We start from the raw sequence: 261,939 nt of genomic DNA, 5'->3' as shown, positions 1-261,939 counted from the left end.
TCCACATTAGTCACATAATGTATTTACACCCGAATCATTTTATATCACTATCTGATTTTCTTAAGGGGGTTTTAGTACATTCTTTCTTTATGCATCAAAACCTAACAAGCTGAAAGCTCACTGTGCTGTAATCCTTCACCACTTTGCGGCTTCAACTTTCGCAGCTTCAGTACATCGCAGGATTTATGTTAAGGATAAAAAAGTTAATAAAAATGTCAAAATTCATGCTGAAATCGCAACCGAAAAATAGGAGACAAAAATGATAGAAGTCAGACCTCTGCCTTTTCTTTGCTGCTGAAATGGATGGCAATCAGCACCAAAGAAGAAGAATTTCACTGCAGAAGAAGACTTTCACCGCAGAAGAAGAATTTCACCGGAGAAGAACAATGACGCAACATACATGAGGCTGAGGAGTACAAAATCTTGCCTTCTCCTGTTTTGTTGCAAGTGAATTTCCCATCGCGCACATTACTACTTGGATAAAGTCAATGCCGAGCCTTTTCCAGCTTTGTTTGGATTTTGAATCATCGTTTAAAATCCCTCCTAAGCGTCCTGTGAAAGAATTATTACCGGAACCACCGCTGCCTTCTCGTTACGGAGCGGGGACTAAAAAGCGGAGCCACAGTGAGTCGAGGCCAGCACAGGCGCACCGCCTCGAGTGCCCGTTGGCCGGTAATCTGCCGGCATTTGCCACCATGACCATGCTGCGGACTGGCTTCATGGTAAAGCCAGCCTTACTCTACAAATTCGACCATCCTCATGCCTTAAAAAACAAGAACAAAGCCTAGCTGCTTGTCTACTGGATGAGCAACCGGAAAGCCTGGATCACGAAAGGTTTCACTAACTGTTTTATCCCAAACGCAAAGCTGTACTTCGCTGAAAGCGGGCTCCCCTACAAGGAATTGGACTCAAACTCCCATTAACCTGTTTTTGGGGATTTATATCAAGCGGAGAGGAACTATTTTCACTGAGTACTCGTATTTAATGTATTTACATTCTGTTTTATTTAGAAAGTATTATATCAGCCCTTTCTCATGATTATAACTGTAATATTTATTAATTACACTTCTTGATAATTGTACTTGTCTATTTGTATTTTTGTATAGTGCGAAAACATGTAATATGGTAGTTATACCATATTTACTCGCATATAAGCCACATTTGTCGTACAAGAAATGATGACTGAATCGAGGGTAGGGCTTATATGCACATGAAAAGACGACATGCACGAAACTGCAAGGTGACAACGCAATTACACCATAACGTCATGATGCAAGACAATGCGACTGATGCGGTCATTTAATTCAAAATAGAGAAGACACACAGATAATATGCTAAACAAAATACATTTTGACGTCTATGAATGAAAGTAAAGAAAAAAAACTGAAAAAACTCACTCAGGGCATTACCATCTTTCCTAGGGCGCAACCGTCTTACCTAGTTAAACGTGCTCTGACTGGCCAGAGGCAAGTAGCCTTGATTGTGAAATAAAACAAAATTCCACTTTGATTTTTTTCATTTTATTTCTTGTTCAAAAGTATTGCAGTAGTAATATGAACCATCAAAAGAATTGAGATATTTTGGATTGGATTGGATTGGATAACTTTATTCATCCGTATTTGGGAAATTTCGGGAAAAGGTGAGGATGCAGAAATAGGAAGGGCATTTTAGACATAAATAGATAGGTAATAAGTAAGTTAATAAATGACTACATGAATATAAATAAATAAGCGTGTTGCTGAAATATATATATATATATATATATATATATATATATATATATATATATATATATATATATATATATATATACAGACGCTCCCCTACTTACGAACATTCAACTTACGAACAACGGTACATACGAACATGTCTGCAAATTGCGTTTAAGTCCAAAAATGTTCGCATGTCCAATTTTGTATTTGGCGCCTTTTTCGGAGTAGTACTTCTTTCCGCCGCTAATACCGACGCCTGGCGCTGTGAGAGCTCAGCTCACCCAGCATCTACCTTCTTCTTCGTTGCAATGCGGAAGTGCGTGAATGTATCTCCAGTGTGCAAAGAACCTTTATCATTTGTATCATTAAATATCTCATGCATCCAATATTGAATATGGTTGGTAAAAAGCTAAAGGCTTCTATTGAGGGAGTTGCAAGGAAGAGGCAAGCCATTTCATTTGAAACGAGTGGCAATAATAACGAAGCTTGATGCGCGTGAGAGTGGTGAGCGTTGCACATTCAACACCATTTATGAACAGAAAGATCGAGCAGCAGGACCCAAATATTGAACGTTGCACAAAGTTTGAAAATCAATTGAATGATGCCATACAGTGCTACCGCATCATTTATGATGAAAAAAAGAACAAAACTGTGCAATCGTCATTAGGTCGCTTCTTTTGGCCAGTTTCTAATACATAAATCTCTCTCTCTACAGTACTGTACATATTCTCTCCATTTTATTAAATGTTTTTTTTTCAGTACAAACCAATGCGTGTTACTTATACAAGCCTTAAACATACAAATGCACTTATATAAACCTTCAATATACTTATATCGGCCTTAAACATAAATTATAATACAAAATATAGCACTGAATCAACTTACAAACAAATTCAACTTATGAACAATCGCTCGGAACCAATTGCGTTCGTAAGTAGGGGAGCGTCTGTATATGGTAGGTGTTAACACTCAACCATTTGTTTTGTTAAAGAGCCTGACAGCTGATGGGAGGAAGGATCTGCTGAAGGGCTCTTTCCTGCAATGAGGGTGCAGCAGTCTATTGCTGAAAGAGCTTCGGAGGGACTCCACAGACTCATGCAGGGGGTGGGAGGTGCTGTCCATGATGGACATCATCCTGGTTAGGATCCTCCGCTCTCCCACTTCCTCCACAGAGTCCAAAGGACAGCCCAGAACAGAGCTGGCCCTCCTGACCATCTTATTCAGCCTGTTCCTGTCCCTCAGCGTGCTCCCTCATCCCCAACAGTAATACCTCGATTATCGTGGTTAATGGGGGGTCGGACCCCGCCGCAAAAAGTAGGTCACCCTTATTTTAAAAAAAAATCTTCAGTGCTGAGTCCTAAAAGCAGATGCTTCTGATTCCGAGTTTCAGCGTGGATTTTTACATTTTTAGGAAAAAAAATCTTCAGTGCTGAGTCCTAGTAGCAAGCGGAAGACAGGGGAGTTTTTATGAACTTAAAAAAAATGAAAAAATAAAAAATGAAAAATTACAAAAATAAGCCGCCTCGTGGTGTAGAGGTTCACTAGCCTGACTTCGTTGCGGGCAGAAGTGGGCTCGATGCCTGCAGGCGTTTTGGATGGTGAGGGGAAGTACCCGGAGAAATCCCATGCAGGTCCAGGGCAAACATGCAATCCCCACACAGGTGGGCCGACCTGGATTTGAAACCAGGACCCCAGAACTGTGAGGTCAACGCGCTAACCACTCATCCGCAGGTCCGCTGAATTAGATTTCCCCTGTAAACTGCTTCTTTACTTGGCAAAAATCCAATTTACAAAAGGACTTCTGGAACCTATTAATTTTGTAAATTGAGTTACCACATTACTTAGAAACACTAGTAAGTAAAATATTGTCACCATAATGACGAGACATGAGGCAGACAACTGGATTTCAAAGCTAAGAATGGAGGGATTACTTTAACAAAAATTCAAATTACAATTGAATTACATCAACATTAGAAGACAGTTGCAGATAGTTTCAAATTGCTTTTAAGTAAATGTTTTGCCCTTCAAAGTCACGGATGGTTTAGTGGTTCATTTGCTTTAGCTGTTCCGACTAGTCAATGTTTCCAACGTTGTTGGTGACGTAAATGTGTCGGCGAGCAAAACCTACTGTTGAGGATTAATGATGTAAATACATTTCACCAACGAATCAGTTGAAAATTCCTTTGCACAGCTAAAATTGCAAGGTTCAGGATACCAGCGTTTTGGGCGATTAATGGAATTGGATTGGATTGGATAACTTTATTCATCCCGTATTCGGGAAATTTCGTTGTCACAGCATTTTAGACATAAATAGATAGGTAATAAGTAAGTTAATAAATAAATACATGAATAAATATATAAATAAATAAGCGTGTTGCTTAGCACATACATACATACATACACATAAATGTACATGCATGCATACGGTAGGTCTTAACACAGCCATTTTTTGGTTAAAGAGCCTGACAGCTGATGGGAGGAAGGATCTGCGGAAGCGCTCCTTCCAGCAATGAGGGTGCCGCAGTCTATTGCTAAAGGAGCTTCGGAGGGACTCCACAGACTCATGCAGGGGGTGGGAGGTGCTGTCCATGATGGACATCATCCTGGTCAGGATCCTCCGCTCTCCCACTTCCTCCACAGAGTCCAAAGGACAGCCCAGAACAGAGCTGGCCCTCCTGACCATCTTATTCAGCCTGTTCCTGTCCCTCTGCATGCTCCCTCATCCCCAACAGAGCACTGCTTAAAACACTGTAGATGCCACCACAGTGTCGTAAAAAGTCCTCAGCAGCAATGTTCCCTCTAAGCTGCGCGCGTGCGCAATTGCGCACCACTCTAGTCTTCTCTGCGCAGCAGCAATCATATGGCGCGCAGTAAATAAAATCCCCTTTTTTTACCCCTTTCCCCATAATGGCGCCGTTTAAGCGGCAGCCAGTGGCAGTAGCGCTGTCCACTCTTATGTTTTTCGTGTTTTACAGCATGTTTTACATGGAAAATTAGAGGGAACATTGACATGCACCTGCTTGTGGCAGGTGTGATACTGGTGTGTCCATAGCTAGCAATGATGATGTCGTGACCGGATGATTCGCCTAAAGACGTTTTGCCGACGGACGTTTGACAGACGGACAGGTCGCCGAATGAACGTTCATTCAAACAGCGTTTAATGATTAAATACAAATACTAGTATTTGTTAGTTTAATGATTAAATAAAAATACTAGTATTTGTATTTAATCATTAAACGCTGTTTTCAGCTGGATTTGACCGAATTTGAGAGCATTTTGAGCCGTTTGGCGAATGGACGTTTTTTTGCCTCCATCGCGACATCATCGCGACATTTTACCGAGGAATTCACTTCCCTGGGCTCGGTTCTAATGTCCAAAGAGCTCCAGTATTTGTATTTAATCATTAAACGCTGTTTTCGGCTGGATTTGACCGAATTTGAGAGCATTTTGAGCCGTTTGGCGAATGGACGTATATAGACGTTATTTTGCCTCCATCGCGACATTTTACCAAGGAATTCACTTCCCTGGGCTCGGTTCTAATGTCCAAAGAGCTCTAGTATTTGTATTTAATCATTAAATGCTGTTTTAGGATGGATTTGACCCAATTGCTGTCATTTTACGGCTCGGTTCTGCCACATCTGCCCGCCCAAGAGTGCTTATTCCCGGACTGCCATGCCCGCCCAAGAGTGCTTATTCCCGGGCTGCCATTGATGGTAGACTAAAATTGATTTTTACTATAATTTGGACAACACCGGTGGCGGGCCGGGTTAAAAATGCTAACGGGCCGTATATGGCCCGCGGGCCGAGGTTGAAAAACTTGTACAAACACGATCCGGGGGCGGGGCGAGCGCGCGAATCCCGTTTCGGCGAAACCTCTGTTCGGCCGAATGAACGTTCGGCGGAACGTCCATTCGGCGACCTGCCCGTCTGTCAAACGTACGTCGGCGAAACGTCTTTAGGCGAATCATCCGAGTACCGATGATGTCGCTCACACTGGTACTCAGTGCGCTCAGGGAGGTTGTCTTTCTGCTCAGACCAATGAAAAATTAGAGGGAACATTGCTCAGCAATGTCCTGCACACTCCAAAGGACCGTAGACTCCTCAGTAGGTAGAGGCAGCTCTGGCCCCTTTTATACAGGGCATCTATGTTTGTGGACCAGTCTAGTTTGTTGTTGAGGTGAACACCCAGGTACTTAAAATTCTCCACGAATTCAATGTCTGTACCCTGGATGTTTACCTGAGTGATCTGTTGAGGATTCCTCCGAAAATCGCTGACCATTTCCTTTGTCTTACTGGTGTTGATATAGAGGTGGTTTTGCCTAAACCAGTCAACAAAGGCTATGATGACTCCCCTGTACTCCAATCGTTCCCGTCCATCTCTCGTCCAACAATAGCGGTGTCGTCAGAGAACTTCTGGAGGTGGCAGGTGTCTGTATTATGTTTGAAGTCTGATGTGTAGAGGGAGAAGAGGAGTGGGGAGAGCACTGTGCCTTGTGGGGCCCCCGTGCTGCAAGCTACCACAGCAGACGTACAGTCCTGTAGTCTCACATATGGTGGTTCCTTACTCCAGCCTCTTCCAGTTTCCCTCTCAGTAAGACCGGCTGAATGGTGTTAAAAACACTGAAGAGGTCAAAAAACATCATTCTCACCGTGCTTCCCATGTTCTCCAGGTGTGAAAGAGACCTGTGCATCAGGTAGGTGGTAGCATCTTCAACACCATTGCCTGGACGGTAGGCCAACTGCAGAGGGTCCAGTTCTGCATTCATCAGGGGGCTGAGGTGATTGAGGATAATTCTCTCCAATGTCTTGATCAGGTGAGAGGTTAATGCTACCGGCCTGAAGTGGTTTGGCTCCCTGGGCTTCGCAGTCTTTGGATTTGGGACCACACAGGAAGTTTTCCACAAGGTGGGGACCTTCTGCAGAGTGAGGCTGAGGTTGAAAATATGCAGAATCACTTTGCCAAGCTGATCCACACACTCTCTCAGTAGTCTGGAGCCGAGGCCGTCTGGACCGATAGCCTTCCTTGCCTCGATCTTTAGCTGTTTTATCACCTGATCGACAGTAATGCAGAGACCAATGGAAGAGGGAGAGGGAGAGGAGGAGGAGAAAGACCGGGGAGAGTTGCTTCTGGTCTGGGGGGTCAGGGGAGTGGGGGCAGGACTGAATCTGTTAAAGAACTGATTCAGTTCATTGGACCACTTCCTGTTAGGAAGCATCAGGTTCCCATCAAGATAGACATTTCTTTTTTTCAAATTGAATAATTTGATAATTTGCATTTACAAAGACAGGGATTTTAACTTCCTTATGATATTGACCCTAATAATGTGCTTTTGATTCATACAGTATTTCAGAAATACCACGCAAGATTTTTCTTAAGATTTTCCCTTCAAAGTAACACATTTGTACTTCCAAATAAAAACATGAATATGGAGGTGATAATTGTGAATCAGGGGTCGGTTTATACGCGAGGAATTGTAAAATTCAACAATTTTAAATCAATTTTAAGGGTATGGCTTATACGCGTGGGCGGCTTATAAGCAAGTAAATACAGTAATACTACTTCGCGATTATCGCGTCCATGTCTGGTTACATGATCCGCGATATTCAAGGTATAACCTTACTATTTTGGCTTCAAATCGCCTTAGGTAAGATAAACTGGTAGGACATTTTGGTAGAAAACCAGTCCTCAAGTGCTGCTGTAGGTCCTTATTTTTGCTTCAACCGTTTAACCAATGAGGTTTCTGATAAAACAAGCAGCACCTTACTGTAATCAACTGATTACACTTGACAACACAAGATTGGTGAAAAGGTGTCCTCTTGTTTAATTGGAGTGAAATCCTGCACCCCCTTTGGCCCTTTGTGAAATAAGAGACCCCTTATTTAGGGTCTATAATTACCTACCATGCTTGTATTCAACCAAGAGATGGGAAAATGTGAACTCTACATAAAATCATCATTAACTAACCTTTTTCCTGTGAGGTGGAAATACGAGAAATTGCAAATTGAAATGTTTTCCTTTAACAGGAGCTTCTGAATAACAGCACTACACAAAATTCACATTTACCACGCAGAGATCCCGTTTTTTGTGTTCATCAGAATGTTTCTTATTTACTGTTGTGTCACCTGTTTATCTCAATTATCCGTGACGCTATCACGGCTTAAGTGATTCGGCTTGTGAAGTCGGCCATTACTATTTCAGGGATAATGTGAAGAGTGAACTAATCCACTGGCCACTCTGGCCACTCAATACTAACAGTGCATGATATCCTTCTTGTTAGTAAATCCAGTTCACTGGGCTTTATCTGAAATGAAACAGTGTTCCATTTACCTTCCTCGTGTCATATGGCTGTCATGGGGAGGATATCGACAGAAATATAACTGGAAGTATAATAGGAGATGAGTTGATGGAAGCGGTGAGAAGAATTGTGTACACTGTGTACAGTATACACACTTGTTGGAGTCAGTTTCATTAATGAAACATTTAATGTATCCTATGTCATGTTTTAATGTTGAATTACATCTTGCTCAGCAATGAGCAGCCGTTTTGTCTGACCAAAATCCGATACTTAAGGCAGCCTTTGGCTCATTGTATATGATTTGATTCTTGTCTGCAAATGTTCCTGCTTTATCATGTGACCTATCTTCTGCCTCGTTTTTAATAGTTGGATTAGACATCAATTTATGTTTAACCCCAACGACACTCCATTACAAAAGTATTTTGTATGTATATTTTTTCTGAGAAAAACAGAAAATAATTTCAAAGGACTATGGCATGTAAAAATTGGTATAATATTTGTATACATTCCAATCATTAGGGCTTGTAAGTTTTGCCCATTTTTAAAAACCCCAGGCGTCCAGTGTATATCATACTTTGTATAGGAAAATTGCCTGAATCTATCATCTGTATATTTTTCAGACACTAGAAAGCTTATTTAATGCTAAAGAAAGAACATTAGCACTGATGTCAATTTACCTATATGATTTCATAACGTGACAGAAATACTAATGCATTCCTTCTTTTGCCTGTGCAACATTGTTTCACTGACCACTCTACAAATTTCAAAGATTACTATTTTTCTCAGCCTGTAAATCACACATTTCCCTCGTTTGGCTGGTCCTGCAAATTACATGAATCAAAATATGTAATTTCACAAGTTGTTTAATGTAATTTCAAACAGACCGACATGATCAAGGAGTATAAATATTACATACAATAATGTATTGCAAAGTGCTGTTAAGGAGAGAGCTTTATAGTATTGCTAGATGAATGTGTTGTTTGTATTGTTAGTCATTTTGAGAAAAGTCAAAAAGTGAAAGCATTCGATAGGAGGAAAACACTACCACTATGTTACGTCCACGGGAAACGTAATCGGCGAGGTAGAAAGGATTAGGACCCAGTCGCGGGGAAGCAGGTGAAGACGAGGCAATTTGTGCTCAAAACAAAAACTTTAATAACTAAGAAGGGACCTTACAAAACAACGAGGACTTGTGAAACGGAAATGAAACCAAACCGGAAGCTGGAGAACAAGTGGTATCGAGGAGAAGGGTAGCGTGGCTGCATGGCAATGGAATCTACAGAGGAATATACGCAGACGATCCGACAGTGATACTAAACTCATTGGTGTTTAAATACACAACTCAGAGACTGATTACGAATCACGCGCAGCTGCGCGAACACAACGGCAGGTCAGGAGGAACAAACGAGAGTGGGAAAAGGAGCAGCAGGCTGCTCCTGACACACTACTTGGTTCTGCGTATTGAAACAGTTGTATTGATCTCATCTCATGTCATTTTCTGAACCACTTCCTCCTCACTAGGGTCGCGGGGGGTGCTGGAGCCTATACCAGCTGACTTCGGGCCAGAGGCAAGGGACACCCTGAATTGGTGGCCAGCCAATCGCAGGGCACAAGGAGACAATTAACCATTCACACTCACACTCATTCCTAGGAGCAATTTCGAGTGTCCAATCAGCCTACAATGCATGACTTTGGAATGTGGGAGGAAACCGGAGTACCCGGAGAAAACCCACGCACGCAAACATGCAAACCCCACACAGAAAAGTCCGAACCTGGATTTGAACCCAGGTCCTCCACTGTGGACTAAATGAATTTGAATACCAACTCAACAATTAACGAAAAGAAATGAACTTTAGCTGACGTGTTTCATCTTCCTGTTCCAGGTGTTTTTTTCTTGGGAGGATCCTTGCAAGGTTTTGAGTGGCAGTTGACAACTTGACATCAAAACCTCACTTGACGGTGAGCAGCAAATCTCCATGTATGTTTCCTCTCTCTTTTGCAATCAGACACATTTCTGATGAGGATCAAACGTCTTCAGCTCTTCCCTACCTGCCCCACAATCCCTAAATCACTCCTACGCTCCCCTCCATCCATCTAGTGATCTAACTGCAGCTGCCTCTAACCTAAACACGGGGCGAGCGGCTGCGTGGCTCAGTGACACATGACAAGTTCTTCAAGCTCTGATCCGTATTCTGTAAAGAATCGTCATTAGTGGGAAAAAGCATAGCTGTGTCGCTTGGGTTCACATCGCTTCATCGTCTCTTTGCCAGCTTCTTTTGAGGAGAGGGAGGCAAGGCTGGAGAGAGGCGCCTTTCCTCCAATTACTTTCTCGCTCATGCTTTCCATTAACATTTTTTTTATTTCATTCTTTAATGAGTTGACCTTAACGAGCAGTGACAACATGTCTGGTGTCTGGGCCTTCCTGTCACTGTCACCAGTGTGACCTCCTTCCATGTGACAAGCCAGTGTCTAAATGAGGATGTGAGAGGCGTGAGCTATGTTTAACTAGCGGATCACCTACGATGACAGCTCAGCTTTGCTTTTATTTCATCATGATAGTCGATTGCGAAAAGATTTGGGGTATGAGATTAAAAAAAGCTGTGTTGACAAGCTGTCGGTGTGTCTGCTTGCAAGTTGAATAGGCACTATCAAGAGGAAGTGGGGTGGGTAGTGAGGTTTAGTGTTGCTTTGTGATGTTGCACAATTCTACTTTTTTGTGTCATTTATCATCCTGTTTGTAAAGACCGTTTGACTCATTTTTAGCACTCAGAGAAAAGAACGAGCTATCTCAACACACAAATGTATTTCATTCAAATGCTTAACTGAAATACATTGCACCTGACCTTTAAAAAGCACAAGGTCAGAAAGTATGTTTTTGTTCTTTTCCATTCACATTTCTAATTTTCTGTTTGCATGGTACCGTTTGCTGGCCCATGACATGTACACCAATCTATTGGTAAGGGCTGCTTGTTGTTGTTATTTTCCAGACAATATGCAAAAATTCCTAAATTTTTACAAAATTTTGATGCGCCAAATGTATGAATATCTTGATTTCAAACCTATGAATTTATAACTGTATTTTACGGCTCCACTTAAGTGTTCAAGAGACACATTAATCATTCAGGTGAGGGACCAGGCAAAGAATGACTCCGAAGACCTCTTATGATGAATAACCCTCTTGACCAGCATTTTCCCTTGCCCCCACGTGGAACGCTGGGGCTCCACTCTGGAGCCAGGCCTGGAGAAAGGGCACGATGGCGAGGACCCGGTAGCCCGGCCTGCATCTTTGGGGCCCGGCTGGGCACAGCCCAAAAATGCTAAGTGGCTTCCCATTGCCTTTTGCCCACCACCTGTGGGAGGGGCCAAAGAGGTCCGGTGCGATGACAGTCAGGCGGGAGCCAAAGTAGGGATCCCTGGCAGTTTGATCCCTTGCTGCAGAAACTGGTTCTTGGGGCGTGGAATGTCACTTCCCCAGTTGGAAAAGAGCCTGAGCTAGTGTGTGAGATTGATGATTTTGGGCTCGGTGTAATCAGGCTCACATCTATGCACAGCTGGGGTTCTGGTACCAGTCCTCTCGAGGGGGGTTGGACACTCTTCCAATCTGGAGTCGCTCATGTTGAGAGGCGCCGAGCAGGTGTAGGCACACACATTTGCTTGATGCCTGTACATTGGGGTTCACCCTGGTAGACGAGAGGGTATCATCCCTCCGCCTTCAGGAGGGGGGCGGGATCTTACCGCGCGTATGCATCAGATGGCAACTCAGAGCACCCACTCTTTTTGGACTCATTGGAAGGTGTGCCACAGGTACACAACGTAGGGCCGATGGGTGATTCCGGCGGAAATTCCAAATGAGGGACTGGCAGAGGATCTGGCGGGCCGGGACCCAGCTGCGCTCCTCGGGACCGTACCCCTCCCAGTCGACTAGGTACTGCAGGCCGGGGCCTCGGCAGCAAACGTCCAGAAGCCGCTCCACCTTAAATGCTGGGCCCCCATCGATCATCAGCAGATGGGCTACAGGTTTTTAATTGGGGAAGATATCAATTTGGCCCGCTAGACTCAAAAGTTTTCTGAGGGTCTGCTGGGAATGGGGAGCTGTGAGGGTACTCGGATGATTCGCCTAAAGACGTTTCGCCGACGGACGTTTGACAGACGGACAGGTCGCCGAATGGACGTTCCACCGAACGGTCATTCGGCCGAACGGAGGTTTCGCCGAAACGGTATTCGCGCGCTCGCCCCGCCCCCGGATCATGTGTGTACAAGTTTTTCAACCTCGGCCCGCGGGCCATATACGGCCCGTTAGGATTTTTAATCTGGCCCGCCGCCGGCATTGTCCAAATTATAGTAAAAATCAATGATTCATTTCCCTTTGCCGCTCATCACTCTCAATTTATTAGTCTACCGTCAATGGCAGCCCGGGAATAAGCACTCTTGGGCGGGCAGATGTAGCAGAACTGAGCCGTGAAATTACAGCAATTGGGTCAAATTCATCCTAAAACAGCATTTAATGATCAAATACAAATACTGGAGCTCTTTGGACATTAGAACAGAGCCCAGGAAAGTGAATTCATCGGTAAAATGTCGCGATGATGTCGCGATGGAGGCAAAAAAACGTCTATATACGTCCATTCGCCAAACGGCTCAAAATGCTCTCAAATTCGGTCAAATCCAGGCGAAAACAGCGTTTAATGATTAAATACAAAACTGGAGCTCTTTGGACATTAGATATACGTCCATTCGCCAAACGGCTCAAAATGCGTTTAATGATTACTAGTATTGTATACACAAATACTAGTATTTGTATTTAATCAATAAACGCTGTTTTCGGCTGGATTTGACCGAATTTGAGAGCATTTTGAGCCGTTTGGCGAATGGCCCTGTTCTTAAAATGGCCGACAAGCGACGACGTCTAGCTCCGTTGCCTCACAACGTGCATCGGACATCTAGTCTGTATACACGATACCTATGGGAATACCAAGCAAAAAAAAGAAGGAAGACGATAAAGAATATGTGAATTTCCTTTGTCTTCTTTTAAATAAAATACTAGTATAAAATACAATACTAGTATTGTATATACAAATACTAGTACGTATTTGTATTTAATCATTAAACGCTGTTTTCGGCTGGATTTGACCGAATTTGAGAGCATTTGACCCGTTTGGCAAATGGACGTATACAGACGGGGTTTTTTTGCCTTATCGCGACATCATCGCGACATTTTACCGAAGAATTCACTTCCCTGGGCTCGGTTCTAATGTCCAAAGAGCTCCAGTATTTGTATTTAATCATTAAATGCTGTTTTAGGATGAATTTGACCTGATTGCTGTCATTTCACGGCTCGGTTCTGCTACATCTGCCCGCCCAAGAGTGCTTATTCCCGGGCTGCCATTGACGGTAGACTAATAAATTGAGAGTGATGAGCGGCAAAGGGAAATGAATCATTGATTTTTACTATAATTTGGACAACGACGGCAGCGGGCCGGATTAAAAATCCTAACGGGCCGTTTATGGCCCGCGGGCCGAGGTTGAAAAACTTTTACACACACGATCTGGGGGCAGGGCAAGCAATCTCAAAACACGCTGGTGGACACCGGCAGTATGCCATGCCATTAGGCTGGCCCGTGGGAACCCAGAGGCATCTGATGATTACCGACTGGCCAAGCGACATGCGGTTCTGATGGACAACAGATGAGTACGTTGTGGCAATGGAGAACGACTTCTGGACAGTTTCTGGAAAATTTAGGTCTAACATCCAACGTCTCAGGAGGGGAAAGCCAGAAAACTTTGAAGACTTCCTCAACTCAACTGACACTCCTTCTCATTAGGAAGTAGAGCCTAGAGACAGTGAGACGGATTCTTCTATCAGGGGGTCTGTTTCGATTATGGGTGACTCAAACTCCTCCCCCTCTCCAGGAAAGTCTATTTGGTGATACTGGAAAAGAGGGTCTGCAGGAAGGTCGAATCTCGGATTCAGGAGGAGCAGTGTGGTTTTCGTCCTGGCCGTGGAACAGTGGACCAGCTCTACTCTCAGCAGGGTTCTTGGGGAACATGGGAGTTCAAACAACAAGTCTACATTTGCTTTTGGGGTTTCTCCACCCATGCCCTAGCTCACATGTGTCAAACCGATTCCGCCGAGGGCCGCAGTGGGTCCTGGTCTTTATTCCAACCGATCCAGTACCAACATTTTAACCAATCAGGTGTCTTCTAAAATAAGTAGCACCTGACTTTAATTAACTGATTACACTTGCAAAAGGTATACTCTTGTTGAGTTGGAATGAAAATCTGCACCCACTGTGGCCCTTTGAGGACCGGTTTGACACCCCTGCCCTAGCTGGTCTGGGCAATCCGACCGTCACCCTCACTTGGGGTCAAGAAAAGTTTTATAATACCACCCCAGTTAAGAAAAACACCCGGGCCATATTCTGCAGTCACAGATACCTGTGACGAGCTATGCAAACCGAACAAGAATAGAAGCAAACACTTTGATCAGCGTGGCAGGATGGCAAAAATATACATTTTGAGTACGTGAGAGTACCGACATTTCAGCAATACACAGCACAGATTAAGATTACTAACTACAAAATTAAATTTTTAATTTGAACCACCAAAGAATAAAAATCATCTTCGAAATACTAATAATAATCTGCTATTGGTTAACAGAGCGCGGCCCATTGGCACGAGTGGTTAGCGCGTCGGCCTCACAGCTCTAGGCTCCTGGGTGCAACTCCAGGTCACGTCCACCTGTGTGGAGTTTGCATGTTCTCCCTGGGCCTGCGTGGGTTTCTTCCAGGTACTCCGGTCCCTCCCACATTCCAAAAACATGCTTAGTAGTGATTGGACACTCTAAATATCCCCTAGGTATGGGTACCCGGACATTTCGTCGACGGACAGTTCATCGCCGGACACTTCGTCGCCGGACACTTCGTCGCCAGACAGTTCGTCGACCGGACAGTTCGTCGACAGGACATTTCATCGACGGACATTTCATCGACGGACATTTCATCGACGGACATTTCATCGACGGACATTTCATCGACGGACATTTCATCGACGGACATCTCGTCGACTGACAATTTTCGTTTTATTTATTGCCTTTTATTTTAATGTCAAAGTTCCATTAAAAAATCTGAAGAAAAACTCTCTCTCTCATGATTATAATTTTGAGAAAGAGAGAGATTACCTGGTTGATAATAATTATTTATGCGACAAAACAATCGTTCACGAGGTTGAGGTTAGGTTAACCCTACCCCTAACCTTAACCACTATCCCCTAACCCTAATCCTAACCACTAACCTTAACCACTATCCCCTAACCCTAATTCTTACCACTAACCTTACGAATTATCCGTCGACGAAATGTCCGGTCGACGAAGTCTCCGGCGAAGGAAGTGTCCGGCGACAAATTGTCCGTCGACGAAACGTCCGGTCACGGGGTGACTCTACAAGCACCTATTAAGAAGCATGCTGTATGCTGTGTTCCTGTTCAGCAGAATATCCTATTTGTCCTTTCTGCAAGCAAAACCATGGCAGCTGCGGTTTTCAGCCAAAAAGAGAGAACTGGTCACAGTGTTGTCTCAGGTTTTAATTTGGCTTGTGTTGTGCCGTAAAGATCTTGAGTATAATCATTTCATCGCCTTCTGTTTTAGTAGTGTTCTAATAAAGTATTTCTTTTTTGCCATCTTTAATTTAAGAAAACGAAGATTGCTGATGTTCATTGCGTATTCTGTGTTCTTGTATTCATGACTTCAAAGTTAACTGGATTCAACCATTTACAGTGAGTGTCACAAAAAGTGTCACATTCCAACTGACATGTCCTTAAAGTCTAATATCACGCAGTTCATTAAAAAAAGATTTAATTAAACCATCAATGCAGCCCGGCGGCTTGAGTGGTTAGCGTGTCGGGCTCACAGCTCTGGGGTCCTGGGTTCAAATCAAGGTCAGTCCACCTGTGTGGTGTTTGCATGTTCTCCCTGGGCCTTCAAGGGTTTTCTCTGGGTACTCCAGTTTCCTCCCACATTCTAAAGACATGCATCGTAGGCTGATTGGAGACTCTAAATAAATAAGTATGGGTGTGAGTGTGAATGGTTGTCCATCTGCTTGTACCCTCCAATTGGCTGGCCACCGATACAGGGTGTACCCCACCTTTGGCCCGAAGTCAGATGGGATACGCTCCACCATCAATCCCACCCCCACAACCCTAGCAAGGATAAAGTGGTTCAGGAAATGAATGATTGAAGGAATAAACCATCAATTAGACTTGCCATATTAATGACAAATCATGTTTTGTATTTGTCATTCCTCTTCCAAGGGATGACATTTACTACAACGGTCTCCCTTGGCTGTAAGAGAAAATATGATTTGGCATAACATTCTATTTCTGGAAATACATGTTTGGCCTTGGGTCAATGTGAGAGCCCTGATAGTAAAAACACTTTTCCCAATATCATGCACCAAAATCCCACATGGTACTGCTTTGACAGCTTCAATCTAAATCTTGAAAAAATGTAGCACCCAGCAGCTTAAAAGCAAAAGAGGCACAGTTGTGACACGTGTTTCTTCCCTGATAAAAACCGGCACTCGGACGTTTCGTCCCCGGACGTTCGGTAGAACGGACAGGGCGTCGACCGGACGTTTGGTAGAACAGACTCTCTCTCTCTCTCTCTCTCTCTCTCTCTCTCTCTCTCTCTCTCTCTCTCTCTCTCTCGCGCGCTCTCTCTCTCTCTCTCTCTCTCTCTCTCTCTCTCTCTCTCTCATGATTATAATTTTGAGAGCGATAGATTACCTGGTTGCTCGCTTTCAACAGTGAACTCTCTCTCTCTCTCATGATTATAATTTTGAGAGCGATAGATTACCTGGTTGCTCGCTTTCAACAGTAAACTCTCTCTCTCTCTCTCATAATTTGACAGCGAGCGAACCCGGCGACCAAACGTCTAGTCGACGGCCCGTCCGTTCTACCAAACGTCCGGTCGACCAAACGTCCGGTCGACCAAACGTCCGGGGACCAAACGTCCGGGGACCAAACGTCCGGGGACCAAACGTCCGGGGACCTAACGTCTTTCGAGGAAACTTCCAGTCACGGAGAAACCTGTGCCGTTAGTTCCTCTATTGTTTGTTGCTTTGTTTTTCCATTAACTTAAGCAGATGGTTATTTGAGGAATATGACCAGGTCTGCATTGTTTGGTATAGTGCCACTAATCTTCCTTTTCACAACAGACCTTAGATTTTCTGGATATAATTTCATGGGGTTCCTGGCCACTCAAGCACGCCAACACAAAAAAAACAGTACAAACAGTAATTCCTCGTTTTACGTGGATAATGTGTGTCAGGAGCAGCCTGTTTGTCCCTCCTGACATGCCGTCAGAGAGAGCAGCTGCGGTCAATCTGCTGATTGCTTCCTGTTTAGGTATTTAAAGATCAATGAGTTCTAGTACCATTGTCGGATCGTTACTTCTGTTCCTGCATGCGCCCAGCAAGCTGCCGTTTTGGTTCCAAGCCATTGTTGATTTGTAGATCCCAGTTGATTTATTAAAAGATGTTGTTTGAAGCTAACTGGCTCGATTCCCCTCCTGCTTCCCGCGCCTGGGTCCTAATCCATTCCCGATCGTGCCACAACGACACGGCGCGATCGTAACAGAACGATCCGACCATAATGGACCCAGCGGGAGGCCACTCACGCTCGCGCCGACGCTCTCGTCGACGCCAGCCACCCTTCTCGAAGCCCTGCGACCACATGGATTCAGCTAGAAGCTCCACAAAGCCTTTTGGGGAGTTTATAATGGACATGCCGTGGTGTGGGCACCTCAGAGACGTTCTGGCAGTGGAGGAATCCCGACTAGGAGGTAATTCTGAGCCTCCATCACCTTTAAACCCACCCTCCGCTCAACGCGTCGCACTGGGCTGCCAGCACAGCTAAGTCATAATAGCCAAGTTCCGACACCCCCAGTTCATCGCTCAAGTTATTTAAATTCAAACTCCAGCGAGTTTTTTCCTCAATGGAGGGAGAATCCCCAGCCTCCATCGGCTCCGTTGGAACGCCAAATCTTTGTCGGTTGGGACTCTGACTTTTCTGAAGGTGAGGACGACCAGGAGCTAATTGATTTGTATGCTGGAGATTCGGACTTGGACAGTGATTTTCTTAGCCGATTCGGACTCCAATAAGCTCCACCGGAGGACGTTGACCAATACTCCTCCGATTACTCCGACCTGGATTACCCCGACCAGCATTTGCCAAGTCGGCTGCCCATCTACAGGGGACCACCGCGTGGCGGCTGTCGGGGAGGCTCAGGTAGGAGTTTCGAACACCGCCCGTCTTGTTTTCTTGGGGAGGCACAGCAGCGAGGTCTTTCACCTTGTCGGCTGGCCATCTACAATGGGCCACCACGTGGCGGCCGGTGTGCTGTGCCGTCCTCCCAGAGGAGGCGGCAAGCGCCGCACCGCAGGGAGAAGCGGAAGGAGGGCCTGGTTGCTCGAGCCCCTAACCAAGCTCCTCGCCCGACCACGCCCGTCCAGACGCCTCACCCGACCACGCCCGCCCAGACACCTCGCCCGACCACGCCCATCCAAGCGCCTCGCCCGACCACGCCCGTCCAAGCGCCTCGCCCGACCACGCCCGTCGAAGCGCCTCGCCCGACCACGCCGGTCCAAGTGCCTCGCCCGACCACGCCCGTCCAAGCGCCTCGTCTGACCACGCCGGTCCAAGTGCCTCGCCCGACCACGCCCGTCCAAGCGCCTCGCCCGACCACGCCGGTCCAAGTGCCTCGCCCGACCACGCCGGTCCAAGTGCCTCGCCCGACCACGCCGGTCCAAGCTCGTCGCCTGACCACGCCGTTCCAATCTTTCCAAATTCCCGTGCCTAAGCCACGCAAAATATTCCCTTTGCCACCTGGGCCGCCAGTCGCACCCGTGCCGAAGCCACGAACCAGGCTTCCGGTGCCGGCTGGCCCGCCAAGTTCCAGTCTGCCCAGTTCCAGTCTGCCCAGTTCCAGCCTGCCCAGTCCCACCCTGTCAAGTTTCGGCTTGCCCAGTTCCTGGGTGTACAGTCCCTGCCTGCCTAATTTCACCCTGTCCGGTTTCTCCCTGGCCGGTTTCGGCCAGCCCGGTTTCAGCCTGCCCAGTTCCTGGGTGCCTGGTTCCCGCCTGCTGGAGCTCTTGCCCGCCCAGCTCTTGCCCGCCCAGCTCTTGCCCGCCCAGCTCTTGCCCGCCCAGCTCTTGCCCGCCCAGCCCTGGCCCGCCCAGCTCTGGCCCGCCCAGCTCTGGCCCGCCCAGCTCTGGCCCGCCCAGCTCTGGCCCGCCCAGCTCTTGCCCGCCCAGCTCTTGCCCTCCCAGCTCTTGCCCGGCCAGCTCTTGCCCGCCCGTAAGCGGTGGCGACGCGCCAGGGCCCCTGGACGAGGGGGCCGGCGACGGCGAGAGCGACTCTCTGGCGCCCCTGGACCGGCTACTCCCACTCCTCTCCAAATGCCGACGTGGACACCCGCCGGATAGTCCTCTCCTACGCCTCGTCTCAGGCCGGTGCGGACTCCCGCCTGACCGCCCACCTCGACACCTCATCACCGGCCGGCGTGGACACCCGCCGGACCGGCCATGCCCCCGCCTCGTCATCGGCCGGCGCGGACGCCTGCCGGACCGACCACTTCCTCGCCTCGTCTCTGGCCAGCGCGGACGCCCGCCGGACCGGCCACTCCCACGCCTCGTCACCGGCCGGCGTGGACGCCCGCCGGACCGGCCAACCCCACGCCTTGTCACCGGCCGGTGTGGACGCCCGCCGGACCGGCCCCTCCCTCGTCTCTTCACGGGCTGGCGGGGACGCCCCCACGGATGATGAGAACGGTTTACACCAGCCCTCCCTGCCTGCTTTTCGCTTCATGGACATTCGGTATTAGGACGTCTAGAATCCGTCCGTTAGAGGGGAGGTACTGTCAGGAGCGGCCTGTTTGTCCCTCCTGACGTGCCGTCAGAGAAGGCCGCTGCGGTCAATCTGCTGATTGCTTCCTGTTTAGGTATTTAAAGATCAATGAGTCCTAGTACCATTGTTGGATCGTTACTTCTGTCCCTGCATGCGCCCAGCATGCTGCCGTTTTGGTTCCAAGCCATTGTTGATTTGTAGATCCCAGTTGATTTATTAAAAGATGTTGTTTGAAGCTAACTGCCTCGATTCCCCTCCTGCTTCTCGCGCCTGGGTCCTATTCCATTCCCGATCGTGCCACGACGACGCGGCGCGATCGTAACAATGTGAATCAGAAAACTTACATAGTCTTCCTTTAAGATACATTCTAAAATAATCTTTAAATATTCAATAACTGCAAGGAAAAAATCCTGTTAATTTGGTGTCATTCCCAATATGAGTAACTAAATGCAAATAATATTCAATTTGACTTGGAAATTGTTTACAAAGTTACTGACAAACCGCTATCTGAAAATGTGAATAAGCAGTGCAGTTGCTTCAGTCAATACGTTAGCTCAATGAAATAAATGTAGGCATATCACTCGTTGAGTTCTGATTCTTCTCCAATTCGCGGCTTCAACTTTTGCGACTTCACATAATTGCGAATATTTTTCAGTAATGTTTTGACAGCTGCATGAAAAGGCAGGTAACATTTTAATTTTGTGATGAAAAATAAATGAGGAAAATCATAATCGCTTTGTCTGTTTTGTTTCCTGCCATGAGTGCGGCCATTTGTCACACATTTTTGTCTTCTGAGGAGATGGCTGCGCATGTGCGCTCTTTCTGCTGCTCGTGTGAAATATTTGTGGACATTCTCTTAAAGGCGCCGCCATTTTGCAACAAATTGTGACACATTTTTGTCTTCTGCGCAGATGGCTGCTCATGTCAACTCTTTCTGCTGCTAGTGTGAAATATTTGTCTACATTTTCTTAAAGTTGGCGCTTTTTTTAAGCAGCCCAGTGTTTATCAATCATGTTCCGTTTGGGATTTTGTCTGTTCATCGTCTTTGTACCGGTACTCATAATATATTTTTAAAAAGTCAATGTTGAACCCTGTCAAGAAGGAAAAAGCACCAAAGGACGCCGTGTTGCCCTTTCCTCTTTCGCATCACACACGCAAAGATTACGCCAAGGCTATTCCAGCATTTTTAATCGGTATTGAAAATGCGTCTCAGGCATCCTGCATCATCTAAGGCATCCTAAATGAATCTACCATGCGTTACATCAAGAAGAAGCATTCTGTAATCACTAGGAATAAAATTAAGTCATCGTTAAGATGGCGACGGTGATAGTCTGTATCTCGCACGGTCAGGAGAAGATACCTCTGGATACCAACATTCGAAGCAAAGCCAAGACCTTTTTACGGACGGTAGCTTAGCTCCTGAAGAAGACACTGAAGATGAACCTAAGGCTTATTCCGGTGCCTCAAGTGAGCCTCTTGGTGTTATTGCAAGCAAGTGCTGGTTTGAAAAGTTTAAGGAGAGGTCTGGACTGTGCAGGAGGACTTGAATTGAATTGAATGCCTTTATCGTCTTTATACAAGTGTGATGGACTTGGACTAAAACTCCTATTAACCTGTTTTTTGGATGTATATCAAGAGGAGAGTAACTATTTTTGCTGTGAGTACAGTATTTAAAGTAGTTATACTACAGTTTTTTGTATAGAGATTATATTTAGATATTAATACATTACAGTGTTTTCATGTGCTTATAACTGTAGTATTTTATAAATACACTTCATAATAATTGTGCTTGTGTACTTGTATTTTGTATAGGCGCAAAAACATGTAGTAATAATAGAGGTGATTCTACTTCGCGGTTTTTCGATTACAGCGGCCATGTCTGGTCTATAAATTATCTGCGAAAAACGAGGGATTAGTGTCTTTAAACATCATCCATTTTTATTCATAACAAACCTTTGGAGGGAGATGCCCCTACACCGACACATATGCCGCAGTTCTATTTCAAGAGCACGTGTAAAAAAACGAATGATTTAGAAATCCATTACATGACATTATGAGACAAGAGATGAATCCTTTGCACTTTTTTACAGTCAATTAATCTGTGATTGGTCCAAAATACTCTAAAAGTCTAGTTCATTTACTGACAACGAAGTTGGTGAGTAGTGTCTCCCAAAATGTCTGACCATTTTTTTCCACTAGTAAGTTCAACATTTGCATCTTTTTCTTCAGATCATCCCCATGCCTCCTTCCCTTATTTTGGAATGGCACCAAGGACAGTCTTTCTTGGCACAAGGTGACCTTGCATGATCATTTTAGGAATTTGAAGGAGATTTAGGCTCAGCAGTTCACTGCCTGGTGAGTTATGGTCAGATGAATAGATGATAGAGCTGCATGGTCACATCTTAATTGGCTGTAATGGCAGGTAGTGCCCCTCTGTTACTGAGACCGGGTCAGTCCTGTTGTGTCTTGATTTCAAAGTGTGGCATGAAGTTTGATGTCTCTCACCTTCCAGGTTTCTTCTGGAGTCATAAGTGTAATACAATTAGACAAGAATGCTGGAGTTTTAATAATTAAAATATGAGGCAAAAAGAGTAAGCTTTCAGCTGCATAGCGTACAAGGACTATGTTGAGAGACGCACTTTAAGATATATCTCAACCCTTTTATTGGGAAAAAGAGGCCTTTCCAAAAAAGAAAATCTTTCCAAATAAAATTACACATCTTAACAAGTTAAAAATATTTGCAATTTTCTTTAAGATATTTTGTCTCTGAGGCAGAACTGAGCCAGCTGTTTCTTGGAACAGACAAAGATGGGCTAAAGAGCTGGAGGCATGTTAGTGAATAAGATTTCATTTAGTTGGGCGAAGAGCTTTTCAAGTTGTGTTAATTAAAATGTGATAACACACCCTGACTTTTCTATTATCTTTAACAGAAACCGGTTTGGACGCAAGGCCCAATGATGCTCTAGCATTTCTCAGCAGTATCCTGAGCTCCCTTGAATATGTAAACCATATTTTCACAACTATGTGGCGCATCGCATTTAAAGGCGCAGTGTCAGTAACGAGTGCTATTTCTGTATTTGACACACACACAGGACACATCGCTTTTAAAGGTGCACCGCTCCGCATTACCACTAGATGGTGCTGCGCTAAAGGGAATATCAACAAAACAGTCAGATAGGTCAGCCAAACTTTATTGATAGATTACAAATCAGATTTCTGACAACTCCATTCACTCCCAACATGAATAAACAACAGGTTTTTTATTTTCTCTGAGGTTAAAGTATTAGTATTTTCGTGACACAGCAATAGCCTAATAACTCATGTTGAACAGGTGGGCATCTCACCAAAGTCGTCATTAATCGAGTCAGTAATTTCTGCCTTCCTGAAAGCTCAGACCACAGTTAAAACTTCCACTGGGAATGACGACAAACATAGAATTAATGTGCTACATCGAGCTGAACCAAAATGCAACACAGTTTTATATATCTCAACATTCACCGCGCACCGGAAATAGAGTCTGGGGATGCTTGCTGTAGTTGCCAGAGCTGTTGCGGCTCAATATTTATCCATATATATATATATATATATATATATATATATATATATATATATATATATATATATATATATATATATATATATATATATATATATATATATATATATATATATATATATGTAGTTCGCAGTCTAGCTTTAAATGCTCTGTTGACGCCAACATCTAGCGGCAGGAGTTCTTTTGTAAATCCAGCCGGAATGACGGCGAGCACCAAATTAGTGTGCTCGCCATCATACTGGGTGTATTGACAAAAGAACTATATATCCCAGATATATCCCAGCAGTCACTGCGCAGTACTTTTTCTACGGAGAAAATAGTAGAGTCGGGGGCTGCTTGCCGTAGTAGTGAGAGCTGTTGCGGCTCAATATTGATCCATATATATATATATATATATATATATATATATATATGGATCAATATTTATATAATAATCGGACATAGGCCCCTGTTGTCGTTATCACAACACAAAAAGCCTACTTGTCATCACACGCAGAAACTGCGTGTGACGAAATTGATGTTTTAAACCCGTATTCGTTTATCTATAGTGACGTTGTCAATGCAGTTTTTTATGTAAGAGAGTACAGAGTCCGTGTAGTCCTGGAGGTTGTCGTGTACAAAAAGTTCCCAGTTGGTGCGGGAAAAACAGTCCTGCAGCTGAGAGAGTGCGTCGTCGGGCCAAGTTTTTATTATCTTTATTTGTGGCGTTGTTTGCCTACGGAGTGGAGTGTAAGCTGGGGTGAGAGATAGGCAGAGGTGATCTGATCCAGCTAGGTGAGGGAGGGAAGTGGCTTTATAAGCATGTTTGATGTTAGAATAGACATGGTTAAGAGTTTTGTCTCCTCTAGTATTACAATTTACGTATTGAATAAACTTAGGTAAAACAGTCTTTAAACACGCCTTGTTGAAATCACCAGCGACAATAAAAACTCCATCGGGGTGGTCAAGCTGTTGTTTGTTTACAGCAGGAGGTTAAGTGCCGTGTTAACGTTAGCATTCGGAGGTATATAGATAGCCGTTACTATGACGACATTTAGCTCTCTTGGTAGATAATAGGGCCTACACCGTATTGCCAATAACTCTAAATCCGGGGAACAGTGAGTGTCAATAATCTTACTGTCACAACACCATTCATTATGTATATACATGCACAGTCCTCCTCCCTTGCTTTGCCTGTTAATACTTTTGAACGGTCGTTCCGAACAAGCATTCGGCTAGCTAGCGATACCGCAGCGTCGTGGATATGCGGGTGTAGCCACGTTTCTGTAATGATAATAATATTACAGTTTCTAACAAAGCTGTTGGTAGCAATACGAAGTTCCAACTCATCCATTTTGTGGGTGATGGATCGGGCGTTGGTCAAAAGGATACTAGGAAGCGGTGCTCGGTGTGGTTGTTGTTTCAGCTTAGCAGCAAGGCCCGCCCGGCATCCACGCTTCTGTTTTCTATCCCTTCGCCGCCTTCGACGTGCTTTTGGTGGGCTATCTAGCCACGGAGATCCCGGAGAGTTTGTTGAGAAATCGGATGTATCGCATATCCTTCGGATAGTGAGTAAATCCTGGCGACTGTAAGATAACGAACGACACCGAACTGGAGAGCATAAAGCCGCAGCGTCAGTGCGCGCCGCCATCTTGCATCATATATATGTATATATATATATATATATATATATATATATATATATATATATATATATATATATATATACACATATATATGATGCAAGATGGCGGCGCGCACTATATATATATATATATATATATATATATATATATATATATATATATATATATATATATATATATATATATCATCAATCATCAGAACCGGGCCCGGAGTATCATTTCCCCCGTAAAAAGACAGCGATGAACGTCGATACGTCCATACGTCCATACGTGAAATGACAAAAAATGCACTAAAATTAGGTAAAATCCACTTCCTAGCATCATTTATTGATTAAATACAAATACTGGAGCTTTTGAGACATTACAACCAGGCCAGGGGGGTGATTTTTCCCGGGAAAAGACAGCGATGGACGTTAATGCTGAAACGCCAAAAATTAAACTGGGGTAAAATCCACTTCCTAGCAGCATTTTGTGATTAAATACAAACACTGGAGCTTAAATACAAACACTGGAGCTTTTCAGATATCAGAACTTGGCCCACAATTGAAATATTATTTAGGAATATAGCCATATTTTACTCACCAAAAATCCTTTTTAACTGTACACAATCTCCATCCTCCTTTCTTTCTTCCTTCTTTCCTATCGCCATCGAAGCTAATGATGAAAGTCGAGCCTGTCCTGTCATATTTCCGGCATAGTCCGTTTTGAAAATAACATTAAATCAACACAACAATATACTATTTGCTTGTGGAGCTAAGTTAGCGCCCTGAAAGTGCCCCACACACCATTTTCCCGGCTGTAACAGGAGTTGACCGTCCTTTCTTAATGATGTCCATTTTTTTCTGGAAAAGTCCGTCCGGAAAATAGCTTTGTGAGCAAACAGAATGCATTTGTTTTTTCTTCTGTCCGCCATAGTGGGTGGAGTTTGCGATCTCGGCTGCCTCGGGTACTGCTTTGGCCCGCCTACTAGCCAATCATAGTTTGTGAAAGCAATGACATGTCCAAGCCAGCAAAATGCTAACGCCTATGAAAAATCATTGTGGGGTTGCCAACTCGAAATCTGATTGGTTAAAAGCAACAGTCTAGTTTAATGCAGCAGAGCCCGCAAGAACTGATTGTGAAGGCTTTGAGGCAGATCTGATCTGGCAACAAATAATGGCTGAAATGTGATTGGTTAAATGCTTCAATATGAAAACACACATCTGGAAGCAGTGCAACCAGGGGGAAAAGCAATGAAAGGAAGCTAACAGACCATTTGGAATAATAAGTATTGATGGACAAAATATAATATGATTCAGATATTTCTTAGGCCAGCAGAGAAGGCCTTGAAGGCCCTGACGGCCCGCCACTGAGATATATATATATATATATATATATATATATATATATATATATATATATATATATATATATAAATATATATACAGACGCTCCCCTACTTACGAACGAGTTAGGTTCCGAGTGATTGTTCATAAGTTGAATTTGTTTAAAAGTTGCTCAGTGCTATATTTTGTATTATAATTTATGTTTAAGGCCTATATAAGTATATTGAAGCCTATATAAGTATATTGAAGGTTTATATAAGTGCATTTGTATGTTTAAAGCTTGTATAAGTAACACGCATTGGTTTGTACTGGAAAAACATTTAATAACATGGAGAGAACACATACAGTACTGTATATATACATTAGAGAGAGAGAGAGATTTACTAGAAACTGGCCGAAAGAAGCTATCTAATGATGATTGCAGTTTTCTTTTTTTCATCATAAATGATGCGGTAGCACTGTATGGCATCATTCAATTGATATGCAAACTTTGTGCAACGTTCAATATTTGGGTCCTGCTGCTCGATCTTTATGTTTATAAATGGTACTGACGGTCGAACGATTCAAGTTGTATTCCCATGCAACGCTCACCACTTTCATCAAGCTTCGTTATTATTGCCATTTTCGTTTCAAATGAAATGGCTTGCCTCTTCCTTGCACCTCCCTCAATAGAAGGATTTCACTTTTCACCAACCATATTGAATAATGGATGCACGAGATATTTAATGATAAGAATGAAAAAGGTTCTTTGCGCACTGGAGATACGTTCACGCACTTCCGCATTGCAACGAACTGGGCAGAAGAATGTGGATGCTGGGTGAGCTGAGCTGTCACAGCGCCAGGCGTCGGTATTAGCGGCGGAAAGAAGCACTACGCGGAAAAAGGTGCGCAATACAAAATCGAACTTACGAACATTTTTCGACATAAACGCAATTTGCAGACATGTTCGTATGTACCGTTGTTCGTAACTCGAATGTTCGTAAGTAGGGGAGCGTCTGTACATATATATATATATATATATATATACATATATATATATATATATATATATATATATATATATATATATATATATATATATATATGGATGGATGGATGGATGGATGGATGGATGGATGGATGGATGGATGGATGGATGGATGGATGGATGGATGGACGGACGGATGGATAGATAGTTCGCAGTCTAGCTTTGAATGCTGTTTACGCCAATCTAGCGGCTGGAGTTCTTTTGTCAATCCAGCCGGAATGACGGCGACCACCAAATTAGTGTGCTCGCCGTCATACTGGGTGTATTGACAAAAGAACTACATATCCCAGCATGAATCGCGCACGGGGGGAAATGAAGTCGCAGGCTGCTTACCGTAGTTGTGAGACCTGTAGAGGATGGTGTACCCTATCGACTGATTTATTTTATTTTATCGTGATACTTAGTACTTAGGTACTTAGGAAGAACAACTTGGGCACTAAGCTTCTGATAACCTTCTATAGAACCACTGTAGAGAGCATCCTGGCGTACTGCATCACAGTGTGGTACGCTGGAAGCACGGCGGCTGACAAAAAGGCCATGCAGAAAGTGATTAACACTGCCCAGAGGATTGTCGGCTGCTCTCTGCCCTCACTGGAAGACATTGCCAGCCCTCGTTACCTCAGCAGAGCCAGGAACATCATAGGGGACCCTTACCACCCTGGTCACAATCTGTTCCAGCTGCTGCCCTCTGGCAGACGCTATAGGTCCCACAAAGCACGGACAAATAGGCTTAAGGACAGTTTTTTCCCCACATCCATCAGAACTCTAAATTTGCGGTAACATAACACACATTCCCTTTTGCGGTAATATGAAAAGATGTTTGGGTGGTGATCTGCCTCCTACTAGCTGACTGAAGGTAAGTGAAAGACCGTGAGAGGTAAACGACCTGTATCCATAACAGCAGAATGCCAAATTACAAGATTCCGTAACTCACTTATTCAGGTCTTTTGCCGAGTAAACGCAGCTTATGGAGAAGCACCACCAATTTCGTCACACGCAGTTTGTGGGTGTGATGACAAGTAGGCTTTTTTTGTTGTTGATAATGACGACAGGGCCTATGTCCGATTATTATTATTATAACAATTTTAGTATTGGTACATATATAAAGCGCACTGGATTATCAGGCACCCTGTCTATTTTGGAGAAAATTTAAAAATTTTAACTGCGCCTTATAGTCTTGAAAATACGGTATATATGATGTGTTGTAAGGTGTACAAATGCTTCCAATACTTGAATAGATGATAACTGATGATCATGTCCTCGGGCATGTTTCCAGAATGAGATCCAGCCCCCTCCATTTTCTTTTTGGCACGAAACGTTTCACCAGCAAGAGCTTGTGCTAAGCGCAGGGGCATTTTAGAGCTTACTTTGGTAATTTTACGGACAGGCATGACAAAAATCTTTGGAAAAGGGGCGGGATGCAATACTTATAGATATGAAAAACAGTGACTCTTTCAAAACCAGTTAGCAGGCTTATTTGCATTAATTTTGTCTCTTTTAAAGTCTTGTTGTTGTTGTTGTTTTTGGATGGCTGGTAAAATCTGGGAACACAATTTCAGAACATCTATAATGACAAAGCTTTTTAGTGCATTTTTACTGCCGTTTTAGGCTGTCGGCTCTTCTCCCTGTGTCATTTTTTAAGGTAACCGGGCGCTGACATGATCTCACTGAAGGCAGCACTGTGGAGAAGGCCAGCTTCAATGATGTGGCGTTATCATAGGATTAAGGAACTACAAAAAAAGACCTGGGTGGGATTATTTTATTATAATTACAGAATACACTTAAGGTTGCAAGACATTCATGAGTTATTGTGTCAACAAGTCAAAAAATGACAGCATATAAATTTAATAAGAGGTGAATGAAAGGATATGTTAATGATGTACCAAATGCCCTTAATTCGTGTTTCATTTCTTCGTCACCCCTGATGAGTCATCACTTTATCGTGGTGGTGGGGTTTGTGTGTCCCAATGATCCTAGGAGCTATCTTGTCTGGGGCTTTGTGCCCCTGGTAGGGTCACCCATGGCAAACTGGTCTGATGTGTGGGACCAGACAATGAATTGTTGAAAAGTTGATGATGACGACAGGGCCTATGTCCGATTATTATTATTATTATTATTAGAATGACTCAGATGACCTCTTATTACAAATAAGACTTTTGAACAGCATTTTCCCTTACCCGGACGCGAGTCACCGGGGCCCCACTCCGCAAAAGGGGCAAGCACCTGGTGGCCAGGCCTGCACCCATGGAGCCCGGCACAGCCCGAAGAGGCTAAGTAAGTTCCCATTCCCATAGGCTCACCACCTGTTGGAGGTACCCAAGACATCAGCTGTGAAGATGCAGACAATGGATGGATCATTGATAGTCTGAATGTCACCTGTCTGATTGGGAATAGGCCTGAGAGTGTGTGAGGTTGAGAAGTTCTGGCTCGAGGAAGGTCGGACACTCTGGCACTCTGGAATCGCTCATGGTGAGAGGCGCCAAGAAGTTGTGGGCATACTTATTGCCCCCCGGCTCGGTTCCTGTACATTGGGGTTCACTCCGGTAGACAAGAAGGTAGCATCCCTCTTCCCACGTATTTGGATGGGGGAGGAGACCTGACTGTTGTTTGTGCATATGCACCAAATGGCAGCTCAGAGTACCCACCCTTTTTAGGGTCCTTGGAAGAGGTGCTGGAGAGTGCTCCTTTTGGCGAATCCCTCATTCTGCTGGGAGACTTCAATGCTTACATGGGCAATGACAGTGAAACCTGAAGGGGCATTATTGGGAAAAACAATTGAAACCTGAGCGTGGTTCTATTGTTGCACTTCTGTGCTCACCTTGGATTGAGAATAATGAACTCCGTGTTCAAGCATAAGGGTACCCATATGTGCACTTGGCACCAGGACACCCCAGGCGGCAGTTCGATTAATGACTTTGTCATTAGCAAGTCGGATCCATTTCCATTGGGGTTTGGACTCCACTAAGGCCGCCCCATGCCACTGATTATTTTTATACATTTGATTTATAGAATATCTAGATAGAATCGTGGCGTTCAGTTGGATGGCCTCAGTATTGTATCCCTGGTTTTTGCAGATGATGTGGTTCTGTTGGCTTAATCAGGCCATGATCTCCAACTCTCACTGGAATGATTCCCAACCAAGTGTTATGCGGTCATAATGAGAATCAGCACCTCCAATTGTGAGAACATCGATCCCATTCGGAAAAAGGGGGCATGGCCTCTGGGGTCAGGGGTGGAGTTGTTCACGAGTGAGGGAAGAATGGAGCAGGAGATTGACAGGTGGATCAGTACAGCGTCTGTAGCGTCTATTTACTGGTCAATCTACCCCAGGGGTGGGCAAACTATTCCACAAAGGGCCGCAGTGGGTGCGGGTTTTCATTCCAATCCATTGAGGGGACACCTTTTCACCAATCTGGTGTCCTACAAGTGCAATCAGTGGATTGCAGTCAGGTGCTTCTTGTTTTCTGCAGAAATCTCATTGGTTAAACTGTCTGTGCTGGATCGGTTGGAATAAAAACCTGCACCCACAGCGGCCCTCGAGGACCGGTTTGCCCATTCCTTATCTACCCTCATCTATGGTCTTGAGCTGTGGCTCATGCCCCAAAGAACAAGATCCTGGATAAAAGCACCTGAAATTAGTTTATTCTGCAGGGTGTCCAGACTCTCCCTTAGAGATAAGGTGAGAAGCTCGGTCATCCGGGAGGGACCCGGAGTAGAGCCGCTGCTCCTCTGGACCGAGAGGAACCAGATGAGTTGGCTCAGGCATCTGTTTAAGATGCCCCCTGTTTGCCACCCATAACACCCCCAACTAGCACTGGATGAAATAACATTTCCTTGGATTGGCCAATTTTTAAAATCTTATATGGTTTGAACTCCCTAGTTTCAATATGTGAAATTGGTGAAATAATTTAACTGAACATGTCTAAACTGCGGCCCGGCAGCTGAGTGATTAGCGCGTCGGCCTCACAGTGCTGGGGTCCTGGATTCAAATCCAGGTCAGTCCACCTGTGTGGAGTTTACATGTGTGGGTTTTCACTGGGTACTCCGGTTTCTTCCCACAGTTCAAAAACATGCACGGTAGGCTGATTGGTCGTCCGTCTCCTTGTGCCCTGCGATCGGCTGGCCACCGATTCAGGGTGTGCCCCGCCTCTGGCCCGAAGTCAGTTGGGATAGGCTCCAGCACCCTTCACCCTAATGAGGACACAGTGGTTCAGAAAATCAATCAATGAATGAATGATCAAGACAATGTGGGATGGAATCATTCACTGTCTTTACTCTATTTGCAGTTAAAAAAGCACATGCACTTCTAAAAAAAAAACAATCTGGTTCTGCCTTGGCCCGAGATGAAAATTAATCCTTCATCAATTGTTTCTGGAATTTAAACACGGACTTTATACCGTTAACAAATGCACAAACAAATTCCATTGTTTCCCGGTGATGTGATTGTGAGCGTTGTGTTAAGGGATGGGGATTGGCAGCATCTCAAAATGGCTCTGAGGCTTCGCTCACTGCCATGCTTTATAGTTAAGTAGCCAACAAATTGGAAAAGTGGCTTTATCTAATTAGAAAATACATTCCTTTAGTAGGCAGTCCCCCTGGGCAGACTCATGATTATTTAAGCTGGCTGGCCTTGAGAGAAGCAGCAAGCGGCGTTCAGATTTGTATCTAGTGTTCACCACGGTACAACGATATGCAGCAGATATGCTTAGGCTGTAATGATTGGGTTGTTTTTTTCTCTTTACGGTCTTTTCTATTCAGAAATAATGCTCTCTTTCTGCCCAGTCTCCCCAGGCTCCCAAATCCCATTGTGTATTAAAAAGCTAAGTAACATGTATCACGCTGCCTTTTTATTAGACAATTTCAATACAGTGCTGAAAATGCTCTCGCACATTGTCTCAGGATATTGCTGCTGCAGAATAAGGCATTGCTGCAGTAGATGCAATCACAATTTTCTTAGAAAATTGGTCTAAAGCTCTTTAGGTTGAGCAGTTATCGAACATGTACAATAGGTGTGATGCATTTTTTTAATCAAATCTACAGTACGTTCATAACATTGACATTAATAGTGTGTTAATGATAGACAAGGCCAAATTAGCATCCTGACGAAAAAAATAGCCATAAGTTTGGATCTAAGTCGTGACCTATATTTCATATCGTGCGTGTGTTTTCCTCTGCATCTACCATACGCATCTGCATTGCTCAACTTTGTGCATGACAGCTTTGAGGCTTTTGTTTGTACACTGAACAGTCTCTTGCTGTCTCAGGCTACAGTGAGCTCTTGTCTCGCAAAGCACTGTTAATGAGGCCCCTGGGGATGGACCTGGAGGTGTGTGTCCACTCATACGTACTCTAAAGTTTACAAATCGAGGTTTGTGGGTGGGTGTGTGCGTGCACTCATGCTTGCATGTGATTCGGGATCTGTTTTCATTTACAGAAGTATAGGTGTTTTTAAATAATAATAATAATAATAATGATGATAATCGGACATAGGCCCTGTCGTCATTATCAACAACAAAAAAGCCTACTTGTCATCACACCCAGAAACTGCGTATGACGAAATTGGTGGTGCTTCTCCATAAGCTACGTTTACTCGGCAAAAGACCTAAATAAGTGATAGTTACGGACTTGTAATTGGCATTCTGCTGTTATGGATACAGGTCACTTACCTCTCAATGTCTTTCACTTACCTTCAGTCAGCTAGTAGGAGGCAGATCACCACCCAAACATCTTTTCATATTACCTCAGAAGGGAATGTGTGTTGTGTTACCGCAAATTTAGAGTTCTGTTGGATGTGGGGAATAAACTGTCCTTATATATATAGCTTCTGTATTTCGCCATAGTTGCCATTATCTGAGGAAACAGCTCTGAATACTAAAGAAAAACCTTAAGAACTACAGTTAAATTCGACCTTTTCTCTACTGTTCCTTTTTTTAATCTCTGCAAAGTCAGTGGTTGTTCATGTTTTTGCTCTAACATAAATGTCAAGGTTGCTTCAAAAATATTTCGCAAAACTTTTTTTAGGGGATTGGGTGGGTGGTTAAGGGTTTACTCTTCACTTTCCCACATTTATGGACAGAACAACCAAATAAATGAGTCCCTTATCTATATAGAGGAATTTTCCATAATGTTCTATATAGTATTTGTCTGTCTGTAACTGCAGGTTTAGAAATAGGCATGATGATGATATCAGTTTCGTACAGTATGAAAACCTTGAACAAATATATAGTGGTTTAAAAATTACAGTCGTAACTCTACATACGAAATTAATTGGTTCCAGAACTTTTTTCATGAGTTGAAAATTTCGTAAGTACAGCAGTACTTTATATGTAAATTCTCTAATTCGTTCCACGGTCCTCACACAACTACCAACTAAACCGTTTGAAATTGGTCAAAGTGTCTCGATTTTAAATGAAAGATGTGAGAAACACAAATATGATCGAAAATTATAAGAAAATAATTTATTAATGTCTTAAAATGAATAACAAGCATACAGAATTTATCCGTGTTGAAACGCTGGGGAACAAGAGGAAGCTAATGGTGGGCAACAGAGAGACAACACACAAACACACGAGCAGATGAACACACATCTCATAAACTCAACATCAAGTATTTAAACAGCAACATTAACAACATTAATCAACAACAAACATTAATGTTTGGTGATTTCTTTGGAATTTAATTTTTCATCCATTTTATTCGTCGCTACTGGTTCTTATCTGTTTGAATTTAAGTTGCCCTTCTGCAGTGCTGGTTGACGGACACTTTGACAAAAAAAACTATCCAAAGACGATTCCCTTTGACGACTTTTAATAATGTTTCTATAATGCAACAAACAAACATCGTCAAACTGGGCAATCGCACGACTCGTGTACACTTTTTCTGGATTTGTTTTTCTACAAAGACAGAAAGTTCATGAAATTTCTTCAGAATTTCTTTTGATTTTTGCACTTGGAATGCTCATTATATTGCTCTTGTATTGCCAAGTGTTCCATTAACTCTAGAGAGTTCGCTTTTATGCCCCTCGACCAACTCGCCAATGTCCTCCTCGCTGACCACTTCTTTTCATTCGCACCGATAATTTTCTTGACAGGCAAGATGATAAAAACAGAACAAGCTGCTTTATTCAAACTTGGAAAAACACAACAAAAAAACATTGTCAGAACTCTGTGACAATGAACGGCGGTCAAAAGTACAGAAGATAATCTTCAAACATGGATAGTGGTTGCTGTGAAGCACCCAGTGATGGTCCAGTAGAGTGTTGCGAGGTTCTAAAGCAGGGGTTTCAAATATACGGCCCGTGGGACGGAAACAGACCTCAAGGAGGTTCGATCAGGCCCAGAGGACAATTTGAAAGTGAAAAGATGCATAAAAGACACTTTTTTAAATTAAATGCCTTTCAAGAATGATCCGCTAGGGGCTCACTGTTTTGCGCCATCTGATGCTTTCTATGATATTGTTTCTACCCTGTTCTCTACCTGCCTGCTACACCCTCATTAACAAAAATGGTGTGATAAAAAAAGACAAAAGTACATAGATAAAGAGTGGAGAATTTTCCAAGAAAAATGGACCACGTCCTATTTATTTACAGCAATGCACGGTAAACCTCTGTGCTTGGCGTGTTTGCAACAAGTTTAATATTTGGCGTCACTGTGAGGCTCACTATGGTGCAAAATATGACATTTACAAGGACAACTGAGAACAGAGAAGGTCAACGAACGCTGGCAGGTCTGAGGAAACAGCAGTCAACTTTCACCCAGAGCCAAGAAGTCAGCAAAGCTACGGTGAAAGCTAGCTACCCAATTGCTAGTGAAATAGCATTAGCATCAGAGCCGTATTCCTACGGTGACTGTTAAAAAAATGCATGATTAAGGCGCCCTGAACTCGTAGAAGCGCCCGAGAAGCGACAAGCTTTTGCAATACAGTTGTACCTCTACTTACGAAATTAATTGCTTACATAACTTTTTTTGCAACTTAAAACATTCGTAAGTAGAGGTGTACTTTATATGTAAATCCTCTAATTCGTTCCACGGTCCTCACACAACTACCAACTACACCCTTTAAAATTAGTCAAAGCGTCCCGATTTTGTATGAAAGATGTGAGGAAACACAAAAATGAGAGAAAATTATAAGGAAAGGATGTATTAATGTCTTAAAATAATTAAAGCATCTGAAAATGTTCCCTGCACTGCTGAAATAGTTACCTCCGCGTTATTATGGGAGACGTAATACCAGTTTTTGTTCGCCAGATGGCGGGTAGAGCCCGTTCTACCAGGGGCTGGAAGCCATCGACTTTGTACTACATTTGAGACTTGTGCCCTATATGTGTGTGTGTGTGTGTGTGTGTGTGTGTGTGTGTGTGTGTGCGTGTGTGTGTGTGTGTGTGTGTGTGTGTGTGTGTGTGTGTGCTTGCGCGCGCGCGCACGCGCGTGCGTGCGCGCGTGCGCGCGTGCGTGCGTGCGCGCGTGCGTGCGTGCGTGCGTGCGTGTGTGTGTGTGTGTGTGTGTGTGTGTGAGTGAAAATATGTGCTGCATTGCATTTGTACGGTTTTTAATTGCTTAATAAGGGGAATTGCAATCCTTAATAAGGGGAGCACTTAGTCAAGGTGGACAGGTATGTAAGAGAGAATCTTGAAACATGGATAGTGGTTGTTGTGAGACAGCCAATTGAATTGAAATGAATGCTTTTATTGTCATTATATGAGATAGAATGAGAAGGATGAAATGAGAGCCCAGTAGAGGGTAGCGATGTTCTAAAGTGAGATTCAATGCATCCCCGACAATATTTTCAAAATAAAATAACGGATAAGGAAATGCATTCATTTTTGGGGCGATTTCATAACTCATTTGCATATGAAAAATTTCGTAACCTGAAAATTTCATATCCAGAGAAGTAGAGATATGACTGTTTTAGCCAGATTTAGACAGCCATTTTAAAAAGAGAGGCATGTAATTTATTGTATTTTCCGTTGCAATTGATGAGAGCACTGACATCATGGACGTGGCTCAACTGGCCATATTTATTCGTGGAATTGATGAGACATTGACTGTTACTGAAGAGTTTGTTGAGTTGGTGCCGAGTCGGGACTTGACACCTGATGTCGATGCACTTGTACAGGCCAAAAGATGCCAAGTTTCAGGAACAAAAACAAGTCCAGACTAGAATAACGTTTTTGAAATGCTGCCTTGTATTTTATTTTTGCAGATACTATTTGCATTAAAAGAATACAGCACTGTGAAAAGTAATGCTTACTGTGGTGAACTTATTTATTTCACCAATTCCGTTATACGCAGCTGTGTATGATGACAATAAAGGCTTTTGATTTGATTTTAAAAATGTGCAATGTAATGTTAGTCCTTCTTTTTAACTCTCATTTAATCGTAAAGTCTATTATTATAATTTTCAACACCACTAACTTGTTGAAGTTTGTGCAATTTTGTGAAATCTTTTGCAAAAGTGTTGTTAAATAAATTTTAAGTTAAATTTCAAATTTCACAATGTTGTTGTGCTTCCTTACACCAAAACAAAGGAAAGACGTGATATTTTGGTTATTTATAGCTAAGTAAGCTATGATTTGAATGGTCCGGCCCACCACGTCTACCTAGGTATTGTTTGTAGCCCACGATTTGAAATGAGTTTGACACCCCTGTTCTAAAGTGAGAATCAATGCATCCGCGACAATTTCAAAATAAACTAAAGGATAAGGATATGCATTTACTTTTTGGAGTATTTCGTAACATGGATCTTGTTTCGTATCTCGAGGAACTCATTTGCATATAAAAGCTTTTGTAACCTGAAAATTGTAATAAGTACTCCCTGGTGTCAGCCCCTCTTGGAATATCTCCCCACAGAGCCTTCCCGGGACAGTTTTTTCTTGGATCCCTACCTGGGTTCCCGTTTGGCCATCTATCGTGGACTTCCGCCCTCTGACAGGAACGGCTGAGTGGGGCCGCCGACATGGAATCCTGGCCGCTGATGGCTGGGAAGTCGTCTTTTCCTATTCTGTCGGGGACTGCTCCTTGGCTTTTCTACACTTAAAATTCTCCCCGCCAATTCCTCCTTCCACAGCTCTACTTCTTTCCATTATAGTTCAAATGCACTGCCCCACTACTTTTTAAGTCTTGTTAAGGCCACTCGTATTGCAGTGTGCATAGTGCAGGCTCCAAAAATACGTTACCAATATGGTTAGCTTCTGCAGTATATGATACCATGACTTTTTAAAACCTCGGTACATCTTCGAAATGGTTATTAGCATATGCCTCATGCATGCAAGTACTTATCCAGCGGTTTGGGTTTTTTTTTAAACAAATTTAAAGGAACTAGAATATGATGATTAAAGTAAGAGCTTCATTTGTAATGCACCCTTTTCAAGGTTGAAAATCCTGCAAAATACCAAAAAAGTACTGTGTCAATGCATGTGTTTCACTGTGAACATCTCAAGAGATGTGAAGCAAAGAGTGTGATGGACAGTGTCAACATAGTGGAAATCATTGAATGTAATGTGGCTTAAATCGTCTATAAATATGTCCATCTACTCCTTCACGTTAGCAAGGGTCCAGCAGAAATATGACATGAAAAATTATGTCAAGAGAAAAGAGCTGGGCACATATGTAGATAATGTTACTCCTCAAAGATGGGAAAAAAGTCTGTACTGCTGAGCCTATCTCACCCAACTGTGGGCAATAGGCAGGGGACACCCTGAATTGGTTGCCAGCCAATCACAAGGCACGAAGACGAATAACCATTCACATTCCCACTCATACTTAGACCTGTGCGATAAAACAATAACGATAATTCTCATCAAATAATTTTTGTCAACAATAATACTAAAAGCCTCAATGAATTTAAACTGCAATTACACCACCCGAACACCACAAAGAACTGTGAAGCTGATGCGGCATGATCGCTAGTTCCAGACCAACGTTCAGTAGACGAAGAAGATGGAAAGAAACAAACAGCTATTTTAGCATGGTTAGCTATACAGCAGCTAACACACAAAATGAAAGCAATTTTATTTATTTCATGTTGCATAGCAACTTTTGGTTTGAAGGCAAATTTATAGAAATAAAGATCCTTGTCAACATTTCTGCAGGTTTAATTATTCTTACTTTACTTTTCAACCGTAACAAGGGAGTTGTCTTTATTGCACAACAGAACAACAAAAATACTTTAAAACCATCATATTTCATATTCTCTTTACTGGGGTAAAAGTTACTTTCATAACTGAATAACGAATAAAAAAAATACTTATTCACAGAAGTATGAAGTTCAAAATTCTAAAGAAAATCGATGTGATAGTTAATGTCAAAATTCTCGATATCGACTGATAGTTTTTTTTTTTTTATCGCGATAACACTTTTTTTCATATCGCCCAGACCTAGGTACTCGTACCTAGGGACAATTGGGAGTACCAAGTATGTTTTGGGAAGTGGGAGGAAACAGGAGCACCTGGAAAAAAAACACACACAGGAAAGGGTAGGAAATGCAAACTGCCCACAGGAAGGGTGGAACCCACCATGGATTTAATCTTCAATCACAGATCTGTGAGGTGGACGTGCTAACCACTGATAAAAAATGACTAGTAAAAAATAAATAAACAAGTTAAACAGTTAAAGGTCCAATTTTTCATGCAGCATAAGAAATAAACTGCATGAATATTCAATGCTTGGAAGGGTCACAGTCATCATGATGTATTTGATTTCAATGAAGACCGCTACTATAGATGATTGGATTGGATTGGATTGGATAAAATAAAATTGGATTTAATGAAATAAAAATGGTAGACTGGACTGAAAAGCTGTTAAATGAGATGATCCTCAACAAAATTTTCCCCAAAGATCTGATGAAAATTATGCTTGTTCATCCATTATAGAATTAACTAATGAGAAAATTAATTGAACTATGACTTGATTGGGTTTTTTTTGTATGTTTGTTTTGTTTTTCTTTTAATTATTACAATTTCAGGCTGGATGAGTCTTGTATTGGCCAATTTCGGCAGAGGTTAATTGGTTCCTTTCAGAGGTTTTTTTTCCATTGCGCACTGAATTGGCCAAAACAAAATCTAATCTAATCTATCTATCATCCATCCATCACCTTCTCTAGTTATCGATATTTCTCAGTCTACATCTGTCCTCTCTCTCTCTCTCTCTCTCTCTCTCTCTCTCTCTCTCTCTCTCTCTCAATCAGTTTAAGAAGAAACACTTGTTTCATAAGGGATGCGGACAAGCTTGAACACAGAGACTGGTAGCTTCATTTCAAGGTTCATTGTTTCCGCTCAGACGTGAACTGCATGAACTTGTTGCTGCATTCATGGTCTAATTGGCAGTGAAGGATTGTGTTATTATTTATTTGTTCATTTATTTGCCGGCTTAGACTTCTGGGGTCAATGAAGCAGAAAATTGCTGTGCAAATACATATTACACACCATACATAGGACATTTGTTGTATCCATAGAAACCGGTTTCCATTTTCTGTTGCTAGAGCAATCACTAGATCAGATGAAGCGGTCAATAAGAAACATATTGTTGAAGAGCAAAAGGTGTGTATGGACGAAAAGACGTGAACTGGGAACATAATGGAAAAGAGAATATAATTAATATTTATATATTTGTCTCAGGCAGCCCGGCACGCACTTGTTAGCGCATCTGCCACACAGTTCTGGGATCGACGGTTTGATCCCACGTGGGTCCTCACTGTGTGGAGTTTGCATGTTCTCCCCGGGCTTGCGTGGGTTTTCTCCAAGTACTTTGGTTTCCTCCCATATCTAAAAAGCATGCAGAGTAGGCTGGTTGAGCAGTCTAAATTGCCCCTATGTATGACTGTGAGTTCTTGTCTGTCTCCATGTGCACTGCGATTGGCTGCCCACCAATTCAGGGCGTCCCCTGCTTACTGCCCATAGTTGGGATAAGCTCCAGCAACCCCAGAGACCCTTGTGAGGATAAACAGTTTGGAAAGTGAATGAGTGTGAGTGTGTATGATGACAATAAAGGGTTTTGATTGAATTACCTTCATAACATTTGGGTCTGCCAGACCGCACCGGCACCCTCACCCATCATTGGCACCAACTCACTACCAGGAGGTGATCAGTTGACAGCTTGTTGGGTTTAAACACCAGACATCTGTATCACCAATCTGAAAAGAAGGAAATCACAGAGAATTTTAGTTAACTTTATTTAAAAATGAGAGGTTCACGGGACTGTCCCTGTCACAGTCCTCCAAAAGCACTCTGAAGAAAATCTCCTCCTGCCAAGTCTCTTATTGTGTTTTGGAAGTGTCCAAGTTACAGGAAGTTTCAAGCAAACAAAGGAGAGAGAGATCTCTCCCAGTTACAAAAGGTTCTTTGATCATGACCATATGCCCCTTCAAGATAACATCTTTATAGTCTCCTTCCCGATATCCTGCAACCCTCACAAAATAGACAAACAGACCCCCTGGGGTAGTTCCTCTTTGTTGAATAAGGTGAAACTTCCCCCCAGGGAGTCAAGACATCCCCAATTCTATTAACTAACATTTCAACAGTCTAAACTAAAATCAGGATAACTTATTTACAATAATTCCAACACAGCTCCACCCCTCTGTTTAACCGAGTGTCCAAGACATGGAGCCGCAAGTCCGATGACACGACCACCAAATCAATCATTGGACTGTGGCCTATGGTGTCCGGGTGCAAAGTGCACATGTGGAGATGGTGTTCATTATCGTTGAGCGCTGACGTCCAACAATAGAACACCACTCAGGTTTCGATCAGGGGAGCTTTTTTACCCATTCACGCCCCTCCAGCTCGCACTGTCATTCCTCACATGAGCATTGAAGTCCCTCTGTTAGGGTTAGTTGGGGGTTTGGTTCGTTTGTTTGCTTTTCACCTCTTGTGTCCCTCCGGACTTCCCTTCCTCTCGTAACCAGCTGTGTGTTATCAACCTTTGTCTGTCCATTTAGACCCTGTATGTTTGTTAGTTATTGTTGGATTGTCTGCCTTGTTTGCTTCATGCTACATTGCCATGCCATGCTCCATGATTCCAGAGGTGAAGAGTGTCCAACCCCCCTCGAGTGAGTAGTACCAGAAGCCTAGCTTAGCCTAGAAGTGAGTCCTATTACGTCAAGCCGGAATTTCTCAACCTCACGCACTAGCTCAGGCTCTTTCCCAATCAGAGAGTTGACATTCCACGTCCCAAGAGCCAGTTTCTGCAGCCAGAGATGGCACCTCCAAGGATCCCTCTGGTTTTTGCCAAGAGGAAGCAGCAGTGTGACACATGCCAAAGATTTCCGACAGTTTGAAAAAAATGTTTCAGTAATTTTTTTATTTTATTACATGGGAAAGTTGACAACAAATACATTTCTGTTCTTCAGAGTTATACTATTTGACTGGGGACCACTCTCTAGAATACTCTCTTTTTCCCAAAACCAGTTTGGCCATGACCCTGAACACGATAAGTGGTAGAAATGGATATGCATTTGAGACTCATAAATATTAGAAGAAATACAGTATGTAGTGTTATAAAAACTTTATGGAATTTTGACATTGATTTTTTTTCCTGAACATCCGCTCCCTGTTGGTAGGTACAGTTTTGTGTTTTCTTCAGTCTATACAAAACCTGAGGATTTCAACTATACTAAGAATCCACAAATGTCCCATATTTATTGGATAGATGTATACTCTGTATATCACCTATAAACTGAAACCCTTGTGTAGAATAAAACAGATGGATCAAGAATAAAATGGTGAATGGGGACCAATATTGAAACGCGGTCAGAGTGTCTGCTCACGGGCTATTCATTTCCCAACCAGCCATCCGTCGTGTACCCTCAATCTCCCTGCATTATAGAGTCCATATATTCCCTTGTGCGTGGCGCTCTAGTGTCAATCCCACCTGACACTTTGCACTTACCTTTGGTTTCGTTCAAAAATGAAAAATCTGCCCCAGCGGAACATTCAGTTTCACACAACAGAGGCAGGAAATTGTATCTTTTTACATTTCTGGCTCCATTTCACAAGGCCATTTGCAGAGCTGTAAAAGACCAGACCATTTCAGTTCTTTGTTGGGCCCGAGAAAGATTTTTACTTGACATTTAAATGACGGCTGTTGTTTTGAAGAAAAAAAATGCAAAAGAAAAAATGTGCTGCATATTGTTGTGGGGCTAAATTAAGATTCGAGATGTGCTCATTTGCTAAAATAAAATAATCAGTACCAGGGATCAGAAATGATTTGCTGACTTTTCTTGGAAAGGTCTCTAATCCATCTTAATTAGTAATTACGTTGCTTCAGTGACAAGCCTAATATCCCTGTGTTGTTTACTTTAATCTACCCTGAGGTATTCCAATTTATATAAGCTTTTTTCCAGTCCCACAGTTAAAATACAGTACAGTATATATTTGTCTTTATATCGTTCATGCAGTTGTGACCTTTTACTTTTTTAAGCCTTTCTTTAATCCCTTGACACAGAAAATTAGAAAATATAACATTTAAAAGTATGCCTTTTGTGTTTTTCTTTCAAATAAATGCTAAATCAAGTTTAAAAAGTTAATTAACACATTCACTGACATTGACAGTGATAGACATCAAATCCATTTCAGCTGGGGTGAATGGCAGTGTGTGATTATATTCCACTGCCAATGCTATAGACGTCCAATTCATCTTGTCGGATTGGTCGATCACCGCTATCCTCCCAGTCAAAATGAATTGGATGTCTATCACCATCACTCAGCAGTCAATCAGTTAAAATATGCAACAAAATAATATAATACGATCCGTAATGTCACAAATTTTCAACAATGGGCATCAAGGGGTTAACTGCAGAGCGAGGGACTGCAGAGAGATTGAGTTTCTATAAACAGTGATGATTGTAGTATTTTTTTTTACTTTTATGATTTTTTTTCTTTGTAGTTTAATCTCTTTTTAATAGCTAATACAGCATTTGAGTGCGACCCCTTGATGCACACACAAATTTGTAATGCCGCACACCATCTGTTGATTAGACTTGGCAACTACCTTAGGGCAACGAAAGATAGTCAGCTCACTAAACGAATACTAATTAGTGCAATGCTTTGTTTTATGACCAAATAACTGAAGCGCTAATCACTGCGTTTTTTTGTTTAGTGCTAATTAGCAGATGTTTGCACAGTTGCTCACTTAATGCCAACAGAAGCCTGAGCAAGAATGCAGAAACTGAAAAGGAAACTATTTTGAAGAATGATCTCTTGGGTTTGATGTGTGAGTGGCTTCACCAAATATGTCAGTAGAAAACTAAAATGTGAATGAATGGCAAAAATGTATTCAATTTCAACTTTGCTTATCCTTGTCAGGGTCACCTGATGCTAGAGCCTGTTCCAGCTGACATCGGGCAAGAGGCTAAATACTTAGACCCACATCTAAACCGGTCACCAGTCAGTCGTAGGCACATACATAGGGACACGCAATCATTCACACTCACGGTCAAAGCGCCACTAAGTGGTAATAAATCTTAGAAACTCAGCTGGAACATTACATTGTTTTCAATTATTGTGTCACGACAAGATGTTCCAAAAAAGTGCGGACGCTTGCCATGCTAAAGAATGCTCTGATAACGCTATGAGTTACAATGAGACCACAGGTGTCAAACTGATTCCAGAAAGGGCCAAGTGGTTGCAGGTTTTTGTTCCAACCACCAAGAACTTTTCACTTTCAATTTCTTCTCTTACAACTGTAATTAGTTGATTGCAGTCAGGTGCTGCTTCTTCCAGCAGACCTCATTGGCCAAACTGTCTGCGCTGTTTCCATGGGGAGGAAAACCCGCACCCAGACTTTTAGAGTGTGGTGTTCACTCAGTTAACACTTGTTATAAATATGAACTTACGAATCTGTGCCCCATTTGGCTTTGCGCACACTGATCAAAGTGTTTGCTTCTGTTGTTGATTGGTTTGTGTAGCTCTTCACAGGTATGTGGCCGGGGTGTTTACGTTATAAACAATTGTTCCTGCGTTCTCCAGATGTTCTTAGCAGGTCAGCGATATTATAAAACTCTTCTTGACCCCAGTGAGGGGGACGGTCACATTGCCCAAATCAGCTAGAGCATAGTAGAAGAAACCCTAAATGTGGATGTTCCTTCTAAACTGAAACACCCCCACTGATAGTCAAGTTAATGCCCACTTTTGCCCGCTCAGAAAAAGATTTAAAAAGGGAGTCAGATATCAAGAGGGTTTCACTTTTTGCAATAAAGAACAAAGTAGCGGTCCGTGCATTTTCTGGTAGCGCCTTCAACGTATCAATCCAACCCTCAAAAACTATTTTATGGCTATAAAACCTCTACTGTGGCTACAGCTGCAACACTTAAAAAATAATCAATAAATCAATGCACAAAAATGGGGTAAAATCCACTTCCTAGCAGCATTTCATGATTAAATACTAGTGGCGGGCCGTCAGGGCCTTCAAGGCCTTCTCTACTGGCCTAAGAAATATCTGAATCATATTATATTTTGTCCATCAATACTTATTATTCCAAATGGTCTGTTAGCTTCCTTTCATTGCTTTTCCCCCTGGTTGCACTGCTTCCAGATGTGTGTTTTCATATTGAAGCATTTAACCAATCACATTTCAGCCATTATTTGTTGCCAGATCAGATCTGCCTCAAAGCCTTCACAATCAGTTCTGCGGGCTCTGCTGCATTAAACTAGACTGTTGCTTTTAACCAATCAAATTTCGAGTTGGCAACCCCACAATGCTTTTTCATACGCGTTAGCATTTTGCTGGCTGGGATGCGTCATTGCTTTCACCAAATATGATTGGCTAGTAGGCGGGCCAAAGCCATAGTGCATAGTGAGGCAGCCATAGATCACAAACTCCACCCACAATGGCCGACAGGAGCAAAAACAAATGGATTATGTTGCAGATTCGCTAACAAAGCTATTTTCCTGACGGACTTTTCCAGAAAAAAATGGACATCATAAAGAAAGGGCGGTCAACTCCGAAGCTAGCAAGCCTGTTACAGCCAGGAAAATGGTGTGTGCGGCACTTTCAGTGCGCTAACTTAGCTGCACAAGTAAATAGTATATTGTTGTGTTGATTTAAAGCCATTTTCAAAACGGATTATGCCGGAAATATGACAGGACAGGCTCGACTTTCATCATTAGCTTCGATAGCGATAGGAAAGAAGAAAGAAAGGAGGATGGATATTGTGTACAGTTAAAAAGAATTTTTGGTGAGTATAATATGACTATATTCCTAAATAATATTTTAATTGTGGGCCCGGTTCTGATATCTGAAAAACTCCAGTGTTTGCATTTAAGATCCAGTTTTTGTATTTAATCACTAAATGCTGCTAGGATGTGGATTTTACCCGTTTAATTTTTGCCGTTTCGCCATTGACGTCCATCGCTGTCTTTTCCCGAGGAAATCACCCCCCTGGCCTGGTTGTAATGGTGCTCGGATGATTCGCCTAAAGACGTTTCGACAGACGGACAGGTCGCCGAATGGACGTTCCACCGAACGGTCAATCGGGCCGAACGGCTGTTCGGCCGAACGGAGCTTCGGCCGAGCGGAGGTTTCGCCGGCGCGCTCGCCCCGCCCCCGGATCGTGTGTGTACAAGTTTTGCAACCTCTGCCCGCGGGCCATATACGGCCCGTTAGGATTTTTAATCCGGCCCGCCGAGTAGGTAAATCATATCCCTACGGTCATCGGAGGGGTTTCTCCCCGGGAACAGTGCATCGTGGGCGGATTTTATTGACACATGCTGAGTTTCATTATCGAGCTCCATATATTTCCCGAGTTTGAACACTTTAAAAATCGGCGGGGGTTCCCCCCGAGCCTATCCGAGAATAGTGCGCCGTAAGCGGACTGGGTTGGACGACGCCCCGCTGAATTTCTGCAGCTCCGATCCGGGGGCGGGGCGAGTGCGCCGGCGAAACATCCGCTCGACCGAAGCTCCGTTCGAACAGCCGTTCGGCCGATTGACCGTTCGGTGGAACGTCCATTCGGCGACCTGTCCGTCTGTCAAACGTCCGTCGGCAAAACGTCTTTAGGCGAATCATCCGGCCACGCATTTTTTGTCATTTCACGTATGGACGTATCGACGTTCATCGCTGTCTTTTTACCGGGGAAATGATATTCCGGGCCCGGTTCTGATGTCTAAAAAGCTCCTGTATTTGTATTTAATCAATAAATGCTGTTTTCGGCTGGATTTTACCCCATTTTCGAGCAATGTTTGCCCGTACGCCATTGACGTTCATCGCTGTCTTTTCCCGGGAAAATCGCCCCCTGGCCTTGTTTTAATGTGTGAAAAGCTCCAGTATTTGTATTTAATCTTGAAATGCTACTAGGAAGTGGATTTTACCCAATTTTTGTGCATTGATTTATTGATTATTTTTTATGTGTCGCAGCTCTAGCTGCAGTAGAGGTTTTATAGCCATAAAATAGTTTGAGTGTTGGATTGATACGTTTAAGGCACTACGAGAAAATGCACCGACCGCCACTGTTAAATACAAATACTGGAGCTTTTCAGACATTAAAACCAGGCCATGGGGGTGATTCTCCCGGGAAAAGACAGCGATGAACGTCAATGGCGTACGGGCAAACATTGCCCGAAAATGGGGTAAAATCCAGCCGAAAACAGCATTTATTGATTAAATACAAATACTGGAGCTTTTTAGACATCAGAACCGGGCCCGGAGTATCATTTCCCCGGTAAAAAGACAGCGATGAACATCGATACGTCCATATACGTCCATACGTGAAACGGCAAAAAATGCACTAAAATGAGGTAAAATCCACTTCCTAGCAGCATTTATTGATTGATTACAAATACTGGAGCTTTTGAGACATTACAACCAGGCCAGGGGGTGATTTCCCCGGGAAAAGACAGCAATGGACGTCAATGGCGAAACGGCAAAAATTAAACTGGGGTAAAATGGTGTAAAATCTACTTCCTAGCAGCATTTAGTGATTAAATACAAACACTGGAGCTTAAATACAAACACTGGAGCTTTTCAGATATCAGAACCGGGCCCACAATTGAAATATTATTTAGGAATATAGCCATATTTTACTCACCAAAAATTCTTTTTAACTGTACACAATATCCATCCTCCTTTCTTTCTTCCTTCTTTTCTATCGCCATCGAAGCTAATGATGAAAGTCGAGCATGTCCTGTCATATTTCCGGCATAGTCCGTCTTGAAAATGGCTTTAAATCAACACAACAATATAATTGCTTGTGCAGCTAGGTCCAAATACAGTTTGTTAGCTCTTTGTAGTTAGCGCTCTGAAAGTGACGGACGCACCCTTTTCTCGGCTGTAACAGGCTTGCTAGCTTCGGAGTTGACCGCCTTTTCTTAATGAGATCCATTTTTTTCTGGAAAAGTCCGTCTGTAAAATAGCTTTGTGAGCAAATCTGCAACCAAATCCATTTGTTTTCCTCCGTCAGCCATTGTGGGTGGAGTTTGCTAGTCTGGCTGCCTCACTCTGGCTTTGGCCCGCCTACTCTATAGCTAGCCTATAATAGTTGGTGAAAGCAATGACGTGTCCCCAAGCCAGCAAAATGGCAATGCCTGTGAAAAAGCATTGTGGGGTTGCCAACTCGAAATCTGATTGGTTAAAAGCAACAGTCTAGTTTAATGCAGCAGAGCCCGCAGAACTGATTGTAAAGGCTTTGAGGCAGATTTCTGATCCTGGCATCAAATAATGGCTGAAATGTGATTGGTTAAATGCTTCAATATGAAAACACACATCTGGAAGCAGTGCAACCAGGGGGAAAAACAATGAAAGGAAGCTAACAGACCATTTGGCATAATAAGTATTGATGGACAAAATATTATATATGATTCAGATATTTCTTAGGCCAGCAGAGAAGGCCTTGAAGGCCCTGACGGCCCGCCAATGAAAGAACGCTGGTGAGAGAATTGACCTTGAGAGCCACAATCTATGTCCCGTGTCTCCGTCTGTCTTCTTCCAAAAATCCCCCAGAACAGAAAAAGAGCGCCAATACACTTTAAAAGGCTAAGGCAAAATTCACAGTTATTTTCTCAAGATAAAAAAAATCTAGAAGCTAGAAGCTCCTCTTGTTGCATTCTTGGCTAAAAGTAGGTCGACCTCCTCTGCTCCATCCTTCATTATTCAGTCTGATGCTGGTTATAACGTGTATGGAAAACTGCCAGGTAATGACCTTAATATAGCGGCTATTTGTTCTTTGGAGTGTGCAGGACACTGCTGAGGACTTTCTACGACACTGTGGTGGCATCTACAGTGTTTTATGCAGTGCTCTGTTGGGGATGCGGGAGCACGGAGAGGGACAGGAACAGGCTGAATAAGCTGGTCAGGAGGGCCAGCTCTGTTCTGGGCTGTCCTCTGGACTCTGTGGAGGAAGTGGGAGAGCGGAGAATGCTGACCAGGTTGATGTCCATCATGGACAGCACCTCCCACCCCCTGCATGAGTCTGTGGAGTCCCTCCGAAGCTCCTTTAGCAATAGACTGCGGCACCCTCATTGCAGGAAGGAGCGCTTCCGCAGATCCTTCCTCCCATCAGCTGTCAGGCTCTTTAACCAAAAAATGGCTGAGTGTTAAGACCTACCGTATGCATGTACATTTATGTGTATGTATGTATGTATGTGCTAAGCAACAAGCCTATTTATTTATATATTTTTTCATGTATTTATTTATTAACTTACTTATCACCTATCTATTTATGTCTAAAATGCTGTGACAACGAAATTTCCCGAATAGGGGATGAATAAAGTTATCCAATCCAATCCAATTCCATTAATCGCCCAAAACGCTGGTATCCTGAGCCTTGCAATTTTAGCTGCGCAAAGGAATTTTCAACTGACTCGTTGGTGAAATGTATTTACATCATTAATCCTCAACAGTAGGTTTTGCTCGCCGCCACATTTACGTCACCAACAACGTTGGAAACATTGACTAGTCGGAACAGCTAAAGCAAATGAACCACTAAACCATCCGTGACTTTGAAGGGTTAAACATTTACTTAAAAGCAATTTGAAACTATCTGCAACTGTCTTCTAATGTTGATGTAATTCAATTGTAATTTGAATTTTTGTTAAAGTAATCCCTCCATTCTTAGCTTTGAAATCCAGTTGTCTGCCTCATGTCTCGTTATTATGGTGACAATATTTTACTGACTAGTGTTTCTAAGTAATGTGGTAACTCAATTTACAAAATTAATAGGTTCCAGAAGTTCTTTTGTAAATTGGATTTTTGCCAAGTAAAGAAGCAGTTTACAGGGGAAATCTAATTCAGCGGACCGGCGGATGAGTGGTTAGCGCGTTGACCTCACAGTTCTGGGGTCCTGGTTTCAAATCCAGGTCGGCCCACCTGTGTGGGGATTGCATGTTTGCCCTGGACCTGCATGGGATTTCTCCGGGTACTTCCCCTCACCATCCAAAATGCCTGCAGGCATCGAGCCCACTTCTGCCCGCAACGAAGGCAGGCTAGTGAACCTCTACACCACGAGGCGGCTTATTTTTGTATTTTTTCATTTTTTATTTTTTCATTTTTTTTAAGTTCATAAAAACTCCCCTGTCTTCCGCTTGCTACTAGGACTCAGCACTGAAGATTTTTTTTCCTAAAAATGTAAAAATCCACGCTGAAACTCGGAATCAGAAGCATCTGCTTTTAGGACTCAGCACTGAAGATTTTTTTTTTTTAAAAAAGGGTGACCTACTTTTTGCGGCGGGGTCCGACCCCCCATTAACCACGATAATCGAGGTATTACTGTACCTACTCTATATCTTTTCTTTTCTTGCCCCCACCCAACACCCCTTTCACACTCGCATCCTGTCCTCATTATTGTCAGCCGTCTATATAGTAACGTAGCGTGTCGGCAAGAAATGTACCTGGACATTCAAGCAGTCTGGGTCATCCAGTGACAGCTACAAAATTTTGAATTTAGTGCATACACATTTTACGTGTGCCCTATAGTAGGTGTGAAAATGTCCTAGATAACAGTATCCATGGATAAAATTTTCCCTTTGAGGGATTTCGTAACCTGAATGTTTTGTAAGAAGAGACATTCATAAGTAAAGGTACCACTGTACTGCAGTGTTGTTTCCATTATTTGTTCTGGTCTTAATACTTGTGCAATTGTGAACTATCCTTCTACAAACCTTGCTACTTAATGAAAATGTTGAAACATTATTGTTTATGCTATGATAATTTGCGCTCTATCGCAAAATTTTAAATCCCTCCTCCCCTCCCTCCTGGTAAGTGCCTTACCTGTGGCAGGTGAAGGTAGCGTCTAATTACAGGTCAGACAAGTGGAGTGACAAAAGGTGAAGGCAGTCTTCATCAACTTTATATGTACCAGGCCCGATCTTTTTTAAATGTCGAAAAAATGTGCCACAACATAGTGCAGTTGAGAAACTCTTTCAGCCGCAGTGAAAAGCCGTAAATGTAACGAAGCCTGACAGCACGTAATATGGTGTAACAAAACAACGCGCTGTGTCAGGTCTTCATCTCCAAAATATGGCTTTTCTGGAAACACCAAACAATATTCGGAAATGTTGCTTAATACAGCGGCATTACCTCTAAGTTGGCATATGCAGTTTCTCTTGAACTTTTGAATTGCTAACACACAGGAAAAGAAGTGCTACAAATGACTCAAGTACCAAGAAACAACCTCTGCTACTCATTCAAAAACCAAGACAAAAAATGTATGCACAGTCATAAGGCAGCATCCTGATTGCTCAAGCCAACATTTCCATTCATTCTGATATGAGAGGGTGTGCTTCTCCATGACAAGGGCTTTAACTGATTGCGAAGCTAATCCTCAAATTATGACAGCGCCTTTCCCTGCACGCACTGGCATACCATAACTAATGGGCTTTTGGAACGTAATCTCCCAGGCTGACGAAAAGCTGCTCGGTCTTTCTTGGTTTTTTAAAAAATGCGTTATTTTTTATGATTTGTTTACAGGATTGCCTTTAATAACCATTATAGATAGATGTAAATCATCTTTGTAAACACTCATCCAGTGAACGAGAGAGTTCAGGGGCTATACTTTGACAAAGCTGAAAGCTTTATTCTCATTGTCCTTAAATACATATACATCAGGGGTCTCACACTCGCGGCCCGCGTGCCAACTGCGGCCCTCGGGGCGATGATTTGCGGCCCCCGTCTTAATATGAAAGATTAATGTTCGTGCGGCCCGCAAGATTGATATGAATGACACTTGTTGTGTTCGGAGCTGAATGAACCAATCACGGTGAGGTATACGGCTCTGGAGGTCGGGACATCGGCCGGGCTGTCCAGTGCCTCGCTCACTCACTCATTCATTCCTCCAATCAGCTGGGCAGAGGAGAAGCCGTGAAGCCGATCACTCCGCTCGGCGCGCACACTCCTCCGCTGCTCTCAGCATAGAACTGAATGAGGCGCTATGATCCGTGATCCAGCCTGTGTCAGTGTCTGTAGCCATCACCGCGAGTGAAACTGAAACTTAACAGTAAGTGCGCTAACATGAAACTTGAGAAATTCGGAGAACTGCCGTAATCCAATACGATCGGAGAGCGAAAGTGCGCATGCGCCACAGACCCGCGCGACTGAAAGTTAAAATTCAACCCGAGACTCATTCCAAGCGGAAACACATATTACAGAGCCCCAGTGATGTCTCTTTCAAAGCCTGCCGTGAAGAGAAAGGTCGGTGATGAGCACAGACAGTTTCAAGAAAAGCGGGGAGTGCAATATTTCTTTGTTGAACACAGGGGCACCCCGACGTGTCTCATTTGCACTGAAAAAGTTGCGGTGCACAATGAATACAATTTGAAACGTCATTATACTACGAGACATGCTGAAGAGTGTGAAAAATACCAGGGAGATGAGAGAGCCAACCAGGTTGCCAGTCTTAAAACGCGTCTTCTGAGGCAACAGGATTTCTTCAAGACGGCTACCAAAGACAGTAATGCAGCAGTCGAAGCTAGCTACGCCGTTTGTGAGTTGATTGCTAAAGCAGGAAAGCCATTCACAGAAGGTTAATTTATCAAAAAGTGCATATTACAGGCTGCACATATTGTCTGTCCAGAAAAGAAAAGTCAGTTCAACCACATCAGCCTTTCTGCCAACACCGTGGCAGAGCGCATTTCTGACCTGTCAAGTGACATTTATGATCAACTGTGTGAGAAAGCACAATGTTTCAGTGTATATTCAGTGGCTCTTGATGAGACCACAGACATCACAGACACTGCCCAGCTCGCAATATATGTCCTTGGTGTTGATGACAATTTTGAAGTGATGGAGGAGTTGCTCACAGTAATTCCAATGCATGGCAGACCACCGCTAAGGAAATATTTCACCAGCTGTGTGATGCCATTGAGAATGCCAGTTTGCCATGGAAGAGCTTTGTTGGAATGACAACCGATGGAGCCCCATCAATGACAGGGAGGAAGAATGGACTGGAAGCACTTGTTCAAAAAACTGGAAGAGGAGGGTGTGGAGGATGCCATAGCTCTGCACTGCATTATCCATCAGATCCAGGGGCTTAAAGCACAGAAGGTTCCGTGCTTTTTTAGAGGAAATGGAGTCAGAATATGGGGATGTGCTCTACTTCACTGAGGTACGTTGGCTCAGCAGGGGAAATGTGTTGAAGAGATTTTTTGAGTTGAGAGCAGAAGTAAAAGACTTCATGGAAATAGACGGGGTTGCTGTTCCTGTGCTAAGTGATCCCAAATGGCTCATGGATGTGGCTTTTCTTGTTGATATCACACATGAGCTTAATGTACTGAACAAGAAGCTACAAGGCCAGGGGCAACTTGTCAGTGCTGCCTATGACAACGTGAGAGCATTCTGCACTAAACTTGTGTTATGGAAAGCCCAGCTCTCTCAGACAAACCTTTGCCATTTCCCAGCATGCAAGGCTCTCATGGATGCAGGCACAAAATTCAGTGGTGAGAAGTATGTTGAGGCCATTTCAAAGCTACAGGAGGAATTTGATCACAGATTTGCAGACTTCAAGACACACAAAGCCACATTTCAAATTTTTGCGGACCCCTTCTCCTATGATGTGCAAGATGCCCCTCCTGAGCTTCAAATGGAGCTCATTGACCTGCAGTGCAACTCTGCACTCAAAGCCAAGTTCAGGGAGGTGAGTGGAGAAGCAGTCAAGCTTGGGCAATTTTTGAGAGAGTTGACCCCCAGCTTCCCTGAACTTTCCCGAATGTTCAAGTGGACCATGTGCCTTTTTGGGAGCACATACTTGTGTGAGAAGCTCTTCTCCACCTTGAACTTCAATAAGTCCAAGTACAGGTCCAGACTTACTGATGAGCATCTTCAAGCTCTACTGAGGGTCTCCACTGCTTCCTCCCTCAAGCCAAATGTGACTCAGCTATGTGAGAAGAAGCGCTGCCAGGTCTCTAGCAGCAAGGAGTAGGCAAGAGAAGCCGAGTTCAGAATATTTCATGTTCAATGTTCCATTCAAGTTCAGAAAGTTAAAGGTTAAAGAGCTGTTAATACAGACATTTGAAACGGGAAAAAAAATAATTCATTTTCTCTACTTAGCCAGCCAGTGTATATCTACTGTATGCTCATTATTATTATTTTATTTTTGTATTACTGATTGATTTATTTTTTATTCATCTTTAAGTTAATTTATTTAATTCATTATTTTTTGTTTAAAAAAATAAAGATATTTGATAACGTTGGAATGTTTTAGCAGCGCTTTTCTTGTGGAAATCCTGATGCGGCCCAGTCTCACCCAGACTCGGCCTCTAGCGGCCCCCAGGTAAATTGAGTTTGCATACCTATCAACTTGTACGTTTTATACGTATTTTATACGTTTTTTTACAATTTCAAATCATGTACGCCGTACACCGACTTTTGTACGGGGAAAAAAAAAACGCCAATATTTATGAAAACCGATCTCAACAAGACCGTTTTGGCTAAAATCCAGATAGTCTCGTAGGCTGGTAGCCAACGACGCTACTGTCATCGATCGTTACTATTGTCACGGTATACCAGCAAAAATTATCCTCAATCGTATGTATTTTTTTAGCGGTGCGTACGGCAATATCGATAAAGGATGACATGCGCATGCGTAGATATACATAGAGTAAATATCGTGGAAGCAAGCATGGAGGAGCCACCTAGTAAGAAACTCAAGGATCGGGTCGAAACCAGAAAGAATGGGAGTTACTTCAAGGTGAATATGCTGGCTGGAGGCACTCAATTCTCATTCTGTGTCCCTTGCAATAAAGACGTGAAAGTTGCTGCGAGTGGACATCTTAAAGCATGACAATACAGTGTATTGTCATGCTTTAAGATGTGCGCACCCGCATCCGTCACGCCCGCCTTTTCACTGTATAGCGTGTACCCAGACAATCAAGCTGTCAGCGTCATACAACATCTACAGAATCTTGAATTTAGTGCATACAAAAGGCTAATGACACCCCGTCCACTTAGGGGAAAATTGTATACTTCACAGTGCGCCCTATGCGAATAAATATGGGCCGCGTTGTGTGTGTACGGTTTATTATCACTTAATACGGGGAATTGCAATCATTAATAGGGGGAGCAACTGGCTGAGGTTGACAGGTATGAGTTTGAGACCCCTGATATACATACTTTGTATACCTTGTATATTGTACTTTGTGCGGCATGTTGGTAGAGTGGCTAGTACCCAGGTTTCCGTTAATTCATTTTTGGGTCACTTGCGGAAAAATCAAACGCCGCAAGGACAACCATGTAATCCTACCACTTTCATCTGTTAAACAGGGGATCAGAATCAGGTAAAAGAGATTTTAAAATAAGTAAAAGAGAGGTTTTAAAATTATTTGCTTCTTTTCAAGCATTGATTATTTGGCTGCCATTGATGGCGATAGACGTTCTATCATTTATTGTTTGATCGCTGCCAATTCTTCAGTAAAATTTGATTGGACATCTACCTCCAATATGGGAAGTGTAAAATAATGCCTTGATACCAGCCTTACCATTAAAAATGTATATTGTGTATATATATATATATATATATATATATATATATATATATATATATATATATATATATATATACACATATACATTTACATTTACATATACATATACATATACATATACACATACACATACACATACACATACACATACACATACACATACACATACACATACACATACACACACACACATACACATACACACACACACATACACATACACATATACATACACATTCACATACACAAACACACACACACACCCACACACACACACCACACACACACCACACACACACACCACACACACACACACCACACACACACACCACACACACAACATCCCACCCACCCATCCACCCACCCACCCTAACACCCAAAAGCACATCAACCCACCACTCAACCAACCACCCACCCAACCACCCACCATACACACACATACATAGACATACACACACACACACATATACATACATATACACAGTGGTAACCCCACATTCCCGTAATCCGTTCTGGGACTGAGATCGTATGTCGAGCTTTTCGTAACTTGAGCGGACGTTTCCCATTGAAATGAACTAAAAACAAATTAATTTGTTCCAACCCTCTGAAAAAAACAGCAAAAACAGGATATTTGACTGGAAAAATAATTCGCCATCTATTAACAAAGTATCACATAACCAGTGGTTTAATAGTAATAAAATGTAATAAAAGCCTACCCACGTATTGATTGTGGGTAATGAAGTTTTATTCTGAGAAAGGGTGCCCTTGCCTATCGGTGTTGTGTGCATGAGTATACTTCATTACCCAGAAAGCCTTCTTTTTGCCCACGCATGCGCGTTGTGCGTTTCCTGGTCGATGCGTAGTAGAAACTAGTCTGAATACATCGTTCAGTGCTCATAGATATCTGTTATACACGAAAAAGATGCGGCAAAAAAAAGACAGTGCGCTACAATGATAAACAGCCTCTCATGTCATGGCCACCTGGCTTGGTCGGATCTCGAAATTTTGATCGTATCGAGGGCGAATTATTCGATCGAAATTTTCATCATACCTCGAATTAAGCTCGTATCTCGAGGTACCACTGTACATGCATATAGGCGGCCTGGTGGTGCGAGTGGTTAGCGCATCGGCCTCACAGCTCTGGCGTCCTGGGTTCAAATCCAGTTTGTTCCACCTGTGTGGAGTTTGCATGTTCTCCCCGGGCATGCGTGGGTTTCCTCCAGGTACTCCGGTTTCCTCCCACTTTCCAAAAACATGCATGGTTGGCTGATTGGACACTAAATTGCCCCTAGGTATGGGTGTAAGTATGCATGATTTTCCTTCTATTTGGCAATAACCTGGTTCTTGGAAAATGTCATCATTTATTATGTACAAATGGACATTGCTGTTAGGATTCTATGAAGAGGGAGCATGTGCATAATGCGCTGCATACCATGTGTAAGTGAAGAGAAAACTGCTACAGCCTTAGTCGATGTATCACTCAGCTAAGTACTGATAGACATATGATTAGGTGTCACGGAAAGCTCAAAGCCAAACGGTCTACATTAGTACGCTGCCGCTTTTGTTTTTCAGGGGAAAAGTGTCTGTTAAAACCTATGAAAGACAGACAGATAGAAAGACAAACAGAGATAGTCTGTAATGAGTTTCCTTAAAGCAACATGTGCACATACATCACAGTGATTTTATTGGTTTATCATAAGGGAGTCAGTAAATGTCAAAGCGGTTGGCTATAGGACGGGGTGTTGTTTGAAATTAAAGGCAGAAGGGAAATGGAAGGAGTATGCGGTGAAGGAAATTATAGGGTCTGTGGTGATGATATGTCCGATAAAGGAAACAAGCATGTCTTTGTGCAGGTGGGAGGTTATTGTGGCCATAATAGGAACTAAAACATGACATTGATGTATGAGGCTAAAGTTTGTAAAAATGAATACACACGTATACTGTGTAGGTACACAATATCATAGTGGAGTTAAACATAACAGCCTTAAAATATCATTCATCATCCGTACCACGCACCCATGCATGCAAAGGTTGCTGGAACCTATCCCTGGTTGACTTTGGGCAGACTGCACCCTATACTGGTCGCCATTCAGCCATAGGGGACACAGATAAACAGACAACCATTTGCACGGAGCAGGAATCGTTTCCACGAAGTCAGGGGAGTGAAGCACTACACCAAGGGTGTACAAACTGGTCCTCAAGGGCCTTAGTGGGTGCAGGTTTTTAATTCCAACCGGTGAAGAGGATACATTTTCAGCAATCTGTTATCTTAAAAGTATAATCAGTTGATTGCCATCAGGTGCTGCTGGTTTCAAAAGAAACCTCATGAGTTAAACTGTCTGTGCTGGATCAGTTGGAACAAAATCATACACCCTCAAATAGTTTGGACACCTCTGTACTACACCAAGGATGCTCAATACATCGATCGCAAACTACCAGTTGATCGTTAAGTTACTATTGGTAGATGGCAAGACAGTAAGATTTGATCCAAGGATTAGATTTGCAGTAAAATTTTATATGAGACTTGAGCTGGGAAACGTCAACATCGTGAGTCCAAGCATGATTACTACCTGCCTACATTATGTTGGATCCTGCTGGCATCAGGTATATCATCAGCATACATAACTGCTGAGCTTTGTCAGGGGCCCCAAAAAAGGTAGATCGCACAAAGTTGGCTCCTTGAAAAGCAGATATTTGAGCAAAAAAGTTTGAGCACCTCTGCACTACACCATCAGGTGGCCATTTTTTGTAAATTTAAAAGTTTGGGCTTAGTCACAGTGGTCAACTTTTTGCATGTTACAGCATGTTATTATTGGTCTCCCATTCAAGTATTCATTTATTCATCTTCCACATCCTCATAAGGGTTGCAGGGGTTGGTGGAGAATATCCCAGCTGACTTTGGGCAGAAGGCTACACCCTAGCCAATGAGTCATAAGGCACACATAGAGACAGACAACCACTCACGCTCACAATCACACTGCCACCGAGTGGGAATCGAACCCAGACTGCCCGCATCAAAGTCAGGCAGCAGAACCAATGCACCATTGGGTGGCTCCTTTCAAGTATACAGTTGCATGTAAATTGTAAAAGCATCTGGGGAATGTGCAAAAGATGGATGAATAATTTGCAGCTAGACTTTAGGATGGCGAGATGTTGTGCAAAATGGGAAGATCAACGCGCCAAAGCACGTGCACAAATTCCTCGATTGGCGAAAATTTGACAAATAAGTGTGCCAAACAGCAGACTTCAAGCATTGTTGGTCCATGTGCATCGAAGTGCAGCATTCCGGCGCCCAGAAGTCGAGTGAAAGCACGCATGTGCGACTCCATAAAAACCAATAGTGAGTGAGTCACCGTCTCGCGGTGGGCATTGTATTCTGCTGTTAGCTTTTTTAATGCACCTTCAAGAGGTATATTTCCCCGTGAGTAAAGTCATCTTCAGTTTGGTAAGTTTTTTATCCTGCATCTCCTGGCAGAGAAAGGCATTAGCAAATGGTAACAGTAGTCTGTTTTGTCAATACATTGTTTATAAGTGTAAAGGTATATTTGTATTATGCATGGTTCGCTTTCACCATCAGTTGAGTTTCCACATTTGTTGATTTTCTGCTCAGGGCGAAGTGTCAAGCGTGCACATTTTTTAGAAAGCAAAACATGCAAAAATAATGGAACATTCATGAACAAATTTTGATTTATTTGAAAGAATAAGAGGATGTGAAGATTCTCATTCATTTCATGACAATTCATCTTCCATACCACGCATTCCCGAAAGGGTTGCAGGGATTGCTGGAGCCTAAGCCAGCTGACTTTGGGCAAAAGGCAGACTACAGCCTAGAGTGGACACCAGTCAGCCGTAGGGCCCACAGTGAGACAAACAACCATCCACACCCACAGCAGGAATTGAGCCCACGCCTGGCCGCACCAAAATCACGCAAGTGAACCTCTACACCACGAGGCAAAGATGCAAGGTATAAAAGTAGCAGTGAGGTCTATAAACCAGTAAACAGGATAGGGTCGTTATTGAAAGTGCTGACAAGATGGTGAAGCAACGGTGGCGAACACGCGGCTCTTGAGCCGCATGAGGCTCCCGGCCAAAATGAATGCAGCTTTTTGCTTCTTATCATATTTTGGCAGTGGTGGGCCGTCAGGGCCTTCAAGGCCTTCTCTGCTGGCCTAAGAAATATCTGAATCATATTATATTTTGTCCATCAATACTTATTATTCCAAATTGTCTGTTAGCTTCCTTTCATTGCTTTCCCCCCTGGTTGCACTGCTTTCAGATGTGTTTTCATATTGAAGCATTTAACCAATCACATTTCAGCCATTATTTGTTGCCAGATCAAAGCCTTCAAAATCAGTTCTGCGGGGTCTGCTGCATTAAACAAGACTGTTGCTTTTAACCAATCAGATTTCGAATTGGCAACCCCACAATGATTTTTCATAGGCGTTGGCATTTTGCTGGCTGGGATACGTCATTGCTTTCACCAACTATGATTGGCTAGTAGGCGGGCCAAAGCAGCCAGAGATCGCAAACTCCACCCACTATGGCCGACAGAAGCAAAAACAAATGGATTCTGTTGCAGATTCGCTCACAAAGCTATTTTCCAGACGGACTTTTCCAGAAAAAAATGGACATCATTAAGAAAGGGCGCTCAACTCCGAAGCTAGCAAGCCTGTTACAGCCGGGAAAATGGTGTGTGCGGCACTTTCAGTGCGCTAACTTAGCTCCACAAGCAAATAGTATATTGTTGTGTTGATTTAAAGCCATTTTCAAAACGGACTATGCCAGAAATATGACAGGACAGGCTCGACTTTCATCATTAGCTTCGATGGCGATAGGAAAGAAGGAAGAAAGAAAGGAGGATGGATATTGTGTACAGTTAAAAAGGATTTTTGGTGAGAAAAATATGGCTATATTTCTAAATAATATTTCAATTGTGGGCCCGGTTCTGATATCTGAAAAGCTCTAGTGTTTGTATTTAAGCTCCAGTGTTTGTATTTAATCACTAAATGCTGCTAGGATGTGGATTTTATCCCAGTTTAATTTTTGCCATTTTGCCATTGACGTCCATCGCTGTCTTTTCCCGAGGAAATCACCCCCCTGGCCTGGTTGTAATGTCTCAAAAGCTCCAGTATTTGTATTCAGTCAATAAATGCTGCTAGGAAGTGGATTTGACCTAATTTTAGTGCATTTTTTGTCATTTCACGTATGGACGTATACGACGTTCATCGCTGTCTTTTTACCGGGGAAATGATACTCCAGGCCCGGTTCTGATGTCTAAAAAGCTCCAGTATTTGTATTTAATCAACAAATGCTGTTTTCGTCTGGATTTGACCCCATTTTTGGGCAATGTTTGCCCGTACGCCATTGACGTTCATCGCTGTCTTTTCCCGGGAAAATCGCCCCCCTGGCCTGGTTTTAATGTGTGAAAAGCTCCAGTATTTGTATTTAATCATAAAATGCTGCTAGGAAGTGAATTTTACCCCATTTTTGTGCATTGATTTATAGATTATTTTTTATGTGTCGCAGCTCTAGCTGCAGTAGAGGTTTTATAGCCATAAAATAGTTTTTGAGGGTTGAATTGATACGTTGAAGGCGCTACGAGAAAACTAACATTGATTTTTACTATAAATTGGACAACGCCGGCGGCGGGCCGGATTAAAAATCCTAACGGGCCATATATGGCCCGCGGGCCGAGGTTGAAAAACTTGTTCACACACGATCCGGGGGCGGGGCGAGCGCGCGAATCCCGTTTCGGCGAAACCTCCGTTCGGCCGAACGTCCATTCGGCGACCTGCCCGTCTGTCAAACGTCCGTCGGCGAAACGTCTTTAGGCGAATCATCCGAGTACCGATGATGTCGCTCACAGTGGTACTCAGTGCGCTCAGGAAGGTTGTCTTTCTGCCCTGACCAATGAAAAATTAGAGGGAACATTGGGTGGGGCGTGTGATCACTCGTTCACTACACAATGTTTTGTTCTACACTATAAAAAAAACTCAATTTTCAGGTTACTTCAGTAATTTGTTGTTTTGAATGTTCGTAGCTCACTTTATCAAGTTAACACTGATAAAAAAAAATTAAGTTGTGTTAACTTGGATTGTCAAGTTTTTGGCTGGTCATACCTTTCTGATTAGGCAGAAATTGGAAAGATGAGTTATGTGAACGTAACCCTATTGTCACGCCTTCAAAAAATGCACTGGCAAGAGCCTAGACAGCTGAATTACTTAGCTCAGTTGTCTATTAATTGCACTGGCAGTGAGGAAATCCTTGTCAAACCCTGTTGAGTTTACCTTTTATAGACCTAAATTTTATGCATAATTTTATGAACTTAAAGTTATCCGAGTTACTTAGCATTTTGAGTTCAGACTTGTCAACGGATGTTCACTTTACCTAAAAATGTTGAGTTTTCCTTAATTAACATAAGACCATTTTGCTTTAAAAATTCAATTTTTCATTCATCTTCCATACTTCTTCCATACGTCTTCAGGCAAAAGTCAGACTATAACCTAGACTTGCCACCAGTAAGTTATAGGTCACACAGAAAGACAGACAAACATTTCCTCTCACAATCACACAGCTACCAATTGGGAATCAAACCTAGACTGCCCGCACCAAAGCCAGGCAGAAGAATCACTACTCCATCGGGTTGCCTGCTTAAAATCTTGAATTTAAATGTTTTCCATCAAAACATGTAAAGTTTTGTCATACATGTAAGTTCTGCTAACATTCTCTTTTACAGTGTAAATGGCTAGTTATCAAATTTTGCTACCATGCACACCAATAAGCAATGAGACTACCTGATTTTTCCTGATTTCTGATTTTCCATCTTTTTAATTCTACTTAATTAGCACTTGGATCTGTTTTGTTTTGAAGGGCCGTTGAAAATGGGAAAAACTACTCATAAACGGATCCTTCAAGTCAAAATGTCACTAACATTGCATTTTCAGAATCTAATTACAGGATCACCTCAAGGAATCTTCAGGGTGTTCAGAAGATTCATTACTCAAATGCATTACGAGCTCATGTATCTGATCTCTGGCGAGCCTATTAGATACTTTGTGGAAAGTTGGTGTAGAACCAAGTTGCTTTGTATGGGTTATTTTTAGATTCATTATGTCTGATTACAGCCTAAACCCAGCAGTACTTTGAAAAGCTCACTCTGCGATCCATTAAATTAACTAAGGACCTTTTAAATGAAGCAAATCAAAAGAGCGAAACTAACAATTAATACAGCTCTGAGAATAGCATCAGCTGAGCTAAGACAGAATCCTTGCACAAATGAATGGACCTATAGGTCAAAAAGTTTGGGGAATAAAAAAAACTGAGAAACTTGATCAAACTCAAACAGTCTCTGCTCTGTGTATATTGTTAGTGGGTAAATTGCCTAAAGAGATCATGCAGACTTATTATCATAAACGTATAAACAGATACATACTGTTTATATCAATGTCATTATGAAAGCTGTTGTATTCCTTTTGGTTTGTTAATATCTCATCCTTTGATTAAACCCTTTTTAAATGAATGTGATGTGTTTCAGCCCTTCAGTTGAAAGAAAGAAATGTCTACCACGAGGGAACAAAAGCATGATAACTGAAAACAAACAAAACAAAGCACCTCAGTTGTCACCATTTCGACAGAATTAGCCTCAGCACTAACAGGGAACAAAAGCAAGTTGGATCTGTTATTTTAATGATCTGAAGGCTACAACAATAACTTTGACTTTCCTTGCACTTTTTTTCTGGCACTTGAATTTTTCTTTTGGTTGATTGTGCAAACCACGCTTCTTCCTAGGATGGATTTGATGGAAGAATAAGTTGAATACTCGTTTGGAAATTTGCCAGCCAGAGTACTAGAAGAAACATGAAAATCAGTAGGGTTGATCATACACCCTGAATATTTGAAGATCTGTTCAAAGCTGTGCTTCAAAGAATACAGTCTAGTACTGGGTTGATCTGTAGCCTCAGCTATTGTGTCTAGAAGATAAATCATAATCGTGGCTTCTTCTTTTGGTCGGACATTATTAATGTTTGTTTTGGAAATGCATATAGTAGAAAGCTCGATGACTGTCGTGTTTCAGGTACTTTTGTCAGGCAACAAACCTGAAATAGTCATCCAAAGAAATGGGTTGGGTTGAGCTAATGAAAGAGAACATTTTCCTAGATCATTTCAAAGACCGATAGTAAAAAAAAGAAATCATCCTTTGGATGGAACATGGTAATCAAAGAAGTAATTTATTGTGGAAGAAAAAAAAAGACAACAGGCGGCCCGGCAGCTTGAGCGGTTAGTGCGTTGGCCTTACAGTGCTGGGGTCCTGGGTTGCTAGTCTTAAATCTCCTGTCTCACACATTTAGGGGCCTGATTTACTAAGATTCTATATAGTGGGTACTACATCGCATATTCTCTATTTCAAACAGATTATGTTTGCTGTTGGCAACAAGGATTTTGCGCTTTAGGTACTTAATTAGTTAGTTGTTTTTTCTGCAAGTTAAACCTCGTGTTTCATATAAAAGACTGTATATCATCCAATATGGAATTTAATATGGGAGTTGAGGTAGGAAACAGTTTCCTCGTACAGCCAAGCACATTTATCAGTCGTCAAGGACAGAGCATGACCACGTCACTTGATCATCTTTATCAGTTCATTGTTAGTACCTTCTTGCGTTTCTTCATGTTCATGTTGTCTGATCTCCGAATTCTTGTTTTGCCCTAGGACCACGTTTCTTGCCTCATGGATCTTGTACCTTGGATTTTACCACAGACTTCACGACCTTGGACCCCCACACCACGTTCACTTACCTCTCTACGCTGCTTTTGTGCCTTCGCTCTGTCAGAGTACATTACAATTAAGAGCAAAGCTGTCTTTGTGCCTGTTTCGGGGCCTTTCGCCTAGGATCTTAATACACAGATTTTGAATCGATACGAGAATCGTGCAATGTATTATGCAGTACTACTGTATATGAAATTAATATGGTTCAGACATTTATTTGTTAAACTTAATTCTGTCATGATTGCAATTAAAACCAAATATGTCCTTTTTGTCAAAGCTCTTGTGCAATTTTGATTGACTGCTCCATCTTTTGCAATGCCTGTCACCTGTGATTACAAATTTTGACTGCACCAAAACTAGTCTCTGATGATCATGAAAACTAATTGCTATACCTGCACACTAGACGACATTTTAGCCGGCCTTGCAATGTGGTTTAAATATTTAACGTTAGTCATAAACCCATTGTTAGTTGACACCCTGTAGCTAAAGTATAGCATAGAGTCAGTCCCACCATCCACAGCTAGAATAAGGTGACCATTTCTCTAATGTCAAAAAGGAGGACCTATTTTATGAAATTAAAACATCAGACTAAGGATGTATTTACATCAACAATTAAGTTTTGCATGGTTTGTAGATCATGTTTTGGTAAATAAATAATAAAAAAATATTACTTTAAAAAAAAAAGCAAATATCAACAAACATTTATAATTTCAAAAATCTTATGAACATGTAAGGTTGATGAAAAACAATGTGAAAATGAGTGAACTTCAAAAGACGTGAAACCCTTTGTCAAGGCCAGGGGTCCCCAAACTTTTTCTGTGAGGGCCACATAACTTTTCCCTTCTCTGATGGGGGGCCGGTGTCAGTTTGTAACAGAAAAAGTGTGACGATCGTAGGGGAGCTTAAAAAAATTATTGTTTTCCAGAAAGCCACACATAACCAAATAACCCGTTCCAGGTTCTTTACAGAAAAAAAAAGTCAGGTAACAAATAATAACACTATTAATGAAATAAATAATAACTACAAAACCCTCTCTGAGTTCTTCACAGAAAAAACAGGAAATAAATAACACTATTTATGAAATAAATAATAACTAAATAACTCTCTCTGGGTTCTTCATAGAAAAAAGCCATGGGACATTAACTTTCTGTTGTGCCATGAACAATATTCTCCCTTTGCTCTGAAGTTTATGCACGACACCACAACCTTCATTACAGAATCCCACGTCAACACTTTGCAGCACAGTGCTTGCTGGGGAATTAGGCAGTGGACTCGTAGCGGGGCGGTGAGACCCCTTTTTTCCAACTCCCGGTTCATGCGTCCTATTAGACCGCGAGTTTTGCCCACCATGCTAGGAGCCCCGTCAGTCTTGATGCTAGCTAGCTTTGACCAGTCCAGGTCCAACTTCTCCATGGTTTGGCACACTTTGTCAAAAATATCCTCTCCCGTTGTAGTCCCTTTGAGACTTTGGAGGGCTGCCAGATCCTCGCATATCTCCAAGTTTGCGCTAACTCCACGAATAAAAATGAGCAGTTGCGCTGTGTCTTGCACGTCCGTGCTTTCATCCAGTGCTAATGAAAAAAAGTCAAATTCTTTCATCTTCTGCTGCAGCTGGGCATATACATTACTCCCAATTTCTTCAACGCGTCTGGTCATTGTACTCGCCGACAGACTTACGGCATTAAATGCATCTTTCTTCTCGGGACAAACCTCCTCCGCGACAGCATCTATACATTTCTTAACAAACTCTCCGTCAGTGAAAGGCTTACCGCTGCTTGCTATCAGTTTAGCAACCCGAAAACTGGCCCGAACGGATGCCTGGTTCAGCTGAGCTTGGCGTACAAATGTATTCTGCTGAGATAGTAGTCCACTTTTTAGCTTTGAGAGTTTGTCTGCTCGTATTTGGCCTTGCAAGCTATCGTACTTGTCTTTGTGACGGGATTCATAGTGTCGGCGAAGATTGTATTCTTTGAATACCGCAACCGTCTCTTGACAGATGAGACAAACAGCCTTTTCTTTGCATTGAACAAAAAAAATAATCGTTTGTCCACTCCAGGTTAAATACCCTGCATTCTCAATCAATTTTTCTCTTACCTAACTTTTTTGCCATTATTCCGTTCTCTCTTTGACAGGGCGGGGCCTAGGATTTTTTTTCTGGAGGCCAAATAGGAAAAAAAAATCCGATAGCATCTCTGGTATTGTTCAGAGGGCCGGGCCAAATATGCTGACGGGCCGTATCCGGCCCGCGGGCCATAGTTTGGGTGACCACTGCCATACAGAAACAGTGGAATGATTCTGATTTGATTTTGGACAGGAGATTGTGCTCTTTCATCAATTCAATTTTAAAAGCTACCTGGCATTTGGGCAACCTTGCTAGCACTGTTGTAAAAGGAAGTCAGCGAGGAAGTCACGTAGTTAGAGAGCCACTCGTGGAAGTCTGTTCACTTTTATTAAACCAATACGTAATGTAAGAATTTTCAACTGATACCACTTGCCAATCACAGACCAGTTGTGACAACTGAGGGGCTGAAGTTGGGTTACATAAACTCGACCGCTACCCATTTTCTTTGAAAGTAGGACAAACCAGCGTCTGGCTTTGTGTTGCACCGGTCATCGGACACGTCGCTGAAAATCCGGACCATCCGGCTGGCCACCTTAAACCCACACTGGATGAGCCTAGCTAGCCGGGTTAACTAGGTTAGGCCATTAATGTTTAGGTGAAGTGGAGCTTAAAATAATGTTAATGAATTAATTTTACATCATCAAGCAACATCTTAATGAAAAAACAATAGCTACAATTGTACAATGTGTTTTGGAGTTCAAGTTCAGTAGGACTTCTACCTGCACATTGGATTTACCGTATTTTCACGACTATTAGGCGCACATAAAAGTCTGAAATTTTCTCCAAAATAGACAGGGCGCCTTATAATCCAGTGCGCTTTGTAGATGGACCAATACTAAAATTGTTATCACGATAAAATAAAATAAATCCGTCGATAGGACAACTATGGCAAGCAGCCCCCGACTGTACTATTTTCCCGTAGATAAAGTACTGCGCAGTGACTGCTGGGATATGTAGTTTTTTTTGTCAATACACCCAATGGCTTGTGGCCTGCCGATCGGCATCAACACTAGCTAGCTACTATTTGTGAACGAATTGTGGCCTGGCGATCGCCATCAACACAGCTGCGAGGCATGGAAGACAGCCTTGGAATATTAGTTACGCTAGCTACTAGCTAGCTACTATTTGTGAACGAATTGTGGCCTGGCAATCGGCATCAACACAGCTGCGAAGCATGGAAGACAGCCTTGGAATACTAGTTACGCTAGCTACTAGCTAGCTACCATTCGGGAATGAATTGTGGCCTGGCGATCGCCATCAACACAGCTGCGAAGCATGGAAGACAGCCTTGGAATAGTTACGCTAGCTACTAGCTAGGACTATTTATCCCAGCAGTCACTGCGCACCGGAAATAGCGTCTGTGGCTGCTTTCGTAGACACCACCATTCGGGAATGAATTGTGGCCGCCTGGACGAACGTATTAAACTCAGCGTTTTCGATGGACAAATGTTCAATTCGGACACAGATAATGAGGACTTTGATGGTTTTGTGGGTGATGATGACGTGAGTGCATTGTAAAATGGCTAAATAAAGTACAACCGAACTCAGTCTTGCTTCCGTTGCCTTTTTAAAAACGTGTTTTTAGCGTGCCGGTGTAGCGTGCATTTGGTACATGTAGCACCAAATTAGTGTGTTCGCCGTTGTAGTATATTGATATTATTAGTGCAACGTTATCACAGCCGTCAACCTGGGTGTATTGACAAAAGGACTATTTATCCCAGCAGTCACTGCGCACCGGAAATAGCGTCTGTGGCTGCTTTCGTAGACAGCGCTATTACGGTTCGATAATCATCCATAAATAATATATTTCCCATGCCTGGCTTCACGAAAAGTGGCAGGCAGCGCCGGGCTTCTTACGCTACGATTTGTGAATAGATTGATGGAAATGACGGTGACTCTGAGAACGAAGAGAGGGGACCCGGCTTTTTGGAAGGCTCGTTTGGGCAATTATTTAATTCGGACACAGAAAATGAGGACTTTGAGGGATTTGTGGGTGATGATGACGTGAGTGAGTTGTAAAATGTCTAAATAAAGTATAACCGAACTCAGTTTTGCTTCCGTTGCCTTTTTAAAACATGTTTTTAGCGTGTCGGTGTAGTGTGCAAGAACTATATTTCCCAACAGTCACTGCGCACCGGAACCCGGAAATAGGCTGCTTCCGGTAGCCAGCGCTCTTGTGTTTCGATGTTCATCCATATACAGTGGTACCTCGAGATACGAGCTTAATCCGTTCCGGAACTGAGCTCGTATGACGAGGTTCTCGTAACTCGAACGAACGTTTCCCATTGAAATGAATGGGAAACAAATTAATTCGTTCCAACTATCTGAAGAAAACACCAAAAACAGGATATTGGATTGGAAAACATGTTTTATTTCTTATAATTCACCATCTATTAACAAAGTAATAAATAACGAGTGGTTTGATAGTAATAATGTGTTTAATAGGAGTAAAATTAGACACATTTCGCGGAGGGGAGAGAACAACACACACGGAGGCGGAGGGGGGGGGGACTGTTCGGGGTGACTTTCTCCACGGCAACATTGCACTCTTAAACGAACAAACAAATTTAAATTAACTTGGATAACTAAAAAAAACAGACACTCAACCTTTAATGTAACTTCAAACAAAACTAAATTCTAAATTAGTTGTAATCTTTTTTACCTTACTTAGTTCTACGGGTTGACACCACCTGGCCGCTCCGCCGAAGTCTTCAAAACGAACGCATCAAGAGTTGTTTGTTTTTGTCTACCCTTCAAAATATTTCGATAATGTCGCATACAAATGTCATCATAATACGATGATGTGCGACCACTTGCCAGTTTGTCAGGGTGAATCGTTTCTATAAAATCCGAAACCTCTTGCTACTTCGCGAGCATGTCTTTGATATCTTTTGTAGCCGCCTCTTCCACCACCTCCTCGCTACTAAGTTCCGGCAACAAATGTTCACGCTCCTGTAGGTCGATTAAATCCTGTGTCATGAGTTCTTCGTGGTGCTCGGCGATTAGGTCATTCACATCTGCCTCATCAAGTGCTCTTTCCAAAATTCACGAAGGGTTAGCTCTGTGTCATCTGTCACATCGAAGCATTTCTTGAATAAATTGTACACCAGTAGTGGCTTAATTTTACAGTCACCGCTGGCATTAGCACACAACGCTAGCGTTAAGCGGTCTTTCATAGGTTTGTGTCCCGGTAATGCCTTCTCTTCTGCCACGATGAATGTTCGCCTGGGCATTTTTTTCCAAAAAAGACCAGTTTCATCGCAGTTGAAAACTTGCTGGGGGTGTAATTTTCCTGGGCGATAATCAAGGCAAATGTCTTGATAAATTCCACCGCAGCTTTCGAATTGCAACTCGCCGCTTCTCCGTGTCGGATTACAGAGTGTATTCCAGATCGTTTTTTAAATTTTTCGAACCAGCCATGACTCGCTTTAAATGTTTGTGAAGTTGTTGAAGGCTCTCCTTTCGTTGATATCAAATCTATGTAAATTCGGCTGGCTTTTTCACAAATGGTAGACTCGGCCAGGCTATCTCCTGCTAATTGTTTATCTTTTATCCACAATAAAAGAAGGTTCTCCATCTCGTCGTGAATGTCACTGCGCCGGTGGGAAATGATAGATAGTCCTTTGGTCGGCCTCTTCTCCTTAATTGCGTCCCTCTGCTTAAGGATGGAGGATATGGTTGACGTATTCCTCTCGTATTGCCGAGCGAGCTCGGTAACACGTGCCCCACGCTCATGTTTTTCAATTATTTCGCGTTTCATGTCCATTGTCAACGGTCGCCTTTTCTTAGCAAAACTTTGCCGATCCATTGTAATACGTATTGTTTACCTGGTATGTAAATGTAGACCAAGTGGGGGGAAAACGGGTGTGGAAATGCAAAGTCCGCCCACCAGTGCTCGTAGACATATTTTTTACACGAAAGAGATGCAAAAACAAAAAAATGCCATGGCGACCTGGCTTGGTCGCATCATGAAATTTTGACCGCATCACGGGCGAATTATTCGATCGAAATTTCCCCCGTAAAACGAGCATTCCGTATGACGAACGGTCGTATGACGAGGTACCACTGTATAATATAAAATATATATGCGTGTAATGAAACAGTGCGTGCTTTGTGTGTCTAAAATACAGAAATAGCACTCGTTACTGACACTGAATAGTCGTGAAAATACGGTACATGTACATGTGCTTGGCTGAGAACTCTGAGGGTTCAATGAAGATCATATCAGCAAAGAGAAGGAATTGGTGCAGATACTATCAGATTCCTCCATGTGTACAGAGATGTGGCATTTGAAAAAAGAAGAGCTTGTGTGTTAAAGAAAGATGAAGTGTGGAGCGGCGTAGTATGAAAGCGTGAGGGAGGTCAGTCGAGCGACAAACATACACCAGTGTACCAAGTGCCAACAAATTGCCTTGCTTCTTCCTGCTGCCTGGCACAGGGACGGAAATGCAACCTGTCACCGAGTGAGGGGGCTGGCTGAATGACTTCGCATCACCCTTTCAGCTCCAGCAACTTCCCATTTATATTGTAATGCAAATCCATGGCCTGTCCCAGATGGTGCTTTTCCAGCATCGTGGGTGCATAGAAATATGATTATTTATCTCAAGCACTTCTTTAATGTACCCTCCTCCGCCCGCTGCTGTCCCCCGCACACTTCACTGGCACTGCTTTAAAGTCTGTGCAGTCAGATGTTCATCTCCTTAATGGGTAACCAGAAAAAGAATAGGCAATACATTTGGGAGGAAGGTGTCATAAAACCTGGGAGATTACATGAAATCATGAGAGTGCCAAAGTGTGCTAGTCACAAAAGAGGGAATATGAAAAAAACATCTGGTAGGTAATTTTCCACCCTGAGCATTAAGCTGGGAGGCATTAGCACAAACTTTCATGACTCTAGAGTGCTTTAAATCTTCTCTACTGAGAATACTCCAGTCCACATCTACATATCGTTAATAAAATCCTTTTCTTTGAAAGTACCTGCAGGACGCAGAAAAGACTTTGTCAATACACAACTAAATCCCAGAGGTACAGTAAATTTCTCCAAACCCAGCTATCACATTGGCCAACAATCCTGACTACTACCAAAACAGTAGGATCACTCCATTCATCCATAAGTTTGGGGAAGGACATATAAGGCATGTGACCTCCTCAAAACATTTTTCGATACATAGGAAGAAATTCCCACAGGCACTTTTCATAGTCTAATACAAAGTCAGAGAGAAGTAGGAAACTTCTTTAAGCCAAAAGGCTACCAGCAAAAAAGCAGAAATTGTTTACTTCCTTGAAGTTCAGTGTCCACGTCCCCATTCTTTCGGCTATGTAATGTGTCACTCCTAGCAGAGATTAGTATGACATTGCCTCTGAAAAATATACTTAACCACCTAAAATCATTACCAAGCCAAATTTCTCACTGCTCTTTAATGTGACAGCACTTTGTAGTCGTTCTTGAAGTTGTCGTCAAAGCGAGGTTATGCACGCCAGCATAAACAGCATATCTAGAGTCTTCTCTATGTGGAAAAGCAGGCACATCCTTAGGGACCGTGCATGCAGTAATCAGCTGTGAGCTATAAGTTGTTCTATTATACTGTCAACACATTTGTATTTTTATCGCAACATCTTAACAGGAGCTTCTGTCTTCCTCAGAAGCTTTTAGGCTGCACTTGACACTTTCATACGCTCAGTAATTAGATCGCAATCTAGTGTCAGATCGACTTTGCCTACCACTGTCACCTAATTATACAGTATAATATGACAAACATTTGTACCTCCAATGTCAGTAAGCATGACAAAGAGAAAATCAGTTGGCGATCATCATTGAGGCAAGCTGGACAGGTTGGGCTTAGAGCCAACAACTATTTAAAATCACATTTTCTACAGGCACTTTGCAGACCTCAATGATTCAGACATGCATGTTTTTGAAGTGTGGGTAGAGGCACCAATACAGTGGTACCTCTACTTGCAAACCATTTCTACTTACAATAATATTCAGGTAACAAAAAGCCTCAACAGCCGCTTTATGTTGTGGTGGTTCACTCACCTGACTTCGGTGTGGGCAAGCACAGGCTTGATTCCTGCTGGTGTGTGTATAATTGTGAGTGAGAATGGTCATCTGCCCCTCTGTGTGGCCTATGACTGACTGGCGACCAGTCTAGTTTGTCGTCTGCCTTTCGCCCGAAATCAGCTGGAAGAGGCTCCAGCAAACCCCGCATCGCTTACGACAATACGGAAGATGAATGAATGTAAAAGCTTCAATGAGAAAATTTCATTCCAAGAAACAAAAGAAATTCAAGTTAAGGAACGCATAACCTCCAATAAGATCAAACATCCGCCAAAATGTAAATACCAGTATCCTCTATTTTATTTTTAACTACTTGGCATGTTAGAATTGCTCTCCCAACACCTTGCTGGGCTCCTATTAGGTGCCTCTCAACACCCCACTGGTTTACCTTGGGCTAAGAAAGTGTTGTGTCTCCATGATGCTTTTTGTGTGCCTTCAACCGCTGTTCGTCGTCATGTTGTTTTTTCGTCTGTTATTTGAATGCCCATGTCTGGGTTTTTGATTCAGAGACCACCAGAGCCACGTGGTGATTGGCCAGCCGGTACCCGTCAGCTTCCTCTGGAGTCCTGAAGGCTAAAAAAGCTAGGTAGGAGTGCTTCAGCCTGATGTGAATGTGAATGGTTGTCCGTCTCCTTGTGCCCTGCGATTGGCTGGCCATCGATTCAGAGTGTCCCCTGCCTATGGCCCTGAGTCAGCTGGGATAGGCTCTAGCACCCCTCGCGACCCTAGTGAGGATAAAGTGGTTCAAAAAATGTGATGATGAGATGAGATCATACTTCCGACAAAATTGCTATACGATTGAACTATGCCCTAAACTTTTGGACATAGTTGTCAAATTGCTCTAATTCAAACCAATATATTTGGTAAGTAGAGGTACCACCAAAGTTCCCTCTAATTTTTTTATGTCTGGGCAAACGGACAACGTCCCTGAGCACACTGAAGACCACTGTGAGCAAAATCAGAAGTGCTCGCTATGGCCACACACCAGTATCACACCTACTACCCAATACAGACAGATGGTAGCGCTTAGCGCGGAGTGCGCGGAGGGGCGGAGAGGAAGAGAGGGAGAGAGAGGGAGAGAGAGCGAGAGAGAGGGAGAGGGAGGGAGGGAGAGAGAGAGAGAGATGAGAGAGAGAGGAGAGAGAGAGAGAGAGAGAGAAGAGGAGGAGGAGAGAGAGAGAGAGAGAGAGAGAGAGAAGAGAGGAGAGAGGAGAGAGAGAGAGAGGGAGAGAGAGAGACGAGAGAGAGACGAGAGAGAGAGAGAGAGAGAGAGAGAGGAGAGAGAGAGGGGAGAGATGAGAGAGAGAGAGAGAGAGAGAGAGGAGAGAGGGAGGAGGAGAGGAGAGAGAGTGAGAAGGAGAGAGAGAGATAGGGAGGGAGAGAGAGAGCTGGAGAGAGAGACAGAGGGAGAGAGAGGGAGATAGAGAGGGAGAGAGAGGGGGAGAGAGAGGGAGGGAGAGAGCTAACTGTTTATCTTTTAACCTTATTAAACGAAGACGCTCCATCTCATTATGAATGTCACTGTGCAGCTTTTAAATAATGCTTAGCCCTTCTTTGGGCCCATTGTTTTTCCCTTACTAATTTTGCATTGATTAAGGCAAAAAAATGCAACATGTACGTCCGCTGCTCGTAGATATCTTTATGCGAAGGAGATGTGGCAAGAAAGATGCTGTTTTCATAAGTAGCCTCTCGCATACTCAGCCACGTGGCGGCCGCATCGGGATCCGTTTCGTATGCTCATAACTCAAAATGGTCTCGTATCTCAAAGCAAACATTTGCTCGGAATGTTCCTCGTATCTCAAATTTCTCATATGTTGGGACACTTGTATGTCAAGGTATTACTGTATCTCAAATTATATCTTCCTTTCCTTCTTACGTCATTAATACATATGATAACATAAACTTGTGCTCAAGTCTGTGTGTGGATATAACTGACATCACAAAATGTCTGTGCCCATGAGCAATGTCAGGTTTTTAAGCTTAAACATGATGTTGTTCATTATCATAGGTTTAAGAAATTCGCTATTTGCATACCTAAATTACTTTGAGCAGACATCTTTAAAATGAATGTCATTTATATGTGGCGTTTTCTTTCACTTTAAATGTTGCATTTATTCCAAATTACAGGAAAATACCTTGACATACGAGTGCCCCGACATACGAGGAATTTGAGATACGAGTAAAATTCCTAGCAAATATTTACCTTGAGATACGAGACTAATTTTGAGATACGAGCATTTGAGACAGCCGGATAGCCAGGCCGCTCCTTATGATTTCACCACACTGTCTCTCTCGCCACATCTCCCTCGTGTAAAGATTTTTACGAGCACTGGGCGGAGCGTTGCATTTTTTCCTTTTTTTTTTTTGCATTAGTAAGTGCAGAATTAAGGGAAACACAATGGATCCAGAGCAAGCCGGTGCAATGAAGGGTAGTGCGAAGAAAAGGCGTGTGATTATAATCGATATTAAGCACGAAATAATCCAAAAACATGAGTACAGTGGTACCTCGTGATACAACATGCTCGTCATCCAACATGCTCATGTTACGACGAAAATTTCGATCGAATAATTCGCTCGCAATACAATTAAAATTTCGAGATGCGACGAAGCCAGGTGGCCATGAAATGAGAGTCTTTTTTGCCGCATCTCTTTCGTGTATAACTACCATATCTATGAGGACTGAACGATTTATTCAGACTAGTTTCGACCAGGAAACGCACAATGCGCATGCGCGGGCAAAAAGAGGGCTTTCTGGGTAATGAAGTATACTCGTGCACACAACACCAATAGCCAATGGGACCCTTTCTCAGAATAAAACTTCATTACCCACAATCAATACGTGATCTAAGGAAAGGATTTTCGTTCTTTAAAGACTATTTCTCGTTGGCAAGTGGTGGTGCGTTATCCTATCGTGAAGACATTTCTGTGCAACATTTTTGTAATATTTTGAAAAAAATACAACAGCAAACAGTCCATCAATAGTGAACGTGAGGGTGGAGGTGTGGCAAACCGCTAACCCGTAAAACGAAGGTAACAAAAGATTAAAACAAAATTAGAATTCAGTTTTGCGTAAAGTTACATTAAACGTATGTTTGAGTGTGTCTGTATATATTTATCCAAGTTAATTTAAATTTGTTTGTTCGTTTACGAGTGTGTTGTTGCCGTGGATAAAGTCCCCCCGAACAGCCCCCACCCGCCTCCGTGTGTGTCGTTGTCTCTCCCCTCCGCGAAATGCGTCTAATTTTACATTTATTAAACACATTACTATTAAATCACTCGTTATTTATTACTTTATCAATATATGGTGAATTAGAAGAAATAAAACATTTTTTCCAATCCAATATCCTGTTTTGGGTGTTTTTTCAGAGGGTTGGAACAAATTAATTTGTTTTCAATTCATTTCAATGGGAAACGTTCGCTCGAGTTACGAAAAGCTCGACATACGAGTCTCGGAACGGATTACGATCGTATGTCGAGGTACCACTGTATAGTATAGGAGTGACTGAGCTGGCTTGTCAATACGTATGGAGAGGCAGGAAGTTCACCCCAAAAGCCCCGGTGGAATACATGAACCTCTTTTTTTTCAGAGGGTGGGAACGAATTAATTTGTTTTTAGTTCATTTCTATGGGAAACGTTGATTTGAGATATGAGTAAATAGACATACGAGCTCAGTCCCAGAACGCATTAAGCTCGTATCTCAAGGTACCACTCTAATAACATACCTGCTCTGTGATTGGCTGGCCACCAATTCAGGCTGTCCACCGCCTAATGCCCGTGGTCACCTGTAATAGGCTCTAGAACCCCCCACGACCCTTGTGGGGATAATCGCTTCACAAAATGAATGAATGAATGCTACAGGGAGGTGGGTAAAGCTTACTTTTTTTAATGCAAAGAGCACGCGCTCTCCTGAAAGAGCCAATCAAACAGCATGTGTGACATTCAATTTAAGCTCTCTGTTCCACACTTTTTTTAACATTGTTCCCTTGAGGGATTAATGGTTTCCTTCAACACTTGTGAAAATGCAATGAAAGAATAATTCTATTCAAGTTCACATGTGCCCAGCGATACAGGAAAATGGCGGGCACACCCGCAAATCATCAGAATGTGTGCTGACCCATTACATCACCCCTGAAAGTACAACCATTATAATCCATTCCAACAAAACAAATTGTAGAATAAATCAAGAGCAAATGCTTTGCCAAAAAAATCATGGGGGCTTTTTGTTTCTAAAAAAAAGATGCTTTTGCTTTCATGATTTAAAAACAACACATTTTGACAAGGTTACATTCTTTAAAAACGGTGTCATGAATTCATAGAAATGCAGTTTCGCTGCATGCCCTTGATATTTTCGGATGTTGCCCATGTAAGAAGTTCTTCATCGATCATTGGTGTTGACTTTGCCTTCTGCCAATAGTGCATGATGGATGAGCTTTCTGATACATCATGGCTTGTGTGGTTGCTTTTCATTCTGTGTGGCTATTGGTTTTACAGATCATTGCATAATTATTGTATGTGTGGATTTGCTGCCCATCAGCAGTTCTCAATGAGCGGCTTGTGTTTGTGTAATACCGGCAGCAGTTTATTGATATCATGACTGTTTCTGCTCCATTTATGTGAATCAATCAATTCTCTTGAATTTCTGTATTGCATATTTCCCCTCTTTCTTACAGCTAATTAGACTGCATGTTTTATACTTGTCATAGTATTTTTTTTTCCAATCTTATAACCTAACTTGGACCGCAATTTTCATTGACAGTACAGCTGCTCTCGTGCATAGAAACTGACACATTTTGATTTTTGTGTAGGCACAATCCTTGTTGCACCTGTTTGTTTTGTACCAAGCTGGTGAGAATGATGTATTTCATCTTTTAGTTTATAATCTGCTTAGAATTATTGTATATTGCCTTTTTTCTATCCTGTTGATTGTTTTAACACTCGGAATATGATATGGTGGCATAAAAACAGTTCTCACTTGAGGCTGATGTGACATAATCAGGGTCTGATTCCCAGCCAATCCAGGACACAGAAAAACTTAACAGTCTTCAAATGTGGGTAAGGTATCTGATCCAGAAAAATCACAAATGCACCTGGAGAACACATAGCCAAGAAACAATCCGGAACCGCAAGTTAAAAAAGGCAATAGAACTAATCACTCGTTTACCATTCTAGCTGATCTCTCATCTCAATTCATTTTCTGAACTGCTTTATCCTCACTGAGGTCGTGGAGGGTGCTGGAGCCTATCCCAGCTGACTTCGGGCCAGAGGCAGGGGATGCCCTGAATTGGTAGCCAGCCAATCGCAGGGCACAAGGAGACAAACAACCATTCACGCTCACACTCACACCTAGGGGCAATTTAGAGTGTCCAATCAGCCTACCATGCATGCCTTTGGAATGTGACAGGAAACCAAAGTACTCAGAGAGAACCCATGCAGGCCTGGGAAGAACATGCAAACTCCACATAGGTGGACCAACCTGGATTTGAACCCAGGTCTCCCACTGTGAGGCTGATGCGTTAACCACTCGTGCCGCCGGGCCGCCCCATTCTAGCTGATATATAACAATTTTGGAAATTTCAGAAGTGATAGAATGATTTAGTTACATTAGGTGCAACATTGCCCTCTGTAGGACATATTAATTCCAAATTTTCCCGAGCCTTCTTGCACGTTGCTTGAATAGCCTGCAGAGAATCAATCAAGCACGCACACACACGTGGACGCGCACATACAGGCACAAGGGGTCACAGAATAGCTCCTTGTTGTTCAATTACCAGTGAATGTTCAATTGCAAGCCCATTATAATGGAAAGTTTCAAGCTTGCTGCCAAAAGAACATTATGTTTTAATGAAACCATCAAATGTGACCAAGTACAAATAAATTAGTTAACGAGGACTGTGCCTCATTCTGGACTATTTTGAGCGAATTAATATTAAGATGTGAAAGTGTGTTTGTTGTGAAATTAATGCAAAGGTTGCTCTATACCTGAAATAGTCCACTGAACCTTAATTTGAATGTAAATTGGTTGGATTGCTGATCCGGTATAATGTTTCAATATGTACTATAACAACACAATATTATTATTGTTATTTAAATTCTCTACTTTATTAGTCCTTTGGAAAAATCTCAACATTGTAGTAAATGCAATGTTGGGAATGGCATGCCCCCAAAAAGCAAAAGAGGGGTATTTTTTTAAAGTGATACAATTTTGTTTTGTAGCATAAATGAAGCAAAACATAACGACAGTGCCACAATGTTCAATTATTCCAAACAACACTGAATGTTTAATCACCATGAAAGTGGGTTTTCTTCTTCAAATACTCTCTGTGGAGAGAATCATCAGAGCACACCACAAGAAAGACTCAGCAACTCCCCTGGCTTCTTTTAGCAGCACTCAGACAAGATGGACATATTGAATCTGTAAACAAATCGAATGCTTGGCCCTATGACAAGCCAGCAGCTATGACACATTCACTCCCCATATGATTCCCAAGGGTCAACAAATGAAGCAGATGGATCAACTATGTGATCAGTCTTTTGGCAGAGAATTGAATTCAAACAAAGACTTATGTTTCAGCTTTACTAAATGCATTCTGGTTTTCTGTCACTGTCTTTGTGGTTCAGGATCAAATTTTCTCCTGGCATGGAGTAATTATGAGGTCCTTGAGCAAGACACCCAGATTGTTACAGTTCTTTAAAGCAGAGGTCCCCATCCAGCAGTCCACAGACCGATACCAATCCCTAAACCACTTGGAGACAGTCCTTCAGAGAACTACTAAATGTTTTAAACATCACGCACAGGAGGCACCATCGACGTTCAAGTACAGAGATCATGAGCCAATAGCGTATTGGACCTCAGGTTTACCAGATCACATAGAATCCAAACCAATCACACTGTAAATATAACCCACTCAGTTCAGCGGGAAGTTCGCCTAATCTGTCAATACTGCCTGCAGACCAACACTTGCGAAGACTCGTCGATGTGAATTTCATAAGACAAATCTCTAAACAACAAAAGCACTGCCAAGTTGTTTTTGTTAATATTGCAACCTTTGTTTTCCTTCAAATTAGGTGTGCACAATCTCCGATTTCTAACGAGTGCTCCTTTCTGTCGTTTTTTTAAGAAAAGAGGTGTGTTACGGGTCACCTTGGAAATCACACTCTCGCAAACGATGACTTTAAATGTACAGAAGCACCCCTACTTACGAACGAGTTAGGTTCCGAGCGATTGTTCATAAGTTGAATTTGTTTGTAAGTTGATTCAGTGCTATATTTTGTATTATAATTTATGTTTATGGCCTATATAAGTATATTGAAGGTTTATATAAGTGCATTTGTATGTTTAAGGCTTGTATAAGTAACACGCATTGGTTTGTACTGAAAAAAACATTTAATAAAATGGAGAGAATACATACAGTACTGTATACATACATTAGAGAGAGAGAGATTTACTAGAAACTGGCCGAAAGAAGCGATCTAACGACGATTGCACAGTTTTCTTCTTTTTTTCATCATAAATGATGCGGTAGCACTGTATGGCATCATTCAATTGATTTGCAAACTTTGTGCAACGTTCAATATTTGGGTCCTGCTGCTCGATCTTTCTGTTTATAAATGGTACTGACGGTCGAACGATTCAAGTTGTACATATATGTGCAACGCTCACCACTCTCACGCGCATCAAGCTTCGTTATTATTGCCACTCGTTTCAAATGAAATGGCTTGCCTCTTCCTTGCAACTCCCTCAATAGAAGCATTTCGCTTTTTACCAACCATATTCAATGATGGATGCATGAGATATTTAATGATACAAATGAAAAAGGTTATTTGCACACTGGAGATACATTCATGCACTTCCGCATTGCAACGAAGAAGAAGGTAGATGCTGGGTGAGCTGAGCTCTCACAGCGCCAGGCGTCGGTATTAGCGGCGGAAAGAAGTACTACTCTGAAAAAGGCGCGAAATACAAAATTGGACTTACGAACATTTTTCGACTTAAACGCAATTTGCAGACATGTTCGTATGTACCGTTGTTCGTAAGTTGAATGTTCGTAAGTAGGGGAGCGTCTGTAATGTGAAAACACAAATGATATTAAAAGAGCACAAATATATATTAAAACTCGTGAAAAACAAGTGTTGATTTCCTGAAATCCATGAATAATTATCAGATCATAAGACCTTTTATCCTTTACTTTTAATTTTTATGGAAATTGTATGGACTTTTAAGACTCAGGTGGGACAGGCTCCATCGCCCCCCCCCCCCCCCGCACCCCCCCCGCACCCCCCCCCCCCCCCCCCCCCCCCCCCCACGGTCCTACTGAGGATAGAGCGGTTCAGAAAACGAATGAAACAAAATGAATAGTATTTGTCTGGTCTTAGTTTGACATTTTTAAACTTCTTGTTAACTTTTGAAAGCCGCCTTGTGGTGTAGAGGTTCACTCATCTGACTTCAGTGCGGCCAGGCGCAGGCTTGATTCCCACTGGTGGCGGTATGATTGTTAGTGCGGATGGTTGTTTGTCTCTCTGTGTGCCCTACGGCTGCCTGGCGATCAGTCGAGTGTGTAGTCTGCCTTTCGCCCAAATTCAGCTGGCTTGGGCTCCAGAAACCCCTGCAACCCTTTCGAGGATGCGTGGTATGGAAGATGAAAAGTTAACCCTTGAACAAGCACCCTCCAAACTTGACAAGGACAAAGGTATTGAAAATGAATGAATGAAAGTTACTATTGCTTTAAAGGAGGTTACATGGGTAAAGGCTGACCTCTAACGGTGCAGCACATAACTGCAGTTTTATCAAACATCCTGGAGGAGAATTCTGCCCTGTGGAGGCCACCACTTATTTTTTGCTCATGTCATGATGTAAAATGACTTGAAATCAGAGTTATTTCGAGGTACAAATCAGGCCACTTAATGGAATGCTCGGCAAAAGATGAAGTTGAAGTCGGTTGTACTTTTCCCCTCTGTCTATGTCACAAAGTGACTTGAAAATGATCAGTGTGGAGGTTCAAATGGTGGATTTTACCGTGTGTGCACTCAAATGGAGATAGAAGTAAGTCACATGTGTAGGTTAAGGTTCAGGTTTTCTAGTTCGGACGAATTTGGTGCAGAGTCAATCAAATATTGTGTGGGTGTGTTTTGAACTGTCTTTTGTTGTGTAGAACGTGCTAATGAAGAGCTATCTTTGGGTTCCTTGCAACGCCCCATATATTATATAGTATTGATACATTTATTATTTCTCATCTCATTTTCTTAACCGCTTTATCCTCATTAGAGTTGTGGGGGGTGTTGGAGCCAATCCCAGCTGTCACACCTTGAATCGGTGGCCAGCCGATTGCAGGGCACGAGGAGACAGACAACCATGCACGCTCACACCCAAACCAAGGGGCAATTTAGAGTGTCCAATCAGCCTACCATGCATGTTTTTGGAATGTGGGAAGAAACCCACACAGGCCCAGGGAGAACATGCAAACTCCACACAGATGGACATGACCTGGATTTGTACCCAGTACCCCAGAGCTGTCAGGCCGACACGCTAACCACTCGTTCCACCGGGCCGCCAGTACATTTATTATTTATTCATGTATTCTCATCTCATCTTCTTCCGCTTTATCCAAAGTCAGGGGGCGGGGGAAGCAGCATCAGCAGGGAAGCCCAGACTGCCCTCTTCCCAGCCACTTCATCCAGCTCGTCCGGGAGGGCCCCAACGAATTGCCGGGCCAGCCGGGAGACACAGTAGCCCCCAGCGTGTCCGAGGTCGGCCCCATATATATTTTACATTCATATTTATTTCCTATAATTCTAAATATATAAATAATGTAATTTCATGTCATTATTATCATTTAAGTCCATTCATATTATTTCAGCAAAATAAAAGAATACCCAAAAAATAAAAAGCAACAAAATCTGTATTTTCTACAATGCTTCAAATGCCTTATTTGAGTGTATAATTAAAATAAATGATGATAGAAAAAACGAATTCTACCCTTAACCTTGGTGAACAATTTGAGAATGATCATAAAAAATCTGGATTACAGTGGTACCTGATACGACCTTAATTCGTTCCAGGACTGAGCTCGTATGTCGATTTACTCGTAACTCAAATGAACGTTTCCCATAGAAATGAACTAAAAACAAATTAATTTGTTCCACCCCTCTGAAAAAACACCAAAACAGGATATTGGATTGGAAAAACATTTTTATTTGTTCTAATTCATCATCTATTAACAAAGTAACAAATAACTAGTGGTTTAATAGTGTGTTTAAAACTAAAACAAGACGGATTTCGGATTTAAATGAACTTGGATTACGATCCAGACACACTCAAAAATAAGTTTAATCTAACCTTCACACTAAACTTCATTCTAATTTTGTTTTAAATTTTGATACCTTGTTGGTTGGCTCTATTTGCCCCGCCTCCACCCTGAGTTTCAGATGCAACCTATTGAGGGTTGTTTGCTTTTGTCTTCCCTTCAAAGTACTCCCAAAATGATGTACACAAATAGGATAACGCACGACCACTTGCCAACGAGAAGTAATATATACTCCTCTCGCTAATACGAGAGGAGTATATATTACTTATCATAATATATACTCCTCTCGTATTAGCGATCGCTCCGCCATTCGCACTGACTAACAGGGGAAAAAAACACAGAAAAAATGCAATGCTCCGCCCAGTGCTCGTAGAGACATTACACGAGGGAGTTGCGACCAGAAAGACATTACAAGAGGGAGTTACGACCAGAGAGACATTACACGAGGGAGTTGCGGGGAGAGAGACAGTGCCCATGATGTTCTTATGAGCAGCCTCTCGCGTCCGCAGTATGCTCGTATATCGAAATTTGTCTCGTATCTCAAGATAAATATTTGCCCGAAATTTTACTCGTATCTCAAATTGCTCGTATGTCGGGGCACTCGTATGTCGAGGTATTACTGTACAATACTTTTTTCAGTTTTAATAAAACAATCTCACAAGAGAGTTACATCAAATCGCAAACCAACACCACCTCCCTATTGTGGTTTGCAATATTGTGGTAGATTTACTGTACCATGCTACGTACATCCTGCATCAGGTGTTTGCTCTAGTTCATAACATATAAATAAGTGTTTAAATTCAAGTGCGTAAATACTAGACAATAAAATACCACACCCATATACACACCCTCGTCTTGATCTGTAGGATTTAAAAAATTAATAAAGAAGCCTCATATCTCATTTACCTGCTCAATGTTCATGGAGAGGTTTTAACCCATTTAACTCACTGGCTGCCACCTACCTGCCACTAGACGTTCAATCTATTTTGTCTGGGACTCCAAATCAAAATAGCTTTGGTGTTTATCATCATCCATGATATTGATAGATGAGCATTTGCAGCCTGTCCTCCTAGGTCGATTGAATTGGGCATCTAGTTGTCAATGGATTAATGATTGTGTAACGAAACTGAAATGATTTATTGTTGTAAAATAAGTAATAAATTAACTTAAGCATGTTATTGGGCTCCACAAGCAGTGTGTATTTCTGTTTTTATTCGTGACCGGACGTTTCGTCGAAAGACGTTTGGTCCCCGGACGTTTGGTAGAACGGACGTTTGGTAACGGACATTTGGTAACGGACGTTTGGTAACGGACGTTTGGTCGCCGGGTTCGCTCGCTGTCAAATTATGACAGAGTTTACGGTTGATATTTTGATTTAGATATTTAGATATTCAACTCACTCTCTCTCTCTCTTTCATGATTATAATTTTGAGAGCTGGTTTCAACAGTAACAGCCCGGCGACCAAACGCCCGTTCTACCAAACGTCCGGTCGACCAAACGTCCGGGGACCAAACGTCTTTCGACGAAACGTCCGAGTACCCTTTTTATTCATTCTGATTTGCTTAATTTTGGTTTTAGTTACATTTTATTAATTTAACAATTTTATCTATTCAAAAGAGGTAGATTAATTCATTAATTTTCTGAACCCCCAGTCCTCACAGGGGTTGCAAGTGGTCCTTGTGTCTATCCCAGCACCAAGTAGGGAACACCCTGAATTGGTGGCCAGCCAATCGCAGGGCATGAGGAGACAAACAAGCAATCATGCTCAAGAGTGTTCAAATAGCCTAGCATGTATGATTTTGTCTTGCAAATGTACGGCTTTAGGATGTTACCGTTCTCGATTTTTCAATTTGCGCACCAGTTTTTAAATAAATTAATCGCTTATTTCTGAGAATGTCTGTGTGTGTATGTGCGTTAGTGTGTTTGTCCGTTAACATCTGACAAAAGAGAGGGAGAGGGGGAGAGGGAGAGGGAGAGGGAGAGGAGAGAGAGAGAGAGAGAGAGAGAGAGAGAGAGAGAGAGAGAGAGAGAGAGAGAGAGAGAGAGAGAGAGAGAGAGAGAAAGGGAGAGAGAGAGGTGGTGTTGAAGGCTCCCATTTTTCAGATGCTTGCTTTTAAATAAATTTAAATAAAGCCGATCACAGGGCACGAGGAGACGGACAACCATGCACACTCACACCCATAACTAGGGGCAATTTAGAGAGTCCAATCAGCCTACTATGCATATTTTTGGAATGTTTGAGGAAACCAGAGTACCCATGCAGGTCCGGGGAGAACATACCAACTCCACACAGATGGACCGATCTGGATTTGAACCCAGGACCCCAGAGCTGTGAGGCCGACACACTAACCACTCAGAAATACTTAGGTGCCCTTTCTAATTATAAATGTCAATAACTTTCAGGTCACTTTGTATATATTAATAAACTACATACTACATTAAAAATAACCTACTAAAAAGATTCCTAAAATATAGACTTTGTGTATCATATCAAAACACATTATCACCCTATTTAGAAAGCTTGAAATTTTACTGCATATGTTGCACATGGATGCAGTGGTTCTTCTGCCTGGCAGTCTGGGTTCGATTCCCACGTGGTGGTGAGGTGATTGTGAGCGGTTGTCCGTTTCATTGTGCCCTGCAATTGGCTCATAATTGCTCATTTTGGCTGTTATACTCCTTTTGCTTTCATGCTCCATGTTAGTTGCTCTATTGCTAACCATGCTAAAAACAGCTTTTCCTTGGTCAGCGTCACCATTCTTTGGGGTGTTCGGGTGGTTTAATTTCAGTATAAATTTATCAAAGGATTTTTGTTATTATTGTTGACAGAAAATTATTTGATGATGATTATCGTTATCGTTTCATCGCCCAGGCCCAGGTTATAAGTGTGAGCATATATGGTTGTCCGTCTCCTTGTGCCCTGTGATTGGCTGGCAACCAATTCAGGGTGTGCTTCGCCTGCTGCCCATAGTTGGCTGGGTTGGCTCTACCACCCTTGTGAGGATAGGTGGTGCAGAAAATGAATAAATGTTGTGTATCTCAGTCCACCAAAAATAATAACAACCACTATGTATACTCTTCGACGAACGAAGGTTGAAGGGCACACGAAAAAAGAATTCACCACAGGGCAGAGATGCTCCGGCATAGCCCTGGGAGAAGAATGAATAGTTGTTCGGAATAGGGGATTTTGATTGGACGGTCGCTGTCAAACTCCACAGGCTCATTTCGGCCCAGCACTCTACACATACAATGCCTGTCGGTTTCAACACTTAAGTAACACCAGGTGTCAAATCTGAAAATATCATCTAAAATCACAATTGCAATAGTTATTGATCTCTGTTAGTCTTTAAAATTGCTTTTTGAATACCTTATAACAAGATTCAGTCATTTAATTAATGTGGGAAAAATAATGATAGTGGGACATTAAATATAAATATTTCATATATTAAAGAAGTACTCATGCATCCAAATTTAATTCTATGCATTCCACCAAGCATGCACTTGAAAAATGAATGCAAGAAACAGTTTAAATGAGAGTAATGTTCTTTACAAGATAAAATGGTTCAATAAAAAAAATGCTTCATTGACCGTTCCAAATCAGATGAAACTGTAAAAGAAAATAAATAAATAAAGAAGATTGGACTTTAAACTGACATTCTTCTTGATCGAAGGAACTGATGGAAGCGACGCCGCGGTGACTGTGTGCTTCCCAGCGAAGAGAGTCCCATTTTGTTCCTGGCACCAGGGGAGCTGTTGTGGATCTTATAGGAAACAGAGTTGTAGTAAACAGAGCTGCCACGGCAGCCTTTCTGCCAACTTCGGGCAATGAGAGGGCTATCACAAATGCCCAGACGATAACACACACAGGAGCAGAGAGAGCTGATGCTTGACTCTGGCTTGCATCCTTCTGTGCTGCCCTGCAAATGCCTCTTATGTTTGCAGTGCCTTTGCTTGCTCTCGTTATTGTCTGCTGAAGAGACAATGAGGTTGGTGCGGCTCGTACCCTCCTCCATCGGACGGAACAACGGACTCTGGCTGTGGCTATATGCCAGTTTATGTCTGCAGTCGCTTCGGTTGTGGTCCCTCTTCAGATGCAGGTCTAAAGTCTCATCCAAAAGGTACCTGTTCCTTTTCAGAGATTCCCTTTCTTTAGCATCTCTTTTCTCATCTTCACTGTTCATAGTGAGAAAACGAAGAACCACTAAATTCAGGAAAGCTCCGATAACTGTAAGTCCCACCAGAATGTACATGAAGCTGAAAACTACATAGGGGGTTTTCTCTTGGAGGTCCTCTTTTTTCTGCAGGGCCACAAAGTCCCCAAACCCAATTGTGGTCAGTGTGATGAAGCAATAGTAGTAAGCATGGAAAAAGCTCCAACCCTCAAAATGGGAGAAAGCTGCAGCTCCCACACAAAGTGTGCCAATACAGGATAAGAATCCCACTAGTACCATGTTCTCCATGGACACTTCAGTGAGTTGAATGCCGAAACACTGTTTGGTCTTATGAAGGAGATAGTGCACAAATGTATTCATCCTCTCCCCCAGGCTTTGGAACATGACTAAAGTCAGAGGAATGCCCAGTACTGCGTAGAACATGCAGAACACTTTTCCTGCATCTGTTCCTGGTGCTGCATGACCGTAACCTTTAAATGAGAGAAAGTTTAAGGTGAGATTTGGTACAATGGATTTACAGTTTGTTTGTTTTCAACTATTTTAATCTCTTAAATAAAATATGGGCATTTTTTGTATGTTTGGGAATTTTGCTTGTTGTTCGGGAATACTATTAAAAAAACATTTCCAAACAACAACAAAAACGTCAAATTCATGATAAAATACTGGCAGCTGTGTTTTCCATAATTGTACTATTAAGTATGCACTATGTAACTGATAACCTCTCAGCGCTTCCATTCTTTGAGGGGTTAGTGCCACACCACCAGCATGTTAACTACTGACCCACTAGTCCATTTCCGTTTTAACTGCCACACCTTTTTTCCAACTTTCTGACGGTGTTGGTAGGAATCTAGGTTAAGAGGGCATAAAAATTTCGATGAAAACAATTTACCTATTGATCACAGGGTAAAAATAAATCTACATTGATTTTCAGTGAAGAAAACAAACTGAACTACAACTGCCCACAAATGATTTAATACTGCCATACTTTGTCTAACTAGACTAACTACATAAATCCGCAGATGAAAAAAAAAAAAAGAAACAACGTTTTTTTTACAACCAAAAAGGATATGCCAAACAAATTTTATTATCTTCCTCCAACAAATATTGGAAAAGTGGTCATTTTAGTCACTCCTTAACACAACAACAACAAAATGAAGAAAAAGTACAACATAGCAGGTGACTTTTTGAGGCTTCCCTCAGAAAAATCTAACAGACTACCTTATGGTTTACAGTTAATGAAGAAGTATATTTCTTTTTATGAAGGGTTGCAGGGGTTGCTGGAGGCTAACCGAGCTGACTATGGGCCAAAGGCAGACTACACCCTAGACTGGTCACACAGACAGACGAACGACCATCCGCACTCCCAATCATACCACCACCAGTGGGAATTGAGCCCGCACTTGCCCGCACATAAGTCCAGCAAGTGAATCTCTACACCACGAGGCGGCACGAGTCACTTTTATTTTAACTGGAAAATTGGGGCAAAACTGTTTTGCCCAACAGAAAACAGAAAAAAAAGCTAAATACTGGCAACTATTAAATAATTGCCAGTATTTAGCTTTTTTTCTGTTTTTATCCATGAACATACTGCATCATCCTGAAAAGATCATTTCCTCCTTTTCTGCAGCATGGAAAAAAATATCACCACTCACAATATACAAACATTGCAAACTTCAAGCACTAATGTAAAGTTCCCATTATTCATTTACATTAGTTTGAAATTAATCTTTGTAAATGTGGTATTTCCTAACACTGTGGGTGACAGTATTGAATAGCATTGAATTATTAAGATTGAAATTTTATCTTACCAATGGTGGTGATAACTGTAATAGCGAAATAAAATGAACCAGCAAATTTCCACTGCCTCCCAGCTCGATGAGGCTCCGCTTGCAACACCACCCGTTCGATTTCGCGGTAGTCTTCCTCGGAGAAGCGATACTTTTTCTTCATCTCGTTGCGCTTCTGCTCCAAGACGCGCCTGCGGGAGCTTTCTGTCTCGGACTCGAGCGCGTCGAAGACGGCGGCACCCACCAGCAAGTAGGAGAACATGCAGAGGATGAGGGAGAGGGTCCGGATGTTTTGTTTCTTCATCCTCGGCGCTGGCGTACAATGCCTGCAGCAAAGGCGCAGTTACAGTTGACAGCCCCAGCCTGCTGTTCTGCACATTTGTGGTGCAGCCTGTTGCGTGAGAAGATACCTGCTTGACATGTGCATTTAGAGAAGCGAGAAGGCAGGCAATTGATGATCTCCACACGATAATCTCTTATGGAACGAAGTGGCCCTTGATTTTTTTTCTTCGCATGCGCATACCCAAAAAAAAGCCATGTATACGCACGTGTGTGAGAGCGTGTGCGCGTTTGCGCGCGAGCCATTATTTGAAGAGCTATCAGGAGAGGAAAAACTGAAACCACACTGTACTAGCTTCCCAAAAAATATATAGATAAATACAGTGGTACCACTACTTACGAAATTATTTCGTTCCAGAAATGGTTTCAAAACTTGGATATTTTGTAAATAGAGAAACATTTTAAATAGAAAAAAATCAGCCGTTTTAAGGTCCCCAATACTCCTCCAAAATTCTTTCGAAATGAGAAAAGAGATCAGAAAATTATTTACAGACACTCCCCTACTTACGAACGAGTTAGGTTCCGAGCGATTGTTCATAAGTTGAATTTGTTTGTAAGTTGCTCAGTGCTATATTTTGTATTATAATTTATATTTAAGGCCTAAATAAGTATATTGAAGGTTTATATAAGTGCATTTGTATGTTTAAGGCTTGTATAAGTAACACGCATTGGTTTGTACTGAAAAAAACATTTAATAAAATGGAGAGAATACATACAGTACTGTATATACATACATTAGAGAGAGAGAGAGATTTACTAGAAACTGGCCGAAAGAAGCTATCTAATGACGATTGCAGTTTTCTTTTTTTCATCATAAATGATGCGGTAGCACTGTATGGCATCATTCAATTGATTTGCAAACTTTGTGCAACGTTCAATATTTGGGTCCTGCTGCTCGATCTTTATGTTTATAAATGGTACTGACGGTCGAATGATTCAAGTTGTATTCCCATGCAACGCTCACCACTTTCATCAAGCTTCGTTATTATTGCCACTTTCGTTTCAAATGAAATGGCTTGCCTCTTCCTTGCACCTCCCTCAATAGAAGCGTTTCACTTTTCACCAATGGTCGTATATATATATATATTGGATTGGATTGGATAACTTTATTCATCCCGTATTCGGGAAATTTCGTTGTTCCAGTGGCAAGAGGGTGAGGATGCAGGAATAGGAAAGGCATTTTAGACATAAATAGATAGGTAATAAGTAGGTCAAGAAATAAATACATGAATAAATATATAATTAAGTAAGCGTGTTGCTTAGGACATATATACATACATACATACACATAAATGTACATGCATGCATACGGTAGGTCTTAACACACAGCCATTTTTTTGTTAAAGAGCCTGACAGCTGATGGGAGGAAGGATCTGCGGAAGCGCTCCTTCCTGCAATGAGGGTGCCGCAGTCTATTGCTAAAGGAGCTTCGGAGGGACTCCACAGACTCATGCAGGGGGTGGGAGGTGCTGTCCATGATGGACATCATCCTGGTCAGCATCCTCCGCTCTCCCACTTCCTCCACAGAGTCCAAAGGACAGCCTAGAACAGAGCTGGCCCTCCTGACCAGCTTATTCAGCCTGTTCCTGTCCCTCTCCGTGCTCCCGCATCCCCAACAAAGCACTGCATAAAACACTGCAGAGGCCACCACAGTGTCGTAGAAAGTCCTCAGCAGTGTCCTGCACACTCCAAAGGACCGTAGACTCCTCAGTAGGTAGAGGCGGCTCTGGCCCCTTTTGTACAGGGCATCTGTGTTTGTGGACCAGTCTAGTTTGTTGTTGAGGTGAACACCCAGGTACTTAAAATTCTCCACGATTTCAATGTCTGTACCCTGGATGTTCACCTGAGTGGTCTGTTGAGGATTCCTCCGAAAATCGATGACCATTTCCTTTGTCTTACTGGTGTTGATGTAGAGGTGGTTTTGCCTACACCAGTCAACAAAGGCTGTGATGACTCCCCTGTACTCCAGGTCGTTCCCGTCCGTCACTCGTCCAACAATAGCGGTGTCGTCAGAGAACTTCTGGAGGTGGCAGGTGTTTGTATTATGTTTAAAGTCCGATGTGTAGAGGGAGAAGAGGAGTGGAGAGAGCACTGTGCCTTGTGGGGCCCCCGTGCTGCAAGCTACCACATCAGACGTACAGTCCTGGAGTCTCACATATTGTGGTCTGTCAGTGAGGAAGTCGATGATCCATGCGGCTAGGTGGTTCCTTACTCCAGCCTCTTCCAGTTTCCCTCTCAGTAGAACCGGCTGAATGGTGTTGAAGGCACTGGAGAGGTCAAAAAACATCATTCTCAGCGTGCTTCCCGCGTTCTCCAGGTGTGAAAGAGACCTGTGCATCAGGTAGGTGGTAGCATCTTCCACACCAATGCCTGGACGATAGGCGAACTGCAGAGGGTCCAGCTCTGCATTCATCAGGGGGCTGAGGTGATTGAGGATGATTCTCTCCAATGTCTTGATCAGGTGAGAGGTTAATGCTACCGGCCTGAAGTGGTTTGGCTCCCTGGGGTACGCAGTCTTAGGAACTGGGACCACGCAGGAAGTTTTCCACAAGGTGGGGACCTTCTGCAGACTGAGGCTGAGGTTGAAAATATGCAGAATCACTATACCAAGCTGATCCGCACACTCTCTCAGTAGTCTGGAGCTGAGGCCGTCTGGACCGGTAGCCTTCCTTGCCTCGATCTTCTTGAGCTGTTTTATCACCTGATCGACAGTAATGCAGAGACCGGTGGAAGAGGGGGAGGAAGAGGAGGAGGAGGAGAACGAGGGGGGAGCGTTGCTTCTGGTCTGGGGGGTCAGGGGAGTGGGGGCAGGACTGAATCTGTTAAAGAACTGATTCAGTTCATTGGCCCACTCCCTGCCGCCAGACTCCGGGTCTCTCTCGCTGTTGCCTCCATGGCCCGAAATAGTCCTCAAGCTCCTCCAGACCTCTTTGGTGTTGCCTCTCTGGAGTTGGTTCTCCAGCTTCCTCCTGTAGATGGTCTTACCCTTCCTTATCTCTCTCTTCAGCTCCTTCTGGACCATTTTCAGGCTCTCTTTCTCCCCAGACCTAAAAGCCCTCTTCTTCTTGTTCAGGAGGGCCCTTAGATCCCTGGTGACCCACGGCTTATTGTTGGAGAAACAACGGACCTTCTTGGAGGGTACAATGTTCTCAACACAGAAGTTAATATAATCTGTGATGCAGTGGGTCAAGCTGTCAATGTCATTACAATGTGAATTGCACAGCACCTCCCAGTCAGTGGTCTCAAAACAGTCCCTCAGTACCATGCTGGTCTCCTCGGTCCATCTTTGTATGATCCTCGTGGTAGGTTTTATTTTCCTCACCATAGGGATGTAGGTGGGGATCAGATGGACCAGGTTGTGGTCTGAGCGGCCCAGTGGGGGGAGGGGGACTGAGCTGTATGCCTCCTTTGTGTTGGCATACAGCAGGTCCAGAGTTTTTTGTTCCCTGGTGTGGCACTTCACAAACTGAGTGAAGGTGGGGAGAGTAGAAGCCAAGGGAGCATGGTTAAAATCACCAGAGATAAGAAGGAGAGACTGGGGGTGTGACGTTTGCAGCCGGGACACAGTGGCGTGAAGCAGCTCGCGGGCGACTGTCGCATCGGCCGAGGGACGTATATACGCAGTTATTATGATAACGTGCGAGAACTCCCGGGGGATGTAAAACGGCCTGATGCTAACAGCTACTAGCTCGATATCTCGAGTGCAGAATCGCTCCTTCACAGTAATGTGCCCGGGGCTGCACCATCTACTATTAATAAAAACAGCTAGTCCCCCCCCTTTCTTCCTACCGCTCTCCTCAGCATCTCTGTCCGCCCTCACCAGCTGAAAACCGTCCAAGGAGACGAGAGAGTCCGGAATTAGTTCATTCAGCCAGGTCTCCGTGAAGCACATAATGCAGATATTCCGATATTGTCGTTGTTGTTTGGTCAGCGCCGTTAGCTCTTCCATCTTATTGGGGAGAGATCTTACGTTCCCCATAATAATAGATGGAATGCTGATATATATATATATATATATATATATATATATATATATGTATATATACGTTTTTTTGCCTTATCGCAACATCATCGCGACATTTTACCGAGGAATTCACTTCCCTGGGCTCGGTTCTAATGTCCAAAGAGCTCCAGTATTTGTATTTGATCGTTAAATGCTGTTTTAGGATGAAATTAACATGAGTGCTGTCATTATATGCCGTGTACTTGTATTTAGAAATATGCCCAGCCGGGGGCAGTACATGCCCTTATTATTGCGGGGGGGGGCAGGCAGTACATGCCCTCGTTATTCCTAAATGAATGTTATCTGTAACGGCCGTAAATGGCCCGCGGGCCGAGGTTGAAAAACTTGTACACACACGATCCGGGGGCGGGGCGAGCGCGCCGGTGAAACTTCGCTCGGCGGAAGCTCCGTTCGGCCGTTCGGCCGTTCGGCTGTTCGGCCGATTGACCGTTCGGTGGAACGTCCATTCGGCGACCTGTCCCTCTGTCAAACGTCCGTCGGCGAAACGTCTTTCAGCGAATCATCCGAGCACCCGTGTTGCTAATATAAATATAAGGGTGTAATTGTATATTATGGGTTTTTGTGTTGATAAAGATAACAGTAAAGTTGGATTGAGAAGCAACAACGAATCACTGTTCTGATTATTTCTCCCCGTGTTTCAAGAATAAAATGCAGGGTGCAACATTTACAATGCACTGATCTAGGGTCCGGCGTCATCGAGACGCAGCTCACATTCTAGCCAATGGAGGACCAGCTGAGTGTTGGGAAAAAGCTAATGGGAAATAAACTTTATCGTGACTATTTTAAAATAAAACACAGGATGCTACAAGAGAATGTTTGGATTTTTTCAGATTTCGCATTTCATAACTTGAAATTTCTTTCAGATCAGGAGACAAACCTTTTCCGTTGGGGACTTTTGCAACCTGAATATTTCATATGTGGGAATTCATTAATGTGCACTGTCCCTATTAAATAAATAAATTCGTAAGTAGAGGTACCACTTTATATATAATCAAGTTGAGGCCCTCTGCTCATAAACTGCGTCATTATCTCCTGTTCATTTATAAGATAATTAAAACGTCTAAAACCTGAAAATGTAATTTTTCTCATATTTCTCGAAATTATATATGATGTCATAAATATCGCCATTCTTTTTTACTAAATGTTTCTGTGTGTGTGTGCATTACAAAAATTTGAAAAACAAATGAATTTCTCTACCTTCACAGCTCGTGCATGGAGACCTACTCCATAGAAAATTGGTTCCCATGGTTACTTATAATATTTAAAAAATCACACAGCATGAGTTTGAAGCTGATATTTAACATATATTTTTTCCTGTTATGAAATGAACAGGAAGCCCAGCGACCGAGTTGCTAGTGCATCGGCCTCACAATTCTGGGGTCGAGGGTTCGATTCCTAGGTGGGTCCTCACAGTTTGGAGTTTGTATGTTCTACCCGGGCCTGCCTGGGATTTCTCCGGGTATACTGGTTTCCTCCTACAACCCAAAAACATGCAGGGTAGGCTGGTTGAACACTCTAAATTGCCCATAGGTATGAGTGTGAGCATGAATGGGTGTCCGTCTGCTTGTGCCCTACAATTGGCTTTCAACCATTTCAGGGTGTCCTCTGCCTGGAGCCCGTAGTTAGCTGGGATAGGCTCCAACACCCCTTTGTGAGGATAAGTGGTTCAGAAAATGAATGAATGAATAAATGATTGAAGGGATTATACTTTTAAACTGAAATATTATTTTTTGTACAGAGATGCTTATTTCTAGATTATTTTTGCTGCAGGCTAAAATACTTTGAGTTTGGAACACAAGTTATGAAATACAATTATATACTTTTACAACAAAAACAAAACCTTTGAGAGTGGTGATTTAAAATAAATAAGTACATAGTGAATCATAAGTGAAACAATTCATTTACTAAACCCCCAGCCTTCAGGTGTCAAACTCAAATTCTGCGGGGCCTAGATCCGACTAAATAAATTGTCTGACATGCCGAATATGTGAGCTGGTAAGTATTTCCACGGGCAAAATTTACAGTTCATAGACAAAGACCCTGCCTTGAGTGTTGAATTGTATGTCGACTTGGATATACATATGAGGTTTGCAGACATATTAAAGTCGCCAGTGAGATTTGAGAATGCCTTATTTCAAGAGAATAAGGGGCCCCATACTGATTGGCGGCAAATTAAACCCTTTTACCACAATCTTTGTAATTTCACCAGATCACTGCCAACTTTTTGAGTGCATCAAGCATTTGATGCAGGAAGAATGTTAGGTTACATTAGATTAGATTAGAATTGTATTCCATAGTAAACTTTCCAAATTTGACACAAAACTTCAATTAGCAAAATCCAAGAGAATATTTGTAATTTGTTTCATCTTCCTGTACACCAACAAATTTTTCCTACCCTTTGAGAAAACAGCAAAAGCTATGAAGCAGCAGCATTAAATATCTATTCTGAAGCTGAGGCCACTGGTTTCCACAGCAACCAAGACTAAAAATAGAAACCGAATCTCCAGTGATGTTATGGGATTCTATTTATTGCCTTGTACTGCAAATGGATCTCACCAGCTAGCTCTATTTGCTCAAGATCTGGACAATATGGCCAAACTTATCCGTTTTCATTCATTTTCTAAACCGCTTTATCCTAATTAGGGTCCGGAGGGGGGTGCTGGACCCTATCCCAGCTGACTTCGGGCCAAAGCCGGGGGACACCCTGTATCGGTGGCCAGCCGATCACAGGACACAAGCAGATGGACAACCATTCACACTCACACCAATACCTAGGGGCAATTTAGAGTGTCCAATCAGCCTACCATGCATGTATGTCTTTGGAATGTGGGAAGAAACCGGAGTACCAGGAGAAAACCCATGCAGGCAGGGGTCAGCAATAAATAATTGGTACAAAATTATTGCAGTGTAATGCCATAAATATATTTTCAATTGGGCTTTCACTGTGTAAATACATTCATATTTATGCTGAAAAATTATCAATTATTCGTCGCCGAACCAAAATTATTTCCAATAATTATCCTCGACCATTTTCCGTAGCGTGGACAGGAGACTCCGCCCTGAGTTTCCAACAGACCCTCACAAAGTTTGGGTCTCCCAGGGTGCACGGGCATCCGCCTCCACCATAGGAGCCAACTCACCACCAGGTGGTGATCAGATGCGCCCCTCTCTTTACCCGAGTCACCTAGACATGCGGCCTGAGGTCCGATGACATGACCATAAAGTCTATCATCGAACCACAGCCTTGGGTGTCCTGGTGCCAAGTACACAGATGAACACCCTTATGGTTTAACATGGTGTTCATTATTGTCAGTCCACGACAAGCGCAGAAATCTAACAATAGAACACCGCTGGGATTCCGATCAGAGGGCAATTCTTTCCAATCACTCCCCTCCAGGTCTCACTCTCATTGCCCACGTGAGCATTGAAGTCCCCCAGAAGAACGAGGGAGTCTCCTGAAGGAGCACTCTCCAATACCCTTCCAAGGACTCAAAAATGTCTTCAGTAGACCCCAACATACAGGCACCGGGCCGGGGGACAATAAGTATGCCCACACCCGCTTTGCGCCTCTCACCGTGAGCAACTCCAGAGTGGAAGTGTCCAACCCCCTTCGAGAGGAGTGGTACCGGAACCCAAGCTGTGCGTAGAGGTGAGCTCTACTACGTCGAGCCGGAATTTCTCAACCTCATGCACTAGCTCAGGCGCTTTCCCAACCAGAGAGGTGACATTCCATGTCCCAAAAGCCAGTTTCTGCAGTTTCTTCCACTTTTGTCCAGCTCTGGATTTCCAGCGACATTGAGGTGTTGCTCCTTCTGTTGCATATTGTTCACAGCAAGTCCCATGTGTATGACAGCGTAGGCATGGCTGAATGGTTCCAAAAGAGAAGTAGCAGAAAGACGCCAGGCTAACAGAACAAAGAAAGTTGTAAAAACATTAAAGTAAAAAGTACAAGGTACAAAGTAAAGTAAAAGGAATGTATGAAATGAAATATGAAGTATGAAATATAAAAATGTAGTAAAAAATATAGAAAGGCTGTAAAATACGGAAAACAAATAAGAGTGGACAGAGCTACTGCCACCGGCTGCCGCGTGAGGGCGCCATCTTGGAAAAAAAGTGTGAATGGTTGTCTGTCTCCTAGTGCCCTGCGATTGGCTGGTCGCCCCAAGTCAGCTCGGGTAGGCACCAGCACCCACCATGTCCCTTGTGAGGATAAACCGGTTCAGAAAATGAGTGAATGAATGTTAGGTTCATTCCTGAGCTAACCCTTACAGTTTTATTCCTATTTCATATTTTAATTGTTTTTGTTTTTAACTGTCTTAATGGCTTAATTTTAGATATTTGCATTTTCATATTTAATTCCCAATTGTTTCTTGCTGATTTTCATGCGATGTTGACTAGATTAAATGAATGTGCTATAAAAGTAAGTTAGCGCTACGTTAGAGCTAAGATCAATTGCTTTAACCAATCAGAATTCGATTTGGTGACACCAAGGCCTTCTCGCAGGCGTAAAGATACGTCATTGCCTTCTCGCAGTCGTAGGGAAACGTCATCGCTTTCACCAACTATGATTGGCTAGTGATAGAGTAGGCGGACCAAAGCCAAAGTGAGCCAGCCAGAGATCGCAAACTCCACTTACAATGGCCGACGGAGGAAAACAAATGGATTTGGTTGCACATTTGCTGATAAAGCCATTTTCCAGATGGACTTTTCCAGAAAAAAATGGACACCATTAAGAAAGGACGGTCAACTCCGAAGCTAGCAAGCCTGTTACAGCCGGGAAAAGGGTGTGTCCGCCACTTTCAGTTCGCTAACTACGAGCGCTACTCCTAGCTCACGGGCTCTGAGGAACACTGCAAATTGTATTGCTGGAAGTGCTTGTTATTTGCCACCGGTCGACATGGTGTTTGGAGCAACACTGGATTTGCAAATTTAACTTGTTTAACCAAAGCAGCAACAAGACACCAACGCACTGCCAGACACTTACAAGCAACGGTGCTCTCCAAAACTTTTTGGGATACCCGAGTGAAGTTACAGTTCAGCGAGCAAGTGCGCAGGGAAACGGAGCGCCACAACGAAAAGGTAAAGAAACATAGGGAAATCTTAAAAAGTTTGATAGACTGTAAACTTTCATTTCGGGGACACGATGAAAGCGCTGCATCCCCAAACAAAGGAAATTATGTGGAACTTTTTTCTCTCATTGCTGAGAGAAACACGGATGTACATTAACACCTGTCCACTAATAAAGTGTTTAGTGGCACGTTGGGCAAAATACAAAACAACCTGATCACTGCTATTACTGAAGTGATGGAGGAAGAGATCAGAAGCGAAATAAAAAAAGTACTGTTTCTCTCTGTAATGGTGAAGGAGTCTGCGGTGTGCTGATGGTTTTAAAGCACATCTGAATGATTTTAAATTTTGTTTTTTTGCTTCACACATTTAATGGCATTTTTGAGCATTCAGACGTGCTTTTTTCAATACTACAGAACAACAAACTGGATGTACAGTTTTGTCCTGCTAGAGTAAAGGAGTTTTGTGACACAGTTGAGCGCGAGAGGAGCCGATATGAGGAATTCTGCGAGGCCACTGAACGCAGTGCGGGTGCTCCAAGCGCACGAAGAGGTCAAGTGCAAGATTCTCGCGCGCATTACCACCAACTCCACGACAGGATTCTGGACAATATTACTTGCCAGACGCGGACCAGATTTCAAGAGCACGAAAGACTGATGTTTCTCGCCCTCCTCGACCCGCAAAAGTTTTGGGAATACCAGAAAACGTTCCCACATGCAGCCTTCTCCATCTTAACGCAGAGCCACAGTATTTTATTTTAGATCTGCCTCGGCTAAGAACAGAACTGATTGTAATGTATGCCCGGGATGATTTTACAGGAAAATCTCCCACTGATCTCCTTGACTTCCTTTAGCAGAAAAATGTGAGTGAGAGCATGGGGTGGCTGTACACATTAGTGGGTTTGACAGTAACCATCCCCGTGTCCACTGCTTCTGTCGAACGGACATTTTCAGCCCGAAACAGAATTAAAACTTATGCCAGAAATACAACAGGACAGACTCGACTGTCAGCATTAGCTTTGATGGCGATAGAAAAGAACTTCTTGATGAACCTGAAATGCACGTGTAATCTGCACCACAAAGTAATTGAAATTTTCTTGAGAAAAGAAAAGAGGATGCATTTTGTGTATAAATAAAAATAATTTTTGGTGAGTCAAATCTATTTTCCTAAATATTTCAATTTTTTAGGTTATTATTGATTCTTTTTTATATGTGTCGCAGCTGTAGCTGCATTAAATGTTTTATAGCCATAAAATACTTATTGAGGGTTGGATTGATTCACACACAGCACTACTTAAGGCCTAAGTGTGAAATGCACGGCCCGTCAGATAATGACTGGCAGTATGCTTCAGTAAGCGAATTTGAATATGGCTCAAATCTTTAAGTTAATTTTTATAATAAATAATTCCTAACAATGCTCACACTCATACCACTCATAATTTAGTGTTCAATCAGCCTACCATGTATATTTTTGAAATGTGGGAGGAAAGCGGAGTACCTGGAGAAAGACCCACGCAGGGAGGACATGCCAACTCCACACATGAGGACTGGTCTGGGATCGAACCCAGGACCCCAGAACTGTGAGGCCGACACGCTAACCACGGGGTTGGACACTCTAATGTGCCAGGGTATGAGTGTGGCTGTGAATGGTTGTCCATCTCCTCGTGGCCTGCGATCGGCTGGCCAACAATTCAGGGTGCCCCCCGCCTCCGGCTAGGAGTCAGCTGGGATAAGCTTCAGCAGCCCCCGCGACCAATGTACCCTCTAATTTTTCGTTGGTCTGAGCAGAAAGTCAACCTCCCTGAGCGCACTGAGTACCAGTGTGAGCGACATCATCGGTACTCGGATGATTCGTCTAAAGACGTTTCGCCGACGGACGTTTGACAGACGGGCAGGTCGCCGAATGAACGTTCGGCGGAACGTCCCTTCGGCGACCTGTCCGTCTGTCAAACGTCCGTCGGCGAAACGTCTTTAGGCGAATCATCCGGTCACGACATCATCATTGCTCGCTATGGGCACACCAGTATCACACCTGCCACAAGCAGGTGCATGTCAATGTTCCCTCTAATTTTTCATGTAAAACATGCTGTAAAACACGAAAAACATAAGTGGACAGAGCTACTGCCACTGGCTGCCGCTTAAACAGCGCCATCATGGGGAAAGGGGTAAAAAAAAAAAAAATCCGATTTTTTTTTTTTACTGCGCGCCATATGATTGCTGCTGCGCAGAGAAGACGAGAGTAGTGCGCAATTGCGCACACGCGCAGCTTAGAGGGAACACTGCCCGCGACCCTTGTGAAGATAAGCGGTTCAGAAAATTAATAAATGAATGATTGAGACCCAACATATGCATTTCTGTGAGTCATGTATGCCACACTTGGAGAGCAAAATCATGGTTGTCAATCTCCCTGTGCCCCGATGTTTGGCTGGCAACCAAACCGGGTTATACCTTGCCTTCCAGCCAGCTGATGGCTGGGATAAACTCCAGGATCCCCCTAAAGAATGAATTATATTGTAGCTTACATGACATATAAATTAATGTCCCCATATGTGAATGCCAAGTCTTTGTTTTATTTATTGTTAATATAACTACCAGACCTAGTCATTTGCACCATATTATAGGGTTAAATATTGTTTTTTTCTTTACAGCCAACTCTCAGGACATTTACAACATCTCATCTCATTTTCTGAACCGCTTTATCCTCATTAGGGTGGCAGGGGGTGCTGGAGCCAATCCCAGCTGTCTCCAGGCCAAAGGCGGGGACACCCTGAATCCAGCCGATCGCAGAGCACAAGGGGACAGACAACCATGCACACTCACACCTAGGAGCAATTTAGAGTTTCCAATCAGCCTACCATGCATGTCTTTGTAGTGTGGGAGGAAACTGGAGTACCTGGAGAAAACCCACGCAGACCCGGGGAGAACATGCAAACTCCACACAGGTGGACCGATCTGGACTTGAACCCAGGACCACAGAGCTGTAAGGCCAACGCGCTAACCACTCGTTCCACCGGGCCACCCACATTTACAACATTGCCAGTGAAAAAGAAATTGGGAGCAAAAAACCCACATCAGTGTGTAATAGAGAGCTAGATAGTGTTGCCAAAGGGCTCCTCTTTTAGTACATGTGACGTCACACCATGTAACACAAACGATGACCAAATAGGCAAACTAAGAACACTGTCCTCCTTTTTAATACAGAAAGCTAAACTCAAAAATTACTTTCCTTGGGATTCATTTATAAGGTGATCTCGAATGTGTGGCCATTAAATGTACTACTTATATCTTATCTTATTTCTTATCATCAAATTTATCAAATGATATACAATTGGCGAAATAAAAATACAAAGCTTTTTCTAATTTGTCCTGTGTTTGAGCGGAGCCTGCCTGTGGCGATAAACGCCCACCCGAGCACCCGAAGGCTGGACCGAAGAAGGAAGGCGCTGGTCGCCTGCGAGGAGAAGCTATTCGTGGCTGTCCTCGGCTGACCTGACTGAACGTGTCGATGTCAATGTGACTGTGTCCATGCTCATTTCCATCGGGGAAAAAAGCTCGTCTAGCTGTAGGTGGCTTTTGTCGTTGGGGGAATTATGGAGGACGACTGTGTGTGCGAATACGACTCGACGTGGGACACCGAGAGTGATGGAGAGGAGCCAGCAGTGGATGGCCAACAACGTCGGACAAGGCTTTTAATAGCGGTAAGTCTGAATTTATTATACGATTAAATTTGACTTTACAAGGGTTGAGGCTGTCGCGTTAAATCTGGTGACTTCACTTGATGCTGCTTTTTCTCCATTTGGTGCTATGCTAATAATAGCTGCTAGTTAGCTTACCTGGCTATTCGCGCTAGCTTCTATCCTCATCTCCGTATCGGCCATGACACGCTTCTTTAGGCGTTAAATTAAGCGCATTTAGCGAATATTTCAGCTAAAACCTATAAAAAGCATCAACATGTACAATTAACACCACACTGACAAAGAGGTTTTGTTTGGACTGGCAGCCAAGATCAGATCTTTAGGCCATCCAGATTCAGTGTCGCAGGCTGAAGACAGCATAGAAATCCGATTTCTGCAAAACAGATTGAAGAAAGAAGATACCGATTAAGTCTTAATCAAATGATTGAATAAAACATGCATGGTTCCTATCACACTTATTTGTAGTGTTATAAATTCCTATAATTACCTTATTATTCAAAATCCTTTTAAAATTGTTTGTCATAACTTCCTTCACCGTTATGACGGTCCACAGCCAAGCCAGTTGTGGTATCCAATTAGTGATTAAATTGGCTCATTATTTATTTATTTCTCATCTCATTTTCTGAACCGCTTTATCCTCACTAGGGTCACTGGGGGTGCTGGAACCTATGCCAGCTGACTTCGGGCCAGAGGCAGGGGACACCCTGAATTGGTGGCCAGCCAATTGCAGGGCACAAGGAGACAAACAACCATTCACGCTCACCCTCATACCTAAGGGCAATTTAGAGTGTCCAATCAGCCTACCCTTTATTTCTTTGGAATGTGGGAGAAAATCAGAGTACCTGGAGAAAACCCACGCAGGTCCCAGGAGAACATGCAAACTCACACAGGTGGACTACTCTGGATTTGAACCCAGGTCCCCCACTGTGAGGCCGACGTGCTAACCACTTAGCCGCTGGGCCGGCACTATTCATTTATTTGTTTTAATAAATATCTCCTCTAAAATAATTTATCAGACAATAAATCCCTACTAAAATTCTTTATCGCGACAGCCGCCATACCTGCTCAGAAACATGAGGGCAGCGAAAGACATGCAAAACTACAGAAGAGGATACCCTGTAAGTGCTACTGTAAATTTATACATAAGTTCTCATTTAACTCAGTGTGGGACTCAATTTAAATCTTTCTTTGTCAGAATCTTGCAGATGATGATTGCTCAGAGGACAAAATGAACAACTTGCAGTTCTACCTCAACAAATTCCCCTCTGCACCTGATGGTATGTTATTTCATTCAAACTGGAATAAAAGGGTTGTAAAAAACATAAGTGCTATTTTCTTTTATGCTGCAGAGTTCTACATTGAATCCTTTCTCAAAGAATGGAAAAATGACTACAAAAGGCTGGAGCGAGTTCACTCATACATTCAATGGTATGTGTTATTGTATTGCTTCTCAAATGTGGCTACAAACTATATTCTTTTCTACTGGTGGCACAGATAAGACCAACTCTCTTAGTTGGATGCACCAGCACTTTTTAAAAAGGGGTAAAAGTGCTCTCAAGTAGGCAATGCACATCAACAATAAAATGTTAATCTCAATGAGACTGTTGCAGCATCAATGCCTTGTTTATCACTTGTGGCATGGAAGGTCTATTTGTAGGTAATGGAATGGCAAAATGAAATGCAAGTAACGTTCACTATTTAAAATATGCATTGGAAATAAAGTTACAATGAATCTAAAATTACAACTAAATAATTATTTGCCACTTATCTATTTTTATTGACCGTGAGTAATTGTTGCAAATCTTAATCATTTGATTTTTCTGACAAATTACATCCTTGTGGGCCACCACCTTAAGACAGCAAGGCCAGTACCGAGAGTGAACCCTTGATTTTGGATTTTGCATAAATTTTAAATATGAGGAAAATTGTCAGTAACTTGCAAATTAATCTAAAATGAAACAAGGTCCCGAGCAGCGTTTTGATGTCCTCATGCCAGTTTTACGGCCGTATCTACGGCGTAAGTTCCTCATAATGCTATGCTGGTTAATTTTTTTTATTCCTAGTGGTTACCACTCGCTTGGTGTCCTTGGAAAAGGATATTGTTGCCATTTTCTGAAGGTTCGCTTCTTTCTCGGTGGATTCATTTATGCCACAATGGGTTGCTATGCCTTTAGCATATGTAGCAACGTCACTTTTTTGTCACCGTCATCATGTCTCATGTCTAAGATCGCCCAGGATGCTTAAAAGGCATTTTCAACGGCAGCTCAAAATCCAAACAGAGCTGAAATAGGCTTGGCGTAATCTTTCTTCACTGAATATGCGCAATGGAAAATTCTCTCGCAACAAAACAGTAGAAGGGAAGATGTTGTCCTTCTTGGTCTTTTATATTATTCTTCTACTACGGTGACATCTCGCTTCTTTAGCCCTGACTGCCACCCAATTCAGCGCCGAAGAAGGGAAGCCCTGACTTCCGACATTTTTTATCCCATCTTTCGCTTGCAAGTTTCAGCTTAAATTTAGGTATTTTATGAACTTTTTAAATACAAAACCACGATGTACTGACGCCACAAAGTGAAGTGACAGTATTGTTTTATTTTCCTGATATAATCTTTTTGCCATACCACCCACCTCGATTTGAATATATATATATATATATATATATATATATATATATATATATATATATATATATATATATATATATATATATATATATATTTATATTTATATATATATATATATATATATATATATATATATATAATGAAAGTATTTGGTAAGTGTAAAAATGATTGTAATATCTATGACAATTGAATAAATATTGCACTTTGATATTCTTGCAAAATCAAAAACTCACTAAATTTAGCAAGAAACAAAGTATATGTTTCAGTCGGCCACATAAAATGTTGTGACTGACGCTAACTCACTCTTGAATTTACAAGGATTGTGTATTCTTGCGTTATCTTTTTTTTTTCCTGCTTCATCAGGCTATTCCCTTTACGTGAGCCCGGGGTCAATTACATGGCTTATGAACTCACCAAGAAGGAGATTGAGGCGAGTGTCCCATCATTGATGCGGTCAGTGAATCCCACAGTACTTTAGACTTGTGCTTCTTTGACACTGCTACAGGCCTTTAAGAGAAATGAGGATGCCAAACGAAGACTAGTGGAGTCCTATGAACTCATGTTGGGCTTCTACGGCATCCGCCTGGTTAACAAAGAGATCGGCGAGGTGGCACGAGCAGAAAATTGGAAAGAGCGCTTCGGAAACCTGGAACGGTAAATCCTCTACCATTGTCACATCAAGCCTAACTGTCCAGGTTGGTCGTCTCATTTTCAACTGTGTTGCCTTTTAATAGGAACATGCACAACACCTTGCGCATCACACGCATCCTGAAGTGCCTTGGGGAACTAGGCTTTGAACACTTTCAAGCCCCACTCGTGCAATTCTTCCTGGAAGAGACTTTGGTCAGAAAGAACCTCACCAGTGTTAAACGCATCGCACTGGACTATTTTGTGTTTGCCGTCTTGGATAAACAAAAGCGCCAGGAGCTGGTGCGCTTCGCCTACCTTCACTTTGAACCAAAGGAGAAATTTGTGTGGTGTCCCAGAAAGATTCAGAAACAATTCAGGAAGGCAGAGAAACAATCTGAAGCGGTGGGAAACGGAGAGGGGAAGGACGATGTCTGCCCAAGGGCGCAAAGCAAAAATGGGCAAAAAGGGCTTCTTGTCAAAGACGAGGAATTGGATAAGGGGCAGAAACAAATGGAAACAAATAGGGACAAAATCAGGCAGCCTGAGCTGCCCGCTCACCCCCAGCCAGATCCAATGACCCTCAGAAATCAGAAGTCTAAGTCTAATCAGAACAGCTTAGAAAAGCGTAATGACTCAATCGATGAAGATGATCAAATGGAACAGTTGCCCACCCCTTACACTGGGACCATCAAAACTGAGCTTGATGCAGACATCAAGTTCATACCTACCGACAGCTCGCGGAACGCCATTCAGGACACCGATCACATTATGCAAATGGATGAAGACGTCAACCCGGAGAAGCCACTGAAGAAGAAGAAGAAGAAGAGAGAAGATATCACGATCATGCAGAGGAATGGCTTGAGTGCCGACGAGAGCGGCGCCCAGGCGGAGGGAAAGTCCGGCGGTGACGCAACCCCCTTAATGTGCTCGCCTGCTCGAACACCTCTTAAGACTTCAAAACATTCAACCTGCCTGTCATTGGAGCGGAAAGAAAAGATCCCTAGGACCGAATTTACACAAGTGCTGGATGAAGGGTCGCATGTGAACGGTGGTGCCCTTTAAAAACAGACGAGCTGACTTTTGAGAAGGATGTCGACGTGGAGCCAAACCCCTCAAGCTTAGACCTGGACAAGGGTAATTCTTGAATACTTCTAGGGCGAAGCATGACTCAAATTGACCATCTTTAAGTAGCTACTAGGATTGTTTTGTTTTGAGTGAAAACGGCATGTCTGCGTTCACTTTGCATTCAAAATCTGTCGTTATTTCTGCAAAAGTCGAACTGTCTAAAACCTTTAGGCTGCGATCACACTTCCCTTTGCAGATGTTCTACTGCATGTAAACATAAATTTTTTGAAAAGCTGGAAATAGAGTTTTATGTTCAGTCACTTTCCACTATACTTCCGTTCAATCAGGACAGAACTGCCTGTAAGAACCCAAATGGTCCTAATCACACAAACACATGCTTACACCCTAAGTATGGACATAGCCCAAATCAAGCTAGTCAGCCCAAGCACAGAAAGCTTCAATTAAGTTAGAATGCGTTGCATGAATCATGTTTTCATAATTCATAGTCGAGCGCCCCATGTATCTAAATCTGGCTGGTTGTATCACTAGTGAAATGTTAAGTTCGCGTGGTCTCTTTTCTAGAGATGCACAGTATATAAAAGATTATTTTCAGATATAATAATGGTATTTAAGGGGAGTAACAATTAAAAATGCTTATAATAATAAGTCACACAAAATCTGTAACTTGGTTGGAAAAACAAGAACTGTAATTACAAAGTAAAAATACATCAGAGCAGCAACAAAAGGATATTCATAATTTTATTTTGTTTGGATTAAAACCATATTAAGCAACACATCAAAGGAGCTAAATCCTGTTTACCATTTTGTTTGTGTTATGCTATAGATGTCTTTGCACTGACAATTTTGATGTTGTTTGTTTCCCTCTGCTGGCTGTTTATGTTGATGCTGAAGTCGCAAGGACTGTCACTAGTTATCTTTCAGTATAATTTTGCGCTTTCACTCTTGTGGGAATTTGAAGTTTGAATAACAGAAGGCCTTTCCAAAAATGTGAGACTCCTTGATTGTATTAAAAATGTTCTTTGTGTCAGAATCGGTAAAGCTTAGCTCAAATATGTCTTATTATATTGGAATATTTTTGCCAGGGTGATTGTTTGTTTTTCTCCTTCAACACTTGTGATTTAAATGATTATAAAAATAACTTAAGTATTTTCTATGTGACTTTTCCTTCAGCTGAAAGCAATTGTTTAAGAAGTGAATAAAGATATTTTCTGACATGTTGGCAGAACCGATCGGTGTATTTGGCTCAAGTCTTGTGGCAATAGCAACAATTTTCACTTGCGTTAGACTGGCACACTTTTTGTCTTTGAATGGTGACTCATTCAAAACCAAATTAATCTCTTTTAATTACTCTCCCAACACAACATATTTGATGAACAATCCAAGTGTGCTAAGTATTTAGTCAACCACCAATTGTGCAAGTTATCCTACTTGAAAAAATTAGAGAGGCCTGTAATTGTCAACATGCGTAAACCTCAACCATAAGAGACCGAATATGGGGAAAAAAACAACCAGAAAATCACATTGTTTGGTTTTAATAAAATGTATTTTGCATATGATGGTGGAAAATAAGTACTTGGTCAATACCAAAAGTTCATCTCAATACTTTATGTACCCTTTGTTGGCAATAACGGAGGTCTAACGTTTTCTGTAACTCTTCACAAGCTTTTCACACTGTTGCTGGTATTTTGGCCCATTCCTCCATGCAGATCTCCTCTAGAGCAGTGATGTTTTGGGGCTGTCGTTGGGCAACACAGACTTTCGGCTCTCTCCACAGATTTTCTATGGGGTTGAGATCTGGAGACTGGCTAGGACACTCCACGCCCTGGCTGTGTTTGGGATCATTGTCATGCTGAAAGACCCAGCCACGTCTCATCTTCAATGTCCTTGCTGATGGAAGGAGATTTTCACTCAAAATCTCTCGATACATGGCCCCATTCATTCTTTCCTTTACACCAGTGGTGTGCTGTCAGGGCCTTCTCTGCTGGCCTAAGAAATATCTGAATCACAGATTGACGTCAATTATATTTTGCCCATCAATACTTATTAAATAATTCCAAATTCTAATCAGCTTCCTTTCATTGCTTTCCCCCTGGTTGCACTGGCTCCAGATGTGTGTTTTCATATTGAAGCATTTAACCAATCACATTTCAGCCTATATTTGTTGCCAGGGTTAGAAATCTGCCTCAAGGCCTTCACAATCAGTTCTGCAGGCTCTGCTGCATTAAACAAGCATCGATAAGACTGTTGCTTTAACCAATGAGAATACGATTTTGTGACACCAAGGCCTTCTTGCAGGCGTAGGGATACGTCATTGCCTTCTCGCAGGCGTAGGGATATGTCATCGCTTTCACCAACTATGATTGGCTAGTGATAGAGTAGGCGGGCCAAAGCCAGAGCTCGCCAACTCCACCCACAATGGCCGATTGCAGATTTGCTGACAAAGCCATTTTCCAGACTGATTTTTCCAGAAAAAATGGACATTATTAAGAAAGGGCGGTCAACTCCGAAGCTAGTAAGTGTGTTAGAACCGGGAAAGGGGTTTGTCCGCCACTTTCAGTTCGCTAACTACGAGCGCTACCCCTGGCTCACGGGCTCCGAGGAACACTGCAAATTGTATGGCTGGGAGTGCTTGTTATTTGCCACCGATCGACATGGTGTTTGGAGCAACACTGCATTTGCAAATTGGACTTGTTTAACCAAAGCAGCAACGAGACACCAAAGCACTGCTGGACACTTACAAGCAACGGTGCTCTCCAAAACTTTTTGGGAAACCTGAGTTCAGCGAGCAAGTGCGCAGGGAAACGGAGTGCCACAACGAAAAGGTAAAGAAAAACAGGGAAATCTTAAAAAGTTTGATAGACTGTAAACTTTCATTTTTGGGGATATGATGAAAGTGCTGCATCAACCAAACAAAGGAAATTGTACGGAACTTCTTTCTCTCATTGCTGAGAGAAACACGGATTTACATTACCACTAATGAAGTGTTTGGTGGCACGTCGGGCAAAATACAAAACAACCTGATCACATCCTATTGCTGAAGTGATGGAGGAAGAGATCAGAAGCGAAATAAAAAAAGTACTGTTTCTCTCTGTAATGGTGAAGGAGTCTGCGGTGTGCTGATGGTTTTAAAGCACATCTGAATGATTTTAAATTTTGTTTTTTTGCTTCACACATTTAATGGCATTTTTGAGCATTCAGACGTGCTTTTTTCAATACTACAGAACAACAAAGTGGATATACAGTTTTGTCTTGCAAGAGTAAAGGAGTTTTGTGACACAGTTGAGCGCGAGAGGAGCCGATATGAGGAAATCTACGAGGCCACTGAGCGCAGTGCGGGTGCTCTAAGCGCAGTACGGGTGCTCTAAGCGCACGAAGAGGTCAAGCGCAAGATTCTCGCACGCACTACCACCAACTCCACGACAGGATTCTGGACAATATTATTTGCCAGACGTGGACCAGATTTCAAGAACACAAAATACTGATGTTTCCCTCCCTCCTCGACCCGCAGAAGTTTCGGGAATACCAGAAAACTTTCCCACATGCAGCCTTCTCCATCTTAACGCAGAGCCATGGTACACTTTTCGATCTGCCTCGGCTAAGAACAGAACTGATTGTAATGTATGCCACGGATGATTTTACAGCAAAATCTCCCACTGATCTCCTTGACTTCCTTCAGCAGAAAAATCTGAGTGAGAGCATGGGGCGGCTGTACATATTAGTGGGTTTGACAGTAACCATCCCCGTGACCACTGCTTCTGTCGAACGGACATTTTCAGCCCGAAACAGAATCAAAACTTATGCCAAAAATACAACAGGACATACTCGACTGTCAGCATTCGCTTTGATGGCAATAGAAAAGAACTTCTTGATGGACCTGAAACGCACGGGTAATCTGTACGACAGAGTAATTGAAATCTCCTTGAGGAAAGAAAGGAGGATGGATTTTGTGTTTAAATAAAATGAATTTTTGGTGAGTAAAATATGTCTATTTTCCTAAATAATGTTTCATTTTTTAGGTTATTATTGATTCTTTTTTATGTGTCGCAGCTGTAGCTGCATTAAAGGTTTTATAGCCATAAAGTACTTATTGAGGGTTGGATTGATTCACACACAGCACTACTGAAGTCCTAACTGTGAAATGCACGGCCCGCCACTGCTTTAGATCCGATCAGTCGTCCTGGTCCCTTTGTGGAAAAACAGCCCCAAATCATGATGTTTCTACCCCCATGCTTCACAGTGGGTATGCTGTTCTTTGGATGCAATTCAGTATACTTTCTCCTCCAAACACGAGAACCTGTGTTTCTACCAAAAAGTTCTATTTTGGTTTCATCTGACCATAACACATTCTCACAGTCCTCTTCTGGATCATCCAAATGCTCTCTAGCGAACCGCAGACGGGCCTGGATGTGTACTGGCTTCAGCAGGGGGACACGTCTGGCAGTGCAGGATTTGAGTCCCTGGTGGCGCTTTGTGTTACTGAGCGTAGCCTTTGTTACTGTGGTCCCAGCTCTCTGTAGGTCATTGACTAGGTCCCCCCGTGTGGTTCTGGGATTTTTGCTCACCGTTCTTCAGTGGCGGGCCGTGCATTTCACACCTAGGACTTCAGTAGTGCTGTGTGAATCAATCCAACCCTCTAAGTATTTTATGGCTATAAAACCTTTAATGCAGCTACAGCTGCGACACATATAAAACAGATGGATGTATTAATAGCATGTTTTGGATTGGATTGGATAACTTTATTCATCCCGTATTCGGGAAATTTCGAATAACTCATTATTGGTATAAAAGAGACCTGTCCACAACGTCAGTCTCTCACATTCCAAACTCTACTATGGCCAAGACCAAAGAGCTGTCGAAGAACACCAGAGACAAAATTGTAGACCTGCACCAGGCTGGGAAGACTGAATTTGCAAAAGGTAAAACGCAGTAAAGAAATCAACTGTGGGAGCAATTATAAGAAAATGGAAGACATACAAGACCACTGATAATCTCCCTCGATCTGGAGCTCCATGCAAGATCTCACCCCGTGGCATCAATATGATAAGAACGGCAGTAGTGTGCCGTCAGGGCCTTCAGGGCCTTCCCTGCTGGCCTAAGAAATATCTCAATCACAGACTGATGTTAATTATATTTTGTCCATGAATTCCAAATTTTCTGTCAGCTGTTATTTGAAGCTGTGCAATTAACCATTTTCTTGGGAAGGGCAACAAGTGATCCTTTTTGCCAGCAGGGCGATCTGCCGTTGGAAACTTCATCCTAATGAGTGCCTATTGTTTCAGAATCGGTACATTATTATTTTAGTTCTCCTTGATGTCTGTAATATTAGTATACACCAATATCGGTGCAATGTAATTTTCATTTTTTTATTTCATATAATGCGAAGTGGCGCGGCCTGGCGGTTGAGTGGTTAGAGCGTCGGCCTCACAGCCAGGGTCCTGGGTTCGAATCCAGGTCAGTCCACCTGTGTGGAGTTTGCATGTTCACCCTGGGCCTGCGTGGGTTTTCTCCAGATACTCGGTTTCCTCCCACATTCCAAAAACATGCATGGTAGGCTGATTGGACACTTTAAATTGCCCCTAGGTATGAGTGTGGGCGTGAATGGTTTTCCGTCTCCTCGTACCCTGCGATTGGCTGGCCACCGATTCAGGGTGTGCCCTGCCTGCTGCCCGAAGTCAGGTGGGATAGGCTCCAGCACCCCCCACGACCCCAGTGAGTATAAGGCGCTTCTGAAAATGAATAATACGAATTCGGCGTCCAATCCAATTTGATGGGGGACTGGATTGTTCGATTGCTACCAGCCCCCTCCCAGTCAAATTGGATTGGATGTCTGTCGCTGTCAATGGCAGTGAAAAGTGACGACTCAAGGGATGAAATTGATTTGATGTCAATCACTGTCAATGGAAGGGAATGAGTTCAGCGAATCTCGGGTATTCGGCCTCATCGACTAGTAGGTATTTCAATTGGTTTGCTGCAGGACTTTGAATTCCCCACTTCTCCTTCCTCGCCCCCCGCACCCTCGGGACTCAGGTTCAGACTGAGCTCAGCCCCTTCCTCCCTTCTGGAGGTTCGGGTTAATCTGGAAAGCAAGAGGACTTTATTCAGGAGCTGCGCACCGTCGGACTCTGAGGGGAGAGCGCACCCTGTTTGGTTACTACGTTTGGACCTTTTTACGGCAATTCCTGTGTGAGAGAGTGGACTGGAAGTCATGGCGACATTCTCGGCTTTATGGGTGCTCCTACTGTGCCAGCTTTTGACATCCTCCGATGGCCAGGTAGGCTTCCATTAATGGCCGTGTCGTTGCTCCATTTTTTTTATCCACCTGGAGCAGGTGGAAAGTAAAACTCTTTTGTTGACATGTTTTTTTTTTTTATTCACACAAAGCTGTCGGAATAAACTAAATAAATAATAATAATACCCCCCGTAGAGAGCTGTGAAATATTATTGTGCCCCATCAGAACTGCATGCATATTTGGCCTCCTTGTACTATTACATACTTTACAAATTTTATTTAAACAAAAATGCACTGGTAATGATACAAATAATAGAGTGACGAGTGAATGTTTAAGCATGCAGTTATCGTTAAGTAATGTCAAGAGTGGGGTTTAATAAAATAAATATAACAAAAATTCATGTAAAATCCATGGTAATGTGGAAAATAAAGTTTTCTGGCAACATAAAAGAAACAAATTAGTTTATTAAGAAACAAGTAGACCAGAAGTTGTCAAATTATATGGTCACCCTTACATTTTAAATAACATCCATTGATGTCAGAAATGAGATGTATTGGTACTGCTTTAGAGAGCGGATTTTGCCAGTGGTTTTCTTCAAACTGTGGAATGTACAGATAGAAATGAGTGCGCACAATACCACCTCTGTTCATTCAGACTAGGGCATAAGCTCAGTGAACAAATCCACGTTGAATTATGCACACGCTATTTTCTCAATGTGTCTTTTCTGCCTTGTGTATATACTCTATTTGTCTCCTTTCATATACACAATTATGATACTATTGGGACCCAACTAACGAGCACTTTTCACTGGGAATGTCAACTGCTCCGTGGTGACAAAAGAATTAGATTAGATTAGATAACTTTATTCATCCCGTATTGGGGAAATTTCACTGTCACAGTAGCAAGAGGGTGAGAATACAGACACAGAAAAATACATTTTAGACATAAATAAATAGGTAATAAATAAGGGAATAAATAAGCATGTTGCATGATATATATATATATATATATATATATATATATATATACACACATATATACATATATATATATATATACACACATATATATACATACATATACACACACACATATATATACATACATACATATACACACATATATATATACATATACACATATATATACACATATACATATGTATACATACGGCTGGTCTTTAAGAATGATGCTCTTTTGGCTTTGCATTACAGAGGCCTGGTCCGCGAGGAGCAGTGGGGGCATTAGGGCCGCCAGGGCCCCCTGGAAGGGATGGAATTGATGTGAGTTGAGCTTTGTCTTAGAATTTGTTGCGCATTGGTGGCAGCTTCTATGAAAATATATTAGATCGTATATAAACAGTATACATATACTATAATGTGAGTGTTAAAATGTTCAGTGCACTACTATTTTTCATCACTGCCAAATTGTCAAAATTGAATGATTTGAACCTTAAAATATCCATTTTCACATTGGCTTCCAATAAAAAGAAAATAAGAAAGTCGCCACCCAAATAATTTCATTATTTAAACAACATATGGTATACTGTACGCATTAAAAAAACAAAACAAATACACATTCTATGAATAGGTGAATCTGGAAGTTCTATCCAACTATGCAGGGTCTCCTATTTTTTCAGTTTCAAACATTTGCATACAGGATTACATAATGAATCAAACAAAACAGATGGGTAATGTGTGTTTTAGATATATTTTCAGATACATTTCTATGACATACTGTGCAGTATTTTACATAATTTAACTGGCCCCTGCAACTTACACTTTGTCAAATATAGCACCCTTTTAACTTGCATACCATGTAGAGTTTACACTGGTTGCGTTCTCTTTTCCAGGTTTTTAAATGGTTTATCACAGTAGCTACTCCCACTCGCTTACCCAATTATTTGGGTTTTCCTTGATCTTTCGGGGGTTCAGATGAGTCATCAGTTGTTGTAATTAAGGGCTGTAGTATGACTATTGCATGCAGATAAAGGCAGGCAAGTGTAAATGGGGTTTGATGCCCATCAATTTGCACAATAGACAACTTTTCTAATAGTTTGCGTGAATTTGAGTTGTCATTTTCAGTTGCTACTTTAGTCAAGTTCTCAGTTTACTGTTGATTATGGGGACATCCATGAATGTCCCCTTTTGTGGCAATGTGAAAGTATCTTATTTGTTGATCATTTGGATTCAGTATTGAGATGAAGGAAAACAGAGAGTCTATTCATAAATTCCCCAGTGGTGTGCGACCATCCGGACTTTCACCTCACACCTCCCCCTGTACTTTCAACCCCCTCCATCCAAACCAGCAGAGGGGTTTGATCATGTGAACATTTTTCGGTTTTGGATGTTCTGCTTCCAAGTCCTGCAGAAACGTAGCATTATACATTCTTTGCAATGTTTTTTTGTCTTTCAGATGTAAGAACCTTGTTGTAAAATGCTGATATAAAATTTGTCTAACTTAAATGTATGTCTTTTCATTACAGGGCAAACCCGGACCATCTGGAATGGCAGGGAAAGCAGTGAGTATAGAATGAGTGTTTTTATTTTTTATTTGTGATCAGATGTAATAATGTTTAATGTCATACCTCATGATAAGAAGGTTTTTGGCTTTTGCCGGGTGTTCACATTTGCTTTTCTCCAAGTTATCAGGCTTTGTCTCGTTTTCCAAAACCTGCCATGTGCGTGATAGCCATATGAGAAATGCTTTTTATATAATGCTTTACCATTGGTTATCTGATCGACAACTGCTGTACCTATCACTCAAAGTTAGGAATCTTCAATAGAGAATCAATAACATACCGTATTTTCTTGCATATAAGCTGTATTTGTAATTCAAAAAAATGAGGCCTGAATCAAGGGTATGACTTATACATGCACAAATTAGACTTGACATGCACCAAACTGCAAGGTGACAAAGACCAAACGCCATAAAGCAATGCGGCCGATACGGTCATTTTTTTCAAAATAGAGAAAAGATAAACAGATAAAACGCTAAACAAAAATTATTTTGACGTTTATGATGAAATTCAATCCGTATCTTGCATAAAATGTGAAAAAACTCATTTACTTGTGCCTGCCTTTGCTCGCTCAGGGCGCCACCATCTTACCTTTTACCGGTAGTTAAACGTGCTCTGACTGGCCAGACGTGAGTAGCCTTGATACATGTGTTCGTAGTGTTTACCATGTCAGCACATCCCAACAGTTATTTAGGCTGATCGAAGTTCTTGCGGTCGATCATTAAAATATCAGCCTTGATACCTGCACAATGTGTATCTCGTGCTATTATTGAATCCAGAGACTTGGTGATATTCATTCATTCAGGTTTTGAACTGCTATATATACATATATATATATATATATATATATATATATATATATATATATATATATATATATATATATATATATATATATATATATACATATATATATATATATATATATATATATATATATTTATATATATATATATATACATATATATATATAATCAGTGGCGGTCCGTCCATTTCCTAGTGACGCCTTCAGCAAAAACTATTTTATGGCTATAAAACCTCTACTGCAGCTACAGCTGCGAAACATAAAATAATCAATAAGTCAATGCACAAAAATGGGGTAAAATCCACTTCCTAGCAGCATTTAATGATTAAATACAAATACTGGAGCTTTTCAGACATTACAACTGGGCCAGGGGGGTGCTTTTCCCTGGAAAAGACCGCGATGGACGTCCATGGCGAACCGGCAAAAATTGCACTAAAATGGAGTAGAATCCACTTCCTAGCAGCATTTATTGATTAAATACAAACACTGGAGCTTAAATATAAACACTGGAGCTTTTCAGATATCAGAACCGGGCCCACAATTGAAATATTATTTAGGAATATAACCATATTTTACTCACCCAAAATCTTTTTTAACTGTACATAATATCCATCCTCCTTTCTTTCTTCCTTCTTTTCTATCGCCATCGAAGCTAATGCTGAAAGTCGAGCCTGTCCTGTCGTATTTCTGGCATACGTTTTTATTCGATTTAGTGCTGAAAATGTTCGTTCCCGGATGTGACAGGCTTGCTTGCTTTGGAGTTGTCTGACCTTTCTTAATGATGTCCAGCTTTTTTTTCTTGAAAAGTCCGTCTTGAAAATGGCTTTAAATCAACACAACAATATATTTGCTTGTGCAGCTCGCTCCAGATACGGTTTGGTGGCTCTGGCTCGTCCACTCTATCACTAGTCAATCATAGTTGGTGAAAGCGATGACATATCCCTACGCCTGTGAGAAGGCATTGTGGTGTTGCCAACTCGAAATCTGATTGGTTAAAGCAACAGTCTTATCGACGCTTGTTTAATGCAGCAGAGCCTGCAGAACTGATTGTGAAGGCCTTGAGGCAGATTTCTGAACCTGGCAACAACTAATGGCTGAAATGTGATTGGTTAAATGCTTCAATATGAAAACACACATATGGAAGCAGTGCAACCAGGGGGAAAAGCAATGAAAGGAAGCAAACAGACAATTTGGAATTATTTAATAGGGAATGAGTTCAGCGAATCTCGGGTATTCGGGCTCATCGACTAGTAGGTATTTCAATTGGTTTGCTGCAGGACTTTGAATTCCCCACTTCTCCTTCCTCGCCCCCCGCACCCTCGGGACTCAGGTTCAGACTGAGCTCATCTCAATAGTATTGATGGACAAAATATAATATATGATTCAGATATTTCTTAGGCCAGCAGAGAAGGCCTTGAAGGCCCTGACGGCCCGCCACTGATATATATATATATATATACACGTGTGCATGTGCGTATGCGAATGTGTATCTGTATGTATATATTATTTTAATATATTCGGTGCCATTGAAGGTGATAGGTTTTTGAGAAGGAGGACAGGAAGGACTAGGGCAGGGCATCACCCAAAACATTTGCAACTCCTATTGGTATAGTATTCCACTGGGCAGCCCCCCATATTTGGAAAAGATACATTCATAATAAATACATTTTGAATGATGACTTTACCTATGTAAGGCCATTTATTAACAAAATTTAAATGTAGAGACTTACAAAAATGCGCAATGTTGTAAAATGCACTTTCAAACACCAGATTTAAAATGCAGTTAAAATATACATATATATATACTTTTCATACTTTCTATTGTAGTACTCTTGTAGCCTGACAGCGGCCCACCAGGCCTATAAAGCACCAGTGGCAACCCTGCTAGGGTATGACAGAGCCACGTGCCATTGACTGTGCTAGATTTTTAAACCCATTTTGACTCATCAATGATTCAACGTATAAATCTGAGAAAGTCTTGAAATTAACACAAAATATGTATTTATAATTTTGTTAATGATGTTCTATTTATTGCAGGGGCCCAAAGGAAAAGCGGGAATACCAGGAGTAGGAGGAAAACCAGGCTTACCAGGACTTCCAGGGGTGGATGTAAGTCCTTAAAATAGTAACTCTATCTGTGTTTTTGTGTGTGTTGTCCATTAAAAAGGAATAACCTCTTCTGCAGTCTTTTTTTGCCACGAGGAAGAATCACATATTCACTCAGTAAAACAATGGTAACTTCCCAACAGTGATAGCAACTAATTTTTTTCAGGGTCTGACAGGTCCTGATGGTCCCCCTGGAAAAGACGGACCTGCAGGGGAACAAGTAAGTGTGTCGTCTGTGCCGCTCAGTTGAAGTACAGAATATATGCAGGTTGGATTAGATTGAGAGTATGATGCCTGCGTGCCCTTTGTCGAGCTCGATCTGTCAAACTCATGGCCCAAACACTTTTAATGAGGGATCAGAATCAGCTTAATTTCTCTAATCCGTCCCGGAATTTACCTCCCCTCCATGTGTGAGTCTGTCCACATTTTATAACTATACACACAAACATTATGAATGCAACATCAATTAGATTTCCGCCAAAGTCTCCAAATCTGCTTCCAAAACACTCAACAAATCGGGTAATTAGTACGAACGAACTAAGAATGAATCAAATGAGGACGCGTGTCCCTAGTTGCTCATTAGGAACTACATTACGCACATTGGACTTTAGGAAAATAGTGGCTTGTGTTGATTACTGTACACCGATACACTACTCTGACAGCTAAAGAAACACGAATGGAACTGAAGTCACGTCCCATCTGTTCGCGAGGAATGCAGCGAATGAGCCAACTAGTAACGTCTCTGTGATTATTTGGATTCTATTGTCTTCACAAATACAGCTTTTAAGTGTGCAAATACAGAGTGACGGAAGTTGGGGAGATGGGTCAATAGGTCATATCTTTACCAAATTTTTGGACAACAATTAGCCTGATTTGGGGTGAATCAGTCCAATCCATGATAATAATAAAAACCTACCAGATTAATCTATGGTCTTAAAATAGTAAATTAAATGATTGTTGGGCTTGGTCAATCTACTTATCTGTCAATGTTATTCTGAGTCAAGTTTTTCTTTCTTTCATTTTCAAGAACAAATAAAGTTACAAATTTTATCCAGCAGCATGTCACTCATATTTTCATATTCTTTTTTAAATGTAATAATATAAATAATAGTTTGGAATTTTTCAATAGTTTAGCATTAGTTTTACCTTTCCATAAACTCGGCTCAGATGTTGTAAAAATATTGTAAAGAGAAATAAAACAAAGAAACATAAATAAAGAAAAATAATAATTTAAAACCAATTCTTAAAGCTAACTAAATTTTAAAAATACTATTTTTAATCATTCTGACATGTAAATATTGTTTGTGGTGTTAAAATGTGAAAATAAAAGGATGTGTCTTTATTTTCTATATGTTTTTGTTACTTTTGTGATACCCAATACAGTTTCAGTCCTTTTTTTTTAATTATTTATCCATAGCTTTTACTTACCGTATTTTCATGACTATAAGGCGCACTAAAAAGTCTTGAATTTTCTCCAAAATAGACAGGGCGCCTTATAATGCGGAGCGCCGTGTGTAAGCTCTAAAGCCTGACTGAGATCACTTCTTGCCGACACGCTTCTTATATAGAGAGAAGACGAACGTGGGTGGGGTCAGACGCTAAAGGCAAGCCCCTACAAGGTACTCGTATATAGTGTGGGCATGTTTATTGCAAAACAATTTCCGTTTGGTTTCTAAGGCCCCCCAAAAATGAATATAATACAAATAGACATGCTTACGTAGCTCAGTTCAAACTTCAAGCCATAAATTATGCAGGGGAACATAGGAATAGAGCAGCCGCGAGGGAATTTTAGGTCAACGAATCCATGGTTAGCAAATGGAGGAAGCAGGAGAACGAGCTTCGCCAAGTCAAGAAGAAGAAGCTGAGTTGATTTGCGCGTGCCCATCTCTCAGCAGCGGTGAAAAACCAAGTCACGAAAATGAACTCTGAGCTTGCCTTCATTCCCAGAGGCTTAATTAAAAGCGCCGGGCTAGTTACGCCACTATATGTGAATGGATTGTGGTCGCTTGGACGAACGTGTCTGCTTGCACTGTTGTTCGAGCTTTTGCCAAAGCCGACACAGCTTTACGAAGAGTAGGAGGCAGCGCCGGGCTAGTTACGCCACTATTTTCGAATCGATTGTGGCCGCTTGGACGAACGTGTCTGCTTGCACTGTTGTTCGAGCTTTTGCCAAAGCCGGCATCATTTCTGTGGAGCCACATGGCAATGACAGTGACTCTGACAACGAAGAGAGGGAACCCGGCATTTTTGATGAATCATTTGGACAATTATTCAATTCGGACACAGAAAATTAGGACTTTGGGGGATTTGTGGGTGATGATTGATCAAAAAACGTGAGTACATTGTAAAATGGCTAAATAAAGTGCAACCGAACTCAGTTTTGCTTCCGTTGCCTTTTTAAAAACGTGTTTTAGCATGTGTCCGTATGTTTAAGCTGGTGTATGTTTTGCCATGCCTGGCTGCGCCTTTAAATGCGGTGCGCCATATAGTCGTGAAAATACGGTATTTTTAAGTGTGTGAATATTAATCAGAAGTCAGCCCGGTGGCGCAACCTGGGGTCCTGGGTTCAAATCCAGGTCACATCTACCTGTCTGGAGTTTGAGCTGGTGTTTAAGCTGGTGTATGTTTTGCCTTGCCTGGCTGTGCCTTTAAATGCGGTGCGTCTTGTGTGTGTGTGTCAAATACAGAAATAGCACTCCTTACTGACACTGCGCCTTTAAATGCGGTGCGCCATATAGTCGTGAAAGTACGGTATTTTAGTTGGAAAAAAAACTTATTTCAATTCTAGTTTTTCGCATGTCGCTCATTTTTGTTAACTATACTAACATTGGTTAGCGTCCTTCTCTTTGTAGAGAATCTCATCTCGTTTTCTAAACCACTTTTTCCTCATTCGGGTCGCGGGGGTGCTGGAGCCTATGACAGCTGTCTCCGGGCCAGAGGCGGGGGACAACACCCTGATTCGGGGGCCAGCCGATCGCAGGGCACAAGGAGACAAATAACCATTCAGGCCAAGGAGACAAATAACCATTCACGCTCACACCTAGGGGCAATTTAGAGTGGCCAATCAGCCTACCATGCATGTCTTTCGAATGTGGGAGGAAACCGGAGTACCCGGAGGAAACCCACGCAGGCCCGGGGAGAACATGCAAACTCCACACAGGTGGACCGCCCTGGATTTGAACCCAAGACCCCACAACTGTGAGGCCGACGCGCTAACTACTCGCGCCACCAGGCTGCCCTTCTAGAGAATGTAGTATGATATTTATATGTATAGTTTATACAATTCATTTTATGTCTCTGTGTGTTCACAGGGAGAAACCGGACCTCCTGGGCCAGCTGGGCCTGCTGTAAGTATCCCGACATAACATCAGTCAGGCCCTCATCTAACATGCAAGCATCTACAAATTTTGAAGCAGAATATGTGCCCGTAATGCTTAATGTGTTTTCCGTAGGGCAGAGGGAGAGCAGGAGCTCCAGTGAGTCTAAAATTGTTTAAATACACAGAAAATGTTCAGGATTTATTTCAAATCAATTTTAGAGGAATCTTCAATTCCTCTTTTAAATGTACATGACATTTAATATCTACTGTTTTCAGGGACTACCCGGGACAAACGGCTTGTCAGGTGGAGTCGGACCTCAGGGTCCTGTGGTGGGTGTATAATCTCTATTCCATATCATGAGGTAGAACTTGACCTCATCCACTGTCTCAATGTGGAATACAGTCATACCTTGAGATACGAGCTTATTGTGTTACGGGACTGAGCTCGTATGTCGATTTGCTCGTATCTACAATCAACTTTTCCCATAGAAATGAACTAAATACAAATTCATTCTTTCCCACCCTCTGAAAAAACACACCGATAAACAGGATATTACAATGGGAAATTATTGGTTGTAATTCACCATCTACTAACAGAGTAACAAATTACTAGTGGATGGGAGAGAGAGAGAGAGACTTGACGGATGTGCTTGTAACGTAACATAAACTTTAAATTTAACTTAAATAAACTTAGATTCCTATACACACACTTGAAAAAAGTTTTAATCTTAGGTTACACTAAATTTATACCTTCTTGTGCAATAACCAAGGGAAAGAGGTTAATGTATTCCATAGCGGCTTTCGAGGCAACTTCCTGCTTCTCCATACGTATTGGCGAGCCAGCTCAGTCACGCAAACACTACTCATGTTTTTCGATTACAGTGGTACCTTGAGATACACGCTTAATGCGTTCCGGGACTGAGCTTGTATGTCGATTTACTCGTATCTCAAATCAACGTTTCCCATAGAAAATAACTAAAAACAAATAAATTCGTTCCAACCCTCAGAAAAAATATCACCAAAAACAGAATATTGGAATGGAAAAACATTTGTATTTGTTCTAATTCTATTAACCGAGTAACAAATAACTAGTGGTTATGATGTTTAATAGTACTAAAATTAGACGGCTTTTGCGGAGGGGAGAGAGATAGTGAGAGAGAGAGGGGGGGGGGAGAGAGAGAGAGAGTGACTTTTTGCACAGCATCGCGCTCGTGACATGACATAAACAAATTTAAATGAACTTGGATTACGATACATACACATTCAAAATTAAGTATCAATCTAACCTTACACTAAACTTAATTTGAATTTTGTTTTAAATTTTTATACCTTTCTTCTCCCGGGTTGGCTTTATTTGCCCCGCCTCCACCCTGACTTTCAGCTGCAGTTTTTAAAAGGAACCTATTGAGGGTTGTTTCCTTTTGTCTTCCCTTCAAAATATTACAAAAATGATGCACACAAATGTCCTCACTATAGGATAACGCACGACAACTTGCCAACCGGAAGTAGTATACTCCTCTCGTATTGGCGAGAAAGCTCCGCCACGCGAACAGCATTCTCCACCGACTAACGGGAAAAAAACCACTGAAAAAATGCAACGCTCCGCCCAGTGCTCATAGAGACAGTTACACGAGGAAGTTGCGGCGAAATGATGTTCTTATAAGCAGCCTCTCGCATAGGCTAAATGCTCGTATATCAAAATCTGTCTCGTATCTCAAATTGCTCGTATATCGGGGCAGTATGTCAAGGTATTACTATATTTCGTGCTTCATATTGATTGTCTTTTCTTCACACTACTCTTCCTTGCACCGGCTTGCTTTAGACCCATTGTGTTTCCCGTAATTCTGCACTTGCTAACGCAAAAAAAACACGGAAAAAATGCAACGCTCCGCCCAGTGCTCGTAGATATCTTTGCATGAGGAAGATGCTGCGAGAAAGCCAGTTGGCTGAAATCATAAGCAGCCATCTGGCTGTCTCGTATGCTCGTATCTCAAAATTTGTCTCGTATCTCAAGGTAAATATTTGCTTGGAATTTTGTTCGTATCTCAAATTCTTCATAAGTCAGGGCACTCATATGTCAAGGTATTACTGTATATTATGTGCCCAATTTCATTCTGATCCGCACATGAACAATCGAGATACACTGATGTATAGCTGTTTGTATAGAAGACAGAGGTGACATGCAATATGACTATAATCTGCTTTATCCTACTAGGGGGCCGAGGGTCTACCAGGACTTCCAGGACCCGCTGGTCCTGATGGGCCACCTGTAAGTGCAGTCCTCATCCTGTGGGAGAAATAGTACAGCTGTTTGTTACAAGAACACGGTTGCATTTTTTTCTGCTCACATGTTTTGTTTTTTCAGGGTCTTCCTGGTACTCTTCATGATCTCAGTGGGGACCTTCTAGTATGTATTGAATGGTACATTAAATGAATTGCATATAGAGAGCACAATACTCAGTGTTTTTGTTGTTGTTGTAAATAGTGTCCCGCCATCTGCCCATCTGGACCTCCCGGTCCTCCTGGGATGCCAGGATTTAAGGTACCTATTCATGATAAGTATAGTCGCAACACCGTCTAATAGCATTTATAATAGCATTGTCATAATTCCAGTGATTTTTTTTAATTTTTTTTGTAGGGTCACACGGGCCATAAAGGAGAAAAGGGAGAAGTCGGGAAAAATGGAGAGAAAGTGCGTGTATGGCACAACTGTCTAACAGAAATTGACTTTTTGTTGATTTAATCTCTTACTGCTGTGTCTTTAGGGTGCTGCTGGTCCTCCCGGTCCTCCTGGTTTTCCGGGAACTGTTGGCCTGCAGGTATAAGACAATATAAAAACTGCAGCTTTTGGGGGACTCATAATGATGGAATTCCCCAAAATGCTGCTGACCTTTTTTCCCAGGGTCCACGTGGTCTGAGAGGTTTGCCGGGTCCAATGGGATCTGTGGGAGACAGAGTAAGAAACAGCTCGGATTGACTTTTTTTTGGAAAAGTTTGTACGTTGTCTTTTCTCTAAATCTTTTGCTTGTGTGTAGGGTCTTCCGGGATTTAGAGGAAAACCTGGCATTGCCGGTATCATTGGAAAGACAGTGAGTCTCTCTTTGTCTTTGAACCCCAACACAAATGAGATTTTTTTTTCACCTCACTAAGCAGTCATTTACAGCGCTAGGCATCCAATCATTTGACTGTGAACATTCATTTGCTTTTTGGACATTTAGCACCACCACTATTACATAACCATTCACAGGCAGCCTCCCGGTCGATATAATTTGGACATATATCCTAGTCCATGGCAGGCGAAAAGTAAAAACACGAGAAAAAACGTGTATTTCAGGTTTATTCCTTTTAATTTTAAAAGTTTAGCTTTTATTAACTTTGTATTAAATGATTAATGTAGGTGTAATGGGCGACCCGGCGGAGGAGTGGTTAGCCCGTCGGGCCTCACAGTTCTGCAGTCCTGGGTTTGATCCCAGGTCGGTCCTCCTCTGTGGAGTTTCCTATTCTCCCCGAGCTTGCGTAGGTTTTCTCCTTGTACTCATTCATTCATTTTCTGAACCGCTTTATCCTCATTAGGGTCGTGGGGGTGTTTGAGCCTATCCCAGCTGAATCTGGACCAGAGGCGGGGGGACACCATGAATCGGTGGCCAGCTGATCGCAGGGCACAAGGAGACGGACAACCATTCACAATCACACCCGTACCTAGGGGCAATTTAGCGTGTCCAATCAGCCTACCATGCATGTTTTTGGAATGTGGGGGGAAAACCGCGCAGGCCCGAGGAGAACATGCAAACTCCACACAGGTGGACCCACCTGGATTTGAACTCAGAACCCGAGAGGTGTGAGGCCAACGCACTAACCACTTATCTGCCGGGCCACTCTGGCCGTGTATTCCATCATTCCAAAAACATGCACCTTAGGCTAGTTGACAATGCTAAATTGTCCCTAGGTGTGAGTGTGACCATGAATGGTTGTCCGTCTCCTCGTCCCCTGCGATTGGCTGGCCACCAATGCAGGAGGTCCCCCACCTGGTGCCCAAAGTCAGCTGGTATGCGAATGGACATGCCAAATATCATATATACAGTGCCTAGATGCATTGCGTCTTGCCATTTCCTCTTTTGTTACGAGTGAATTTTGCCTATTTTTTTGAGTCGCCGTTGAAAATGTCTCCTAAATATTGACGTTCCTTGATATGCTAAATGAGCATCACTCAATTGCGGCATAAATGAATCTACACTCTGGCATTCTTTTGTACATAATTCAGCTGGTGCTGCCGCTTTCCTTGGCCACAAGCGCGCACCTGCTGTTGTTCAATTTGGCAATCGTCTGGACAGTGTCAAGACAACAACAAGAGCAATAAGAAAAATGCCTCCCAAATCTGACGAAGAGGACGTGGACTAAAGCTCAAATATCCTGTTTTTTATTATTATTTAAAGCAAACAGAGATGAACTATTTTCACTGAGTACAGTACTTAAAGTATTTACATTTTGTTAATTATAGATTATAATTAGATATTAATACATTATAGTCTTTTTATATGCCTTAAACTGTGATATTTAATAAATAAATTTCTTGATAATTGTACTGGTGTACTTTCGTATAGGCACAAAAACATGTAGTATGTCGTAATAATAGGGGTGATCCTACCTCGCGTTTTTTTTTTATTATCGCGGCCATGTCTGGTCTACATTATCTGCGAAAACGAGGGATTACTGTTATTGGAAAACAACAAATGCAATTGCTATTTTTTTATTGATCAAAAGGGTATCTCTACCCTATAATGGGTTAAAGGTCTTAAGTTTCTAGTTTTGAATAGCTGGTCCTTAAAAGGGTTAGTAGTTCCCTCTTTGTTTCATAGACTACAAACGTAATTATACATGGTCCCATCAATAAATCGCTCTTTGTGTTTCATCTGATTCTTCCAGGGTGATACTGGAGAAAGGGGTCCCCAGGGATTCAATGGACCCAAAGGAGAAATGGTAAGACAAAGATTTGGACTTCAGCCCTGCAAATATCACGTTAAATATTAAAAATGCTTTCAACAGGGTAAGATTGGTCCAAAAGGAGCCATTGGTGGTGCCGGACCCAAAGGGGAACCTGTAAGTGACCAACTAGTAATGCATTAAATAGTCTATTTAAAAATAAAAAAAAACAGAAAAGGAATAAAAGATTGTGTCTGATTTTTGCTTAGGGAATTCCTGGCAGAGACGGCAAAGATGGCACACCAGGAATGGATGGCGAGAAGGTATGTTCTGCTGTTTCGGCCTCCTGTGCTCTAAGTACAGAAAAGACACTGAGTAGTAATGAACTTCATGTGAAAGACGGTCCCTCCAAGTATTTAAGCAAGCAAATTATGTATTTATTAAACCTTTGAGCGTGGAAGAAGGAATGAATAAATGGTGGAAAAATTTCACCTCGTTTTTGCCCACCGCACATAAACGCTGATTGACACAAAAACGGGTGGAGGGGGGCAATTATCAATGATAGACAATCAATTATGTAGCTCTTTTCATCCTTCTGCTGTGAATTTGAATGTGACTGGTAGACATCCAGTCAGTTTGAACTGGGCAGGTTAAAATATAATGAACATTCGTTCACTCGCTGCTGTTCTCCCAGTTTAAATAAATTTGATATTTATTGCCATCAATGGCAGTTCATTAAAAAGAAATTATTTCCATTGAGATGCACATGATAAAGGTGGAGCCTACCCCAGCTGACTACTGGCCAGAGCCAGGGGACACCCTGAATCGGTTGCCAGTCGATCGCAGGGCAGAAGGAGACGCACACTCACACCAATAACTATTGGCAATTTAGAGTGTCCAATCAGCCTACCATGCATGTTTTTGGAATGTGGGAGGAATCCGGAGTACCCGGAGGAAACCCACGGCGATCATGCAAACTCCACACAGGTGGGCCGACCTGGATTTGAACCCAGGATCCCAGAGCTGTGAGACTGACGTGCTAACCACTCATCCGCTGGGCTGCCTACTGAAGAGGAAACATTTTCACCAGTTTGCTTTTTAAAATGAACTAGGGAGCCACAGTCTCATTTTAACTGATGTCACAATTGCAGTTTGTGTTTGGTTAGGGTGATGCTGGGCGGCATGGGGTCGCTGGAGAAAAAGGACCGAATGGACTCCCTGTAAGTTGTTAATATGTGTTCTCTATCCATTAAGTGAGAATACGTACCCACCTATGCTTTACAGAAGTTCACTATGATATTTTCTCAACAGGGTTTACAAGGAAAATCTGGCAGCAAGGGATCAAAAGGAGAAGTTGTAAGCTTTCCACAACCAAAATCATGTCTTTAGCATTAAGGAGACTTGTGAAAGATCTCTGCTTTAATTTCACCAGGGTGATGCAGGAAAGGCTGGGGAGACGGGACCCTCTGGAGAGCCAGGTATTCCTGTATGTATCTGGTGGGCGTCTGGACCTTTACTATGTCTCTCCGGCGTGGTGTTAAACCCAAGGCCGACCAGAGTAGCATGTCGTTCCTCACTTGTTTAATGTTTTTCCACAGGGTGACATTGGCGTACCAGGAGAGAGGGGTATAGCAGGACCCAGAGGAGTGGCTGTAAGTTTGAGCCAATATGTGGCACCGGTGCACGACACTCAAACTCCTTGGCAGCCATTCACAGTGATAGATGAACTGGCTCTGCTCTAACAATTAACTTTTTTACATTAACCGTTAGCTGCCATGTCGGTGCTAGCCCTCCCTATCAAAATTGAATGGACGTCTATTGCCCTCAATGGCACTGAAAGAGTTAAGATTCATGCAAAAAAAAAATCAAACAAGTTTCAACCATTTGATTCAACTTGCTCATTAGGGACTATTATAACCCTTATAGGGCACTCATTTAAATATTATAAAATTCTAAAAGTATTAATAATAAATAAGTAAACTTTGGACTGTTATATGTGTTTATTTAGTTTTCATTTAGATATTTTACTTTATTTATAAAAAATCTAAAAAATAAATAAAAATAACAATACAGTACAGTAATCCCTCAAATATCGCGGCTTCAACTATCGTGGTTTCACTATCACTACATCGCATTTTTTTTCTGGGGGAAATCTTTGTTTTGTTAATAAAAAAAAATTATAAGTTCATAATGCTACTAGAACTTCAGTTAAAAAAAAATTAAATAGGGGTGACCCAACTTCGCGGTTTTTCGTTTATCGCGGCCATGTCTGGTCTACATTCACAGCGATAATCGAGGGATTACTGTAATAATAAACTATACAATAATAAATATAAATAAAATAATCATTACTCATCCTAAAGTTACAGTTTTTAATAACACTGGCCAACATTTTCTTTTGCTACTTTATATACTGATACTATACAATTTTTCTTCATTATTTTTCTCCCAGTATGCCTTAGTTTTTGTCAATTTTTTTCAATATTATTATATATGTCCTGTTTATAGATTCCTCATATAGTTTAAACTAATACCAGTTTAAATTGATTTTAAAAATTATAACAGGTAGTATTTTTTTCGTACCGTATTTAAACATATTTTGCACTATTTTTTTCAAGTGTAAGCAATATTTTATAATTATTTAGCATTGCACAAAAACATATTAAATCTTGAGTTGCAAAAAAGAATCTTACAGGGGAGAAAAAGGGACTAATTGCCTTATTGACTGCCGTTGACGGCAATACATGTTCAAAACAATTTCACGGGGAAGCGGGCAGCAATTGCTGCCAGCCCCCAGTCAAGCTGGATGGGACGCTTGTCGCGGTCAGTGACAGAGAAACATGATTATACTCAATTCTAGTCATCCGTATAAAAAAGGATTAGATATCTGTCAATAGCAATGAATAAATAATAATGTTAAAATTACAAAAAGTAGTCACTTGCCCTATAGAAAGTTAAGGAGAGAAGCGAACATTTTTCACTAACAAATATCACCGTATTTTCTCGCATATAAGCCCCCCCCCCCGCGTATAAGCCGCGTAATTGCCTTAAAATGGTTGAATTTTACAATTTGTCACATATAAGACGCCCCTGATTCACAAAATTTACCTCCATATTCATTGTTTTAATAGGGAGTACAAATGTGTTACTTTGAAGGGAAAATCTTAAGAAAAATCATCCCATGTGGTATTTCTGAGATACGGTATGAATGGAAAGGATTGTGTGCTGGATTGCACATTCCGAAAGGATGTTTTCTGCACGTGGACGAATTAAAAAAGGACATCATTATCAGAAGGGGGACATGGAAAAGCATTGTATTCATTCACATGTGAATCTTCAGAAAAATAATATAGGCACAAAAAACAAATATGGATACATACAGAAAAAAACAGGTTTATACTAATTTATCCAGTAATAGTTGTTTGATTACTGCAAAACAGAAAATAACCACCAAATAGAAAATGTTAATTTGTAGAATCTACTGGTGAAAGAGTATAGCAACGCTGTAAGTTTTGTGCACATATAAGCCGTAGCCTTGATTCAGTCATCATTTTTTTTAGTTAGAAATACGGCCTATATGCGAGAAAATACAGTAGTTAGTGACTTGCACCACTACAGTTTGAGAAGTGCGCAACTGTGTATTATCTATAAATAGGAGATGGTCAGGGACTGAAGGAGGCATTCACACTTGTGTATGCACAGTCAAATACACTTTTGTGCTTGGCATCAGACACTTGGCCCAGAAATAAAAACACCATCATAGGAATTGGCATGGAACACAGCTTAAAAAAGCTCATCTCACATGATCATTTGTCATATTTACATGTTTAATCATTAAAAAACAAAACAAGACAAACAAAGATGCAGTATAGTATAACATGGACTTTAAAATGTTTTGGCTTCATTTAAAAAATAAACATTTTCTTAAGAAGGCGAAAAAAAGAAATACAATTACAGTACTGCTCATTTAATAATCAGTGTTCTTTTCTTGCAGGGAGGAATTGGACTCATAGGTAACCAAGGACCTCAAGGAGTGAGAGGTTTCCAGGTCAGTGAGAAAGCCAATTCGCTTTTCATTTTCTGCTGTCACAAATATTAATTTCCAGACTTTTGTGGGTGGCAGGGCATCCAAGGTACTTTGGGAGATCCAGGCCTTCCAGGCCCAACAGGAATTCGGGGAGAGTTCGGTGAAAGAGTGAGTCATAACATAACATAAACCTGGGCAATTTCCCGCACCAACAGTAGCGCATATCAAGAGGTGTCTTCACAACACAGTTGAGAAGTCAATACATTAGTGGAATTGCAGCAAGACAGATCCCCCACCTTGAAAGTCCGAACAAAGATGGTCTTTATATTGCTTCCCTTTCCGTCAAACCTGCCTGTCTCACTGCCCCCTCAATAGCCCCCTTACCTCCCTCCAGCTTCTAACCTCTTGCACAAATTTCTCAACATTGCCCTCATTTATGTTCTTCTCCCCCCGAAAACCAACCACACAGGGCCCAGTTGGTGCTTCCGGAGCTAAAGGAGACATGGTAAATATTTTAATCAAAGTTCAAGCTAGTCGTTTATAACAAAGGCTTCCCTGAACTTGTCTTTTAATGACGCTGTTTGACTGTGTTATTACATTGGATATGTGAGAGCTACTATTTGATTTGTTGTAATTGCAGGGGGTCGCGGGAAGTGATGGTTTACCTGGAGAGAATGGAGAACCGGTAAATATCCTTGGAACACATATATCATATTTTGGGGGGAGTATATGTTGCTCAAAAATGCTCAATTAAGACATAAATCACATTTTTGGAAGGAAAATTATATTTGATCAGAGACCAAGAACAAACATACATTAACTAATCATACTACGCATCTATTACCATATTAACACATTCCTTCCTTTTATTCACAGGGCCATTTTGGAGCAGTTGGACAAAAAGGAGAGGTCGGAGAGATTTATTTTTACTTATACATTTTGTAAATTGTTTAACCAGCCAACCTTTAGCCCCAAATAGAAGTGTTGAAGGTAGTCATGGTGGTCTCCCGGTGGGCTTCTCTACCACCAAGCTCTCTGGCTGAAACTCTGTATTTTAGGTTACATTCCTTGTTTGTCTATTGCTTTATTTTCATCAAGGCAGCCACTGCACTTTCTGCCTCGCATTCCAGGTTTAATTCAACTAATCAGAGTCAATCAGTGTTTCTTCTGCATTATTGACTGCTTAAATGGCACAAGGAAGAGATGAGTAGCAGGGAAAGGCCGCATGAATTTGTGTGATTACAAAGTACAGCATTTGAGTTTCATGCTACAATCTCATCTCATCTTATTTTCTAAACCGCTTAATCCTCATTAGGGTCGCGAGGGGTGCTGGAGCCTATCCCAGCTGACTTCGGGCCCGAGGCAGGGGACACCCTGAATTGATGGCCAGCCAATCGCAGGGCACAAGGAGACGGACAACCATGCACACTCACACCCATACCTCAGGGCAATTTTATGGTGTCCAATCAGCCTACCTTGCTTGTCTTTGGAATGTGGGAGGAAACCGGAGTACCCGGAGGAAACCCACGCAGGCCCAGGGAGAACGTGCAAACTCCACACAGATAGACGTGACCTGGCTTTGAACCCTGGACCACAGAGCTGTGAGGCCGATGTGCTAACCACTTGCGCCACCGGGCCGCCCTTTGAAAATATTGCATTAGCTATTTTGCATCTTTATTTCTTTCTCAATAAAAAAAGCAGCCAGGCAGCCAAGTGGTTAGCGCGTCGCCCTCACAGTTCTGTCATCACTGTGTGGAGTTTGCATGCATTTTCTGGGCTTGCGTGGGTTTTCTCCAGGTAATCCGGTTTCCTCCCACATCCCAAAAACTTGCATGGTAGGCTGGTTGAATACTCTAAATTGCCTCTAGGTATGAGTGTGAGCGTGAATGGTTTTAAATATTGTTTGTTTATATGAGTGAAACACATCATTTATGTTTGCGGGCCACACAAAATGAATAAGCCCCCTAAACTTGAGTTTGAGAACCTTTGCTTTAATGTTAGTACATTTTATTTTATTTTCCCCTGTGATTTTTGGGGTGGAAAGAAACTTCATTTTGTTCCATCTTGGTTTCAATTTGCAACTAATGTCCAAATACATGTATATTATACATTTTCATTGGGAACAGGCAGGGAAACGAGGAGAGCTTGGACCTAAAGGTGTCATAGGGCCACAGGGAGAACTTGGAGCAAGAGGGCCTCCCGGAAAACCAGGATTAATGGGCTTTCAGGGAGAACAAGGTCTTCCTGGAATAGCCGGTAAAACAGGTGTACCTGTAAGTGCTTCATTTTCGATGACACAATTGATTGAATTAGTTTACCATTCGTAATACAATCTTGATATTCTGTTTCAGGGTAAACTAGCAAGCGAACAGCAAATCAGAGAGTTGTGTGGCTCAATGATTGATGGTGAAGATGAACATTGATATATATTTATTGCAGAGATATTAGAAACATAAGAGGGCAAATAACTGTCTAATGGCCTTCTCGCAGATCAAATCGCACAACTGGCTGCCAATCTTCGCCGCCCCTTGGCACCTGGGATGGTTGGCCGACCTGGACCCGCCGGCCCTCCAGGACAGTCGGGGTCAGCCGGTTCCATTGGTCACCCTGGTACTCGTGGACCTCCAGGGTACAGAGGCCTGCCAGGAGAACTTGGAGATCCTGGTACTAGAGGTATACATTTTTAAAACATATATGGATGAGGAAAATGGGATTGATTGTCACAATTTGTATTCTTTTGTAAATATATTCTATCAAAATGTCTTATGATAATCGTATGTTGGCTTGGATTTAACGTTCTTTTCATTTTTAAACCGTCAAAGACATACTGACACCTGACAGATATAGATATATATATATATATATATATATATATATATATATATATATATATATATATATATATATATATATAGTACTTTGCGGGGAAGCTCTAAATCTCATAATACTTCGCCGCTGCAGCAACCCCCCAACCCTTACGAGGATACGCAGTATGAATGACAACCAACTATGTGATCAGCCAACCCCATGCTAATGTAACATTACATGCAGATTGTTGGTGGTTCTAATCAGTGAAAACCATCTGCTTTGACCACAGGTGATGTTGGGGAACAGGGTGATAAGGGACCCATTGGCAAAGCAATTGAGGGCCCTGTTGGAGACCAAGGATACCAAGGTACGGTCGGTGTTCTAGTATTAGGTCTAACCTACTTTTGAACTCTACAACCAATTTGCTCTCAAGGCATGAAAGAAAAAAAATTCTAATGATACCGCATGTATCGAAAAAACACATTTCCAAAACGAACTACATGCGGCGTAAATGTGTCCCATATTTGGGAATTGTTAAGCATCCAATAGGCACAACTTAGGCATTTTTACTCACCGCTGCAACAAATTGGAATGTGTAAAGAAAAATAAACAGACGTCCAGTCTCCCAGAAATTCTGGTAGTCTCCCTTAACATAAATCATAGCTCCGTGATGTCCTTGAGTCAGATAAAATATGCCGGATTTTGTGTCTAGAGGAGAATTAGCTTATTTATTTTTCTTATTGAAGAAAAGAAATGTGCATGATGCGTGTCTGTCAAAGCGAGTGCATGACATGATGAGCGCGCTGATTGGTTCAGTGAAAAAAAAACTATCCAATAAGCTTTCACGGGTGGTAAGGAGGGCTTAGACTTTCTGTCTGTGAAAGTCAAGGCAGCTTGAGTGATGGAGGAGGACACATTCATCTCTAATAAACGAAAACAATAAACTCACTTTATTGCAGGATATAGTAATGTACAGTCGTACTTCTACTCACAAAATTAATTGGTTCCAAGGCTTTTTCGTAACTTGAAAATGTTGTAAGTCGAGGTGTACTTTATATGTAAATTCTCTAATTCGTTTCACGGTCCTCACACAACTACCAACTAGACCCCTTAAAATTAATCAAAGTGTCCCAATTTTGTATGAAAGATGTGAGGAAACACACAAAAATGACAGAACATTATAAGGAAATTTATTAATGTCTTAAAATAAATAAAGCATATGAAAATGTGCCCTGCGCCGCTGGAGGATGAATCTGGGTATGATAATTGAAACAGAGTTTGGATATATGTATGTAAATGTAGGCTAAATTAATACTAAACAGTTACATTTAAATAATAATTACTAAATATAGGAGCTATTTGTGAAATTATTATTCTTAACTGATTAGTAATAATAAAAAGTTGGGAAAATTAAGTCAGTATGTAACCAGTTTTAAGAACAATTTCTTTAAGCATTTAATCAACGATCAAAATTGGTGTTGATTCACTAGTTGAATTGTGGAAGACCTATTTGCCAGATCTACTAACCCTTCAAATGAAATCCAAACAACAAGGATGATTTGGACCCCAATTTAATGCTAGTGGTATTCGTACCCCACTTTGGGAACCATATAAAAGGATCATAAACAAATCATAATGATAATAAATTGCCTTTGTCACACTTCACAGGTGTTCCGGGAGTTCCAGGAATTGTTAAAGATGGGCGCGATGGATCTCCAGGAGATCCAGGTGAGCCTGGAGAGCATGGCAGGGTAGGTAGGACTGGGCACCAAGGACCTCCAGGAATCTGTGATACATCAGCCTGTCAAGGGGCATCAGTTGCAGGGAAGTCATCCAACCCTAAAAACTATTAAGTATCACTTCCTGCCATCCGGTGCCATCTGAAGAAGCATGCCAAAAAGGTAGGAGAAAGGATGGAATTAAAGACCAGGGTGGTCACAAAAATTACCCCCTAATTTGAATCAGTCAGGAAAGACAACAACAATTAGTGTGACATTTTGAGAAGAACTGACAAACAACTGAGGTGTGACAACAATACCAGCAACTGAGAGTCCTACCCCACGACCTCTTGGAATCACACTGTCTTGCAACATGGTGGTTGCTTGGACAAAGCGATAGAGAACATCAGTTTTCCCTCCTGTTATTAAACACGAGACTTTCACATTTGACCAAGTGAAAAAGATGGAATACGTGCCTTGTGTATAAAAACTTTGTACATGTTCTTGTCCTTGCCCCCAATTTTTATGGTCTACCCTGACAACAATATTGAGTATAGAGTATATGCAATTTGGCCCATTTATGTACATTCCAGGTTTTGACTTTAAATTATTCAAACAGGTGCAGAAAAAAAGACTTATTTTCCAGCTGTTCTGTTTTTGTTTTATGAATTTTGTTTCATAAAATTTCAAGTTGAACCTCGAGAATCAACTGCCAAATAAAACTTGTGGATGAAGACGTTCACACATTGTAAAATAAATTCAGTAGGTGGAGGTGTTTTTCCTTTTTTGGAGGTTGGATTCTTCAATAACCACATCCACGACGTATTAGAGGTGCTGTAACAATCACATAAACAAGTAAAAACTATTTATTATGTGTGGGTGACTGTTGTATGTACACTTGTTAGATGACAGTGATCTGTTGTAATAAAGCCACTTTTCAGTAAAAAAAACACACTGTTCTCTACATATGGAGTGGTAGATGTGCATTAAAGAATATATCATAAAAATCACTGAAAACTCGGAAACAGTTAACATTTCTCAAAGTGGGCAACTGAACAAAACTGATCAACTTATCACGTTGACACTGAAGTAGCACAAGCTGGAGTAATTGAAGGTCATTGTCACTGAACGTCAACGTCAGTGTGGTTTCAGTGTTCTTTTACAGAATGGCACAATGGTTTACCCCACGCCAGGGGTCACCAAACTACGGCCCGCGGGCCGGATACGGCCCGCCGGCACATTTGGACCGGCCCTCTGAACAATACCAGAGACGCTATCGGATTTTTTTTTTTTTTTTTTTCCGGATGCGGCCCGCCGGCACATTTGGACCGGCCCTCTGAACAATACCAGAGACGCTATCAGATTTTTTTTCCTATTTGGCCTTGAAGACTGGGACGTTTTAATCTTGTGTTTGGTTCATTGCACCCCTGCTGAGCCCACAAATCATCCCAGTGAAGCGGGGCTTCGCATTGCTTCTTTGGTGACACGCGCGGGGAGAGTGTTTCCCTTTGATGCATGCGGGCACGTCCACCGTTGCATGCACGAGCAGTGTTACCGAGACATCTGGACGATCGCAGGTGAGGGCGGAGCCCTGGGACCATCGCGGACTATTCAAGCATATTAAAACTGCAACCTGTTTGAGAACGGAATAATGGCGAAAAAGTTAGGTGAGAGAAAAATTGATTCAGAATGCAGGGTATTTAACCTGGAGTGGACAAACGATTATTTTTTGTTCAATGCAAAGAAAAGGCTGTTTGTCTCATTTGTCAAGAGACGGTGGCGGTATTCAAAGAATACAATCTTTGCCGACACTATGAATCCCGTCACAAAGACAAGTACGATAGATTGCAAGGCCAAATACGAGCAGACAAACTCTCAAAGCGAAAAAATGGACTACTATCTCAGCAGAATCAGGCATCCGTTCGGGCCAGCTTTTGGGTTGCTAAATTGATAGCAAGCAGCGGTAAGCCTTTCACTGACGGAGAGTTTGTTAAGAAATGTATGGATACTGTCGCGGAGGAGGTGTGTCCCGAGAAGAAAGATGCATTTAATGCCGTAAGTCTGTCGGTGAGTACAATGACCAGACGCGTTGAAGAAATCGGGAGTAATGTATATGCCCTGCTGCAGCAGAAGACGAAATAATTTGACTTTTTTTCATTAGCACTGGATGAAAGCACGGACGTGCAAGACACAGCGCAACTGCTCATTTTTATTCGTGGAGTTAGCGCAAACTTTGAGATTTGCGAGGATCTGGCAGCCCTCCAAAGTCTCAAAGGGACTACAACGGGAGAGGATATTTTTGACAAAGTGTGCCAAACCATGGAGAAGTTGGACCTGGACTGGTCAAAGCTAGCTAGCATCACGACTGACGGGGCTCCTAGCATGGTTGCCGAAACTCGCGGTCTAATAATGGGACGCATGAACCGGGAGTTGGAAAAAAGGGGTCTCACCGCCCCGCTACGAGTCCACTGCCAAATTCACCACCAAGCACTGTGCTGCAAAATGTTGACGTGGGATTCTGTAATGACGGTTGTGGTGTCGTGCATAAACTTCAGAGCAAAGGGAGAAGATTGTGCATGGCACAACAGAAAGTTAATGTTCCATGGCTTTTTTTTCTATGAAGAACCCAGAGAGAGTTATTTAGTTATTATTTATTTCATAAATAGTGTTATTTATTTCCTGTTTTTTCTGTGAAGAACTCAGAGAGGGTTATTTAGTTATTATTTATTTCATTAATAGTGTTATTATATGTTTCCTGACTTTTTTTCTGTAAAGAACCTGGAAAGGGTTATTTGGTTATGTGTGGCTTTCTGGAAAACAATTAAAAAAAATTAAGCTCCCCTACGATCGTCACACTTTTTCTGTTACAAACTGACACCGGCCCCCCATCAGAGAAGGGAAAAGTTATGTGGCCCTCACAAGAAAAAGTTTGGGGACCCCTGCCCCACGCCAATGATGGACCACATGACCTCGGGAAATCTTTGCCAACCGACAATATGGTGTCTAATCAGCAGCATCTCCTGCACTGTATCCTTGGGCGTAGAGCACACCAAACATTGACGTGGGTCCTGGGACACTTTGATGAATGAGTTGGCACTTTTCCGCAGTATGTCAGCGTAATCCAATGCAAACAAATCTATGGATTTAACTTCAGAAAGTGGCACCGTGCACAGTCCATTTACACACTGACCTCAACGCACTAATAAATTCGTAGTAGGCGAAAGAAACGACAAAGTTTTACATAACTTTTAACCTGATTGTTACGAAGCGATCTTCCCCTTGGTGGTAACATTCCATCAAAAACAGTATTCTGTCCTTTTTCTACACTCGTTTTCTCAAAATTAATTATGTCAAACACCAGTAGTTTCAGATGGGTTACAGAAAGAGAGGCTTGAAAAATACAATGACTTGTTCCAAGTTAGTCCCACCTGACTTGAACGTGTAGGACATCAGTAAAGACCACTAGTATTCAAGATAGATCTCACATCGAGCTCATTTGAGAAGTTCCACACAACAACACATCTAAATCAGATATACTAAATTAAATAAACAATTACTCGAGCACATTTATTTTCTTGAACCGTCCTGTATTCATGAGGGTGCTTTTGAGTCAAAATTTTCTACTTGATCATGTCAATTTTTTAAGAAATAAAAATTACAAGGAGAGCGGCAGACTTCAGACTGCTTTTGGTTTTTAAAAAAACAGAAAGCGCTCTTTATCGTTTCTGTTACATTGCATTGTAGCTAGAGAATTAAATGGAAAATATTACTAATATTAGTTTGTGTGCCAAACTCCACATTTATGCAACATATATACTATATAACTATATACCATAATATTTATAGGATTGGTTAATTATATAAACCAATGATACTTGGACAAGTACTTACAAAAAAACCACATTTATAATATGAAACGTTTGACATGTTACCTTTATTATTAATTTTTTTGTGTTAACAAGGAGACAAACAACCATTCACACTCACACCCACACCTAGGGGCAATTTAGTGAGTCCAATCAGCCTACCATGCATGTCTTTGGAATGTGGGAGGAAACCCACGCAAGCCCGGGAAGAACATGCAAACTCCACACAGGTGTACCGACCCGGACTTGAACCCAGGACCCCAGAGCTGTGAGGCCGATGCGCTAATCACTCATTCCACCGGGCCGCCGCACAGGATTATATCACAATAAAATATCAACTGAAGTGTCCTCTTTAATAATTAAATTTCTTTGAGAAATAACCCATCTAATCTTTACTATTCTATTTGTATTTAGTAAATTTTTTTTATCAAATTTTAGAAATATACGGTGTGTTGCAGCGTCGGCCTCACAGTGGCGAACCTGGATTCAAGCCACCGTGAAGCCAACGCTACAACACACCGTATATTTCTAAAATTTAATAATACTAAATAACAAATAGAATAGTAAAGATAAGATGGGTTATTTGTCAAAGAAATTTAAGTCCAGGTGTGTCCACCCGGGCCGCCCCACATTATTGTCTCACAAGGCTCGTGGGGGTGCTGCAGCCTATCCCAGCCAACTATAGGCAGTAGGCGGGGGGCACCCTGAATTGGTTCCCAGCCAATAATTTTTTCCCCACACAATTTTTAAATACAGTGTACAAACTAGCCAAACAACCACACGCCTTTGGATAATTGGAGTCTTCTTCAATTAAACTAGTACACATTTTTCAAATATAAACAAGCACAGGAACAACAGGAGGGTGTGAATAAAGATTCATACAAAAACAAGCACAAAATTGAAAAGCTAGGCCTTTTTATTGTTTTTGTTGTCGTTGTAAAACGGATATAGACAGATGCAACATTTACACTATAACACAAACAAGAACTATAAATCAACCATATACATTTATGTACAATTTTTTTTAAGTTTAAGAACTGAATTAACAAGTGATTATGTTTTGACAAATTTAGTCCAGAGCAAATCATACATGGATTTATAAACTAAAACAACATAAATTATATAATTGTTAACAGAAATATCTGCCAAGATATCAGTTTGTCATCATGAATGTTGATTTAACTTAACTTTTTAATTTTCATTATGCATGGAATCTTTCAATTCATTTATGGTATGACTGACATCGTTATAAATATAAGTTTTCTTTGGTTGCCAATGACGTTCAATATATTTGAACTGGTCAACATGGATTGGGCGTCACCATCAATCACAGCTAATAATGCTAGGATTGTTTTTAGTTAAGTTTAGATTTTTTTTATTTACATGAAATATAAGCTTCTTATTTTTCACTTATTACAATCATCTCCCTCCATGCCAGCAGGAGTGTAGTCCAACTCACGTTCATGTCTTTTGTGATTAAATGCTCTACCTGTACTCCACTGTTAAAGGGAGGGTCTATTTCTTTTTATTTTGTGCTGATCATACTAGGATTGCACTTTGGATGATTTGGTCAACATATGCGGCCTTCAGCTGGCGTGGGCAGTAAGAAATTCCTATTTTTTGGAGTTTTAATTTCTTGTTGACTTTGTGGATTTTCAGCACTACCCCTATGACCCCTCATAAGACCACGGAATCCTCGAGACCTGCGTATTGGTCTCCTACCACGAATGTAAAATCCTTGTCGATTATACCGTCTAGAGCCCCTTATGTGAGAAAGTTCCATGCCCTCTTTCATGGCAGGGTCTGGTTCACGCGAGTCTAAATCTGAGCCCATTTTCTCAATTTCAGTGCCTGTATCCCACTCCTTGGGCCCAGCTGGGCCCGGTATATCAGTTTTATCATTAAACCTTCTCATGTCTGGGCCTTGCATCCTAAAATAAGGTTCAGAGCTACCTGGTATAGGGCTATTAATGTCTATGGAATCTCTTTCAGTTTGATGGAATTTTTTTGTGTCATTCACTGGCCTTCCACGATATGGATTTTCATGGTTTCGTAAATCTATATCTCTTCTTCTTCTTTGGTCACAGATGTCTTGCATCTCACCTTCTCTTCTGTTTTTGAAAAAAATATTACCACCAGGAATCCTCTTTTCAGGCCCTGACCTTTCCATGCTTGGACCTCTTGTAATTCGTGAATGCTTTAAATCTTGAACACCAATAGGGGGAACGTCCCTTTCATTGCCTTTTCTGCAGCTCATGTTTTCAGATCCCCATCTTGACTCAACATCTCTCCGATCAGTTTCTCCAAAACTATTTTCAGGCCCTTCTCGATCACGTCTAGGACCCCCCAGAACATCATGACCTTGGAAAGGCCTTGTATCCCTCGAGCCAGGGCCGCACCAATTATCTTGTGAAACTCTCCTTGGCCCAGTAAATGGCATAGGAGCACAGTCAGGTCTAACTCCTTCGTCCCTCATCTCAGGCCCCCTCTGGTCAGTACAAGGCCCAACCTCATTATATTCAAAACATGGTGCCTCAATACTCTCAGAATTTCTCCATGAATACCTGCCATCTGGATGATTCCACTCAATTTTTAATTGTGTTTCGTGTCTAGCTAACCAATGTTTCTGGATGTCCGAGCCACGACGATCTGATGCTGGGTACCTGCGTCTACTATATCTTCTCATGGGCATTGATACGTTAAAATTTCGACCATGATCCTCAAATAATGCTTCCGAGTCTATAAACTCTTCATCTTCTATATCAAATCTTCTTCCCAACCTTTGCTCTTCTCTGTTATCTGGACCCAATCTGTTGTCTTGTCTGTCTTCAGACCCAATAAATGGTCGGGCATTTTCTCTCCAATTAGGACTTGGTTCTCTTGGATCCTTCTCAAAATTCACATTTCTGAGGTCCATATCTTCTGGTTTTCGTCTGTCATGCCCAAAGACCTCAAAGCCTGGATTTCTGTTTTCATATATTGGCCCAATAAAATCTTCACTAGCCGAACCCTTCCTCTCAGCTCTAAAATGTGGATCTTTCCAGTTGCGCTCAGGACCCATCATTTGTGGCTGTATTTTATCTGGGCCATGTCCACCAAAAGGATGCTCTGTGGCTCTACTGTCAGAAAGACTACTGCCGTATACTGTTTCCTGCCTATCTGGAAGTCTTCTCTCAGGGCCCGGGCACTCTGTGTTTGGATCCAAACGGCCATCCCCTTCTACTATTCTATGTTCCATAATTAGCTGATGTTTTGTATTAACAGACCCAGGGTTATTTCTTGCAGGTCCTGGTCCCTTAATATCTAGACCTCTCCAGTCATACGAGTCTAGTTCTTGACTTTGAGTCTGACTTTCTATCTCACGATCCCAAGCTGGTCTATCAGGTCTGAGCCTATCAAAGGCCAATTCATTAGTGTTTTGCTCTCCCCAGGGAGCAGAGGTTGCGTGATCCTCTATGGTATGCCTTGCAAAATCATGTTCCCGGTGATTATTCCTCCCAATCCAATCACCCGGTGCAGTAAAAAATGTCCTTCCTAACTCTTTCTTAGCTTCTAGTCCACCAAAATCTGGAAAACCAGATTTGTTTCTATTACGCTCAGGACAGTTTAAAAATAATTCTCTCCTTGTATTCTCTTGCCCCCTGAATTGGGAGACTACAAGTCCTTTTGTGTCAAATCTTGAACTTTGCATAGCATGTTTTCTTCTATCATGGTCTTGTCCCCTGGCATGCCCTTCTGCAACTCTTGCCCCACCCCTTTCATGTGCAGGAGACTCCTTTCCCAGACCACTTTCAAAATGTGAGCTTAATTGGTGTGGTCCACCAGGTTCTCTTATGCCATATGCCACGTTATTCACAGCTGGTTGTTTGTTTTCAGATAATGGTTTGCTGAAATCAGGAGGCATAGGTTCATTGCCAAGAACACTATCAGCCATATCTGGATTTCCAGTGTTCCATTCCTGTGTTCTAAAATCACAAACACCTGGTCCTGTTTTACCATGCGTTGTAATTCTCATGTCAGTATATAACCTTTCTGGTCCATTCCAGTTACGCATATTGGGTCCTCTGAATCTAACTCCTGTGAAATATGGACCATCTGGTTTGCTCCTATTATGTCCTGGGACACCTGTATACATATTCCGCACCCTTGGTCCAATGACATTCGGACCACCTTGTCTTCTGCTATCATCATTTGAAAACTCCACATTTTGCGCTACCATTTCAAACTGCGGTTTACAAGCGTCTATTCTGTTGGGTTCATGGATTTCCATATTTGTAGTTTTGCAACCAGACTGATGGATACTCCTTGTTCTTGTTGCATCTCCCACTTGTTCAGGAGTAATCAAGTCATCAGAAATAGCACATTGGGTTTGTTGAGAATTTTTTTCATTTGCTCTCTCAGGATCTTGACCATGCTTGTTCCCTTCTTGAAAGACGTAGCTGCTATCTGCAGTTAATTCTCCAATGGCTCTGTCTGGAACATGTGACTCAACAGCACCAATAAAACTTTTACCACCCATACAATTGACAACTTGACCAGGTCCTAACGAGGATACTTCTCTTACATCGTGCTTTCTATGCTGGTGGAAGTTAACATCATACTGTGATTCCTGAAAATAAATTGCAGATCCAACATTTTCTAGCCCTGTACAAAAGGCATTAGATTCAAATTGTCTGTAATTTATACTTAGTGCTGGTCTACACATAGATGCCTCTTCTGTTTTTCTGAATTTTTCAATTGTATAGGTCTCCTCTGAAAGTGTTTGGGATGTACATCTATCAGAATATGTTTTCAGATTTGACTTTAAATTACTGTTTTCAATGCTATTCAGATCACTTCCGTGTTGCTGAAAGTCCTTCACTTGAAGGTAACCCTTACTTTCTTTACTGGGGTCACTACATTTAATCGTAAAATCTACTGCAATTCCTTCAATCTGTATACCACCATTATCCATGCTGATTAGCTCGCTTGCTGGTTGTCCTAAATAGGACTTATTGTCTTCTACCTTCAGATTTGGAACTTCAATATATCTTATTGGATCACTACCCGGTTTTGAACATTTTTGGCCAAGGCCCATTAGAGATGCTGTACTTGTACCTATTTTAGTAGCTGAAATTAAAGGTACAGACCCTTGACACTGTTTTTCTGAATCTGTTCGATCTAAAAACTTCCCCTCACACTCTTGGCTTTTGTTTTCTACTTTTACATCTGGAGGCATTTGATTGACTTGTGTCTCGCAATCTATGATTTCATCAGATTTGGCAGAGGGATTATTTTCCACACTACTCGGTTTTATAAACCGTGGATCAGGGTCAGGACTCTCAGGGGAATCTCGAATGGGGGGGTCAATTTCTCTAAGCGGAATGGGGCTTTCAAATTTATCTCCACCTGTTCCCTGCTGGTTTATAGTATGTGGAGGAAAATCATTATCACCAATTACCCTGTCCTTGTTTTCTAAAAGTTCATTGTAATTTGAATGTTGTGAAGTTTCAATTTTTGAAATGGGGAAATTTTCAGGTGAAATGTCTTTTTCAGCGCTGCCAGATTTGAAATTATGTTTATCACCGGTGTTGTTTTTCGAAAGTGAGGGAAATGATATGGTAGTAGATCTAGATCGTACAACATCTGGGTTCAATTGACAGTTCAAAGTAACATGCATTTGATTCTCAGTGATATCGTAGGATGCCTTTGGCTCTTGCTGTGCATGTGGAACCAAAAAATTTTCTGTAACAAAGGATGGTGACCTCCTACGATCACGGGAATGCCGCCTTAAACTGTGCGATTTACGGTGACGAGCTTGGCGTTCAGAGTGGTCTCTACTTCTGTGTGTTGACCTGTCTTTTTCACTTTTTCTGTGTCTATCCTTTGCTCTGTGTCTCCGAGAATGTGAAACAGATCGCTGCTGGGATCTCCTTGAAGGACTTCTGCAGCGTTCTCTTTCACGATGACTTCGTCTCTTTGGGGATGACCTACGCCTTCTGCTGTGATTTGAAATGGGAGATTTTGATAAAGAGGAATCCCGATTCTTTTTGGTGCTTGGATCCCCTTGGATTGCATTGAAAACATCATCATCCAGATCATAAGGTGTATCAGAATCCTCAATCTCACCAGCAGAGGATTTTTCCCTTTCCTTTAAATCGGCTGATTCTTCATCTGTCTTTTTAACTGATGTGATCATTATACTGTCCTGTTTAACAGACTCTCTGTCAAAAGCATCCAGACTCTCTGTCAAATTGCTGGTCTCTTCAGTTTCAGGATCTTTTGATTCTATAGGCTCAGAGTGAATACCACTCTGATTTGGGGAGCCCTGACTGAGAGGCAGTGACTTTGATTGAAGAGACATCTTGGGATCGTTACCAGAAAATTGTGCCATGAACATACCTACGGCCTCTTTTTGTTGACGAAGTGCTTCTTCCTGTTCCTTTAACTGTTGTTTTTGCTCTTCAATCTGTTTATTAAGCTCTTCAAGCATTCGTTGCTGCTCAGTCAGTGTCGCAGCTGAGATGACTACAGTACCTGTGGGAAGGCTCTGCAGAGCTGCAACTGGAGTAGAGGCTTGAGATGAAGTTTTTGACAAAGATGAATCAACATGTGTGGGAATTGGAAAAGATTGTGCTGGACAGTTTAACATTTTAGTTGGATTTCGCTTCATTCCATCGCATTGCACATCTTGAAACATAGTCTCATCTTCTGGATCATAGGCTACATCATCGTCTACAGTGCTTGACAATGGAGGATCTTCCGATTTTTTTCCTTTGCATTGTGAAGAAACCGTTTTATATTCTATTGCCGGGTCATACTCCTCTGGGTCATAGGGACGATCTAATGTATAATCCTCTTCTAGATCTTTGGCTTTAGATTTCTGTCCATATTGCTGAACAATTGGATCCATCATTGACCTGGACACATGAGAAAACACAGATTCCTTCGCACTAACTGTTGTCACATTTTTTGTGCAATGCTTCTCATTAGAGACCATGACATTACTTTGCTGATTTTTGAACAATGTATTCAGAATAGTTGACAGTGGTGTAAAACCGGGGGCTTTCGTACTGCTTTCAGATATGCTAGATGTGTGCTGAATAGATGCTGTAGAGACTGAAGTCGAAACTGCAGGGTCTGATTTCATAGAGGCCAGTTGTGATGGAATCATTTCTGCATTAGAAGAGAATTCTGATGGTGATCCAGAAGAAGTTGATGAAAGGGGAGGGGTTGTGGTGCTTGCAGGGGTCTCAGGATCATAGGGTTTGAAAACCTCCGATTTCTCAGAACCATAGAGGGCAGGAGGTTTTGGGATCCAAAGAGGATCTTTAGCAAAACATTTTGATTTTTTTTCTTCCATTTCTTGAAGTGCACTTCCAGAACGTTTTGTTTTTTGGACAATTGCCAAACCAAGAAGAAGGTTAGGCCTATTTTTTTCAAGTCCTGTGAAGAAACAAAAAGCTAATGACACATTTGAATATTTTTTTATACATTTTTATGTGTGTGTATGTGTGTGTATCTGTGTATGTGTGTGTGCATGTGTGTGTGTGTGTATGCGTGTGTGTATGTGTGTGTATGCGTGTGTGTATGTGTGTGTATGTGTGTGTATGTGTGTGTATGTGTGTGTATGTGTGAGTGAATGTGTGTGTGTGTGTGTGTGTGTATGTGTGTATGTGTGTATGTGTGTATGTGTGTATGTGTGTATGTGTGTATGTGTGTATGTGTGTATGTGTGTATGTGTGTATGTGTGTATGTGTGTATGTATGTATGTATGTATGTATGTATATATATGTATATATGTATATATATATATATATATATATATATATATATATACATATATATATATACCGTATTTTCACGACTATATGGCACACGGTATTTAAAGGCGCAGCTTCAGTAACGAGTGCTATTTCTGTATTTGACACACACGACGCACCACATTTAAAGGCGCACCGCTCCGCATTACACTGTTCTACCGCACCGCATTATACGGGTCTACAGTAGAGGCTGGGGTTACGTTATGCATCCACTAGATGGTGCTGCGCTAAAAGGAATGTCAACAAAACGGTCAGATAGGTTAGCCAAACTTTATTAATAGATTACAAATCAGCTTTCTGACAACTCCATTCACTCCCAACATGAATAAACACGTTTTTTTTTATTTTCTCCGAGGTTAAAGTATTAGTATTTTCGTAACACAGCAATAGCATAATAATAATTCATGTTGAACAGGTGGGCATCCAACACGCACGTCTACGTCTCACCAAAGTCGTCATTAATCGAGTCAGTAATTTCTGCCTTCCTGAAAGCTCGGATCACATTTGAGACTTCCACTGGGAATGACGACGAACATAGAATTAATGTGCTAGATCGAGCTCAACCAAAATGCAACGCCGTTTTATATATCTCAGCATTCACCGCGCACCGGAAATAGAGTCGGGGACTGTAAGCCGTAGTTGCGAGAGTTGTTGCGGCTCAATATTGATCCATATATAATATATTTATATATATAGTTCCCAGTCCAACTCTGAATGCTCTGTTGACGCCAACATCTAGCGGCAGGAGTTCTTTTGTAAATCCACCCTATTAAATGTCGGCCGGTGTCAATTGGTTGACAAAAGAACTATATATCCCAGCAGTCACAGCGCACTACTTTTTCTACGGGGAAAATAGAGTCGGGGGCTGCTTGCCGTAGTTGCGAGAACTGTTGCGGCTCAATATTGATCCATATATAATATATATTATATATATATATATATATATATATATATATAGACACTCCCCTACTTACGAACATTCGAGTTACGAACAACGGTACATACGAACATGTCTGCGCATAGGTTCCCCCCCCCCCAAGATGGTGCCGTCACGCGGAAGCCAGTGACAGTAGCTCTGTATATTCTAATGTTTTTCGTGTTTTACAGCCCTTCTATCTTTTTTTAAATTACATTTTAATATTTCTTAATACATTCCTCTTTACTTTACTTTGTACTTTATACTTTTTACTTTAATGTTTTTACAACTTTCTTTGTTCTGTGAGCCTGGCTTCTTTCGGCTACTTCTTGTAGTGCTTCTTTCCCCCGCAAATACCGACGCCTGGCGCTGTGAGAGCTCACCCAGCATCCACCTTCCTCTGCCCAGTTTGTTGCAGTGCGCAAGTGCGTGAACGTATCTCCAGTGCGCAAAGAACATTTTTATCAATAAATATCTCGTGCATCCATTATTCAATATGGTTGGTGAAAAGCGAAAGGCTTCTAGTGAGGGTGGTAGTGCAAGGAAGAGGCAAGCCATTTCGTGGCAATAATAAAGAAGCTTGATGCGGGTGAGAAAATGGTGAGCGTTGCACGGGCATACAACTTGAATCGTTCGACGATCGTTCGTTAAATGTTTTTTTCAGTACAAACCAATGCAGGTTACTTATACAAGCCTTAAACATACAAATGCACTTATATAAACCTTTAATATACATATATAGGCCTTAAACATAAATTATAATACAAAATATAGCATTGAATCAACTTACGAACAAATTCAACTTATGAAAAATCGCTCAGAACCTAACTTGTTCGTAAGTAGGGGAGCGTCTGTAGTTCGAAGTCTAGCTTTGAATGCTGTTTACGCCAATCTAGGGGCTGGAGTTCTTTTGTCAATCCAGCCAGAATGATGGCGAGCACCAAATTAGTGTGCTCGCCGTCATACTGGGTGTATTGACAAAAGAACTACATATCCCAGCATGAATTGCGCACGGGGGAAAATGAAGTCGCAGGCTGCTTACCGTAGTTGCGAGACCTGTAGAGGATGATGTACCCTATTGACTGATTTATTTTATTTTATCGTGATAATATTTTTAGTATTGGTCCATATATAAGGCGCACTGGATTATAAGGTGCCCTGTCTATTTTGGAGAAAATGCGCTGCCTTATAGTCGTGAAAATATGGTGTATGTGTGTGTATGCATGTGCGCGTGTATGCATGTGCATGTGCGCGTGTATGCATGTGCGTGTGTGCGCGTGTATGCATGTGTGTGTGCGTGTATGCATGTGTGTGTGCGTTTATGCATATGTGCGTTTATGCATGTGTGCGTGTATGCATGTGTGCGTGTATGCATGTGTGCGTGTATGCATGTGTGCGTGTATGCATGTGTGCGTGTATGCATGTGTGCGTGTATGCATGTGTGCGTGTATGCACGTGTGCGTGTATGCATGTGTGCGTGTATGCATGTGTGCGTGTGCGCGTATGCATGTGTGCGTGTGTGCGCGTATGCATGTGTGCCTGTGCACATATGCATGTGTGCACGTGCGCATATGCATGTGTGCGCGTGCGCGTGTGCATGTGTGCGCGTGCGCTTATGCATGTGTGCGTGTATGCATGTGTGCGTGTATGCATGTGTGCGTGTATGCATGTGTGCGTGTATGCATGTGTGCGTGTATGCACGTGTGCGTGTATGCACGTGTGCGTGTATGCATGTGTGCGTGTATGCATGTGTGCGTGTGCGCGTATGCATGTGTGCGTGTGCGCGTATGCATGTGTGTGTGCGCGTATGCATGTGTGCCTGTGCACATATGCATGTGTGCACGTGCGCATATGCATGTGTGCGCGTGCGCGTGTGCATGTGTGCGCGTGCGCTTATGCATGTGTGCGCGTATGCATGTGCGCGTATGCATGTGCGTGTGCGCTTATGCATGTGTGCGCGTATGCATAAGCGTGTGTGCATGTACACATATGCATGTGTGCGCGTATGCATGTGCATATGCATGTGTGCGCGTATGTATGTGTGCGCATGCGCATATGCATGTGCGCGCGTATGTATGTGTGCGCATGCGCATATGCATGTGCGCGTATGCGCGTGTGCGCATATGCATGTGTGTGCAGATGCATGTGTGCGCGTGCGTGTATGCATGCATGTATGCATCTATGCACCTATGCACCTATGCACCTATGCATGTATGCATGTATGTATATATATATATATATATATATATATATATATATATATATATATTTGAAATAACATTTGAGATTGGAAAATAAATAAGGGAACAAATCACTGTGAAAAGAAGGTATAAATTAATGTATGTTATGACTAAAATTATCACACCTGGTCCTTCCAAAGGTTGCAATATGGACGGGATGGATTCTTTTGCACTTAATGGTACAAGGTAAATATCTTTTATCAACGGGCTGTTGTTGGACACTACGCCAAAACGCCCTCTGCTGCTGAAGTAAGAAAAGAGTGAGACATAGGCCACTTCTTCTTCTTCAGATGAAGGATGAAAGCGGATCACACATAATTCCTATTAAAAAAAAAAGCATATAATTTACAAAAACAATCAAAAAATTGGTAACACTTATACCAAGTATAAATATGCTAATAGGTAAAGGTAAAGCAAATCTGAAACACATTTAACCCTTTTCATTGTCTGCAGAAAAAAATAAGTTAACCTTTGTGATGTTGGTCTTGAGTCGGGCGATATATTCCCACACTGTTTGAGGCATGATTCGTCCACCAATTTCGATGGTATCAGGTAGTTCCTAAAGAAAAGTACAAAGTGCTCATTGTTTTCAGTTTAACGCCAACCAAAATGATTAAGCCACACAAATATATCTCGAAATGTTACCGATTTCAAAATTCCGGCCGATCCTGAAACGAGATACCCCTTCGTAACAAACTTTGATACAGTGAACATACTGAGGAAACCTTTCCATAATATTTCCTGCTTAGCCAGAAACTTTGAAGTTTCACCATTGGCTGGAGATTCAGAGATCACATTTCTGAAAACAAATCCAAACACATGTTTTCTCATTCACAGAATTTTATAATACTGCAATTTCTCATTACAGTTTTTAAAAGTCATGTTAAACATAATAAAAGTAGCTATACACTGTAACTAGATTTATTTAATGAATGATTAATATACAACTGAAAATAAAATCAGCTTTTGACTTCAATTTTTGGGATACGTAGGATACACTAGATATTACAGTATGTACGATGATATAAACATCATACCTTGAAGATGTGTTATAGAGTCGTGGATCGGCTGAAGAGGACGGCTTCCTTAGGATGGGTTTTGGTAATGGTTTTGTTGGTGGCACTGGCAATTTTGATACAGATGTGGAAGAGCTACCTTCCGTAAAAGTAGCATAAGATGCTGATTGACTCTTCTGTGTATTTGTGGGAACAGACATGCTACGTGATGAAGCCGTGTTCCGACTAGCTGCCGTACGGGGGTCTCGCCTTGTAATAGTTACTGTGGAGACTGTTGGAATCACAACAGGTGTATAAGTTCGTTTTGATGTTATTTTTGAAGCACCAGAAATCGGCGATTTAGGTGACTCGATGACAGGGGAAGCAGGCGACTCTAAAATCGGAGAGGCCGGAGACTCCATAATAGGGGAAGCTGGTGATTCATTAATGGCAAAATCTCTGGTGTCAATTACAAGACGGGAAGAAGGGTCAAAAGTAGATGATGAATAATTAGAGTCAGGCGAGTCAGGTGGCGCTTGTAGATGTGAGTCATCTCCTTTAGACTGTCGTGACGAAGGCTTATCGCTTGATTCAGACACCTTATTTCTTTTGTTTGGTGGTTCCTCCTCCCTTACTTGTCCTTTGAAAATGGAAAAAAATCTGATTTGTAAGTATAAATGGGAAGGAATATACACGTACAGATACTATGCTTGAAATGCAATGTTTTCTTAATTCACCTGTGCATATCTTGCATTTTAGGTCAAATAGGTGACCCTTGTGTTCTGAGGTAGTGTCTTTCAACATACTAGAAAGAACATCTGGCATTGTGCTCCCTTTACTTGGCTCACTCATTTTGTTCTTCAGAGAAACAGTCAGAGTAGAAAGATTTCTCTTCTGTTTGTGTTGTCAAAAATGCATAATCATCAACACATTGCGCAAATGTCAATTCAATCATCTGCATGAGAGTAAGATGAAAGCTCACGTTGCCCATCGGTGTTCTTTCTGGTTTCATGACATTTAAACAGGAAAGATCAACCTTCACAGCTTCAGGCTGTGGCATCAAACTTGGGGCTTTTGTAGCTGCATTTTTAACCTAAAACAAACAAGACTATGTTGACCTCAAAGGAAAACTACTGCAAAATCATGAATAAATTATGCTGTCTTTTATATCGTTAACAGTCTATTTACCTCTGATGTATCTTTTAGATTTTGGTCAGGGACTTTGGTAGCCTGCATGTCCTTTTGGCTCATCCTGACCAGTCTGAAAGGGCTAATGTCTCCTTGTACAACTCGATACAACAGGCCCTAGAGAAAAATAATCCTATGAATTATAATGCAATTATAATACATTTGGCATCTATCGATTTAAACAGTATTCAAATCTTCAAGTAAGATCTTACATTAGGCCTTAATAAATTTGAGCAAACCTTGTTTTTGGGATCTTTCAGGTTGAACATGATTGTTCTGTACTTATTCATGTATTTACTGTCTGTATTGCGAAATATGTCAAACATCTCAGTCTCAATGCTTGCAACAAGCTTTACAGCATCCCTTTCAGATATGGCCAAATCCACACATTCACAAACCCTTAACAAACAAAAAGAAAGTCAGTCAACATTTCTGCATATATACAAACACTACAGACAGTTAATATTGTTAACATAAACAATGGGTATTTAAATAACATAAATAATTCAAATTAAACAATAGAATTCTTACCTTTTGGATAAGATGCTAGTGAGGGAACGCTGGATGCTCTGTCTGACCTGGTTATTTGGTTGAGAAGGTCGAGACGGGGGAGCACTTGGTGCTGGTGGCACAGGCAGATTTCGAGTTTCATTCAGAATTGTTGGGACCGAAGACTTCTGGCATGAAGACATCATGTGGCTTAATGATGGCTGAATTCCTGATTGCTTTCTTGGTATTATAAATGGTGTCAAAGACTTCAACACAGACGCAGTTTCTCTGTGTTCAGACTTTAATGTTTTTGAAGATTGTGAAGCTGGAGGTGGACCAGATTTTGTTTTTATGTTTGGTATTGAGTGGTCTGGTTTTTCACTTGTCCCAATTAAGGTATCGCTTTTGTTTGACTCCTTTGTGCTGTCTTTGGGGTTACTTTTTGAGACAACCGCTTCAGAAACAGGTTGAAGTAAGGGATGTGCTTCTGCACTGGGGTCTTCTGATTTGAGTTTTGGGTTACTTTCAGTCTCTTTATGTTTGCATTCCTTTGAAGCTGTCAGGGGACAAAACGAAGGACTTTGTAAATATTGACACCGACGATTACTGTAAAACACTGAAGTGCAAAGCTCTTAAACACCCATTAATTTCACAACGCAGTGGACCTTGTCAGAACTGTGCAATTACCAAAAAACAATCAGTTATTGCCTAACTCTAGGGAAACAACACTAAAATGTCATCCCCTAACATAGTTATTGGGGTATGTTCTAACAAACTGTGCACTGTATATTACCACCCATTTGTTAACAAAAAAAGCTGACAGACCTGGCCAGTGCAAGTCTTCCTTTTAGCAAATAAGAGAAGAAAAAAGGATATAGGTGAAGAAAAGGGCGGGGGGACACTAGATAGTGTTTGAGACATAAAATACTGCGGTAAGTTCATACCCGTACATCTAAATGTAAGCAAGTAAATATAATGTAAAAATACAATTTAAGTCACCTGATCTTAAAATGGTTTTGGAAAAAACAATTCACTCCCTCCCAGTCATTTAATCATCCAGGAACAAGTCAAGTCGTATATGTGCCTTTTTTATTTATTTGCCCTTTCTGAGCAAAGGAGCACTACAATTTACTTTCTTTCATTGCCGTGTCCTGACATCATGTCCATCATAACGCAATCTTTGTTGCAAGACACACTACAACTTAATGATAGCATGTCTATACATCTGACATTGTAACTGCCAGGAGCAAGTGGAAGAAAAAACATTCAGTCCGGATTCATCATTAGTTGGAAATATAAATCTGGATTGTGGTCAGTGAGATGTTTCAGCATGTTGAGTGTTCTCAACTGTCATGTGAAGAGTAGGTTTCTCATGCGTTTCAGGCCATTCTCACATCAAAAAAATATTTTACTTGACCAGTCAGAATGACGAACTAAATTTAAGTCACATGATTTTAAAACCGTTTCATTTAAATTTGCTGCAAAACTGTCATACCAAACTAAAGAAAATCCACCGTCAGTACATTGTGGTCTAGATATCATTATATAAGGTTAAATATCTGAAGGGGGAGTCGGTGCGTAACTAACCACCAGCGTACAAACCTTGTGTCGAGAGAATTCGCTGGAAGACTATTGTAGAAGGGGTATAGTGATTTTATCCACTAAAATATTCTTAACTCGCTGATTTCCAGACACCAAACCATATTTAAGTGGCAATGATTCTTGCTGGATCTTAATGGAAATGTTTTGAATGTTCCTAAATTTCATACCTTTATGATGAACCAAGCCAATTAGAACTCAGTGAAACAAGCAGTTTATAGCTATTTTATATACTATATATAGCATATTTATATACTTTACTTAATTGACTCCAATGTTATGTTTATCGGGTGGCACGGTGGGGCGAGTGGTAAGCGCGTCGGCCTCACAGCTCTGGGGTCCTGGGTTCAAGACCAGGTTGGTCCACCTGTGTGGAGTTTGCATGTTCTCCCCGGGCCTGCGTGGGTTTCCTCTGGGTACTCCAGTTTTCTCCCACATTCCAAAAACATGCATGGTAGGCTGATTGGACACTAAAATGCCCCTAGGTATGTGTGTGAGCGTGAATGGTTGTCCGTCTCTTTCTGTCCTGCAATCGGCTGGCCACCGATTCAGGGTGTCCCCCGCCTCTGGCCCGGAGTCAGCTGGGATAGGCTCCAGTACCCTCGAGACCCTAATGCGGATGAAGCAGTTCATAAAATGAGATGAGATGAGAGAATAGAAAAATTATGAGTGTATATATGCTATATTTTTTAATTGTGTTTTTATTTAACAGCTATATTAACATCTTGCACGGTATATTATGCAAAAATTACAAAATAATGAAGGGGAGAAAGGGTTTAAAACAAGCAAAAAACATTCACATTTATAAGTGTGGGAGAGCCATTGGTCAGTAAAAGCTAGTGGTACCTAACTTGCCTCATCTGTACTGTCTTCGGAGAAAAATATTTCAATAAACACAATGAAAATGTGATAAGATGAGGTGCTTATCGAATGGGCTCAAGGTTAAACAGACAACGAGTCACGGCGCCCGACACTGTGGTCCAAGCTGCTCAAAAATTTATTGATGACGACAAACATAATGAATTAGTAGTTATATTCATTCAGTTTCCAAGACGCTTATCGACAATAGGGTCATGTCGAAGCATAGTTAAAAGTTGATTTGAACGGGGCCAACTTAAAGTCACTAATTTGAGAAAACTATTGATACCATTAAGCAAACTTTAATAGCTAAATATATGTAACCACGGACTACCAATGTGTTTATTGAAATATTTTTCTCCGAAGACAGTACAGATGAGGCAAGTCAGGTACCACTAGCTTTTACTGACCAATGGCTCTCCCACACTTATAAATGTGAATGTTTTTTGCTTTTAAACCCTTTCTCCCCCTCATTATTTTGTAATTTTTGCATAATATACAGTGCAAGATGTTAATATAGCTGTTAAATTAAAACACAATTAAAAAATATAGCATATATACTCTCATAATTTTTCTATTCTCTCATCTCATTTTATGAACTGTTTCATCCGCATTAGGGTCTCGAGGGTACTGGAGCCTATCCCAGCTGACTCCGGGCCAGAGGCGGGGGACACCCTGAATCGGTGGCCAGCCGATCGCAGGACAGAAAGAGATGGACAACCATTCATGCTCACACACATACCTAGGGGCATTTTAGAGTGTCCAATCAGCCTACCATGCATGTTTTTGTAATGTGGGAGAAAACTGGAGTACCCAGAGGAAACCCACGCAGGCCCGGGGAGAACATGCAAACTCCAGACAGGTGGACTAACCTGGTCTTGAACCCAGGACCCCAGAGTTGTGAGGCTGACGTACTAACCACTCGCGCCACCGGGCCGCCCAATTAGTATATTGTTAATTATTATATGATTGACAGTGTACGTAAGCACACGTGTACCCACAGAAACACACACACACAGTCCCAAGAAGAATTGAGAACCCTGTAGAAGTGTTTACAACACGTCACACAGTTGTCATAAAATATGGATGTCTAAACTATAATATATATACTACAAGTTCCATGACATAATGAAATGTACTAAGATTCCTTTTGATTAAGTACCCCAATTTGACCAGACCAACGATGGCCCTTTATTGCTGATCTTAACCGGTCATCTAAAATCCATGAAAAAATACAGTACTCGTAAGGTAGCATGCTACTACTAAAACTACCCACAAGCAGACTACCAGCAGAAATGTCAAATTTGGCGCCGCTTTGCTCCATCTGCTGTTAGATACATTTTATTAGTGTAGGTCAGGGGTGGGCAAACCAGCCCTCAAGGGCCACTGTGGGGGCAGGTTTTTGTTCCAACTGATCCAGCACAGACGCTTTGACCAATGAGATTTCTCCAGAAAACAAGAAGCACCTGAGTGCAATCCACTGATTGCAATCCACCAGATTGGTGAAAAAGGTGTTCTCTCTATGGGTTAGAATGAATGGTGGCCAGTCCTTTAAATACAGCAAATTAGCTGTCTATGTGTTTTTATGCTGCCGTCTCGTGGTGTAGTGGTGGTTCACTCGCCTCACTTTAGTGCAGGCAGGCACGGGCTCAATTCCTGCTGGTGGTGATATGATTGTGGGTGGGGATGGTCATTTATCCCTCTGTGTGGTCTACGACTGAATGGCGACCAGTCTAGGGTGTAGTCTACTTTTCGCCCAAAGACAGCTGGGTTAGGCTCCAGCAACCCCCGCAGGATGGGCGATATGGAAGGCAAATGAATGAATGATTTTTTTTATGTTGCACAAATGCAAAAATACTTTTCTCCAATTTCCCTTGTCTTTCAATTCTAAGCCATTTCATGTGGTGACATTGGGCGTTACCTTTGTCTGCTATCTGACCCAGACTAGAGTACAATGCCACTGATTCTGCATCATAATGAATTACTTTAGAGTACACGTCCTTAATCTCCGCAATTTAAACAAATTGTATGTAGATATGTATGCCTCTCTGCTAAAATTAAACAAAACAAAACAAACACAGCGGCCCAGCGGCTGAGTGGTTAGCTCGTTGGCCTCACAGTTCTGGGGTCCTGGGTTCAAATACAGGTCAGTCCACCTGTGTGGAGTTTGCATCTTCTACCTGGGCCTGCAAGGGTTTTCTCTGGGTACCCCGGTTTCCTCCCACATTCCAAAAGCATGCATGGTGGGCTGGTTGGACAATCTAAATTGCCCCTAGGTATGAGTGTGAGCTTGATTGGTTGTTGGTTTCCTCATGCCCTGCGTTTGGAATGCCACCAATTCAGGGTGTCTCCCGTCTAATGGCCGAAGATAGCCAGGATAGGTATTCCCCTTTCCCCGTCCGCCTTTTCACTGTATAAATATAGCAAGCAATGTACCCAGACAGTCAAGCTGTCAGCGTCACACAGCGACATGTACAGAATCTTGAATTTAGTGCATACTGATCTGGCACCCTGTCCACTTTGGAGAAAATATTAAACTTTTAAGTGCACCTTATGTGAGTTAATATGTGCCGCATTGCATTTGTACAGTTTTTTTTAATCGCTTAATAAGTGGAATTGCAATTGGCCGAGGTTGACGGGTATGTCAACACCACACTCAAAGTTCAAGTTGGCATGTGTAGCAAGATAAAATATGGTCAACTGTGAGCACCAAAAATCTCTGGCTTTGAAGACAAACCAAGCATCTCGAAAACTACCCCAATTTAGAGGGGAAAATGTGTTTAGCAAAGACATCAGCAAAGACAGCAATTTTTTTTTTTTTTTTTGCCAACACATAGTACTTGCATGACATTTGCAAATACAATTTTTCCCACCCCATTTGGTGTATCTAGGCATCATATCCATGCAGACCAAGGTCACACCTACCTATAAAGTAGATAGTGCAATGAGTTATTGGTCAAATACAGTACAGTAGCATCCCTCCTTAGGATAAGCAGTGCAGAAATGTGTTTGCTGAATGTTTTTCCATGGTGTTTCAAACTCTTCAGCTGTGTGCCCCTTTTTACCATTCTGACATGCTCCTAAAGAGTTCTCATTAGACACATGATTTTCTATTAGGTTTTACTGGTCTGTGTGGTGAAATAATTTTCTTTTTACAGATTCATTCGAGTAGAAAATCATGTATCTATTTGTTACACCACCTATCTGCTAGTCCTGAAAATATGAAATTGAATCCAAAAAACTTCATCTTAAAGATGTAGGCAACAGCACAATAAGTCAACTGGTAAGTCACCATTTTGACACTTTTCTAGACACACAAAAATGAGAAATTTTACAGCCAAACCCCAGAACCACTACAATTTAGAAATAAAAATTGAAACATTTAAGCACAGAATGTGGAGCAGATGAAATGGGTCAAAGACTTGTTAATCATTACCTAATCGGCACATAATCACTCGCTGAGATAGTTTTATCAGCTCTTCCCATTTGAATTTGGGGATGGTCAAGTCGGTACAACACGAGGAGAGTGACTGGGTCACTGCGGGGAACTGCTGTATCATCACGTATTCATCAGACAAGTATCACTTAAGTCAAACGAGGAATAAATGTGGACTAGCAATTGAAAAGTGAAAGGAAAAATTATCATAATCAACAGATAACTTAGAGCAGGCACTTTAACCCTTTCAGGCAGTAGCCACTCCAGAGGACAGCTATTCAAAAGTTGTCAGTTAAGATCTTTAAACCTGATAGGATGTGACTATTTTTAGTATTTTTTTAGATTAGCAATTATATATATATATTTCTAAATTATTTATCATTATTAAAAATGTGAAGGATCACAGGGCGGCCTGGATGGCGTGGGTGGTTAGCGCGTCGACCCCACAGCTCTGGGGTCCTGGGTTCAAATCCAGGAAGGTCCACCTGTGTGGAGTTTGCATGTTCACACAATACCTGCATGGGTTTCCACCGGGTACTTTGGTTTCCTCCCACATTCCAAAAACATGCATGCTATGTTTATTAGACACTTTAAATTGCCCCTAGATATGGGTGTGAGTGTGCATGGTTGTCCGTCTCTTTTTGCCCTGTGATCAGCTGGCCACCGATTCAGGGTGTCCCCCGCCTCTGGGCCAGAGTCACCTGGGATAGGCTCCAGCACACCCCGCGACCCTAATGAGGATAAAGCGGTTCAGAAAATGAGGTGAAGGGCGACCCAGTTGTGGGGTCCTGGGTTTGATAGCAGGTCGGGTCCTCCTGTGTTGAGTTTGCATGTTCTCCCCGGGCTTGTGTGGGTCTGTTCCAGGTACCCCGGTTTCCTCCCACGCTCCAAAGACATGCATGGTAGGGTAGTTGCACACTCTAATCTGCCCCTAAGGTAAGAGGGCTCTCCTTCAAGGACTTGGACTAAAACTTCCATTAACCTGTTTTTTTTATTTATATCAAGGGGGAGCAACTATTTTCACTGTGAGTACGGTATTTAAAATATTTGCATTTATATATATATATATATATATATATATATAATATATATATATATATATATATATATATATATATATATATATATGTATATAGATTATATTTAGATAATAATACATTCGTCTTTTGATATGCGTATAGCTGTAATATTTAATAAATATACAGTTTGTTAATTGTACTGGTGTAATTGTATTTCTGTATACGCGTGAAAACATGTATTGTGGTAGTAAAAATGGGGGTCGTCCTACTTTGCAGTTTTTCATTTATCGTGGCCATCTCTGGTCTACATTAACTGCGATATTAGAGGGATTATTGCATAAATAATGTCAGCCAATGAGTTCAATGAATCCTGGCAAGGTTTAAAAAAAACAACCCAAAAAGATCATTTGTACATGAATGGGTTGAAACTTTAAGGCTGCTGAAATGTAACACATCAAAAGGGATACAAAGAGTGGTGCTAGAAATTATTTCTAAGGTAGCAACAGAAAGTGTATGTAACTTGTTATGCTACCAGAAAATTCACTCAGGCCACCTTTTTAAAACCAAAATTGGGGGATGCTACTTTTCTGAGAAATGGCTGAGGGTAAAATATTCAAATACTAAAATGTTGTGTTCATGAATACAAATTATTCTCTAGTAATACAAGCCACTAATAGTGTGTAAATTATTAGATTTTATGTATGGTTAATTACACTTTAGAAATGAAGACCGGTTCTACATACTGTACATGTTTCTAGTCAAATATTATGTACACAACTGTCATATAAGCCGTTTGAAACATGAATAAGGGCTGTTCTATATTAAAAAAATAGCTTGACCTGCCATTCAATGCTGTATTTTATGTTGGCCGCTAGAGGGGGATGCTCTAAAACTAATATCGTTTTTGTCATTCAGTGGTTTATTGGGGGGGGAAATTGACCCAAAACGGGTGACTGACTAAAAACAAAACAGGATGGTTAAAATATTTTAAAAAATGATGTGGGTAGAAAATGAATTATACCCAAAAACTAATGTCTACGTCCTGGAGTGGTCACCAGTCAATAATTGGGCATAAAAGTAATTTACATAGATAACTATGGGGGATTTAGTCCACAATTAAGTTAACAATCATGTTTTGAGAATGTGGGTAAGAAAAACTTGGAGAAAGACCATTCTTGCATAAGGAGAGTATGAAAACATCACAAACGCTAGAGCTGAGATTTGAACCTAGAACTGCAATCATGTCGCCGTGGTTAAAAAAAAAAAAGAACTTGTCTGCAAAACATCCAAATGTTGAGATTAAATGGTTTAAATATTCTTGTAAGATGTTTTTGCCATTTTAACAGGAAAGCGTAACGGGATGTTTGCACAGATGAGAAATGTTTGTGAAATTGACAAGAAATAATAATAATAATCGGACATAGGCCCTGTCGTCATCATCAATAACAAAAGCCTACTTGTCATCACACCCAGAAACTGCTCCTAACACCAGTTGATCTTTGTTAAACCATGAGCTCAGTCAGGAGACCGAACAGAAATGCTCAAGATCAATCCAGCTACACATCAAAAGTACGCAAACACATGAAGTGGAAAGTTGTGACAGATAAAAGACTAAGATTCTATCCGTCTGCCCCAAAATCTACTCTTCTGATCTAATTTTGAGTTGTCATACTTTTATCGTAATCAACGGGATCAATCCCATCTAAAATGTTAGTGCGTTGTCCCGCGACTGTTTGAAAACCGTAGCCTATGTTTGTTTAGAGGAGCCTTTAATGTACTGATAATTCTGTTTGTACGAGACTGGTTGCTTGATCCTATCCCAGCTGACTTCGGGCAGAGACGGAAGAGACCCTGAATTTGTGGCCAGTCGATTGCAGGGCACGAGGAGACGGACAACCGTTCAGTCTCAGACTCATATCTAGGGGCAATTTAGTGCATCCAATTAGGCTACCATGCAAGTCTTTGGAATGTGGGAGGAAACCGGAGTACCCGGAGAAAACCCACGCAGGCCCAGGGAGAACATGCAAACTCCACACAGGTGGACCGACCTGGATTTGAACCCAGGTCCCCCACTATGAGGCTGACACGCTAATCACTTTCACCGCCGGGCCATGCGCAGATGATTGTTCGTTGACAAAATAGTCTTCAGTGTTTGAAAATGCTGTCGTAGTCAGTGTAATATTTCAGTGTTTTGCTGCTGTTAGGGGGAGGGCATTCCATTAGGCCCGTGGCAAAATTGAAGCATGAAAACCTGTAGTGTTAAAAAATCCTCTGTGACCAACAGGATTCATAAGAGGATAAAACTGATTTTCCAAATGAACCAATCCAATGTCTGGATGTTTAAGTTTGAAAATGACATCTTCTTTGTAGATGAGGCGTGACAATGTCAACAGTGGCAACTTAATCGGAACCTAATCCCCTGTATTGTCGTGTGATATTAATACATCAGCAAGTTCACCCTTCATCACTATACTTGGTGCTTTTTGTTGCCTTAAGAACCCTAATAACAATGCGTGTAATGGTGACTGTTAAAGTACATTCCATGATGACGAATGCAGTATCAGGAGTGTGCGAGCATCAGTAGCAACAAAAGGTGAGAAATGGTAATGTGTACCTATTGTGTATATGGTAATTTTGAAGCATAACTCCAAAGCAACAATGCCCGTATGTTGCAAGTATATGTGAAGTCTGATAAGCATATTGAGAAAAAGCATAACCCACCCTAAATTCAAAAGATGAAAAAAAACAAAGAATATTTGCCTCCAGACGTTGTCCATTGTTTGCAGACCGACAAAATGTTTCCCCTAAAATGACTAGAAATAGAATTGGTCTCAAACAAACTTTCCCTTCAAACACAGCCTGCAGATACCCGGGCGGGTTGAGCCTGCTCTGTTAAAATGCTGCTGGACCAGCCACCAGCGCTGCAGCTCCGGCAGGCCGAGGGGGTTGGTGATTTCCCTGCCTCGACAGCAATAGCTCGACAGTCACCGTGGATGCACAAGACTTCTGTAATTTTCTCAAATTACACTTGCAATTTTTGCTTTCTTAGGAGTCATACTGTAGGTTCTTCCCAACAAAAATACATGTATCTGTTGTGTGTTGCAGTAAATGATCAATGTTCTGTTCATTGCTGTGGAAGCAATAGCATAACTGAAGGTTCCACATGGACACCCTGACTGCAACTGAAAGCACTGAAATGTTTCTTCGTGAACCCATTTGTTTGTGTACATGGGCATACGTGAGCTGAACTGCCAATGCAAAGCAGCGTAGTAGTCACGTTTACCCCTTCTTACAACTGAATCAGTTTCTGGATCTACTGATTGACAAAATGTTGCCAACCTTTCTAGTGTTTATGCACATTCATGTTCTCATCTCTAAACTATTGCTTTTAGAACTCAATTACTTATCAATTGAAATAAAAGGAAAGGTAGCTAATGATGTAGGCTACATTCACACTATAGGTCAAATCCAATTTATTTGTCCATATGTGCCATGTAACTGTTTTTTCCAGTGTGAATGATTGAATTCTGATTATTGTAATCTGACCTCATCTACATGTACATATAAATGGGAAATCTATCCAACAACTGTGCAGTATGACTACAATAAAACAAACATATGCGAACAAGTAATGGTAAACACATTTACCTTGTTAGTACCACAGTGAAGCTATCGGGTTAAAATGTTGGCAGAAAATCCTCAAAATAGCCAAAAAAGTATGACAGCTCAGGTGTTCTTTTATAATAAGATTGTCAATGCAAAAGTAAGCCTGTTTTGTGGTTATTTGAGTGGGATAAAATGTAATGAGTCTAAAATGCGCCTGTGAAATTGTATTTTTTTTTATCTTGTTTGATTTTGACAAAGAAAATATCATTCAGGTTTGAAAATCTGTGTGAAAGGGTCCATTTGTGTTTCTGAACAGGGGCTTTGAGTTTGCCGATACTGTAGATCAGGGGTACACGTTACATTGATCACCAAGATGCTACTGGTAGATTGCCTCAGAGTAAGATCCAATCTGTTGGTTTTCCTCCGGGCCTGAACAATGTCTCGTTTGTATGTAATGTGCATAATACTCACACATTCTTTGAATACACATATCTGACTCTTTTAACCATCCTCAGGCTCTCACCAGGATCTTAAGTGTGGTGCCGACAGCGTCGCCTAACATAAATGACCTGTCACACCTGCTTATTATGGGATCTTTGATGTTGGACATATTAAGACCCTTGCCTCAATTCGGCACCCTGTGTTGGTAATATGGCACGTCTCAAATGGCCTCCCTCCGAACCCAGTGCAAAGTAGCTCCTTGAAAATTAGATCTTGGAGCAAAAAGTGTAACTTTGCTGAGTCTAAAAACGAAGTTCCTTTCTCTATTGTCTGGGCTGACCGTGGAAAGAAAAAAAAACACAATTCATGTTCAGATGTATCAAACATGACCAACAGATGTAAGTGTAGATGTCATCTTCGTGAGATTCTTACAAAATTACTTTAATTTAAAGGTTTCGAGTGCATTTTTCTTAAATGTGAAAATCCGCTGGGTTGAGTGAAACATTTGACGAGACAATCGATTACTGCTATTGGCATGACTGTTGTGACTTTTTCCCTTTTCTAGTTACACAAGACTGGTTTTAATTAAGTTTCTCTGAAATGCAAGCATAGCCCTAAAAAAATAAAATTGTGTTTCACTACATTACTATGGACAAAATAACTTTAATATACTTACCTTTTACTGAACACCCATTATATATTTGTGACGCCAACGAATTACAATATATTGATGCCTGCATGATTGTGTTACTTTTGTAAAAAGGAAGGAAACCTAAAGCCATAAGGGGCATGATTTGGAAGAGGATGAATAGTGAAATGTACATACACGTTGTGTAAAACTTAGATGGTTGCGGGGTGGCCTGAACTTCTGTGACAGTAGGGTCGCGGTCTAGGGTAGCTGTAGCCGCTGTCTGTTTTGCGTCAGTTTCCATCAGTTCCTCTTCTTTAAGAGATTCTGCAGCTTTTGCTGCTAACTTCGCAGACCCCCTACTAGAGCTTTGACCCTGAGAGGAAGATATTTTGACTCATCAAACTTTTATATTAATTGGCACAAGTTTAGAAACCACATTTCTGGAGTATTATATCTAAAATAACTTTATTACCTTTGCAGCAGGTGTTATAGATGTTGCCTTTCTCTCAACCTGACCTCTAGCATTTTGTACCTTTGGGTCAGAGAGGGACTTCATAGTGAGAGCAGCATGCTGAACAATGCAATCAGTGCCACAATAAACAGAGTCCTGTAATGCTGGGTTGGAGCATCCTGGTCCAATACACAAAGGACGGGAACAATTTGTCTCCATATCCACTGCAATTTCAGGTTTAGACTTTGTCTCCACTGTCAGAACCTTCTCTATGTCATTTGCCTTCAACTCGCCTTCAACAGTCTTCTGAAATCAGATTTGCATCTTAAAACCAGACCTCAATCCATCAATTTAAAAAAAACACAAAAACGACCAAGCTAAGTTACAAGGGCTTTGAAAAATTAGGATATTGCTATTGAGTGTACAATGACTGAAAAAAAAATGTGATTAGGGAAGCGGGCAAACCACAATCCAAATTAAATCCTAACCTTTTGGGACACCGGCTCCTGTTTATCCTCTGGTTGTTGAGCAGAAAGACTGAGTGACAAGCACACAGGAGAAATTTCTGGTTCTGTCTGAGGGTTACACTCAGACTGGTGATGGTTTATTTGCTTTGCGGTGCAAGGCGAGCAGGTGAACTCTTTACAGCCATCTGCCTCACTAACACCAACACAATCGCCATGGAAATATTCATGGCAAGTGTGGCAGGAGACCATAAACCTAGAGAGGGACACCAAATGAAGAGCTCTTAAAAGACTAAAATTTGGAGAATAAACAAAAACTCTGCCCAGTAGATAGTTTAATCTAAAGTTACCTTTTGTTGTATTTTTGCTGACAAAAGCTGCACAGAGCATTGGAGTCATGAGCCTTGGATTGTGACGAATCTGAATAGTCCTGATTGCATTTAATGGCACTGTTGCCTTGCTTTCTCTCGTCCACATCTGTATCATCATAATGGCCTAGCATTAGGTCAATATTCTGATCTACATCTGAGTCTGCAAGAATAAAGTCTGAGGTCGTCTGTTTAACAGAACTCAGCGTAAGATCAGTGTCTGTATCTATTGTATTAATAAGTATCACATCACTATCATAATCTGTCATGATGGTCTCAACTTCTACACCCTTAGTCCTGGCCCTGCCCCTTCCTTTTCCTTTACCCCTTCCTCTACCTCTTCCTCTCACTTTTGCCTTGCTTTTCCCCCCTCTGCCTCCGCCCTTGGCTTTAGAATGTAAGTGCTCCTTGATTTGCATCAAAGATATCTCATCACAATCCTCTTCTGGACTTGAAATTATAAGTACATCCTCTATGTCCATCTTTGCCACTTTATCGGAAGTAACACAAAAGTCGTAAGCAGTTTCCATGGGTTCAGACACATTTGTGTCAACTGGAATTTGTTGAGGAGGGATCTCTGTGGCATTGCCAAGTCCCAAATTATCAGGGACTGCCAGAATTTGAGACACTTCCGTTGACAAATCCTCATCCCCACCAAGAAGGGTGAAAGCTGTGTGAAAAGCAGAACCAACATCCTGCCACATGTTTAGGTCAAGACACCCTCCTGCAGAGGCTAAAGATGGCTTTGTCACTTCAGCAATGGGAGAGGATGGGGCAGACCACTCAAGAGCTGTTATAGCAGGACAAGTTTCTTGAGATTGGGCAGCATGGTCGTCTTTCAAGCCTAACGTTGTGCGTGTATGACGACGGCCCCTAACTCTCCGAAGAGGTGGGGGGCTGAGGTTTAAGTCTCCAACTTCTTCCAGAAACTCACGTTGAGCTATAGTTGATCGCCTGAAACCCCAGGATTTTCTAATCTGAGACAATCCCGGTTTATCATCCAAAATCTCTGCCTGGCCCTTCTGCTCCTCTACAGAAAAAAATAAAAACACCCACAAACAGTGATTATTGACCTTATCACAATTTCAGGACGGTCTGTCCACGGAATACAGTGTAAAATGTGTTTACCTGAGCCTGCAATAGTATCCATTTCTTCCACACTAACATCCATTGGAAAGATTCAATGCTGTCCAAAATAAAATATATTTATCAGCACACAAGCAAAATAATGAACCCATGCAACTCACACTAGAGGTGTGACAGTTGTTGAAAACTGTAGAGCAGAGTTGGCCAAGTCTGGTCCTCGAGAGCCCCTATCCAGTCTGTTTTTCACATCTCTCTCCTCTGCCACACCTGAATTAAATGATCAACTCATCAGCAAGCTGTCCAGAAGCTTCATACCGATCCCAATTATTTGATTCAGGTGTGTTGGTGGAGGGAGACAAGGAAAACAGACTGGATAGGGGCTCTCGAGGACCGGGCATGGCCACCCATGGTGTAGAGTTTACCCCAGGGGTCAAAAACTCCAGTCATTGAGGGCCTCTATCCAGTATGTTTTCCATATCTTCCTCCTTTACCACACCTGAATCAACTCATCACCAAGTTGTCCAGAATTCTGATAATGAATCTGATTATTTGACTGAGGTGCGTTTAAGGAGGAAGATATGGAAAACAGACTGGATAAGTGCCTTTAAACACTGGAGTTTGTGACCCCTGATTTACACACAAATTCTGAACATATATAATATACACGTACTTATGCATAGATATAGCTATACACACATACACACTGTGGGGCAAATATGCTTTTGGTAAGCCACCAACTGTTTTAATCCTCCTTCATAAAAAGATGAGAGGCCAGTAATTCTAATTATAGGTCTCCACTACAAAATATAGAGACAGAATGAGAAAGGAAAAAAAATACTTCAAGGTTTTTGAGAATTTATTTGCAAGTTATGGTGGAAAATAAGTATTTGGTCAATAAAAAAACAAGACAGAGTTCAGGATATCAGACACCAGCAACATCTTCTGTAAGAACCTCCTCTGTCCTCTACTTGTTACCTGTATTAATGTTCTTAAAATTATTAGCAGGGTAAAGGACACCTGTTCAGAACTCAAAACACTCCAAGTCACACACTAAATTCCACCATGGCCAAAGGACACCAGAAAAAGAGTAATAGACCTAACACCAAATTGGGAAAATGGAATCTGCAATAAGTAAGCAATTTGGTGTGAAGAAATCAACTTTGGGGGCAATGATAATCTCCCTAGAATCACACGGGGGACTTAGTAAATAACCTTCAGCGAGCTGGGGCCAAGGCAACAAAGGCTACTTTCACTAACACACTATGCCATTCGGGACTCAGGTGTTGCCATGCCAGCCAGATGTTTCCCTCTGCTTAAGCCAGTACACGTCTGAGCCCATCTGAAGTTTGCCAGAGAGGGTTTGCGTGATCCAAAAGAGGATTGACAGAAAGTCACACAGGTAGATGATACTAAAATGTAACTATTTGATATAATAATTAACGTAGGCATAACTGACGTCACAAAATTGCTCCGCTCTATAAGTTGTCATTTTTTAAAACCGTATGTTCTCCATTAGAGATCTACGAAATGTGTGATAAACATACTAAATATACTTTACCAACCCTCTTTCATATGTGGTTCATTCATGCCAGGTGTATCTCTTGAAATATTCCATATCACCCACAGAAACAGGAAATGCAAGACGCTGAATTTCACAGTTTGATTAGCAAACTAGATTTGCAACTATCAAAGTGATTTGGACACTATTGTCTTATTTAAAAACAATGGCAAACTTCTATTAACTTTTTATCCTAATTAGGGAATGCCCATAAATCTATGATCACATGGTGTTTACAGACAGTATTATATTTCAATAAAACTTCATATAAGGAAATTGTCTGTTGTGTTTATGAACAGTATTTGACTAAAATAATTATTTTAGTCAAATCCTTAACCGAAAACACTGGGAACAGATTTCAATATTGAACATTGTGTCGCCTAATTATTATGGCGATTAACATCCAATTATGCTCTCCCCGTTATGCACCTTGTATTTGGAATGTCTTGCTCAATCTGTGCCCTTTTCACCTTTTTAGAGGCAGTGTGGGTCACACATAAAAATAACAAAAGTATTGTAGTTAATATTCATTCATTCATTTTCTGAGTCGCTTATCTTCACAAGGGTTGTGGTGGGTGCTAGAGCCTATCCCAGCTGCTTTTGGGCACCAGGCAGGGGACACCCTAAATTGGTGGACACCCAATTGCAGGGCAGAAGGAGACGAACAACCATTCACACTCATATTCACACCTAGGGGCAATTTATAGTCTTACCCCAGCCAACATCCATGTTGGGATGTGGAAAGATACCAGAGTACCCAGAGATGATAGCCAATGCAAGCCCGAGGAGAACATGCAAACTCCACGCAGTGAGGACCCACCTGGGGTCGAACACTCGACCCCTGAACTGATGGTTTTGGCAACATGCCAAAATAACTTCCAGGGCCAACATTTGATTGTTGTGACATCTTTCAGATTCGAGTGTCCCGGCCACAACACGACTGCGTTGATTTTTTTTATGATTGGGCCTTCTTGTGGTAGCCAAAACTATTTTGTTTTAAAGGACCAGCTCCTCCTCCAAGGCCAAATGACTTATTGGCCTCAAATCTTCATATGAGGAACCATGAGACATTAGTCTAGATGGCTGTTTAAAAAATAAAATAAAAACCATTGAAAATGATTTTTTTTCTTTACCACCAACCTTAAGTTTGCTGGATTTCACTTTACAATGTGCATCAAAATTATTGTATTTGATCATTGTCCCACCCTGAATAGTCATGTGTGGGTAATTAGCTAAAATTCTACAGCCCACCTATTGGCGATAAAAAAGTCCCTTTTTATTTGTTTTCTGGCCGGTTCCTAGCAAGTTGAGTTTTTTTCCATCTGTTTCAGTAAATATGTTCAAAAGACCTTTGTCCTACTATATTTCGAAGCCCAAGTCCACGGGCTATGGCATCTTGCCACGGCAACCCATTTTATACAAAAAAAGGAAGTACTTTGATCTGACTCTTCGGAAGCATTTTCGGCCACATCTTCCTGTTCGTCCAACAAACATTTTGTGTGTTTAAAGAAATCGTACCAAATCTAGCTCAACAGCGCCACCTCTTAACCAAAGATGACCTCTCCTATACTATTTTTTCAACAGAATGCTACAAAGTTTGGAGACTCGATACTTTGTCCCAGACTGTATTAAAAAGTCTCTTGCGGCCATATCCCAAACCCTAGAGTAAGTTGGTCATCTCAGATGAAACTCAGAAATATTCGTTGTTTTTTGGCCATTTCCAGGCTTCATATTTGAAGGAACTCATTCTAGGGACTTTTTCCCAATCCACCTCAAAATTGGTGGGTCTGGCTCAGATCTGGGAGATCATAAGTAACCAAAACAGTGTAGTTCCATGATTGGGCATGGTCTCCACTGGGAATCTAAATCAACCAGCATTTTCCAACGTCCCAAACTCTACTAAGGCTGATGTTCAACCATTTAGATCTTTCATATGACTGAGAAGTGTCAGATGTGTCTTGGTTTTGTAGGTATGTGGCTCAACAACTCAGTGGCAGCCCCTTCATTTTTTCATTCACATTTTGAACAGCTGTAACTCGGCTGTAATTAAACATATCTGCGCCAAACTTCCTGCGCTCATTGAGAGTTGCCCTGAGCATGCGTGTAGGGTTATTGGCTAAAACTCCACAGTGCCAACTTGTGACAACAAAATGTAATTTTGACTTGGGCATGTTCAGGTCGTTGCAGATGGGGGTTTCTCCCCTGATTTTAAATCACTGTGGTCATGAGACCATTATCACACTATACTTTGGAAGCACATGTCCACAAAATGGTGTCTGTTGCCATGGCAACCCAGTCTTTGCCATGGACAAGAAGTACTTTTTGTGTGTCCCTAGTGATCTTGGGCCCATTTAGTACTACTTGCAGTTATAGTTCCCATTGGATTTATATGTTGCCTGACTACAGTGCTAATTATGTGTCAATGGGGGTGATGCATGCACTGTGCTTTGCTGGTGATGTAAATAGTACTTTCCTCAAGAACACCAAGTTAGGGACAAACCAACATTAAGATGGGACCAAGACTTGGCAGTCGAGACAGAGACTTTATCAACACGGAGAAAAGCCAAAGCAGAAGTAAACACCAGCGAAACCCTTCAAAGCGTGTCATGGCTGGTTCGATAATTTAAAAAAAAAACAATAAAAATCAACATTCATTTTTTAGGCAAAGAGAAGCCACGAAGTTCCAGCTCGAAAGCCGCGGTGCAATACATTAACATATTTGCCTACCGCACAAGGTTTAAATTTAGTGTAACGTAAGATTAAAACTTACCGTATTTTCACGACTATAAGGCGCACTTAAGTCTTAAATTTTCTCCAAAATAGACAGGGCGCCTTATAATGCGGAGCGCCGTGTGTAAGCTCTAAAGCCTGACTGAGAACACTTCTTGCCGACACGCTTCTTATATGGAGAGAAGGCGGACGTGGGTGGTGTCAGACGCTAAAGGCACGCCCCGTATCGGAGGTACCCGTATATAATGTGGGCATGTGTTTATTGCAAAACAATTTCGGTTTGGTTTCTAAGGCCCCCGAAGCAGCGGTGAAAAACCAAGTCATGAAAATGAACTCTGAGCTTGCCGTCATTCCCGCAGGCTTAACTGAAGCGCCGGGCTAGGTACGCCACTATTTGCGAATGGATTGTGGCCGCTTGGACGAAAGTGTCTGCTTGCACTGTTGTTAAAGGCACTAACAATAGATGCTTGAAAACCGCTGGACATCGGCATCAACACAGCTATACGAAGGGTGGCAGGCAGCGCCGGGCTAGTTACGCCACTATTTGCGAATGAATTGTGGCCGCTTGGACAAACGTGTCTGCTTGCACTGTTGTTAAAAGGCACTAACAACAGATGCTTGAAAAACGCTGGACATCGGCATCAACACAGCTTTACGAAGGGTGGCAGGCAGCGCCGGGCTAGTTACACCACTATTTGTGAATGGATTGTGGCCGCTTGGACGAACGTGTCTGCTTGCACTGTTGTTCGAGCTTTTGCCAAAGCCGTTATCATTTCTGTGAAGCCACATGGCAGTGACTCTGACAACAAAGAGAGGGAACCCAGCGTTTTAGATGAATCATTTGGACAGTTGTTAGATTCGGACACAGAAAATGAGGACTTTGATGGATTTGTGGGTGATGATTGATCAAAAAACGTGAGGACATTGTAAAATGGCTAAATAAAGTAGAACCGAACCCAGTTTTGCTCATGTTGCCTTTTTAAAAACGTGTTTATAGCGTGTGTCCGTATGTTTAAGCTGGTGTATGTTTTGCCATGCCTGGCTGCACCTTTAAATGCGGTGCGCCATATAGTCGTGAAAATACGGTATTTTTAAGTGTGTGAATATTAATCAGAAGTCAGCCCGGTGGCGCAATAGGTTAGCTCTGGGGTCCTGGGTTCAAATCCAGGTCACATCTACCTGTCTGGAGTTTGCGTGTTCTCCCCAGGCCTGCGTGGGTTTTCCCCGGGTAGTCCGGTTTACTCCGGGTACTCCGGTTTCCTCTCACATTCCAAAAACATGCATGGTAGTATGACTGGACACTCTAAATTGCCCCTAGGTATGGGTGTGAATGTGCATGGTTGTCCGTCTCCTTGTGCCCTGGATCGGCTGGTCACCAATACAGGGTGTCCCCTGCCTCTGGCCCGGAGTCAGATGGGATAGGCTACAGCACCCCCCGCAAACCTAATGAGGATAAAGCGGTTCAGAAAATGAGATGAGCTGAGAAAAAGATGTTTTCCCATTGTAATATCCTGTTCTTGGTTTTTTTCAAAGGGTGAGAATGGATTAATAAAAAATAATGAAATGTAAAAATGTTATTAATAAAAAAAATATTTATTTCATTTATATGGGAAAAAATAATTTGACATACAAGTAAATTGACATAGAGCTCGATCCTGGAACGCATTAGGCTCGTATCTCAAAGTATTACTGTATTTTTAGACCAGTAAAACTAATGCAAAAATAATCTAACCAGTAAATGATGTTTGTATTAAAGTGAAGAAATGTTGCACTTACAAACATTAAACGACATCAGTTACAATCATTAGTTTCTAAAGCAGGGATGGGCAAACTATTCCACAATTTTCACCAATCTAGTTTCCAAACAAGGGGAATCAGTGGATTGCAGTCAGGTTATTGAACATGAGTTGTATAATGACAATAAAAGCATTTAATTCAATTCAAAATGCAACGCTCAGCAATACACGAGAAATTCAACGAGAAGGCAGCCGAGGAGGAAGCAGCCACCATCGCAACAGCACAAATCAGAAAAAAACGGGGGAGAAACAAACTTTTCGACTTTGTGGGGAAAAACATCTTGAAAAAGTCTTCACGAGTTGTGCCCACTTTGACGACATTTGTCTTGTACATTTTAGATACATTATTAAAAGTCGTCAAAGTCAATCATCTTTGTGTATTTTTTTTGCCAAAATCTTTGTCAACCAGCACTACAGAAGCAGGTAAGAACCAGTTGAGTAAAATGGATGTAAAATTCCATTTCAAAGAAATCATAAAACGTTAATGTTTGTTGTTGATTAATGTTGTTGTTTGAATTCTTAATGCTTTGTTTACTAAATGTGTGTTCATGTTTGTGTGCTCTCACTATGTTGCATCCTGGTAGCTTTCTCTTGTTCTTATGCATTTCAACACGTAGATTTTGTATATATACACAGGTTATTCATTTTGTGACATTAATAAATCATTTTAGGATCATTTTCTCTCATTTTTGTGTGTTTCTCACATCTCTCTTATAAAATTGGAACATGTTGACCAATTTTAAAGGGTTTAGTTGGTAGTTGTGTGAGGACCGTGGAATGAATGTGATAATTTACATATAAAGTACTGCTCTACTTACGAAATTTTCAAGTTACAAAAAAAGTTCTGGAACCAATTCATTTCCTAAGTAGAGGGGTGGCCAAGTCCGGTCCTCGAGAGCCCCTATCCCTAGCCCTGTTTTCCATATCTCCCTCCTCTACCACACCTGAATCAAATGAGTAACTCATCAGCTAGCTGTCCAGAAGCTTCATATCTATCCCCATTATTTGATTCAGGTGTGTTGGTCGAGGGAGACATGGGAAACAGACTTGATAGGGGCTCTCGAGGACTTGCCCAGCCTTTCTGTAGCTGTATCGGGTGCTGATACCATTACTGAAGATCGGATTGGGACATCACTACTATGTCACAAAGTATGCTAGAGTTCATTCAAATTTTACTCTACAAAAGTGGCCGACCAAGTCAAATTTATGTAAAGTAGTTTAGAATGCAGTGGTGTGCCGTCAGGGCCTTCAGTGCCTTCTCTGCTGACCTAAGAAATATCTGAATCACAGATTGACGTCAATTATATTTTGCCCATTAATACTTATTAAATAATTCCAAATTGTCTGTCAGCTTCCTTTCATTGCTTTTCCCCTGGTTGCTCTGCTTCCAGATGTGTGTTTTCATATTGAAGCATTTAACCAATCACATTTCAGCCATTATTTGTTGCCAGGGTCAGAAATCTGCCTCAAGGCCTTCACAAGCAGTTCTGCAGGCTCTGCTGCATTAAACAAGCGTCATTTTCCAGACTGACTTTTCCAGAAAAAAATGGACATGATTAAGAAAGGGTGGTCAACTCCGAAGCTAGCAAGCCTGTTACAACCGGGAAAAGGGTTTGTCCGCCACTTTCAGTTCGCCAACTACGAGCGCTACTCCTGGCTCACGGGCTCCGAGGAACACTGCAAATTATATTCCTGGGAGTGCTTTTTATTTGCCACCGATCGACATGTTTTTTGGAGCAACACTGGATTAGCAAATTGGACTTGTTTAACCAAACCAGCAACGAGACACCAAAGCACTGCTGGACACTTACAAGCAAAGGTGCTCTCCAAAACTTTTGGGAGTGGAGTTACAGTTCAGCGAGCAAGTGCGCAGGGAAACGGAGCGCCACAACGAAAAGGTAAAGAAAAATAGGAAAATATTTAAAAGTTTGATAGACTGTAAACTTTCATTTTCGGGGATACAATGAAAGCGCTGCATCCCCAAACGAAGGAAATTATGCGGAACTTCTTTATCTCATTGCTGAGAGAAACACGGATTTACATTACCACTAATAAAGTGTACAGTGGCACGTCAGGCAAAATACAAAACAACCTGATCACTGCTATTGCTGAAGTGATGGAGGACGAGATCAGAAGGGAAATAAAAGCACTGTTTGTCTCTGTAATGGTGAATGAGTCTGTGCGGTGTGCTGATGGATTTAAAGCACATCTGGATGATTTTGAAATTTGTTTTTTTTAGCATTCAGACGTGCTTTTTTTCAATACTACAGACCAACAAACTGGATGTAGTTTTGTCCTGCAAGAGTAAAGGAGTTTTGTGACACAGTTGAGGGCGAGAGGAGCCGGTATGAGGAAATCTACGAGGCGACTGAGCGCAGTGCGGGTGCTCCAAGCACACGAAGAGGTCAAGCGCAAGGTTCTCACGCGCACTACCACCAACTCTACGACAGGATTCTGGACAATATGATTTGCCATACGCGGACCAGATTTCAAGAACAAAAAAGACTGATGTTTCTCTCCCTCCTCGACCCGCAGAAGTTTCGGGAATACCAGAAAACTTTCCCACATGCACTGATTGTAATGTATGCCATGGATGATTTTACAGGGAAATCTCCCACTAATCTCATTGACTTCCTTCAGCAGAAAAATCTGAGTGAGCATGGGGCAGCTGTACACATTAGTGGGTTTGACAGTGACCATCCCCATGTCTACTGCTTCTGTCGAACGGACATTTTCAGCCTGAAACAGAATCAAAACTTATGCCAGAAATACAACAGGACAGACTCGACTGTCAGCATTAGCTTTGATGGCGATAGAAAAGAACTTCTTGATGGACCTGAAACGCACGTGTAATCTGTACGACAGAGTAATTGAAATCTTCTTGAGGAAAGAAAGGATGGATTTTGTGTATAAATAAAAAGAATTTTTGGTGAGTAAAATATGTCTATTTTCCTAAATAAGATTTCTTTTTTTTTTGGTTATTATTGATTCTTTCTTATATGTGTCGCAGCTGTAGCTGCATTAAAGGTTTTATAGCCATAAAATACTTATTGAGGGTTTGATTGATTCACACACAGCACTACTGAAGGCCTAGGTGTGAAATGCACGGCCCGCCACTGTTAGAACATAAACATCCAAAACTGAGAATTCAATTGTTCTGTGGTCTTATTTGTGAACAACAACAAAATTTACAGTAAGCAAAGTAAAAAATCTTTGGGTACGAGTCAAAAGTTGATGCAAATGGAAGCGATCATCGGCAGGTCACAGGAAAGTACGCATCCCACAATCCCCAACACACGTGTGCAAAGGACCAATATGACAGATAACTAACTCCGGTGAAGTCAAACTAAAATGAATAAAATGTTGGATTGGGCAAAATCAAAGACAACAACCCTGACAAAATTGAATGAATAAAAAATATATGAGTCGAGGCACTGTCCTGCCAGTGCTAGGATTCTGTTGACGTGTGCCATCTCTCAATCACACACCTGGTGCGGCTAATGCATGTTTCCTCTATCAACACAGTCATGTATGTTTGAACCATCCGTGCCACAGTACAATTATGAAGGAGAAGAGCGTGTTTTAATGTTTTGAGGAGTCTGCAGCAATACAGTACAGTATTTTGAGCATTTTAAAATCAATACGCATTAGTCTGCACACATCACATTTTAAACAGCAAATTTACATCTTTAGTGTAATGTATAATACGCTGAATAATAAACACAATGAGCTGATGTACCTGAATATTTTAATAAATGCACAATGCCCATTGTTGTGATGTCATGGCTGTCAGGGGAGCTGATGAGGTGCAAAACTGCAGCAGAAAAATATGCAGGAGATTATCTCTCATTAGCCAGCATGAATTACATGTGAAGCCCTATTGCTTCTGCTTGAAGTTTACAAAATGCTCACTCGGTGCAGTGAGGGGAATCGGGGATTCGAGCCATTTATGTCGGAAGAGTTGCTTGCTATACCCACATTAGTAAACTGCAGCGTCAATAAACTTTGAGAAGGGGAGGATAAAAATGTCCTTTTGCAGTTCTGTACATGTCTATCACTATACTGAATTACCGCAGCGCTTCACTTTCACAAACAGAGCATATCCCCTTTTCCAATAGATGAGCGGGGGATCCCGTAAAATAGGTCATTTGTGTGGGTCTTAATAAAATCAATTTGTTTCATTTTTCAACAGTTTACATACCGCCACCATGTTATTTCGTGCATTGTGGGAGCTAGGAAATGTGCATATTAAAAAGCTATGTGATTTTGGTTCTTCAAAACCAGAAAACTGAGTGACTTATATAGTGATAGGGATGGGCCAGAAAGAAGTGATGACCCTCAACTGCGGTTCATGGCGGCAACTGTTGGGTGTTTTAGACCCATCTAAAAAAACAACAACAAAAAACTCCAAATATCAAGCCAAATGAGTTTCTACTTATAATTAAGAAACTCACTTGTTCTCTGCTTGTAGTAGGCCTGAATGATGTCTCGTTTGAACCAAGACATCTGATATGCGCATGCGGAAGACTCACATCGCAGGACGTGCGGTAATTTTTATTATTAGAGGTCAACATTCGACATGGCATTAATGCTCTTTTAATGGGGGCTTTATGCTCTCTCTCTTTTTGCGGACAACAATTCTTAAGGCCGCCCTGCAACATAAACAAGCATTGACAGCCTCTATATTGATATAGTGATTGCTATAGATATGTATTGATCCTGGACTTCAAATGCACGAAGTCTCCCCACCCTAACTTGTCTCCATCTCCTTCCCCTCCACTACCTGTTTCTCCTAAAGAGATAAAAACATGAAGTTAGATCACTGTTTAAATTTGAAAGAAAACTGTTAAGTTAACATTTTTACTCAAAAATAACCTATTTGGTAAATGAAGTATTTCACAACACTTTTTGAGCTGAGGCACACTCTTGGCATTGAAAAAAATCTCAAAGGACACCACCAGCTGAAAATCTTAAAATGTTGAAACTCCGCAGTTAAAGTCCATGGACCCCGAGTACCTAATTCAGGTAAACATAAAAAGAATGAATTAAAAAACTTTAATATCCTATTTTTCCAATCTACTTCCCCTAATATTAGTTCAATACAATGTAATATTACGTCGCCAAAAACACTTCAATTTTTAGCATCGCAATATATCGCAAAAAATCGCAGTGGCAGCTTTTCCAATATCGTTCAGCCGTAGCCAGCGCACATGTTTTCAGCACTTGTTTTCAAACTTTTTTTTTTCAAGAAAAAAAAACTGTGATATTCAGTTAAAATAATGTTTTACTGAATAAATATTGTATATACACACCTGGAATTAAACTGTGAGGACCTGCCTTTGAAATGTTGTCGTCACTGCCCTAGTGTCCCATATTAGTGTTCTACATGCATGGGTAGTTGCCCGTGACCTGTGTGACATCATCTCACCATTTTTCTACTTAACTATTGCAGTTGTGACAAGACCTTGCACAATCAACTTTAAATTTGTGTTTGTGTGAAATAAGAATCCTTCGAAAACAATTTAAGGCATATTGACACCTGCCCTGTCCAGGGCATATTTAGGCAAACCTAAATAATCTGAGGGCCTTTTGGGCTAGTGTGCACACAAACAACCGGTTGAAGACCTCGAGTGTTTCATTTCACTTCCCTGCGGACCACTGTGCAGTTCACTTTTTGAGCGAAAGTGACCGACCGGACCGTGTTTCGGACTAAAGTTGAAATCCCACACGTTTACAGATAACAGGCTCCCGTGGCCACAGGCAGTATAGGAAATTTTATTTGATAAAAACTACATCAGTTCTATGGAGTGGTGAGGAGACAGAATGTCTAGAGATTCATTCATTTACTGTAGTGCTTATCCTCACAGGGGGTGCTGAGTGAGGCATATCCCAGCCATTATGGGCAGCAGGAGACACTCTGAAGGCACCCAATAACTGGGCAGAGAGATGTACAGTCGTATGAAAAAGTTTGCCCACCCCTGATCATTTTCTAGATTTCCTTTAGAAATCACTGGTTGTTCAGATCAGCAATTTCAGTTAAATAGGTCATTTCGCAGACAGACAGTGATATTTGAGAAGTGAAATGTGAGAAAAGAATCACTAAAAAAATTACTACATCGATATTTAATAGATCCTACTTCTGCAGGAATAACAGCCTCTAAATGCCTCCCATAGGTTCCAATGAGGGTCTGGATTGTGGTTGAAGGTATTTTTAACCGTTCTATATAAAACATCTTCAGGTCAGTCAGGTTTGATGGTTTCCAAGCATGTACAGATCACTTTAAATCACACCACAGATTTTCAATAATATTCTGATCTGGGGACTGAGCTGGCCTTTCCAGAACGTTGTACTTATTTCTCTGCATGAATGCCTTAGTAAAATTTGAGCAGAGTTTAGGATTGTTGTTTTGTTGGAGTATCCAGCCCCAGCGCAACTTCAACTTTTTACTGATTCTTGAACATTGCAAGTATCTGGTGATATAAACTGGAATCCATGCAATCTTCAACATTAACAGGATTGCCAGTAGATGCACTGGCCACACAGGCCAACATAGAGCTGGGAGCGATATGACAAAAATTGTTATCACGATAAAAAAAATTCTGTCGATACCGATAATTATCATAATAACTATCACATGTTTTTGAAACTTCAAACTTCTGTGAATAAGTAAATAAATTATTCATCCTTATTCTAATATGGAAGTAATTATGTTACCTTTATAAGAAAAGAGAATATGAAATAAGATGATTTTAAAAAGTATTATTGTTGTTTTGTTGTGCAATATAGATAAATAAGGAAACTTCCTCCTTAGACTATGCAAAGTAAAGAATAAAACATGCTGACATTTTGACAGGCATCTTTATTTATATAAATTTGCCTTCAAACCAAAAATTGTTGTGCAATATGAAATAAGCAAAATAATCAACTGAAGACATCCTCACCATTGGCAAGCAGACTATTCTCAGCCATACAGAGTAAATTTACCTCACATGGCCATTCTCAAAAAAATAAAAATAAAAAGTTGGATTTACTCACATATATGCCACATGCGCATAAGCCGCACCCTTAAAATTGCCTTAAAATTGTTGAATTTTTCAATTTCTCACGTATAAGCTGCCCCCTGATTCAGTTTTCACCTACATATTTATGTTTTTAATAGGGAGTACAAATGTGTTACTTTTAAAGGGAAAATCTTCAGAAAAAATATCACACGTATTTCTGACATACTGTATGAATCAAAAGCATATTATTAGGGTCAATATCATAAGTTAATATGTCTGTCTTTTTAAATGCAAAATATGAAATTGTTCTATTTGAAAAAAAGAAATAAGTCTATCTTGATGAGAACCCGATGCTTTTTAATGACATAAATTACAATTTTCTTACCAGAAGTTTAAGATGTTGTGGCGGCCAAATTGCTTCTAATGTCGAAATATCTCCATTTTTTTTCAATGGTTCATATTGCTGCAATAAAGAAATCCCTCAAATATCGCGGCTTCAACTTTTGCGGTTTCACTACATCGCAGATTTTTTTCTGGGTGAATTTATTTATGTAAGTTCATAAAAAATCCACGCTAAAACTTGCAGGCGGAAACTTGCTACTAGGACTCGGCACATTTTTTTTTTTTTTTTAAATAGGGGTGACCCTACTTCGCGTTTTTTGGTTTATTGCGGCCATGTCTGCTCTACATTAACCGCGATAATCGAGGGATTACTGTAGTTGTCACTTTCAAACAAGAAATAAAAAGAAAAAAATCAAAGCGGAATTTTGTTTTATTTCATAATCACAAATGTACAATCATTTCTTTTCTGTGTTCTGAAACGGAGGGTGTGAACGTAGACAAATTCAAAAAGGAAGTCTTGGAATGCGGTGTTCTTCCGCCATGCATACCACCTCTTTTGTCTAAATAACTCCATTTTACTTTCATCAGTCCACAGGACCTTATTCCAATATTAAACTGGGTTGTCCAAATGTGCTTTGACATACCTCAAGCGACTGTTCCTGGCATGTGTGCAGAAAAGGCTTCTGCCACATTACTCTCCAACAGCACCTACTTGTGCAAAGTGTGCAGAACACAGTGATACCTTGAGCTACGAGCTTAATGCGTTCCGGTACTGAGCTCATGTCGATTTACTCGTATCTCAAAACAACATTTCCCATAGAAATGTACTAAAAACAAAATAATTCATTCCAACCCTGTGAAAAAAACACCAAAAAACAGGATATTGGAATGAAAAACATTTGTTCTAATTCGCCATCTATTAACAGAGTAACAAATAACTAGTGGTTATGATGTTTAATAGTACTAAAATTAGAGGGATTTTGCGGAGGGAGGGATAGAGAGAGATGTTTTGCACGGCAGCGCGCTCATACCATACACAAATTTAAATGACCTTGGATTACAATACAGACACTCAAAAATAAATTTAATCTAACCTTACACTAAATGTAATTCTAATTTTGTTTTAAATGTTTATACCTTTCTTCTCCCGGATTGGATCTATTTGCCTCGCCTCCACCCAGACTTTGAGCTGCAGTTTTTAAAAGGAACATTTCGAGGGTTGTTTGCTTTTGTCTTCCCTTTAAAATATTCCGAAAATGATGCGCACAAATGTCCTCACAGTAGGATAACACATGCCCACTTGCCAACGGGAAGTAGTATACTCCTCTCGTATTGGCGAGCAATCTCCACCACGCATACACCATTCTGCAGTCACAGGGGGGGAAAAAACCTGAAAAAAATGTAACGGTCCGCCCAGTGCTCAGACATTTAAACGAGGGAGTTGCGTCGAGAAAGACAGTGCCCATAATGTTCTCATAAGCAGCTCCGGGTAGGCTGTATGCTCGTATATCAAAATTTGTCTCGTGTCTCAAGGTAAATATTTGCTCAAAATTTTACTCGTATCTCAAATTGCTCGTGTCAGGGCACTCCAATGTCAAAGTATTACTGTACTTGAATGATACACAGTGACACCATCTGCAGCAAGGTCATGTTGTTGGTCTTTGTAGCTGGTCTCAGGGTTGTGTGACTGAGCTCAACATTCATCACCTTTGCTTATCTGAGAATTTTCTCGGCATGCCTTAACTAGAACTGTGCCTATGGTCTTCCATTTGCTCCCTATTTCTCACAGTGGAAACTGACAGCTTAAACCTCTGTGCTAGGTTTTTGTATCTTTCCCTTGAACCAGGGGTACTTAATACGTCGATCATGAGCTACTAGTCGATCGCTAAGGTACTATTGGTAGATCGCATGACAGTAATTTGATCCAATCAATAAATACAATAACCTTTTAAATGAGACTTGAGCTGGGAAACAGCGCCATCGCAAGTTCAAGCATGATTCATATCTGCCTACACTACTTTGGGTCCTTACTGAGCTTTGTCATTGGCCTGAATAAAAGGGTAGATCGCGCAAAGTTTGAGCACCCCTGCCTTTACCCATGATGTTGAACATTCTTTGTTTTCAGGTCATTTGACAGTTGCTCCCATGTTGCCACTCTTCAGAGAAGATGCAAAGAGAACAACTTGCAATTGGCCACCTTTATGTAATTATTGCACTTTCTGTAAATCCTATAAACTTCATTTCACTTCTCAAATATCACTGTTTGTCTGCTATGATATATTTATCTGAAATTGCTGATCCGAACAACCAATGATTTATAAAGGAAAATCACTTTTTCATATGACTGTACAACCATTAACACTTCTCACTCATATTTAGGGGAAATTCTGAGTGTTCAAATTTCCTACCATGCATGTTTTTTGGATGTGGAAGGAAACCAGATACCCCAGAGAAAACCCAGGCAAAGGGAGAACATACCAACTCCACAGAGGAAGTTCAGATCCCACGGGTGATATAAATCTACACCTCAGAGCTGTGAGGCGGACATGCTAACCACCCCTCCACGGCCGTAATCCACCTACCATCGCTACAATATTGAATCAGAAGGAAAGCGAAAACTCTGTGGCATGGCCTCTCTGTTAAAACAATCAGATGGAAAGACTGTATCTCCTTTTGAATTCAATTTAAGGCCAAGTTATTTTGAATTTATAATTTGTTGCTAAATACATTTTTCAAAATGTATGCAGTCTAATATTACAACAATTTCTTTTAATGTGCATAAAACTAATTACCGTATTTACTCGCATTTAAGCTGCACCGTGAAAGTTGCCTCGAAATTTTTGAATTTTACAATTTCACGTGCATAAGCCACCCCCCTGATTCCCAATTTTCATCTCCACTTTCAGGGTTTTAATAGGGAGTACAAATATGTTACTTTGAAGGGAAAATTTAAAAAAAAATCATCACGAGTCAAAAGCACATTATTAGGGTCAATATCATAAGGAAGTTAATATGCCGGTCTTTGTAAATGCAAAATATCAAATTATTAAATTAGAAAAAACAAATAAGTCTATCTTGATGAGAACCTGATGCTTTCTAATTACAGAAATTACAATTTTCTTAGACGTTTAAGATGCTGTGGCAACCATATTGCTTCTAATGTCAAAATATCTCGATTCTTTCGATATTACTCCAATAGTTATCACTTTCGAACATGAAATACAACGGAAAAAAAATCAAGGTGGAATTTTGTTTTATTTCAAAATCAAGGCTACTCGTGTCTGGCGAAAAAAATGTAGAAGGCATCGCCCCGAGCTCACCAAGTTGGCCGCATCCCGACCTCGCTAAGATAGCCGTGCCCTGACCTCGCTAAGCTGGGTGTGCCCCGAGCAAGCAGTTTATGCAAGATACGTTTTTTTCATGAATTGCATTTATAGACGTCAAAATTAATTTAGTTTAGCGTTTTATCTGTTTATCTATTCTCCATTTTCAAATAAATGACCGTATCCGCCGCATTCGCTGTGTCGTTCTCCCCGCAATGGCATTGTGAAATCGACTTAGAAAATCAGTGAGTTGTGTGTTCATTCAATTACTTGTTTAACTTTAATAGAATACAATTTAAATAAAAGAAGAAATTATTTTGTGAATCAATAATCATCCCCAAAAATAATCGCTAGAGTTAATCGTTAGACTAATCAACTAATTGTAAAGATATTAGTCAGGAGAAAAATAATCATTTTGTGGCAGCCTTGACGCACCAATCAAGGCAATGGTTACGAAACTTCAGAGAAAGAAAATTTAGCAATATATATCAATGAAAAGGTTGATTGCAACCATCAGTTGCTATTTGCTTGACTGGTGGTCAATAGTAAAAAAATAATTCTCTCTTCAAATTAGGTCAACCTTAATTTCATAAGCCGAACTGGGTTACGCAAAATGTTAAACAGTGTTTTGGCTCAGTTTTAACTGGTTCTTCATTGGATCACGTGACTAGTAGAGCAGTCTGGAACCTCTTTGTGCCATTAGGGCACATGTGTCAAACCGATTCTGCCGAGGGCCGAATCGGGTCCTGGTCGTTGTTCCAACCGATCCAGTGCCGACATTTTAACCAATCAGGTGTCTTCTAAAATAAGTAGCACCCGACTTTAATTAACTGATTACACTTGCAAAAGGTATCCTCTTTTCATTCCAACTCAACAAGAGTCTTGTTGAGTTGGAATGAAAACCTGCACCCACTGTGGCCCTTTGACCGGTTTGACACCCCTGCATCAGTGACTGGCAGTGACAGCAACATATGTTGCCTGTCATTTGTGATATGTCTACAGTGCATATATTTTTAAAGTAAATTGTTGATTACACATGGTAGTGGGCTCAGGAATATCGCATTGGGTGGCTTGCAATCGTTATGTATCATAGAAATGCAAATACAAAGGTTTGTCAGCCTTCCATATTATATTTCCTTTTAAAAAAAAGTCATAACATTAAGCAGCAGCTAAAATAAACTTATCAAAAAGTGTAATTTTGAATCTTTAGAAGTTAGGGAAAAACCACATTCACTGCGCATTGAAAACATGTATTTCTATTATTTGCATGGATTCACAGTCACCCAGGTCATAGTAATCAACTGGGCTGTCCTGTTTCACATTTAAAAGGTTTCTTCAGTCCGACAAATTTTTGGACAAAAGATGTTTGTTTTTTTTAAATGTACCCTTTTCTAAAGTAGACAAGTCCATATATTCATTCATTTTCTGAACCGCTTTATCCTCATTAGGGTCGTGGGGAGTGCTGGAGCCTATCCCAGCTGACTCCGGGCCAGAGGCGGGGGACACCCTGAATCGTTGGCCAGCCGATCGCAGGGCACAAGGAGAAGGACAACCATCCACACTCACACCCATAACTAGGGGCACTTTAGACTGTCCAATCAACCTACCGTGCATGTGTTTGGAATGTGGGAGGAAACTGGAGTACCTGGAGGAAACACACGCGGGGAGAACATCCAAACTCCATACAGGTGGACCGCCCTGGATTTGAAACCAGGGCCCCAGAGCTGTGAAGCCGGCATGCTCACCACTCAGGCACCAGGCCGTAGACAAGTCCAATGGGTGAAAATTGTACTCATCAGAGTCAGGATGCTGTTCCAAGGACACAGGTTTCTGAAATGGTTCTGTCTACTCAGTATAGATTAAAAAAATAAAAAAGGTAAAGGGACCCATCAGAAGAACAAAAAAGTATTTTGGGGGTGGGAGTGAGCTACCCAGTTGCCTTGATAACCCATTGCTGACTGACCATCCAGTAACACTCAGAAGAAACAGTGGTGATACTGAAATATGAAATTGTGTAAAACTGAAATATTAACTAAATGTTTACCCGGATAGAATTCAACTACTGATAAAATAAACAAATGCATTAAAATGAGACCTTGTAACTCTGAAAATGCAAGAAATGTTATCAGCATGAACTAAAACTACTGACATTATCCAAAGACAATGCGTGGTCAAAATGGGCAATTGCAGTAATCTCTGTTGCATTGTTGTTTCAGTGTGATTATTCAGGTTTATAGTTAGCAGGTTTTAAATATTGGAGACCCCCTATCTACAATTTCTGAAGTAGTTGTACTGCACCTCTCTGTATTCTTAGTTGGCTACATGCCTAGAAGCTACTTTGACTTTTGGAAGTGACAACACAAGAAATTAATATTTTCCGGCTTATTTCCCCGAACCGTCAAGTTATTAGATCAACAAACCGGTAGATTCGTGGCATGACCGTTACGACAATACGCTGAAGATTCGGGGGAATTTATCAAGGAAGAGAAGCGTCCTTGGGCCATATTTAGTTAAATTCAACCCAAAAAAATGCAGTTGAGCAGACGACATAGAGTATACAGCTAGTTTAGCTAACGCTATGGATAGACCCAGGTCTATCCTGTTAAATCTCCTGCTAATTGTATTAAGACAAATCTAACCTTTAAACGGCTGTGAGATGTTTTGCATGGACCCCATGAGGAAATCTGAACGCATACCTCCGACAAAAGTGGATTATTTTCCATCTAAAACAGGTACTATCTTGTTAGGACAACCTTCCATTTTGTTTGCCCTTTTATAATTTCGGGATTATCGCGAGAACGAGAGTTGCGGGTACTTCTACTTCCGTTTCGGACCAGTCACGTGGGAGGTCATGACATGGAAATTTGCGTAACATGGGGTAAACAAAACAGCAACAAACTACTGAGAACATGTTTATTGTTTTCACGAGTCAATTTACTGTATATTTACAATGTGTAAACATGAATAAGACAAACTCAAATGCTCGTGTAATCATATCCAGTCATAACGTAGATTCTATTCAGGTATACGCACATTTAAACAGTCTTACCGGAATTTACATCAACTGGAAAAACTGTTTAATGGACTTCACCTAGTACTGATTTTCATGAGTAATTTTGGGTCAATTATACACAAATAAAAATGTGATATCATTAAAACATACAAAGATAATAAATATTGTATATGTATTGTATCTTCTTACAAAACTTTTTACACTTAATTGGTATTTTTCATAGGTTTTATTTAATGTAGGCCTGTACAATATTGTTTGAAAAAAAGACCTCTGACACGAAAAGGATACCGTTGGAAAAAGACGCATAAATTATTCCTTGCTGTTTCAGTATCTCACAATATGATAATTAATGATTAACCATTCGAAGTGCAGCAGTGAGACGTGTTATTGTAACAAATATTCTTCAGTTAGTTAGTCTGTTTCAGCCAAGAAATTAAGTGGTAACAGCCCAAACAAATTTGCAATGTGAAAAGCTAGACAAAGCTAAACATTTGTTTAAATCAATCCCATGGTTTTTCATGTGATGAATCTGAAAAATCCACCAAAATTCCCTCCAAACATTTCAGAAAGGAAACCAAAAAGTGGATCGTCGCAGAGGAGGCGTTGAAGCTCAAAGTGTGACACGGGAAAGTCCACAGACGCTTTGGAATACGTCCCACACTCTAGAGAGACAGTTAAGTAACAGTAACCCCAGTGCTGTCTTTGCTGTTTTCAATATATGTGGGCGAGCTGCCTTTGTCTGAAATGGATGAGGAAGAGGATGAAGCTGCTGATCCCGTTGGGGCAGTCAGACTTTGTGAAGCTGTGGAATTGCCTGTTGGTTTGATTGAAGTGTCTGGGTTGGGCTCTACCTCTGGTTCCTGTTGTGATGCTGAAGCTGGAAGACAACAAACAAACAAATAAGACATAATAGCAGTAGAATTATACGCATATTGGCACATTTTACACATTTTTGGTCCCGTACAATACATGGTGGTAAATTTATTTTTATGGCAATGAATAACAACCAGGGCGGCCCGGCGGCTGAGTGGTTAGCGCGTCGGCCTCACAGTGGGGGACCTGGGTTCAAATCCAGGTCAGTCCACCTGTGTGGAGTTTGCATGTTCTCCGTGGGTTCCCTAGGTATGAGTGTGAGCGTGAATGGTTGTTTGTCTCCTTGTGCCCTGGGATTGGCTGGGCACCAATTCAGGGTGCCCCCCGCCTCTGGCCCAAAGTCAGCTGGGATAGGTTACACCCCCCCCCCCCCCCCCCCCGGACCCTAGTGAAGATAAACCAGTTCAGAAAATGAGATGAGATGAATAACAACCGTGTGACAGGCTAATTACCTGACTGTGTGCAAGACTTCATGTGTTCCGGCCAGTGGGCTTGCTGGCACGGGTAATCACAGTAACTGGTGTTCCAACAACAATAAAAAATGGCTTCCTTCCTGCAGTTGGCGCACCACTGTTTTTTCTTTGTCTCATCCACAGCTTGCTGCTTTTCCAAATCCATCTGCTTTTTTACCTCTGCTACAAGCCTTTCTCGCTCCTGCTCCAGACTCTGCCTCATCTCTGCCATTGTCAATTCTATGTGATGATTGCACACATCAAAGAAATGGTTTTTACGATTAGAAAAACTCTTCCTTCCTTCAGAATTCAACAGCCGGATTAAATAGTAAAGTTTAGTTTTCATACTTATTGAAGTATAAAATATTTGCTGTTTATGTGCGAAAGCCAAACCGAAAACAGTATATTGTACATGACTTCATGTGATAAACATACCCAGATTATGCTTCATCTCAGACAACTCCTGCTGATCCAACCACTGAAGCTTCTCAATTTCTATCCTTAGCCGTCGAATCTATGGAACGACAAAATAAGTTACCAGCAAATCATGTAAGGCAGGGGTCTGCAAACCGGTCCTCGAGGGCCGCTGTGGGTGCATTTTTGTTCCAACCGATCCAGCAAAGACACTTTAACCAATTAGGTTTCTACTGAAACAAGAACCACCTGACTGCAATCCACTGATTGCACTTTTAGGACACCAGATTGGTGAAAAGGTGTCCTCGTTATGAGTTGGAATGAAAACCCGTACCCACTGCGGCCCTTTGTGGAATAGTTTGAGGCCCCCTGATGTAAGGCATCATCAAGGGGAAAGGTCTCCCAACTCCGGTCCTCAAGGGCCTCTATTCATTCTGTTTTCCATATCTCCCTCCACCAACACACCTGAATCAAATAATCTGGTCGTTATCAAGCTTCTGGGCAGCTTTCTGATGAGTCGATCATTTGATCCAGGTGTGTTGGTGGAGAGAGACATGGAAAACAGACTGGATAGGTTCCCTCGAGGACCAGAGTCGGAGACCCCTTATCAAGGGTAATCAAGGAAGGATTTTACCTCTGCAATTGTATTTCCTGAAGTGTTTTTGGAAAGGTCGTTGTATATTTCATTCATTGTTCCTTTTATTGAGTCCATGATCTGAAAGGTTGTATCAGATCTTGTCAAATAGTTTTACTTTAAAATAAATGTGCAAGAAATAACTTTAAAGTAAAACTTTTGAACTTAAAATGAATTGTTACTTTTTAACAGTCGAGTGCTGCAGTAATGTTTGGGACATACTTTGTTTGTGTATCTGGCTATATCTGCAGCTGCATCTGCAGAAGCAGTCGAGATTGCCACATCTCCAGACAAATAGGAAGAAGAGCCACTAGATGCTGAAGTAGTCTGAGGGGAGTCTTTCGGTTGAACTGGATTTAAGAATAAAAGAAGTTAATGGTTTCACAAAAAATACGGTACATTAGAAGATTTTTAGACCAATGCGAGTGTTGGCATGAACACCTTTGGCTGCTTGTCTGGTCTGATAGCGGGCACTTGAAGAATTCTGATGGGACTGACTTTGTGTTGTCTGGCCTTGACCTGGTGACTGTGCAGTCGACTGATCTACCTGTTGTTGTTTCTGTGTATGACCTTTTTGAGTGGAATTCTGCATTTTTATGGGATTCCAAACGACTGCTCGCTGCACAGGATGGACTGTTTCTTTAGGCAACAGGGGCCGCTGTTTCTTCACTGCTGGCATTGTTGGTGGGAACGAGGGTTGAGTAGAGGGAGTACTGGAAGTGTTGCTGGTATTTGATGCTGTACTGGGTTGAGCGTTGGTGAAAGTGGAAACTAGGTTGGGAGCAGTCTGCAAGCCATCTTTTAGGGTGGAAGTTGTGGGAGCACCTGCTGTTGTGGAATTGGTTAATTTACCTGAGGAAAAGGAAATATTAAGATAAGATTGAAATGTGATCTCGGTAATGTATGAAGTGTCTCACCATCCAATTTGGGAGCATTCGTCTCTTTTAGAGTTTTGGTAGAAGCACTACTGTCTTTTCTTGACCTCTTTGAGTCACGTGCTCCGTGTTCATCTCCAAGGTCAATCACAAGCTCTCTTTCAGAATCAGAGTCTTGTTCAACCATTGATGTTGTATTAGGTGTTCTCCCTTCCTCTGCCGCCTTTGGCTTGTCAGCGAGAGGCTGAGTATTGGTCACTCTAGGCTTTTCCTTAAGGGTGTCTTCTTGTCCATCGCTACTTTGTGCCTCTTTGTTCAAGGTCGCAGGGGCGGATTTTTCCCCCGTCCTTCCGAAAGCGTCCTTATTGTCTGCTTCTGTTTTTACTTTTGGTCTCTTCTGATCTACTTTGACCTTTTCTTCCTGCACAGAACTCTTTGGCTTGTGTTCCTCTTCACTGACATATTCGCTATCACTAGAGTCAGATTTTTCAGAGTCTTCTGCGTCACTATGATCCACACCTTTATAGACATCTTCAGAAATGTCATCTATTCCTGAAAAAGGGGCATAGGTCGGAGGTCAACATGTAAAAAAAATGTGAATCGGTGGTTGGTGTGTCTGATATGGGCATGTCTGTATAAATGTGGCTAGCCAATAGCTGAAGCCAAAAAAAAACTTATGGGTAAATGCGGTTACAGTCTTCCTTCGATTATCTCGAGTTCACTTATTGTATAATTATAATTCACTTCTTCGTGATTTTTTTCTGTTATCAATTGTTATTAAAAAAAAGTAACTTCATAAAAATGTGAAAATCCACGCTGAAACTCGCAAGCGGAAGCCACTCCCCTGTCTTCCGCTTGCTACTAGGACTCAGCACTGAAGGAAAGAAAAGGTAGTTATAATAGGGGTGACCCTACTTCGTGATTTTTCGATTATCGTGGCCATGTCTGGTCTACATTAATCGCGATATTTGAGGGATTACTGTTTTCTCTGGGTGTGTATAAGACTTGCCAGAAGCCCCCTGGGGATTTTATAGATGAATAGAACTGCACCTGATGCTATATGCCACCACAAAGGAAAAATTTAAACATGATGGACATCCACTGTTTGCTACAACAAGAGGACATGATGCTAGCACTTATTAGGCATTTTCATCTGCTACTCAGAGGACCGTATGTTGGCAAAATTCAAGCACTTTTCAAACTTTGAGGACACAAAAGTGAAATCCAAGCATTTTCAAGGAGCCATATGAACCCTGGATATCCCATATTAAGACATGAACACCTGCAACATATATATGAATTTGTTTAATTAAGTTTTGTGAAATTGGGGCGTTGCGGCTAATAGTCATGCACGCTTTGTAGTTAGGAAATTATAGTACTTAAAGAGTTGTCATAAATTTACTATGTGTTTTTTCTTTGAAAGACACCAAACAAAATCCTCATCAAAAATTCATAGAAGATCAATATGTGATTTTACCGAGCTGAGCCTTGCAGCTTTCAATGGTCTTATCAAGGCTCCTAATGGCCCTCTTTGGTGTGGGAAGAGGAGTTGAGCCAGGCTGTTGCTGTTGTTGCTGTTGCTGTTGTTGCTGCTGCTGCACACTCTCGCTCAGTTCTCTCAGATCCATCTCTGCTTTTACTCGATCTGAACGCAATATTAAAAAGTTGCTTATTAGGTGAGTATAATCATTGTAATGGGTGTGAGTGTGCATGGTTGTCCGTCTCCTTGTGCCCTGAGATCGGCTGGCCACCGATTCAGGGTGTCCCCTGCCTCTGGCCCAGAGTCAGCTGGGATAGGCTCCAGCACCCCCCGTGACCCTAATGAGGATAAAGCGGTTCAGAAAATGAGATGAGATGAGCTATTGGTCATATGTACTCATAAATAATGTGAGCATAAAAGCTTATAATGAGGGGGTAGAAGTAAATATTCTTCCTTCTTCCTACACCAAGATGAGATGAGATATTCATTGTATTTGTAAAATTCTGAAAATAGGATAATAAAGGGTTCTGACCGAGGTTGAGATTGAGAATGCCACCAGTGGATGAAGGCCTTTCCTGCTTGGGCACTAAGTTAGAGGTGAGTGGTTTGGGGCTGCCACCCAAACTGCCTGCTCGACCGACCTTTCCTGATACAGGAGATGCTGTAATGACAGCAAAACATTTAATCAAATTCACAGTTTTTGTATATATCTGCTTAAAAGGCACAAGTTGGAACCAGAGAAGAAAGAAGCCAACCTACCGCTATAATCCATTGATTCCTCTCCCGTGCTGTAGTGAAAGGCAGAATTTCTACTGGTCTTTTCCATATCTTGCTCTCCGTCAGACCCCGTGTGGACAGAGGAGTTTGTACTCACTGGGGAACGAGGCATGTCTGTCATGGAGACTCTTCGATTCATACCACTGGGTGCTGAACTCTTACTAAGAACCATCTTCGGAGATGCAGTTAAATCAAAGTTAAAGCGCAGTTTATCAGGTTTTTCTGTTTTTACAGTGCCAGCGCTAGGATTAGAAGGGTCCAGTAGCATTTGAAGCTGGTTGTTAGGTGTGTATGGAGATCGAAATGGGGCATAGTTAAAAACCCCAAATTTCTTCCGAATGTTATCTACATAAACTTCCATTTCTTGCATGGCACTGTTGAAAATGCTTTTTGTCTTCTTCACGGAGAAAGGGATCTCTTTGGACATAAGGTAGCAGTTATTGATGGGGACCCAAGCTCTGCACAGAAAGTGAAGCAAAATTCATAAAGTCACAACTAGACAAAACTTGACTATATTTGGCTCCCCTAATCCACAATTCCAGCAGTATAATTAAAAAAATCAAAAGCCTTTATTGTCATCATACACAGCTGCGTATAACGAAATTGGTGAGGAATAATGTGAGGAATTCCGCTTACCTGTCATGTTGTCCAAAGAACCGTGCATCGACCTGACCATCTTTTTCTCGAAGGGCCTTTGCTGGCCAGAAGGGGAAGCCTTTCAGCTTAGCCCAGACCAGTGTATGAGGTTGACTCTGTTGGTGTCAAAAAAATATAATTTAAACATTAAGATTAAACACACACACACACATTGTAAATTCAAGCCACTGACGTACACATGGCTCACAGAACCAGTTGTCCCTTTTTTGGCAAGAAGAGAGGAAGCACTCGGGGCATATTTCAATCTCGTTCATCTACAAAAGCAGAGCACAGAGAAAGACATACATTTATAATAAATGAATTACAAAAACATTTTCATCATAGAAATTGTAATATTTACCTCATGTTCACATATCTTGATGATGACTTTGGCTGTTGCTGTCAATTTGTGATTACCTAAAAGACAGGCAGAGGGACTAATTGTGAATTTTCTTTGCAAACTTGTTTTACTGAATAACCATGTCATTTATCTACCTCCATTATAAATGATGCAGTTGTGTAAGATCCACTTCATATCAGCCAGAAAGGCTTCAGTGCAACCATACATTTTCTTCTTTATGTTCTGTTTAAACAAAAGGGTGAACGTTACAAAGGTTTTCACAAAGGATCATAACTTGTTTTTTTTAATGTTACCTTTTCTAAAGTAGACAAGTCCATTGGGTGAAAAATGTACTCAGCATAGTCAGGATGCTGTTCCAAGGACACAGGCTTCTGAAAGGGTTCTGTCTACTCAGTATAGACAAAAAAGGTAAAGGGACCCATCAGAACATGTTTGATGTGACATGTTTGTTGTGGTTGTGATACCGTTTAAAATGTTTGACTTACCCCAGGCTGCTTAATCTTTTGGAGTGCAAATTTGAGTAAATAAGAAAGTTGGTCTATATTCAACATAGTCATCGCTTTGCTCTGTGTTTCAATGCATTCAGCAACAGTTATTTTCTGAAACCAAAACATATGAAGAATGTCACATTAAGAAGCAAGGAATGACCTTATGAATGTATTTATAATAAATTGTATATTACATTTTCTACTGTGTATTGCACAAATTGCCAATTGTTCCAAACATTTTGATATGCCGTGTAGATTGGCAATCAAGAATGTAATCTCGAAAGGTTAAATCAAGGAAACTGGATTTTTCTTGTTTGGTGACTATGTTCAACTTCCTAAAAAATTGAATTTTAGGTATTGTGACCTTCTGTGGGTGTGTTCCAGGAGAACTGGGAGGTGTATCAGAAATAAAGTCTGTTGTTGCTGCCCAGCATTGGTAGTGCAACAACAATCCAGCCGGTCATTTGCTCATCTTGTGGCAAAAGGCTAGTTAGGACTTTAGTATAATGCAGTCTTTGGGATGAGTAATGTCAGGGCATTGTTATAGATAGACTACAGATGATACATCAAACTTCTCCTCCTCTGTTTAGACAGCTTTTCAAGTTTGATAGGTTAAACATGTAGTTTGACAAGAGTAAAAGAAGCCATCTAAGTCAAACTAGCCATCCCTGAACCAAGCAGGTTTGAGTTTTTGAGTTGAAGAGGGGCCATTTCAATGCATGGAAATGGTAAAAAAAAATGTAAGGCATGCAACTCCATGTAAGCATACGTGGACCATTCAATATAACAAAATAGCTTGGATATATTCAAACAAAAATATGTGTGTTTATTACATAAAATAAGAGCCTATGTGTTCCATTACAAAAGCCCCGTATTTTTGTCCTTATTCAGTTCAATGATAAATCCATAGCTGAGGAAAGATCCTAGAAATGACTATTACTTCATCAAGATGCACAGTGAGTTCAATAAGTAGTATTTCAACACCCCACACCATGGCACGGTCTGAAATTTTCATCGTCAGTGCATGTCCACTGTGAGAGAGATAATCTATAAAGAACTATCCAGAAATCGCAGTGTATGATTTTATTTTAACAATTAATTTCTGTGATACAGCTGCATATCATTATTTGAACTCCTGTCTATCAGCTAGAATTCTGACCCTCAAAGATCTGTTAGTCCAGCTTTAAAAGTCCACCCCCACTCCATGTATTATCCTGAATCAGATGTACCCGCTTGCAGTTGTTAGCTGCATAAAACATCTGTCCACCTCATACATTCAGTAAGACTCAAACTTGTAACATGGCCAAGATCAAAGAGCTGAACAAAGAGACTCGAGACAAAATTGTACACCTCCACAAGGCTGGAAAAGGGTTTCGGAGAAATTGCCAAGCAGCTTGGTGAAAAAAAGGTCCACTATTGGAGCAATCATTAGAAAATGGATGAAGCTAAACATGATGGTTATTCTCAATTAGAGTGGAGCTCCATGCAAGATATGACACCGTGGGATCTCAATGATCCTAAGAAATGTGAGAAATCAGCCCACAAGTCCAGGATAGGACTTGGTCAATGATGTGAAAAGAGTTTGGACCACTGTTTTCAAGGTGACTGTTGGAAATGCACATCATAGTTTGAAATCAAGCATGGTACGAAAGGTTCCCCTGCTTAAACCAGCACAAGACAAGGTCCGTCTTAAGTTTGCCATTGACCATTTGAATAATACAGAAAAGTCATGTGAGAAGGTTTTATGGTTAGATGAGACCAAAACTGAACTTTTTGGTCATACTTCCACTAACCATGTTTGGAAGAAGAAGAATGATGAGTACCATCCCAAGAACACTATCCCTACTGTGAAGCATCAGGGCGGGAGCATCATCCTTTGGGGGATTTTCTGCACATTGAACAGGACAACTCCACTGTATTAAGGAGTGGATGACCAAGGCGATGTGTTGTTTTGGGGAACAACCTCCTTCCCTCAGTCAGAATATTGCTGATGGTTTGTGGCTGGGTCTTCCAACATGACAATGACCTGAAGCACACAGCCAGGAAAACCAAGAAGTGGCTCCGTAAGAAGCATATCAAGGTTCTGGCGTGGCCTAACCAGTCACCAGACCTAAACCCAATCAAAAATCTTTGGCTGGAGCTCAAACTCCGTGTTTTTCAGTGACAGCCCAGAAACCTGACTGGTCTAGAGAAGATCAGTGTGGAGGAGTGGGCCAAAATCCCTCTTGCAGTGTCTGCAAACCTGGGGAAATACTACAGGAAACGACTGACCTATGTAATTGTAAAGGCTACTGCACCAAATATTATTGGTTTTCACAGGTGTTCCAATACATATTTGTAGCTGTCTCTCTCATCTCATCCCATTTTCTGAACCACTTTATCCTCATCAGGGCCGCGGGGGTGTTGGAGCCTATCCCAGCTGACTCCGGGCCAGAGGCGTGGAACACCCTGAATCGATGGCCAGCCAATCGCAGGGCACAAGTAATCGGACAACCATGCATACTCACACCCATACCTAGGGGCAATTTAGAGTGTCCAATCAGCCTACCATGCATGTTTTTGGAATGTGGGAGGAAACCAGAGTACCCGGAGGAAACCCACGCAGGAGAACATGCAAACATCCTGCGAGAGATGGATTATCAATTTCCTCTGTGACCAGTGGGGCACACGGCGATTTGCCTAACACTGCAGCAAAGAAGCGGCTTGTCTGCTTAGGAGAGCATCCAGCGTCTCTTGTATTTGACAATTTATTCCATGGATTTCATTCGATCGCGTTCGCTAGTACATGCTGATATAAGGACAGAATGGTCACAAAGCAGCCACACTATAAAATCCCCAAGAATAACATGCTAGCAGACTGCAAAACTAGGTGTGACATCATCTTCTATTCGGAGGTTTTTTAGTGGGCAGAGCGAAGGCTGCTGAGAACGGTAGACTACTTAGGAACTACCATTTTTTCCACACATATTGGGCGCACTCTAAAGTTGAGAATTTTCTCTAGAAAAGACGGGGCGCACAATCAGTTGGTGGCACCTTCTGCATGCACGAAAATCAAAATTCTGTAGGTCTCGCTATATGGCCCTAACCATTTGACTGTCTGGTTGCATTTCTTACTGACAGGCTATTTGTCTATTGGGGAAAATGCCTGATGTGAAAGGGGTGGCAAAGAAAAACAATATTGGTTTGACCCCCGAAAAGGGCACCTGCCAAGAGATATGCTTACAAGGCACAGTTCAAACTGGAAGCTATCTGCTACGCAGAAGAATATGTAAATCGAGCTGCATCAAGGCTTCTCAACAAAAGCGAGTCCATTGTTCGCAAGTAGAGGAGCTTGAAAATCAGCTTTGACAAGTAAAAAAGACAAGCTGAGTTTCCACGGATGTAAGGGAAACTGCTTGGGAGTGATGAATGTCCGATGGTAAACATAGTTATACAAAGAAAGACAGGCAGTGTCGAGCGAGTTACGCAACAATTCGTGAATGTGGGTTAGGGCTATTGTGCTGGCTAGCAAGGCGAGCTTTCCCCTAAGCTGGTCGGCATCACTTTTACAAAAGCCCACGGTGACACCTCTGACGAATTTGTATGTTTTAATGCTTTGACTTATATTAACATGAGGACACATTACTGGATTATTAAGCCTTTTCTCTTTGTGATTAAAATGTGGTCTGTTGTCATTTCAAAGTCAGGCTTTGTAGGAATTCTTAACAACTTTGAAGAACCATTATGGCGCACGACAAGTGAACAATCTAATTTCCTTGATTAAAACCTTGGAAAATGAAATGATAATTGAAAAGTGGTCCCATTCACGTTCTAAAATAAAAATGAATGAATGAAAATTTTGCATTGTAAGGTTAGATGCAAAACAACAAAACAAATTACTGAAGCATCATCTACACCACAGCAGAGAGCCTGACACCCATGGCTTGCTTAATTTTTTTACATTGGGTTTCGAAATTAGAGTTAAAAAAATGTATACAAATATTGGAATTTTTAAAAGATTTCTAATATGACTGGTATTTTGGATTAATGGCATGCATTAGGAATGCAACTGGAAAAATAATTGCATCCCTACTACCAACAGTCAGATTCTGTCATTTGTGTCCACACACACATGCGTATCCACTGAGATACCTCACACTCAGGACAGAACCAGTCGCCCTCAGGCTCAGCTGGTAGTTTGAGGCACTTGGCGTGGTACACCCTGGGGCAGAGCTCACAGCAGAGCACCTGGCCCTCGCGGTGGCACAGCCAGCAGTAGAAGTCATTCCTGCCGTCCTGCGGTACAACATCAACAGGGTCTGTGGTGAGTGCTGGCTGCTTCATATAGTAAAAGGGACCATGTCTTAGCTCTGACTGAAATGCAGGCAAGAGAAAAAGGGAGCAAGTTTCAAAAAACACGCAGGAACACAAAAGGTGCAGTGCAACAAAAACAGGGCAACAAATGCAGTGGGGTAGGCCAGGTAAGCAAGGAAAGAAAATAAATTCCCAAGCAGCTAATCTCAATAGCTGAGCATGTGACAGTTTCAACTACGGGTCAGAAGTAGCTGGTTCAACGAGTTTAAGGGCTGAGCTCTGTGGGAATAAATGCACATAGCACCAAATTTGTTAACATAGTATAAATGACAAAATCTTCTCCTTTCAGTCTTTTAAAACATTCATTTATTCATTTTCTGAACCACTTTATCCTCACTAGAGTCGCGGGGGGTGCTGGAGCCTATCCAAGCTGACTCCAGGCCAGAGGCAGGGGAAACCCTGAATCGAAAGCTGATCGCAGGGCACAAGGAGATGGACAACCATCCACACTCACACCCATACCTAGGGGCAATTTAGAGTGTCAGATCAGCCTACCATGCATGTTTTTGGAATGTGGGAGGAAATCGGAGACCCACGCAGGTCAGGAGAGAACATGCTAAAAATGATCAAATCTATTTTTTTTATTGTCTTGAAAAGAAATTGGGGAAAAATATTTCTTTATAAATGAAATGTAATAATGATCAGGTGATTCAATACAATAACCAATTCTAAACATATTCGATGGTGATACCCCTAATTATCTGAATTTCTGACCCTTTTCCGAGAACTATCGTAAATGTATACTATCCGCATAGTATCGTAGCTAAGAACCAAGAACCAGCCCGCGAAAAGTCTTCACTCCTTGGTAGCTGTTGAAAAAGTTGACACATTTCATAGGTTTTGTAAACACTGGGGTTAACTGTATCCTACACTGTAAAAATAGAAAATAATTTTGCTTTGAGCATGCATTTTACAAACCACACAAGTTATATGGAGTTCCAAACTTTCATTCTTAAATTGTGTTATGTTAAGAAACAATGCAGTCAAACCTCTCTTCAATATATTACATTCTGAAACACTACTGAGTCCTCTTACTTGGTCTTTGTTGGAGTTCATGGCACCAGGCTTCTTCTTTTTCTTTAATGGACTGGGGGAGGTGTCGGATGGAGAGTGTCCATTGGAGGAGTGGGTGGGACTGGATACCCTTCTCTTCAGTGGTGCTAGGGAGCGTTCTGTTGAACCTGGTGGATCGGTGGCTACAAAGAGATATATCATATGTCATCATTTATATCGAGAAAGGAAGATAGCAAAGACAACATGATGTATAATAACAATTCACGTTACGAAATGTTAAGCGAAATCAAACATCCCTAAAAACATAAAGACTTCTTGTATTCGGTATTCTTTTTTTAATTCTTTTTTTTTCTGAACTGCTATATCCTCAAAAGGGTCATGGGGGGTGCTGGAGCCTATCCCAGCTGACTCTCGGGCACGAGGCGGCGATACCCTGAATTGGTGGCCGGCCGATCGCAGGGCACGAGGAGACAACCATTCACGCTCACACTCATACCTAGGGGCAGTTTAGTGTCCAACCAGCCTACCATGCATGTCTTTGGAATGTGGGCGGAGAGTAAGTAGTAGTTTCACTCTGAGTAGAGTACTTAAAATATTTATTTATTTTTATTTATCGATTATATTTAGATATCAATACATTACAGTCTTCATATGCCTAAAACTGTAATATTTAATAAATACATTTCTTGACAATTGTACTTGGGTACTTGCATTTTTGTACAGGCGCAAAAACATGTAGTAAGGTACAGTAATCAGTACAGTAAAAGGTTTCAGACCACGAAATTCATTTTTGTATGACAGAGAAAACACAAGGAAAAAGAAAATGCATTTTCTAAATGATGTTTTTATTTAACAAGGCATAAAAAAATTACAATCTTGTCTGGCCCTCTGTGAAAAGTAACTGTCACCTGAACCTAATAATGGGTTCTGCCACCTTTGGCAGCAATAACTGAAATCAATCGTTTGCGATCATTTGTGATGATTCTTTCACAATGCTTGGAGGAAGTTTGCTCCGCTCTTCTATGCAGAATTGTTTCAATTCCACAATATTAGAGGGTTTTGTAGCATGAACAGCCCGTTTCAGATCACACCACACCATTTCAATAGGATTTAAATCCGGACTTTGACTTGGCAACTCCAAAACCTTAACTTTGTTTCTTGTTTTTTTAGCCATTCAGAGGTGGACCTGCTGGCATGCTTTGGATCATTGTCATGCTGCATGCTCCAAAAGCGCTGAAGTTTGAGCACACGAACTGAGGGCCGGCCGTTCTCCTTCAAAATTTGCTGGTAGACAGCAGAATTCATTCTTTCATCCATTTCAGCAAGTCGTTCTGGTCCTGACTTAGCAAAGCAGCCCCAGACCATCACACTGCCACCACCATGCTTCACTGTTGGTATGTTGTTCTTTTGATAGTGCTCTGCCATTTTTTCACCAAATGTAATGGGCCGCACACCTTCCAATATGTTGACCTTTTGACTCATCACGACACAGAATGTTCTTCTAAAAGGACCATTAAGATGTTTTTTGGCAAACGTAAGACGAGCCTGTGTTCTTTTTGGACAGCAATGATTTTCGCCTAGGAAGTCTGCAATGGATGCCAGCTTGGGCCAGTGTTTTTCTTATAGTAGGGTCATGAATATTGACCTTAACTGATGCCAGCGAGGCCTGCAGTTCTTTCGATGTTTTTCTAGGTTCTTTTGTGACCCCCAGGATGAGTCGTCATCACACTCTTGGAGTAATTTTAGCTGGCCGACCACTCCGGGAAAGGTTTGCCACTGTTCCCAGTTCTCTCTCTTTGTGGATAATGTCGCTGACAGTGGTGCACTGGAGCCCCAAAGCCGTGGAAATGGCTTAGTAACCTTTTCCAGACTGATAGATGTCCATCACATTTTTTTTCACATTTTTTCTTGAGTTTCTCTGGATTGTGGCATGATGTAGACTGCTTGATTTTGTCTGACACATTCTATTTAAGATTTTTTTTTTTAATTCAAGATGTGGTGATATTCAGATGTGGGTGTGGCCTGTGAAATTGAACTCAGCTTTCCTACAATTGTGATTAGTCACAGTTATTTTGTGATTTAAAAATGGGCAGCAATTACTTTTTTCACAGAGGGCCAGACAAGTTTGTAATTTTTTTATGCCTTGGTAAATAAAATCATTTAGAAAGTGCAATTTCTCTTTCCTTGGGCTTACTCTGTGTCGTACGAAAATTGATTTCATGTTCTGAAACCTGTGTGTGTGTGTGTGTGTGTGTGTGTGTGTGTGTGTGTGTGTGTGTGTGTGTGTGTGTGTGTGTGTGTGTGTGTGTGTGTGTGTGTGTGTGTGTGTGTGTGTGTGTGTGATAAGGAAGGGGGCAAATATTTTTTCACAGCACTCTATCTTACACATCTCCACACTCCACATGCAGGTTGCCTTATGGGGTCAGTGAATGAGAATACTGTGATTTTAAGTGTTGTTAACTGGAATACACACATAATTGGAAACATACATTATAATAACATAATAATAATAAGAACAATTGATCATAGCCTTGTCACTTACCTTTACATCGTACAGATGCATCCATCCCTTCTACCACATCCGGCTCTGTCTTTATCTCCTCCTCTGCCAGACTAGGGAGAACCAGGCAAACATCACCAGAAACAACAACACAGTCAGTACGGTTGTTCAAAAACCACAGTGGTATTAACAGTAAACAAGTGGAAATCCCAGAGGATCTGCCTCCTGGCACTCCCCCACGTTTACAATGTAATTACATTCATTAGATTTCTGCATTTCTCAGAGCATATGGCCTGATTTAAATTCTTCTTCAGTAACTGGTAACAAATCGGATGCAATCTGTATTTTGAGTGGAAAGCAAAAAGCAATAGTCACCATGGTAACCATTCTACCTACTCAGCATTTGTCTACATTCAGAAAGATAAATATGGCTATGTCATGGCGTCAATAAAGCCGTTAATTTCAATATTTTTCAAAGTCCATTCTTAGGAGGTGAGCAAAAATATTGCCACTAAACATTTCAAGCCTCGGTCAAACCACGCTTTGGACCTTTTTTCTACATAACAAACATCAAGGGATCTTTAAAAAAAGTGTCCAAATGTATATAATGGGCTAATTCATTCATTTATTCATTTTCCGTACCGCTGATCCTCACGAGGGTGCTGGAGCCTATCCCAGCTGACTTCGGGCCAGAGGCAGGGGACATCCTGAATTGGTGGCCAGGCAATCGCATGGCACAAGGAACAAACAGCCATTCACGCTCACACTCATACCTAGGGGCAATTTAGAGTGTCCAATCAGCCTACCATGCAGATCTTTGGAATGTGGAAGGAAACCAGAGTACCCAGAGAAAACCCACACAGGTCCGGGGAGAACATGCAAACTCCACACAGGTGGAGCGACCTGGATTTGAACACAGGTCTCCCAATGTCAGGCTGGCTCACTAACCACGCAGCCGCTGGGGTGCCCGGTTTTACATATTTTATAGATTAAATATTTTTAGATGAGAACAATTTTGTCTAAATTAGCCTAAATAAACAAGGGTTTCCCAACCTTTGGTGGGTTGAGGCACACTTTTTGCAATAAAAAAAAAACTCAAGGCACAACACCAGCTAAAAAAAAATAACATTTAGGTAAAGCTCTGTAGCCTATATTAAAAGTATAAGGTCTTTCTCATCAAAATTGTATCAACAGAATTTTAATGATTTTTTTAAAAGTATTTTAATATCTAATTCTAATTTCATTCAAATTTAAAAGTTGAAGTCAGTGGACCCCAAAAATCTTCCAGTTAACAAAATGTTGTATTTTTACAACCTTTTTCTCCCAATCTTCAATCCCCTAATATTATTTTTAGTCATGCTATTATATTTTTACCATGTTGCCCACCCCTAGATGTAGAGTCTAAAAAGGTGGATTATCAGTATTGCAAATTTCTTATTTCACTCATGAGAATAAATACTATCCTAAAACAAAGCATTGGGCTCACAGTTCCAGGGCCCTGGGTTCAATCCCAGGTCGGTCCTCCTGTGTAGTTTGCATGTTCTCTCTGGGCTTGACTGGGCTTTCTCCGGATGCTTCGGTTTCCTCCCACATTCCAAAAACATGCATGGTAGGCTGGTTGAACACCCTAAATTCCCCCTAAATATTCAGAAAATGAATGAATGAAGGAGCCAGGTTCTTTGGTATCCTCTCTTAGTCATCTTAAAAGAAATACACTTTTAAAAACTTCCTAGTTGTGGTAGGATCCCTAAAGTCAACTATGAATTGATTACTAATTATTATTAGCTTTTATACTTTTCTGTCTCTCCATTGCACGCTTCTATGTTGTCCTCCAATTTTGTTTCTGATTTTCTACAATTTCACCTACTGCTGAGCAATACAAACTGGTGTCACTCTGGCATATAGTTTCTAACTGTCCCTTAAAAAACTGAATTGTCCCATATTCAGAAACAAAAGTACACGTCCTGTATTGAGTTTACAAGGTATGCCCTTTCTTCCATATTATCATGGAATTTAAAAATGGAATCCGATTTGTACAGCAAACAAATACTGGTAGGATGGTTTTTAAGAATATGCAGACATGGGTACTCTCCCGCCTCTCCCAGGTTGGAGCCAATGAGCATGACAATGACAATACAAAATCCTGCTGATCTACTTGGTCAAGATAACATTGCTTGTCATTGAGATAACGCATGACACCATGGCACCATGGATGATGAAAAAATTACGTAGCTTTTTTTTTTTTGTTCACAAGTTTACCTCATAGGTTACATTTGCTCTTTTTCTTGCTGCACAAAATGTTCTGCTTTGCATATTTCCCTCACACGTCCTATGATCAAGCCTACACGATAGATCAAATACTAGTGTCTTTAAGCCTCCGGAAAAAAATAAACTATTTCAAATAGAGCGTTGCTGTCAACATGAATCGAAAAAGAGGCCTTGGAACACACTCCTAGTTTTTATTTGGCAACACTAGAAAGCCAGGGATATTGTTTCAATTTAAATGGTGCATGTGTGTGCGGTAGACACTATAAAGTCACTCATGCTCTCGGGACTGATGGCTTCACTTAAAAAAATATGTGTTTTGTGTATTTTTAGCTACCATAGCAATATAATAGGTCGTAGTGTAATAATAACAGTTAAACAAGAATAATGATTGAATTTAATTCATTCATTATTCATATTCATTGTGCTGAGAAGAATTATACCAACCTATGGGATGTTAAACATGTATAAATGTTATAAAGATGAAAAAATAAAAACAATTTAGAAACAAAACAAAAAAAATAACAAAAAAACAGAAAGAAAGCCTCAGGTCAGTAAATGTTAAATTATAAAATGTCCAACTCAGCAGGACAGATATATGTATGTATATATATATATATATATATATATATATATATATATATATATATATATATATATATATATATATATATATATATATATATATATATATATATATATATATATATATATATAAATATATATATATATATAAATTTGGGTCAGTTGCCTGCAGTCACATTACGAAAAATCTTCCATTTCAGAAACAAAAACAAACAAAAAGTGGTCTGGATCCAAATCCAAAACATCAGATTCCATGTTACTTGGCCTGTTGAGCCTTCCATGAAAGAATTTCACTCAAGTCAGTTCAAGGCAAAAAGGTTCGACGTGAGTAAGTTGTCGACAAAAACTCTAAACTGTTAGCATCACATCCTTTGGCAGAATGAGAGAGGGCCTTGTAACATGGATATGGTCTTCATCCACGAGCCCAACACAGGGTCATCAACTTGACTAATTGTTTGACTGTTTGGTGCTCTCTGGCTCCTTGGGAGCATATTGAATTTACGGGTTAGAACTCAAAAAGCAATGCTATCCCACCATGTATTACATAAACCCTATTCTTATTAAAGTTGGACCAAAACCAGTTGACAAAACATACTGGCAAATTTGACTTGTCAAAACTAACCAAGACAATACAGCAGACATTCTAACACAGCTTTGAATTATTTGAGAAGATAAAACTTGCTTTGGTTCCTGCGCGACAGGATTCACCAGTTCCTTTAATACTTTGGCATATGGGTTTCTGGTTACAGCCAGTCAACAGTCACACGCTTATACACGCCCCAACGCTCCAGGCCTTCCTCTTCTGGACCCAGTGAACAAACAAGGCCCAAATGAAAATAAAAAGTCCAAGTCCTGCTGCTACTTGCACCAAAGCCCTGAAAAAGACAGCGAATTCGACTGATGATTTACAGCTGTCCAACAAAAGGAAGGCCTGTGAACTCCACCCCTAGGCAATTAGTCATCCAGACATGTATCTCACAGGCATGAGAAGACATTCGTTAAAAAAAAACAGATAATTTGAAAGTAAAAATATATTGTGATCCAAAGAGCATTATCTGACCAGCAGCTATGTTCCATCACACGAGCAGGTAAATAAATCCTCCACTGATTCTGGGATGAATTCCATACAGAGGCATGTTCCAGAACACACTGACAGAATTATTCTGTGCAAGTCGAACCTGACATATAAAACGGAAACCACCCTGACTCAGTGCCTTTATATTCTACTCCTGTGAGAGACGAGCTGGGTACTCTCATCACAGAAAATGGAGGCCACAGCTTGTTCCCCTCCCCCCTCTGCCCCATCCCCCACTCCAAAGCTCAGACACTGGCACGTCCATGCAGAAGGACCAGAGGTCTGTGGAAATTGAAATTCCAAACAACTAGGGTAATACATGAAGCTAGAGACAAATAATTATTTGTTATAATCCCCTTTTGTTGCTTATGAATATGGTAGTCTTGCAAGCATTACTTAAGATTTGAGAATGCAGAAAGGCCCTTAGACAGAAAACTTTAAAACAAATTTATTTTGAGAGGAATAATCAATTTATCTAAAGAGCAAATTTGGAATGGTGCATCTTGAGGCTAATTAGATATTTACCTAAACTTTAAAAACAACCAAAAAAATGATACAAACCCAATGGAAGAATATTAGGTCGGCATTATGGAACATCCTGAAACAAATATCCATTGCTTTGCTAAGAAAGAGAATACGCAGACAGACAAAAGAGGCTACCCTAACCCTTATGCATTTTTGAAAATGCAAAAAGAAAACAGTCATTTTACAGTGTGAATATTTAAATGTGTTACCATCCACATTCCAAATTAAAATACAGAAGTCCTTTATAAAAAAAGAATAGAATTGACCTGGATTTTATACAAGGCTGAATCAAAGATGGCTGTGGAATTTTCCAGAAAGGCCTTCTCGCTGTTGCTCTCCCTCTGTTTGTCAATCTTTAACCTCTGGTGCATTTGCAATTGGCTGCAGTGGCAACAGGGTGGAACATTATTGGTCGGCTGAGTTATGCCACACGGATCAGTGTGTTGGCTTCCCTCTTCAAAAGCTTTTTTTTTTGCTGCAATGCAGAGATTTTTTTCTCCCCTCTTGCAGGACAGTTGATTTCTTTTCAATGTAGCTTCTCCTTATTGATTAAGATTCTATAAAGTAGAGAGGAGATTAAAAGGTCCATGGGGCAATTACGCCAAGTATTTATAGATCAAATGTTTCCTTTAGTGGCTAATCTATACAATTTAAAATAAGATGCAGATTTTTTTGCATTTATATTTAGGTCAGTGCAAACCTGACAATGAGGGTTTTAAGAAATTTTATGTGAGTTGCACATGTATTCATTAGTTCTTGGTATTCCTAGAGAAAAATCAATTTTCCAAGCTAAGCAAATACATAACTGAATCATCTGTCTACTCGTCATAGGCTGTTCAGAAAACAGTGCATCATTTTACCTTTTCGTTGTCCCTACAAAAAACGGATTCTTAGCCTTATCAATGATAATAAATCAATCAGTATCATACGAAAACAAACTAAAAGGTGCATTGACCTTAATCTTAAAAGTTTTCCAGAAAAGATCATTTCATTTTAATTAAATTTGTTTGAGTGGTTTCATGGTCTGATTTGTAAATGGGGTGAAACCTTAGCCAAGAATATATCCCCGAGCACAAAATGGCCACTGTGTGAGGATAAGAGAGAAAGGAAGGGGTTTCACAATAGTGCTGTGCAGTTGGTGTTGCCTTGGAATGTAAACTCAGGGCCTGTGCCAATAAATAAAGGGAACCAACGTCTTTATTTTTAAGTACGGATTGGATGAACGACAAAAGAATCCACATCAGACTAAAATTACCCTCTGTGTGGGATTTCCTTCATTAAATGTGGTGGGAGTTTTCCTTTATCAAAATATTCATGTTTTTCATGCCAACATGTCTGTGACATATACGACACTTACAATTATGTAATACACAATCAGGAATTTTCATGGACGGTAACTACCTCTACTCCAAATGTGTATTATTTCATGGCCTGGCATGACACAACGAGGAGAACAAAACAGAAGACAATCTACTCACAAATGGTATTCAACAACCCCTTCCCTCCTCCTACTCCATAGCCCATCCCCCATTCTTCTCTGCCAGGGTACAATACAAGGAAAAGCGACGTGGATGCCATTTTAAAACCTGACTCTCGTTTGTATTATGAAAAAAAGGAAAGGATTTGTCATGGTCCACTTTTCGTCCTGTATGGCAGCCTGTATGTCAGGGGCAAGCATGTGACCCTAGGACACAGATAGGGAGCAAGGGTGAGAGTCGTTAACCAACCCCCCACCCTCAGGACAGTGAAGCACAGAGGCCTGGCAAGGCCTCCAATCTGCCCCAGCTCCTAGCTCCTCCTCCTCCTGCAACTAAACTGATTTCAATGTGTGCACAGTCGTCATGAAACCAACAGTCACTACAACAACGAGAAGGAAGCCATGCTGTTAAGATAGAGTTGAACTAGAATATAAAGACAGAGCTTACCTCTGTGGATGCATGGCTGTCTGAAACACTGTTATGTCAACACTTAAAAAACATGGAGGACACTCTCAGCCCTCACTCGGGGAAGGCTCCGCTCTTCAGGCAAGGCGATCAGGCCCCAGTGTTGTTAGACAGATCCTGACTGGTCGCCCTACACGCAGGCGAGTTGAAACGCAGCATCTGATTGGCTAAAATGTTTCCTGAGTAATTATCTTTGTTCAGTGCAGGCAGAGGCAGTACTGTATGTGTGTCAGAGACAGAGAAAAGGAAAATAATGAGACTACCAGGTCCTCCAACACAAATTTACGTGAATAATATTAACATTCATGCCATACAAACCACACAGGAGCAGTTTCTAAGAGTAGATCATGGTTGAAGTTGCCTTTTCTTTTGCCAAAAGAAGAAATGGGAGCATGTAGAGGTCGTAGCAAGACACAGTGGCCACTCTAAAAAAACAGATTTTTTTCTTTTAATGATGAGGGCCCTTGTTTAAACTCCTCCCTTCTGGCTGTTTTTCAGTGACACGACAATCTGGAGTACTTCACCTAAAGAAAAAATGACAGTCGAAATAATACTATTGGGGGATGCACAGATGCAATACAATTACAATAAACATTTTATTCGCACCAAAAAATAATAGATGAATGTTCATACTTGTCCCTGTGTCCAATATTGTAGAATTGTTGTAAATTAATCAACACACAGTCATGTGAATTTTTTGAAAAACAATATTTTCTTTATTGCCTGAGAGTGTAGTACTAAATTTGGCTGATTTGGGGTTCAGTGTACATTCATTAATTTTCTGAACCGCGTATCCTCAAAGGAACACAGGGGTGCTGAGACTATCCCAGCCAACTATAGTCACCAGGCGGGGCACCCCTTGAATTGGTGGCCAGCCAATTGCAGGGCACAAGGAGACAGACAACCATTCACGCTCACACTCATACCTATTATATAATAATAATATATAATAATCGGACATAGGCCCTGTCGTCATTATCACAACACAAAAAGCCTACTTGTCATCACAGGCAGAAACTGCGTGTGACGAAATTGATGGTGCTTCTCCATAAGCTACGTTTACTCGGCAAAATACCTAAATAAGTGTAAGTTACGGACTTGTAATTTGGCATTCTGCTGTTTTGGATACAGGTCGCTTACCTCTCACTGTCTTTCACTTACCTTACTTCAGTCAGCTAGTAGGAGGCAGATCACCACCCAAACATCTTTTCATATTACCGCAGAAGGGAATGTGTGTTATGTTACCGCGAGTTTAGATTTCTGATGGATGTGGGGAAAAAACTGTCCTTAAGCCTATTTGTCCGTGCTTTGTGGGACCTATAGCGTCTGCCAGAGGGCAGCAGCTGGAACAGATTGTGACCAGGGTGGTAAGGGTCCCCTATGATGTTCTTGGCTCTGCTGAGGTAACGAGGGCTGGCAATGTCTTCCAGTGAGGGCAGAGAGCAGCCGACAATCCTCTGGGCAGTGTTAATCACTTTCTGCATGGCCTTTTTGTCTGCCGCCGTGCTTCCAGCGTACCACACTGTGATGCCGTACGCCAGGATGCTCTCTACAGTGGTTCTATAGAAGGTTATCAGAAGCTTGGTGCCCAAGTTGTTCTTCCTAAGTACCCTGAGGAAATGGAGTCGTTTCTGAGCCTTCTTCACCACTGCCGTGATGTTTGTAGACCATGAGAGCTTATCCGTGACGTGGACCCCCAGGAATTTAAAGGACTGGACCCTGTCTACACATACTCCATTTATGAGGAGTGGGGCCAGATCTGTGCCGTGTTTGCGAAAGTCCAGGATTATTTCTTTAGTTTTCGTGGTGTTCAGTGTGAGATTGTTCACCGAGCACCACGAAGACAAATTGTTGACCTCATCTCTGTAAGCCGACTCATCCCCTCCTGAGATGAGTCCGACCACAGTGGTGTCGTCAGCGAATTTGATGATGGCGTTCGACTGGTGGGTGGGTGTACAGTCGTATGTGTACAGGGAGTACAGAAGAGGACTCAGTACACAGCCTTGAGGGGAGCCAGTGCTTAGTGTAATGGAGGAAGAGAGGTGGGGACCAAGTCTAACAGTCTGTGGTCGGTTGGTCAATTATATTATTCAATCATTAAAGTAACTACATTACCTTACTTTATAAGAAAAGAGAATATAAAATGTGATGATTTTAGTAGATTATTAAAAGTATTTTGTTGTTGTGTTGTGCAACAAAGATAAGACAACTCCCCCTTACAACCTGAAAAGTAATGAATAATAAAACCTACAGAAATTGTTTTTTAAAAATGTGCCTTCAAACTACAAGTTGCTGTGCAATATGAAATAAATAAAATAATCAACTGAATACAATCCTCATTGGAAAGCAGAATACTTTCAGCTTCACAAAAAGAAAATGTACCTCATGTGGTCAGTTTAAAAAAAAATTAATACGTTGGATGAACTTGCAACCGCTTTGAACGGCGCCTATGAGAGAGAGTTGCGACCAGAAATATTACATAGAGGGAATTGCGAGCCAGTGCCGCTGATGTTCTTAGGAGCAGCAAACGAGAAGTAATATAATACTCCTCGTATTAGAAAATAAAAATAACAGGAAATGCAACAGCTCAGCTTACCCACGTATTGATTGTGGGTAATGAAGTTTCATTCTGAGAAAGAGTGCCATTGCCTATCGGCGTTGTGTGCACGAGTATACTTCATTACCCAGAAAGCCCTCTTTTTGCCCGCGCATGCGCGTTGTGCGTTTCCTGGTCGATGCGTAGGAGGAAAAACTCGTCTGAATTAATCGTTCAGTGCTCGTAGATATTGTTATACACGAAAGATATGCAAAAAAGCTTGGTCGCATCACGAAATTTTGATCGCATGACAGGCAAATTATTCGATCGAAATTTCCGTCGTAAGACGAGAATTTTGTATGACGAGCGGTCGTGTGACGAGGTACCACTGTACAGGCTTAAAATGCGGATAGTGGGTTAAGAACTGTTTCAATGTTTGTGCATGTGTTTAGGAGCCATTATTTTGTTTTTAAACGAAAGGGAGATTACACTTGGATCTTTTAGTGGGTCGGCTCGGTGTTATCCTGCATCTCATAATCGCCCGTTTTGGCTCTTACAGTCCTTTTGCTTTCATGCTCTGTGTTAGCCACTCTATAGCTAACCATGCTACAAATAGCTGTTTGTTCTTTACCATCTTCTTTCCGAACATTGGTCTGGAACTAGCGTTCATGCCGCATCAGCGCCCCCCTTCTTTGCAGTGTTCTGGTGGTGTAATTGCAATTTAAATTTATCGCAAGTTTTTAGTATTGTGACAAACATTATTTGACGATAATTATCATTATCGTTTTATCCCCCAGATCTCTCTCTCTATATATATCTATATACCGTAAATCCTCTATTTGAGCGGCACCTCTATTTGAACGGCACCTCTAATAAAACGGCACCTTGGTGGAAGAATTGAAAAAGGTCTACTGGAACGCCCCATTCAAGGCCAAAGTCTGACAGTTCTACGAGAACTGGATGTTGTACTGCGAGAAGAGCTAAACCAAATTCGGCAACATGCGAGCACCAACCGCTCTCGACGGCTCGAAGAATTGCCAGATCTATTGTTTCAGGTCAGACGGCCCGATTCAGACTGATTTGCAACTTCTCCAGCAAGCGCAAGCCAATGCTGGCGACGATGAACATGAACTCACTCAGACACTCGACGCTGATGCGGAAGGTGATGTGAATGACGAGGACAGCTACAACAGCGCGTGTCACTTGATTTTCACCAGTGAATTTGTAATTACTTACCAGTAATCGCCTTGTATTTGTGCTTTTTGTTAAATAAATATGTATATGTTACCTGGTTTCTCTTTTCATCATAAAATTTACCACATCTCAAAATTCTGACAAGCTAGTCAAAAAAATAGAGCGGAACCCTCTAATTCAGGGGTCTCAAACTTGCGGCCCGCGGGCCAACTGCGGCCCTCGGGACGATAATTTGCGGCCCCCGTCTTAATATGAAAGATTAATGTTCGTGCGGCCCGCAAAATTGATATGAATGACACTTGTGTTCGGAGCAATGTTCCCTCTAAGCTGCGCGCGTGCGCAATTGTGCACTACTCTCGTCTTCTCTGCGCAGTAGCAATCATATGGCGCGCAGTAAAAAAAAAAATCAATTTTTTTTTTTTTTTTTAATTTTTTTTTTTTTTTTTACCCCTTTCCCCATGATGGCGCCGTTTAAGTGGCAGCCAGTGGCAGTAGCTCTGTCCACTCATGTTTTTCGTGTTTTACAGCATGTTTTACATGAAAAATTAGAGGGAACATTGACATGCACCTGCTTGTGGCAGGTGTGATACTGGTGTGCCCATAGCGAGCAATGATGATGTCGTGACCGGATGATTCGCCTAAAGACGTTTCGCCGACGGACGTTTGACAGACGGACAGGTCGTACTAGTATTTGTTAGTTTAATGATTAAATACAAATAATAGTATTTGTATTTAATCATTAAACGCTGTTTTCAGCTGGATTTGACCGAATTTGAGAGCATTTTGAGCCGTTTGGCGAATGGACGTCTATAGACGTTTTTTTGCCTCCATCGCGATATCATCCAGTATTTGTATTTAATCATTAAATGCTGTTTTAGGATGGATTTGACCCGATTGCTGTCATTTTACGGCTCGGTTCTGCTACATCTGCCTGCCCAAGAGTGCTTATTCCCGGACTGCCATTCCCGCCCAAGAGTGCTTATTCCCGGGCTGCCATTGATGGTAGACAAACATTGATTTTTACTATAATTTGGACAACACCGGCGGCGGGCCGGATTAAAAATCCTAACGGGCCGTATATGGCCCGCGGGCCGAGGTTGAAAAACTTGTACACACACGATCCGGCGGGGCGAGCGCGCGAATCCCGTTTCGGCGAAACCTCCGTTCGGCCGAAGGAACGTTCGGTGGAACGTCCATTCGGCGACCTGCCCGTCTGTCAAACGTCCGTCGGCGAAACGTCTTTAGGCGAATCATCCGAGTACCGATGATGTCGCTCACACTGGTACTCAGTGCGCTCAGGGAGGTTGTCTTTCTGCTCAGACCAACAAAAAATTAGAGGGAACTTTGGTTCGGAGCTGAATGAACCAATCACGGTGAGGTATACGGCTCTGGAGGGCGGGACATCGGCCGGGCTGTCCAGTGCCTCGCTCACTCACTCATTCATTCCTCCAATCAGCTGGGCGGAGGAGAAGCCGTGAGGCCGATCACTCCGCTCGGCGCGCACACTCCTCCGCTGCTCTCAGCATAGAACTGAATGAGGCGCTATGATCCGTGATCCAGCCTGTGTCAGTGTCTGTAGCCATCTCCGCGATTGAAACGGAGAGCGAAAGTGCAAATGCGCCACAAACCCGCGCGACTGAATGTGAAAGATCAACCCGAGACTCATTCCAAGTGGAAAAACATATTACAGAGCCCCAGAGATGTCTCTTTCAAAGCCTGCCGTGAAGAGAAAGGTCGGTGATGAGCACAGACAGTTTCAAGAAAAGTGGGGAGTGCAAAATTTCTTTGTTGAACACAGGGGCACCCCGACGTGTCTCAATTACACTGAAAAAGTTGCGGTGCACAAGGAATACAATTTGAAACGTAATTGTACTACGAGACATGCTGAGGAGTACGAAAAATACCAGGGAGATCAGAGAGCCAACCAGGTTGCCAGTCTTAAAACACGTCTTCTGAGGCAACAGGATTTCTTCAAGAAGGCTACCAAAGACAGTAATGCAGCAGTCAAAGCTAGCTATGCCGTTTGTGAGTTGATTGATCCTGTGCTAAGTGATCCCAAATGGCTCATGGACTTGGCTTTTCTTGTTGATATCACACATGAGCTTAATGTACTGAACAAGAAGCTACAAGGCCAGGGGCAACTTGTCAGTGCTGCCTATGACAACGTGAGAGCATTCTGCACTAAACTTGTGTTATGGAAAGCCCAGCTCTCTCAGACAAACCTTTGCCATTTCCCAGCATGCAAGGCTCTCGTGGATGCAGGCACACCATTCAGTGGTGAGAAGTATGTTGAGGCCATTTCGAAGCTACAGGAGGAATTTGATCACAGATTTGCAGACTTCAAGACACACAAAGCCATATTTCAAATTTTTGCGGACCCCTTCTCCTTTGATGTGCAAGATGCCCCTCCTGAGCTTCAAATGGAGCTCATTGACCTGCAGTGCAACTCTGCACTCAAAGCCAAGTTCAGGGAGGTGAGTGGAGAAGCAGACAAGCTTGGGCAATTTTTGAGAGAGTTGACCCCCAGCTTCCCTGAACTTTCCCGAAGGTTCAAGCGGACCATGTGCCTTTTTGGGAGCACATACTTGTGTGAGAAGCTCTTCTCCACCTTGAACTTCAATAAGTCCAAGTACAGGTCCAGACTTACTGATGAGCATCTTCAAGCTCTACTGAGGGTCTCCACTGCTTCCTCCCTCAAGCCAAATGTGACTATGTGAGAAGAAGCGCTGCCAGGTCTCTAGCAGCAAGGAGTAGGCAAGAGAAGCCGTGTTCAGAATATTTCATGTTCAATGTTCCATTCAAGTTCAGAAAGTTAAAGGTTAAAGAGCTGTTAATACAGACATTTGAAACAGAATAAAAATAATTCATTTTCTCTACTTAGCCAGCCAGTGTATATCTACTGTATGCTCATTAGTATTATTTGGTTTTGTATTACTGATTGATTTATTTTTTATTCATCTTTAAGTTAATTTATTTAATTCATTATTTTTTGTTAAAAAATAAAGATATTTGATAACGTTGGAATGTTTTATCAGTGCTTTTCTTGTGGAAATCCTGATGCGGCCCAGTCTCACCCAGACTCGACCTCTAGCGGCCCCCAGGTAAATTGAGTTCGAGACCCCTGCTCTAATTGAACGGCACTACGGGGGAAAGTTTGAAAAGTATACAGTGGTACCTCGTCATACGACCGCTCGTCATACAAAATTCTCGTCTCACGGCGGAAATTTCGATTGAATAATTCGCCCGTCATGCGATCAAAATTTCGTGATGCGACCAAGCCAGGTCTTTTTTGCATATCTTTCGTGTATAACAATATTTACGAGCACGGAACGATTAATTCAGACGAGTTTCTCCTAAGACTAGGAAACACGCAACGCGCATGCAAAAAGAGGGCTTTCTGGGTAATGAAGTACACTCGTGCACACAACACCCATAGGCAATGGCAACCTTTCTCAAAATAAAACTTCATTACCACAATCAATACGTGGGTAAGCTCAACTATTGTATTTCCTGTTATTCTTTCTAAGGAAAGAAGCTCCCGCGATCGTTCTTTAAAGACTATTTCTCGTTGGCAAGTGGTCGTGCGTTATCCTATTGTGAGGACATTTGTGTGCATCATTTTGGGAATATTTTGAAGGCAATACAACAGCAAACAGTCCATCGATAGCGAACGTAAGGGTGGAGGCGTGGCAAACCGCCAACCCGGAAAACGAAGGTAACAAAAGATTACAACAAAATTAGAATTCAGTTTTGTGTAAAGTTACATTAAACATATGTTTGAGTGTCTGTATATATTAATCCAAGTTAATTTAAATTTGTTTGTTCCGTTTACGAGTGCGTTGTCGTGGAAAAAAAAAGAAACGAGAGAAATGTACGATAGAACGTTTTTTTGGGCTGTTGCTGTCTACTTCACTGCTGTAAAACTGGAATATCTAAGATTTGCACTTTATTCACTAAACGGCCCTAATAATTCAATGGACATTAAATAATTTTTCGCAAGGACTTTGAACACGGTTCACAATGGTTAAGCCAATATTTTATCATTTGAAAAGTTAATTGTAAGCCCAGAAAGAACATGCAAACTCCACACAGGTAGACTGACCTGGATTTGAACCCAAGGCCCCATAGCTGTGAGGCTGACGTGTTAACCAGGTGTGCTGATATGTTGTTAAAAAACATGGTAGTTCTCACTTTGTGGCAAAAAGACCACGTTATATGTCGCTCACAACTCAGCTTTTTTGTTTTCTTTGAAACTTTTCTTGTGTGTGAGCCGACATCGATTTCTGTGTGCACCAACCTAGCCCAGATGCAATTTGAAGCCTTTGTTTGAAAACTATACCACCATGTCCTTATTTATTTTTTAGCATGTAATAGAGATAGTTTCTAGACCACACCTACTTTATGTGCACTTAATCATTTCTACATGACATGTAAACAGTCAGAATACAAATAATGAGGGGTGGCGAAAAAAATTGCAAAAGAGCGCCCAACGTGGGGCTCGAACCCACGACCCTGAGATTAAGAGTCTCATGCTCTACCGACTGAGCTAGCCGGGCATATCTAGGAATGGTGATACTCCCTTTTATAAAACAAGTCTATCCTGGATGCTCAAAATTACCTCTCGGTCCAATACTGACACCTGGCAACCGAAATTAATAAGACAACGATAATACGCCGTTTTAACTGAAAAGCCATGATTTATTACTGGTTTTGAATAGTTAAAATACTTGGCAATGATAGAATAGGCCAACTACCCCTGCATTTAAATTAACAAACGAGGTTAGGAAAAATAGTTACCTGCTGGCAGACATTCGCGTCTCCGTTGGTTAGCCAAAGGTTTTTATCTAGAAATCTCGAATAAAAATGGACCTTTAGATACATTAGGCCCAACTACTCCATGTCCAATTCTTTGGTTGGAAAAATACAATAGATTTGGTGATAGAACGACAAACAGCAACAGGTAAGTTCGGTGGTTTGTGCTTGACTTGTAGTAGTAGACTTCAAGCGATGGCGCCAACTACAGCACTCCCTACTGGTTGGACAATTTTTCACTAAAAAACACGGCTCAGGTACATACTGACCAAGTCAATCATCCCAATCATTTGCACGTTTAATTACATAAAGGTAAAAAATAACGTGAAAGATGAAATGTTTCTTTAAAATATGCCGTTCATTCAGATTCAATCAATTGTAAGGTTACATAATATTTAAAACTTCACAAGGCAGACATTTATTTATTTATTTTTTAGGGCTGGTGGGTGTTGCTACAAGAGTTTCTTTCTGTTTTGTAGGTCGTAGTATACGGTATATCAATGATACCTTGATAAGTATTTTTTTCCAAAACAGTTATTATAATAATAGTAATATAATAATGATAATGATAGTAATAATAATAATCATAATAATAATTTAATAATAACAATTACAATAATTATAAATTACTATAATTTAATATAATAATAATAAAAATAGTAATAGGAACATTAATTAATAACAATAATGATAATAACAGTAATAATAATAATAGTACTACAATTATTATCAATATCGTTATATTATTATTATTAATAATAATATAAAATAAATGCATTAGCATTATAATTATTATTGTTATTAATTACGGTTGCTATTACTATTGTTATTATTATTTTTATTATTGTTATTATAATTATTATTATTAAATTATAGTTTCTGTTATTATTTAAGAGGAAATATCAAGTCCCGACATTTGTGATTAACACTCAAATGTAGAACACAATAAAAGAATTAAAATAAGTCACAGAAAATTAAACGTAATAAAGCAGCAAAAACTGCTAATAAGTCTGTAAAATCAAACAATGTACTTTAATAGTATCGTGTAAATGTGTTTGTTTTGGGGTTCTCCATTTACGTCAATTGCACAGGGCGGTGCATCAATGGGCTGTGGGAGTGAAACGGCCCCACAGCAGACTTTTTTTTAACACCTGTGGGTTTAAAACGGGGGATAAAGGCGTTGCTTTTCTAAGACATGGTTTATTTTAGTTTCGCTGTGAAGTGGGGGAACATATGAGTAGTGGACTACATCGCGCACGGACTGTGGCTGTGCGATCGGTCTTAACGAGACCAAATTAGACATCGGCTGCTCGGCTCAGGCTAGCAGCGGTTCGGGTCGAGGCATCCCGGTGCAGGAGGACCCGCCTGTTAACCATGGGTCTCCGTAAGAAGAACCGTAGCCCGCCGGTGCTCAGCCACGAATTTGTGATCCAGAACCACGCCGACACGGTGTCGTGCCTGGCTATGATCATCCTCCTGGGCCTGATGTTTGAGGTACAATGTGGATACAGGCGTGTTTATTAGCTTACTAGCTTCTGCGAGGCGAGGATGCCACTGGCAGCGCATGGATACCATTCTGTCGGCGACATGTTTAGCAGTGAAAAGTTATTTAAAAAATATGTTTTACAGTGAATGCAGTGAGCCCCACTGTAAAAGTGTTGCTTTGTGACTGCGTGACTGAATAGTATTGGACTTATAACCGCAGTTTTCAGTAGGTATGAATAACGGTTGTCTGGTAAGAAAAAAAAGACAGATCAAATGCACAGAAAATTATTTTTAAAAAGAAAGATAATAAAACATAGCAGGTCGCATATTCTTTTCCTCAACTTAGAAACGGTGTATTCAATTATTCAATCATATTTATTTATAAGTAGCAATTAGCAATACAGTGGTACCTCTACATATGAGCTTAATTCGTTCCGGGACTGAGCTTGTATGTCGATCTTCTCGTAACTCGAACGAACATTTCCCATTGAAATGAACTAAAAACAAATTAATTCGTTCCAACCCTCTGAAAAACAGGATACTGGATTGGAAAAAATGTTTTATTTCTTCTAATTCACCCTCTATGAACAAAGTAACACATAACTAGTTGTTTAATAGTAATAAAATGTGTTTAATAGAACTAAAATAAGACGGATTTCGCGGAGGGTACAGTGAGTGGGACATAGAGGCAGGCGGGGGGGGGGGGTCTCTGCGGCAACGCACTCTTAACAGAACAAACAAATTTAAATTAACTTGGATTAATATATACAGACACGCTCAAACATACGTTTAATGTAACTTTACACAAAACTGTATTCTAATTTTGTTTTATTTTTTTACCTTTGTTCCCCGGGTTGACTCCACCCGGACATTCAGCGGGAGTTTTTAAAACAAACGCATCAAGAGTTGTTTGTTTTTTGCCTTCCCTTCAAAATATTTCGAAAATGACACGCACAAATGTCCTCACAATACGATAACGCGCGACCACTTGCCAGCTTGTCAGGGTGCCTCTTTTCTACAAAATCGGAAAACTCTTGCCACATCGCTAGCATGTCTTGGATATCCTTTGTAGCCAGGTGGTCCCCCTCTCCCACCTACTCCTCGCTACGAGTTCCCGCAACACCTCCAAATGTTTACTCTTCTGGAGCTCGATTAAATCATGTGTCATCAGTTCTTTGTGGTGCTCGGCGATAAGATCATTCACATCTGCCTCGTTAACCTCCAGCCCCAAGGAATTTCCAAGTGACACGATATCATCCATGACAACGAGCAAGCTCTGTGACATGGGAAAATGCAAGCTCCGCCCAGTGCACGTAGATATCTGTTATACACGAAAGAGATGCGGCAAAAAAGACAGTGCGCTACAATGATAAATATCCTCTCATGTCATGGCCACCTGGCTTTCTCGCATCTCAAAATTTTTCTCGTATCTAGAGCATCTCGTAGGTAGATCTGCTCGTATGTAGAGGTACCACTGTATATTTACCAATCACATACTACCTGTCAACCTCGACTAATTGCTCCCCTTATTAATGATTGCAATTCCCCTAATTAAGCGAGAATAAACCGTATAAATGCTATGTGGCACGTATTTACTCACATAGGGCGGACTTAAAAGTAAAAAAAATCCCCAAAATGGACGTACTAGTGCCCAAATCACTGGGCACTAAATTCAAAATTCTTTAGATGTCGCTGTATGACGCGGACAGCTTAACTGTTAGGGTACATTGCTGTGTGCCGTCAGGGCCTTCAAGGCCTTCTCTGCTGGCCTAAGAAATATCTGAATCATGTATTATATTTTGTCCATCAATACTTATTAAATAATTCCAAATTGTCTGTTAGCTTCCTTTCATTGCTTTCCCCCTGGTTGCACTGCTTCCAGATGTGTGTTCATGTTGAACCAATCACATTTCAGGCATTATTTGTTGCCAGGGTCAGAAATCTGCCTCAAGGCCTTCACAAGCAGTTCTGCAGGCTCTGCGGCATTAAACAAGCATCGATAAGACTGTCGCTTTAACCAATCAGAATTCGATTTGGTGACACCAAGGCCTTCTCGCAGGCGTAGAGATACGTCATTGCCTTCTCGCAGTCGTAGGGAAACGTCATCGCTTTCACTAACTATGATTGGCTAGTGATAGAGTAAGCCAGAGGTCTCCAAACCGGTCCTGGAGGGCTGCTGTGGGTGCAGGTTTTTGTTCCAACCAATCCAACACAAACAGTTTAACCAATTAGGTTTCTGCAGAAAAAAGAAGCACCTGACTGCAATCCACTGATTGCACTTCTAGGATACCAGATTGGTGGAAAGGTTTCCTCTTACCAGTTGGAACGAAAACCTGCACCCACTGCGGCCCTTTCTGGAATAGTTTGGGGACCACTGGAGTAGGCGGACCAAAGACAAAGTGAGCCAGCCAGAGATTGCAAACTCCATCCACAATGGCCGACGGAGGAAAACAAATGGATTTGGTTGCAGATTTCCTGACAAAGCCATTTTCCAGATGGACTTTTCCAGAAAAAAATGGACATCATTAAAAAAGGGCGGTCAACTCCGAAGCTAGCAAGCTTCTGGTTGATAGACTCTGTAAACTTTCATTTCGGGGACACGATGAACGCGCTGCATCCCTGAACAAAGGAAATTATGTGGAACTTATTTCTCTCATTGCTGAGAGAAGCATGGATTTACATTACCACCTGTCAACTAATAAAGTGTTTAGTGCAGGGGTGGCCAACTCCGGTCCTCGAGAGCCGCCATCCGGTCTGTTTTCCATGTCTCCCTCCACCAACACACCTGAATCAAATAATCAGGATCGGTATCAAGCTTCTGGACGGCTTGCTGATGAGTTGGTCATTTGATTCAGGTGTGCTAGAAGAGGGAGATATGGAAAACACACCGGATAGCGGCTCTTGAGGACCGGAGTTGGCCACCCCTGGTTTAGTGGCACGTCGGGCAAAATACAAAACAACCTGATCACTTCTATTGCTGAAGTGATGGAGGAAGAGATGAGAAGGGAAATAAAAGTACTGTTTGTCTCTAAAATTGTGAATGATTCTGTGCGGTGTGCTGATGGATTTAAAGCACATCTGGATGATTTTGAATTTTGTTTTTTGCTTCACACATTTAATGGCATTTTTGAGCATTCAGACGTGCTTTTTTCTATACTACAGAACAACAAACTGGATGTACAGTTTTGTCCTGCAAGAGTAAAGGAGTTTTGTGACGCAGTTGAGCGCGAGAGGAGCCGATATGAGGAAATCTACGAGGCCACTGAACGCAGTGCGGGTGCTTCAAGCGCACGAAGAGGTCAAGCGCAAGATTCTCACGCGCACTACCACCAACTCCACCACAGGATTCTGGACAATATTACTTGATTCTGGACAATATTACTTGCCAGACGCGGACCAGATTTCAAGAACACGAAAGACTGATGTTTCTCTCACTCCTCGACCCGCAGAAGTTTTGGGAATACCAGAAAACTTTCCCACATGCAGCCTTCTCCATCTTAACGCAGAGCCACGGTACACTTTTCGATCTGCCTCGGCTAAGAATAGAACTGATTGTAATGTATGGCACGGATGATTTTACAGGAATATCTCCCACTGATCTCCTTGACTTCCTTCAGCAGAAAAATCTGAGTGAGAGCATGGGGCGGCTGTACACATTAGTGGGTTCGACAGTGACCATCCCGTGTCCACTGCTTCTGTCGAACGGACATTTTCAGCCCGAAACAGAATCAAAACTTATGCCAGAAATACAACAGGACAGACTCGACTGTCAGCATTAGCTTTGATGGCGATAGAAAAGAACTTCTTGATGGACCTGAAACGCACGTGTAATCTGTACCACAGAGTAATTGAAATCTTCTTGAGAAAATAAAGGAGGATGCATTTTGTGTATAAATAAAATAATAATAAAATATTTTTGGGTGAGTAAAATATGTCTATTTTCCTAAATATTTCAATTTTTTAGGTTATTATTGATTCTTTTTATGTGTCGCAGCTGTAGCTGCATTAAAGGTTTTATAGCCATAAAATACTTATTGAGGGTTGGATTGATTCACACACAGCACTACTGAAGGCCTAACTGTGAAATGCACGGCCCGCCACTGGGAATGCGCATACGCATATCATGCTTGAAGCATGATAATATTGGCAGTCGACGTTGGCGTTTTCGTCTGCTACCAGTGAAGGAGACGATCCGGTTTAGAGCCGAAATGGGTAAAACGAGATCAGTTTTACAAAAAACAGACTTTGAAAAAAATAAACAATTTGAAATTATCTAAAAACCTCAAATACGGGAAAAAACTACAAGTTGACAGGTATGCAATCAAAACAAGTCTATTTCTTATTATTTCATTCATTTTCTGAAATCATCCCACCCTCTGAAAAAAACACCACAAACAGGATATTACAATGGAAAAACATATTTTTATTTGTTCTAATTCACCACCTACTCACTGATCTCATCTTATTTTCTGAACCGCTTTATCCTCATTGGGGCCGCGGGGGGTGCTGGAGCCAATCCCAGCTGTCTCTGGGCCAGAGGGGGGGGGGGGGGGGACCCTGAATCGGTGGCCAGCCAATTGTAGGACACAAGGAGACAGACAACCATGAACACTCACACCCATACCTAGGGGCAATTTAGAGTGTCCAATAAGCCTACCATGCATGTCTTTGGAATGTGGGAGGGGAGGAAACCGGAGTACCCGGAGGAAACCCACACTAGCCCGGGGAGAACATGCAAACTCCACACAGATGGACAATTCGCTGGATTGAACCCATGACCCCAGAGCTGTGAGGGTGACGCGCTAACCAACTGCTCCCCCGGGCCGCCCCCACCTACTCACATACTAACAAATACTTATCTAGTCATAATGATCTTCAATACTACATTTTGACATTAATCAGTACAGAGAGAGACTTGATGGACGGCAACGCGCTCGTGACATAACATAAACTTTAAGTTTAACTTAAATGAATTTAGATGGGCGGCCCGGTGTTACTTTGAAGGGAAAATTCATGGATTTAATAGGGAGTACAAATGTGTTACTTTGAAGGCAAAAACTTTCGTGCATGTTGTCTTTTTTTGCGCATATAAGCCGTACCCTCGATTCAGTCATAATTTTTTGTCCGACAAATGCGGCATGGTAGGTGGGTTGGACAATCTAAATTGGGCCTAAGTATGAGCGAGTCTGAATGGTTCTCTGTCTCCTCGTGCCCTGCGATTGACTGGCCACCAATTCACGGTGTCCCCCCTCTGGCCCAGTCAGGTGGGATAGGCTCCAGCAATCCCTGAGACCCTTGTGTGGATAAGCGGTTCAGAAAAATAAATAAATAGGGCGGCCCAGCGCCCGAGTGGTTAGCGCATCGGCCTCACAATGGGAGACCTGGGTTCAAATCCAGGTCGGTCCACCTGCGTGGAGTTTGCATGTTCTCCCAGGACCTGTGTGGGTCTTATCCGGGTACTCCAATTTCCCCTCCCGCGACCCTAGTGAGGATAAAGCGGTTCAGAAAATAAGAGATGAACTTAGATTACTATACACACACTTAAAAATAATTTTTAATCTTACGTCACACTAAATTTAAGATGTTAATGTATTCCACCGCGGCTTTCGAGTTGGAACTTGCTGATTCTCCATGCCTTAGAAACAAGTGTATCCCAGTTTGTTTTTTAAAATTATCGAACCAGCCACGACTCGCTTCTAAGGGTTCCCCTTTTTCAGATGATTGCTTTGCTTTCAAGTCCATATAGATTCCACTGGCTTTTTCGCAGATTATCGACTCGGTCATGCTGTCTCCAGTAAAAAATGCTACCTGTACGGCCTGGTGCTTGTAGATATCTTTACGCGAGGGAGATGCGGCGAGAAAGACAGAGCAATGCTGTTCTCATAAGCAGACTCGCATACTCGGCGACCCAGACGGCCGCATCGGAAACCATCTCGTATGCTCGTATCTCAAGGCAAATATTTGCTCGGAGTTTTCTTTGTATCTCAAATATGTTGGGACACTCCTATGTCAAGTTATTACTCTAATTGGAAGATCACAGATTATAGTACTTGTTCAAAATGTAAGACCAAGAGTATATATTTGGCAGGAACTAATTACATCCAGTCAAAATTGATTGAGTTAGTTAAAAATACGGTCTTATGGTATTTTAAGAAGCTTTTTGACAAGTTAGTCCATCAACATTTCCTTTGCCTTCCAGATCACGGCAAAGTTTGCCATCATGTTCATTACAGTCCAGTACAACGTCACACAAGTTCTTGGTGAGTTGAATCCTTATTGTCTGTCATCAGCTTAGAATACATGTTGAGAAGATAAAAAAAGATCTTTGCTTTTGTTCATCATTTTTTTTCCTAGATGTAAAGAATGATCCAGTGAACCTTTACCATTATGGTCCTAAAGATGTGGCTACTGTTTTTTTTTACTTGCTAATTATCGTTATTCTTCATGCCCTGATACAAGAGTATATACTTGATGTGAGTATGCAAGCTCACCAATCAATCAATTTTTTAACATTCTATTATTTACAGTAGACAAAACACAATAGCTTCTTTTTTAGTATACAGTGGCATTTGGCTATCATCTTGTTTTGTTTCAGAAAATGAACAGAAGGTTGCATCTGTCAAAGACCAAACACAGCAAGTTCAATGAATCAGGGCAATTGGCAGCATTTTACCTGTTTTCCTTCATTTGGGGATGCAGCATCTTAACAGCGGTAAAAGTCCATCTCTTTGGTTTTACCCTCATTTACAGTAATTCAGTACAATTATTTTCTTTCTCTCTTTTGTTTTTGTTAGGAGGACTTTTCAAAAAATCCCACTTTCCTCTGGGATGGTTACCCCCACACTCACATGGTGTATGTACCTGTAAATGTTTCATTTTGTGTCTCACAATGTATTTAAAAATACAAATATTATGCAGAACACATTCCAAAGTTCATTATATGCTTAATGTCTCCCCTTGATAGTTTTCAGGTCAAGTTTTTCTACATTTGCCAAATTGCCTATTGGCTTCATGCACTTCCAGAGCTATACTTCCAAAAAGTACGCAAGGTAAGGCTCATTTTGTACACAAGCTATATGTTAGCGTATAACCGTGTTTCTCATTTATTTTCTGTTGAGTTCAGTCAGTTCGGTCCTCACTGTGTGGAGTTTGCATGTTCTCCCCAGGCCTGCATGGGTTTTACCCGGGTACTCCGGTTTCCCACCCACATTCCAAAGACTAAATTGCCCCTAGGTTTGAGTGTGAGCGTGAATGGTTATTTGTCTCCTTGTGCCCTGCGATTCTTGTCCGAAGTCAGCTGGGATAGGCTCCATCACCCCCCGCAACCCTAGTGAGGATAAACGCGGTTCAGAAAATGAGATGAGATGAGATGTGTACATGTATATGTAAATATTATGTGTATATATGTATGTGTTTGTATGTATTTGTGTATATTTCTAAAAAAATATTCCAAATAAGATAGCAAGTTACCAAGTTTTGTCTTTCCGACTTCTCTATTTCTTCTCTTGTCAGGAAGACATCCCCCGCCAACTCAACTACATTAGCCTTTATGTTGTCCACATCAGTGGTGCCTACATATTAAAGTAAGTAAAAGTATATTGGATCCACTTTGTGATTTCAATTGACTATAAGTAGAATAATGCCAAACATTTGAAAATTAAAACCGTTTCATCAACATGGATGCAAAAAGGACTCAAAACCAAAAATCACAGGTTTAAAAAAATAAATCGACTAAGGATTCAACAGAGCTTATGACGTAAAAGCCAAAATAAAATTACAATGCAGGAATCATACCCGTTGTCATAAATTACCATGGTACAGTAAATCACCAACCCAAAGACGTTCATTCGACATTAAAAAAAAACAATTGACAAAGCTCCAATACATATTTCACTTTTCTAAATCCATAAAGGTGCCGTTTTCATTTGCCTAGAAGTGTGGTCATGCAGGTTTAAGCTGTGGTGGCTATGCTAGTGACTGCAGCAATGTTAAATTGCTACCGATTCGCAAATGGCCTCTGACCATTATATATATATATATATATATATATATATATATATATATATATATATATATATATATATATATATATATATATATATATTTATTTATTTATATATATATTGATTTTTGCATAATCCATATAAAATGTAAAAAAATAGGCATAGGACAATTTAAATAAAACTTTTATGATCATGTTTTTACATTAATTGAAATATTGTGTTTTTGCAAACTATTGAAAAAGTACAGCATAATGAAAATAAGTTTATATTTGTGTTTGGGTCCTTCTACGTGTGTTTTACAGTCAGTAATTCCAACATGTGTCACGCTGAAGTCGCACTTGCATGTTCTGCAATGCGCAAATGTCCGTCCTTTTGGAGACCGCTTCAACATGGGAATATGAAACAATAAACTTCTGCGAGTGTCTGGGTTTCTTATTAGAAGTTATATCCAAATTGCCATCCATTTTGCACTCAACCCGAGCAGGCATATTGCTGAAACTTACCAGTGCTGTGTGCGCCTACTTCCTTTAGAACAACCCCAGAAATGATAGGATTTGTTTCAAAACAAAAGACTGGTGGTTTAGTCATCCTTAATAATACTTACTTCCCTTGTGAAAAAAAAATTAAAACGGAAATGTTAAAGCGATAGAAGCTACCCATGCAATCGATTCCGAATCGATTGCCATGCTGAAGTCGAGGAATCAATCGTCAGAACTTGTAACTCGGATGATTCACAATGCACTCGTGATACCTAATTTTTCCGGTTTACAGTGCAGTTGAATCAAGATGGCGGAAGCCGATGGTGTGAATTTCAAGGGATTTAAATTGGGAAATAAATAAAAAAATGGAAATTTGGTGTTGGAATAATAATTAATACCCTTAAATCATTATTAGTAATATTTAATTAAAATTGGAAGACATCTTTCAACATAACTGCTTACAACTTGCAAGGAAAATCACTCCCAACGCGTCTTCGTTCGCAAGAGGATTCTGAATTGCAGTAACTGAATCATTGTATTTAATCGCGACACTCGAAAACATGTTATGTAATCACAACAATTGTCTTTAGACAGTACAATAACACCCTAGATGGTTAGAAAAACAACTGTGTAAGAATTGCAGAAGTAAGCATAAAAGTTGAACAAGGCATAATATTTTCATTATAAGGTAAACAAAGCAGTATTATAATGTAAACAAAGCAGCCGTATTTTCAAACAATAATGCGATTATCGCCATCTGCCTGCCGGAGTCCCGTCAAAACACGGTAAGAGTTTCTTGCAGATCAGCAGAAACACGGGGTTTGTTGCTGAAAAGCGTCCCTGGAAACAATGTGTCCTCGAGCTGTGGGCCTTGAGGAGACGATGGGGAGGAAAAGTGTCTGTGGTCCCATGAATTAATTTATAGCCTTATTACTTATTAAAAATGCTTACAACACATATAGAAACATTCCATAATAAATCCAACATTTGGTACTTTTCCGAAATGGTTGCTTCAAAAAAAATATTAAGTGAACATTTTTGGGGATTTCCGTAGTTTAGGGAGGTTGTCCGGAATCCCATAGTTTGCGTTGCTTTTCCCGGAGAAACTCCTGAAAGTCCGGAGTTGTTAGCAGGCATGTATTATATCTCATCTCATTTTCTGAATCGCTGTATCCTCACTAGGGTCGCGGGAGGTGCTGGACCCTATCCCAGCTGACTTCGGGCCAGAGGCAAGGGACACCCTGAATTGGTGACCAGCCAATCGCAGGGCACAAGGAGAGAAACAACCAATCACGCTCACACTCATACCTAGGGGCAATTTAGAGCATCCAATCAGCCTACCAAGCATGCATTTGGAATGTGGGAGGAAACCGGAGTACCTGGAGAAAACCCACCCAGAACATGCAAACTCCACACAGGTGGACCGACCTGGATTTGAACCCAGGTCCCCCACGGTGAGGCTGACGCGCTAACCACTCGGGCGCTGGGCCGCCCTATTTATTTATTTTTCTGAACCGCTTATCCACACAAGGGTCTCAGGGATTGCTGGAGCCTATCCCACCTGACTGGGCCAGAGGGGGGACACCGTGAATTGATGGCCAGTCAATCGCAGGGCACGAGGAGACAGAGAACCATTCAGACTCGCTCATACTTAGGCCCAATTTAGATTGTCCAACCCACGTATATATATATATATATATATATATATATATATATATATATATATATATATATATGTGTATAAATATATATATATATATATATATATATATATATATATATATATATATATATATATATATATATATATATATATATATATATTTACTAGTAACATCCATGCGATCTACTCTTAACAGTCATGTGAATTCAATTTTATGGCAAAACATTGCAGTGACGATATTATTATGATTATATTTTGGTATGTTTGATCAGAAATAGAACAATACCACTTCAAGAATGAGCCAGTAATCATTCACATTTTCTCTTTTATCCTTTACAAACTCATTAATTCAGCCTCTACCGACTTGGTGTGGTATTGCTAGTCCCTCACTACTTGGTGGAACTCCTGTTCCATGCCTCACGCCTCTTCTACTTCAGTGATGAGAACAAGCAGAAGGGGTACATTTGTAAAATTAATAAGCAGTTATTTATGGAGTAAGGTCGCTCATCTTTTTTGTTTCCTTGTTACAGTTTCACACTGTGGGCTTTGCTTTTTGTCATCGCTCGCCTCCTCACACTTACTCTTTCAGTCCTGACATTTGGCTTTGGCCTACCACGGACAAAAAACCAAGGCTTTTCTCTTGTTGAAGGCAATTTTAATGTGCTCACCATAAGGTAAGACCTGCTGCCACGAATGTGGCAGTTTATCTCACAGATCTTTTATTTTGTGTACAAAACATACACTTTTTTTTCTGTGGAGGTTTTGATAGCACAGGTAAATAGCAGTTTCGTATTAATTACCAATAACGTGAGTGCACCCCAAAATTTTAATTTCATTTTAATTTAATGAAACCTACATATAATTTCCCATAAAAGGGTGTTTTTTCACAAACAACATCTGGGTCAGAAAATTTCTAGGGTTTGTTTTACAAATTATTTACCCGTATTCTATCCCAATCCAAGTATTCCACTTCAATCATTGAGTTCATAGGTGCATCTACAAAGCCAAAACCCTTAGTGTCTACATGTTTTTTTCTAACCATTTTAGCATTTAGTATATTTTATTGGTGTTAGTTTTTAAGTGTGTTTGTTATGTCCCTGTAGGATGTCATGTTTGGCAGCCATCTGCCTGACTCAAGCTTGGATGATGTGGAAGTTCATCAATTTCCAGCTGAAGAAGTGGAGAGAACACAGCCAGAAGCAGGCCACAAAAAAGAAAACAGCCAGCCCAAAGAGCAAACCTCACAAAAAGGAGCATACTAGAGGTGAGTCGTTCGGAGCCTAAAAATCTATAGTCAGCAATGGTAACCTGACACAGAGGACATAAATGTACGTGGAAAAAGCTGCATCTGCTTTGCCGCACAAATAAATACAATTATAGAGATGTCAGAATTTTATATATTATATATATATATACATATATATATATATATATATATATATATATATAATATATAAAATTCTGACATCTCTATAATTGTATTTATTTGTGCGGCAAAGCAGATGCAGCTTTTTCCACGTACATTTATGTCCTCTGTGTCAGGTTACCATTGCTGACTATAGATTTTTAGGCTCCGAATATATATATATATATATATATATATATATATATATATATATATATATATATATATATATATATATATATATATATATATATACAGTGGTACCTCGAGATACGAGCTTAATCCGTTACGGGACTGAGCTCGTATGACAAGATTCTCGTAACTCGAGCGGAAGTTTCCCATTGAAATGAATGGGAAACAAATTAATTCGTTCCAACTCTCTGAAAAAAACACCAAAAACAGGATATTGGATTGAAAAAAAAGTTTTATTTCTTATAATTCGCCATATATTGACAAAGTAATAAATAATGAGTGGTTTAATAGAAATAAAGTGTTTAATCGAACTAAAATTGGGCGGATTTCGCCGAGGGCAGAGGGGCACAAAAGGGGCGGGGGGCTTCGTTTTTTTTTTCCACACAACGCACTCGTAAACGGAACAAACACTCCACCCTCACGTTTGCTATCGATGGGCTGTTTGCTGCTGTTCTACGTATTCCCTTCAAAATATTCCGAAAATGATGCACACAAATGTCCTCACAATCGGATAACGCACGACCACTTGCCAACGAGCAGCAGTCTTTTATCAGCGATCGCGCCGCTGCTCATCGGAGCTTCGGGGGCGCTGGCTAGCGGCTCCTTTTAGCTTGTAGCATCTGTGTTTGCATCCCCTCGAACGGCGCCTATGATAGAGTGCCATTGCCTGTCGGCGTTGTGTGCACGAGTATACTTCATTACCCAGAAAGCCCTCTTTTCCCCGCGCATGCGCGTTGTGCGTTTCCTGGTCTGAATAACTCATCCGGTGCTCGTAAATATTGTTATACACGAAAGATATGCAAAAAAAATGCCATGGCTACCTGGCTTGGTCGCATCACGAAATTTTAACCGCATCACGGGCGAATTATTTGATCGAAATTTCCCCCGTAAGACGAGCATTCTGTATGATGAGCGGTCGTATGACGAGGTACCACTGTATATATATATATATATATATATATGTATGACTCATATATATATATATATGTGTGTGTACATGTATATGCACAGTGGAACCTCGACATACGAGCATTTCGAGATACGAGTAACATTTCGAGCAAATAATTATCTCTAGCTACGTGAAAAATTTCGAGCAAATAATTATCTCTAAATACGAGAAAAATTTCGAGATACGAGAAAGCCAGGTGGCCAAGACATGAGAGGCTGTTTATCATTGCCGCATCTCTTTTGTGTGTAACAGATATCTACGAGCACTGGGCGGAGCGTTGCATTTTTTTCAGTGTTTTTTTCCGTCACTCAGCGCGAATGGCGGAGCGATCGTTACGAGGAATATATATTACTTCTCATTGGCTGCTCATAAGAACATCAGGGGCACTGGCTCTCTCCCGCAACTCCCTCGTATAATGTCTCTGGTCGCAACTCCCTCTTTGTAATGTCTCTGGTCGCAACTCCCTCTTTGTAATGTCTCTGCGAGCACTGGGCGGAGCGTTGCATTTTTTCAGTGTTTTCCCCCCTAAGCCTTTTAGCTCCCGTTGGCGGAGCGATCGCTAATTCAAGACTACTTCTCAGCAATGTTCCCTCTAATTTTTCGTTGGTCTGAGCAAAAAGTCAACCTCCCTGAGCGCACTGAGTACCAGTGTGAGCGACATCATCGGTACTCGGATGATTCGCCTAAAGACGTTTCGCCGACGGACGTTTGACAGACGGGCAGGTCGCCGAATGGACGTTCCGCCGAACGTTCATTCGGCCGAACGGAGGTTTCGCCGAAACGGGATTCGCGCGCTCGCCCCGCCCCCGGATCGTGTGTGTACAAGTTTTTCAACCTCGGCCCGCAGGCCATATACGGCCCGTTAGGATTTTTAATCCGGCCCGCCGCCGGTGTTGTCCAAATTATAGTAAAAATCAATGTTAGTCTACCATCAATGGCAGCCCGGGAATAAGCACTCTTGGGCGGGCAGATGTAGCAGAACCGAGCCGTAAAATGACAGCAATCGGGTCAAATCCATCCTAAAACAGCATTTAATGATTAAATACAAATACTGGAGCTCTTTGGACATTAGAACCGAGCCCAGGGAAGTGAATTCCTCGGTAAAATGTCGTGATGATATCGCGATGGAGGCAAAAAAAACGTCTATATACGTCCATTCGCCAAACGGCTCAAAATGCTCTCAAATTCGGTCAAATCCAGCCGAAAACAGCGTTTAATGATTAAATACAAATACTGGAGCTCTTTGGACATTAGAACCGAGCCCAGGGAAGTGAATTCCTCGGTAAAATGTCGCGATGATGTCGCGATGGAGGCAAAAAAATGTCCATATACGTCCATTCGCCAAACGGCCCAAAAATGCTCTCAAATTCGGTCAAATCCAGCTGAAAACAGCGTTTAATGATTAAATACAAATACTAGTATTTGTATTTAATCATTAAACGCTGTTTGAACGAACGTTCATTCGGAGACCTGTCCGTCTGTCAAACGTCCGTCGGCGAAACGTCTTTAGGCGAATCATCCGGTCACGACATCATCATTGCTCGCTATGGGCACACCAGTATCACACCTGCCACAAGCAGGTGCATGTCAATGTTCCCTCTAATTTTTCATGTAAAACATGCTGTAAAACACGAAAAACATAAGTGGACAGAGCTACTGCCACTGGCTGCCGCTTAAACGGCGCCATCATGAAGAAAGGGCTAAAAAAAATAAAAAAAAAATCCGATTTTTTTTTTTACTGCGCGCCATATGATTGCTGCTGCGCAGAGAAGACGAGAGTAGTGCGCAATTGCGCACGCGCGCAGCTTAGAGGGAACACTGCTTCTCAGTGGCAAGTGGTCGTGCGTTATCCTATTGTGAGGACATTTGTGTGCATCATTTTCGGAATATTTTGAAGGGAATACAAACTCAAACAACCCTCGATATTGACTGAAAGTCAGTGTGGAGGCGGGGCAAGCAGAGCCAACCCGGCCGGGAGAATTGTATAAAAATGTAAAACTAAATTAGAATTAAGTTTAGTGTAATAATTATATAAAAATATTGTCGTTTTTTTGTTGAATTGCCCAGACTCTAACTAATTGTATTCTATTTTTTTAATGAAGTTCTATTAATTAGAGGCTGCATTTATATAATGTATGATTCACAGCTCAAGGTTGGGATACTCTAAAAACTGGTGTTTCTGATTACTTGTTTCATTATCAGGAGCTGCCAATGGAATTCTAAAACCTGACGATAAAACATCACCACGAGTGCGAAGAGTTAAAAACTCCTGAAGACTGCGAAGTTGAGAATAAGCTGGATCGGTGGCGTGTCAACTGCTCTCTAATCAAAATCACTCTCACATAGCTGTCTTTTTGGTATTGAGATTTCCTTTGTCGGACATTCACTGCAAAGTACTTGTTACACTGCTGGTTAGAGGTTGGTGGGGAGAGTTGGATCTGATGCTTTAAAACCGTATAGGTTTCACTCCTCAAATAGTATCCTCTTGTGTGCAATGATGATCGTATGTTGATTAGTACTTACATTCATCCTAATGCAACTTAATGTAAAGTGTTCATTTACACAAACTGTACAGGGTTTGATACATTTTGTTTTTATTAGACCTTAAATTCAACTGCCAAAGGCTGCTGGCTCATATTTAAAATGGTTTTGTTGCATAGCACCATAAATTAGGATTTTGTTAGAAACAACAACATCCCTGTGAATAGTAGTAGTGTTATATAGACATTGTGTCAACATTGTGACTTCTAATGATTTGTTATTGCTATTATGGATGGCCAGTGCCTTTGAAATCCAATGTTGGATTGAGGCACTTTTCTTGTTACACTGGAGTCTCCCAAAGTTGGTTCTCAAACTCACACTGCTTTGGGACCATCCGCAAATTGAAGCTGTGCCGTAACCTTTGTATCTCCTCTGTATGCATTTAGTCAAGTTTAGCTGTCAGCATGAGCAGGCTACAACTCAGTGTTTTTGTACGGTAACGTCAATGCATGGCAGTTTGAACAAAATATGGTTTGCTACGCTCTCTCTCTCTTTCTTTTTCTTTCTATGTCACAGAAAACAAACAGGGAAGCATTCAGTGGCCTTTTTACAACTGCTGCAAGAGGGTTATTTATTTTTATCACAGACTATTGATGGTTATTGTAACCAGCAATTCCAGCAGTACATAGTAACTGTTCTCAGTTAATCCAAACAATACAATCCTTCTTCAAGTGTCCTTATAATGTCAGTGAGTTCTATCATTTGTTCTATTTGTGTTCTTTCTGTTTTGCAATTGTTTCCATGATATTCTGGGGCAACGCAGCATAAACTGTTACACCAATTCCATATTGAGGCGCATTGGGAAGTGTTTCAATGAGTGTTTGATTTATTGTACTTTTGTGAATTAACGTTGCCTGAATTAGGATGACGGCAAACCTGTCTGTTACTTGCCTTTTGGAAAAGAAAAAAAAGATGATCTGTTTGTCAGAATATGTCCATGAATTTATGCCTCTTGAGAACCCATGCAAATTACAAGTATGTGATTGTGTATAGCTGCTTCACTGGAAACAACTCAAACGGTCCCGTTGGGCCTATTGTTCCTGTTATGATCATGGGCGGAGGGCCCCAAAGCGGGCACAAGGACAGCTGAGATCTTGGCGATTTCTCTTTATTAAGTAGGTACTTGATATAATGAATCTCACCTGCCTGCATCCCACTACCTGTCTAGCCCTGGGCCTGCCAGTCCCTCTCCTGGACCATTTTATTTAGTGTCTCAGTATAGGAAACTAAATGGCGAAGTCATAAAAATCCCAATTCTTCAATATTTTCTTGGTTTAGTTAACCTTTTGGGGAATTCTACAGCTCAGCTAGAAACTGTTTGATAAAGTTCCAAAATGGGAGGAGCATGGATTTAAAACAAACAGAACACTATAATGAGTGTCATATTTTAAAGCTATTTTTATATTGGAGTGTCTCTTCGACTCTTCTGTTATTATAAGTGAATATGATGTACATTCAAATACTTTTCAATCTAATATTTCTTTAAACTTTTTTTTTTGCTTTTGCAACATTCCAATTTTACAATACAGATGGGTAAGATTGGAGAAAAAAGATATATAGATATTTAACATGCTTATGTAAGTTTTTTTAATTCATAGTTTCAATTCTTTCAATTCAGTTTCAATTTTTTAAGAACAAATATTTTATCCACCATACATAGTGCTTAGCCTCTTAATTGTCAGTAATTTTGTTTTGTTGAGCCAGAAAAAAAGCTGTAATGTGGCCCACAGCCCTTGATTTATGCTGGGGTGTCAAATCGATTCTCCTCGGTCCTGGTCTTTGTTCCAACTGATCCAGTGTAACCAATGAGGTGTCTTCTAAAATAAGTAGCACCTGACTTTAATCAACTGATTACACTTGCATTAAGGTATCCTCTTGTTCAGTTGGAATGAAAACCTGCACCGACTGCAGCCCTTTGAGGACTGGTTTCACACCCCTGAAGGTTTTTCTTCAGTGGTCTGCAATTTGGGTCTGTTCTAAATTCTGCCTCAGTCCACATCACATTGTATAGAGTATAATTGTGAAATGTCTCTTTTACATTAAGAAAATATATACATCATAAAGTACAGATTTTAAAATCCGTCATGGTTGAATGAATTTGATTTGCTTTTTAGTTGCAGCTTGACCTTTGCAAGTGCCTTTGTTGTTTCATTTCTTTGTTGCTGCCTGTTATTCAATGATCACAATTTCATTTTTGAATATGTTGTCTCTGAAATGGCTGATAGTATATAGTGTGTATGTATATATACATACATATACATATACATATATATATATATATATATATATATATATATAGATATAGATATATATATATATATATATATATATAGATATATATATACAGATGCTCCCCTACTTACGAACATACGACTTACGAACAACGGTACATACGAACATGTCTGCAAATTGCGTTTATGTCGAAAAATGTTAGTAATTTCGATTTTGTATTTTTTTCCGAGTAGTGCTTCTTTCCGCCGCTAATACCGACGCCTGGCGCTGTGAGAGTTCAGCTCACCCAGGATCTACCTTCTTCTGTCCAATTTGTTGCAATGCGGAAGTGCGTGAACGTATCTCCAGCGCGCAAAGAACCTTTTTCATTTGTATCATTAAATATCTCGTGCATCCATTATTGAATATGGTTGGTAAAAAGCGAAAGGCTTCTATTGAGGGAGGTGCAAGGAAGAGGCAAGCCATTTCATTTGAAACGAGTGGCAATAATAACGAAGCTTGATGCGCGTGAGAGTGGTGAGCGTTGCACATATATGTACAACTTGAATCGCTCGACCGTCAGTACCATTTATAAACAGAAAGATCGAGCAGCAGGACCCAAATATTGAACGGTGCACAAAGTTTGCAAATCAATTGAATGATGCCATACAGTGCTACCGCATCATTTATGATTAAAAAAAAGAAGAAAACTGTGCAATCGTCGTTAGATCGCTTCTTTCGGCCAGTTTCTAATACATAAATCTCTCTCTCTCTATACAGTACTGTACATATTCTCTCCATTTTATTAAATGTTTTTTTTCAGTACAAACCAATGCGTGTTACTTATACAAGCCTTAAACATACAAATGCACTTATATCAACCTTCAATATACTTATATTGGCCTTAAACATAAATTATAATACAAAATATAGCACTGAATCAACTTACAAACAAATTCAACTTATGAACAATCGCTCGGAACCTAACTCGTTCGTAAGTAGGGGAGCGTCTATATATATAAATATATATATATATATATATATATATATATATATATATATATATATATATATACACATATATAGTTAATGAGAAGATCTTCCGAAAGTGTGCTTGCGGGTGGGAAAAGGCGACCACATACAGGGGACTACAAATCCACCAAGGGAAGATGAATTGCGATCAGAGAGGCCAATAACGACCTTGCACCGCAGCAGTGGGTGAGATAAGAGGGACCAGGAGCCAGGTAGAAAATCACAGTGCCAAAGGACCCAATGTTGCTGAAAGCTGGGAAGGTGCAGAGGAAGAAAACCCCTCGGCGGAGGCAGAAAACCCCTCGGCGGAGGGTGAGCCCCTACGCGAACACCAAGACCCAGCCCACACCATCTCACACAGAACAGAGCCACAAGCAGAGACAAAGAAACCAGCAAGAAAGAATAAGATCAAATGGCCAAAATCAAACAAAGCAGAAACATGGCGTTCTTTGGACACAGACCTGATCAAGACCCAGGAGGAAAGGTTGCTGGGAGGTGTCGAAGCCAAGCTCAACCTGTTTGGGGATGTTATATACCAGACCTGCAGAGACAGGTTTGGTGAAATTACCTTCAAGCAGAAGACCAGCCCAAGTGACAGGGGGAGAAGGGAAAAGGAGATCGCCCAGCTCGCCGACAACTCCGCAAGAACTGGAGGAAGGCAACCAAGTCAGAGAGAGAGGGCCTGAAAGTTCTGTGGGAAGAGGTCAGGCAAAGACTATCCAGGCTTCGCAGAGCTGACCGCATCCGCAAGCGTAACAAATGGAAGTACAAAGAGCCAGCTTCTACAAGGACCCCTTCAAGCACGCCAGACAACTGCTGGAGGAGAATTCCGGAAAGCTCGAGATTACCAGGGAGCTAATGGAACAGCATGTCAAAAGGCAGTACAGTGAGGAACACAGGGGTACATACCCGGTCCCTCACAACCGACGATATATATATATATATATATATATATATATATATATATATATATATATATATATATATATATATATATATAGTAAGATAAGATGACAAAGACGCTTGGCAGTTGCTTGTTCATATTGTATCAGTTTTTGTAAGTATAGAAACATCGTACTCATAAAAACTTGACAACGATTCATCAGACTTTGCCCAAAGTTTGGTCGTTGTCATGGAGACTTGACACTGATTAATCAGACTTTGCCCAGAGTTTGGTCGTTGTCATGCAGGGGTCCCCAAACCGGTCCTCGAGGGCCGGTGTGGGTGCAGGTTTTTGTTCCAACCGGTCTAGCATAAACAGTTTGACCAATGAGATTTCAGCAGAAAACAAGAAGCACCTGACTGCAATCCACTGATTGCACTTGTAGGACACCAGATTGGTGAAGAGGTGTCCTCTTTATGGGTTGGAATGAAAACCTGCACCCACTGCGGCCCTTTGTGGAATAGTTTGGAGACCACTGTTGTCATGGATACTTGACACTCAGTAATCAGACTTTGCCCAGAGTTTGGTCGTTGTCATAGATACTATACTCTGTTTTCCTATATAAAGACTGACACACTGTTCATTGGAGAGAGAGTTGCAAAGGACACCAGGCTGAGCAGTTCTCCACTGTTAGAGCTCTCTCTCCATCCTGCAGTCTGGTGATAAACATATTTCCTATTAAATTGATCTCACTGTTTCTTAACCTGCTCCTGAAGTTGTTTTTACAGACCCAACAAACTTGGTGCCGAAACCCGGTACCCAACAGCCAATAATTGCCGGAGCGATGACGGAGCACGACGAAGGGCAAAATAAAGACTTCCGACAGCATCCTCCATTGAAAGGTTCAACCTGACGGACATTCCCCCGCCGCTTCGGTAATCTAGTGACGGGTCCCTCTGAACCAGGGCAGGTTCGGAACGAGAAAAATCGTGAGTTCACCCTTTGATTTCTGTCTCCTTGAAGTGCGATAATTTGAGTATTGTTACTGCGGTAGTGTGGAATCAGGGACCCCGCTAAGATAATAGAGTCAGGGACTCCACTAAGAATAAGTCAGGGACTTATAGTCTTGGTGTGTTAATAGTCAGGAACTCCGCTAAGAATAAGTCAAGGACTTGTGGTCTTGGTGTGTTAATGGAGTCAGGGACGCTGCTAAGAATCAATCAGGGACTTGTAGTCTTGGTGTGTCAATAGAGTCAGGGACTCTGCTAAGAGAATAGAGTCAGGGACTCGGCTAAGACAAAGTCAGGGACTTGTGGTCTTGGTGTATTCAGAGATTTTGGGTGAATCACGAAGTATTAAGATCAATTTTGGGTAATTTAGAATAGAATTTTTGTTTAAACTATTAAGTAAGTGATTAATATGGGTCAGAAAGCGACAAAAGGGGTGGGTTTGTTGCCGGACTGCAAAATGAAAATCGGAGTTACCGGATGTGAAATATATGCAAATGCATTGTATGGGGAGTTGCCTGTATCTGCCAAGATGGGTGAAGAAACATGGTTTCTGTCCCAATTTGAAGGATATGGAAGGTTTGATGAACTTAGAAAGGGAATTGTTGAAGGGAAGGGAGAGAAAGAGAAAGAAAAGTGAGAAAGTTGAGAAACAGTTGTTGGTGTTGAAAATATTGTAAGAACAGTGTGTGAAATGTCTACACGACATCGAAGAAAAGAAGAAAAAGAAGAACAAGCTAAAACAAGGTTTCATCGCTACCACGAAAATCAGCCCTGAAGAGGAAACCAACGTTCATCAGAGACCGACACAACCGGGAAACGCCCAAGCTGCAGAAAGATTGCCCAACCTTCTTCCTCCAGCGGCGCCACCCACCGGTCACATCTACGCCTCCCTCATAGAACTGGAACGCCCCCCCCCCCGAATATGATACCTCCGCCCCGCGCGCTGACGACAGCATTTCGTCAACAGCCCACACCAGATCCGGCAACTCCTACCGACCTCAAAACTTCGGAGACTATTGGAATGGAAGAGGAACTCCACAGTCCCCAATACAAACGATGGTGGCAGAAAAAAGAAATGTCAAAACCTACCCAATGATGGCTGTGGCGAATCCAAGGTGGGGGGGAAAAACAACAACCACCCACCCTATTGGTCCACCGACCCTGGACCGAGGCCGAATGCCTGGAAGCATGCAAGGGACTCGGACATGTGGAAGAAAATGTGGAACAATGGGCCAGAAACTTCCGTGAGTTAGTGGCGTCCTATCACCTGAATGGAGCAGAAATGGAGAAAGTGTTAAAGAACTCTCTGAAACATAGATTGGGCAGAGTCAGAGTGAGATTCACAGGGCGTGATGCAGGGGGAAACGTATTAGCCTACGACTCTCAAGCCCTAACCGGAGAAATAGAAAAGCTACTAGGAAGAGCAGTGGCAATGTTCCAGAGACCCCCCGACTACCAAAGAATGATGACATGTGCGCAGAAAGAGGGCGAGACCACAAATGATTACTATGCCAGATTAGAAAACTGTGTCAAGTCCAACAGCCGCATGATGGATGACGGCGATGAAACTGGCCCGTTACGAGTCCAGTTGAAACAATGGTTGATCGAAGGACTCCAAGTTCCCATTTCCGGATTCATCAGAAACCACTTCGTCACCTACAAGACTGCCTTATCCGCTGACCTACTCCAATGGGCAAACCACGCAGAGAACATTCACTCCAAGAAGGAAAGGGCCCATGTGACAGCCAGCGCACAAATGATAACCGAGGCACTTCAAGCCACCACCATGTTTGCCGCCAGAGGACAGAGACCCCCGAGAAATGTCCCAGGACCCCGCAACAATGACCAGCAAACCCGTGACCGAATTGAAAGACGATGCTACAACTGTCACCAGAAAGGACACTGGGCCCGAGACTGTCTCGAGTCTCACCTAGAGAGACGGTTCGGACTCCGTCACTCAGAACCACAGAGACAACGGGAGGACAGGGAACCCCGATATGACGAACCACAGTGACGCCAGAGGTCCGTCCAAGAGGACTCCCTCGAACCATCCACGGGGGGATGGGAGGACGAGGGAAGCGAGGGGGAAGAACAAATTAATCTAGGTAACAAGGAACCTCTCCCCTTCCCAGTTATGGACCTGTCAGTCTATACCGCGGACTGCCGATCCTTGGACAACAAACCCTGAGTATAACTCTTGGTAGGACCTCATCGCACACCAGTTTGGTTCCTGGTGGATTCAGGGGCCGATCGGACCATCCTGTCAAACAACGTTCCAGGAGTCAAGCACACCCTGTCCCTCCAAGTTATAGGAGTAGCTGGCGTCCCACAGAGAAGATTCTACTCTCAAGCCATCGTCCTAGAAGATGAGGACGGAATCAAAGTCACTGTCCCCGTTGTCCTATGCTCCGAATGTCCGATCAACCTACTGGGACGAGATATCATGGTCCAGCTTAGGCTAAGCCTAGTGGCCACCCAAAATGGCCTCCAACCCAGGAAATGAAAGACCAGAAACATCTTCCACACCACCACATCCAACACCTTCTACTCTCTCGACATTGTCGGGAAAGATTCTCCCAAGGTAGCTGAAAGTCTGAGAGAACAGGCTATAGATATCTGCCCGGCAGCACCAGGACAGGAACAACAAACATGGCCATTACATGTCACCTGGAAGTTCATGGGAGACCAGAGACCGGACGACAAGTGGTTAAAGCAATTCTCACAGTTGCCCACTCAACGAATCATAATTAACCACGTATATGCAACCGACCAAGGAGTCTGTTTAGCCACTGTGACCCTCCCACCGGCATCAGTAACTCTGACCTCAACAGGACACCGCCCTCATGTCCCACTGAACAAGTTGTTCACTATGGAATGGAAGGATCTTGGACCCTTGACCGACTTTGTGCTGCAAACAAAAGAATTCGAGTAGCAAGACAGCGATGAAGGGGATCAGTGGTGTGAGATCCCTGAATTTGGACAAGTGATCAGAAGGAGCTTGGACTGGGTCATCGATACCATCCCCTCCACACACAAGTACGCATGACTAGACAATCCCGTGGACCTACTCTACAGCGAGACAGATTTCCCCGCTGTACCAGCTAATCTATGGTCCAAGTCCAAAACTGATGTCGGACGGATGAACACAGCAAAACCAGTCACCATCGAAGCCACAACCTCTTACAGCCCTCGGGAATGGCAGTACCTGCTCAACCCAGATCAAAAAGAAGGCATTCGCCCAGCCATCCAGGAGATGCTTGACGCAGGCATACTCATTGAAAGTGATCGTGCAGAATGCAACATGCCAATCTTCCCCGTAAAGAAACCAGGGGGGAGGATGGAGGATGGTCTAAGATTTACGCCAAGTCAATGGAGCAGTGAAATCCCGTGCTCCCAACGTCCCAGACCGCTACATGCTGCTGAACGAACTGAAACCGACACAGAAATACTTCACCGTCATTGATCTAAGTAATGCATTTTTCTCAATCCCACTAGATGCCTCAGCACAAGGATGGTTCGACTTCACCTTTGGCAACAGAAAGTTCACCTACACCAGATTGCCACAAGGATTCTGCGACAGCCCAACCATATTCTCCACAGAGATCCAGATATGCATGAGTTACCATCCACATCCAGAGTCCACAGAAGTCCTCATCTATGTGGACGACATGCTAATTGCAAGCCAAACAGCAGAAGAAAAACCGAAAACTGTCCATCAGAGTGTTCCAACACCTGGAAAAGACGGGGAACAAGGCCTCGTTATCTAAGCTTCAATTTTTCCAGATTGAAGTCACATTTCTGGGACATCTCTGGTCACAAAAAGGTCGAAGGCTATCAGACAACAGGAAGAAGGCCGTCAGAGATGCCTCCAGACCCAAGACCAAGAAGCAAGTCATGGCTTTCCTCGAGTTAGCCAACTACTGTCGAGGATGGATCCTTCACTTCGCACAAATCACCCAGCCACTATTGGACCTCATAAGTGACAAAGACCTCAACCTGTCAGATCCAGTAGAATGGACTCCAGCTGCTGAAGAAGCTTTCAACACTGTTAAACAGGCCATACTAGACTCATCTGTCATGGGCCTGCCAGACTACACCAAGCCTTTTGTTAAAACAGTTGACTGCAAATCAGGATTCATGACGTCTGCCCTTCTCCAACAACATGGTGCTAAACTACGCCCCATCGCCTTCTATTCAAAACGACTGGGTGCGGTAGCACAAGCCCTCCCACCATGCGTGTGTTACACCCTGCATTTGATCTTGACACACAGGGGGAAATAATCAGAACAGCGAGATGTTGTTACTTCAATCCAAACTTTTACTGTAATCATTAACACAAAAACCCATAACATACAATTAAACCCATATATATACATTATCAACACGTTAGAACCCAAAACATAATGTACAATTACACCTATATATATATAAATATATATATTAGCAACACTTTAGAACCCAAAACACAATGCACACACACATTCGTTCAACACACGGTCATAACTTGTTATATCTTTTCCTTTTACAACTTCTAGTAGTCCTACTATCATTCAACAGGGTAAACAATGCAATATCAATAATATAAAATCCTTTCTATGACCGTTATAGACACTGTCAACGATAATGGTGGCCGAAGGTAGCGTGCTAAATGCTATTCCATGTGCGTGACCCGAGACTCTCACATTCACGCCCGTAATTCAAACGTAAATAAACATTAATAACCATTATCTCTTTTCTCACACGCTAAACAGTGTATATTACAAACCCCAAACTCAAACAACCTTTACAACAAACAGCATACCTTGACACACAGGGGGAAATAATCAGAACAGCGAGATGTTGTTGTTACTTCAATCCAAACTTTTACTGTAATGATTCAACACACCTCCCGTGCCTCAAGCTATTTGCTAAGACATCAATAATCGAATACCGATCTACTTTAACATGCCCCACACTTGCCATGTGGATCCAAGGATCACCAATCGAACACCGATACACACATTCAATCCAAACTCGTCATAGCTTCTTTACATGCAATCGTTAATAAATCAAACACTCTAGCATGTCACACTAATAAATCAAACACTCTAGTATGTCACACTAATAGATCAAACACTCTAGTATGTCACACTCTCCCCCACAAAAACAAATGTCGTCCCGACATCAGTATATTCCAAATATCTTCCCCTTGTTGGTTGTTATGCTGAACAGTCTAGCGAACTTGTCATTTCACATCCTCTTCTGTAAACTGATACTCATGAAAACTCCAGGCGGCAAGGGCCACAGTTCAAATATAATCCACAACTCGTACGGTCCACGTTCACTGGATGGAAACTGTAATCACAGTCGTAACAGTCCATGTTCGCATAATACATGCCACCCTTGTAGGCTCAAGCCCGTTGGAGTCCATACATAAAGGGTGGTTGAATGTAATATGGCTGCAGGTGTACTAACCAAGGAACCACTCCTGGTGCAGGGTAAGCAGGTAGCAGCTGATGTGGTGACTGAGTACTATAACAGGAGGGGACACCAAGCTGATCATAGGTCGTTCGTCGTGGTGGATGTCTCTCCCTTCTTGGCCGTTCATAAGTCAACGCCTCAGGTTCATTCACACCGGTTGGCGGAGAGGTCTCTGATAAATGATCATCACGAGGATCTTCAACAGCCAGATTTGTTCCCTCACCAGGCAGGTCCTCCCGCTGATAGTCATCTTCTCGTTGTACTGGTCCGGAAGCAGGGCCCTTCACTCCGAGTCTCTGATTCGCTGGCAGTGGCCTGTGCTCAGACTCCATCCCTTGGGCATCTCTCTCATTTAGCACCTGGAGGGGCTCGTAGTGAAAGTCATCTTCGTAACCACTGTCTTGGTCTGTCTCTTGAAGATGAGATACCGGCTGCTGTTTATTTCTCTCCATACTCTTGTCAATTTTTCCTCCTTCTGGTGTCAGGTTTTTTATCAGGATGCGCTCTCCTGGTTGTAGCACGGAGCTCCTCACTTTGGTGTCATAGTGCTTTTTACCTCGTTCTGCAGCTTTTCGTACACTCACGGTGGCAATGGTGTACGCCTCCTCCATCCCTTGTCTCCCTTTCTCCACTTTGGCCTTGTATAACTCCAGCTTGTCAGCTTTGATTGCGCGTTCTCTCAGCGCATCCAGTTCATCGCGATAGGCGCGGGCTGCACGGGCGTCTACGAGCAGCTCTAAATTCTCCTGCTGGAGCCTCTTTATTTCTTCCTCCATGTTTTCCTGCTGGTGTCTGTTGTCCAGCAGTTGTTCATTCCTCTCTTCTAGCTCTTGTCTAAGTCGTCTGATCTTTGCCTTTGAATCGGCAGGTTCCACCATCAGGTGTTGCCGAGTTCCCACCTGCTGCTGTTGCATGCTGGGAGGATTGACGATGGCCAGTGGACTGGGTGTGCCACAAAGCACACGAACCACACCTTCCCTTTCCTGAGTTAGCTCTGCTATTGTCTCTTCTTTTAGTGGTCTGCCTCCTCGGATTTTACATCCAGCTTGGAAATGTTCTCCACTCCCACACCAATAACAATGTGTGCACTTCACATCTCGCCCTCCCTGCTGACAAGCAAAACACCTTCTTGGGACATAAGCAGGGCGGCTAGTGTTCCAGGGGGGTGCTGGGGGCTTGCTGTAGTAATTTTGTTTTGCAAAAGGTGGCTGGGGCTTCCGAACTGGTCTTCTAAATGAAGGTGGGAGGTAGGACTGAGGCTGAAACATAGCCTGCTGTAGTGTCTCTCTGATCTGAGCTATCTCTGCACTGAGATCTTTAAGAGAAGCAACACTTGCCTTAAGTTCAGTCAACTCCGCTCGTACCTCACGGGACACTTTTGGTTTTTCTTCTCCAGGGCAATTGGTAGGTCGTAGTTCTTCTGACTGCACCTTGCTAACATGTGTCGCTGCCTGTGGGGTACTAAACTTCTTTTTATTTCTCCTTTCTGTTTCATTAGCACAGGCTACATTTAACCGCTCTAGCAAAAGCTCATCTGAAGTCTTACAGTTCAGCAAGAGAGGCTGCATATCTACTCTAACACTGTCACTCTGGAGACCAGTGAGTATCGTGTGCAAGCACATACGCTGGACTAAACTTGGGTTGTACTGGATTCCTGATTCTGATTCTCGAGATGCAAACAGTACCTTCTGCCTAAGAACTAAGACTCGCATTAAGAAACTTTGAGGAGTCTCTTTGATATGCTGCACTTCTTAAGCTAACTGCACATAGAGGTCGGTAGCACTCCTTTCCTGAAAATGAGCGCGTAGGATGCGTTTGAGTGTGGGAAGAGTGAGGTTAGGTTTCTCTTCCAAATAATTACGTAGCTGCAAACTGGGGGAGATAGCTCTGATAACTGCATCAATAATTTCCACATCTAGGTAACCCCTATTCAGTCCATTTTCAATTTGATGAACAAGGCTGGAGAATGTCAGCTTGTCTCTTTGGCCTGGTTCACCTATCTGGCCAGCAATTTTGAAGTCCTTGCGCCAGTATGAGCTTGGCTGGGGCTGGGGAGACACACCCCCTTGAGGGTCCGCAGCATCTGGTAGCTGGGGCAAAGTTATTGGAGTCTCTTCCAATCTTGATCCTTGCTTTTCGTTTTCATCTATTTTGACTTCATGCTTCATATCTGATATTTTATCTTTCAGTTTCAACAATTCAGACATGCCTTCATCCTCTACTTCCTCTAGTTCTTCTCTTTCTAGGTACTTTACAATGTGAGCCACTAATGATAGACGCGATTTCCGTTTAACACTTCTTAATATGTTAAGAAAATCACATATTTCCAGTAGGTTATTTTCCGTCAGGTTGTTCAATGTTCCTACCACCTCTTCGAGTAACTGTTCCATTTTGTTGACGATCTAGGAGCTCTGTTGACTGTACAGGAGTGAACTCTGAACTGGCACGTCTTTACTGTCCCTCTGATGATCTCGTAGGCCTCAGATGACAAGTACTCAACCGCCAACTTCCAGTTCTTCTTAAACAGCAACACCTCCTCTCACTGCCATCGGCCTGGTTTTGTGGGGGGATTTAGCTGGCTCAGAATTCAGTGAGCAGGTCTTGGACACTGGACATCTGAACAGCAATCCCAGCGGTGCCTCCAAAATGTTACACCCTGCATTTGATCTTGACACACAGGGGGAAATAATCAGAACAGCGAGATGTTGTTGTTACTTCAATCCAAACTTTTACTGTAATCATTAACACAAAAACCCATAACATACAATTAAACCCATATATATACATTATCAACACGTTAGAACCCAAAACATAATGTACAATTACACCTATATATATAAATATATATATTAGCAACACTTTAGAACCCAAAACACAATGCACACACACATTCGTTCAACACACGGTCATAACTTGTTATATCTTTTCCTTTTACAACTTCTAGTAGTCCTACTATCATTCAACAGGGTAAACAATGCAATATCAATAATATAAAATCCTTTCTATGACCGTTATAGACACTGTCAACGATAATGGTGGCCGAAGGTAGCGTGCTAAATGCTATTCCATGTGCGTGACCCGAGACTCTCACATTCACGCCCGTAATTCAAACGTAAATAAACATTAATAACCATTATCTCTTTTCTCACACGCTAAACAGTGTATATTACAAACCCCAAACTCAAACAACCTTTACAACAAACAGCATACCTTGACACACAGGGGGAAATAATCAGAACAGCGAGATGTTGTTGTTACTTCAATCCAAACTTTTACTGTAATGATTCAACACACCTCCCGTGCCTCAAGCTATTTGCTAAGACATCAATAATCGAATACCGATCTACTTTAACATGCCCCACACTTGCCATGTGGATCCAAGGATCACCAATCGAACACCGATACACACATTCAATCCAAACTCGTCATAGCTTCTTTACATGCAATCGTTAATAAATCAAACACTCTAGCATGTCACACTAATAAATCAAACACTCTAGTATGTCACACTAATAGATCAAACACTCTAGTATGTCACACTTGCAAGCCATATATGCTGCAGCCATGGCCGTCCAAAGTTCCGCTGAACTCATACTCTACGGGTCAGTCACACAGTTGACATGTTATTAACCCAGACCAAAATGACATTTCTATCTCCAGCTCGACACCTTCCCCTCACCGCGACATTGCTCTCACAACCACACCTCACAGTTCAAAGATGTAATACCCTGAACCCAGCCACACTGTTGACCACTGAAGAAGATGGAGATCCACAGACTTGTCAACTAAGAACCGAAGAGAATTACAAACCAAGGCCTGAGCTAATGGACAACCCACTGCCCACCGGATACATTGTCTATGTGGATGGATCATCATCAAAAACCCGGACGGAAAAAAACCACACCGGATACGCCGTGGTGACTCAAAAAGACACCCTAAAGACAGGACGACTCCCCGGCAACTGGTCTGCACAAGCCGCAGAAATAGTGGCCCTGACAGAGGCCTGTGAACTATTCCAAGGACAAGACGTGACGGTGTGGACAGACAGCCAATATGCATTCCCTACAGTCCATGTATTCAATGGACAGTGGGCCAAACGAGGAATGAAAACGTCCAATGGCTCCCCAGTCAAAAACGCAGAGCTTCTCTCAGAGCTCCTCAAAGCGGTTCAGCTACCAATGAAGCTGACTATCTGCAAATGTAAAGCACACACAACGGGACAATTCCTAGTCTCATTGGGGAACAAGCGAGCAGACGAAGCAGCCAAAGAAGCTGCACACTCTGCAAACATCCAGACGGCAATCTCTACAGTGGAAAGATACAGCCCAATTCCTGCCGAAATCCTAAGAGACATGCAAAATCACGCCACAGAAAAAGAGAAACTACAATGGGAAATAGAAGGAGACACTTAACACAAGAACAGCCTCTATGCAGTAGAAGACAAGCCATGCGTCCCACGATCATTGTTTGAAGTAATTGCTAAATTGAGCCATGGGAGGAGCCATGTCTCAACAGGGGGGATGGTCAGTATAGTACAACAAACAATGCATGTTCCCAGAGGTCTCCAAACCTACTTTAAAGATTTTTGCAGAAACTGTCTCACCTGCTGTAGACACAACTCTCAAGGCAATGAACGACCCAAGCGTGGAACAAGGCAAACAGGGACATATCCTTTCAAGTTTCTGAACTTGGATTTCATCGAACTGAACCAAAGTGGCACATACAAGTACTGTCTTGTGATCATTGACACACTTACCAAGTGGGTTGAGATATGCCCATCCAAGAAAGCTGATGCCATGGCAATCGCAAAAGCCATATGCAAAAGGATCATTCCAAGCCATGCAATACCACGAGTCATTTGGAGTGATAATGGTGCTCACTTTGTGAACCACATGATCCAAACTATGAGATAACCTCTTGGAATCAACCTGAAATATCATTGCGCCTACCACCCCCAAAGTACTGGACTCGTTGAAAGAACCAATGCAACAGTAAAACTCAGACTTAGAAAAACCATGGAAGGCACGGGAAAACCATGGCCAGAATGCCTGTGCCTGTTAGAAACATACATGAGAATCATTCCAACAGCACAGGGATGCACACCATTTGAGGCAGTGAACGGCAGACCCTTCCACTTACCAATGTGGGAAAAAGATCTGGTGGTAGAAGAGAAAGGAGAAACAGATCCCCTCACTCAGTGGTTATGCAAAATGTTCCAAGAAAGAACTGTGATAAATGCAAATGATCTGCCTACATCTCTGTCTCCCACACAGGAGGTCCTGCCCCCAGGAAACCTGGTACTCGTCAAGGTGATAAAAAGAAAGCGCTGGTCCCTCCACGTTGGGACGGACCTCACCGTGTGATTTTGGCCACCCCCACCGCCGTCAAAATCGAAGGAAGAGACACCTGGATACATCAGTCCCACTGTAAACAAGTACAAGAATGAAGTGGTTAGTCATCATCATCACCGCTCTGTGCTCCACCACATGGGGGAACCTACAAGAACATTGGTACACTCCCACTGGAGGAGAATGCCCCACTAGCTGGTTCCGGAAATGATCAGGGGCCCTCCAGATGGCGAGTGTATATGATCATCCCCGCCAATTCAACTGGCCTCTGTGTCCCTACATCTGTCTCCGACCACACACATCCTTACAACCGATTCAATCCCCACAGTTGACGCCAACCCACGTCAACGCCGGAGCCTCAATTTCCTTCCCCATGATCCAGTGTGGGGCTCGGATGTCCCCCTCGAACACAAACACTGGTCAGTCTCCTCCAAAATCCTGATAGCTCTTTTCCCCTGGGTAGGAACAGCAAAGAACACCCTACGTCTGGAAACCATTGACAAATGATTCCAGGCCTATGTCAACGCATCAATCCGACTACAACAAGGCCGAGAAGCCCAAATAACGGCCATGACCCAAATGATTATCCAGAACCGCCTTGCTCTTGACAGAATAACCGCCCAGCAAGGAGGTGTGTGTGCCATGGTAGGAGACTCATGCTGCACCTTCATCCCTGCCAACGCATCCTACTCAGTCCATGATGCCCTACAAACTATGAAGAACATACAGAACGCTATGTCCAAAGATCCGGTTCCACAATGAGGATGGCTTGACTGGTTCCTCTCGGGCTCATGGTCACAGACTCTTGAAATCCCTAGTACTGTTTGTAACTGTTATTGCTCTCGTGCTTGTTATCCTAACCTGTTGTTTACCCTGCTTCTCAGCTTTGATCAAACGTACCATTAATGCCACAGTCGAACGTACCATTATTGTTGAAACCCAGCTAATGCTAACTCGAATACACATGCAACAATCCATATCCCAATCTGACCCTGATGTTGCGCTACTGTCTAACACGAATTAATATGTCTTTCCTATTCTGAAACGCCAGACCATGAGGCGATCGTCCCAAGCGGGAGGTCAAGGGAGCAATTTTCCCTCAACTGCGTGAAGGTTTTCGCCCCCTACTGGTCGGTCTAAACTCCAGTTCGAAGTAATTTGTGAAGAATTCCGTTCAAAAGTAGCGTCGCTAACAAACGGAGTTCCGATGTTTTTATACTCACAATAGGAGGGAATTGTAAGATAAGATTGTAAGATAAGATGACAAAGATGCTTGGCAATTGCTTGTTCATATTGTATCAGTTTTTGTAAGTATAGAAACATCGTAATCATAGAAACTTGACAATGATTCATCAGACTTTGCCCAAAGTTTGGTCGTTGTCATGGAGACTTGCCACTGATTAATCAGACTTTTCCCAAAGTTTGGTCATTGTCATGGAGACTTGCCACTGATTAATCAGACTTTGCCCAAAGTTTGGTCGTTGTCATGGATACTTGACACAAATTAATCAGACTTTGCCCAGAGTTTGGTCGTTGTCATGGATACTTGACACTAATTAATCAGACTTTGCCCAGAGTTTGGTCGTTGTCATAGAAATTATACTATACAGACGCTCCCCTACTTACGAACATTCAACTTACGAACAACGGTACATACGAACATGTCTGCAAATTGCGTTTAAGTCCAAAAATGTTCGCAAGTCCAATTTTGTATTTCGCGCCTTTTTCAGAGTAGTACTTCTTTCCGCCGCTAATACCGACGCCTGGCGCTGTGAGAGCTCAGCTCACCCAGCATCTACCTTCTTCGTTGCAATGCAGAAGTGCGTGAATGTATCTCCAGTGTGCAAAGAACCTTTTTCATTTGTATCATTAAATATCTCATGCATCCTTTGTTGAATATGGTTGGTAAAAAGCGAAATGCTTCTATTGAGGGAGTTGCAAGGAAGAGGCAAGCCATTTCATTTGAAACGAGTGGCAATAATAACGAAGCTTGATGCGCGTGAGAGTGGTGAGCGTTGCACATATATGTACAACTTGAATCGATCGACCGTCAGTACCATTTATAAACAGAAAGATCGAGCAGCAGGACCCAAATATTGAACGTTGCACAAAGTTTGCAAATCAATTGAATGATGCCATACAGTGCTACCGCATCATTTATGATGAAAAAAAGAAGAAAACTGTGCAATCGTCGTTAGATCGCTTCTTTCGGCCAGTTTCTAATACATAAATCTCTCTCTCTCTCTATACAGTACTGTACATATTCTCTCCATTTTATTAAATGTTTTTTTTCAGTACAAACCAATGCGTGTTACTTATACAAGCCTTAAACATACAAATGCACTTATATCAACCTTCAATATACTTATATTGGCCTTAAACATAAATTATAATACAAAATATAGCACTGAATCAACTTACAAACAAATTCAACTTATGAACAATCGCTCGGAACCTAACTCGTTCGTAAGTAGGGGAGCGTCTGTACTCAGTTTTCCTATATAAAGACTGACCCACTGTTCATTGGAGAGAGAGTTGCAAAGGACACCAGGCTGAGCGGTTCTCCACTGTTAGAGCTCTCCATCCTGCAGTCTGGTAATAAACCTATTTCCTATTAAATTGATCTCACTCTTTTTTAACCTGCTCCTGAAGCTGCATATAGACCCAACATATATACATACATACGCACATACGCGCACGCCCGCACATACGCGCACGCCCGCACGCGCACACGCGCACACGCGCGCACGCGCACACACGCTACACACGCACACACGCTACACACGCATACACGCTACACACGCATACACACTACACACATACACGCTACACACATACACGCTACACACATACACACTACACACACGCTACACACAAACACGCTATAAACATACACGCTACACACACACACATACACACACATGTACATACACATACACACACATTTAGACATATATATATATATATATCAGTGGCGGGCCGTCAGGGCCTTCAAGGCCTTCTCTGCTGGCCTAAGAAATATCTGAATCATATTATATTTTGTCCATCAATACTTATTATTCCAAATGGTCTGTTAGCTTCCTTTCATTGCTTTTCCCCCTGGTTGCACTGCTTCCAGATGTGTGTTTTCATATTGAAGCATTTAACCAATCACATTTCAGCCATTATTTGTTGCCAGATCAGATCTGCCTCAAAGCCTTCACAATCAGTTCTTGCGGGCTCTGCTGCATTAAACTAGACTGTTGCTTTTAACCAATCAGATTTCAAGTTGGCAACCCCACAATGATTTTTCATAGACGTTAGCATTTTGCTGGCTGGGACATGTCATTGCTTTTACAAACTATGATTGGCTAGTAGGCGGGCCAAAGCAGTACCCGAGGCAGCCGAGATCGCAAACTCCACCCACAATGGCCGACAGAAGCAAAAACAAATGGATTCTGTTTGCTCACAAAGTTATTTTCCAGACGGACTTTTCCAGAAAAAAATGGACATCGTTAAGAAAGGGCGGTCAACTCCGAAGCTAGCAAGCCTGTTACAGCCGGGAAAATGGTGTGTGCGGCACTTTCAGCGCGCTAACTTAGCTCCACAAGCAAATAGTATATTGTTGTGTTCATTTAAAGCTATTTTCAAAACGGACTATGCCGGAAATATGACAGGACAGGCTCGACTTTCATCATTAGCTTCGATGGCGATAGGAAAGAAGGAAGAAAGAAAGGAGGATGGATATTGTGTAAAAAGGATTTTTGGTGAGTAAAATATGGCTATATTCCTAAATAATATTTCAATTGTGGGCCAAGTTCTGATATCTGAAAAGCTCCAGTGTTTGTATTTAATCATGAAATGCTGCTAGGAAGTGGATTTTACCCCAGTTTAATTTTTGGCGTTTCACCATTGACGTCCATCGCTGTCTTTTCCCGGGAAAAATCACCCCCCTGGCCTGGTTGTAATGTCTCAAAAGCTCCAGTATTTGTATTCAATCAATAAATGATGCTAGGAAGTGGATTTGACCTAATTTTAGTGCATTTTTTGTCATTTCACGTATGGACGTATCGACGTTCATCGCTGTCTTTTACCGGGGAAATGATACTCCGGGCCCGGTTCTGATGTCTAAAAAGCTCCAGTATTTGTATTTAATCAATAAATGCTGTTTTCAGCTGGATTTTACCCCATTTTCGGGCAATGTTTGCCCGTACGCTATTGACGTTCATCGCTGTCTTTTCCCGGGAAAATCACCCCCTGGCCTGGTTTTAATGTCTGAAAAGCTCCAGTATTTGTATTTAATCATGAAATGCTGCTAGGAAGTGGATTTTACCCCATTTTTGTGCATTAATTTATTGATTATTTTTTATGTGTTGCAGCTGTAGCTGCAGTAGAGGTTTTATAGCCATAAAATAGTTTTTGAGGGTTGGATTGATACGTTGAAGGCGCTACCAGAAAATGCAATCACCTCTTTGGTCTTTTTTGGTGATTGATTAAAATACTTTTGTTCCCTAAGCAAGTCTATTGAGCTCATTTGAATCTGTTGAATTACCTGAAACACTGAACCTTTTGAATTATTGATATATTTTCGAAAATGCTTAACAAATGGAATACCACCAGGGGGCATAAAAGAGCTTCCTTGACAGTTTGACAAACCCCATCTGCAGGGGCATGGCTTCAAAGCTGCATCAATAAATCATCTGCCGAAGTGAAAAAGAGTGAAACGTTCTCAACCAATAAATACAGCTTCGTTCAATTGGTTTAGTCCTTGGCTGTCAATCAACCAAATTACATGCCATTTAGCATCATAAATCTGTGTGTTTTGACACTGGTCTGTACGTCCACTGACCTTGTGAGACTTGACTATTGTGACACTAGAATGGCAATTGTCTTCATCCGTCTCAAGGAATGAGTGTTCCTCGAAAATAAAAATATCTAAAACTCAATACTCACATGGGCTAAGGGTATTTCACAGGCTGCAGACAGTGTGATGCATCAGAGCGAAGCAGAAGGAATGCTCTAGCTCTGTAGGGTCACAAATATATACACACGCATTATCCATTTAACACACAAAAATGCATCTATCGCGCAAAAATATCTAATCTGTGTTTTCTCTTGAGTGTGCATAAGAGGTAAAATGTCCAGGATAAAAGTAAAGAGAGGCAAAATCCTCCACATTAATTCCTCCCCTACAAGAACAAGGATAAATCTCTGTGAATTGTCAGTATTATGTGTAATTTCCATATAAATTAACTTCATTAAAAGTGGAGTACTTTCTTATTTAACAAAGCTCATTTTAAATTCTGTATTTAATAGGACATATAATCCCAGACCTGGAGACAAGTAGTCACCAATTATTCAGGATGGAGTAGTGTGTGCATGTGTAATCTTGTAAATAGCCAACACTTGTAGTCCTTCGCTATTGTTTTCATTGATTGTCTCAGATGAACAAATTGGGCAGCAGCTGTTCTCCGGGAATTTTTTTTCACCGACCAGTGTTTTGTGAAGCACAGAGGGGCTCTAACATGTTCACGACCTTGTGGCTATTTGTCGGCCAGCAGACCAGAGGGGAGTATTTTAGGTGGGTACAAGAGCAGATTTCCAACGATGAAGTGGTATAAACATATGGTGTCATAAGAAGTACGTATGGGGAATAAAAGGGAGACAGGAGATAAGAAGACTTGTTCAAGGGAAAGAAAGGAGTAAAATCAGTCAAAGATGCAGAGCAGACTGATTTGAATCCATTAGAAGTGACACAACTATTGCGAACTCGTTAGGACTACTGTCACATCTAAGGTCGAGGGTTTACAATTGGGGTCCGCAGTTGGCTTTTTTGAGGTGCTAACTTGTCCATCAATTTTCCTCAAACTTGCATTGGGAGCGAACTGCAGACTCTAACTTTGCCTTAGATGTGAATGTGAATTATTGTTTATCTTTTTGATAAACAAGTATTTCCCCTTGCTTAAATCAATTTTTATTAGTATTTAAGTTGAGGGCGGTGACCGAGTGGTTAGTGCGTCAATCATGTCAATTAAGCATGTTTTCCCTGGGTCTTCCTGGATTTTCTCCAGGTACTCCAGGTTCCTCCCACATCCCAAAAACATGCATGGTAGGCTCGTTGGACACTCTAAATTGGCCCTAAGTATGGGTGTCGGCATGATTGGTAGGGTGTCTCTTTGTGCCCTGCGGATGTACTCCTGAGATAGGCTTCAGCACCCCACATTACCCTAGTGAAGATAAGCGGTAGAGAAAATGAATTAATGAATCTAAGTTGAAACATTTGAAATGTGTACTTCATTACAACTGACATAAATGCAATACAGGATTACAGAAAACGAAATCATTCCACCAGTGCTGGTTATTTGATAGTTGGACTGGGTAGTTTCATCCATTCATTCAACTTGCGTACTGCTTATTCTCACAAGGGTCAGTAGAGCCATTCCCAGCTACTTTTGCAAAAAGTGGGATAGACACTGGACTGTGAATTGCAAATCACACACACAGACACACAGGTTCAAATCCAGGTCACGTCCACCTGCGTCGGTTTCCTCCAGGTACTCCGGTTTCCTCCCACATTCCAAAAACATGCATGGTAGGCTGATTGAACACACCATAATGCACGTGTGCAGAATAATTGTTTGTCTCATTGTGTCCTGTGATTTGTTAGCAACCAATTCAGGGTGTACTCTGCCTATTGCCCATTGTACCCTGGGATAGTTTTCAGCACCCCTGTGACCCTGGTATGCAAAATGAATGACTGAATCCTCAGTATTAACATTAGAAAACTGCAATACAAAAAAGAAATACAAAATGGAGCAAATACTTTGTTTTTGCACTCTCCTAAGTAAGGATACATAGTGGTCTATGACCTTGCACTTCTCATCTCATCTCATCTTCTTCTGCTTATCCGAGGTCGGCTCGCGGGGGCAGCAGCTTCAGCAGGGAATGCCAGATTTACCTCTAACTAGTGTTATGGTCGTGGGCGGAGGGCCCCAAAGCAGGCAAACACACATAAGCCAGACGTGGAGTTTTCTGTTTATTTTGAGTGTCTGTTGTGTAGGGCCAGGCGAAGGTACAAGAGGAGAAGCGTAGAGGAGTCGTCTTGCGTATCGTGGAGGTCTGTTGGGAGCTTGAGATGCACGGTGCATAGATTTACTACCCATTCAATCTCGTAGGGACTGATTAAGCGGGCGGACAGCTTCCGGGATTCGGTCCTAAAGGGGAGATCTTGGGAGGATAGCCATACCTTCTGGCCGACGACTTAGGTCGGTACCAGGGTGCAGCGAAGATTTGCCTGTCTTTGAGTGCGCGTGGAGGAGCATTGTAGCACAGCGCGGGCTTGGTCCCAGACAGGTACACACTTGGTAAGATGTGCCTGGACAGACGGCACAGCAATCTCACCCTCCAGGGACAAGAAACCAGGGAGGGTGATATCCAAGGGAACATTCAAACGGGGACAGATTGGACGAGGCATTAGGGTGCGAATTGTGGGCAAATTCGATCCAAGTGGGCCTGGGTTGTTGCAGCGAAGGGCTGCTTCCAGCTGTTGGTTAGTATGCTCACACTGACTGTTTGTTTGAGAGTGGTATCCAGAGGAGAGGCTCACAGAGATGTCCAATGCTGAGCAGAAAGTATAGACCAGAAATGGGAGGTGAATTGGGGACCCCGGTCTGAGACAATGTCGGTGGGTATTCCATGCAGATGGAACACATGCTGCACAAGTAAATCTGCAGTCTCATGGGCTGAGGGCAGCTTGCGGAGTGCAACAGAGTGCGCGGCCTTGGAAAATCGGTCAACTATAGTCAGAATGACTGTGGTGTCATGCAATGTGGGACCAGGGACAGCTAGGAATCAGCAGTGGATGGAGTAGACCAGAAGTCGGCTTGGTGGAGGACTTGCTGCCGCAACACAGATGGCAGGCAGATACAAATGAACGCGAACCCTCCCTCATTGTTGGCCACCAGAAGCGTTGGCGCAACACCGCCAGGGTGCGGGTGATTCATGGGTGGCAGGTCAGGTGTGAGGTGTGGGCCCATTCCAGCACCCTGGAAGAAACTGAGGTCGGAACATAAAGATTCCTCTGTGTACCTTGTCTGGGGCAAGGCTCTGCTCCTTCGGCACTCAGGACCTCAGCCTCCAGGTCATTCCTTATAGTTCCCACTAAACATGAGGGTGGTAGGATGGTCGTGGGCTCCTCCTCCGAGTCCATGGGTTGGAAAATGCGGGCTAGAGCGTCAGGTTTCCCGTTTCTAGAACCTGGGAGATAAAGTAAAATTAAATCTGCAGAAAAACATGGCCCACCTGCCTTGGCGAGGATTAAGCCTCCGGGCTGACTTGATATATTCCAAGTTCTTGTGGTCAGTCCAGACCACAAATGGATGATTTACCCCTTTAAGGTGGTGCCGCTATACCTCCAAGGCTTCACCGCAAGCAATTCACGGTCCCCAATTTCGTAATTGCGTAAAAGCCGGAGTCAGCCTAGAGGAAAAAAGGGTGCACCTTTCCATCCCCCAGTCTGCGCTGAGAGAGAACTAGTAATTCCGAAGCGTCGACCTCCACAATAAACTGTTGTTTAGGGTGCGGGTGGGCTAGAATGGGAGCAGAGGTAGAACGGGACTTGAGGTCACCGAAAGAAGCCTCTGCTCCTTCTGACCAATGGAATGGGGACTTTGTGGACGTGAGTGCTGTGAGGGGGTGGCAATACAGCTATAGCCCCTGATAAAACACCTGTAGAATTTTGCAAACCCCAAAACGCGCTGTAACTCCTTCCTTCCCCCAGCTGCCATCTTTTAGGGTCCATTCTTAGCTCCACCTCGGCAACAATGAACCCGAGAAAGGTGCTCTGCGAAACACGAAACTCACACATTTCTCGGCCTTCTCCAGGAGGCGTTGCAACACCTGGCCCTCATGCTTTTTGTGCCCTGAAAGAGTGCATGAAAAATTTAAAATTCCGTCCAAATATACGAACACAAATTGGTACAACATATCTCGAAGGACATAATTTATGAGGGCCTGGAACACTGCTGGTGCATTGCATAGGATGAAGGGCATCACCAGGTACTCAAAATGGCCCAGGGGGGTGGTGGAAAAAATGCGGGCACTCTGAAGCAGTGTGAAAGCCGACTCAATGAGGGGCAAGGGGTTCTTGATGTTGATTGCGTCAAGGCCTCAGTGGTCGACGCAGGGGCATAGCGAGCCATCCTTCTTCCTGGTGACGAAGAATCCTGCCCCAAACGGGTAGGAGGATGACCGGAAGAGGCCTGTGTCTAGGGTGTCACAGATGTATCCCTCAAGGGCCTCCCGCTCAGGCTAGGAGAGTGGCCCCTGGCAAAAGGTCAATAGCATTATCATAGGGGTGATGGGGAGGGAGGTCCTTGGCATTATCCTTGCTAAAAACTGTGCAAGGTTGTGATAACAGTCCGGCACTGAGGCTAGGTCCGGGGGGTCTTGCCTTGGAGGGGATCTTGTGGGTTCATGAGCTGACTGGAGCGGAGTGTGTTCCCTTAGCCTAGGAAGACCCAGAACTATGGGAGCCTCTGGGCAGTCCAAAACATAAAAAGACGCTACCTCCTGGTGGTTACTGAATATATGGAGGGAGACTGGCTCCGTCCGTAGTTCCACTTTGCCTAAGGGCCACCCGTTCAGTGCGGTTGTCCTCAAGGTCTACCCAACGGGCGAGTCCCGATGCCTAGTTGGGAAACCACAGGGCGGTCAATAAAACTCTCGTCCGCTTCGCAGTCGACCAGTGCGGTGGTGGGCACGTGTGTCTGTCCCTCCCAGGAGAGAGAGGCCGGCAGCAGAAGACGATGGGAGGATTCTCCAGTGGTGAGGCTCACCACAACTTCCTTTCTATTGTTGAGTACTTGCTTTTACCGGACGAACTGGGCATGTCCGTACAAGTTGACCCTTCTGCCCACAGTAAAAACATGAAGCCAAGCGCAAACGATGGAAGCGTTCCTCATCCGAGAGACTGGCGCGGCCCAGTTGCATTGGCTCTGATGTGACCCGGAGAGGTGGTGTTACCGCAGCCAGACGAAACGTTGAGCATTGAAGTCCACCAGCAGGGGAGGGAGTCCCCCAGAAGGAGCATTCTCCAGTGACCCATCCAAGACCTCCAAAAAGGATGGGTAATCTGAGCTGCCATTTGGTGCATATGCGAAAACAACAGTTAGGCTACCCTCGTCTACCGGGGTGAACCCCAAAATGCAGGCACAGAACCGGGGGGCAATAAGTATGCCCACACCTGCTCGGCGCCTCTCACCGTGAGCGACTCCAGAGTGGAAGAGTGTCCAACTCCCTTCGAGAGAACTGCTATTGGAACCCAACCTGTGCGTAGAAGTGAGCCCGACTACATGAGCCGGAATTTCTCAACCTCACGCGCTAGCTGTTTCCCATCCAGAGAGGTGACATTTCATGTCCCAAGAGCCAGTTTCTGCGGCCAGGGATCGGACTGCCAAGGATCCTTACTTTGGCTGCTGCCCAGCTTTCGACGCACCCGACCTCCTCTTATAGGTGGTGAGGCCATGTGAGGGGGAACCCAAAACGTCTCTTCAGACCATTTTGCCATGGCTGACCCTACCATGGGCACAAGGCCCCAGAAAACATAGTGCCAAGTCTCACTGGGACACACAAACCCCACCACCACGATAAAGTGATGACTCATCGGGGGGAGGATTAGTGGATTAGTTTGATCACATGCATATGGTATCCTGTCCAGTCCAGCTGCCTCACTAATGTTTTCAAACAAAAATTCCTTCTCACTGTTGGTGTTCACGTGAGTGCATTAGCTGTTCCTTTATCTCCCCGAAACCTCATCGCTACCTGTTACGAATTTTAAGCACACTCCCTGTTCTTCTCACTCTCCCGCACTTAAATTTGCAATCTCCAAAATGCTCACAAAGCGACTCCCAACAATGAATCCAGCATGGGTAAATAAAGCACAATGCTCTTACGTTTAGAAATGAAACCTGGGCTAACAATTGGCACACTAATACAGTAATACCTTGACATACGAGTGCGCCAACATACAAGAAATTTGAGATAAGAGGAAAATTCAGAGGAAATATTTGCGTTGAGATACGAGATAAATTCGAGATACGAGCATACAAGACAGCCAGGTGGCCGAGTTTGCTGCATCTCCCTTGCATAAAGATATCTCCTAGCACTGGGTGTACAGGTTGCATTTTTTACGTTTTTTTGCGTTAATCAGTGCAGAATTAAGGAAAAAAACAATGGTTTCAAAGCAAGCCGGTGCAATGAAGGGTAGTGAGAAGGAAAACCGTATGATGACAATCGATATTAAGCACAAAATAATCACAAAACATGAGAGTGGTGAACGCATGACTGAGGTGGCTCGCCAATACGAGAGGAGTACTTCCGCAACATGTACCATCCTTAAGCAGGATACCATAAATGTTATCAAGTCTTCCAAAGGACTAAGCGTAATTTCATATATCGAGATGGAGAGCCTTCTTTGAATATCGATAAAAGATAAACGGTTACCAGGAGACAATGTGACCGAGTTGATAATGTGACCGAGTTGATAATATGTGAAAAAGCCAGCAGAATCTCGAAAGCTGCGGTGGAATACATCAACATCTTTGCCTTGGTTATTGCACAAGAAGGTTTGAATTTAGTGTAACATATTTTTTAGTGAGTGTATAGTAATCTGAGTTCATTTAAGTTAAATTTAAAGTTTATGTTATGTGACGAGCGCATCCGTCAAGTCTCTCTTCTGTCCTTTTTCTCTCTCTCTCTCTCGTCCAAGCACTCCGTTACCGTCTGTCTGTACTGAGTAATGTCACAATTTAGTATTGAAGGTCATAACCACTAGATAGGTATTTGTTACTTTGTGAGTAGGTGGTGAATTAGAACCATTAAAACGATGTTTTTCCATTGTAATATCCTGTTGTTGGTGTTTTTTCAGATGGTGGGAATGATTTAATTCATATTTAGACCAATTTTATGGGAAAAATTGATTTGAGATACGAGTAAATTGACATACGAGCTCGGTTCCGGAATGCATTAAGCTCGTATCTCAAGGTATTACTGCAACTGTTCCAAATAGTGAATTCTTGAAGGTCCAGTGTGTGATAACTTGGCACTTTGTATAACTGTTAATATAACCATAACAGCAATAGACGGCGGAGCCAGGGTTCACACGTGTAGCTCTTTATTGCAACACCAGAACGGACACACACAACACCACTCCATCCGGGTCACGCTGTATTACACAACGGTCACTAGGTGGCGTGGTTAAACACACTTGTATAACCTGAGGCAATTATCATTTCTAGTATCAATATATTACACAGTTAGTATGATTTTAAACCGTAGCACAGTAGTTGCAGATATGTTCTTAAATATTAATTTCCTCTCAGTTATAATATCAATTCTATCCTGTACGAGGTAGAAAGTGTAACATGGACTTTAAAAGGGGCTTCATTTTAATGCGTTTAGGGCGTCTAGAATCCGTCCCTTAGAGTGGAGGTACTGTCAGGAGCAGCTCGTTCGTCCCTCCTGGCTTGCTGTTAGGCTAGAGCAGCTGCAAGTGATCCTTGATTACTAATGTGGGTATTTAAGCACCACAGAAGTGGTAGTCAGTGTCGGATCGTCCTGCGTGATACTGCATACATCGCTGCCAAGGTACTGTTCTCCATGCTCCGGTTCTGTTTCGTTTTGGGATGTACAAGTCCCTGTTATTTTGTAAGGTGTTTGAGTCATTAAAGTTACTATCATGAGCACAGTTCGTCTCGCCTCCTCCTGCTTCCCCGCTACAGGGTCCAAATCCCTCCGATCGCGCCACAACGTCTCGGCGCGCTCGAAACAGAATGATCCGACCACATGGATTCAGCGGGAAGCTCCCCAAAATCTTTTAGGGAATTAATAATGACTACGCCGTGGTGTGGGCACCTTAGAGACGTTTTGGCAGCGGAAGAATCCCAACTGGGAGGTAATTCTGAGCCTCCATCGGCCCCGGTCGAAGGCCCCAGCTCAAGTTTCACCGATAACCCGCCCCATCGCTCACTTCGTCGCGCTGGGCGGAATGCACAGCTAAGTGAGAACACTCATTTCGACAACCCCTGTTCATCCCCAGAGTTATCTGAATTCGAACTCCAGCTATTCTTTTCCTCAATGGAGGGAGAATCCCCAGCCTCCATCGGCCCCGTTGGAACGCCGCATCTATGTCGGTTGGGACTCGGATTTTTCTGATTGTGAGGATGACCGGGAGCTAATTGATTTGTGGGCTGGAGATTCGGATTCAGACGGTGATTCCCTCAGCCGATTCGGACTTCGATACACCTCCCCGGAGGACGTTGACCCCGAATCCTTCTGCGATTACTCCGACCTGGATTACCCCAACCAGGATTCGCCGTGTTGGCTGGCCATCTACAATGGACCACCACGTGGCGGCCGGCGGGTAGGCTCAGGTAGGAGTTTCGAACATCGCCCGTCTTATCTTTGTGGCCCGCCAAGCTCTCGCCCGCCAAGCTCCCGCCCGCCAAGATCCCGCCCGCCTAGTTCCCGCCCACCTAGTTCCCGCCCGCCAAGTTCCCGCCCGCCAAGTTACCGCCCGCCAAGTTCCCGCCCGCTCATAAGCGACGGCAACACGCCGGGCCCCCTGGACGAGGGGGTCGGCGGCGACGGCGACTCTCCGGGCCCCCTGGACGAGGGGGTCGGCGGCGACGGCGACTCTCCGGGCCCCCGAGCAGCCAGGGTAAGGTGCCCGAAGACCTTTCTAAGATTCTGGTGTCTGTCTGCAGGGGGCTTGGCCAGCACTTAAAAGGCCAGCAGGGATGCCCGCTGGTTCGACTACTCCCACTCCTCTCC

The 261,939-nt window shown here is 41.9% G+C and overlaps 7 protein-coding genes, 2 long non-coding RNA genes and 1 other non-coding gene across 18 annotated transcripts; 5 read left to right on the top strand and 5 right to left on the bottom strand.

Annotated features, from left to right (window-relative positions):
* Nucleotides 1–86,007: 86,007 nt before the first annotated feature.
* kcnk15 (potassium channel, subfamily K, member 15) lies at nt 86,008–102,358 on the bottom strand. Of its 3 annotated transcripts, XM_077615973.1 has the most exons (4): nt 102,155–102,358; nt 101,806–102,040; nt 88,565–88,934; nt 86,008–87,226 (listed from the first exon to the last, which is right to left on the bottom strand). In XM_077615973.1, exons 3-4 carry the CDS (start codon nt 88,845–88,847, stop codon nt 86,229–86,231), a joined length of 1,281 nt encoding a protein of 426 aa, XP_077472099.1. In that variant the 5' UTR covers nt 88,848–88,934; nt 101,806–102,040; nt 102,155–102,358; the 3' UTR covers nt 86,008–86,228. The 3 variants fall into 3 exon arrangements, with proteins under 3 accessions (XP_077472099.1, XP_077472026.1, XP_077472179.1); XM_077615900.1 differs by lacking the exons at nt 101,806–102,040; nt 102,155–102,358 and adding an exon at nt 88,954–89,036 and having other exon boundaries at nt 88,565–88,869; XM_077616053.1 differs by lacking the exons at nt 101,806–102,040; nt 102,155–102,358 and having other exon boundaries at nt 88,565–88,734; nt 88,788–88,857.
* ogfr (opioid growth factor receptor) lies at nt 101,174–107,236 on the top strand. The gene is made up of 7 exons (XM_077615776.1): nt 101,174–101,670; nt 102,720–102,785; nt 102,863–102,944; nt 103,017–103,095; nt 104,655–104,721; nt 104,797–104,945; nt 105,026–107,236. The coding sequence occupies exons 1-7, from the start codon at nt 101,563–101,565 to the stop codon at nt 105,981–105,983; spliced, it is 1,509 nt and encodes a 502-aa protein (XP_077471902.1). The 5' UTR covers nt 101,174–101,562; the 3' UTR covers nt 105,984–107,236.
* A 4,739-nt stretch (nt 107,237–111,975) lies between these two features.
* On the top strand, nt 111,976–135,229 carry col9a3 (collagen, type IX, alpha 3). 4 transcript variants are annotated; one of them, XM_077608450.1, is made up of 32 exons: nt 111,976–112,278; nt 113,452–113,520; nt 114,723–114,758; nt 117,598–117,669; nt 117,833–117,886; nt 120,978–121,013; nt 121,119–121,142; nt 121,262–121,315; nt 123,201–123,254; nt 123,351–123,392; nt 123,471–123,527; nt 123,624–123,677; nt 123,751–123,804; nt 123,888–123,941; nt 124,021–124,074; nt 125,909–125,962; nt 126,029–126,082; nt 126,175–126,228; nt 127,072–127,125; nt 127,217–127,261; nt 127,338–127,391; nt 127,504–127,557; nt 129,900–129,953; nt 130,029–130,100; nt 130,402–130,437; nt 130,573–130,617; nt 130,809–130,841; nt 132,059–132,205; nt 132,284–132,338; nt 132,423–132,605; nt 133,030–133,107; nt 134,409–135,229. In XM_077608450.1, the coding sequence occupies exons 1-32, from the start codon at nt 112,213–112,215 to the stop codon at nt 134,591–134,593; spliced, it is 2,037 nt and encodes a 678-aa protein (XP_077464576.1). In that variant the 5' UTR covers nt 111,976–112,212; the 3' UTR covers nt 134,594–135,229. The 4 variants fall into 4 exon arrangements, with proteins under 4 accessions (XP_077464576.1, XP_077464578.1, XP_077464577.1 ...); XM_077608452.1 differs by lacking the exon at nt 111,976–112,278 and having other exon boundaries at nt 113,481–113,520; nt 121,124–121,142; XM_077608451.1 differs by lacking the exons at nt 111,976–112,278; nt 113,452–113,520 and adding an exon at nt 114,523–114,654.
* Nucleotides 135,230–139,222: 3,993 nt separating this feature from the next.
* Nucleotides 139,223–185,424, bottom strand: LOC144078634 (uncharacterized). The gene is made up of 11 exons (XR_013301282.1): nt 185,361–185,424; nt 151,997–152,510; nt 151,705–151,864; nt 151,466–151,582; nt 151,260–151,370; nt 151,015–151,171; nt 150,320–150,917; nt 149,928–150,081; nt 149,752–149,841; nt 149,408–149,603; nt 139,223–145,749 (listed from the first exon to the last, which is right to left on the bottom strand). It is a non-coding gene; the product is annotated as an uncharacterized LOC144078634 (long non-coding RNA).
* LOC144078575 (uncharacterized) lies at nt 162,323–185,442 on the bottom strand. The gene is made up of 6 exons (XM_077606797.1): nt 185,304–185,442; nt 165,956–166,013; nt 164,810–165,857; nt 164,484–164,715; nt 164,017–164,301; nt 162,323–163,917 (listed from the first exon to the last, which is right to left on the bottom strand). The coding sequence occupies exons 2-6, from the start codon at nt 165,996–165,998 to the stop codon at nt 163,552–163,554; spliced, it is 1,974 nt and encodes a 657-aa protein (XP_077462923.1). The 5' UTR covers nt 165,999–166,013; nt 185,304–185,442; the 3' UTR covers nt 162,323–163,551.
* Nucleotides 185,443–185,563: 121 nt separating this feature from the next.
* On the bottom strand, nt 185,564–215,631 carry LOC144089594 (MYND-type zinc finger-containing chromatin reader ZMYND8-like). Of its 2 annotated transcripts, none has more exons than XM_077620638.1 (22): nt 215,455–215,631; nt 207,242–207,451; nt 206,910–207,145; nt 200,577–200,647; nt 198,056–198,216; nt 196,799–197,020; nt 192,665–192,778; nt 192,473–192,565; nt 192,314–192,401; nt 192,180–192,235; nt 192,016–192,093; nt 191,819–191,934; nt 191,165–191,640; nt 190,938–191,066; nt 190,403–190,570; nt 188,968–189,477; nt 188,492–188,902; nt 188,273–188,400; nt 188,051–188,131; nt 187,438–187,516; nt 187,003–187,242; nt 185,564–186,554 (listed from the first exon to the last, which is right to left on the bottom strand). In XM_077620638.1, exons 3-22 carry the CDS (start codon nt 206,921–206,923, stop codon nt 186,352–186,354), a joined length of 3,438 nt encoding a protein of 1,145 aa, XP_077476764.1. In that variant the 5' UTR covers nt 206,924–207,145; nt 207,242–207,451; nt 215,455–215,631; the 3' UTR covers nt 185,564–186,351. The 2 variants fall into 2 exon arrangements, with proteins under 2 accessions (XP_077476764.1, XP_077476851.1); XM_077620725.1 differs by having other exon boundaries at nt 196,799–196,942.
* On the top strand, nt 187,980–200,207 carry LOC144089775 (uncharacterized). The gene is made up of 2 exons (XR_013305184.1): nt 187,980–188,029; nt 199,205–200,207. It is a non-coding gene; the product is annotated as an uncharacterized LOC144089775 (long non-coding RNA).
* LOC144089703 (uncharacterized) lies at nt 193,822–194,914 on the top strand. The gene is given in 2 exon segments (XM_077620840.1): nt 193,822–194,044; nt 194,047–194,914. Coding segments are annotated over 2 exon segments (621 nt in total). The 5' UTR covers nt 193,822–193,966; the 3' UTR covers nt 194,590–194,914.
* On the bottom strand, nt 215,141–215,213 carry trnak-cuu (transfer RNA lysine (anticodon CUU)). The gene has a single exon. It is a non-coding gene; the product is annotated as a tRNA-Lys (tRNA).
* A 945-nt stretch (nt 215,632–216,576) lies between the features above and the next one.
* LOC144079442 (translocating chain-associated membrane protein 1-like 1) lies at nt 216,577–233,116 on the top strand. Of its 3 annotated transcripts, none has more exons than XM_077608222.1 (11): nt 216,577–216,963; nt 223,154–223,214; nt 223,309–223,427; nt 223,550–223,666; nt 223,749–223,807; nt 223,919–224,003; nt 224,467–224,537; nt 227,453–227,557; nt 227,630–227,773; nt 228,203–228,363; nt 231,848–233,116. In XM_077608222.1, the coding sequence occupies exons 1-11, from the start codon at nt 216,844–216,846 to the stop codon at nt 231,916–231,918; spliced, it is 1,113 nt and encodes a 370-aa protein (XP_077464348.1). In that variant the 5' UTR covers nt 216,577–216,843; the 3' UTR covers nt 231,919–233,116. The 3 variants fall into 3 exon arrangements, with proteins under 3 accessions (XP_077464348.1, XP_077464355.1, XP_077464361.1); XM_077608235.1 differs by lacking the exon at nt 216,577–216,963 and adding an exon at nt 220,345–220,467; XM_077608229.1 differs by lacking the exon at nt 227,453–227,557.
* Nucleotides 233,117–261,939: the final 28,823 nt, after the last annotated feature.

Source organism: Stigmatopora argus, chromosome 1, assembly GCF_051989625.1.
Source record: "Stigmatopora argus isolate UIUO_Sarg chromosome 1, RoL_Sarg_1.0, whole genome shotgun sequence".
Lineage (NCBI taxonomy): Eukaryota > Metazoa > Chordata > Actinopteri > Syngnathiformes > Syngnathidae > Stigmatopora > Stigmatopora argus.
This window is presented reverse-complemented; position numbering and strand designations above follow the sequence as displayed.

Excerpts from the sequence above, each read along its gene's own strand:
- kcnk15 (XM_077615900.1), bottom strand. Across the intron at positions 87,227-88,564 it reads TACAGTTATCACCACCATTG|GTTACGGTCATGCAGCACCA; the intron begins GTAAGATAAAAT and ends TCTCATTTAAAG.
- LOC144078575 (XM_077606797.1), bottom strand. The coding sequence starts at position 165,998 with ATGGATGTTAGTGTGGAAGAAATGGATACTATTGCAGGCTCAG. Across the intron at positions 165,858-165,955 it reads GGATACTATTGCAGGCTCAG|AGGAGCAGAAGGGCCAGGCA; the intron begins GTAAACACATTT and ends TTTTTTCTGTAG. Across the intron at positions 164,716-164,809 it reads CAGCAAAAATACAACAAAAG|GTTTATGGTCTCCTGCCACA; the intron begins GTAACTTTAGAT and ends GTCCCTCTCTAG.
- LOC144089594 (XM_077620638.1), bottom strand. Across the intron at positions 197,021-198,055 it reads TGAACTCCAACAAAGACCAA|TCAGAGCTAAGACATGGTCC; the intron begins GTAAGAGGACTC and ends CCTGCATTTCAG. Across the intron at positions 192,779-196,798 it reads GGTTCTGTCCTGAGTGTGAG|AAAATAACTGTTGCTGAATG; the intron begins GTATCTCAGTGG and ends TTTTGGTTTCAG.
- col9a3 (XM_077608450.1), top strand. The coding sequence starts at position 112,213 with ATGGCGACATTCTCGGCTTTATGGGTGCTCCTACTGTGCCAGCTTTTG. Across the intron at positions 121,014-121,118 it reads CTGGGCCAGCTGGGCCTGCT|GGCAGAGGGAGAGCAGGAGC; the intron begins GTAAGTATCCCG and ends TGTTTTCCGTAG. Across the intron at positions 123,393-123,470 it reads ATCTCAGTGGGGACCTTCTA|TGTCCCGCCATCTGCCCATC; the intron begins GTATGTATTGAA and ends TGTTGTAAATAG.
- LOC144079442 (XM_077608222.1), top strand. The coding sequence starts at position 216,844 with ATGGGTCTCCGTAAGAAGAACCGTAGCCCGCCGGTGCTCAGCCACGAA. Across the intron at positions 216,964-223,153 it reads TCCTGGGCCTGATGTTTGAG|ATCACGGCAAAGTTTGCCAT; the intron begins GTACAATGTGGA and ends TTTGCCTTCCAG. Across the intron at positions 223,808-223,918 it reads TACCCCCACACTCACATGGT|TTTTCAGGTCAAGTTTTTCT; the intron begins GTATGTACCTGT and ends TCCCCTTGATAG.
- ogfr (XM_077615776.1), top strand. The coding sequence starts at position 101,563 with ATGGAGGACGACTGTGTGTGCGAATACGACTCGACGTGGGACACCGAG. Across the intron at positions 101,671-102,719 it reads GGACAAGGCTTTTAATAGCG|CCGCCATACCTGCTCAGAAA; the intron begins GTAAGTCTGAAT and ends TTATCGCGACAG. Across the intron at positions 102,786-102,862 it reads ACTACAGAAGAGGATACCCT|AATCTTGCAGATGATGATTG; the intron begins GTAAGTGCTACT and ends TTTCTTTGTCAG.